The sequence below is a fragment of the Gambusia affinis genome, linkage group LG08 (assembly GCF_019740435.1).
Source record: "Gambusia affinis linkage group LG08, SWU_Gaff_1.0, whole genome shotgun sequence".
Taxonomy (NCBI): domain Eukaryota; kingdom Metazoa; phylum Chordata; class Actinopteri; order Cyprinodontiformes; family Poeciliidae; genus Gambusia; species Gambusia affinis.
The window spans coordinates 290,569-575,075 of NC_057875.1; the positions used below are offsets into that span (position 1 = coordinate 290,569).

The window sequence follows — 284,507 nt, forward strand, 5'->3', positions numbered from 1 at the left end:
TTTAACTAGGACACTGCAAAGATCACTTTGTGTTCAGTTTGTGATCATTGGGTCAATATTGATCAAAGATGGTATTTAATGGCCAATGGGTCAATGAAATATTAAAATGTGAAATAATGAAAGATTTTGGAGAAATATAGAAGGTTGATATCTACCTTTCATTCATTCATTCATTCATTCGTTCGTTCATTCATTCATTCGTTCGTTCGTTCGTTCGTTCGTTCGTTCGTTCGTTCGTTCGTTCGTTCATTCATTCATTCACACTATGCTCAGTACTAGAACCAGTAGAACCAGTAGCCCTGCTGACTGGTGCCTCTGTTGCAGGATGTTCTCCTGGGTGGTGAAGGTCGTTCCTCAGCCTGCTGAAGCTCCAGCTGCTGCTGTAAGACAACACTCAGTTCAAAAATTTTAAACCAGGCCTGGTTGTTTTTCCGGACTGGTTCTACTGGGGTCCAGTACAACCAGTCCGTTGGTTCTACTGGGGTCCAGTACAACCAGTCCGTTGGTTCTACTGGGGTCCAGTACAACCAGTCCGTTGGTTCTACTGGGGTCCAGTAGAATCCGTCTGTTCCAGGACGGGTTCTACTGCAGAAACAGTTCCAGGTTCTGGAATGATTTGGATGTTTTTCAGGATTCCTGATGGTCTCTTTTTAAACTTTTCTCATTTTCTGTCCTCATGTCTGCGTCATTTGATAGCGATGCTACGCTACGCTGGTGTTCGTACAGAAAGTAGATAACCTCAGGCAGAATTCCTGTCCAGCAAATTTCACTGCAAATAATTTCTGAAACAGAAATAAAGCAACACAAACTAATAATGGTTTCAAGATGTTATGCTATAATCACTCATTTTCATGTCATAAATATTTTATGAAATAAAACATGAAATATTTCTGACAGGAGCGACCGTCACGCTGGGAGTTGGCTGTTTGCCGACCCAAGTGCAGCGAGCTTCAAACTTTTGTTTTGTGATTTCTTTAATGAAAAAAAGTAACAAACTTACAAAGCATAAAAAAAAGGAACATGAACCTTGAATCTGGGAGACAATAGGAAGCTAACAGGAAGAATGACGGGAAGATCCGTCAGGAAATGAGTGGGAATGAGAGGCTTAAATACTGAGGAGGATGAATGTGAACAAAAGACCCGAGCTGATGAGTTAACAGGTTAGAGGTGTGAGGGGAGGGGCAGGAGGCAGACCTTGCAGTGACCTTGCAATGACCTTGCAATAACCCTGGCTGCCCTGCGGTCTGGTCTGATCCACTTATTTGTGAAGGCAGGTGGCGCTGTTGCTAAAGTCAGTCACAGTTCTGTCCACCAGGCTCGTTTGGTTCGGTTACAGGAAACCACACAAGAATTTTCTGACTTCAAGAAAAATGACTTTATTATACTAAAGAAATAAAACCTGAAAAGGGAATACCTGAAATGAAAAACCAAATTAGATTAATACAAAATCCATAAATAACCAAAAATAAGCAAAAGCCAAAACAACCCAAACATAAAACAACCAAGACATTCAAACCAAACTGAATGTAAAAAGAAAATCCTCCTGTGTGCAGCAGGAAAAACAGCTGCAGGAGAGAAGGGCAGAGACCTCTGGGAGTTGTAGCATTAGTTAGTTAGTTAGTTAGTTAGTTAGTTAGTTAGTTAGTTAGTTAGTTAGTTAGTTAGTTAGTTAGTTAGTTAGTTAGTTAGTTAGTTAGTTAGTTAGTTAGTTAGTTAGTTAGTTAGTTAGTCTGGACTGAGGATGAATGAAGTTACACCAGTGTGTGTGTGTGTGTGTGTGTCTCTCTCGCTCTCTCTGCTCCTGGAGGAGTCGGTGAAGAAGAATGAAGGTGAGACGCTCCACCTGCTGATGTAAGCTATTCCCTCATTGGTAGAGAGAGCTGCATGTTTATCATTACTTGATGCTTTGCAGCCAAGAAGGCTTCAGCAACGAGCCCTGAGGAAGCCTCAGAGGACGGGTAAAGTATTCCTGTATGGCGTGAACTTCATGCACCTCAGAGGTTCGACCTCTGACCTGTGAGGAACTTCCTCTGTAGCCAGAGCAACGGGGGAGTGATGGGCTGGCTGTCCAACGGCTTCGTCAGTGCGCTGCCGCAGCCGCCGGGGTCGCCTCTGCTCCAGGGGTCCAACGCAGACTGCAGGGTCAGTACCAGAACCAGAACCTCTCCTGGTGTCTTCACTGGTAAAACAGCCAGGAGTCCGGTCACCTGGACATGGAGAGGTTCTGACCCGATCAGAGGGTCCAAACTGATTTACATTTCTAAAAGCTGGAATCAGTTCTTTCTGTTTAAACTCCTTAGATGTGATTCATTTCAGAAGATATTTTAGCTGTATCTCATCATTTGCTTTCTGTTTTCTTCTGCTGTCCAGCCAGGAGAGGATGGAGATCGGTATAAACTACTGATAATTTAAAGTTCAATAAACTCCTGATGGTTTAACAGGTTAAATTCATGGCTGTGTCTCCGTCAGGACCGGCGTGATGGGCTGGGTGGCTCAGGGTCTGACCAAGGTTCTGCCTCAGCCGGATGAGAAGTACCGAGAAGCGGCTGAGACCCAGAACGCCACCGAGGAGCACACCGAGGTGAGGCTCCGCCCCCAGTCAGGAGGACATGCTGGGTCTGGAGAACCAGGTCAGACCCAGACCTGGTTCGGTACCACCAAACATTTACATCAAGATCAGTTTGACTCCTCAAAGGCATACAGATGTGTTTGAGTTTCCTTTATTAGCTTTGTTATTTCATGTCTTTTATTTCAATATCTTAATATTCTGGTGTCAGGAAAAGAAAACTAGTTCTTGACTCATTTTCTCATCCTAAATGTTTTTCTTTTCAACATACAGAAATGATAAATTAGGTTCAAAACAATAAAAATGTTTTTATTGAATTTGAATAAGGTGGCAGCCCTCTCCTTGTGCTGCCACCTTATGGTGGTGGAGGGTTTGAGGCCCCAATGATCCTGGGAGCTCTGCTGTCTGGGGCTTCATGCCCCTGGTAGGGTCACTAAGGCAGACAGGTCCAGGTGAGGGGCCAGACAAAGTGCAGCCTGAAGACCCTGATGATGAACAATAACATTGGACTTGGTGTTCCCTCACCCGGACGCGGGTCACCGGGATCCCACTCTGGAGCCAGGCCTGGAGTGGGAGGGGGCAATGATGGTGAGCACCTGGTGGCCGGGCTTTTACCCATGGAGCCCGAAGAGGAAACATGGGCCCACCACCCGTGAGAGGGGCCAAAGGGGTCGGGTGCATTGTGTAATGGGTGGCGGCCGAGGGAGGGGTCTCCTTGAGAGGGGCTGGACATACTTCCACTCTGGAGTTGCCCAGGATGAGAGGCGTCGGGCAGGAGTGGGCATACTTGTTGCTCCCCATCTCGGCGCCTGTACGTTGGGGTTTACCCCGGTGAACGAGAGGGTAGCCTCCCTCCGCCTACTGGTGGGGGGACGGGTCCTGACTGTCGTTTGTGCTTACAGGCCGATCAGCAGCTCAGACTGCCTACCCTTTTTGGAGTCCCTAGAGGGGGTACTGGAGAGTGCTCCACCTGGGGACTCCCTTGTTCTGCTGGGGGACTTCAACGCTCACGTGGGCAATGACAGTGAGGCCTGGAGGGGCGTGGTTGGGAGGAACGGCCCCCCGATCTGAACTCGAGTGGTGTTCTGTTGTTGGACTTCTGTGCTCGTCATGGATTGTCCATAACGAACACCATGTTCAAGCATAAGGGTGTCCATATGTGCACTTGGCACCAGGACACCCTAGGCTGCAGATCGATGATCGACTTTGTCATCGTTTCATCGGATCTGTAGCCGTATGTCTTGGACACTCGGGTGAAGAGAGGTGCGGTTCTGTCCACTGACCACTACCTGGTGGTGAGTTGGCTCCGCTGGTGGGGGAGGATGCCGGTCAGACCTGGCAGCCCAAACGTGTTGTGAGGGTCTGCTGGGAACGTCTGGCGGAATCCCCTGTGAGACGGAGCTTTAACTCCCATCTCCAGCAGAACTTTGAACACGTCCCGGGGGAGTTGGGGGACATGGAGTCTGAGTGGACCGTGTTCCTGCCTCCATTGTCGAGGCGGCCTATCGGAGCTGTGGCCGCAAGGTTGTCGGTGCCTGTTGTGGCGGCAACCCTCAAACCCGTTGGTGGAAACCTTCGGTGAGGGAAGCTGTCAGGCTGAAGAAGGAGTCCTATCGGGCCTTTTTGGCCTGTGGGACTCCGGAAGCAGCTGATGGGTACCGGCGGGCGAAGCGGCATGCGGCTCAGGTGGTTGCTGAGGCAAAAACTCAGGTGTGGGAGGAGTTTGGAGAGGCCATGGAGAAAGACTTCCGTACGACTTCGAGGTGATTCTGGTCCACCATCCGGCGTCTCAGGAGGGGGAATCAGTTCAGCACCAACACTGTCTACAGTGGGGATGGTGTGCTGCTGACCTCAACTCAGGATGTTGTGGGCCGGTGGGCAGAATACTTCGAAGACCTCCTCAATCCCACCAACATGCCTTCTATTGTGGAAGCTGAGCCTGGGGACTCTGGGTTGGGCTCTCCAATCTCTGGGGTCGAGGTCGCCGAGGTGGTCAAAAAGCTCCTCGGTGGCAGGGCCCCGGGGGTGGATGAGATCCGCCTGGAGTTCCTCAAGGCTCTGGATGTTGTAGGGTTGTGTTGGCTAACGCGACTCTGCAATATCGCATGGACATCGGGGGCACTTCCCCTGGATTGGCAGACCGGGGTGGTGGTCCCCCTGTTCAAAAAGGGGGACCGGAGGGTGTGCTCCAATTATAGGGGGGTCACACTCTTAAGCCTCCCTGGCAAGGTCTATTCGGGGGTTCTGGAGAGGAGGGTCCGTCGGATTGTTGAACCTCGGATTCAGGAAGAGCAGTGTGGTTCTGGTTCTGGTTCTGGAACACTGGACCAGCTCTACACCCTCAGCAGGTCCTGGAGGGTTCTGGGAGTTCGCCCAACCAGTCTACATGTGTTTTGTGGACTTGGAGAAGGCGTTCGACGGTGTCCCTCAGGGAGCCCTGTGGGGGATTCTCCAGGAGTATGGGGTACCGGGCTCCTTGATACGGGCTGTCAGGTCCCTGTAGGACCGGTGTCAGAGTCTGGTCCACATTGCCGGCAGTAAGTCGGGCTCAGGTCCATCTCTCGCTGGAGCGGTTCGCAGCCGAATGTGAAGCGGCAGGGATGGCGATCAGTGCCTCCAAACCCGAGGCCATGGTCTTGAGCTGGAAAAGGGTAGAGTGCCTTCTCCGGGTCAGGGGGGGGTGTCCTGCCCCAAGTGGAGGAGTTCAAGTATCTCGGGATCTTGTTCACGAATGGGGGAAGAAGGGAGCGGGAGATCGACAGGCGGATTGGCGCAGCGTCTGCCATCAAGCGGGCGCTGTACCGGTCCTTCGTGGTGAAGAGAGAGCTGAGCCAAAAATAGAAGCTCTCGATTTACCGGTCAATCTACGTTCCCACCCTCATCTATGGTCACGATGACCGAAAGAACAAGATCGCGGATACAAGCGGCCGAAATGGGTTTTCTCCGTTGGGTGGCTGGGCTCTCCCTTAGAGAGAGAAGCTCAGTCATCCAGGAGGGACTCAGAATAGAGCTGCTGCTCCTTCACATCGAGAGGGGCCAGTTGAGGAGCATCTGGTCAGGATGCCTCCTGGACGCCTCCCTGGTGAGGAGTTCATGTCCCACCAGGAGGAGGGGAAACCCAGGACACGCTGGAGGGACGATGTCTCTCTGCTGGCCTGGGAACGCCTTGGGATTCCTGGGAACGCCTTGGGATTCCTGGAGGAGCTGGAAGAAGAGACTGGAGAGGGAAGACTGGACCTCCATACTGAAGCTGCTGACCCCACGACCCGATCTGGATAAGAGGAAGAAAATGGATGGATGGACAATAAAAATAAACATTTAATCATTAATAAATATGAGTACAATTAAATGTACATAATAAGATTAATGTTATCTATTCCAAATTGAACAATTATTTAGGCTAATTAAGAGAAAAAAGTTATGGAAACATATAAGAGAAGAAAAAAAAATGGCGGTTCATTTTTCAAAGCCAAATTTTCACCAAGCTAAAACTAAATATTTAGCTCCAATAAATACTTAGTTTTTGGTTAAATATTTAAATAACAGTCTAAATATTTAGTTAGCAAGCTAACTATTTAGCTCCTAACTAAATGCTTAGTTAGCTACATAGCTAAACATTTAGATAAGTAAATTATGAAAATAAAAGTTGGTTTTTGATAACTCCTGCTGCTGAATGTCTCTGTTTCCTTTAAAACGGTTCTTCCTCTACTTTAAACTGAACTGTTGTTCAAGAAAAGAGGAAAAGAAACGACGATAGAGAGAAGACATGAAGCGATTCGAAAGGAGTTTATAAAAATCGGAAGACACTGCTTTTATTTTGATAGTCCTCTTCCTGTTATCAGCATGTGAATTTGCATATTAACTAAATATTTAGCTCAGAGCTAACTACAACAATATATCTGGCTTGCTAGCTTCATATTATAAATGAGTTTAAAGTAATTTTTTAGCTTGCTGAAATAAATCAAAACAATTTATTAACGTTATGTTCTAATGCTTGTTGTTGTTCCAGGTGTTCGAGGCAGCGACAATGCCAGGTAGGCTTTCTAAACTCCGCCTCTTCCTGTTCAATCAAGCAGAAATGATGCCGTTCTTCCAGATGATAGGATGTTTTATAATCCAGATTATGACCCGCTTCCTCACATCCCCGTGGTGGAGGTGGTGTCGGAGGAGGAAGTGTCGGAGGTGGAGAGTTTGGCTCCTCAGTTCCATCCGAAGTGAGTACAGGTCACTACAGTCAGAGCCGGCCCAAGGCATTAGGAAACCCAGCTACTGTTGCCCTCAGGCCAATGGCCCCCCCCCCCCCAAGTCTTCCTTCACATTTGTGGTTGTGTTTATCAAGAATATTTATACTTTTATGACATTTCAACATCAAATTTAAAAGAAATAAAAGTTTTTAACATTTTACATAGTTTTGATCAGTTTCCTGTGATAATTAAACAGGTTTCTGGCTCCTGACTGCCAAGTTTTTTATTTATTTCTATTTATATCTTAACTGATGTAAAGTGAGACATGCTGGAGCTCAGAATGAGATCTGCTCAGTTAGTCCGGGTAAGGTCAGGCCGGCCTGATGCAGCCGAGCCGGTGGGTCCAGAGCTGACCCCATCAGAAGCGGTGGGTCTCCTGACCCCTGACCTCTGACTGCAGCAGCAGGTAATAGATCTTCTTCTATCCTGCAGGGTGGTGAACTGGATAAAGCAGATAGTCCCTCAGCCAGTGATTCTGCCCCCTGGTGGCATACCTGTGGAAGCGCCACCAAAAGTCTCTCGCTCCTCTCTAGACAAAGGTAGAGCAGCTCCAGACGCTGCGCTGCGGATGGTTTCCGTCCTTTAATGCGACGCTCTCTGTTTCCGCCTGCAGTGCTGTCGCCTCCGCCGGAGTCTCTCAGTGGGATTTCACTGGACACCGACAGCAGAGCCGGGTGGGTTTATTTACCGCAGCAATGACTCAGCTTCCTGTGAAGTCCTGGTGACCCCACCCAAAAATACCACACAAGGCCTCGCTGACCTGCACTGACCTTGTAGCGCGCCGGGAAGCTGGGCAGGAACAACATGGCTTCCAGGCTGCAGAGTCTGATCTGTTCGCTCTGAAGCAACAAATAAACCAAACGCTGAAGAGAAAACCCGACCCAGATCCCAAAGACTTCTAGGAAATATTCTGAGGTCCTGATGGTGCCCCCCCACGCCACGCCCCCCCATTGTTAATGCACCAGACTTTATTTTGCTTGTTACTCCAAACAGAGAAAGTCATTATATTATGTCTTAAACTTTTCAATCTTATGCATTTCTCCTTTTGTGGTTTTGACCTGTTTCATGTTTTTATATGATTCTCTATTTCCTCTGAATGTCTTTTCCTGTAGAAGATTTATTATCTCAGATTATTAGTATAGCATAACCTGGCTATGCTAATAATCTGGCCAGTAGCCTCATTTTAGAGAGCGGCTGCAGAAAACAGAGCATCAGTGAATGGAAGCAGCTGGAAGTCTCACTTCTTATTTCTGAACAACATATGACTGAGAGTAAACATGGTGTGTCTTTGTAAAGTCAGAAGGGAAACATGAAGTGAGAACTCAGTGACTCCAGGAGCGTCGACTGGAGGAGCTAATCTAATCCCGTCTGCTTCCAGAGTGGTCGACTGGTTTGTGTCCGGCCTGGGTCTGAAGATGCCGCAGCTCGTCCTGCAGCCCAAAGACGAAGTTGAGGTTCATCATCATCATCATCATTTCCTTCCTCAGTCAGAGACTCACTCTGTGTTTCTTTCCTAACGCTGCACCAGGGAGCGACTGAAGTGCTGCAGAAAGGTGAGTCCAGGTCCACCGTAGTTCAGAAACCAGACAGTCAGTAGTTTGGGAAACTGTAGACGGACCGACGTCAGGCCAAGTGACTCGGTTTTCCCTGCAGGGTTTGTAAAGGTCCACTTTCTGTCCGGGTCCTCCTGTTCTTCTTCTTGAGTTTCAAAGGTGGTGTTTTGGTCGGACGGCCGGAGCCTAACTCAGTCCCTCTTCTCCTTCTGTTTCAGGGGGGACGGCGCTGCGAGCCCCTTGAACAGCAGGAGGAGACGGCTGGGACACTCCGACCAGCACATAGAACCAGCTCACATGCTGGCAGGGCGTTGCGCTCACTGGGATCTCTCAGGGATCTTACTGGGATCTCTCAGGGATCTTACTGGGATCTCACTGGGATCTCACTGGGATTTCTCAGGGATCTCACTGGAATCTCTTAGGGATCTCACTGGGATCTCTCAGGGATCTTACTGGGATCTCTCAGGGATCTTACTGGAATCTCACTGGGATCTCACTGTGAGATCTCTGGGATCTCACTGGGATCTCTCTGAGATCTCTCAGGGAGCTGCTCATCCCAGACTATTGAGGCAGCTGTTAGACTCTCCTTTCTGTCCTCTAGTTGAAGATGGAACTGGAATACGTTTAGCACCAGATTTATTTTTGCTCGCTGTTGTTTGTATTTTAAATTTGCACATTTTCTGTCCAACAGAAAAATGTAGTAATTTACTGTTTATCTGAAATTATTGTAGATTTCTTGAACACATATATTAATTATGTGTCAACTTTGACATATCTTGAACGGCAGCTACGATGTGTGATGCAGCAGAATGCATTTCTCTGTATTTGTACTTGATTTAATGTAGATAAATGCATTAAAGTTTGAACCTTAAGGCGTATTCCTGGAGAATCATTTGCATTCAGAGATGTAAGAGGTTAATGTCTTATGAAGTGTGATAGGCTGCACAGCGGCCCAGTTGGTAGCTCTGTTGCTTTGCAGCAACAGGGTCCTGGGTTCGATTCCCGGAGTCTGCATGTTCTCCCTGTGCATGGTGGGTTCTGTCTGGTTCTCTGGCTTCCTCCCACAGTCCAGAAACACGACTAGGAAACATTCAGAAACATTAATTCCTGTGGGAATAATTCATCCAGATTCAGATGGTTAGAATTACAATATAGGATTTTTATGACAAGATTCATGAGGAATATTTAAAATACCAACATCTCAGAACATTACTTACAAGCTTCTCCACACATTTATATACAGTTGCACTAAATACACATGAATGCAGAGGAAGACTGGCAGTGGTCCATTATTTCAGTGCTATGACCTTTGACCTGTGCACTGAACTGGTCCTGGTTTTAAAGATCAGAAACGATGCAGCAGAACGAGAAAATCCAGTTCATAAATTCACTGGCTGGTTATAAATGACTTTTATTAACAAAATGAGTAAAAAGATTATCAGGAACTAACAGCCAAATAGTTCAGCCTCAGTTATTGTTTATGAGGTTTATGGTTTAAGTACAAAGATGAATTCAGCATCGATGTTCTTGAACAGTAAAATTATGCATGCATAGTTAGACAACTTTTCTCCAATATGCAAGAATTTATCAACAAAATAATTACAACGTATTATAGAAAATTCAGTTTTTGTGCTTCTATTTGTGTCACTACTGCTTCGTTCCAAATGCAAACAGAAAAACAAACTCACTAAGCTAGTGACATTCAGCTAAACTCCTGAGTAAAAATGAAAGAATAATGAAAACTAACAAACTACCAACAGCAAAACTGGAAAAGACAAAGAAATGACAATAAAACAAACTACAGGATATTGCTGACTGATGTCAAAGTTCAGTGTGAAGGTTGAGAAACCAGGTTCTGATCCCTGTGGGTCGCCTTGCTCCAGAGGTCAAAGGGCGAGAGGCGGGGTCACCTGGACAGGTCAGCAGGACAACACAAAGACAGACAGGACACACATGATTGACATGCTGACATGTTCAACCAGTTTCAAAAGTTTTATTTAATTAATTAATTTAGTGAATTAAAAACCAATAACCTTTTGATTGTGTTTCTGCAGCCTGGAGGAGATTAAAGCATCAACACTGTAACACTTTTCTAACCAGACACAGAGCCTAACGTTGACCTCTGACTCCTCCTCCTGCTGCAGCTTCCTCCAAACTGAATCCCGACATGTTTCTGGAAGACGTGGAGTCAGACAACGAGGGCCAGAACCGCCCCAAAGCTGCAGGATCCCAAGGTCCAGTGGGTGACCCGGCCCAGCAGGAGAGAGGGAGTTCCGGCTCTGCGCAGGCCTCGAAGACCCCCCAGACCCCCCAGGCCTCAGCTTCAGACAGCGGGACAAAAACATCTCAGGAAGATGCAGAGACCCAGACGGGCCGCTGGACGCCGTTCATCGAAAGCATCAAGAAGGAGGCTGAAGATGTGGCGCTGGCCTCCATGGAAGAACGGTGAGCCGGCGCTGGTTCAGGACGATTCCTCTGCAGCACACAGCATCCCTGTAATCCAGTGCATCTGCTGCAGCCTGCTGCAGGAGCGCATGGAGATGGCCCGCCTGGCCGAAGAGGTGGCCCGGCAGACGGCAGAGATGGCGGTGAGGCAGATGGCCAGCGAGGGAACTTCCATCAAACTCTCCTTGGAGAGCCAGGAGCTGCTGGAGGAACCGGAGGCCGAGTGAGAACATCTTCAGGATTTCATCTGGGACCAACATTATGAGGAACCTGACTGACTGCTTTAACCTGACTGACTGTTTATACCTGACTGTTTTCTGCTGGCAGACTGCCTGCAGTACCAGAAGAAGACATGAAGCTGGAGCCTGGAGCCGATGCCGATGCAGAGTGAGTATCAGGCTGTTTATTGAACCTCTCCATTGTCTCTGCTCTCTGCAGCTGCTTTGCAGGCTCTGGGCTCCCAGCTGGGAGGCGATGACCAAGCTGCGGTTTTAAATTCTACCCAGTCACTTTGTAATGCACCGGCTCAACGCTATGAAGCTTACCTGCACTGTAAACTAAGAAGAGCTTAGCCAAATGAGGCGGCTGTTGATGCTAATGCAATATTTGGGGATCGTGGCCAACACAGCCTGAACGGCGAAAACTAAAACTCTTTCTGTTCACTGATTGGCCTGCTATCGGAGAGAAACCAAGTGAATGGAAGAAAGCACAGACTTATTTGAGTGGAGATGCACAGAGAAGCGGCGGCCAGGATAGGATCTTCGAGATCAGAGTTTATCTTCTTCGGAACTTATATTTCATCAAGCTAGTTCGTCCTGTCTCATTATTCTGGTAAAAAGTCGGTAGAAAATTGGAAAGATTTAGTCAAACCTAAAGTCAGACAATAACACTTTTTCTACAGTCTATATAAATATCTAATGTCAACTTTAAAGGCCTTTTTCAGAATATTTAGTTGTTCTGAATCGGCTATTAGCTGATCAAATTTTGTTCATTTACACATGATTTCAAAATTAAACCATTTTCCTTAAGGTTTACCCAAATACTTGGACAAATTACTATTATTATTATTATTATTATCAATAATAATAATAATAATAATAATGTTAATAATAATGTTAATAATAATAAAAAAAATAATAACAATAATAATAATAATAATAGGGCTGCACAGTGGTGCAGTTGGTAGAGCTGTTGCCTTGCAGCAAGAAGGTCCTGGGTTCGATTCCCGGCCCGGGGTCTTTCTGCATGGAGTTTGCATGTTCTCCCTGTGCATGCTGGGTTCTCTCCGGGTTCTCCGGCTTCCTCCCACAGTCCAAAAACATGACTGTCAGGTTAATTGGTCTAAATTCTCCCTAGGTGTGAGTGTGTGTGTGAATGGTTGTTTGTCTCTGTGTTGCCCTGCGACAGACTGGTGACCTGTCCAGGGTGACCCTGTGACCCCGTGACCCTGCCTCTCACCAGGAACGCAGCTGGAGACAGACTCTGAAGCAGATTTCTCAGGAGGCCTCGCAGCAGATTTTGAAATCTCGCGAGGTTTGTCTCAGCAGCGTCACATCACCTCACCATAGCAACCACAGCTTCCCCTAGCAACCGTGGCCCCTCACCCGCCCTCCCCACGGTTGCTCCGGTAACGGCCGCTCCTGCAGCTGCTGTCTGGTGAACAGCAGTGAACCGAGCAGGTTTTTACCCGCTCCTCGGTCCAGTTGGTGGTTCTGATGCTGGGGGACATTTTGAGGCGCGAATACTAACAGCTCCATCGGAGGAAGTGAGTACTGAGAACCGATGATTTCTCTCCAGGCTCTGAAACTGAAACTAATCAGAGATGAAATGAGCGGTTCTTCCAGCCGGAACAAACCTAAACGGTTCCGACTGATGCATCTCAGGTTTTCATTATCGACAAAATACAATAGAGAATAAAATATGAGTACAAACTGACTGATGAGAATAAGAACTGAAATAAGAAAGAAAAACATTGAGGTCAACGTGTCAGATATTTTATTAAATTAAAGTCTTTATAGCTTTTATCCTTAAAATGTTTTGGGTTTCCTAATGAGCGATGGAATATAAAATAGAATCAAAAAGTTTAAAATAATCAAAAATAAGATTATAATATTTTAGTTTAATTTTAATGCCACAATGTTGCTTAATAAGTATTTCCTTTAAGTCCCAAGACAGCAAAAAAAGATGTGAAATAGTTTCTGTATCTGTTTTACAAAAAATCTGTCCAATTTATTCCTACATGTTTTTAGAAACGGGTTTGTTGGAAACATTCAAGGAATTATTTTGAAGATAACTTCCTGGATATTGTAAATACTTGAGTCCACATCAAAGACCAGGTAACGTTCATAAGGTTATGAATTCAATAAAACTTACAAGTTAGAGTCAATAAGTCAATAATAAAGTGAATATTATTTGAAGTGGTGCCGGTGAGTTTGGACTCAGAAACTGTTCTGGATTCTTGGTTCAGACGTTGGAACATTAAAAGTTTGTAATTTGTAACTTTTATTAAAAATGTCTTTTTTGTTACGAGACAGATCATCTGAACTGATCGATCTCTCTGAGCTGCTGCCTGGACAAATGAACCATTCAGATTCAGGAGGCGGAGCTTAGTGCTGTTAATCAACCTCATGTACTCGCTGCTCAAAGTGTTAATGGCAGAAAAAAGCTTACTGTTGTGACTGGTGGTCATGCTAACTAGCCTTAGCATTCATGACAGGACATGCTAACTGCAGCATAGCTGAGCGCTTTGGGAAGGAAGGAGGTATGTGGGAAAACAGGGTGATTGACAGCGCTTAGACCCGCCTTCTGGCTCTGATTGGTTGTTTCTAGGCCTCTGACTCAACATGGAGACAGTTTCAACAAATATGCAAAAAAATATTTCTTAAAAAAGTTACATGCTGCAGCTTTAAAGGAGTTGGACGTTTGCTGTTTTAAGAGAAAAGCTTCTAGTTTTCAAATTGTTTTGGATTCAATTAAATTTTTATATTGTCAGCTATAAAAACAGGATTTGGATTCGTTTTGTTCAAAATATCCAAATTTCTTAAATTAAATCAAAGCAAAGTTGACTTTTCAGTAAAAACCTCTGGATAAACAAGGTTCTTCTTATTATGAAATAATTGGTTATAAAAACATGAATACTTTATTTTGATTTTAATATTTTCAGTTACAACATTTTGTGTAATAATTTTAACCTGATTAAAAATAAAAAGTCTGCATCAACCAGATTTATGCATCATTCTTTAACTGCAGTTGGGGACTAAAAAAAAATCAGTCCATGGACCACAAGGGGCCCCCGGGCCACACGTTGGACCCCCCTGTGCTCCAGTATGTCCAGCTGTTCACTGAAACCTCAGTCTGCGATTCTGTTCTGCAGAAAGGACGGGTCCGGGCTCCAGGACGAGCAGAAAGCCGAGGAACCGGATTTCCAGGAAGCAGGTAGAGACGCAGCTGAGGAGCAGAAGGAGGAACCAGAACCAGAACCAGAACCAGAGAAGCAGGAAGTGTGTGCAGCAGCTGTGACGGAGCAGCCGCAGAAAGCAAACGACACTCCGACTTCTAACACAGAAAAGGTAACGTGTTTTTCTCTCCATGGTTTAGTTCATCTAACTGGGATTGTTCTGGTTTGATTCCAAACAATGTCTAATCTAGAACCGCTCTGATGTTTTATTTATTTCAACTTCCTGCAGGATGAAGATGCTTCTGGAGACGGTTGTGGAGGTACACTGCATTTTGGTACATAGAAGATTAAGAGTAGAACCAGAACCCAATGCTCTGCTCTGATTGGCTCTTCCTGTCTCTCTCTGTGCTCTGATTGGCTCTTCCTGTCTCTCTCTGTGCTCTGATTGGCTCTTCCTGTCTCTCTCTGTGCTCTGATTGGCTCTTCCTGTCTCTCTCTGTGCTCTGATTGGCTCTTCCTGTCTCTCTCTGTGCTCTGATTGGCTCTTCCTGTCTCTCTGCAGCGCCAGTCAGCTGTGATGCGTTTAAGAACTGTCTGATGCGTTTCCCGCCAACCTCTGAGTGCTTTGGCAACATCAACGCGTTCTTCAAGGAGAACGGCATCTCCCCCCCCCAGTTGCCCTCCATGCCCCGCCCCCCCACCCGGCTCTCTGACCTCACCAGCTACCTCCCCCCGTTGCCCTCTCTGCCCCCGGAGCTGCGCCACGAGTTCTCCCAGATCCGGCTGACCCGAGTCCCGCGGAGCGTCGCCCAGAGCCTCACCCAGCTGCTGCCCGGCGGGGCCGCGGGTGGCCCGGAGGCCCCGGGGGGCCCCGGCCTCTCCGGCCTGGCCCACAGCCTGTCCTCCGTCCCGGAGAAGCTGGCCCAGCTGCCCAGCAGAACCCAGCAGAGCTTCCTGAACATCCGGAACCGCCTCAACAGCCTCATGCCACAAGATGCCTAAGAACCGGAACCAGAACAGGAAGCAGCCGGACTTAGAACTTACCCACTTCCTGCGACACCCCCCGGCGCCCCCTCCTCATCCTCAGTCGCCCTCCCCTTGCTCCTCCCCCCCCACCCTGCCCAACGTGCCGTCCTACCCCCGCCTGCCGCCCATCGCCAGCCCGCCGCGCCCGCTCTCCGGCCTCGCTAACCCCGCCTTCTTCATCGAGGATGACTCAGACGATCCTGCAGGTGAAGCCGCCTCAGGGGTCCAGGTGTGACTGCAGCATGTTAGGGTCGGAGGTCGGCCCAGCTTCTGCTGAAACAAACTGAGGAGCAAATCAATTGAAAACCTTCAAAATGTCAGAAAGTACAACGGGAAGTCCAAACCGGCAAATTTAAAAATCCTTCAAATGAACCAGAATATCATTAATGCCCAAAACATAAACAGGCCTGCTGCCTTATTAAAAAGAAAAACTATTTTATCTCCTCATTTGTTCTCTATTTTATTGGCCAAGTTTTTATCATCCTTTACTTCCATTCAAGGGCCAAAAAAATCATTTCGAGGGCCACGAATGGCCCTCAGGCCACAGTTTGGACACCCTGACGTAGAAAAACGAAGCAGAAACATTTTTAGAAAAAAGTTACAGATATTATTGTTTTTATTTGTTCTGTAGAGACACAGCAGAAGTTTGGCCTTCATGATAATCTAAAGCAGCTTCAGGTCAGTTCAGGATTAATGGGATTATTAACGGGATTAAAACGGGATTAAAACGGGTTCTGCAGTCACTGCATCACATTTCAACTGAAAACCTCTAATCAGCTTCGTTTTGATGCCGCCTGGATTAGAGGAGCATCGGAATATACTTTCAGTCTGAAGCGTTTGTTTGTTTGGGTTTGTTAAAAACCCGACCAGAACCGGGTCTGGGTCAGGTGCCGAGTCTGTATGGAACCAGAACCATGCTGGTCGGCTCGGCCTGGATGACCCAGCAGAACCGGGTCGCTAAGCTGCAGCTGCACAAATCCTTCATGTGTTCATCAGGAAGACATGAAGGAGGAGCACCTGAGTGACATCACTCGTTGCAAAGTTCATTCATTCATTCATTCATTCATTCATTCATTCATTCATTCATTCAGACTAAAAAGGGAAACTTTATATCAGCAGACAGAAATAAATTTGTTATTTTCCAACAATATTTCAGTTTCACCTGAACGTCTCTGTGGTCCAACAGAGCCGAGCCTCAGCCTCCGGCCCGCGGTGAGCGTGGAGGATGTCGACCAGGAGGGAGGAGCAGGAGGAGGAGAAGAAGGAGAAGGAGGTGCAGGAGGAGGAGGCGATGAGAGCAGCAGCCCGGCCCTGGACCCAAAGCTCAGCACCCTGACGGTCCCCGTGGCCCCGGCAGGAGGCCGCCAGAGGTGAGGCGCCTGCAGACGGTTTGACTCGTTCAGTTCTAGATTTGAAAGAAAGCTGCTCTTCCTCTTCTGGAGTTTAACAGAGGACTTTGGATCAGTTTTTCTGCTCAGTTTCATCTGTTTTCTATGCAGCTGTGCTGATTAAACGATCTGAAGCTGAATCTGGATCTTCACTGAAACGTTGTGTTCTTTCTCTCCTCGCATGCTTGCGCTCGGAGTAGAGGAGATAAAGAGTAAGGAAGCTGCCTGGGAGCTCACTCTGTCCAGCAGTTAGATTTCCATCAACGTTGCATAAATTCACAGAATCAGTGAATGCAAGTGAAACGTTTTGACCCAAAAGGAGATGAGTTCATCCAGAAAACCACCTCTAAAGGATTCTCTGATAAAAATAAAATGTGATTTTGGACAGAAACGTTTCACGCTGTTGCCTCCTGCACTGCCCCCTGCTGTCCGTCTTCTGGCTCTGCGGTTTTGTTCTGCAGGAACGATCCAAACGTTTTGATTTCATCTGCTCTAATCTGGACAAAACGATGCGCACAAGTAGCGCTGGGCCGAGTTGATGCAGAACTGATGCTTGTTGCTGTGGCGACTTCTCTGTACGGCTTTCTGCTTCTTCCTCCTGTAAGCTCATCTTCATCATCATCAATAAAACCTGCATGGCACCCTGTGGATCCTCTCTGTGTCTGATGCATGATCAGCTTGGTGCATGGCTCTGAGTGTTAACTCCATGTTCTCTGCCCTCACTCTGACCTCTGATCCACTCTGACCTCTGACCCTTGTTCGTCCACAGCGGTGGGAGGAAGCGCCGGACCGTCTGGACCAAGACGTAAGCCCAACAGCCACTTCCTGTGCTGTTTGTATTTGAATTAAGTTGTGAATTAATTTAGTTTCTCACTGAAGGTTTTTAGAAAATAAATCCTTTAAACTCAATTAATTCACAGAGGGAAGAAAGTCCTACTAAGATAGCATTGAATTGTTGCCAGTGGTCAGTGGTGGAGCATGCAGCGACCTTTGGCCTTTCGCTAGGCAGGGTTTGCTCTGAGACGATGACAGAAGGAGGCAGATTTACTGTAATGTGTTGATGGTCCAGATTAACACTGAGGCTAATGCAAACGAAACAAGCAGCTTTTTCAATTTAAAAACACTTTTTGTTGCTAAATTATTGAATAAATGTCAATCTGAGCTCAGCAGCTGATAATCTTCATGTTCTTCATCAGATTGGACCAAAGTTTATCTTTCCAGAGTTTCTCTGATCGTTCATGGATCTTCTTTACAAATCTGGACTGTGGATGCTAACATCAGCATTAGCTGCTACATGTTTAGCATTGAGATGCTATTTTGGGCTAGCTTAGCTTCTCCTTTGAGCACAACCTGAACAGAACAGCTGTCTTTTCCAGCACCAGATTCTTCTGACGCAGAAATGAAGCCAGTGGGTCGATAGCAGCGGCTGCTGTTAGCTGTTAGCAGATGTAGCTGTGCGTCAGATTTATTGGGGTACTAGAAAGAGAGTCAGGACTTCTGCATGTAAAAAAGATGCAATTAATTGTGTTGAAATCTTTAGCGTGTTCATCTATGTAATGAATTAATCTAATGTGATGTGTTAGTCCGGCTCTGATCCAGATGTTCTGGTTCTGCCGAAATGTGACCCATGTTCTGTTTTGATGGAAGCATCACTCTGGAGCTGTCAGCAGCTTATTTAGGAGGAATTTTCCTTCCTTAATATCAATGTAATTATGTTGCCAATAGCAACAGGCTAATCTAAGGCTGTTCCACTTACCTGAGCCGTGAGATGAGGATCAGGACTCACCTGTTTTATCCTGAACGTCACCAGCAGAAACCTGCAGGCCCAGAGCGAAGATGATGATGAAGAAGTCAGCATACCGGTCCGAGCCTGGCCCAGTGAGTCCAGTCTGTGCAGCGCCGATGGCATGTAAGAACATCCAACCGCCGGTTCATCCATCATGCAGCAGAGGTTTGGCTATGAATAACTAGAAATAATTGCTGAGAGCAGTTATCAATAAAACTAGTCATTCTAAATGACTGGGCTCCACCTGATAATCAGTATCTTGCAGTTGAGTCTGAGTTATCGTTTCTCACCCTGACGAGGTTTAGGGTTTATAAAAATGAAGGCCTCAGCCCAGCACTTTGGTGTCATTTGAACATCTGGATCAGGGGCATCAAACTCATTTTCATTTTGGGCCACATTAAAAATCTGAATGTTTTTAAAGGGACGTTTGTGCCAGAATCTATTGATAGAACCCGTTAGACTGAAAAACATGTGGGATCTGTTGATTTTGCAGATTCGTGAAAAACTGGAGGGATTTATTGATGTAACTTGGAGTCTAGAGGGCCACATAAAAAGCTACAGCGGGCCAGATTTGGCCCCTGGGCCTTGAGTTTGACACGTGATCTAGATGCTACATTTGTTTGAAATAAACACATTTTATTAACCAGAAGAATTCAGTTAAATACTTTATTCAACACACTTGTTAAGCCAGTGAGAAAAAGAAGAAAGGACGATTGAACTAATAAACTACTACGTAATAAACATAACACCTAAGTTCTTTATTCTGAGGCGTTTTATCTCTGAAATAAGCTAACCTATCGGACAAGGTTAGCTTGTCCACCAGCTAGTCTGTATAGCGAACAGTTAGCTGCTGGGCTAACAGCTTGCAGTGAGTTTCTGGCTGGAAATGAGGACGAATTTAGTTCTGCAGAATTCAGAATAAAACCGGGATCAGGAATTCAGGAATTATTCCTAAATAGTCACAGCAACAAGGAGCTTGGTGTTCCTCTGCTGGAAACAACCGGAGCTAACGCCGCGCAAGGCTGGGGAGAGTCACAGGCCAGCTACACGTCCATCCATTCATCCCTTCATCCATCTATCTCTCCATCCCCTGCTGGTTTTCCTCTTGTTCTCCAGGCTGAGGGAGCGCCCAGCGTCCGCGGCCAGTCAGACCAGTCAGACCAGTGCTGTGGTTAGTGAGCGACTCCAGGAACTGGTCAGGATGTTCAAAGAGAGAACGGAGAAAGCCAAAGAGAAGCTGATTGACCCGGACAGCTCCGACGAAGAGAGCGTCATCACCGGTGAGTCTTCCTCCACACACACACACACACACACACACACACACACACACACACACACACACACACACACACACACACACACACACACACACACACACACACACACACACACACACACGCACACACACACACACACACACACACACACGCACCCACACACACACACACACACACACACACACACACACACACACACACACACACACACACACACACACACACACACACACACACACACACACACACACACACACACACACACACACACACACATACGCACACACACGTTCAGACACCTGGAAAGTCTGCAGGTTCTTCTGCTGCAGGTTTCAGGCCCAGCTGACCTCAGCAGTAGATTCAGAACAGGCTGTTTGTTGGAGATCAGCTTTTCTCAGCCGGTGGATCAGATCGGATCGGATCGGATCGGATCGGATCGGTCGGGTCACGTCGGTAGGTCCAGATCTCTGATCCTGAGCTTTTGACCACTGGCTTTCCTGTGGTCAAAAGCCAGGAAGTCCAAATCCAGTGGGGTAGATGTGGACGGGGGCAGACAGATACAGATGTTCCCTGGGGGAGGGGGGTAGTGCAGCAGGAAGCTCCACCCTTTTATGGTCCTTCTGGTCAGCCGGCTCCAGACGACTTTAACGGGGGAGGGGAGGGGAGGGACATCAGTTTAAATTGGGGGGCGGGCAAAATAAATCTACTTATCAATAATAAGCCCAGCGCAGTAAAACCACTCTTATAAATAAAATTTTTTCCAAAACAGTTACTCAATTGAATGCAACAAGTACTACCCACTTTTGAACATAAACAACATGAGTAGCCTACAGGCTACTAGTTAACCAGCTTAGGGTGCTATACTGATATTAGCTAGTCATCTTTTAGCTAATATTAGCTGCATTCAACAGCTTTACTCAACTCAGTCAGTTATTTTGGGGGTTCTTTGCGTTTTGCTGGTTTGCTGCCATGATTCTAACACACCTGAGCAGCTCTGCACAGCAGCAGCAGGTCTTCGATGCTGCCCAGGTGTAAACTCAGCGCTAGCGTCTTAGCGCTCATGTTGCATTTAAAGGCATTATGACGTGTTAACAACGATTAAAAAGTTTTAACTGCTGCAAAAAGTAACAGAAGGCACAGATATGGAAGTGCAGAAGCCGCTACTGTATCAAATCGATACAAGAATAACATAAAGCCACTCTGAGGTCACGGCTGACTGTGGGCAGGCAATGCCCGCTAACGCCCCCCGATGCTCGCCATGCCGCCGGGCAATCTGATGACGATCAGGCGCAGAGGTCACAGGTCAGCAGCAGCATCTCATATCAGACTGCAGGGAAGTTCTGGTCCATACCGAACCAGTACCAGAACCTCCACTGACGGCCATATTCCTACCAGTAGAACCCAGTTCCGGTCGGGTTGGTTCTGGTCGGGTCCAGTCGGTTCCGTTTCTCTGCCTGATGGTGTTTCTCTGTTGTTTCTCCCTCAGCTCCCCCTCAGCTGCCAGCCGCCCCCCAGAGTGAGGAAGAGGAGGAGGAAGGCAGGTCAGGAGGTCAGTGTGTCGGCGGGGCAGGAAGTGGGTCGGAGGCGCCTGGAGGAAAGGAGACTCGGTGGATCCGGGCCTGCTGGCCGATCCGATTCCCCGCCAGCATCGACCCTTTCACCAGTAGGAATCCCGCAGTACCTGCTGCCACCACCTACTTCTCCTCTTCTTCATGATGCGCCTCTGTAATCTGTCCCCAGACATCCTGTATGTTCTGTGGATGTTCCTGGTTTCTGCAGCCTGGAACTGGAACGTGTGGCTGATCCCGGTCCGCTGGGCGTTCCCCTACCAGACGCCCCAAAACGCCCCCTACTGGCTGCTGGCCGACTACGCCTGCGACCTCATCTACATCCTGGACATCGCCGTGTTTCAGCCGCGCCTGCAGTTCATCCGTGGAGGAGACATCGTGGTGAGGCAACCTCAGAATAATCTGGGAATAATTTGAGAATAATCTGAGATTATGTGATTACTGTGCAGTTCCATAACAAGCAATGTCTCATTTCTCTGGTTCCTCGTTTTGTTTTATTGTGACAGTGTGACAAGAAGGAAATGAGAAAGAATTACATGAAAACCAAACGCTTCAAGGTAAACGGATCAGGACCAGAAGGGAAATGTTCCGGGGATTTTTCCATGAATGTTTCCTGACTGCTGATTTGTTTTGCAGTTCGACGTGGCCAGCCTCGTTCCTTTGGAGCTGCTGTACTTTAAGACAGGCATCAACCCTCTGCTGCGGTTACCTCGCCTGCTGAAGGTCGGCTGCTGAGATCCTCCTCTTCTCTAAACATTAGAAACGAAGCTGAGAGGTTTCTGTTTTCTGTCGGCTCCTCTGCAGATCAACTCGTTCTTTGAGTTTAATGAGCGACTGGAGGCCATCCTGACCAAAGCCTACATCTACAGGTCAGCCTCTGGGAAACGCTCTCAGACAGAACAAAGTACCAGCTCGTTAGATGCATCCTGCTGTTGTGAAGCAAAACTGGCGTCAATATTTGGTTCATCTACTCAATAATAATGATTTATTATTGATAAAGTTAGGGTCTCTTCAGGTGAATCGGGGCAACACCCATAAATATCTCTGTCTCTCATCAAGACAGCAGAAAACTCCTCACAAACACAGTCACGATGTCTGGCACAATGCATGCTGGGAGATGCAGTTTGATGAGATCGTTAGTAAAATGGAAGGCGGTTCTGTGTTTCAGGGTGATCCGAACCACCACGTATCTTCTCTACTGTCTTCACTGCAACGCCTGCCTCTACCATTGGGTGTCCTCCTACATCGGACTGGGGGCCACGCAGTGGGTCTACAACGGGGTCGGCAACAGGTCGGGGAAGGTCACACTTTGGAAATTAAATGTTGAGCTAGCTCAGAGGTCAACATGTAGTTTGGACTAGAGCTAAACAGTTAGCTTGCTAACTAAATCTTTTGAGCTAAATATTTAAATAAGTTGGTAATTATTTAGGTGGTAAACTAAATAATTAGCTCTGTAAATATTTATTGATATAGCAAACTATTTAGCTCCAAATTAGTTAGCTCTTAGCAAGCTAAATACTTAGTTGACATACTAAATATTTAACTGGCTTGCTAACTAAGTATTTTTGATTTGGACTAAATATTTAGTAGGTAAATGTTTAGCTTACTAATTAAATATTTAGCATGAAGCAAAATATTTAAACTAGATGGTAAACTAAATTTGTAGCTACATAATATTTAGTCAGCAAGCTAATGATTTAGCTCCAAATTAGTTAGCTCTGAGCTAGCTAAATACTTAGCTTAGTAACAGAATATTTAGCTAGGTCCTCGCTAAAAATTGGAGCTAAATATCTAGCTAGTAAATATTTTGCTTGCTAAATAAATATTTACTTTGAAACTGTGACATTTATAAATGAATGAATGACATGATGAAAACATGACATTGAAAATTTACTCCCATATTTTGTGTAACTTCACAAACGGCAGCCAGTAAATATTTACTCATCCTCACCAGAGGTCCCAGCGTCTCCCGTTCTGACCGCTCTTCTTCTTCTTCTTCTTCTTCCTTTCTTCTTCTTCTTGCCTCAGTTATATTCGCTGTTACTACTTTGCAGTGAAAACTCTGATCACCATCGGCGGTCTGCCGGATCCCACCTCCCTGTTTGAGATCGTCTTCCAGCTCATCAACTACTTCGTTGGAGTCTTCGTCTTCTCCATCATGATTGGTCAGGTAGGTGTGGTTGCTTAGCTGCACTCCAGGTGTCAAACCAGCAACTGCTGCCTTGCTTGTATGTCAGATGCGCGACGTTGTCGGTGCGGCCACCGCGGCTCAGACCTACTACCGCACCTGCATGGACAACACCATCAAATACATGACATCCTACCGCATTCCCAAAGACGTCCAGAACCGCGTCAAGACCTGGTACAACTACACCTGGCAGTCACAAGGCATGCTGGGTAAGGAGAGCGCCACCTGTGGGTGATTGGTGACCTGAGCTGCTGTTAATGCTTCACATCTGGATGTTTGCCTCCAGATGAGCAGGAGCTTCTGACCCAGCTGCCAGATAAAATGCGTCTGGACATCGCTGTAGACGTCAACTACTCCATCGTGAGCAAAGTCCCTCTGTTCCAGGTGAGGAAGCACTAAAGTTACCTGCCGGGTGTTAATCTGGGTCTGCTCATGCTGGTGTCATGGCTGCTGGTGTGAAGAACCAAAGTGTCTTTCTGCATCCCAGGGCTGTGACAGGCAGATGATCTTTGACATGCTGAAAAGTTTGCGCTCAGTCGTCTACCTGCCTGGAGATTACGTCTGCAAAAAGGTAAACCTCCCCTCTGAAAGCTAGCATGAGCAGCTAGCGTCATGCCTGACCGTGTGCTTGCTTCCGTCCCCTCCAGGGCGAAGTGGGTCGGGAGATGTACATCATCAAAGCAGGGGAGGTGCAGGTGGTAGGGGGTCCCAACGAGAGGACGGTGTTCGCTACGCTGAGAGCAGGATCTGTGTTTGGAGAGATAAGGTAGAGAAAACAGCAAGGTTTTATGAAACTGTAAAATCAGAGATGTAGTCAGAGTGACTCAGATGAATGTTTCTGCCTGGAGTCGAACTGAAGCTGAAGACGTTCTGCCTGACCTGGTTTTGCTTGGGGAGTTGGAGCTCCTTCTCTCTGAGGAGTTGTTTTATTATTTTAGTTTATATCTTTAATTCCTCTGAGTCTTCATTTTCACCTGAATTTCCTAATAAGGACAAGTGGAAAAGTGAAAAACCTTCAATAATAAGAAGTAGGAAACAACCTGTAGAGAGTCGGATTAACTTGCCAGATTGTGGCACAGTTCAGATTGTTTTTAGTTCATTCGGGTTTGTGTCGTGTTGCTCTGAACGCAGCCTGACAGGTAGCAAAGCCTGACAGGTAGCAAAGCCTGACAGGTAGCAAAGCCTGACAGGTAGCAAAGCCTGACAGGCTGGATGTTCCACCAAATCTCCATCACTTCCTCCTGTTTGGACCGGATTCCTGTGTTTCTAATGGACCGTCGTCATGATCAAGCTGTCTGGTTCTCAGTTTGCTAGCAGTGGGCGGAGTCAACCGGCGCACGGCCAACGTGATCGCTCATGGGTTTGCCAACCTATTCATCCTGGACAAGAAAGACCTGAACGAGATCCTGGTCCACTATCCCGAGTCCAAGAAGCTGCTGCGCAAGAAGGCCAGGTTAGCATCCAGATTATCTTCTGACGCCTGCTGCATTCCTCCTTCATCTCTTTGTGTAACACCTTTTCACCACAGGAAGATGCTTAATAAGGGCAAAAAGCCTGAACCCAAAGCGGAAGCTAAGGAACCGGCTCCAGTACCGGTGGCTTCTCACAGGCCCGAGACGCCCAGACTGCTGCGAGCGGCTCTGGAGATGACGGAGAGGTCGTCTGGACTGAAAGGAGCTCTGGCTCGGGTCAAAGAGAGGAGCAGCAAGTCCAGCATCTCACTGCAGGTAAACTCCTCACAGTTAGCTGAAGGTCCATGTTTAACTGTTTCATTGGGATTTATAAAACAAGGAGCACAAAGTAGAGCAGAGCTGGGAAGTTTTACAGCCAGAGTTATGATGTATGGTTTATATTAGAGCAGATTCATGGATTAGAATGGCCTAGTCAAAGCCCAGACTTGAGTTCAGCAGAGAACATGTGAGGAAAGTTGTTTCATGAAGGTTTCAGCCTGCAGACGTTCAGAGCTGTAAACAAGCATGAAGCATGCTAGTGATGGACTTCCTGTAACGGTCCTGTCCTGCGTCTCCTCCAGCGGTCCCTCTCCGCCTCGCTGCGTCCTCCGGACCCCGTCCTCAGCCCCGGACCGGACCTGGACACGTTCCTCTCTGCTAGCTCCACAACGCTTCGCTCAGCTTCTCGGAGCTGCAACCCTGCAGATTTTCCTCTTGCGCGCGGCGCTGGCGGTTGGGATGAGAGTGAGGATGATTGGGATGAAGGAGGAAGAGGGAAGTGATTGGAGGAGACGGAGAGGTGACAGAACCCTCCTGGTTCTCCAGAAATGAAAGTTTGGTCTTTGTTTTGTTGTTGTTTAGTACAAGTTTACTCAAATAATAACTGGCCTTATAATAAGTGGGATCACTGCTGCAGCTTTAGCTCAACCTGAGACACTTTAAACTAGAACAATATTAATATCAATGATGTCAACATTGCATTTTATTCTGTAAAAATATCTGTGAATGTAAAATAACTATCATCAGTCTTTCTGATTATTGTCTCAATATTTTATCTACGTTTTACTTTGAATGCTTTATGCTCATTTTGTATAAATGTTTTACTCTGAATTTTAGATGAAACATATTTACTTAATTATACAATAAGCTGCATGTCCTGAGATATTAAAGCATTCTGATATTGCTGCTGTCAATATGTTTATGTAAGAACTGTTTATTATATATAATAAACAAACTGCATGTAAAGTATTGCACTGACAACCGTTTTTTTTTTTTTCATTTCTGTTGTTATGAGTTTTAGAATGAAATAAAATAAAGTTCTCTGTGAAAAGTTCCTCACCTAAAGTAACCCGGTACAGAAATCTACGTTTAATTACACTCAAAATATGCGAAAATAGTTGAGCACGCGTTTCTATATATCAGTGAAGAAGGTACACTTAGGGGCTGCACAGTGGTGCAGTTGGTAGAGCTGTTGCCTTGCAGCAAGAAGGTCCTGGGTTCGATTCCCGGCCCGGGGTCTTTCTGCATGGAGTTTGCATGTTCTCCCTGTGCATGGTGGGTTCTCTCCGGGTTCTCCGGCTTCCTCCCACAGTCCAAAAATATGACTGTCAGGTTAATTGGTCTCTAAATTCTCCCTAGGTGTGTGTGTGTGTGTGTGTGTGAATGGTTGTTTGTCTTGTATGTCTTTGTGTTGCCCTGCGACAGACTGGCGACCTGTCCAGGGTGACCCCGGGACGCAGCTGGAGAGGAACCAGCAACCCTCCTGACCCCATTAGGGAAGAGGGGTGTAAAGAAAATGGATGGATGGATGGATGTACACTTAGATTTTATGATAAAACGGCCTGCTATAACCTTGCCATATCGTGACGTCGGAGCGTCAGCTGTTGCCTAACAACGCAACCGCCAATCACAGAAGAGATTCCCTTAGCGTGGCGCGAAGCCCCGCCTCTTTGTGGTCAGCTGACCAAAGTGAGGCAAAGCAGCTTCTTGTGGAGAGTCGCTGCAGCTCCGCGGCGTTAAAGGTGAAAATCAGCTTTTATTATGATGTCAGGCAGTAAAGCTGGACTTCATTAACGTCTCTTGAGCGGAAATCTACAGGGTTTATTAAAAAATGAGAGGAGCCGCCATGTTTCCTTCTCTCTGAGGGAACTAGCTTCAGAGCTAAAGTTAGAGAAGAGCGGAGATGATCTGAGTTTGCTAACATCGAGACGATGGAAGACAGCGACGAAGGAGATGTTACACCTGAGCTTCCGCTGGAGGTGAGTCCATGTTCCCCTTCTTTCAGCAGCAGGTAACAGGTGACCAGTTTCCACCTGCAGGGTTCAGCGTCAGTTCTGAAATTATTTATTTATTCCAAATTAAAAAAAAATTAACGTTTTAATCACTCATATCATCAAAGAGTCGTTGTGGATGGTGATGCTGTGTAGCAGTCAGTCTTCCAGCCAATCTGGATAAGCCTCTGACTGAAGGCGGCTGCTGCTGGACAGTCTCATGCTAACATGCTAACAACTCTGCGTCCAGGCAGCAGAGACGACATTCCAGTGATGTGATGAAATCATTAGCTATTAGCACCTCTGCTAATCCAGCTCCTTTGCTTTATTTGCTGCCTGGTACAGTCAAAGACTTGTTGGACATGTAGCCTCCTTTTCTCCTCTGAGATTTGGGGTCAAAGTTCACATTCTATTTGAGCTTTAGAAACGCTAATCAGCTGCTCCCAGTTGTAAAACCATACTTTGTTGCTACAGTTACACATTATAACAACTGTCCTAAAGTAAAACTCCTTCCAGCTGCTCAGCGTCCAGAACCAAAGGGAATAAAGAAAGGCCTGCCCACAGCATGACGCTGCCGCCACCGTGTTTCACCAAAGATTGATGTGTTCAGGCAACATGATGTTCTCAATGTTTGTTTACATTTTTGGGACCAGAGCAGCTTCTTCTGCACGTGGCAGGAGATTCCTTCTCATTAGTTTTATGGATTAGCACTGGAGCTCATTTAGCTTCCTGGTCTGAAGGCGATATCAATAAATCCCTCTTCCTGTCGCTGCAGGTTCTAGTTTACGTCCTGAGTTTTCTCCACTTCGCAGACAGGAAGGAAGCGTCGCTGGTGTGCCGCAGCTGGTACGCTGCCAGTCAGGACCTGCGCTTCCAGGTGACCCCGCCCCCTGCAGGTGAAGTGGGAAGCTGCGTCATGCTCTAACCGCCGCTGTCTGTGTGCAGAAGGACGTGACCTTCAGCTTCCCGGCCTCGGCGGCGGCGCTGGCGCTGGTGGGCGGCCTGACCCGGCGGCGGCGCTGCAGTCTGAGGATCAGCCAGCTGGACGGCTTCGGCGTCTCCAGGTCGCTGCTGCTGCAGGTAAGACCTGCTGGTCTCACTGCCAGACGACCTCTGACCCCAAGCTGGCATGATCTACCTGCTGTTAAGATGTAAAACCTGCAGCTTGGACTGGTGAGGTCAAAGTTCAATGCACTGATGATGACATCATCATCATGGCGATCGGAAAGGAAACCATGACGGGCGTTCTATTCCCTCAGTTAGAATAAAATTTGTGGAAACTGAAAATGGTTTGTTTCTGACAGAAATGTGATCATGGAAATAGCTGGACTTTGACTAGGCCATTCTATCTTGTGAATCAGCTTTGATCTAAACGACAAGGGGGAAAATCATTGAGTTGAAACAAAAGTGAGAAAACAAAAACACCAAAGGCTTTTATTCAAAGTTTAAAATAAATCTGCTTTCACCGTTTTTGGGCTCAATTGAACAAATTTATAAAACTGAATTTTCTCCATTCATCCAGGTTCAATAAATTAGATAAAAGCTGATTTGGCTGCAGCAAAGTCGACTTTATTGTTATGGAAACACAAAGACTTTGTGTCGTATTTAACATCCTCAATTCAAAATAGAAAGTCTCCACCTGCATCGCAGAGCTGGACGCCAACTAACAGCAATCTAGTCTGGACTGGAAGGGCCACAACCGCTGGGCCCCTGGCCGCATACTGGGCCCCAGCTGGGCCCCCTGGCCTGCACCATCCCATAATAGCCGAGTCAGCATGCTCAGCTCTGCTGCCTTCCCTTGACCTCTGACCTGTTTTTCCTGGCTCTGTGGAACAGTCCAATCCTCCTGTGAGTGAAGGTGTCGTTCTTCCTCGCTCCTCTTCTTCAGGTGGGCGAGTGTCTCGGCCCGCGGCTGGAGGGCCTGGCGCTGCCCGGCAGCAGCATCACGGAGGCCTCGCTGCTGGCGCTGCTGCCGCGCCTCACCGCTCTGCGCCGCCTCGACCTGAGCGGCCTGGACAGCCTCTTCATGTCCGGAGCCTTCCTGTCCAGAGAGGAGCACCGGCGGCAGGTACGGCGGCCATGTTGGACGGGGTACGGCGGCCATGTTGGAGGCCGGCTGGCCACGCCTCCTGTTGGGCTGGAAAACCAAAACGTTGCAGCTGCTGAGCTCTTTGCAATTTAAAAAGATACAAAATGTGAATAAACTTGATAAGATGGAGATGTTTTCCCTAAAGATGATTTTAAAGTCGACATGAGAAATGAAGTTTCCTTCGTCCGAAAACACGTTTATGCAAATAGAAAAACATTTTAAAGGAAAATGAAATACATGAGTTAAAAAAATAAAATATTCTAGTTTGGTTTGTTAAACCATTAATTACTTTTCACCACATTTATTTTCCTCTGAGCAGCAGGTTTTAATGATTCATCCTAAAATCAAAGCAGGATTCCAAATGATTGAATGTGATCGATCTGATCAGTCATTAGTGATTGATTGATAAGCCGATCGTTTCTCCACAACATGATGACTAAATATTACACTTCATCTTTCATAAGATGTTGAATTTAAAAGAAGCACATCTTTAAATTTTAACATTATTTTATGTTGACTGTATTAAATGCAGACTCAGAAAATTGTTAATCTCACATTTTTGAATTTAGACGTAACAGGAACATATTAAAATATTTTATTTACGTTTATATGTTATTTATGTTAAACATGTTAAAATGTTTTATACTCTCAGTTTCAGCATCAGTCTGGTTTTCTCCATGATTCATATTTAAATATTTCTCTATGCTTTGATGAAATAAAAGTTTTTTTCTGGTTTGAAGACTTGAGGCTGTCGGCTCTGTGGCGCCCCTGCTGGCTGGAGCCCTGAACTGCAGCTCTTCGTCATTTTTCAGATTAAAAACATCAGAAAATGCACAGCAGATGTTTCTGCAGTCAGAATAAATAGAAATGAAGCAGCTGGAACATTTCAAACTCGTCTGAACAGTTTTCAGACTCTTGATGTTCGGGTTTCCTGTCCCGGTTCTGCTGCAGGTCCGCTCGGCTCTGAGCGGCCTGGAGGAGCTGGACCTGTCCGACCTGCGCTACCTGTCCGACCTCACCTTCACCCGGCTGACCGGCTGCACGCCGCGCCTGCGCCGCCTGGCGCTGGCCGGCTGCCACATCGCCTTCGAGTTCGACCCGTACGGCGGCCGGCCGACCGGCGCCGGCGAGGATTCGTCCGCCCTGCTGTCGCTGCGCAACCTGCGGCGCCTGCTGGTGGAGCAGCACGCCACGCTGCGGGAGCTGGACCTCAGCAGGACCGCCGTCACACCCGAGTCTCTGCGCATCATCGCTCAGGTGAGCCGGGGGTCAGGCTGCAGGTCAGAGGTCAGGCCCGTTTCCAACAGGGTTCCGGTCGGAGACTAAACTAATCCTGTTAAACTGAAGCGATCGATCCAGATGGACTGATTACCGAATTAATTGTCAACTCATGTAGGAATCAATCAATCAATCACTGAAGAACAGAAACTCAGAAAAAGCTGAAATGAGAGCAGAAATGATAGAAACCTAAAAAATGAAGATTCTCACATTGATCACTGTCAGGTTCAAACACTTATTAAAGATCAAATTAATCAAACCAGAGATTCTTTATACTCATGAGGAGAAACTGTTTTCAGTTACAATCTCTGCTGCTCTGTTTTTATCACAGACGAAGCTGCAACTCAAAGGGCAGGAAAACAAATCCTCACATAGTTGCAGCGTTGATGACGATCACTATCTAGACAAATGTTATCTACACAGATTCTTCTCTTCCAGACACGGTAAAACAGAACAAGTTGTACGTTTTCACAGCGACGGTTTTAGAGCTAACAGATCAGGAAGGCCGAAGTTTCTGCTGAGCGATAAACCCTGTTGGACCTGAACGTCTCGGTTCTTCAGAGAAATTCAACACACAGAAACGTTCAGTTTACTAAGATTAAATCGAGTAAAAACATTATAAAGGTGCAACTATAAGGCTACATGAAAGAACAAATATTCAATAATACCAATAATACAATTGACCTTCAGCATCCAGATATCAGTTGATCAATAATTGTTTCATAATCAATCGTTCACTGATCAAATTCTGTTCTTGACTTTTGGATTTTTCTGAATTACAAAAACAAGAGGAATTATTAATTTGGACGTTTTTCTGTTTCTAATGCATAAAATAAGTTTTGTGTCTTCAGAGGCTGACTGGACCAGAACCAGTAGACTGACTGGTTCTGGTCCAGTCAGTCTACTGGACCAGAACCAGTAGACTGACTGGTCACACTGCGTTGCAGGTGGACGGTCTGGTTCTGGAGGAGCTGCGGCTGCAGGGCTGCAGGGAACTGTCGGACCGCTCCGTGGAGGTTCTGCTGCAGCAGCAGCGCCGGCTGCGGCGCCTGGACCTCAGCGGCTGCACGGAGCTCAGCAGCCGCTCGGTGCTGGCGGCGGCGCGCGGCCTGCAGGCGCTGACGCAGCTGTCCCTGTCCCGGGACTGGAGGATCACCGAGAGAGGTCAGGCAAGGTCGTCACCCAGGAGCGCCTGGTTCGGTTCTGGTCCGGCCTTTAAGGGTTCTGATTGGTTCTGAACAGGTCTGGCCGAGCTGCTGTCTCTGCCCTCCCTCCGGTCTCTGGATCTGTCTGAGTGTCTCCAGATCAGCGGGGCGGAGCTTATCAGTGGCCTGACTCCGCCCAGCGCCGCCCGGGCCCGGCTCACGGTTCTCAACCTGAGGAGCTGCACCTACCTCAGGGTCAGTGGGTCAAAGGTTCTGTTTCCTTCTGCGGGAACCCACCAATCAGCCGCTCTCTCTGCAGGATGCGGCGGTGCTGTCGCTCTCGCAGCTCCTGGCGGACTCCCTGCTGGAGCTGGACCTGACGTCCTGCGTCAACGTGACGGACCTGTCGGTGTGCGCCATCGCCACCTACCTGCAGCGGCTGCAGGTGCTGCGGCTGGGCTGGTGCAAGGAGGTCAGCGACCGGGGTTTGCTGGGCGTGCCGCAGGAGAGCCGAAGTGAGCCGCACGACGGGACGGTGAGACTCCGCCTGCAGCCGCGCAGCAGCAGCGTGCTGCACCTCTGATCGCTGCCGCTGTGTGTTTCTCAGGGAGACGGCGGCCCCAGCTTCACCCGGACGTTCGGAAACATGGGCTTCTTCCAGCCGCCCCGCATGCCGTTTGAAGAGCGCCCCACGCTGGCGACACTGAACCAGCTGCAGCAGCTGCAGCAGCGGGCCGGAGCGTCGCTGCTGCAGCTGCAGAGGCTACAGGAGCTGGACTTGTCGGCCTGCGCCAGGCTCACCGACTGCAGCATCACACAGGTGAGGGGAGAGAAGGTCACATGGTCACATGACCACGTCTGGAGGGTAAACTGATCCAGAATCTCAGAAACAAACCGTCTGCAGTCGACATTCAATCTGATTTCAAATCCCAGTGAAATGAAAAACCGGTTTCTCCAGAGTCCTAGCCAAAACGCTGCGAAACGTTCAGTTTCATTTTAATAACTATAAATGTTAGGTAATAAAATATAAACATAACTTGCAGCTTCCTGCATGTTTAGTAGGAGAATTGAAAGGTGGCAAAACTCTCACAGATATAAGTAAAAGAAACAACAGAGACTCAGTTCTGCTGCCAGGCGCGTTGGGAGGTTTATGACACACTTACAGCTTCATCGGTACAAAAACCAAAACTCTCCCAACTCACGTCGGGGTCACCAATTAATGGAGGAATTTAAAGATGGCTACCTTCAGGAACATATGAATCAGAAGTGACACACAGGACTCTGATTCTTCTTTTGCTCATGGAGAGAAAGAGAGAGATTTTAAATCACATCTGCAGAACCAGAACATCACATTTACATCGTTACAGAAGTCCAAAATCTTTAGAGTGTATTGGGAAGCGTCGACCAATGGCGTTGCTCCCCTTCATTTGTGTAGCAATTCTGGTTTCACACTGGATGTGTATTTGGAAGTTACAGAAATTAGGAGTCGACCTCCTGGGATCAAATCTGCTCCATCACAAGAACTGTTGGTCAACTTGTTTGTTCCTTATCTGTCCAAACGGAGGTTCTTTGGGCTCCGGCGCGGTTCCTTCGCAGGTATAACCTTTCTGCTTAGTTGTTTGTCACCTTCTTCACCAGGACGACACAGAATAAATCACTCTTCACAATGTGACCTTTGACTGCATGCACGTAGCCCCACAGCTGGGAAATAAACCCTCAGTTAGTGTGGTGACTGGGTGGTCAGCCACCAACACCAGCTGGAGCAGCTCCCACTTAGAGGCTCCTGTTTTCAGCCCAACCAGGAGAAAACTTTACAAATTATATTCGTGGATGTTTGATGTTCTTACAGTATTTAGTTAATTGTTGAACTAGAAAAATATGACCCTATGTGGAAAAAACCCAATGTAGTGAAGAGCTGCTTGACTCGCTGTTTGTTCCTCAGAGTTTTGGTGGGGAAGCCGGGAGAGCACCTGCAGTTACTCTTCACACCACTAGGTGGCTCTATATGCATTACAAATCTCATTATAAGAGCTGCACAGTGGTGCAGTCGGTAGAGCTGTTGCCTTGCAGCAAGAAGGTCCTGGGTTCGATTCCCGGCCCGGGGTCTTTCTGCATGGAGTTTGCATGTTCTCCCTGTGCATGGTGGGTTCTCTCCGGGTTCTCCGGCTTCCTCCCACAGTCCAAAAACATGACTGTCAGGTTAATTGGTTTCTCTAAATTCTCCCTAGGTGTGTGTGTGTGAATGGTTGTGTGTCTCTGTGTTGCCCTGCGACAGACTGGTGACCTGTCCAGGGTGACCCCGTGACCCCGCCTCTCGCCCGGAACGTAGCTGGAGAGGAACCAGCAACCCTCCTGACCCCATCAGGGTGAACAGGAAATGGATGGATGGATCTCATTATAAATAAATATTATTATTATTTTGGGTAAAATTCACACTTTTCTCTCTGTTACAGGCGAGCAGGAGGAAAGTCAGAAGTTTCATCTTTCCTCTCTTTATTCCACATTTCTCCAAATCTGAATTCCTTCCTGACTTCTAGCTCAGATTGATCCAGTCCATTTCGTTTAGGTTAAACATCTGACCCAACATCATTTTAAACTATTAACTTAATTATATTCCTCTACAGTTCCACTATGAATGCAGCCCAGGATTCAAGGAAGTCAGTGTTTCTGCAGTTTTCCAGTTTTCTGAAAGTTTGTTCCAGATTCTAATAGTATAAAAGCTCCATGTTGGTTCTGAGGCAGACCAGAACCAGAACCAGAACCACAACCACAACCACAACCAGACTCTGTGGTTTTCCCCTTAGAATATTCCGGTTTTCTACAAACACTTACAAAGTTCGATCTGTGAACTATGACCTTCAGCCGGTACTTCCTGTTTCCTGTCCCAGGTGGTCCGCTTCCCGGAGCTGCAGCGTCTGTCGCTGTGCATGCTGCCGGAGCTCAGCGACGCCGGCCTGGCGGCGGTCGGCCGCAGCTGCCGCAGCCTCACCAGCCTGGCGCTCAGCCACTGCCCCGGCATCGGCGACGGCGGCGTGGCGCAGGCCGCGCCCTTCCTGCAGCGCCTGCAGCACCTGCAGCTCGCTTGCTGCAGCAACATCACCGACAGGTAGGGGACGGTCACATGACCCTCGACCTCCTGCAGGCTCTGCCTCTGGCAGGCCGGATCCAGCTATCTGAAAATGACATCATCATTCTGAACGATGATTTCAGAGAAGAACTCAAGAAATCACCAGATTCTCTGAAGTGTTGCACATCTGTAATGACATGAAAGCATCTGGAATGTAATTATGAGAAATTAATTCTACTTTTAGATTGTGAATTAGGAGTTTTATGGTCAGGACAAACAGCTGCCTGCAGAATTTTGGTTTCCTGAACAAAATGCTTCAGAAATCTGGAAACAAGTTCTTGTTTCTTCTCTTCTGACAAACAAACTGTTTGAAGAGGTCAAACCTGTCGACTCGTCAGAACACAAATGTACTTTTTTACTAGTCATAATTTATGTGAAATATGTTTCGGTAATTAATTGCAGATGTGATGCATTAAAGCCTCCAGATGTAAATCTGATGTCATTCATTCCTGTTCAGATGTGAACCAGTTTCAGAATGGAAATGTGGTGACGCTGATTTTATGCTAATCTGCCTGCCGTACGGCCTGTCGCCTGCAGGACGCTGCACCTGCTCATGCGGCACTGCAGACGCCTGAAGACGCTCGACGTGTCCAGATGTAAAAACATCTCCATGGCGACGGTGGACCTCCTCCAATCACAGCTGCCGTTTCTGGAAAACGTCCATCACAAGCTGATTGGTGCGGCAGACCTGTTGCTGATTGACTGAGCTTTCAGACGCACTGATGAGTTTTTATTGCTTATTTAAGACCAGGGAGGAAATGATGTGACGATTTATTTTAAATGAATGTAGAAACTCAGAGCAGCAGGATCTGCTTTGAATATTAACTTAAAGTTTAGGAATTATATTCCGTTAATGAGTCCGATTATCAGATCGGTGTTTCTGTCGACCTTTGACCCAGCTGGCAGCCGGTGCTAGCTGTGACAGCTCAGCATCCCGCAGCACTTCCTCCACTTCCTGTTCCCACTCGGTACTTCCTGTCAGCTCAGAAAAAACCCGGGAATTCAGTTGATGATGAATCACTGGATAAATGGAGGAAACATTCTGGTTCTGATCCGTCTGCAGGGATCATCAATGGTTTCAGTTTCATTGATAAACGTTTGGTGAAAAGAAGAAAATCCAGTAAAACTAAAGCTTCAGATTTTATTTTTACTGGAATCAAAAATTCCTTTGATGCTTTTTCTACTTTGCTGTTTGTTTCTTCAGCTTCACTGATGTTCAGACTGAAAGATGGAAAATAAAGTCGGTTTCTAATTCAAAATGTTTATTGGTGTAAATTCATCAAAAGTATTAAAGTGAAATCGGTTGAAATGAACCGACTGACGGTTTCACAACATCATACAGGAAAAATCTGTTCAAACTGATGCAAAAAAACCTCCACAGTTTCTGAACCGCACAGAAATAAAACAATAGTGTCATTCGCTGCAGCACCAGAACCGTTTTCTAAAAGTCCAGAGCGTTCGGGCCGAACTGGAGCAACAGAACGATTCTCTGAATGTAAAGAAACTTTAAATGCATCGTCACACAAGCAGCCGCACTGCTGAAGCAGGAAGAGCCAGGAAAACCGGGAAGAGCCAGGAAAACCGGGAAGAGCAGAAAGTACCAGTTACTATCAGGAAGTACTAGTTAGTACCAGGAAGTACTAGTTAGTACCAGGAAGTACTAGTTAGTACCAGGAAGTACTAGTTAGTACCAGGAAGTACTAGTTAGTACCAGGAAGTACCAGTTAGTACCAGGAAGTACCAGTTAGTACCAGGAAGTACTAGTTAGTACCAGGAAGTACTAGTTAGTACCAGGAAGTACCAGTTAGTACCAGGAAGTACCAGTTAGTACCAGGAAGTACCAGTTAGTACCAGGAAGTACCAGTTAGTACCAGGAAGTACTAGTTAGTACCAGGAAGTACCAGTTAGTACCAGGAAGTACTAGTTAGTACCAGGAAGTACCAGTTAGTACCAGGAAGTACTAGTTAGTACCAGGAAGTACCAGTTAGTACCAGGAAGTACTAGTTAGTACCAGGAAGTACCAGTTAGTACCAGGAAGTACTAGTTAGTACCAGGAAGTACCAGAGTCTCCTGGCAGCTGGAAACGGGTCAGCTGCTGCTTTCTGAATTAAAACTGGTTCTGCAGGAAAATCTGGATCGGTTTAACGGATCCGGAAAGAGCTAAAATCAGTCAGATAAGAAGAAGAGCAGAGACGGACGGGCCAGAACCCATCCAGAACCAGAACCCATCCAGAACCAGAACCCGTCCAGAACCAGAACCCGTCCAGAGATGGCCTACTGCTCCGTCTGGCTGAAGTCGTAGCAGAAGTTGTAGTTGCTGGGCGGTTTGGGCACGGCGGGGGCGCTGTCCGGGATGGGGACGTTCTCCAGGTCCAGGAGGCGGAGTTTAATCTCCATGGACAGCAGGATCTCCAGCTCGCTGCGCATCGACTCGCTGCTCATGTCCCGGCCCAGCAGGACGCTCAGTCCGTCCGTCCACAGGCAGAACTGACAGGACGGACACGTCAGGACCAGCAGGGGGCGCAGGCGGCGCAACGAGGATCGGTCATACTCACGTCCGTCCTGGAGGGGGCGATGAAGTTCAGGCTGCACTCCTCCACATCGTAGGTGATGCTGAAGGCCAAATCCAGGACTTCCTGCAGCAGAAGAAGACGAGGCCTTTAACTCACCGTCTGACAGCAGGGAAACCAGAGAAGAAGAAGCAGACTGACCTTGGTCTGCTTGCCCTTGTTCTCCTTCATGTGAGGACAGTCCTTCCCGATCAGCAAACCTTTGATATCTGCCACTGGGACTGGAGGGAGAGTCAGAGGAAACAGCCAATGAAACGGCTCGCAGGGCGTCACATGACACGCTGCACTCAGCACAAACTAATCAGTTCAATCCAGGAAACAGCAGAAAAGCCTCCAAAGTCGTGACATCATCATCTGGGCTGTCCCTCATTGGTTAAACACGGCGTGTTGTAGCCTATTCAGAATGAAATAAATTTATTATTTGCTAAATAATTAATGTTATTGATCTGAGGTTATGCTAATGGTAGAGCTGTTATTATTTTCTGAGTGGCTCCTGCTGGTTGACCTGATTGTTTGGTGAAGGAGTGAAACAGTTTTTCTACCATAAAATTAACATTTATATTTCCATTTTTGTATGAAGTCAGCTTGGGGAAAACCGTCTGCTTTTTACTGCGAGTGTGTCGAACATCTGAAAATCGACGGACAGTTTTGTTTTTTGGACCTTATGATGATGCAAGAGTCGCCACAGAGGCAGAGACCATCACTGACGATTCCTCAGATACGAGTCATTTGGTGAGAACTTTGGTTGTGTTCGAACTTCATGCCGGTGTATGTAAACTTCTGGCTCAGTCTGTATTTTACGTGTAGCTCTGCCAGCAGCTGGTGATCATCTTCCAGCCGCATCCTGACCTGCTGCCGCTCACAGCAGCAGCTGGACTCACTCTTGTCCTGCAGCGTCTCGATGGCCGGGTTCTCCGCGTCTTCCTCCACGTCGCCGTAGTGCAGCATCTTGTGATTGGGCGACAGGCGGCAGTACCACAGTTTGTCTGAGCGCAGCAGAGGAAACGCTCATTAGTACTAAACTAGCGAAGGCCGAGAGGCGCCGCAGCAGGCTCCACCCACCCTGCCGCCGCCGGCTGCTGATCTTCCTGAACATGGTTCCCTGACAGAGCCGGTTGAGTCTCTGCTGGCGGATCAACTCCAGCAGCTCCGGCTTCAGGCGCTCCTTCAGCTCTCTGCAGCACACAATACAGCACAAAACAGCTTTAACAGTGTAACGCTATGGTCTGACGCTGCTGTAATGCTGCAGTGTGATGCTGCAGTGTGATGCTGCAGTGTGATGCTGCGGACACTGACAGGACGGGCGGCGCCAGCGTCTCCTCCTGGTGCAGCCGCTCCGTCTGCCGCAGCTTCAGGATCTCGCTGTAGTTCAGCGCGTTGACTTTGTTCTTGAACAGCTCCAGCGATGTGGGCTTGCTGGCCAGCGTCCGGGTGATCTGCTCCTTCACCACCTGCATCACCTGGACAGACACAAGGGGCACACGACGTTCTGGAGCGGTCCAGTTAAAGTACAGACCTGTGCATAGAAAATTATTTCTGAAATTATTATCATCATCATCATCATCATAATAATTTTACCGTTTTATAATCTTTAGAGAAAAATCCATCTGTTTTCAGAAACAAATATCTTGGTTGATTTTAAATAAATGTCCCAGGGGTATGAATAGTTCTGGCCTTGAAAACCTCTTTTCTTTAAAAAGTCCAGTCAGTGATGGACAGACTGGACCAGACCCAGACCGGACCGGTTCCGGACCGGACCGGACCCAGACCGGTTCCGGACCGGACCCAGACCGGACCGGTTCCAGACTGAGCCAATGAACCAGAAGGATGTTGCAGCTTTGCATGGCTGCAATAAACAGGAAGTAACAAACAGGAAGTAGAGTTTGGTGCCTCTGGTAAGGATCCGACCAGCAGTCAGAACTTCAGTAAATGTTTCCCTTTGAAATCACGATGTCATAATAATTTTGAATTTTATTGTTTGAATCAAACTGTTCTAATACAAATCTTCAAACTAATAAAATGTTGGTGGAAACCAGTTAGCTGCAGACGTTTTCTGAACATTCAGCTAAAACAGAACATCCAGACTAAAAAAATCCTTTTTGGACTTTTTAAAACCCCAGAAAAGGGTCCAGGTCAGGTTCTGGTTCTGGTTCTGACATTTCAAATCTGTAACCATCGGCTGAACAGAATCAGTGATTTCCAGTCTGGTCATCAGAACCCGACCCAGTACCAGAGCCGTTCAGCCTGGAGCGGCCCAGTCTGATCTGATCCGGGGCGGAGTACCGGACCGGACCTAAGCGGACGGGATCCACTGAGCAGGTCAGCCCAGTCATTTCATTTTGTAAATGCTGATTTCAAACGTTTTTTTAAATGTAAATGTTTTTAGTTCAGTTCATGAAATGTTTTTTTCTTTTGGTTTTCACTACAATCTCTTGGTTAAAACACATTTTTCTGTTTTCAGAAAAAGTTTATTACTGATGTGCAGAAGAACTTTGTAGAGGTTCAGAACCTGGACGAACTGCTGACGGGTGGACGGAGGTTTTAGATGAGAATAAACTCTGAAGATCATAATTTTCTCCTTTATTTTCTTCTCCAGATCTGAAAATAGATAAACATGATGCTCTTGCAGATTTACAGGCTCTGTGACCTCCTGGTTTATTGTGTTGCTGCTGATTCCCAGATTCCTCCTGCCCCTCTGCATGTTTCCATTTTCTGGCCTAAAGCCGCTTTATCCTCTTTGTTCCACCTGCAGCTGCTGTAGTTCTGAGTCAAACCAACCTGTTCCCCTCCTGGCCTGTGGGGGCGCTGCACCAACAACCACTGAAGGAAACCACACAAAAACCTCTGAAGACACTGAGAGCAACTTCCTTCTTCACCAGATGGAAACAAGATGGAGGCGTCAGATTTTAGTGTTGGAGGATTTCTCTTTAGGAGACATTTCTGCTGCTAGCACTAGGCTAGCACATTAGCTTTGGTTGTATTTACCCAGAATGCCCTGCGCTGTAGTCCACTTCCTGCTTTAGGAACGGTCTCTGGTCCGCTTGGCGTTCACATTCAAACTGAACCCAGACTGAGGTGTGGAGGACCAGAGTTAGCTTAGCATTCACACCTCACCACACAAACTGAACTTTCTAGGCAGACAGACTGGAGTTGGATATCAGGTGTGCAGCCTCTGGTCCAGCTGCGTGTCTGACCTTGTCGAAGTCTTCCTGCGTGGCGCGCATCTCCTTCCAGGTCTTGTTGAGCAGCTGGATGCAGACGCAGAACAGTTCCTCCAGCAGCCGGTCCTGGCTGAAGAAGATGGGATGGAAGCTGGAGCCCGTCTCCGAGGCTGCGGACACAACGGGCCGGAGGTTAGGACGGACAGAGCTGCAGTGGGTCTCAGCGGGTCTCAGCGGGTCGTAGCGGATCTCAGCGGGTCTCAGTGGGTCGTAGCGGGTCTCAGTGGGTCGTAGCGGGTCGTAGCGGATCTCAGCGGGTCGTAGCGGATCTCAGCGGGTCTCAGCAGGTCGTAGCGGGTCGCAGCGGGTCGTAGCGGGTCTCAGTGGGTCGCAGCGGGTCGTAGCGGATCTCAGTGGGTCGTAGCGGATCTCAGCGGGTCGTAGCGGATCTCAGCGGGTCTCAGAGTCGTAAATGGCGGATCTCCAGTGGTCTCAGCGGGGTGCAGTCTCAGTGCATGGTGCGTGTGCAGTCTCAGTAGCCGGATCTCAGCGGGTCGTGGCGGATCTCAGTGGGAGCGGGTCTCAGCAGGTCTGGCAGGTGCAGGTGGCAGGGTCTCAGTGGGTGCATAGCAGTGGGTCGCAGCGGGTCTCAGCGGGTCGTAGCGGGTCTCAGCGGGTCTCAGTGGGTCGTAGCGGGTCTCAGTGGGTCTCAGTGGGTCGCGGTCTCAGTGGTGTGGCATGTGCGGTCTCAGTGGGTCTCAGCGGGTCGTAGCGGGTCTCAGCGGGTCGTAGCGGGTCTCAGTGGGTCGTAGCGGGTCTCAGCGGGTCTCAGCGGGTCTCAGCGGGTCGCAGCGGGTCTCAGCGGGTCGTAGCGGGTCGTAGCGGATCTCAGCGGGTCGTAGAGGGTCTCAGCGGGTCTCAGCAGGTGTCAGAAAGTGGTCATGGCATCGTGGAGGTCTCAGTGGGTCGCAGCGGGTCGTAGCGGGTCTCAGTGGGTCTCAGCGGGTCTCAGCGGGTCGTAGCGGGTCTCAGTGGGTCTCAGCGGGTCGTAGCGGGTCTCAGCGGGTCTCAGTGGGTCGTAGCGGGTCTCAGCGGGTCTCAGTGGGTCGTAGCGGGTCTCAGTGGGTCTCAGCGGGCCTCAGCGGGTCTCAGCGGGTCTCAGTGGGTCGCAGCGGGTCTCAGTGGGTCTCAGCGGGTCTCAGTGGGTCTCAGCGGGTCTCAGTGGGTCGCAGCGGGTCTCAGTGGGTCTCAGCGGGTCTCAGTGGGTCTCAGCGGGTCTCAGTGGGTCTCAGCGGGTCTCAGTGGGTCTCAGCGGGTCGTAGCGGGTCTCAGTGGGTCTCAGCGGGTCTCAGTGGGTCTCAGCGGGTCTCAGTGGGTCTCAGCGGGTCTCAGCGGGTCTCAGTGGGTCTCAGCGGGTCTCAGTGGGTCTCAGCGGGTCTCAGTGGGTGGTAGCGGGTCTCAGTGGGTCTCAGCGGGTCTCAGTGGGTCTCAGCGGGTCTCAGTGGGTCTCAGGGGGTCGTAGCGGGTCTCAGTGGGTCTCAGCGGGTCTCAGTGGGACTCAGCGGGTCTCAGTGGGTCTCAGCGGGTCTCAGTGGGTCTCAGGGGGTCTCAGTGGGTCTCAGGGGGTCGCAGCGGGTCTCAGTGGGTCTCAGCGGGTCGTAGCGGGTCTCAGTGGGTCTCAGTGGGTCTCAGTGGGTCTCAGGGGGTCTCAGCGGGTCTCAGTGGGTCTCAGCGGGTCTCAGCGGGTCTCAGCGGGTCTCAGCGGGTCTCAGTGGGTCTCAGCGGGTCTCAGTGGGTCTCAGTGGGTCTCAGCGGGTCTCAGTGGGTCTCAGGGGGTCGTAGCGGGTCTCAGTGGGTCTCAGCGGGTCTCAGTGGGTCTCAGCGGGTCTCAGTGGGTCGCAGCGGGTCTCAGTGGGTCTCAGTGGGTTTTAGCGGGCCTCAGTGGGTCTCAGCGGATCTCAGTGGGTCTCAGCGGGTCTCAGTGGGTCGCAGTGGGTCTCAGCGGGTCTCAGTGGGTCTCAGTGGGTCTCAGTGGGTCTCAGCGGGTCTCAGCGGGTCTCAGTGGGTCTCAGCGGGTCTCAGTGGGTCTCAGTGGGTCTCAGCGGGTCTCAGTGGGTCTCAGCGGGTCTCAGTGGGCCGCAGCGGGTCTCAGTGGGTCGCAGCGGGTCTCAGTGGGTCTCAGCGGGTCTCAGTGGGTCTCAGTGGGTCTCAGTGGGTCTCAGCGGGTCTCAGTGGGTCTCAGCGGGTCTCAGTGGGTCTCAGTGGGTCTCAGTGGGTCTCAGTGGGTCTCAGTGGGTCTCAGTGGGTCTCAGCGGGTCTCAGTGGGTCTCAGCGGATCTCAGTGGGCCGCAGCGGGTCGTAGTATGCTGGTTGGAACGCTGCAGCTTACGGGCGTCTCCGATGCGCAGGATCTCACAGAGGATGAGTGTCAGCTGGATGCTGCTGCGGGCAAAGGGACACTCGTGCTTGTCCTCCCTGCTGCTGTTCTCCAGGACAAACTGCAACACATCAGGAATAACCAGCAAATGAAAAGCTATGACATCATCATCTTCATCATCCTCATCCTCAGAAGGCCAGGCGCTCACCCTGCTGTAGGCGTCCGGATAGCGAGTCGCAAAGTAAAACATGGTGTCCAGAGCCAGCAGACCGGGAGGCGTCCGCACCAGGTCCTGACCCGGGTTGCTGTTGTTCTGGAACAAACAGGAAGTAATGAGATAACAGCACCGGGTCAGAACCGGTTCAGAACAGAAGCGGGACCTTACAGAGAAACCAAGCTTCTTGAACTCCTTGGCGCAGAGTGAGCGGCGGCGCTCGTGGCTCAGGCTGTTCTCGCTGTCGGTCTCGAACGCCGCCTGCCGCAGGCCGTGCAGCGCGTCCCTCTGGTCCTGTAGACACAAACCACAGAAACAGGAAGCAGAAATGGTTCTGAAAAGTTCTGCATGGAGACTTTAAAACAAAGTTTCAGTTCTGAACAAGAAAAGGGTCAAAAATTCACCTTTTGTGACAATTTTGGGTCTTTTTGTCAAAACAAAAATGAAGACGTTCAGCATGAATTTATGGACAGACAGACTGTCCCACCTGGCTGTAGCAGTCCAGCGGCGTCCTCATGCGCGCCTCCAGGTGGTTCAGTGTGACCGACTGCAGCACGTAGAGGTAGTGGGCCATCTCATCCTGGACCGGACTGGAGCTCAGGATGATGTCCTGGACACAAACACAGACGGGACGTTGGGGGATGTTGGGGGACGTTGGGGGTCCCCTCCCTCAGTGTCCCGTCCCCATGTGAGGGACGCTGGAGGACGGCGGAGTGTCTCACCTTATAGATGTACTGACGGACGTTCTTCTTGTTCAGGAAGGCGAACATTTCCTGGAACAGAAGGAGAGACGTGTGACTGCGGCGCAGAGACGCCTCCTGCCAGCAGGGGGCAGCAGCCTCTGAACAGAGAGAACAAGAGCAACACATCGACACCAGTACCGGTACCGGTACCAGTACCTGTCTATCTGCGTCCTCAGCCGCCTGCAGTAAGGCCATGAGCAGAGCCATGGCTTTGGTCTGGATCTGCTGGTTCGCCCTGAAACACCAGAGAGAGAGAGAGTCAGGGGCACGACTTCCTGCCGGGTCAGAACCGGCCCGGTTCCACTTACACCTGCAGGTGGGCAACCAGCCGCTCCATGGTGACCTCCTGCTTGACCTGCAGGAACAGCTGGCGGCTGCTCAGAACCATGTTCTCCAGGATGTCCAGGGACACCTGCTGCATCGACACGTCTGTGGACGAGGAGTTGACGAAACCAGCAATCTGACGGGAGGAAAGACAATCAGGAGGAGGAGAAGGAGAAGGAGAAGGAGAAGGAGGAGGAGGAAGAAGAACCTTCTTGATGAAGACGGCGGAGAGATTCTCCCAGGAAACGATGCCATGATCCATCAGCTCCATGAAGCCGGTCAGCGTGTGAGTCATGATCTGGTTGCTCCTGCAACAAACACAGCTACCGATGACATCACTTCCTGTGACATCAGGACTTCCTGAGTCTCTAAGGTCACTGTGGATGGCCTTTGATCTGCTGAGCTGATTTCATTAGAGTTTTCATCAGGAAAAGTCCCAACTTTGACTAGGACATCCACAAAATTATGCTGTTGTTGGATCCCATCCTGCTGCAGAACCTTGGGTCATGATGGCTAACAAGCTAGCTATAGCTAAAGACAGGCTAGCTGTGGAAGCTAACCAGCCAGCTATAGCTAAAGACAGGCTAGCTGTGGCAGCTAACAGGCCAGCTATAGCTAAAGACAGGCTAGCTGTGGCAGCTAACAGGCCAGCTGTAGCGGCTAACAGGCTAACTATAGCAGCTAACAGGTGCTGTTCAGTCCAGTGAGGTATAATTGATGGTCAGAACCAGATGGAACGGGTTCAGAACCGTCCATCAGGTCCAGTTCTGCCTCATCAGTCAGCTTGTGGTCAGTCTGAGGTGGGTTTTGATTTCCTCTGGGTCAGCGGTGGTTCTGGTCTTGAACAACGACCTCTGGGCTGGTTCTGGTTCTTCTGGACCACCTGTTGGTGTTCTGTTGGAGCGGTTCTGGACCAGAGGGTCATCGGGGTGAGATTACGTCCATACTCACTCTCTGGAGTCCTCCACGATCTGGACCAGCAGGTTGTGTCCGTCCAGGTTGATGAACTCCTGAGCGAAGGTCACGTCCCGCGAGACGCTGGCCAGCTCCTTCAGCGAGTCGCAGCGCACGCCGCCGTCCGCGCTCTGGATGCCCTTGTGAAGGTCGTCGGCACAGCGACCCTGAGGTCAAACGCAGGACACCGGGATACAGGTCAGCGAGTGCCAGGTTCTGGTTCTATGTCTATGCAGCTACGGTTCTGATCCGATCCGTTCACAGGAGGTTCTGAATTCCGGCCCTCCTAATCCGTCACTCTTCTTGGAGAATCTGGGTCGGACTCTGGACCGGATTCTGACATCGGATTAAACTGATTAGAAAATCCGACCAAAACCGTTAGCAGAGATAAGAGAGGAGAACAGAACCACCAGACCCAACCGGGATCATCAGAACCACCGGAACAGGACCAGTGGTGACTGAACCTATCTGGTTCTTCAGATCACTGATCACCTTTCCAGATTATTGGTCAGATTCTCCAGAATTAGTTGAGAAAGTCGGGTCAGGTGGCCCACGTGGCGGCCGACTCACCGGGGCTTTGGTCAGACGCAGGATGCAGCCGTTCTTGATGTCCAGGCGATTCTGGAAGCACGGAAAACCTACATGAGCCTAGAGCTGCTGCAGCCGGGTCCACATCACTTCATTAAAAATAACTTTTAGAATGAAACAAAAGCCAAAGTCTCAGCAGAAAGAAGTCAGGAAGTTTCTTCGCTGCAGATGTTCCAGCGGCTCCAGAACCGAAACGTCTGGTCGGATCCACAGATTCGGTCCAGAACCAGGAACATCTGCCAGCAGAAACCTGCTTCTTCCTCCAGCTGCAGCATCATCATCATCATCTCACGCTGTTGGAGTCAGCTGGTCTGATGATGATGATGATGAGGAGGAGGAGGAGGAGGAGGAGGAGGAGACGACCTTCGTCGGTCAGACGAAGCGGCCATGTTGGCGCTGCGGTGAGACTGACCGACTCTGTGATGTACATCTGGACTCCATCGGCGTACTGCAGGGCGTAGTTATCGGGACCCGGAAGGTTCCAGCTGAGGACGAACACACCGTCAGCGCCTTCAGCTCCAGACACCAGAAACCATTGAAACGAAAACTGTTCTACGTCTCAAGCAGCATCAAAACTTTCTCATTTAATGGGAAATTTTCCTCTTATTAAGTTTTGCTGTAAGGTGTTAGAGCGAGAAAAGACAGAATAAAACTAGATGAATCATTACGTTATAATGACAAATTTCCCACAGAAAACCTGCTGAGCTCGGCGGTCAGGGCGCCGAGGCGTCCGCCATGTTTTTTATTAAACAGGTTAAGTAGACAGGAAATGTAAAAATATTACTGGGTCATTATATGCTGCAGGAAAACATCACCAGTGCAACAATATTTAAAGCCACAACTAGTCTGTGAGTTTAATCTGTTCACAAATACAAATGAATAAACTGTAATTCTAACTGATTGTTTTCAGGTTGGCCAGTTAATCTCCTCCCTCCTCCCAGATTAAATCAACCCAGAAGCTGTTAGAGCTGCTGATGTTTTAGCAGCAAGAGGGGCCCCTAAGTCAGATTCTGCCCCAGGCCTCATGCAGCCTTGGACCGGCCCTGCAGGATGAGTTCAATCTGCTGCTCTGATGCAGAGATGAGCAACAAACTGAGATTTAATTCAATGATGTGGCTTCAGCAGCTCTAACATTTCTGTCTGTTGAGTTTTAATAAGAGTCACAGAAACTGTTTTGGTTGTTGGAGTTTTAAAGGACGAGTTTCTCTGATCTCTGCGCTGATTAACTCTGTCTGACATTTGGTGTGGTTTGGTGCTTCGTGTAAACAGAAAAATAAAAATAAAAATATTAATAAAATAATATAAAGTAAAGCTCCTCACTGGCTGAACCTGCATGAAGCGGTTAGCGATGGTTCATTAGCCGCTAACGCTCCGACCAACCGGGGACACAGACAGGAACTTTACCGGGAGGACAGCGCCACACGCTGGGCAGCGAGTTGAGATGGAAAAGCTGCGCAAATTTCTTTGTCATCATATATTAATCATTCTCACCAACCCTGCATATTAAAGCATTTTTTGCTTTTGCTTTATAAACAAAGAAGTTTTCTTGTTTTAACAAGATATAAAACTCGTTAGAACGAGGAAACTTTCTCGTTACTGCTTTTGTTATTATTTTCTGGTTTTGGCAGTTAAATGCTTCCATAGCATATCTGCAAATGGAATTTATTATTACTTACGAAGCAGTTTATTTGTTTATGTGTAATAACAATAACAAAACTTGATCAAGCATCTGGCCGGTTCCATCTGCTACATCATTAACCAATGAGCTGAAGAGCAACGGTTCCAACACTGACCCCTGTGGTACCCCAAAACTGTAAACCATCATCACTGACATCCAGGAAGTTTTCTAGATTTATATCTAGATCTGCAAATTCTCTAAGTCAGAGTTTAGCCAATCTGAACCGTCCGTCTGTGTCTCACATTGTTTCGACGTTTTCCAGGTAAAAACTAGATGCAGGTTTCAGTTGGGTGACATCTGCTTTGGAATATCTGTATTTTTATTATTATTCAAAGAGGTTAGAACCGGACCAGAACAGAACTTACCCATCACAGACCTCCTTGATAACCGCAGATAGAGGCTTTTTCTGCAAGCACAACAGAACCAGTCAGAACCTTCAGCATGTAAAACTTCACCACCACAGGAGGAGAACCTCACACGGCCCGACCCGTTCTACTCAGAACCGGCTGCTGCTCATTCCGGCCTATCCAGATTACTCTGGATTAGAGCAGAATAAGACCTCATCTGGACCGGCGGTTCTCCACCTGTCCTGCAGGTTCTTGACGTGTCGTCTGGTCCAACACAGCAGAACCAAACGGCTCAATATCCTCAGGAAGACTGATGACATCATGACCTGACTGATGACATCATGAGGCCTAGAGGCCTGGAAACAAGTCCTGGTCCAGCAGCCAATCAGGAGACGGCAGACTCTGACCTGCTGGTCAAAGCTCTGCAGCAGAAAGTATTCACACCCTGTGAACTTGACTGGGCTCGGTGAGAGGCCAACATGGCGGACGGAGGCTACCTGGTCCAGCTGGATGAGCTGCGGGTACGCCCCGGGCATCTGGATGGCGATCCTCACGATGTCCTTCTGCTGTGGCATGATGACCGCTACGCTCTGCACGCCTCGCAACCTGGAGGAGAAACGGAGACGGTACGACACGATGAGACGAGACAACACAGGCCAACACACACACACAGCCTGCAGGAGGAGTTCTGGCTGGCTGTGTGTGTGTGTGGACCCGACCCGGTCCATCATCCCTGGGTCTGCTCAGACTGAGCCAACTGGACCGCTCTGTGTGTATGAGCTTGTTGTTGTTGTGAGGACCATTTCTGGCTTGGACTTCTAACTAGGGGTGCACGGATTTATCGGTGCCAATTTCCTTAATTTTGGGAGATCGGTAATCGGCTGATTTCTACATTTGAAACCGATCTGATCCACTGATCCTGTTTCTAGCTTGACAAAGGGATAAGAATCAACCACTGTCCTCTTTTTCTCTCTGGTGAGAAAGGTTTGACTGACAGACCGGCGTTCCAAGTTATGTCTGCACGTTTGCAATTAACAACAGTGACCACACCGTTGCCAACTCAACAACTTTCTTGCTATGTTGAGCAACATTTCAGACAAGAAAAATTGGTATCAGCCAGAAAACTGCAATCGGCGAAGCCGTATTGATATTAGATTGATGCACTTCTGGACTTTATATTGACTTCCATTCATTTTAGTAACTGGATGCCTAAGCCAGACAATTTTCCCTAACAAGAACCAGAACCAGTCCAGTCCTGAGCGGAACCAGAATTTAACTTACCCAGACCTCTAATTCAAACCAGTAGAACTAGAAAAGTAGTGAGGAGCAGGAAGTGTCCTCACTTTCCATTCATGTCCTCATTTGTTGGTAAATACTGTAAAAGTGGTCCTCTAGAATAGCAATTACAAGAAAACACACACACACACACACACACACACACACACTTCACTCTGGGAGGTCGGGCAGAACCAGAACCTTCTGACTGTGAACCACACAGGAACTAACTGGACCTGCTGTGCACTGATCCAACCCACAGAATCAGCCCCTGATTCTGCTGGTTCTATTGGGACTGAGTCAGCAGTCAGAACCGACCCGGTAGCTCCTCAGCAGAAGCGGCTATCACTTTCAGAATGAACCCATCAGAACCAGTTCCTGTTTTTCTCTATTTCTGGTTCTGTGAGTAAAACTGAGAAAGCCTGAACACGGCCTCTCTCACACAGAGGGAGCCGTTGTCCCCCATCACCCAAAAGGTTCTGGTTCTGACCCGGCTGTAGGAAGGAGCTCTGGCTGGGTGTCTGTGGACCCGACCCGGTTCATCATCGCTGGGTCTGCTCAGACTGAACCAACCGGACCGCTCTGTGTGTGAGCTTGCTGTTGTGAGGACCATTCTACAGTGGGGGACCCAGATGGCCCGGTTCTGATATGTGAACAGAACCTCTGAAAAATCCAGTCCTCTGAAGAGGAGACAATTCATCCTCTAGAATCTGATCAGCCTAGAGTCCAAAACCAAGACCAGGACCAGAACCAGAACCAGGACCAGGACCAGGACCAGGACCAGTAGCAGAACCAGAACCAGGACCAGGACCAGTAGCAGAACCAGGACCAGTACCAGGACCAGGACCAGGACCAGTAGCAGAACCAGAACCAGGACCAGTAGCAGAACCAGGACCAGAACCAGGACCAGTAGCAGAACCAGGACCAGTAGCAGAACCAGGACCAGAACCAGGACCAGTAGCAGAACCAGAACCAGTAGCAGAACCAGAACCAGAACCAGGACCAGGACCAGAACAAGGACCAGGACCAGTAGCAGAACCAGGACCAGTAGCAGAACCAGGACCAGAACCAGGACCAGTAGCAGAACCAGAACCAGTAGCAGAACCAGGACCAGAACCAGGACCAGGACCAGGACCAGGACCAGTAGCAGAACCAGAACCAGGACCAGGACCAGAACCAGGACCAGGACCAGAACCAGGACCAGGACCAGAACAAGGACCAGGACCAGTAGCAGACCCGATGGCGCTGCAGCGTGGTTCTGGGCGTGCCGCCGCCGGTCCAGACTTGTCCTCCATGTTGCTGAAACCTGCAGCTAAAGCTCCGCCTCCTGCTGGAGTCAGAGTCCAAACAGAAGCTCAACTTCCTCTAAGCAGATCATTAACCAGATGGTTCTGAACTCGGCCCACCGACTGCAGAAAGGATCTTGGGTCTTTCTGGTGCCAGGTGGAACTATTAGGACTCATATTAATTAATATTAGGACTCTGATCAGTTTCTCTCCGTTTCTGGTTCAGGTAAATTATGTTTTGGGTCAAATCAGAGTGAACTCTAGAACATTTGATATGTATGATATATTTATTATTCATTTATGTAATAATTTGTTGGGTTTTATGTTCATATCTTGATTGAAGAAGAAAACTTTAACTTTATTTATTAAAGAAGGTCATGGTCTTCTTTGGGGGCGTGCCCCCCCCCCAGATGTGGCCACGCCCCCGGATGTTCCTAGACATTAATCACGTTTCAGTCGGAACGTGATCAGACGTCGGGTTCCCTGGGTTCTCCTCTATGACACCTGATCCAGGTTCTGGTTCTGATGGGTTTCAAGGTGTTCCTTTCCACTGTCGCCACATGCTTGCTGAGGAGACACGAACCAGACCAATGAACTGGGATGAACTGGACTGACTGGAACTAAACTGGATCTCAGTTTAAACAGGGAGGTTCTACTTCATTAAACCCAGGAGGAGCGGGAGGGTTGGAGCTGCTGACATTCCTAACCTGACACACACACACACACACACACAATCTCTCTCTCACACACACACACACACATATACACACACGCACACACACACACACACACACACACACACACACGCACAGTCTAACCAGAGCATTTCACTCAGACAGGAGTTGGAAGAACCAAACTCAGCTGAAAGTTACCAGATTGTGACCTTTCACCTCTCTGCCCCTCTGCCCTCCTCCGTGTTTCTGTCCAGAACTTTATTGTCCACCCAGCAACGAGCAGAACCGGGTTCTGGCGACTCGGTTCGGCTCCTGTTACCTGCTTTGAAAACTTCTGCTGTCCTACGGGAACCGCCGCGGTCACTCGGAGAACATCGGAGCCGCTCCTTGGCTTCTCCTCCGGGCGGAACCAGACGGGTCCGGAAAGCTGGACTTGCCTACCGAATCAACACGGAACCGACGGGAACCCCCGTCTTCTGGGATTACTAACGGGTCAAAAAGTTCCGGGTTGGCAGCAGTCGAGCACTTCACTTTGGCTCGGTCTGGGTGTTAACTGCAGGATTACGGTGCCGTTTCCGGTGTAGGGTTTTCACAATAAAAGTGGACAAACTCAGGATCTAAATCTGGATAAAAACAGGGATGATTGGTCCGATTATTTTATTGCAATGGAAACAGTCATTGAACAAGGCCTGCACGGCTTGATTATCTCGGATTATAACAATAAAGTGTTTTAATTATTTCTTCACTCTTTAATGTTTAAGTTCAATAATAAAATGAGAAATAAAAATCAGAGAAGCTAAATATCGCACCCTGAGTAATACTACTTCATCAGATTTTACTCCAGTGAAAGTGAAAACAAAAAGTACTTGGCAAAAAGGCGACTGATCAGATTTATTACTGATATTATATTAGTCTTAAAACTATTTTTAAGACTAAGACGGTATTTTGATTAAATAAATTACATTTATGCAGTACAAGTTCTACCGACCTCTGCATAAAATGCATTTAAATCACTACAAGTTTATTAGAATATTGATATGGTAAAAATGCAACAGACATGCGGTTCACTTAAATAGATTGCGCTGACCTTATTAAAATGTATAAAGTAGTTTTTGAGGAGAGGAAAAAGAAGCAAGTAATAAAACATTATTCTAGTCATTTATGCTGATATTCTAACGCACATTGAGAAAGCAGCTGTACTTTGTAAGAAACTTTGACAACAGAGCTTATAGGGAGCTTGACCACTGCTGGTATTTATTTCTGGTTTTTTTATTTATATGAATTCTTTTTAGATGAATTGTTAAAATACCAAAAACTTTACACTTTAGTCCATCTGATGATTTAAATCTTGATGTTTTGATCAGTCTGTATGATACTTTTGGAATACGATTCTTACTCTAGTAGTTTTTGTGTTCTCTAGCCAGCAGTGGCCAGAACCCGGGTCCGTTACAACCCAGAACCCGGCCAGAACAGAGGAACGTCTCCAGAAGGTCGGGAAAACGGGTCTTCACTGGAGAATTACCGGAGCCATCAGAAAGTTGATCCGAATCATTTGAGAAGAACCAGAGGCCAGATTTAAAAGAGTTTATGGACGAGACAGAAACATACAGAGAAGAAAGGTCAGAGTTAAAACGTGATATTTATCATTATTCTGCTCAACATTACCCTGGAGACTTAAAAAAAAAAAAAAATCGGTTTTAAAATCCCTTACAGAACCTTAAAACCGACTCATTTTCATCTGATCACATTTTTCTTCTGTTTGACTTGCAGCTAACATTAGACTGGTTAAAATGGGAAGACTGGGAGGACTGGATTGAGACCAAGCTGCATGATTCCTGGGAACAGTTTGTCACTTTCTACGTTCCAACTGCAGAAATGATGAAGCATCGTTCGTTTATATTTGTATCATTTGTATCATGTTCGCCGCTATCACAAAATATATATTCTCTATGTACAAGGAGGACCGGGCCGGATCGGGCCCAGAATCCGGTTCTTCTGGTTCCCAGGAGACGCTCTGAGATTCTTCAGTACAAAAGGTCCACACACACACACACCAGTCTTTGTACACAATAATGCAAAAAATATAGTTTTGACTCTTTTTCCTTGGAAAAGCTCAAAGTTTCCAGCTGTTTTCTGTACATGGAGCTGAAGGAGGCTGCAGCAGCGCCGCAGCAGCGCCACAGTGGGCTGAAGGCGAGCCAGACGGGGTCAGAGGTTAAGGATGGGGACGTCGAAGAGGTCACAGAGGCCCTCGGTCTCATCCAGGTTGTAGATGTAGTCGTGGTCGCTGGGCGGAGGCGACAGGCGGAGGAGAGGCGAGAACACTGAGGGGGAACGGCAGAACGGTTAAAGGAGCCAGAGGTCAGAGGTCAGAACCATCTAAAATCAGAACACAGCGTCTCACAGTGAAGCAAAAATGTTTTTGCATCCAGAATCCTGAAACGTTCTTTAGAAGGAAATGAAACCTGGAAAACGTTCAGGAGACGAAAAGCCAATCAGAGTTCTGCTGCGCGGGCCGGGTTGCCATGGTAACGCATCTTCTCAGAACCGTCTGAAGGCATCCGCACATCCGGGTTCTGGTTCCACTGCTGCAGGTTTCCGGCAGCTGGATCCTTCCTGGTTGTTCAGGTTCGGCAGGTCTGGACCGGTCCGTTCAGGGGAGCAGCGTCCGGAACACGCAGCCGGACCGGACCCGACCCAAAGGGCCCCACCTGTGTTCCCAGTGGGATGTTTCCCAGTATTCCCAGTGCCTCCATGCGCCAGCAGCCGCTCCTGATCTTCTCCCGGCTGAATGTGTTTCTAATTGGACCTGAACAGAGGTCAAAGTTCATCTTCATGCAGAATATTCTAAATTTTTCTGTTTGGATCAAATTTTGTCTCCTGACGTTTGAAATTCTTCCAGCTTTTATTTTATTTTGAAAAACGTTTCTCGTTGGGTTCAGGCTGCAAACGATTAAACCACCAAACTGACACAGCCGTTACCATGGCAACCTGCTACCAAAACGTCTGTTGTAATAATCATTTTCCTGTTGACGACAGAAAACGCGACCTGATTTCTAGTTTCCGTTTCACAGCTGAAAGCGTTTAGAACAAAGAGCTTCATGGAGCGTCGGGACGTCAGGATACCTTCTGACGACATCAGGTCCTCCAGCAGGTCGCCAGGCATCATCTCTGCAGGCAGAAAACATTTATTAAACATTTAGAGATAGCTCTCTATATCAGGCATTCAGGTTATCTGGCAGCGTAGCTGAACTCACCTTTAGTCGGGTCAAACATTTCAGAAAGCTCTTTGGGAAAATCCAAAACTGGAGAAACATCAGAGCTCATCATCAGCCGCACATTTCAGCACATTAATCAGCGTTCATAATGAATAATTATCCAGAGAGACTCACGCTCAGAAGGATCCGACTTGACGGGCTGGAACCCGACCGAGGAGGCCGAACCGTCCAGGGAGGCGGAGGACTGCAGCTGCTGCGGAACCGCTGCAGCACGGTCTGCTGCAGCGCTGAGCTGAGCGCTCGCATCTGAGGCCAAACACACAGAGGGAGAAATATGGGAAATATAAAATCTACAACATGTCTCTCAGTGGTGTTAGTTGGACTTTAAGCCAGCGGTGTCCAAAGTGTGGTCCAGGGGCCATGTCTGGCCCCAACTTCAATTCAAGGAGACAAATGAGGCACGGCTGCATGAAGTGGCTGATGACGGCCGAAGTTTTATTAGAAGCTCAACATTTCAAAAGACAAATAAGAGACAAAAAACAAAACCTTCATCTTTTAATAGCCTCCCTGTATGCATTTTTAATATCATAATAACTGACAATAAAACAGTTTCAATTCACTCAAACCTGCATTTCATTATTTTATTAAAGCTGAAAATCCTGTTTCTGACGAGACTTTCTCTAAATGAGGAAAACATGCAAACACTCCAGTTCAACGTTTGGTTACCTGCAACTCCGGCGCCCGGCGTTGCTGCGGCGCCCGGCGTTGCTGCGGCGCCCGGCGTTGCTGCGGCGCCCGGCGTTGCTGCGGCGCCCGGCGTTGCTGCGGCGCCCGGCGTTGCTGCGGCGTGTTTTATGGCTGGATGCGGCTTGCAGAGCTGCAGGCGAGAGGAAATGTCATGTTATGCTGCTGCAGACGGATCAGATGTAACAGAAACATTTCCATCATTTTGTCTCTGAACCAGAAGCAGCTCGTAGTCCAACATGGCGCCACGTTTCCTCCAGCAGGATTCACCAGCAGATCCTCCACCAGACATTTACTTTGCTGGTTTATTGGATAAACCGTCACAATTATCAATATATTATTGAAATAACCATTTACAAGAGCAAAGCTGAACAGGAAGCTAACAGCTAACAACAGCGGCCCTTAGTGGAGCATCGACTGCAGCTTCTGACCCGGTTCTGACCCAGAGAGGTGGGGTTGGGATGTGATGCGTTCACAGACTCTTTCATCTGCATGTCGGATAAAATGCGACATTTGGCCTGCAGCCTGAGAATGAGCCGAACCGATTGGGTTTATTGCTGCACAGGGTGCTGGGTCGGTCTGGGAGAGAGCTGTGGTTCTGGACCCAGAGAAGGGAAGGCTGACCCGGATTGGTCCACCGAGGGACCATAAAGACTTTTTCTACTTTATTTCCTGTCCAGTGTGAGGTGAGGACCTTTGGAGCCTGGGGGGTCGTCTGGGTTGCCGTCGGCGCCGGCAGGCTGTGCAGGATGTCATCAGGAGGCGGGACGGGCAGAACCACCGGAGCAGCGCTGGACGGGTCCTTATTGACCAGGAGAACCTCGATGGGTCCAGAGGTACTCTTCAGACGGATCTGGTACTTCCTCTGTCCATTAAGGACCTGCACCCACACACACACAGTCGTGTTTTCATCACTTGTGGGGACTTGACTTCCATTAATTTCTACAGCCTAATCCTTACCATAATCCTAACCCCATCCATCACATACCTAACCCTTACCTTAACCTTTACCCTAACCCTAACCATCGCAGAATTAAACCACTAACCCAAAAACAACAATTCCCCTCATGGGGACCAGAAAAATGTCCCCACAAGAAGCAATGGTCCCCATAACCCCACAATGTAGACAGAGATAGGTCCCCATAAGGATATAAAAACCTGGTACACACACACAGTTACCCTGGCTCATGGAGCGACCCAGACTCTGACCCAACAGGGTCACAATCATAGCTACTTACGAGTTCTGGTACAGGAACCTCCAGCTGCGTGCCAATGGGGGCCCGGATGGCCAGCAGAGTGTCCCCTGCAGGGTCAAAGGTCATGAGAGACAGCCAGCAGGGACAATGAATCTAAATGTTCTTCAGACAGTTTTACCTTTAAACGCTCCACAGAGGTCTTCGTGCTTTACGTAGGCCATCGTATGACAGCGTTAAGGTCGGTCCGAGCAACAAGCATATAATACACTGACAGCTTTTATTCTGAAAGGCTTCCTGCTCAGGATGTTCATATTTATTATTATTAATTCTAATCTGAGGAAGAAGAGTGGAATGAAGTCGTCATCAGAATATCTGGAGGCTGATGAACACGCTTTGTAGCAGAATCCAACTGCAGTACCACCGATCAACACAGAGGCCAGCACTGAGACAGTTTTGGGATACAGAACTAAAATTTAAACTAAAATGTAAAAACTCAGTCAGAAAGAAAGATAAAACTCTCAATGTCGTTTTCAGACAGTTTATCAGCAAAGCCAGCTGATTGGGGGTTTAGTTCAACTTAGTAGAAGCTCAGATGAAGAAAATGATCAATAATAATCAAACTGACAACAAGGCTGTGAATGCTTATATAAAGGTGATCATTGGATTTCTATTCTGAATAAATTTGCAAGAATCTCAAACTTTTCCCCACATTGTTATAATGGAGTATTTAATATGTAGTTTAATTAATTCAGTCTGAAAATGAAATGCTGTGAAAACATTCTGGATGGACTGAAGGGCCGTCCTGAGGTTGCTGGTTGAATTCCCCAGCAGAGTTTTGTTTTCAGCCTGGCTGAACATCACAGGACACTCTGCTGAAAATAATCCACTAAAGGAAGCGTCTCCACGGAGACGGAGCGATGCCAACAGCCGAAACCATTCAGGAAGTTTAACCGCGTTCTGACCCGGCAGCTCAGGAACAGAACCTGAACCCGAGGCCCGTTCCGGTGGTTCCAGTCGGGTTCAGAAGGATATGGGCTGTTGCCGGAGTCATCGGTGACGTTCTTGATGCTCTGCTGGACCCAGACCTTCTGCTGGTCCAGCTCGTTCTCCCGCAGCGCCAGATCGTCCAGCTCGGCTTTCAGCTCCATCAGCTTGTCTGCGATCTCCCTGGTGTTGCAGCCTGGTCCCACGCCCCTTAAACGCACCATCAGAGCGTGGTCATGCAGAGACAGACGAAGACGTCAACGTCAAACTTTGCCATCTAATCCATTACTGTTATTATTAAGAACGTTATGTATTTCTGCTTCAACATCGTTTTCTTTTTTGTCAGCGTTAGTCCTGATCTAAGTTTTTGTTGTTTATTACAGAACGAGTAGAAGAATAAACAATAATAACTACATGAAATGATTGATGTTTTCATGGCACTGCTTTAATTCATTTGAATCTTGATTCAACTTTTCCCTTGAAAAGCCATAAAAACACAAACCAAGTTCCCTGCTGGCAGTCATGGACTGGTATCTGAAACATTTTATTCTTTTAAATGTAATATCATTGTTCAGTTCCAGGGGGCGCTGCAGATTCATCCAGCAGAATTGAGGGGAACTTACTTCCACTGGATGCTGTTCTTGGACTTCTTCTCGATCAGACCGATTCCCTCCAGGACGTTAGTGATGTCATAGATGCGTCGTTTCTGCCGTACGGCCAGAGTGTCTGCAGCCTGCGGAGAAAATGGGATGTAAAGGCAGCATCATGCTGGGGCTCCCACTTCCTTCCTTCACAGATAGAGACGGCGAGCCTGTGCAGTTGCAGAGCGGCACGTTTCTGTTCTGAATCGACCAGAACCAGACCGACCCAATCGTTTCCTGAACCGGGACTCTGAGACCAAACCAGCTTTATTTCAAATGTTACGATTCCAGAGTCATGTTTCTCCTCCTCCATCTTTCAGAAGCCAGAAGTCAAAGTTCTTTTCTGCTAATTCACAATTTCATCATAAAGCATTCTGCTAAGGAGAAATTTCTGCTTAAAGTGAGAGAACACTGCTGTGTACTGCCAGTCAGCTGGCTACATCTCTCCTTCACTTATATTCGGGGGACAGTCAGGGGACCAGGCCATCTGCTCAGCATGAAGCTGCAGAAAGTCTCATTTCATAAAACAATAAGTATTTAAAAACAATAATGTTTAGTTGGTGATTAATCTACTTGTTTGTCTACATCAGAGTGTAAAAATCAAACCAACAATAAATAAATATCATTTTATTCTAAATGAAATGTTTCCAATCCAAGGAGCCATTTATTAGTCACCCTCAGTCAAATTAGCATATTTCATTGTTATCATCTATAGGAAATATATTATTATAAATATATTATTTTAAAAGAAAGGGGGGGTGGGAGTTCAAAAGGAGGACAGAAATATCTTCTCGTATGAGTTGATATTTTGGAAGAAATATTTAGTAAAAAATTAAATAAAAGGCACAACCTGATAATAAACATTAACCTAAAATATTCTTAATACTTTTAGTGCCATTCTGATGTGTAAATTTAATGAAATTATTCCATTAAAAACTGATAACGCCTGGATGTGTTTTTATATTAAAAATAAAGTTTCTTTCTGCTGGAAAATCCTGGTGTCACAGTGCAAAGGTCAGTGAGAACGTGAATGTTCACAAAACAGCTAAAAATATGCAGATAGTAGTAATAATTGTAATAGTAATAATAACAATACAAATAATAATAATAATAATAAGAGGCTGACCAGTAAGGACACATTTACAGCATAAGAAAAATAAGTACGTAATAATTGAAAAATAGCAACTGATTCAAAGAAACGATTTAGAAAGTAAAAGTTTGCAAGACGTACATGAATATATAAACAGCAAATTTTTTGACAAATAAAAACAGCAGCAGACTTACAGAGACTGCTGGAAAAAGTTATGGTCATAAATTCATCTATATTTAAAAACGGTTCATTCAAAATGCTTTGGTCAAAGTTATTAAAGAGTCACAGTCACAGAACAGCGTAACTGTAATAATCAGTTCATTTTGCCGTTTTATCCCAGTGAACAGGTCTGTATGAAAATTTTAATTAATTTTTTAAGTGAGACTTAATCATGTATAAACAAATAACAAAAACTGTATTTTTCATAGCTTCACATCAGCCTGCAGACAGCATATGAACAGGAAGAAGGTCTCTGACCAACAGCTAAATGTTACATAAAGATTAAAAAGTGAATGTTTTGTTCTTAAACCCCAGCCTGACAGGAGCAGCCACCCGCTTTATCCCGGAGTCTGATCAGCATCACTAATTATGCTTTTGAGTAATTAGTGAAGAATAACGACTGAAGACGTGTCCTCCAGAGACAAAGCCTTCATCCCTGAAGAAGAGGAAGATTGCTGCTGCAGCTTTGGCTGAGGAGACAAAAGCTGACCCACTTTCCACACTTTGAATCTGCAGGGGGTAGAGCCTGACAAGTTACCCGGTGTTTTCAAACATCACTCCGAGCTAACACCGGGATTCCGGCCCGGAAAGCTCCGACAGTCCCGCGGAACCTCACCGGTTTGGCTCAAACGAGAAACAAAAAAACCGTAGCTAAAGTTGAACACTATGAGCTAAAGTGTATAACTCGTTGAAAGTAGCCTGCAGCTAGCTGAAGCTAATGCTAAGGTTGTGACATGTGCTAACTGACAAAGACCCACCGCCTTCAGGTCCAGGACCCCGTCCTTCGCCTCCTGTAGCAGGGTCACAAACTTGGTGGTGAGCAGGCCCAGGCTCTTCTCGTGCCGGCTCGGTGTCTGCGGCTGAAGCGAGTCCCCGGGAGTCCCCGGGTCGCCGCGGCTACAGGCCGACTCCAGCTCCATCATCGCTGGGTACTAGCTCCGCCGTTCTTCCCCGACAAAATTCAGCCAGCGAGCCCAAGAGCGGCACGCCGGACGACAAACAGAACCCCGGACGATGTAGCGGTGTTTGTTGGGTCGGTATGGCCCGGATCTCCGCGGATTACTCCGTAAAATCGAGCCGAACGAGCTGCGGACTGTAATTCAATGAGCAGTCGGTAGAGAGCCGTTGGCCACGCGAGGAATGACGGGACGGTTCAACCCGCTGGGGGCCGACTGCCAATACTTCCACCGAGCTAAAAGCGTGGAGCTAAACAACGGAAAATTATAAATAAATATAAAAAGATTCTCTAAAAAATATGTTTTTATGACATAAAATACCGATGAAACTGAACAGTTTTGAATATTGGGTTTTTATGAGTCAAAATAATGCATTCTTCGTCCTGATAGAGTTTTAGAGTTTACCGCGAACCCTTAATCACTAAAACTTGAAGAAACTCCAGTTGGAACGCACAACGTATGAAAAAGCACGCATGCGCAAATATGCAAAAATATGTCAGACTGGCAGTGCTATTTATAGAATATAAAACGAGAATTTTTATGGTAACAAAAACATGTTCTTCCTTCCAGACACTAATTGTACATATTTTATATGACAGCTGCACAAAGTTTTGCATACTTGTGAAGCGCAGGAAAACGATTCATTGTTACAGTTTTTTTCTTTTTTTCACAAATTCAATTCCGTTTACACAATACTTTATTAATCCCACTTACAATTATTCCGATTTTCCCTGACAGTTGAAGGAAGTTACTTGATTGAGTTATAAATTATGCAATGTGCCTGGAAAAAGATAATACTGTCCCGTGAAGAAAATTGAGTGTTTTTATTATTTTATCTGAAATGTACTCTCTTTTAATTTAAAATTACTTTTAGAAGTACATTTATGTTTCTAAATAAGCACTTAAGTAAAAACATAATAGGGTAAATATTACTGGCAGGTTTTCAAAACCAGGGGCATATTATGTCAAAACCTGTATGAATTAAGGAATTAATAACAAAGAAAATCTGATGCATTCAGAAAAGTTTGAATACTATGGAGTTGATGAGATAATAAAACATGTTATACTGTCAAAATCACTAGGAAGAAAGACAACAGCTGATCCAATAGTTAAATAAAATTAAAGTAAAACTAGATTTGGTTGATTTGTTAAATATAACTCAAAAAGCAATAGTTGTCAGATAATATTTTATGTCAAATTAACAGTTTTATAACAGAATATAATCCTTCAGTGAATTCCCGGTTCACACTCCGTACCAGTAGGTGGCGCTATTGCACCAATTCGCTGTAAAATCGCAATAAACAACAAAGTGGAAGAAGCAGAAGACCCACAATGGTGAACCGGTCAGCTGATCTGCTCCAACAGCAGAATTGACGTCTCTGTTCATTTATTCTCAGGTAAACTTCAGGAATGTTGTGATTTTGTATGTGAACCTGAACCTCAGGAGCTTCACGGAGGCTCCGGCGGGCGCCGCCATGTCGCTTCAGCGCTTTCTGAACCCTGAACCTCCTCTCCGTTTCCAGCTCCGGTCACTATGAAGAGAAGCAGAAGCAAAGCGAGCGGAACCACTGATAGGGAGTTCGTGTTCGAGTTCAAGGCCGGGAGGAACACCTGCGTGCTCAGAGTTCCGCTGCAGCTTCTGGTCCAGCTGAACACCAGGGATCTGCACGGGAGGCTCATGCTGCTGCATAAAATCCCCTGCTACATAGAAGATGGTGAGGCCGCAGCGCTGAGCTTTGAAAACGGTTCATATTGCAGTTTCAGTCGGCCCACTGCTGGAGCCGATAGCCGCGGAGGAAGCGGCCTGTTTTCAGGCTGCATCCGGGTGCGTTAACTTCCTCCCTCCCTCTGCTGTCTGGTTGAGGACAGAAGTCCTAGGAGTGGCCAGACACTACAGGAGAAATATAAATATCTAGACCCACACAATAAATTAGAATGTTTACAGTATTATTGAATCACTAAGTGAAACACATTATTAGAGCTGCAGCGATAAATTAGGCGATAAATCAGTCCGATGATCGGTAATCAGTCCGATGATCGGTGATCAGCCGATCTCATCCAGAGATCTTCTCTTGATAAGCAGACATCAGCCTCTGTCCTCTGTTGCTGTGGGAGGTTTGACTGTCAGCCCCGCCCACCAGGTCACCGTCGTCACCATACTGTCTCCATTTCAACCACTTTCTGGGTTTGGCCAGAAAGTGGCTGATGTCGTGGCTGATGCCGGCAAATGTCGGCCGTCGCGGGTTCGATTCCCGGACATTTGCCGCATGTCTTCCCCCTCTCCTTCCCCCTTTCCTGTCAGCCTGCTTTCATATAAGGGACACTAGAGCCCACAAAAGACCCCGTGGTGGGATAAAAAAAACAAACTTTGGGTTTATTCAGCAACATTTCAGACAAAATAATTCAGTATTGATCAGAATCGGCAGGTTGGACATTTTAAAGATCGGAGACCGGCCAGAAAACTGCAGTCAGTTTCAAAGCCTCTTTTTCTGCTGACTGTGATGATTTTTCCAGTTGCAGGTAATGAAAACATGACCTTTTACGTGAAATGCTTCATCAGTGTGACTGAGCTCTGTGTGTCTGTGCAGAGCTGAAAGCTGCCCTCTCCGCCTTCGTGGAGGAGCAGAGTGGCCTGGACTTCGACCGGGAGGCAGAGCTGGCCCTGCAGCGCCTCGCCTGTGGCGCCGTGGACATCAACCAGCTGACCAGCACGTGGGCCGCATCCTACGCTCAGGTACCAACACCTGCAGCCGCTGCTGCCGCATGAACGGCTCTGACTGCTGCAGCTCTGGGGCCTCATGTTTAAAACACTACGCAGTTTCACACTAGAACTTGGCGTACGGACAAAGTTAGAAAAATGCGACGCACAAAAATATTGTGATGTGTGAAGCCATGAGAACCTTTACTTTACACATCAGAATGAGCAGGAAGCAGAGCAGCTGCTGCTCCACCTGTTGTCTCCATAAATACATCATCTTAATGTAAATTAGTATAAATACCTGGAAGTCTGCCGCCATGTGAAACAGTAACCATATTTGTACCAGTGTAAGTATTTTTAATAATGATGATAATAATTATATATATTATCTATCTTATTTATGCTTTCAGGGAACATAAGGTAACCTCACAAAAATAAAAATAATACATTTTAAATAAAGACAAAATCCAAATAATAATAATAAAAAGAAAATAAAGAGATCTAAGTGTAAATACCTGTTGGAACATCGGAGCGTTGAGCCGATTTAAAGACTCAGAGAGTCTCTGAGTGGGAAAATGGACGTTTATTATAAATAATGGAATCATGAGCAGAAGTTACATTTACAGAGTCCAGAGGAGTTCACAGAGCGGGCGGCCGCAGCTGGACCGGTACCGGTACCAATACCGATACCTGCTTTAAGTTCTGCTCAGAGATCCAGGATGATCAGTCTGGATGAATCTAAACGCTGATCAATCTGATCTCTGATCAATCTGATCTCTGATCAATGGCTCCATGTTCTCCTCAGGTAGCGACTCACCTGGATGCAGCTACTGATGGACCTGTGATTGTCTCCACACCTGATCAATAATCAAAGCTGTCTGGAGTTAATCTGATGATCCAACATGTTTTATATTTTTAGTGAGAATAAAATGACCCACAGATGTATTTACATCTTTATGAGACAAAAACTGAGGAAACGTAGTTTTTGCATTCTAGTGAGGTTTTTGCATCCTTTCATTTTTGCTTTCTTTATTTTGTGTGTGTGTTAGCTCTTAGTCTGAGGATAAATGCAGTTCAGTTTCATTGTTTACTTTAAACAATAAGATATAAAATTCGTAAAAACCCAAAATGTCGGGTTTGTGTGAGTTTTGATGCTTTGTAGTTTATTGTTGTCCACAGAAAATGTTTGCGTATATTTCTGAAAACTTTGATGCAAAGTTAATTTTTATACATGCTGACTTGTGTGTAAAATATGGAGCTGCACATTTTTTGTGCGCATGGCGCTTTATGCACGAGGCCCTGGACTTTGATTGTTCTCTGCGATTATTGCGGCGCTCTGCACACAAACGTCACAACGGACCAACAATCAGAGCTGCTCAGACTTTCTCTGAGTTCCTCTCCTGTTTTCAGGTCCAGTTCAAACTGAACCTGCAGTCACACAGCTGGGTTCTGACCCGGCATCGGGCCACATTCAAAAATCACTCTGAAACAGCTGATAAAATAAGTATTCAATCAATCGTTTATGTGGAAAATGCCAGATTTCTTCAAAGATTAATAATGATTATTATTATTCTGATCTAGGAAAACTTTATGTTCATGAAAAGAAAAATAGCTGATGGGTGTATTACCTCAAAATAGTTACTTAAATGTCTTTGAATCCTAATCCTAATCCGTACGCCAAGTCACTGTTTTCGGAGTGATGTGGTTGTGATTCCCCAACCCTCCAGCAGGGGTCACTGTTTGTGTTCCTCAGACCAGCCTGGAGCACGCTCGGCCTGAAGAGCCCAGCTGGGATGAAGACTTCGCCGACGTTTACCACGAGCTGATCCACTCGCCCGCCTCCGACACGCTGCTCAACCTGGAGCACAGCTACTTCGTCAGCGTGTCGGAGCTGATCAGCGAGCGAGACGTGGAGCTGAGCAAGCTGCAGGAGAGGTAGTCCATTAGTCACATTAAAAAATCACATCTGGCGATTTTTCATTCAATCATTTTAATTGTTTTTATGCAATATTAGAAATGCATTAAAAGATGCAAATAACCAAATAATTCAGTTCTTTTTAAAAATAAAAAATCAATAGTCAATAGCAGCATTCCTTCAGTGAATGTTGGATCATTTGCAGCAAAGCAAACATCAACAGTTTCCTCTCTAAACACTTCTTTGGACTCATGTTGAATCTGAATTCAGCTTCACTTCTGTAAAATTCTCCAATCAATCAGCATCCAGTAATTAATCAGTTAATGCATAATGATCATCAGATTTAGTGTAAATTAATTCAGCTGTTTCTCCTTAGTTTCATTATTTCCATGTTATTTTTTTTACTCATGAGATGATAAATCCTCCATTTTGATGATAAAAATGAAATCTTGAAGGTTTTCCTTCCAACTGGCAGCAACTAGTTTCCTCCTGAGGCGATGCTGCCAGTCTGACTGCTGCGTCTGTCCTCCGTCTGTCCTCCGTCTGTCCTCCGTCTCCAGGCAGGCAGCAGAGATGGACAAAGTGATGCATGAGCTGGGAAACACGCTGACCGACCACGATGTCAACGCCGTGGCTTCACAACACTTTGATGCTCAGCAGGTAAACAGCAGCAGAGACACGTCTTCCTGCGGAGACGTCCGCTCTGAGGACACGTCGTCCTGCCCTCTCTCTCTCTGCAGGTGCTGGAGAACAGGTGGGCGAGCGAGCTGAAGCAGGTGACGACCATCCAGAAGCAGGAGTACCAGGACTGGGTCATTAAGCTGCACCAGGATCTGCAGAAATCCAACAACAGCAGCAAAATCAAGTGAGTCTGTCGACACCAGCGTTTTGTTCCACTTCGCCGTCGGGCGTCTCTCTGGTGAAATAAGCCGAGGCCCGCAGCGGGGCAGGACAAAATGTGAGAAAACGTTTCTCCTCCATCTTGGTCCTGATCCTGCTGTAGATCCCAGCTAGTTCTGAGCAGATGGGCGAGCGACGGTGAAGCTGGATTTGCTCTGATTCGTGTTTTGCAGCGAGGAGATCAAGGTGCAGCCGGGCCGGCTGGCGGAGGCTGCAGACGGCGGCTGCAGGCCGTTTGAGGAGCAGCCGCTGCTGGAGGAGAGCTTCACCATCCACCTAGGTGCCTCTGCTCCTCCTGCAGCCTGACGGCGCCCCCTGCAGGTGGAAAGCATGGCGACACCTCAAGCTGTTCTCTGTTCACGCAGGAGCGCAGCTCAAGACGATGCACAACCTGCGGCTGGTCCGCGCCGACGTGTTGGACTTCTGCAAGCACCGGCGCCACAGCAGCAGCGGCGCCAAGCTGCGGCGCCTGCAGACGGCGCTGTCGCTCTACTCGTCCTCGCTCTGCGGCCTGGTGCTGCTGGTGGACAACCGGGTCAACTCCTACAGTGGCATCAAGAGAGGTCAGCCATCTTAGCCGCGTTACTGTGCAACACTGGGCAAAAGTCTTAAATCAGCCTCTGCTCTCATCATTTCACCTCCTGGCATGAGTTCTCCCACAAACTGAACACCTTGTACTTATTAGAACCTGCTGGATCATTTTACAGGAAGGTTTTTATTTATTAGTGAAGCCAGAAATCATTCAGCAATTTAAAAAGTGAAGGGATGAAGCGCGATTGATTCAGCTGACAGTATTCACTTGAAATGAAATATTTAGAGACTTTGTTACATGATTCATTCTCATTTCTTTAACTGAACCATTTAAATTATGACCTGGTCAGGGATGGAGAGAAGCTAAATGTGGTTTAATAGATTTCTTCTTTTTGTAAAGATTTATGCTGTTCCTGCTAAACAAAGGCACAGCAGGCGGCTCCCCACCTGCAGCTCTGGGTTTGGTTTCTGAAGGAAGCTGAAACCGCCGTCACAAAGATCCTGATCTATAAAACAAACCGGATGGGACGACCTGCGGTTCCTCAAGTGACCTCTGACCTCTGGCCCAGACGTGCTCTGGTTCTGGAGATGGTGGAGAATCGACCATCTGACTGATCATGATTCCTCTCAGACATTCAGGCTGTTTCACACCTGGCAGAAGGCTCGACCCACAGCTGCAGCATCTGTTGCTGCAGCTGTGATGCATCCAGAAGCGGCAGGGCGGTGGAGACTGACTGCAGCTGCTGATTAAATTTTTGTTTCTCTGCCTTGTTTTGATAATAAACTAAAGTTGATGAATGAAAGCAGCTGATGAGAATCACAGCTGCTCTTCCTGCTGCGGCATGCGACGCTGCAGCAGCTCACAGTTGGGTTCGTGCTTTTTCTCTGCTGACCTCCAGACTTTGCCACGGTGGCGAAGGAATGCACCGACTTCCACTTCCTGAGCCTGGAGCAGCAGCTGGACGAGGTGCAGCAGGCGGTGCTGTATGCGCGGGCGCAGCGCTGCAGCAAGCAGAAGCAGCCAGCAGGTTAGTCCCTCTGATCATAGCGGCTCTCTGACCACCAACTCTGCTTAGTTTAAACTGTGTTCTGACTGAGCTGCTTTATTTTTCCATTTTTATTTAAAGAATTGGATGTTTGGATCATTTCTTATTAAACTGTCATAATTTCATCACTTTCTGGTTTTCTGCCGTACCAGAAACACATGAATGCTGAGGTTCTGGCTCTGGACATGAAAAGAAACAACAAGTCTGATTTGTCCTATTAAAATTTTCAACGCGTTAAAATCTGTCATTAATGGAAATGAACGACTTGAAGTCCTGGCTCTAGTCTCTTCAATAATAAGGATTTTGTAAATAATAAACCAAAAATCCTTATTGTTTCATTTTAATGGTGTTTAGCAGCTTCTCTTCCAGGTGGTTTCTCCTCTCAATCGGCGGCGCTCAGCGTTTGTCGTTTATTTCTCTGCTGTGCTGCACGGCGGCATTTCCTCCGCCTCAGCGGTGAAAGCAAAGAGGAAGAACAGAAACAGTTTTTCTCCTCTGGATCCTTCCAGAGACGCTCGTTACTCCAAGTTCTGCATGGATGATTTATTGCTCAGATTTGTTTCTGTTTTTCTACAGAAAATCAGAAGAATGGAGGAGAAGATAAGAGCAAAACAGCTGAAAGAAATCCCTCCAATATTCTCCCAGGTATTGATGTTGGACACGTGGAGATGCTCCCAGTTTGAGTCGGTTCTTCTGAATCGCTCCGTGTTTTCCTTCAGGCGAGTTCTACATCTCCAGACACTCCAACCTGTCGGAGGTCCACGTCGTCTTCCACCTGTGTGTGGACGACAACCTGCGGTCGGGAAGCATCACGGCCCGCGACCCGGCCATCATGGGCCTGAGGAACATCCTGAAGGTCTGCTGCACGCACGACGTCACCACCGTCACCGTGCCGCTGCTGCTGGTTCACGACATGTCCGAGGTAGCGACCGCCCCGGTCCAGGTCCGGGTCCACACACACAGGAAGCAGCAACCTGACCCGGCCTCTGATTGGCTGAGTCAGCTCTGCTCCCGTTCTGACCAGCATCATGGCCTTAATGTGAACAGCAGTGCATCAGAGGCATCCATCAATTGTGCAGTTTTCATTTTTCTCCACATATTTATTGGTTTTTCACATGGAACTTTAACTAGGCCACACTAATGGTATTGCTAATCAGGGTTTCCCCCAGAGAACGTGCTAAGCCGGATGGTAGCAGCGCTAGTCCATTAGCGCATGGTGGATGGCAGGTTGGGTAAAATACTGACTGCAGTGAAACTCTCCGTCATTTGGCTCAAGGTCTGAAGCTAATTATTGTATCGAAACATCATTTGTTGCCTCCCAGTTAGTAACAGTAAGGATGAAATGTTTAATCCGAAGGTTAGGTTATTCTGGGATGCATTCAATGTGACCTCTGACCTCTGTTATTTTGCACTAGTCCAGTTCTGCTCACTTTAAAAGCAGTTGCCACATTATTTCCTTTAATGTTGATTCATTAGAGTAACTCTATAGAGCTATAAACTCACAATCTGCTTACTGTGGATTTGAAACTGTTTTATTCACATTTATTTTCTCTGTTTTATCAACTATTTGTGTTTTATTCACATTTTATCTTTTATTGCAGTTTTTAGAAACATCTATATGAATAAACCTGAACGTAATATCAGGCACAAAGAAACTAATTTACTGTAACTACATGTGAGGAAAATTCAAGTGGATGCTGATTAAACCTCCGGTTCATGATGTCACCTGCTAAAGGTGAAGCCGAGTGACGATTCAGATAATAAAGATTTGACTTTGTTGCTCAGTTATCGGCTCATATTTGCAGATTCCAGAGATTGTTTCAGACAAAGCCACTCATGAGTCACAACAGCAGCGACGTCTTTAACCCGTAACAGATTCATTTACTGTCCGATCCAATCAATTCTGATAAAGAGAAATGATTTTATTCCTTTTCTCAGGCCTCTGTTTTTGTTCAGATGAGTTTCTACTGCCTGCAAATCAAATCAACTAGAAGAATAGAAACGGCCTTTATGGTCTCATAAAGGGACATTCAGGTTTCAGCAGCATCAGGTGAACAAAAGGTCTAAAAAATAAATGATGCAGTCATACAATAACAATAACGGCAATAATCAAACTGTACAAGATTCTAACATAGAAAACATATTAGAATAGAAATATTATACTAATGATCTAAAGCAGCAGGGCTCAAGCGACCGGCCTGCTTCCTGCTGCCACGTCTGGCTACCGGGCCTGACCAGAACCGACCCGGTCCGACGGAACGTTTCAGGACGGAGCAGCTCAGCAGGATGACCTGTAAAAAATTACAGCATTTGCATTGAAGCTTTACAAAAGACATTTCCAGCATAAAAGAGCAGAAATGTTCATAAAAACGAGTAGAAAACTGGAAGATGTAAAAATACCAAGACAGATGAGAACAGTTATTGATTGGTTATTGATTAATGACTGTATGTGTAATATTAGCTCAACCAAAAGTGTTAATACTGCGGTTGTTTTCCTCTGGTCTGATAAACGAGTTTCATCAGAACCAGGTTCCAATTTACAGACTTTCTGTAGCCCAGAATCACCACCAGAGTTAAAGATGAGAAAACCTCTCATGTCCTCTGACATGTTGACGGAAATGTTTCCAGATTTTCCAGTCGTCGGTAAGCGGCGCGTCGTCAGACGGGTTTCAGAGGGATTTGCTCTGATGACGTGTTTAGTCAGGACTCATCCTGCAGGCGGCTGCTCCGACACGCTGCTGCATGTCAGAGAGGAAGCAGCTGAAAACGGCGACTCTGCAAGCTAGAAAACATGATTCAAACCAACATATTTAGTTTCTCTAAAGACATTTGAAGTTTTCTGAAAGTGAGGAGGGTTAGGGTTGGTAACTACTAGTAACTAATAGTAACTAATAGTTGGTAAACCACTGATTCTATCTGAAGACGTCGCCTGATTAAATCACACTTTAAATAATCTTAAACCTCCTTTTGGACGCGTTCCTTCTGCCGTCTTTAAGCCAGATTAAATCTTTCTGTTTTAAATCTGAGTCTCTGCAGCTTCTAGACTCTAAAGTCTCTGCAGTTTTTCCGTCTGCCGGCTCCTTGTTCTTTCCTCCTGCCTGGTTTGTGCGACCCGGTTCTGGAGTCCGTTCAGAGGAACCGGACCGCAGCGCAGACAGAACCGCCAGCTGATTATTTTTAGATGTTTTTGTCTTTGGATGTGAGGAAAGCAGAGAAACTATTTCTAGAGACGAAGGTCCGGCTGCTGTACAGAGGGCAGAACCGTACGGGTCAGCTGCTTCCTCATCATCATCATCATCATCATCATCACCTGTTTGAAGCTCTCAGGATCCACTTTGTCTTGAGCTCACAGAAAAGTTCATTTATTCAGGATTCAGTCCAAAACTGGAAATTTCTCTGAAGTTTTTCTGTAACTGTGAACCGAAATCAGAACCTGTTTAGTCATACTCTCTTCTTCTTCTTCCTCTGCTCTTCCTCTTCCTCTCTTCTTCCTCTGCTTTTCCTCTCTTCTTCCTCTTCCTCTCCTCTCCTCTGCTCTTCCTCTTTCTCTCTTCTTCCTCTGCTCTTCCTCTCTTCTTCCTCTCCTCTTCCTCTCTTCTTCCTCTGCTCTTCCTCTCCTCTGCTCTTCCTCTTCCTCTCTTCTTCCTCTCCTCCCTGCAGGAAATGACCATCCCCTGGTGCCTGAAGAGAGCAGAGTTGGTCTTCAAATGTGTCAAAGGTAACTGTGACCTTTGACCCCTGCCTGTACCAGGGCTGCCCCCTGCAGTCTGGTGGAGGAATGACAGGATTATGCCTGCAGTGTTGCTTTCATTCAGTCATGTTTTAGAAATCCTTTAATCACAGCTGTTAAACATCTGGCTGGATTTAGCCCCGCCCTCAAGATGAAGCTCCTCCCCACTTCGCTCCTTCAAACTAGCCAGCAGCAATTAGCAAACAGCTGCTGAGCTCATTATAGGAGCTGCTGCTCAGAGCGAGGCTGGTAAAAATATTAAAGGGTTAAAGAGGAGCCATGTTGGGACGACTTCCTGGAGGCGGAGCTTCTGAACCCTTTCATGCATGAATTATGATCCTTTGTGTCAGGATCTTTTTCAAATTTTTCATTTTTATTTTATTAATGCATAAAAAAATGTAGGAAAAATGTTTCTGTAAAAAAATGTTTTTTTTATTGATGTTTTATGTGATGAATTGTAATTTTCTCCAAATACAATCAGTAGTATTGTTCTTTAGGGTTATCTGATGCCACAATAGTTTTTTACAGTCTACAGTAGAAGGAGGGATCTGGTCTGTCGGCCATATTGGATTTAACAAAAATAATTTCTTGCTTTTGCAGCTGATGGCCAGTAGTAGCTGATGGCATATTTTCTGATGCATTAGTGTCCACTTCAGTGGTCTGTGGGCTTTTATAACATGAAGCAGAAGAAAATGGCCTTTAGGAAGCTGAGCACTGTAGTGACCGCTATGCATGAGAGTTAAAGAGACAGAGACCCAATTTCAAGATGTTAAATTCTGAAGTCAAATTTCTGAAACATTTAAATGAGATAAAAAAGCAAAATAAATCAATTTATTGTTAGGTTGTTCGTGCATCTTCACCAGGTGTCTCAGTAAATTTGAAGATATGAATACATTTTCCACTGAGTTGCAGCGTAACCCTGCAGGCTGCAGTGCATGCTGGGTAATGTTCCAGATGTTGAGTGATCTTCTGTTCTCGTTTCTGCTTCCAGGGTTTATGATGGAAATGGCTTCGTGGGACGGAGGGATCTCCCGCACCGTTCAGTTCCTGGTGCCGAAGGTGAGGCCGGGCGGCTGTTTGCTGTCACCATGGCAACCTGACTGAGCGCTGCGTTTACCGTCACTCAGCCAGGAGCTTCTGGGTATTTTTAGGTGACCTTTGACCTTTGTGATCGTGTTTAACCAGCTGACCTGCGATTTATTTGCAAAGGTTGCAGCTGTTGATAGATGAGCTTTAATGTTCTTTCATTCATCTGCATTCTAGATTGAAATGATTTATTTTCATCACTTTGATGCACCAACCCAGAAAAACAACATGGAGTTCTCGTTTTATTTCTAACTTCATCCAACATTTTAATCACAACGTCTTTAATAAGTTAGAATTTAAGTGGAAATGTGGCACAAATTGGTTTATTTGTCTAAACATCAAATCAGGATGACGTAACTCTTAATCTCACAAGATATTTTAGAGTAATTCAGTTTATTTACAGTCGACATTCACACCGCTTCACGTTCTCCACGTCTGGCTTCGTTCTGCACTTTTTCTTCTTCCTCTCTGCTGCGTCGTTCCGACGATGTGGGACCCAGTTCACTTTGGCAAACTGAGGAAAGACGTGCATAAGTTTTCCCACCCATCGCTATGAAGCTGTTGTGTTTCCTCTGATCCCAGTGAGACGTTTCTCCAGACCAAACAAAGTCCAGCTGATTGGACTTGACCTGTCGCTGAGGTCAGAGGTCAAACATGAAGCCAGTGACCTGAATGCCAGGCGTTGTGGATCAACGAGGTGTGAATACTTGGATTAGTCGGCTGTGGCGTGTTTGTGCTGCACCGCCTGTCAGACAGTAAAGTTGATCTGATTAGTAGATCTAATAGATCTAATAGATATATCCCATTGGATCTAATCTGATCAGATTAGCTCCCCTGTTAGCCAGCTGGAGCAGCTAGCCTGCAATTAGCTCACACTTAGCCACACGGCAGTAAAGAGTTTTATGAATGAGTAAATATTTAAACCAGGTGTGAATAATAATAATAATAATAATAGTAATAATTACTGCTGATGTCAGAGTGTTATCTCTGTGACTGAAAACCAAAAATATGATTTGACCTGCTGTCTTTCCTCCAGAGATGCTGGTTCTTTTCATCACCAGGCTGCCCAAGTTGCTGCCTGTTCAAAATGCACTGAAGCGTCAAACCGCATGATAATCATGCTGCAGACTAAATGTATTTGGAAGCATTTTCTTCTGAATTTATTTTGAACCTCAACATTTGGAGTAGTTTTATTTACTCTGGAAAACAATGATATATTTCTACGTTATTGAATTATTCCTGGGGGCTCAGATGTGCAGGACAGTCGCTCCGTCAGAATGCAGATGATGCATCTTAGGTCATTTCCAGACTAGAAGCTGCTGGACTGCAGCGTGACGAAGAGGAGCGACGAAGTCCAGAGGAAGACCCTAGAGAGACGGAGAGTCTCATCCCCAACGCGCCTCATCAGCCGGCCACACACAGATATATATGGAAAGCCAACAGTGCCACAAAACACCACTTTGACCCAATGTATGAATAAATCTTGTCATTTTTGGTGTTTTGACTGAATTTTCTCTATTTTAGGACTTTTTGAGTCAAACTGCCTGTGACAGACTGGCGACCTGTCCAGGTGACCCCGCCTCTCGCCCGAAACGTAGCTGGAGAGGCAGCGGCCCAACCCGGCCCCAGACAACCCGGCCCCGAACCTTGACCCCAGACAACCCGGCCCCGACCCAACCCGGCCCCAGACCTTGACCCCAGACAACCCGGCCCCAGACCCAACCCAACCCCGAACCCAACCCCAGACCAACCCAACCCGGCCCCAGACCTTGACCCCAGACCCAACCCGCCCCAGAACCAACCCGGCCCCCGAACCCAACCCGGCCCCCGAACCCAACCCGGCCCCCGAACCCAACCCGGCCCCCGAACCCAACCCGGCCCCCGAACCCAACCCGGCCCCCGAACCCAACCCGGCCCCCGAACCCAACCCGGCCCCCGAACCCAACCCGGCCCCAACCTTGACCCCAGACCCAACCGCCCCAGAACCCCCCCGCCCAACCCAACTTGACCCCAGAACCCAACCCGGCCCCAGAACCCAACCCGGCCCCAGAACCAACCCGGCCCCAGACAACCCGCCCCAGAACCCAACCCAGACCCAACCCGACCCCAGACCCAACCCGGCCCCAGAACCCAACCTGACCCCAGAACCTTGACCCCAGACCAGACAACCCGGCCCCACTGGGGACAGGATGGAGTCAAACTGTGATTTTTGGGAATTTTTTAAATTCAAAAGTCACAAAAGTGGCACTTTTGGCTTTCCATAAACAGGTCATGTAAGTGTGATGCACCTGGCTCACAGACACAGACAATGCAACGCGCACACACACACACACACCTGCGTTCTAAATGATGCAGCAGAAAAACCAAGCCGACCTTTAGGAGCGACCTTTAGGAGCGACCTTTCCGGCTCCATGCTGCTTTCTGACATCAGCAGTCTGGGAGTTTATGTTGTTATTCTCTGTATTTTCAGAGCAACATTTGAATACATTTTCCTATAAATCTGGATTTTCTGTCAGCAGGCGACACTCAGACAGTCTGAATTATTTCACAGCAGAAGATGCTGAACTGCTCTCTGATTGGCCGCCTGCCAGAGAGGCTTCATCTGATTTAGGAGGAAGAGGAAGAGGAAGCTGAGTGTTTGACCCGTTCCAGATTACAGATCAGAGATTATTGGGATGACGGAAAGAAGAGAGTGATGAGAGGCAGGATTAACAGGAAATTAGCTGCACTTCACTATTGTGAACAAACTGACTGAAAGGTCACAGGGTTAAGGTCCTAAAGGTCGCCTCTGACCGGCCGCCATCTTTCTTTGTGTTGCAGAGCATTTCAGAGGAGATGTTCTACCAGCTGAGCAACATGCTGCCTCAGATCTTCCGTGTCTCTTCCACTCTGACGCTCACCTCAAAGCACTGATGAGGAAAACCATCCCCGATGAGCCCGGGTCACGACCCGATGAGCCCGGGTCATCAGGATGGTTTTCACAGCTGGACTGCAGCTTCTGAGCGAAGATCCTGATCAGACTCTCATCCAGATTTCTGGAGATGAATCAGAAAACCTTGAAGCTTTGAAACGGAAATGAATGAAAATGTTTTTCTGCCTGACGGATCGCTGACATTCCACTCATACATCATCAGAACCAGAACATCCTTGTTCCTGACCCGGTTTGGTTCTGCTTCAGTCGTTCAGTGAATAAATTCTTCTGGGGAATATTTGGTTCCTCCACAGTTCCTCCTGCTGGTTCCACAGAAACCTGCAGAACCAGCACCGGGTCTGAACCAGAGATGTTCTGGTTCTGATCCGCTTTCATCTCTTCCAGCTTCTACAAAGACAGCTTTTTTGGATGAACTGAAAAATTTGATTTGATCTTCCTGGATTCATCTCACTCTGGCTGCTGATCTAAAAGGAACGCAGCCGGTCCCAACGGCGACCAGCAGGAAGTGGGACGCTCCCCAGCAGGAAGTGGGACGCTCCCCAGCCAGACTTCTGCGCTATTTCAGCAGATAATTATTTCATATCTTCACCTTCCTAAAATCACGAGTCGACTCGTTTTTAGCCAAAATTATATTAGCAAAAAATGATTTGGTCCGTTATTTTAGGGATATTCCTTCCCTCCAGCAGTAGGTGGCGCTGTTGGAACAAACTGGAGACCACACGCGCACACACACACACACACACACACACGACTCCACTTTCATAATCTGAACAAGCATCAATCCACCTGGGATAATTTTCCTGCTTCTGCCCTCAGTGAGTCCATAAAGATATTTACTGTATTTCTAATTAATGTTTTATTTTATCAATAAAGTCGGAGAGCTCAGCTGTGCGTTCTTCATGGATGATGGAGGTTTCTGGTTCTGATCGGACCCGTTCAGCCTCTCCGCTGGTGTAATGAAGATTATTTATCAATATTCTGCTGAAGTTATGATCCACATGAGGGCGCTAAATCCCAGCTGAGTTCAGGCCGTAAACAAGATGGCTGACAGAGCGATGGTGTTGTTCTGCAGGTTTGTTTCCAGGCTCTAATGTTTGGTTCGGTGCCAGACGATCCATTAGTGGCTCACAGCGCCGAAACGTGGAGCCGCCAGGAACTGCAGAGTTTCTCAATATTCAAACATTTTCTTACCGGCTGAAAAAGATCCACATCCTGTGAGACCAGGACAAAATCAATGTGAAGCAACCATTTCCTGTTTAATAAAACCCTTTCACCGCGGAGACGGGAGCGAAACATTAAACCTCCAGGCTCTAATGAAGTCTCTGGTTCTGCTCCTGTTAAACTCAGTTGTTTCTTCCCACTGTCACCACATGCTTTCTCAGGAGGAGCGGTTCCACAGCTACTGGAAGGTCCTGGTTTTGTGTTGCTGCCCGGATCTTTAAGAGAAAGAACTTTCAATAAGAATCATTTCTGAGGTTTACTCTCTGGACGTAACCGAACATTAGCTTTGATTTAATCTTCCAATTCATCGCCACCTTTTATTATTTCAGTGTGGAAAAAAATCTTTATGATAACAGATCAGGCTGAGACTCTGGCAAATGGCAAAGAGCAAAGCTTTATTTCGTCTGCAGACGGAGAACAAACATAGCGAGTTCTGCACTGAGTTCTGATTTGGAGCTGCAAACCCTCACAATATATAGAACTCGTGTTACACAATGCAGTCATTCCAGTTCCAGTTGAACAATATTCAAGCCACGTAACAACACTGGAGCGTCAATTAACTCCTTGGATGATAAACATCTTCTTGTTCAAATATGTGAGTTTCCAAAAATCAGGTTTACTAATGAAACAATTCTGCAAAACAAGAACATTGTCAAAGCAGAATATCCAGAAGGTACAACAATTTCTTAAAACTCTGAGCTGGTGATTTTCCATAGAGACTCAAGGCTTATTCCATCTCACTATATCTATCTAAACTATCTGTTCTTTCCTGTTAACAAATACTAACCCTTGTTGTGGTATGTATGGTGAGACATTGTCACCACCAGCCTGCTGCAGGGAGAGTCAACAGAAAACTTATCAACTGGTTCTGCAGAGACTCTCTAGCCTTCATACTCTAACAGGTTGAACAAAACTAATGTGGTTAAATAAGTAAAAGAATTAAATAAATTTATTAAGAGACATAATAAACAATTTTTACTTAACAGTACATTATTTTTTCCATTTTTCTGTATTTTGTTTGTGTTTAGTTTACTCTCACTTCTTTAAATCACACATTAACTTATTTTCCTCCTATTTCTTCTTTGCATTCATTTACAGACAAATTTTCTCATGTTCTCTTTTCTTTCTTCTGACTCTTTTTAAGAGCTAAAATGAAAAAGTTGGGAGGCGATCCAGAGTCAGCTTTTGTGACCACAAGTGGGAAGGAAAACCTGCAGAGTCGGCCAGCGTTGACCGCTGGGAGAGCAGCTGACCCTGAATCTCCTCCCGGTTTTTATTTCAGCTCTTAAAAAGATTCAGAGGGAAAAGAACAAAGAAATCTGTAAATGCAAAGAGGGAATATTTGGAGGAAAATAAGTCAAAGTATGATTTTAAAAAAGTGACAGTAATTACTAATTATTAAAGGTAAAATATGAGAAAAGAGAAAAAATAAAAAGGAAACTACTAGAGTGTGAGAACTCAGTAGCGCCTCCTCTGGCTGCAGCTCTGAACATCTTCTCTGCCAGATGGATGGAAAACATCTGGGAACATCAGCTTTCAAGTCTTTCCAAAGATTCTCAGTTGGATTCAGATATGGCCTTTGACTAGGCCATTCTAATGCCTGGAGCAGCTCTGATCTAAACGGCTGGTTGTTGAATGTGAACTTTGACCCCTGTCTCAGTTCCTCTGCTGGTTTTCCTCGAGGATCGTCCTGATTAGCTCCATCCGTCTCCCCACCACCTCTGACCTGCTTCCCACAGCATGATGCTGCCACCTCTGTCTCAGTGGTATGTTTGGGTGATACGCAGTGCTAGTTTTCTGCTTTGGTAACAACACTGAGTTTTATTTAGAGTTATGAGAGTAGAAGGAGACACCATATTTTAATTTCACTTTTCAACTTTGGATGTAAAATTAATTAGTTTTAAAGTCAAGATTAGAATGAAGTCTTAATTTTGAGCTTAAAATCTTTACTTGCAAAGGCAAATTTAACAGACAGAAAACCATAATTTTAACTTTCAAAGTTAGAATTATAAATTAAAATCTTTTCATAACATATTGGGCTCCTTTTTTAATTATTTGATTTCTAAAAATAGCAACATCTGTCTGGTTCTGGATTATGTTACAGCACGAGTAAACCAGGTCCTGGTGGTATTTACTTGTTTGCATGCAGTTCTGTAATTTTCTATCAACTTTTTGTTACCACTTCCGGTTGGGGGCCACATTTTTTATGCTTACAAAAGAAAAGCTTGTTAACGGCAGCTGTAAGATCATTTAACATTTACTGCAGTGCCTCTTGTTTCAAGTGAAAATTAGGGTTTCTTACACATATGGAAAATCACGGACGCATCTGCTTAACAGTTTGTTTATTAATCAGTGAAAAGAAAACAGCGTTGTTCAATTTTTGTGACCTTATTTTGAAAAGCCCCGCCGGATGTCGTTTCAGCAGCAACAGCAACTTGATGGCTGTTGTCACAGCTGGGTAGTTGGCTCGCTGGAAGTTGAGCAACAGCCGTCTGGAGAAAGCGAGTCGCGGCGTGGATTTCTAGCAGCCCCGCAGAATCCACGGAGAAGGTTCGGCTCAGGAAAGTCCATCACCACGGTTCCGAATCCCCTCTGTGAAGGTACCGGTCTCATTTAAACCCCGGGCTGCTCGTTGTTCGGTACTTTCTAACTTAACCGTTAGTGTTGAAACTTGCTCATTGAGTCTTTTTCCAACCATCCGCCGCCTTCAAACCGCAGGCTACGGATTCATCATTTAACCCAGATATGGTCGCTCAGCGCCGTCCTTCTTCTCCTTTAAACCCGGTTCGGCTCAGACCCGCAGTAGACGTGTGGGATAGCGGTGGAGCCTGCGGCTAAAAGGTGAGCGGTTAGGGGTTAGCCCGCTTCCAGCCGCCGCGGCGTGGTGCTTTCTGGAAGTTTGTCCGCTCGGCGGCGCCGAATACCGGGCTCCGGGCTCCGGGCTCGCTGACGCCTCTGAGTGCCATGATGGCAGAAAGTGATCCGAACCGGACCCGGGGAAGGGTTCCTGTCTGTGTGGCGGGTCGCCGTAGCCCGCTGTTTGACACATGGAGGTCTGGGGGTCGTGGTGAGGAGACCCCCGTGGAAAGTTACAAACTCCTCTACTGAAAGTACTGCTGTTTCGATGAACAGACCCACCATCCTGCTGGTACTGAACCGGACCGGCAGAACATTTGATTGTTAGATTATTTCACCAAAAAAGCAAGTGTGAAACTTTTAATTGATACTGAGAGCAGGTCTGAAGGAGACCGCGTGAGCCATCTCTAAAGACCGTGAACTCTTCAGCAAACGATCTTTGATTGGTAATTAGAATGAATATCAGTTAATAAACTCACAATAATACCTTTATTGAGCAAAGGAGACATTTGGTATGTTAAATAGATATTAAGCTCAAACGTCCAGAGGAAGTTGATGAATGAAAGTCACTGATTAATTTTACTGACAAGCTATTTCCCGAGTTGTTGTGGTGAGAGGTAGCGAGGCAGCAGGCGGGAGACCCAGGACGTGAAGAATAAATGTATTTTAAAGTTATTTCATTAAGAAAGTCAGCCAGAAAGTTTGTTTTCAATTCTTTTTCAGGTAAAACATTATAAATGATTTGTTATTAATATTAAGATGTGCTTGTACATCATACCAGCAGCTTTTTAGGATGTAAATGATGAAAACATGAGCCGACACATTATAAGATCGAATTTCAAGAATTAATTGATCTTCAGGTGAGTTTTTGTCAGACTTACACTTTAACAATAATCCCTGGATATCAGCCTTATTAACTAGAACAGCAAAATATAGCATATTCTCAGTACTTTTATTTTATGTTGCCACATTTCTATCTGTAACAAATTTAGCAGAGTTTCAGGTCTCTGCTGAAAACTGAGGAGAAATTGATCCCCAACACCCCCATGCCTTCAGCAGCCAATCAGAAGCAACGCCTGCTTCATGAGGAGAGAATCCTGCATATTCCCCGATTATTACTCTATTATTGCCCCATTATTATTCTATTATTGCCCCTTTATTATTACTCTACTGGTGCCGGTATCCATGACGACCTCTAATGGAGACGAGTCCCATCAGAAACGTGGAGCTAGCTAGCAGTAGCGGGTCCTGGTGTTTCTCCGAATGGTTTAAATAAATCTGTTTATTGGAGGTTTGCTGCTCTGTGTGCAGAACCATCAGATGTGATTCTGGAAAGAGAAACAAACGTGGCTCATCTTTGGGTTCTGGGTTAAAGTGATGCAGTCGCAGCGCTGCAGCAACCTGACAGCGAAACACAAAAACAGCAACATGTCGCTAGATGATGGCGACGTCTGGGTCAGAAAATGAAAAGAGAAGCACAAGCCGTTACTGTTTGCAGGGATTTTAATGTAACAAATATTTAGTGATGAGTTGAACTCTTAACATTTTAAAAGTTAGATTTTCTTTCATAAAATGTGAAAAATGATATTCCAGCTTTGCACACAATGTTTAAAACAATTCAGGGGAAATCCTTTTGAACCCCCAGTAAACCAGCTCGGCGTTCTGCTGATCCACAGCGCCGTTAATAGGAAATGTGAACGTTTGGCTCCTGATTCATGTCGTAATTAAACATTTCTGGCTTAATTAATATGGATAAGATGGAAAAAGTGGAATTTGGGAAACAATGAAACAGATTTTATGAGGTTCTGAATGTTCCAGTGAAAACTGAATCTTTGGGCCATTTGATTAAAACCAGGAAAGACGGATTCCTCCAGATTACATGTTTCTGTTATTCTGCTGATGATGGATATTCATTTAGTTCTCCCCAGACGTGAGGGGCCGTGGCCCCCGGGGCCCAGCCTTAGTGCCCTGTCGTTTAAGGACGGGTTTGGACTCCATGTTGGACACAAAGAATAAAATCCTCATTAGTATCTATTAAACTCAGCTGCTGGTTTGTCTCCTTAACTTGAGAGATTTTACTTCCAAGTTTTGGACTTTATTGCCTCCATTAAATAAAGAAGATCATGTTGTTACACATTGACATTTATTTAGAGAAATGTCTAATTTTCCTTAATTTCTACCATAAACTATTTCTTGAGTCCCATAAAATGAAGTAAAAACAAATATGGAGACTTGGATGACACACTACTCAGATGAAGTGTTTTATAGTTCCTTCAGAGGCAGAGCGGACCGCGCTTCAATCCCGATGAAGGAAGGGAGAACATCAGGAACGCCGATGGATGCTGTTGGTCCTGGATCCGAACTTGGGTCTGGACCTGATGGACAAACAGAATCTCCATGTTTAACTAGAAAAAAATCACAAGAATCCAGATTTACTGCAACTCAGAATCGGCAAAAAAAATAAAACACATTCACTGTCTGTCGGCCTCCATTTTGTAACAGTGCAAGATGTCCTGATGTTGCTATGGAGACGGTACCAGAACATTATCAGAAAGGAGCAAATCAAACGGAAACCATAGAAATGAAAGCGATTAATTCAGATCAGTCTTGGTTGAAGGAAATATTTTAAACTCATTGATGGAGCTGGACACCAGTACAACCTGCCTGCCAACAGGGGGCGCTGTCTGCAGACAGGGGGCGCTGCCTGCAGACAGGGGGCGCTGCCTGCAGACAGGGGGCGCTGCCTGCAGACAGGGGGCGCTGCCTGCAGACAGGGGGCGCTGCCTGCAGACAGGGGGCGCTGTCTGCAGGACGTTAGCATGTTCCTGGGGGTCCTGGTGGTCAGGGAGGTCGGTTTACTGCAGCACCTCCTGGTGGCTCCTCCTCCCTGGTTCCTGACCTTCAGCCTCCACTGGCTCTCTGCATGCAGCTTCTTATGGACACGCTGGGCCTGATGGGGGCGTAACCATGGCTACCAGAGAGCTGGAGCGGTTGGCCGGTCCACAGCGCTGCGCTCATGGTAACAATAGGCAACAGAAAGCTGCAGATATGCAAAACATTGCAGCCTATCAGGACGCCGTTGGACACACAGCTGTCCTAATGCTTTTGTCACATGGGCCAAAACTGTAAGGTCAAAGGTCACGGAGCCCAAAAAAATGCAATGTCATAAAAATAGTTGAACAGAGGGTCAGAACCAAAACTGCAGGTTTCTGTATTAAACTACATCTACACATTTTTATGAAAGAAATGGAAAAAGCATCAGGCAGTTTGAAAAACCAAGATGGAGGAAACCACATGTTGGGAGGAGGGCAGGGGGTAACGGTGTGGGGTAAGAGGCAGGAGACACTCCAAGGTCTGCTGGCCTTGAAGCAACCTGCTCTTCAGTGAATGATGAAGATACAGAGAGTCCAGTGAAGGTCAAAGTTCAGCCACATGACTGAGTCCATCGGGGTTCAGCAGAGTTCAAGCTGGAACCTTTGTATTCGCATATTTCTGCTACGCCAGTGTTTCTCAGGCTGAGGACCACTGGGGGCCACTGGGAACCACCGGGGGCCACTGGGAACCACCGGGGGCCACTGGGAACTACCGGGGGCCACTGGGAACTACCGGGGAACACTGGGAACCACCGGGGGCCACTGGGAACCACCGGGGGCCACGGTTTGAGAAACCCGGTGGTCGGCCCATAAATCATGGAGCGGCTCCTCGGTTCATTTCTGCTCCTGAACTGATTGTGGATAAGACTGCTAAAAGGACTTGTTCTATCCAAAGCTATACTAGCATAAAACAGCATCTAAATGCTAAACACGTAGCAGCTGATGCTAATGTTGGCGTCCACAGTCCAGATTTCTAAGGAAGCTTGATGAATGGATAGAAAAATACTTAACAGATTGCAACCTAACAAAATTATAAACAGTTTTGTTGCTGAGTTTAGACTGATGTTTATTCAATAATTTAGCAGCATAAAGGTTTTTGAATTATAAATGTTGCTGATTCTGTCAATTGAAATGTGATTAATTAGTTACAGACCCTGAGATGAATATTTGAGGTCCCTGTTTGATATTTCTGGATTATAAATAAAATCCATACTAGTTATTAAAGGAGGCTGTTGGAGCTGCTGTGACCCGGTACTGTGCTGACATGTGGGATGTTCTCAGAACCAGAACAGATGGTTAACTGTCAAGATATAATGGTTTCTTATCAGTCAATATTGATAATTATTGACCACTGTGTTTTCCTTACTGTAATCTGCATGGATAAAGTTGTTTAAACAAACTGGAAGCGTACCGGTACGAGCCGCTCCGGGCTACAAGCTGCATGGTTCAAACGTGGGGGAAAAGTAGCAGCTTATAGTTCAAAAAATACGATAGTTGTTTTTCTTCTATCTGAAGTTTTGTTGAACTAAAGCCGTGACCTTTTCTGTTTTATCCAGTTTTCTCTCCACACCGTCATTTTTTATTTTTACAGTTTTGTGGCGCGGTGACAAAACATTAAACTCCTGCTGCGCAAATTACTGAATGTGTTGTTGTTAGGCAACCAGAGAATGAGTGGGTTGCTAGGCAACCAGAGAGAGTGAGTTAGTTGATGCTGCCCAGCTAGTTTAGCTCGCTGAGAGACGTTCAGTGGCTAAAGCTTTTCTTCTGCCTACATCTCCCACAATGCTGTGCAGTGAAGATATCGAATATTCTATCAGGCGAAATAAAACAAGCAATCTGACTGACAGGTTCTGGTCCAGCCGTCCAGAACCAGAGATCTCATCCTGATATCTGAGCCTCTCTGATTTCTTTCTTCTGCTCCTCAGATCCACGATGCAGAGAAGAAGATGAGTCCTCCAGAAGGTCTGGGACAACTTCCTGTCTTTGCTGCTGTCCCTCCCACTCCCCCAGATCTCACCCCTCTTAGTGCCTCCCTTCGCCCGGTCCCCAGTAGGGGGCGGTAAGGCGATGTCTGGATGGCGGTCCCAGGGGCGCCTCCTGCTGCTGAACTCGCTGACCTGCGGCCTGGAGATCTGCGTGGCGGCTGGGATCACCTACGTCCCCCCGCTGCTGCTGGAGGCCGGGGTGGAGGAGCGCTACATGACCATGGTGCTGGGTGAGACTCTCAGATTGACCTCTGACCTCTCCGTTACACAGCTGCAATAAAAACACCAACAAGATTTATCAGCATGAATAAATCTGCTTAAACATTTTGACTAAACTGACAACACCTTTATGTAAAAATGAGGAATCTAAAACCAAAGTCTCTGAATTTATTAATAATAAGTTGTTGATGAGCAGAAATGATATCATTTAGCACCATTAGGAGCATTTCTACTTTAGAGATCAACATCATAATAACAAACTGTTTACAAACAGAAGTTTTATGTTCCCATTTAATGTCTGAGTTTTCCTGATGAACCAGTCTGTTTGTTGGGCTCTGATTGGTCAAAAAGGACAGAGATTAAATTTTAAATATTTCTTTTTAATCCTTATTTGTTTGTCTAGAGAAGAGACAGAAAACCTGATTCTGCTGTTTTTATTCAGCAGCTGTTGCTTCAGCAACATGAAGGTGATAATAAAGTAAATCTGAGCGTCTCGGTCTTGATGCTGAATCTGTTAGCTGCTGATCGCTGTCATGGTAACGCAGTCTGAGGTCTATGCCCATATTAGGGCGGTGGGCGGGGCTTCACTCAGGACTTGTCTGCTGTGTTCCGAGTAGCAGGAAGATGCAGAAGGTCCATCAGAGCCGCTCCGATCGATCCGCTCCGATCGATCCGCTCCGATCGATCCGCTCCGATCGATCCGCTCCGATCGATCCGCTCCGATCGATCCGCTCCGATTGCCGATCAGCCAATACTTGGATGTGAAAGCGATTAAATTAAGCAGCCGCTGTGTTCAGATGCTCTCTTTTTGTACGAGGAAACTTGAAACTCGGGACATTTATTGGTGGTTGAAGTTGTTCTGTTTTGTCCACTGAACAAGTTGTTTATTTTGGTGAGAGGCTCCAGGACCACAGTGAGGTCTAACAGACTCTTCATCGCCTATTTTTGTTGTTTACTTTCTCACTCTGGGACACAAACTTCAATTGAAACCATCAGCATCACAGAGTTTATGTAGGTGGTGTCCAAAGTGTGGCTCAAGGGCCATTTGTGGGCTTTGGAATAATTTTGTGTGGCCCCTGACAGCTGTTCGGTTTTTACAGGATGAGACTTTTTACACAAACAGCAGAAAAATAAATGTTTATTTATTGACATGATCAAAGCTGCTGAATTTGATTTAATAGTTTCAACATAAATTAAAAGATTTTAAATGGTTTAACATTTAAATGTAAGATCTTATGGAGCTGGCAAGTTTACTTTATAAAAGTTGAAAGAACAATGTTTACAATTAGATTGTTGTTACCATAGCAACAATCTGATGCTGTGAGTTTAGTCTGTGAGTTTAATCTGTTCACAAATACAAATGAATAAACTGTAATTCTAACTGATTGTTTTCAGGTTGGCCAGTTAATCTCCTCCCTCCTCCCAGATTAAATCAACCCAGAAGCTGTTAGAGCTGCTGATGTTTTAGCAGCAAGAGGGGCCCCTAAGTCAGATTCTGCCCCAGGCCTCATGCAGCCTTGGACCGGCCCTGCAGGATCAGTTCAATCTGCTGCTCTGATGCAGAGATGAGCAACAAACTGAGATTTAATTCAATGATGTGGCTTCAGCAGCTCTAACATTTCTGTCTGTTGAGTTTTAATAAGAGTCACAGAAACTGTTTTGGTTGTTGGAGTTTTAAAGGACGAGTTTCTCTGATCTCTGCGCTGATTAACTCTGTCTGACATTTGGTGTGGTTTGGTGCTTCGTGTAACGCTGGGCAGCGAGTTGAGATGTTCACATAGAGCTGCTCAACCAGAGCTAACGCGGCGCGGTTAAATTAAACTCTGACCTTGATCAAAAACTCTGGAAAGAAACATGATTCCTCACTGAGGGTTGATGTAAATATCCATACAGGTCAGCCTGAGTCCAGTTAGAGTGAAAGGCGCCAGCGCTGTGATTGGTCAACTATAAACTTATCTTTTAGGAATAAATCCACTCTGCCAGTGAAACACTCAGAGCAACAGAGATGCTTGCAATACGGATTTTAAAAAAAAGAAAAACAAATTGTGTTATGTATACATATATATTTTTTTGAATTATTGTTATTATTATTTTACTAAAAACATGAATAAGGGGGTAAAGCATGGCAGCCTTATATTGCACTGGGGGAAACCCTGAAACGGTCATCATCCTGTTGCTGTCCAGTAATGTGAACATGGAGAACCAGCTCAGTCTGTCCATCACTGCCCTCACATCTCCAACCTCAACCCAAATCTCCAGGGTTCTTTCTAGAACATTTCTGAGATTAATCTAAAAATTTCTGTAGTTTTCGGAATAAATTCATTTGATTTTTTATTTAAAATTACAGTCCTAATACTGAGCAGTAGGAGACTGGATAACCTGTGATTTACTGTTCTTTTCTTTCCTGTCCCCCTAGTGGAGGATGGAGGGATAGCAGGCGATCCCAAAACAGGCTTACTGGCTGATTGCGGATTTCAACTCTTGTATGGTGGTTTCTAACCAACCAGATTCAGGAACACATGGAGAGGAAGCAGCTGGTGTCCTTCTGTAGCAGCAGCTGGCCTGAATCAGAACATCTCAGTGAGCTGGTTCCTGCATGCTGGTGTTCTGAAGAGCTCATGTTGAGCAGATGGAGTCTGAGAAAAGGCAGGGACATTATGGAATATGTCAACCATTATGTTTTTGAATGATACGGGTCATTTTGATGTTCTCTGGTCCTGAATAATGAAGGTTTACTGTGAAATTCAGCTGTCTGCTCCATCAGGACGCCTTTCCTTACATCTGCCCTGTCAAAGGCTCACCAGCTGTTGCTCAGCGCCCCCAAGTGCTCAGATAATAATCAGCTACATAATTCAGAAAGTAGGTCAAGCCATCAGTTTCACTTTGAGTTTCCTCACTTGTAATACTGTTCGGTTATGAGATCTGCTGTCTCTTTGTGTGGACAGGTTGTCAAAATGCATCACCTTCATTCTTCCCTGCAGGTCGGGCTGCAGCAGCTACTTATGAACATTTTGATTGAACACTCTTATTAACCAACACTGGACCATTTTGGGAAAAGTTCTGCTCAGAAACATGATGATTTTAGCAGGGGGCTGTGATGCTTGTGGTTTTCCCGGTGTGTCTGCAGGTATCGGCCCGGTTCTGGGGCTGCTCTTCATCCCTCTGATCGGTTCGGCCAGTGACCAGTGCAGCAGCAGCTACGGCCGCCGCCGGCCCTTCATCTGGCTGCTGTCACTGGGCGTCCTGCTGGCGCTCTTCATCATCCCCAACGCCGACCTGCTGGCGGCCCGTCTGCCCCGGGCGGAGCGGACCCTGCAGGTGGGCGGGACCCCGTCGGCCCTGGAGCCTGCTGGGAAACTCCTCTAACTGCTGCTGCCTTTGTCCAGGTGGGCTTCCTCATCCTGGGCGTGGGCCTGCTGGACTTCTGCGGCCAGGTGTGCTTCACGCCGCTGGAGGCGCTGCTGTCGGACCTGTACCGGGACGAGGAAGACTGCGGCCGGGCCTTCGCCATGTTCTCCTTCATGGTCAGCGTGGGCGGCTGCGTGGGCTACCTGCTGCCCGCCGTGGACTGGAGCCGCAGCCCGCTGGCCGTCTACCTGGGCGGCCAGGCCGAGTGCCTCTTCTCCCTCCTCATCCTCATCTTCGTCACCAGCGTCATCGTCACCATGAAGGTGTCTGAGGAGCCGGCCCGGTCCGGCCCGCGGCCGGAGCCCGGCGGCGGCGCCAGGGAGGCGGGGCGCTGCGGACTCCCTCGCTCCTGCTTCTCCCTGCTCAGGTGCAAGCTGTGGCTGCTGGGGGCGGGGCCTCTGCTCTGCCTGCTGCGCACCTGCCGCACCACCATACCCGCCATCTTCTGGAGCTACTGCCGCGTGCCGCGCGTCATCAGGCAGCTGTGCGCGGCGCAGCTCTGCAGCTGGATGGCCGTCATGTCCTTCATGCTGTTCTACACAGACTTTGTGGGGGAGGGGCTTTACGGCGGCGTCCCCAGCGCGGCGCCGGGGAGCGTGGCACGGCAGCGGTACGATGAAGGTCAGACTCTCTCTCCTCATTCTCTGATTGGTTAATGGCTCAGCAGCTGTTAGGTAGCATAGCATCCCTCAGTTAGCATCAGCTGATCAGGTCCAGCTCTGTCTCCTGATGTCCGTTCAGCAGACAGAACGATCCTTCCCTCCTCTGTGTTCCTTACTTTTTAAATAATCCCAAAGCAATAAGGTTTATATGGATAATAGTGCTGGGGCTATTAAAATGTTGTGACGGCCATGTTGGAAGGACTTCCTGGAGGCGGAGTTTCAGGAAAAGCAGGAGCTTCTTAAAGAGACACAGGCCCACTTTGAAGCCGTTGGGTTACAAAGTCAAAATTATTTAAATTATGTTTGATATGTACAACATTTTAATAACAACTGAAGGCAACATATTTACTGGATCTATAAAATCATTCTGTGTGCTTGGAAAATATGGAATACTGCCCCTTTAATAAGAATTTAACTGATGTGCAAAAATATTCATTTTTATTTGTGTTTTAACTTTTTTTAAGCCTCCACACCAGGGGGCCCCAAAGTGGCCCCCCAGGACCACTTTGGGGCCCCCAACGATAGCTAGAGACCTGTTGACACTTTTAACACAAAAACCTGGCAGGCCGCCTGGTTTTCGACCCAGGTTCGGTTCTGACCCGGTCCGCTCCGTTGCAGGCATCCGCATGGGCAGCCTGGGCCTCTTCCTGCAGTGCGCCACGTCCACCATGTTTTCTCTGGCGATGAGCCGCCTGCTGCGGCGCTTCGGCCCGCGCCGCGTCTACCTGGGCAGCATGGTGAGCTTCACGCTATCCGCCCTGGGCATCTGCCTGTCCAGCAGCATCGTCATGGTGACGGCCATGACCGCGCTCACCGGCTTCGCCTACGCCACGCTGCAGACCGTCCCGTACACGCTGACCTGCCACTACCACAAGGAGAAGGAGGTACGTTGGCGCCCCCAGTGCTCAGGTTAAGGCAGGGGCCCCAAAGTGGGTCCCTGAGGGCCGAGTGCATCCTGCAGGTTTTATTCTCTCCTGGTACCAACAACCTTTCAGCAGGTCAAAGTTCCTCTTAGGCTTCTAAAGATCCATCATTGGATCCAGGTGAGTTAAACCAGGGAGAGAATAAAACATGCAGGAGGCCCTCAGGGGCCACTTTGGGGACCCCTGGGTTAAGGTGTTGGCGCCCCCCCAGTGCTGACCAGATGGCGGCGCTAACCGTTCTGTCGCTGCCTCTCGTTGCAGGTCTACTTGTCTCCAGGGAAACCCAGAACCTCGCACAGCAACAGCGTGGCGGCGGGGCGGGACGCCGTCTGTCTGACCCCTGCAGAGGAGGAGGGGGGGGTCCAGAACCACAAACCGCCTCTCAACAGGCAGGACGGGTTTGAACACTTTCCCCTCCAGCAGGGTGAGGCGGGCGGCGAGCGGCGCGGCGTGGGGCTGGACTTCGCCATCTTGGACAGCACCTTCCTCCTGTCGCAGGTCATCCCCACGCTCTTCATGGGCGCCGTCGTCCAGCTGGCCGGATCCGTCACCGCCTACATCGCTAGCTCCGCCCTCTTCGGCGCCGTAGCCATCTACCTGTCGACCCGCATCGTCTTCGACCAGAAGGACCTCCGGAGCTGAGGCGGTCAGGTCCTTCTTTACCCACAATGCCTTAGGGTGTGAGGGCGTCCTCAGGTAGAACTTGAACGATCTGAATAATCTCCAGGTTCCATCTGGACCATTTAGGACCGTTCTGGTTTGGTTCTGATCCATTCGGTTCTTCAGGTCTCCTCTGAGTCCAAATGGGAGAAAATCCCAACATTTATCCATAAGCATGAAGGAACATCTACCAGCCTGAATATTCCCACCAAAGTGGGCGGAGCCAGAAGAGGCTGGGGGCGTGGCCAGGTCTGAGAGGGGGAAGACCAAATCAGCACTAATGCTAACGCTAACGTAACCATTTAGCCATCTGGAGACGTTTCTCCTCCAGAAGTTCTGCTGATGTCCAGACCCTGAAGGAGCAAAGCAGCCCAGGCCATCATACTGCCACCACCGTGTCTGACTGTAGTTCAGGATGCAGACATGAAGTCAGTGTTTCTGGCCTTTCAGAAACAATTTTTCTGCTTTTCTACTTCCTGCTGCCAGACGGTTCTGGACTCTGGGGGTAGCAGAGATTTCTGGGCTTGTTTGACCGTTAGTTTAATCTGCAGCGTTTAATGTGGAGTGAATATTTCCTCCAGCTCCGGCTCAGGTGAGCCTCTCCCTGTTTGCTGCTGGTGGATCTGCTGTGGAACCAGTTCAAACTGGTCCAGAGTACTGGTAGCATGCACACACTGACCTCTGCCCTGCTTAGTTTCCTGCGTTGCCATGGTGACAGTTTGCATCTCACTGCATATCCAGACGATAATGCAGGACGCCAGATGGCCTTGTTGCAGAGAAGTGCATGGATACCGTCTCCATAGCAACCATCCCTGAAAAGACCAAAAATGGAGGCTGAACCTAGAGCCGGGTGTGTGTGTGTGTGTGTGTGTGTGTGTGTGTGTGGGTGCGTGTGTGCGTGCGTGTGTGTGTGGGTGGTAAGAAGCCCCCCCCCCATTAGCGCCACCTTGAGGTGAAACTCAGGACTCTGTTGCCGTGGCAGCAGTCAGGAGGAAGGTGGCTGAAGAAGTGCCTGCTCTTTATTAAACATGTAAATATGGATTTATTTATTCTGCTGAAAGCTTTTCTGTGGAACACAAATTATTTATATGGAAAGCAACTTTAAAGCTAATTTATTTCATAAATATGAAGTCAGTTTTATTACCTGTCATGTTTTGGGCCTTCTTTACCTCTGAATGTTCAACCGGGTCGATGGAAACCAAATCTGATACTTTTGATATGAATTAATTTTGCTCCTCTTTATACTCTGTACCAGCTGAAGGAGTGGAGAAATATGCAATTACCAAACAGATTTTATAAAGAATAATAAGAACTTTTATTATCCACTCACGTCTTCTGCCTTTACATCTGAAGATCATTAAAAGTCAATAATACAAACCTTGGTTTATTTCAGTGATTCACTTCCCAGATTTCAGTCCCTTTGAAAACATCAGATTAATAAAAATGGTTTTAATCCAGACATGTTTTCCTGACATCACATTACTCAGAGTCCCCTAACCAAATACTTTCTGTATGATTGTTTTTGTTTTTTTAAAAACCAAAATCTGGAGGCAGTCCATAATTATGACAATTACAATTTCCACCTGTAACTGGGGCAGCCGCGCAGATATTTTCAGATACATAGTGGAGGCAATCAATCAATCAATCAATCAATAAATCAATCAATAAATCACTTCTAAATATGACCTCTGACATGGACAGCGTGCAGCTTTACTGACAGGAAATCAGGAAAAACTTTGGTTTAAGTGGCGCGTTGAGCAAAAATCCATCCAGAACAAACTGAAGAAAAGATTGTTGATCCTGGATCATCTGAACAGACGGCACGGAGCGCGGAGCGCGGAGCCGGAGCACGGAGCGCGGAGCCGGAGCACGGAGCGCGGAGGAGAATCATCAGTGGAATAGTGACTCTAGTCAGAGGTCAGTCAGTTTCATTTCACATCAGTCCGTGTTTTTAAACCGAAAACAAATGAAACACAACAGAACATCTCAATATTATCTAAAAACTGACGGGTAAAAATAAAATGAAGAATTTTTTTCACAGTCAAAATGATGATCAAATCCAAAAATATGGTCACAATTTAGACACTTTAATATGACAAACGTCTCCGCCTGCAGACCCATAAAACCAGGTTTTCCTGCCGTCCATGTTGGATCCTCTTTGCCCAAGAGAGCAGGTTTAAGTTAACGGTGCTGAGAGCTGCATTGGGTTAACACGGTGAATTTAAACTGTCTGATCCGGCCTTCAACACTCCAGGTCGCCTCAGGTTGTTGCAATCCAGTTTGGCTCCCATTCATACCTTAGTGAAGCTGTGAGCTGCTGCCACATCAGTAATTACTTATTTCACTCATACGACTCTTACAGCTACCGTTGATGCTATTTTCTCTACATTTAGTTTACAGTTCCTCTCTATATCTCCAGATCCGTGACTTTGTTCATAACATCAGTCCTTGTTTTCCCAATAGACTTTATTTTACAAACTCAATGTAGATTTTTCATCTCAAAAAGTTAGAATAGCATCTCATCACTTAATACAGTAAAGCTCAATGAGATCAGAGCAGAATGGTCAGAAGAACTTGGAATACACATTTCTGATGAGACTTGGAATCCACTGTCCGGTCCAGTCCAGTCCGGCCCGGCCAGGCGGCCGCAGTGGCTCCTTGTGGTTCTGGCCGTTGACAGTGATGGTCAACCTGTGTAGTTTGTTGTTTTTTTCTTTCCCCTCCAGGTGGTCTTTTGTGGCTCTAGTGTCCTTTATATGACAGCAGGCTGACGAGAGGGGGGACGACATGCGGCAAATATGGGTCGGGTCCGGGAATCGAACCTGCGGCGGCCGTGTCGAGGACTCGTCCAAATGTGGGTTGTGCTATCCCCTAAAACTAAAAAATGATGGTCGAAAACAAACTTTTTTAGTGTTTCTGGTCCAGTTGCTAAATTAATATTTCAATAATCAATTAATCATTTCATTCCTAATTAAATTATGGAAATAATGGAACATTTTGGACCTAATTAAACCGTAAATGGCGCCATCTGCTGGAGATGAGGAGGAAGTGTTGCAGGTGCCGGGCCTGCCCCCGCCCCCGCCTGTTGTCTGATACATGGAGAAGCTGATCCCCCCCGCCCCCCCTTGCTGCGTGAGCGGCACGCAGGGAACGGAATGCGGGCCGATCAGGTTCTCCTCCTGCTTTTCCTCCTGAGCTGAGAAATATCTGGATGAACACTGGATCTGATTGGGCCGCTCTGGTCCCGGCTCTCTTGGCGGACTATAACCCCCCCCCCGTCCCTACCCAAACACCACCTGAGCTCTCCGGCGCACCTGATGCGTCGATTCATGCAGAAAACCTTCATTTAACTTTTTCAGGGAAAAGTTGCGGAGCTGCGCGGCCGAGGATCATCAGAGCGCCGTCACTGCTCTCCGGTGACAGCCGGCCTGTTTTTACACCTCCGTTCTAAATAAGGAAGCGGCCGGACAGACACATGACCGCCCTCCGGCCCAATTTGGGAGCCGCAGCGCCCCACCACGACCCAGGCCGCTGACCGCCGCCAATTTGGCGCAGACTGCCGCCATGTCAGAACGGGATGTGGGAGCCCGTCCCGGGTAGAACCAGAACCAGGGCTGCTCGGTGACTCTGCAGGCGGCCCGGAGGATCAGCGGAACCAGACCCGAGCCGCAGACCGTCGGAGCGAGCGAGAGAGAGGAAGAGAGAAAGAGAGAGAGAGCGGGGCGCAGAGGAGCTGCGAACCATGGTAATCACCACCAGCAGCAGCAGCAGCAGCAGCAGCATCTCCATCAGCTCCTGCGCGCCCACCGCCGTCTCCTCTCCTCCCGACCCCCGGGGCTCCGGAGCTCCGCTCCGCCGCTCGCCAGCCAGCCGCCGCCATGCAGGAGCAGCGACACGGGGCGCGCTATTTTTAGGCTCATTAATTTGGAGCACGTGGCCCCGAGGCGAACCGGATGTCAGCTGTGCAAAGGTTCCTCGGCAGAATGTCCTGCTGGACGCCGACCGCAGCGCTGCTCCTGGGCGTCCTGCTGGGAGCCGCGGCGGGGGCGCCAGCGCCGGACGCGACTCCACTGGACCGGCGCTGGGAGACGCTGTTCTCCCGCTCCGTGCTGTGGGTCTCCGGGGAGAAACCGGGGCTCAGCTGGGAGACTGACTACCTGCTGGGCATCCAGCGGGTCCGGAGGCTCTACTGCAACGTGGGGATCGGGTTCCACCTGCAGGTCCTCCCGGACGGCGGCATCAGCGGGGCGCACAGCGAGGACCCGTACAGTGAGTTCCTCCCCCGGGCTGAAGCGGGGAGGCAGGAGGCTGGAGCGGAGCAGGCTGCCCCCCCCCCCGTCGGTGGCCCCCCCTCGGTGGACCCTCGGTGGCCCCTTTAACATGCATGACTGACTTCTGCTCTTCACTGGGAGAAATAGCTACATTTCTTCCTAATATGATGCTATTAAAAACAAGCATCATCAGCCCATCTTCATCCTCCTCCTCCTCCTCCTCCTCAGCCATGTCATGAATGTATGGACGCTTTTAGACCCAACTTATTTTTACGCAGCCATGGCGCGCGGCCCCCATGCATCCTAGTGCATGCGCTGATGCATCTGCTGCAGTTCCTGCCTGGATGCCGCGCAGTGTGCGGAACAAAGGCCCCTCACCCTGCGCGGCACCCTGCGGGGTTCCCAGCGGGACGGCGTGTCCTCTGTGTCCGCTCTAAAACGCTCTCTGCCCCGCTGCAGGTCTGATCCAAATATCCACGGTGGAGCGCGGCGTGGTGAGCCTGTTCGGGCTGCGCAGCGAGCGCTTCGTGGCCATGAACAGCCGCGGCAGGCTGTACGGGACGGTAGGTGAACCCGCCGCTCCGCCAGCTCAGAAAGGTCTATTTAAAGGCCGCTGATGAGGCTAGCAGGTGCAGCGTGGGAATCCCCCTGAGGCCCGTTAAAGCCACGGCGCTAATTTCACATGGAACTGGCCGTTCTGGGCCCGGGTGGGAGGGAAGGGGGGGTAATACCTGCGGAAGTCTTCACACTGGATCGTATTTTACTGATCACATCAGAAACATCCTGTAATCTAAATAGTGTGGAGGGCGTTTGTCTTCAGCCCTCCTCACTCGGATGGAGCAGTTCCGGTTCTAGAGATCAGGGAGGAGGTTCTGGTTCTGGGTCAGTTTAGAGCAGGGTTCGGTTCTGCAGCAACATCCACGCACAAAACGTGAGTTCTCTGTCAGCGCAGTTTAAAGACGGAAAGAAAAGAGGAAAACCGGAAACAGTCAAACGGAAAATGGACAAGTGACGTCACCGATGAGACGGTTCAGTCAGGGGATGTGTGGATATACTTGATATTTAAATATTTTTATGATGCAGCAGCCACAGTGAAGTAATGTTATTAATCTAATGATGATTATTAATGTAATGATGATGCCAATCAGAGGTTTCCATGGAAACGGACATTTATGATCATTTTAAAATTAGATTTAGCATCAGAAGCAGAGAAAGAAATTGGAATATCTTTAGACATTATCAGTGTAATAAATACATAAAGTACAATATGTAACATTTATTTATTTTATTATTGGATATTTAATGCTTTCATTTACTCCTGATTTTCAAGGTTTGGATATCTGAGCTTGATCAGAATATCGATTTTGATGTGTTGTTATTGTTGGAAATGTTCTGTTGAAATTAATCTACAAATAATCTGTAATTAATCTGTAGTTCTTTAATCTGAACCAAACTGGAATAATTTCTGAAAAGTACAGAGTTATGAGGTTTTACAGAAACATTACTGTAGATTTAACATGTGATAATAAAATAACAGGAACGGACCGAATGGAACCAGAGCAGAACTCAAACACAGCATGGTGGTGGCAGCATCATGCTGTGTGAGGGAGAATGAGGCTAAATCAGAACAAACCTGGAAGAAAACCTGCAGAAGAGATGAGACTGAGGTCAAAGTTCAACTTCCAGCAGGACGACCAGAGCAGACAGATCAAAGCTGATTCATGGGTTAGAGTGGCCTAGTCAAAGTCCAGATCTGAATCCACCGGAGAACATGCAAAAAGTTGTGAAGATGGACAAACCCAGAGGAGGCTGAATATAAATACACACCACACTTTTCAGACGGGTTTGGTATGAAAAACCATAAATCAGGGTGTGAAAACTTTTGCAGGAAGATTTTTCTTCAAACTGAATCCAAGGAAACATTAAAGGTTTGAGTTTGTTATCAATAATAACAATAATAATATTATTAGTGCAGACAGCAGCAGCTGGTGGATGTGTCCAGAGGACGGACAGGAATGTCCCGGGGTGTGTGTGTGTGTGTGTGTGTGTGTGTGTGTGAGAATGTGGCTGATTATCTGACTCTGAGTGATGAAGTGTCAGCCTGAGCGTCTGATAAGTGATTGGACTAGGCCACATGCTCGCTCAGCGCTGCAGAGGATTTCTGCTCTTTCTGCTCAGTGACACATGAAAACACGTTTATTTATTTATTGTTAAAAGTGATGAGAGCTGGTTGGACGTGAGACTGAATGATGTTTAGTGGAGACGATAAAGAAAAGTGACGGAGTTACTGCAAAGTCAAGAAAACAGTCTAAAGCCTCTTTCAGTGTCTCTGCTCCAGTTAACATTGATCAATTACTAAATTAGTTGACAACTATTGTCAACTAATTGCACAGTGGTCCAGTTGGTAGCTCTGTTGCCTTGCAGCAAGAAGGTCCTGGGTTCGATTCCCGGAGTCTGCATGTTCTCCCTGTGCATGGTGGTTCTGTCCGGTTCTCCGGCTTCCTCACACAGTCCAGAAACACGACTGGTTAATTCTCCCTAGGTGTGTGTGTGTGTGTGTGTCTGTGTTGCTCTGAGACAGACTGGTGACCTGGACAGGTGACCGGGACAGGTCACCCCGGAGAGGCAGCAGCTCCTCATGACCTCCTGACCTCCTGACCCCAGTAGGGTCAAGGTGTTAGAAAATGAATGGATATTTCAATAATAATAACATTTAAGTGAATTTGGACCTAATTAAACGTATTTGAACTTTCCTCTTGGTGGGATGAAGACGACGACGTTTCACTGTTATTACAAACATTAATCAAAATGAATCAATTATTCATTTAGTGATTTATTAATCGTTAACTTCGAGCATAAAAACTGAAAGAACAACACAGAGAAATAATAAAGCCAAAAGTCTCCTAATATGAAATGTTTCAGATAAAACCTGATCTAGTTCACTTTCAGGAAAAATCTCCTAATAATCAACTTTGTTTGCAAATGGGCTGTTAAACACAAAACTTATGGGAAATGTCATTTTTCAATTTTTTTTCAATGTTTTGTTCCACAAGAGCTTCAATAAATATCAGCAACTATGAGTAATTATCAGTAGATATCAATAAATACCAATATCTAACACCCTTGACCCTGGTGGGGTCAGGAGGAGCTGCTGCCTCTCTAGAGAACCTTCTGGACCAGAGGCGGGTCGCCTGGACAGTCTATCACAGTAAATACCAATTATTATCAGTAAATACCAATTATTATCAGTAAATACCAGTAAATGAGGAATGATGTTTCTGTCTGCTGGGTTTTCTTAGATAAACACTTTTCAAACTAATTTGAATAATTAATTGAGCGTGCTGCACTGGCTGATGGAGGATCAATGATAATATCTATAATTGAGTTGAAATCGTTTTTCTCAGGGTGACCTCTGACCTCTGCCTTCCTGTCCCGACAGACTGTCTTCCATGATGAGTGTAAGTTCAGGGAGAGTCTTCTGGCCAACAACTACAACGCCTACGAGTCTGCGGCGCACCGCGGCTGCTTCATAGCGCTGAGCAAACATGGCCGCATCAAGAGAGGCAACAGGGCCACCACCGCCATGACAGTCACCCACTTCTTACCCCGGATGTGAGGCGGGACACAGGAAGCGGCAATAAACTGATTTGCACATGTGGATTATTATTATCCCAGTGAGAAACACCTGGACAGGCCTGAAAACCTGGACCGGACTGCAGCAGGAGGAGCGGGTTGATGTTTACTTCCTCCTGATGTATTTATTATTAATGTTGTTATTATGTGGCAGCAACAAATCATTAATCCCAGATTATTAATCCTGGATTATTAATCCCAGGGTTTTCAGCTCAATCTGCTGTTTTGGTTTTAATATTCACATTTTTTTCATGCAGCATAATTTACTTGAATTCAGAGCAGAAGGAGCCCAGCAGGGGGCGCTGCCCCTCTGTGTTGCCCCCTCCTGGCGCCTGTCCACCTTGCAGTGACCTTTGACCCCCAGCTCTCCACCGGTTTCTCCTGATCCATCAGGAAATCTCCAGAGTTCTGGTTCCGACCCGGTCGCCGTCTGTACCAACCGCTCAGTTTTTGACAATCTGAAGCATTTTGAGGGAGAAAACTAAATCTGAAGAGGGTTGAAAACTTTTCCACAGCATTCTGGCTGATTTACAGGAAGTGATGTCACAAAGAGGTTTGGTAGCAGAGAGGAGTTCAGACCCGATTCTGGTTCTGTTGGAGAGCCGCCGAGGTCGGTTTGTTGCAGCAGTCGGTCCAGTAAACTGGATACGGTTCTTCCAGCCAGTTGATGATGAGGACAGAGACTCCAGGTCGTCATGGAGACGATCCTGGATGACCTTTGATGACCTTTAGGCCTGCGCAGACACATCACCTGTAGCTTTTGAAACTTTATCTCCAAATGAAGGTGCAGCATATTTCTACTTATTGTTCTTATTTTCACTGACTGCAGGTTTCTGTGCAGGAGGTGAGGTGGTCGTTCTTCCTCCTAACTTTCTCTACACAACTTTGGCGGCTCAGAGGAATCTGTCAGCAGCATTTTGGTTTGTTTCAGAGTGAAAGTCTGGAGAAAGTTGATGAGAAACAGAAAAAATATTTAACCTCCAGATGCAAAGAGAGATCTGAGTGAGCCGGGTAAGTCTGCTTCAACTGTCAGCTGGGGTCAACTAGAGGTCAGCTGGGGTCAACTAGAGGTCAGCTGGGGGTCAGCTAGAGGTCAGCTAGAGGTCAGCTGGGGGTCAGCTAGAGGTCAGAGCTGTGTAGCTGTCCAGCTGCAGCCTGTTTGTTTCGGTTTCCTGCGCTCAGCTCCTGGTTCTTCTTCCTGTTTTTAATACTTCACCTTCTGCCTTAAGTTCCAATTGTTGAAATGATTGTAAATTAGTTTGAAAACAGATTTCTCCAGTCGTTTGTTTCTGAAATACAAGTGAGAAAAATACTATAACAAATAGTTTTCCTTTTATTTTTGTACGTCTGTGCTGTGCACAGCAGTCACATGTATTCCTGAGATGAAAATAAAAATTGTTTTGTAAAATCTTTTCTACTGAATTTCTTCCAGGTTTTGTTTTGGTTCAGTAATTTTTGGATCTGAGGAGAAACTGAAGGTGAGTGTGGAGCGCCCTCTGCTGGTCAGAGGATGGAAGCGCACTGTTCAGCTTACAGTAAAAATGTAAACTAGTTCTGAAGTTTTCATGATTTTTTGTGATACTCTGATATTAAATGTTATGGAGTTTCAGTTTCTCTGCTCTCTGATTGGATGTCAGACTCGTCGTGACCTTTACCAGGTGAACTTTGAAATGAACAGGTGTTATTCCGAGCATGCATCTCTCGAAACTTTCGCATATTGATGAGAAAACGGACTAAAATATGACTGAAGAGGAAACTTTTAAAGATATTCGTAACATTATCATGTTTCCTAATCATGTAAGGCCTAAAACGGTGGGTTTTATGTTGCAGATTAATTGAAATAAATCCGGTTTTGATACCTTTAATGAGACATGAATCCAATGTTTTACAGTTTCTGATGTACATCCAATTTTTCTTTTAACACCACAACAGCTTAACGCATGAGAAAACAGAGGGGTAGAACATTTAATAACTGTCCAGTCTGTTAATTTTAATTTGAGCCTGCCTCTGTCTATTGTGCTGTTGATTATGTAGAAAATGACATATAACACATGACCATCCAACAGCTCCACACTGCAGGGAATGCATGTTCTGCTAAGGGACATCTGGGCCTGATGACCTTCCTCACCTGGGGTCACTGGACCGTTTGACCTTCTGCATTCATTATGTCACAACAAAGGGTAAGGCAGCATCAAGTGGTAGCATCAGCACTGTGAAGACAGATTGATGGATGTGTTACTGAAGAGTTAGACCTGAGTAAAGTGAATAACTTTATGAATAATTTTTGCATGGTTCAGCTTATTTAAATATTCTTAATGGGAAAAACAGAATAGATTTGGAATATAATATTTTGACATTGATGCATGATGAGCATTTTACAAAGAACACAACCAGTCGTAATTTTTAAATATATTATTTTGTAATATCAGTGCATATTTATATAAAACAAACAGAAAATCATTAAATAATGATTAATACCGAATAACTACATTATTAAACTACACATATTTATATGCACATGTGTATCTACATAACAACTCTAACTAGAGGGCTGCACAGTGGTGCAGTTGGTAGAGCTGTTGCTTTGCAGCAAGAAGGTCCTGGGTTCGATTCCCGGCCCGGGGTCTTTCTCCATGGAGTTTGCATGTTCTCCCTGTGCATGGTGGGTTCTCTCCGGGTTCTCCGGCTTCCTCCCACAGTCCAAAAATATGACTGTCAGGTTAATTGGTCTCTCTAAATTCTCCCTAGGTGTGAGTGTGTGTGTGAATGGTTGTTTGTCTTGTATGTCTCTGTGCTGCCCTGCGACAGACTGGCGACCTGTCCAGGGTGACCCCGTGACCCCGCCTCTCGCCCGGAACGTAACTGGAGAGGAACCAGCAACCCTCCTGACTAGGGTGACCAGATTTGGGTTTCTGAAAAGGAGGACACAAGGGTAGAATCGGCGGACAAACATGCGCCAACGGGGGGAGGTAACACTATGTATGTGTTTTGAGGCAGTTGACCAAAATCCCGGACGGTTTTTAAATTCCCCCAGGACATTTTTTTAGGTCTGAAAAGTAGGACATGTCCGGGAAAAAGAGGACGTCTGGTCACCCTACTCCTGACCCCATTAGGGTGAACAGGAGATGGATGGTCTATATACATTTTATTCATGTTTTCCAGCTTAAGAGATTCATCAGCAGTGACTCCGTCTCTCCTTAAAAACATTCTTTATGAAACCTTCAAAACGGGAGCTGCCTTTTGACAGAGTGAAAGAATTTCACATAAATAACAGATTATGCCACATTGTGTCGCATAATCTAAATCAATATCAGGGACTAATTTAAACTTTTTAAAGCTTTCCTAAACCTCAGTTAGGAAGGGTTAGCTATAGTGCTAACAGCGGGTTACTCCGTTAGCACTATAGCTAATATTAGCTGCCATTTTGCCGGCGGACATAAATACAGTTTAGTAATATTCTATACCCAAAATATAAACGGTAATATGTCCGTCTTACTTGTGAAACGTTATCCCCCGAGATCTCACGTCAACAGTCCGTCAATCCGAATAAAAATATCCGGTGGTGCGGAGGTTCTGCTGCTGTTTTAGTTTAGCCAAGTAGGAAGGACGACCGCTCCAAGATGGCCGCCGTGATTCCTGCGCCAGAGCAACCACTTTATATGGACCTTACCAAGCTCCGCCCACAACCGACCCACGTGACCGCAAGTCTCACAAGCAAAACCTCATAGCGCATTATTTCTATGTAAACATGACTCCATTAGTGCATCATTTCTACCGGATTTTCACAATATATCATCTACTACAATGGACAGAGGAAATAACAAGTTCATGTCATCATCTGGGAGGAGGTTACTGGTTTCTCAGTCACAAGCTGGTTGCAAACCTGAGGCCAGCAGGTGTCAGTCGGTCAGTTATGGTAGATCTGAAATTTGGTTTGATGACCTCAATATGAGAAGCTACAGACTGATAAGAGGAACCATAGAGCTCTGTTAAGGTAAAGAAGCCATTTGTTTGTTAAAATTTTATGAAATCTATTTGTTCTATTTGATGTTTGTTATGAATGAGGTATACTCACAAACGAACAGGGTAATTAGTCCAACGTTTAGAAACTACAGCGGCTGTAATGAGCCACAGCAAAGGTAAACAAAGTTAAAATAACCCGAACAGGTGATCAACTCAAAACCACTCGTACCTTTTTACTCTCTCTCTTTATAGTTTAAGCACACTTGTTACCGTATCAATCGCCTGCGCCCCGCAAGACGAGCAAAGATTACGTTAAAAACAAAACATTCAGTCCGTTACGACATCAAGTTTCCAGGCTTGATATTTATTTCTGGATTATTAATCAGCGCTTCCCTGAACACAGCGATGGTTGATTGACCAGCTGTACTTGGTGCTAGAGTGGCTAACACGAGTAACAGTTTAGTCCAAAGCCTTTTCTGCTAGGGTGACCAAACGTCCGTATTTCCCGGGATAATGTCCGTATTTCACGCCCTGTCCCGGGCGTCTCGGGATATTTTTAGAAAGTGAGGAAATGTCCTGTTTTTTGCAGGACCTTAGTTTAGCCAAGTAGGAAGGACGACCGCTCCAAGATGGCCGCCGTGATTCCTGCGCCAGAGCAACCACTTTATATACTCTCTTTATAGGGACCTCACCAAGCTCCGCCCACAACCGACCCACGTGAGCGCAGGTCTCACAAGCAAAGCCTCATAGCGCATTGTTTCTATGTAAACATGACTCCATTAGTGCATAATTTTTACCGGATTTTCACAATATATCAGCTACTACAATGGACAGAGGAAATAACAAGTTCATGTCATCATCTGGGAGGAGGTTACTGGTTTCTCAGTCACAAGCTGGTTGCAAACCTGAGGCCAGCAGGTGTCAGTCAGTTATGGGAGATCTGAACTTTGACCTCAATATGAGAAGCTACAGACTGATAGGAGGAACCAAAGAGCTCTGTTAAGGTAAAGAAGTTGTTAAAATTTGATGAAATCTATTTGTTTTATGTGATGTTTGTTGTGAATGACGTAAACTCACAAAGGAACGAGGTAATTGGTCCAACGTTTAGAAACTAGAGCGGCTGTAATGAACCACAGCAAATGTAAACAAAGGTAAAATAACCCGAACAGGTGATCAACTCAAAACCACTCCTACCTTTTTACTCTCTCTCTTTGTAGTTTAAGCACACCTGTTACCGTGGCAACCGCCTGCGCCCCACAAGACGAGCAAAGATTACGTTAAAAACAAAACATCCAGTCCGTTACGATATCAAGTTTCCAGGATTGATATTTATTTCTGGATTATTAATCAGCGCTTCCCTGAACACAGCGATGGTTGATTGACCAGCTGTACTTGGTGCTAAAGTGGCTAACACAAAAGCCTTTTCTGCTAAAATCAAATCTTTAGTGTGTGTCAGATACACGTTGCATATTGATCTGTTTAGCTAACGTAAGACTGTGTAGCAGACAGGCTTCAAGGTGTAGAAGTTGTATCAGAACTGCTATCATGCTGTACTTAGCTAACGAAAAGCTCGTGTTTGTGAGACGGCCACCCACGTGACCACGTAGAAAGAGCATCAGCCAATGAAAAGCGGCCCCTCTGGTAAGGTCCATTATGTCTATGTTCTGGGAGCAGTATCGAGACGCCCCGATACCGCTTAACCCTAACCCTTCGCCCCATCGATATCATATTCGGAACAATGGAGATATTCTGTACAAACATAAATCTTTGTTCTTGGAAAATTGGTTTGAACGTGGAATCATTTTAGTTCAGCAGCTTTTCAGTCCTGATGGCGTCTTAATGTCTTATTGTGAACTTGTAGAAAAGTTTGGTCTCCCCATCCCTCCTAAAGAATATGCTCTTGTTTTTGATGCCGTGCCGTCTGGTGTCATAATGCTTTTTAAATCTTCTAGAACTTCCGTTCTGACTCCACCGGGTCTGGACCTGCTGACACTGATGTTGGTCAAATCTGTTTTTCTACTATAAAACGAAAGAACAACCGTGATATACGTGCCTTATTCCAGAAGGACATTGTCTCTGCTCCAAATGTTTTCTCTTATTGGAATAACTTTGCCTCCAACCTGGACTGGGAAAAAATCTGGTGTCTTCCATCTAAATATTAGATTATTAATAAGATCAAAGAAGTATCTTTTAAGATGATCCATCGTTTTTATCCCTGTAAATTTTTCCTGCAACGATACAAAAAAGACATTGACACAAACTGTTCATTCTGTCGACTCCATGAAGAAAATCTCTGTCATTTATTCTGGTCGTGTAATTTATCATATATTTTCTGGCAAGATATTTGTACATTTATTTCCCAAACAATTCTTGTTGGCTTTTCTCTTAACTATATAAATGTGTTGTTTGGATTCTTCTCTTATCCCACTAATAAAACTAAACATTTTTATTTTATCAATCTAATTTTATTCATCGCCAAATATCATATACATAAGTCAAAATTTTCAAATCAGAAACCTCGCTTTGCAGCCTTTAGAGAGGAATTCAAACAATATATTAGATCTCTCGAATATTCAAAAAATAGAAAAGCCATTAAGACAATGGATTTGTGCTCTTACTTTAATATCTTTCTGAGTTAATTTTTCATTTATTTATTTGCTTTTCGATTTGTTTGTGCTTGATATGTAACACCCTGGCATTACTGTCTTGTCTGTTTTATTACTCATTTGTGTTGTTAATTTTGCTTGTTTGTAAACCCCTTTATTATCAATAAAAAAATAAAAATAAAAAAAAAGTATCGAGACGCCCCGGAACCGGAACCGCCTGGCTGACCCTACCCTGCCTGATGGAATGTGACCAGTACCGTTTCTGAAGTTACACGTCAATAATCTGGGTTCATTATCTTATCATGACTTTAAAAATATCAGTTTCAAAGTAAATACATTATTAGGAAGCTAAATATTTAGTCTGATAATTAAATATTCAGATCTGAGCTAACTGTTTAGCTTGCTAATCAAATATTACCCTTAAACTAAATATTTAGTTAGAAAACTAAATATTTATCCTGGTGGTCCACCTTGTCTCCTTGTCCAGATGATGGATTGGATTTTATTTAGAGGTGTCAGACTAATTGATTGAATAGATGCACATTTCTTATTTTTAATTAGGAAGTAAAAGTTGAAAATTATATTTTTGTGTTCCGGTTCGTCCTCCCAGAATGAAATAAACTAAACTAAAGAGGAACAGTGTTGAAAGCTGTGAATATTTCTGCCAGGCTTTTTATTTTATCCTTATGGGAAACATAATATAGTGGGGATTAAACTTTGCTCAGGATAATTGTACAACACAAAGCTGTGGAGTTTCGCTGTGAGAGTCAAAGTGTTTTCTAGCTGCGATGAGGTCAGCAGGTCACTGAAAGATGGCGGCGTGAGAAAATAAGTTACAGCTCGTTCTGCGTTGTGCAACGGCGTGGGAGCAGCGGAAGTGTGTGCAGTTAATTAATAAGCAGAGGATGAATCATTGATGCTGTGACTCAGCATGGGGCGATGGTTCTGGATGTTCCTCTTGGTCGACCCAACCGCCACAACAAACATGTTCTGGTTCTGACCCGGTTCCTTCCAGAGAAACATCATTAGAGCAGAATCTCTTTACGTTTCAACTCATTTCATGTTTTTCTGCATTAATCTCATTTTAATGCAGAGAAGTCCTAAAAAACAAATCAGTGCAGTAAAATGTTTGTATTTGCAATAAATGCAGAGAGGCTGGCGGTGCAGCAGCAGGCAGCCGCCTGCAGCTTCAGCAGGGACAGCAGCTGCAGCAGGACAGGGAGGCTCTGAGGTATTTTGGTAAATCAGTTAGCCGGTTTATTGACCCTCTGTTTAAATAAGCCTGTTGGACTTTCTCCTCGTGCAGAAGCTGCCCGCTCACCACCCCGAACATTGGAGCTTTTGGAGAGGAACCATGCAGCTGACTCCCCTCGCACTCTTCCTGATTGTGTTGCATGTTTGTGGCAGAGCGGAGAGCAGAGCGGAGAGCAGAGTGAGGCTGCGGCGGCCGCAGGCCGGCGGCACAGAGGCCACGGCTCCCGCCCGTCCGGGACGCCTCCGCCTGGATCTGAGACCAAACGCTCCTCACCTGGGTGAGTCTGCTTCTGACTCCACGACCGTCTTCACCGCTGCCAGGATCACAAACGGCTCCAGTCGGATCTTTAGGATTCACAACATTTTATTCCCCAAAATGTTCAGTTTTCCTGCAATATGTTTGGAAAAACAAACTGATTTTTCACAATTTCAGACAAACCGTAATCTTTCTGAAGGGATTTCAGATCCTGTCAATTATTTTCATGACTCCTAAACAAACAATATTCCTGTTAATTAAAAGTTATTTTTCTGAATTATTTGCTGTTATTGATTCTTTTTCAGTCATTCTGCCGGTAGCTGCAGCACCCGACAGCTGGGTGCTGATCTTTGACTTGAGACGGAGACGCTTCCTGTGTGTTGCCATAAACAGACAACTCTACAAGTCTGTGAGTATCTTGCAGATCCACCTTAACCAATCCACCTTAACAGAGCAGATCTCAGTAACTGTGTCTGTTTGTCTCCATGACAGAGACAGAAGGACAGAGGACACTGTCTCTTCCGACATATTTGGTTCATGCGGGCTGAGCGCCATGACCTGTTTTCCTCTGTGAGCAGGAGCTGGTTGGTCAAACTGGGGGTTGGCGGGCCAAGAGCGGTCCGTGGGGGGGCTCTGGACGGCTGGTCAGTGAAGAGGCAGAGGAGGAGCGAGGAGGTGAACCCGTCCGATCCTCTGAGGATAGAGTCCCATCCGTCTCCTCCTGTGAAGGATGTGGAGCCAAACCAGGCGGGCGCCGTTTCCAAGGAAACCATCACTTCCTGTGACGACCCGCTGCGGGTGCTGAGGCCCAACGGACACGGCAGTCCCGTCAAGACAAACATCGCAGAGCGAGCAGAGCAGGAGTGACGTCCTGCAGCTGCTGGTTCTCAGGAAGCAACAGGAAGAAAGTCTGACGCTGCAGAGCAACGGGCAACACGCAGAGACCAAGTGGGACCAGCTTCCTGTCCGTGGCGCCGGCCTGCTGCGCTCCAATCAGACGCTATCTGAAGTCTCATCTGATCACTGAGGCTCCAGCGCCTCTGTTTGAACAGCAGATGAGGGATCCTGCTGACCTTTAACCTCTTTTGTCTGTTAAATTTTAATCCTTGAGCCAGATGAGGCAACACTTTCTTCACATATGTTCAAAAACTCTAAATATTCTCACTGAAATGCTAAAAAGAGACAAGAATGATAGAACAGGAAAGAGAAATGATCCGGTGCTGGACACCAACAGTCTCAGCAATGAAGATATTTATTTATTGAGATGTGTAAAATAACTTCTTTTATTGTAAGCTGTTTTTTATTTATATATTTCTGATAGAAAATAAAATGTAGAAAAAATGCATGAAACCAGAAAAGTTCTTCAGCTTCTTTAATCAGACTAGGAAGACGAGTGGATCGCTGTGGGAGTTTCACCTTTTCTACGTCTCCTCTCCTCCGTACGCCGTCCACCACTACAAATATTTCAGCTGCATTGCTCCTGAAAAGTTGCAGATAGTAGAGTTTGCAAAATATAATCACCCCTTGAATGTAATAAACTAATTTAGGCTTTTTTGACAACATTTTTGTTTTTTTTTTTACAAAAAATCCTTTAAAGTGAACAAATGTTTCTTTCCAGTCCTTTGTTTGAACCCTCCAGTTGTGGCCTATTTAAAGCTGACTTCCTGGTTCTTGTAGCTCCTCAGATTCCTCTTTGACCTCTGACCCCAGGTTCATCTGAGAGTGGCTTTTTTGGTGCCGTCTCTTTAAATGCAAATGAGGTGGTTCCGCCCCGCCCCCTGCTGTTCGGCCATTTTTGTAGTTTGATAGCAGAGCTACGATTAGCAGAACCGTTTCTGACCAGCAGTGGACTCGTCCGTCCAGCCTGACATGTTGGAGCCAGAAAACGACTCAACGTGAACAAACACGTCTGGAAAACCTCAGCATGGTTAGCGGGTTAGCTAACGCTAGCGCCAAGAACGTTCTGAATTCATCTGGATCAAGAAACAGAAACAGAAAAAAACTGTTCCAGCTGTTTATCTAATAACGTTTCAAAACTCGGAGGAAGGTTCTGTTCTCTAGCTCAGTGGTCCCCAACCTTTTTAGTACAGCGGACCGGGCCAAGCCTTCGTAAATTCCTGCGGACCGGGGGGGGGGGGGGTGGGTGGGGGGGGGGGGGGGGGGGGGGGGGGGGGGGGGGTGGGGGGGGGGGTGGGTAGTGGGGGTTCGTGCGTGCGTTGTGAAGATCGAGCGGGGGCGAAGTGCAGCGTTGTGAGCTAGCGCATGACTCAAACCTCGGCATCCGATCTGATTTTCAAAATAAAAGCTCCTCCATACTCAATACATAGCGGACATATTTAATTATTTCGCGGCCGGTACCAATTGGTCACGGACGGTGTCTGACCCGTGGTTAGGACCACTAGCATAACAGCTAAGCTAACATTAGCAGAAGGCTAAAACTGAGGATTTGAGTTTTGTGTGTTTATTTTGGTTTCTGTGTCAGGTGAGTCTCTACCCCTTGATTGATCCCAGCTGTGTCTCTTCCCCTGATTACCCTCTGAGTATTTAAATCCACCAAGTCTCTTGTATCCTTGTCGGGTCCTGGTCTCGTCTGTTGTCCATTCTGCCGTCTGACGTCATTATTTCTAGCTGAGTTACCAGAGTTACCATCATTTTCTCAACTACCTGGGTTTCTTGTGTCTACCTCACCGTCCCACAACCACAAAACATGACAAACAGTTGCCATCAACACAACTAACTCATGTCTATGACAGTTTGTTGTCATTTTAGTGTTATTAGCAGCGTAGCGTTTGGCTGTGGTGGTTTCCACAAACAGGAAGAACCGAGTCTTGATGCTAGCGGAGGTCGCTGCAGCTTTTGTCCTTGAGGAGCTTCATGATAACAAAGAGGAGTTTGATGTGGAAACATTTCCCATGAAATCAAATGTAAGCAGACTGACAAGCTGTGATGAGCTCTGTGTGTTAATACACCCAACAAACCTCAGTCTGCCTTCAGCTTCAGCCTTCAACCTCACTGTGAGAAATGAAAATGGCGGATCCCTGAACCTGATTAGCCAAAGGTCTATGACCTTGTTTAGTTCTACAGCAAATACTATGATGTAATAGTTCAGAAAACATAACAGGAGATGGAGAAACATGAACAAACAAATATTTTGTGCTGCACGGAGAGAAACTTTTCTGCTCTGCTAGAGACTCCCAGCCTGAGCTGATCACTGTGAGGTCACCGGCACCAATCAGCTGGACCTCTGATGAATGAGGTCAGCCACTAACAGGGGAATATTTATGAAATCACTGATTTCATTTTAAATATTTTTATTTGTTATTTTCTGAAACTCGGTTTTCACTTCAACACTAAAAGGTTAAATTTACATTGTTTCACCAAGAAAGCAGAAAAGCCAAATTCTGCTGATCATGATTGATCTGTAAAAGCAGCAAAGGAGGTGAATAAGTTTTATAATGAAAACTGGGAAAACCAAACCTGTGATGTTATTTGGTAAAAATAGATTCAAGCAAACATCTACTCTCCACAGATCTGGAGCACAACAGTTCACAAACTCTAAACCAGCTCTGACAACTTCAATTACAGCAGATGACCGCTTTTGATACTTCTTTGTATGGAATGATTAATATTTTACAGAATTTATTGTCTTTATTGAATTTTTTTTAACATTTTCCACCTCATCTATAAATGAGGTTGATTTGATGATGATGATGATGATGATGATGAGCATGATCATGATGATGATGATGATGATGATGGTGATGATGATGATGATGATGGTGATGATGATGATGGTGGAGATGATGATGATGGTGATGATGATGATGATGATGATGATGATGATGATGATGATGGTGATGATGATGATGATGTTGATGATGATGATGATGATGATGATGGTGGTGATGATGATGATGATGATGGTGATGATGATGATGATGGTGATGATGATGATGATGATGGTGATGATGATGATGATGGTGGTGATGATGATGATGATGATGATGATGATGATGATGATGATGATGATGATGGTGATGATGATGATGATGATGATGATGATGATGATGATGATGATGATGATGATGATGATGATGATGATGGTGATGATGATGATGATGGTGATGATGATGGTGATGATGATGATGATGATGATGGTGATGATGATGATGATGATGATGGTGATGATGATGATGATGATGGTGATGATGATGATGATGATGATGATGATGATGATGTTGATGATGATGATGATGATGATGATGATGATGATGATGATGATGATGATGATGATGATGATGATGATGATGGTGATGATGATGATGATGATGATGATGATGGTGATGATGATGATGATGATGATGATGATGATGATGATGATGATGATGATGGTGATGATGATGATGATGATGATGATGGTGATGATGATGGTGATGATGATGATGATGATGATGATGATGATGATGATGATGGTGATGATGATGATGATGATGGTGATGATGATGATGATGATGATGATGATGATGATGATGATGATGGTGATGATGATGATGATGATGGTGATGATGATGATGATGATGATGATGATGATGATGATGATGATGATGATGATGATGATGATGATGATGATGATGATGATGATGAAGGTGATGATGATGATGGTGATGATGATGATGATGATGATGATGATGATGATGGTGGTGATGATGATGATGGTGATGATGGTGGTGATGATGTTGATGATGATGATGATGATGATGATGATGGTGATGATGATGGTGATGATGATGGTGATGATGATGATGATGATGATGGTGATGATGATGATGGTGATGATGGTGGTGATGATGATGATGATGATGATGATGATGATGGTGATGATGATGATGGTGATGATGATGATGATGATGATGATGATGATGATCACCATCAGTTGTCATTTAGGTTTATTTAGTCTTTCTTTAGTAATTCCACGTATCTCTTTGTTCAGATCTTCTAGTTTCTATAGCTCTATGTCCCCTAGATCTTATTATTGACAGATGAGTTTTCTTTCTGTCTCGGTTTATTTATGTTTTTATCTTCCTGTCTTTTTGTCTTCTAGTTTATCTTGTTTTCTTTTAGAAGTATTTTCAGCTCTCTGCTGTTTCCTCTCTGTTTTTCCCAGTATGTCTCCTCAGCCAGTTCCTGTGCCAACTCCTCCATCCCATCAGGCCCGTTGCTCCATTTACTGCCTCCCAGTATTAAAGCTCTTCTCTCCCAGTCCCAACTGGCCAGTCCGTCTCGTCACCCTGATCGTTCCAACCCATGTTTTCTGTTGTTCCCTCATGTTTCCAGTTTGTTTTTGGATTTCTTGTTGGTTGATTTTCTCCACTTATTCCTCCGTCTACAGCTGCGTTTGGGTCCACCGCCCACCATGACAGTTTGATTCTGAAATATGATATCAAACATTATAAAAACAGACTTTATTTATTTTAGTAACCATTTCTGCTTATTTAAGAAGCTCAACTTGATTTAATGAAACTTTTCATTAATTCTTATAATATTTTAATTACTATAATCATTATTACACGTGAGAGTGATTCCAATATCATTTATAGTGTTTTGTTTTTATCATTTTTGTTTAGAAAATAAACTTATTTACAAATGAATAGATAAAAATAGATGGAGAAATAGTTTTGAAGCAACAAACATATGAACCAAAAGTATTTTATGTGGCAGGTTAACTGGATTTATGAAGCATGCTAATAAAAATACATAAATAAATAAAATAAATTGTAAACAGCTGCAGAGTTTAATCCAGTAAATGCATAAATAAATACAGCAGACATTCATGAACAGTTACAGTTTCTTTAGATTATAAAATACTGAACCAACAGAAATCTCTCTTATTCATATTTTCAACGTGGACTTTGAGAACATATCATAAAAAAGAAAAATTCTCATGATTCAGTCAATTTATTTTACCCCATTGACTACAAATGATCAAATATTAATATTTGTGTTTTACGTCTTTTTCTTGAGCCTGTTTATAATAAAACTAAACATCATCATCTTCTGTAGACAATGACGGTTTCATTCACTAAAATAAATTCATTAATAAATCATGAGCAGGTTATTCATCCTGCTTTGCCCCCCCCACTCTGTGAATGAACACACAGCGCATGCCTGACACCACAAAGCGCGCCCCCTGCCGGACCACCGTCAGGTTGAACCTGCAGATCCCCGCGTTGGGGCTCAGCGAGAACATGCGCTTCCTGTCGCAGCCTGCAGGGGCGCTGCACCGCAGCTCCTCCACGAAGTAACGCACCGCCACGCACATGTAGGCGCCGTGGGAGACAACCAGCGCGTGGGCGTGGAGGCCCCCTATGCCGTCATCAGGCCCCCCCTCAGCAGAGGAGACATCAGCGCCCCCTGCAGGCCAGTGCTCTGCCCCGATCTGCTGCAGCATTTTCTCCATGAACTGCTGGACCCGCAGCTTCACCTGGAGGAGCCAAAATCCTGTCATCAGAGGAAAATGAGGCTTTTTTCACTCATATTTTCACCCTGTTATTCATTCATTTATAAAAGTCGGTTTCAAATTAAATATTTAAGCTAAATATTTAGTTTGAAGCTATATTTACTTAGCAAGCTAGTGTTGCACACTCGAACAAAAGTGATGTCGAAACATGCGGTGGTTGTAAACTTCCTTTAAACAACATTCATAAATCAGACGTGCGTCACACTATGGCTGCTATGTTCTACTGAGTTTACGTTCTTCTACAAGGAAACTTAGGACCTAAAGCTGCCCTAAGCGCCTGTTCAAAACTCATTTCACTCTCAGCCAGAATAGTTTCCAACATATATATGAACATATTGCTTTTTATCCATCCATCCATTTTCTGATTCCCTCGTCCCTAATGGGGTCAGGAGGGTTGCTGGTTCCTCTCCAGCTGCGTTCTGGGCGAGAGGTGGGGTCACGGGGTCACCCTGGACAGGTCGCCAGTCTGTCGCAGGACAACACAGAGACACACAACCATTCACACACTCACACACACCTAGGGAGAATTTAGAGAAACCAATTAATCTGACAGTCATGTTTTTGGACTGTGGGAGGAAGCCGGAGAACCCAGAGAGAACCCACCATGCACAGGGAGAACATGCAAACTCCATGCAGAAAGACCCCCGGCCGGGAATCGAACCCAGGACCTTCTTGCTGCAAGGCAACAGCTCTACCAACTGTGCCACTGTGCAGATCCATCGCTTTTTAATAACAAAACAAAATATTCATAGGAATGAGAATAGAATCATATTTTAATGGAAGGGGATGGAGGGTACCTTGATCTAAAATGCCCAGATTTACCTTCAAACTAAATACTTAGTGAAAAAGCTAATAGTCTGAAGCTAAATATTTAACTTGCCAACTAAATATTTATGGAGATAATTATTTTGCTAGCACATTAAATATTTAATTTGAAGAAAAGATAAATAAGCAAACTACATATTTAGTTTGGAGATGAAAATTTAGTTTGAAACTGTGACATTCATATAGGAAGGAATAACAGGGTGAAAATATGACATTGAAAGAATCACCAAATTTTTCTCTTAAATCACCAAAATTATTGATTGTGAAAAAGGCTGCCTAACAAACTGCCATACTGAGCCATTTAGGGGCGGAGCTTAGACACATTTAGGGGCGGAGCTTAGGGCAAAGGTAAGCAGCATACAGACGAAGAAGGGGAGAGAAAGCAAGAAAGGAGCTCCAGAGTTTTACCGTTCGCATTTTGTATACTTTCATCTTGGTGTTTGCAGTTTGTTATCGCCTTCTTTTGATGTGTGGGTTAGGGAAAATGAAAATGAGTTGCAAATGACACACACACACACACACACGCACACACACACACACACACACACACACACACACACACACACACACGCACACGCACACACACACACACACACACACACACACACACACACACACACACACACCGTCTTAACCAGAAACGCAGGAGCTAACAGCGACTGTTAAATGGAGTCCGTGATATCACAACCGCTTCGCCCCCCCCCCCCCCCCTCCCCACCCCTGCTGTGAATGTGTGCTTGGATAAAGAACTTCTGGCTGTCTGCTGCCACCTAGTGGCCAGTCGGTGAATGACTAACAGATTCCTGACCTGATCTGGAGTCTCGCCCTCCGGAGGGGTGAAATCTGGGAACGGTTCCCCCGCCGCCCTGGCCATCTCTCTGAGGTCCTCAACCCGTCCGCCTTCTGCGACCCCAAAACTCTGGGAAATAATGAGGCATTCACACCAAAAAGCTTTAGCATTCTTCAATTAAATCTTTTATCTGGAGAACCTATTTCCATAAGAAATCACCTACTTTCTCTTTTAGCAAAGGGTCACACACCATCTGGAGCTGCAGACAGCTGCTGTTCTGCTGCATGATCTCCTCAGCAGTCTGCAGGCCAAACCAAAGCAGACAATAATAATAATAATCCTGATGATGAGAATGTTGGAGCTCCTGAAACATCAACATGTCTGCTGTGATTCCCTCATGGCTAGGGTTAGGGTTAGGGTTAACCTGCTCTGCTGCTGATTTGGTGACTCCATTTTATTTATCAGAGTAAAGGGGCTCAACAGAAGTTTTATGCTATATATTTCAAGTGAGAATCTCTTTAATCCCTCTTGAGTTTTATGACCGAAAGTTTGGGGATACAAATACTTCTGGAACAAACGGTACACTAAAACCTTCACACTGTAAACAAGCATCCGGCCACCAGGAGGCAGCAGTGCTCAAACTAATCAACAGGCTGCCTGTTGAACCCAGCAGAAGAAGAAGCCTACCAAAGGTTGTGACAGTGAAAACAAAATGGCAGCAGAGGGAAGGAAAGTGAGTCTGATGAAGAATTAAAGCAAGACAGAGATTTTCTCTTTAAATACAATAATTAAGTAGAATAAAGATGAAAGATTACCAGAAGGAAGTTGCAAAATTACAAATTAGGGTGGCGTGTTAGCAGTGACGTGTTGAATATGTCCATCTAAAATCAACCGTATTCAACATTGTCTTGGCCAGATTATCGCAACCTGTTGAATGTGACAGGTAGCCAATCAGAGCTCGGAAATGCAAGAATGGAGGGAATCCCAAACTGTTGTCATGGCAACTGAAAATCCGGTGGGCATCGGAGGAGATATGTGGAAATGTTTATTACTATATGTAAAGGTCATTTTTATATGTGGTTATGTTTATTCAGTTAAAAATGTTAACTATGAAAAAACAGAATAATTCCTTCCAAATCATAGAGCAGCAAATAGAGCTGCTGCTCCCGCCGACTTTATCAAACGGTTTTTCTTTTTGCTTCGTCTTTTATGGTTTAAAATGAACCACAAACTTCATTTTAGTGCCTTCTCCAGGTCAGGGGGGGTGTCCTGCCCCAAGTGGAGGAGTTCAAGTATCTCGGGATCTTGTTCACGAATGGGGGAAGAAGGGAGCGGGAGATCGACAGGCGGATTGGTGCAGCGTCTGCCGTCAAGCGGGCGCCGTACCGGTCCGTCGTGGTGAAGAGAGAGCTGAGCCAAAAAGCGAAACTCTTGATTTACCGGTCGATCTACGTTCCCACCCTCATCTATGGTCATGAGCTTTGGGTCATGACCGAAAGAACGAGATCGCGGATACAAGCGGCTGAAATGATTTTTCTCCGTAGGATATCTGGGCTCTCCCTTAGAGAGAGAAGCTCAGTCATCCGATAGGGACTCAGAATAGAGCCGCTGCTCCTTCACATCGAGAGGGGCCAGTTGAGGAGCATCTGGTCAGGATGCCTCCTGGACGCCTCCCTGGTGAGGAGTTCATGTCCCACCAGGAGGAGGGGAAACCCAGGACACTCTGGAGGGACGATGTCTCTCTGCTGGCCTGGGAACGCCTTGGGATTCCTGGGAACGCCTCGGGATTCCTGGAGGAGCTGGAAGAAGAGACTGGAGAGGGAAGACTGGACCTCCATACTGAAGCTGCTGACGCCACGACCCGATCTGGATAAGAGCAAGAAAATGGATGGATGGATGAACCTCTAACTATCACTACTGCTTGATTATTCTAGATTCATGTTTGGTCTGCTGGGGGTTTTACTGGATTTTCTTCAGGAACCAGGATGTTCTGAGTGGAACCGGTTCTTGTGTGGTGTGTTGCTCCTGCCGTGTGTCTGGACTCAGGAACCGACCAGAACCTGTTGGACTTTTATGGCTCTGTGGTCACAGAGGTTTGGAGAATCGACCCACAATCCTTAAATCCTGTGAACCAGACCTAAAACTCTCAGCTCTACTCCTCTCATCTCGTCTCTCCGCTGCCCTAACGCTCTGACTCTGGTCGCTATGGTAACATCTACACATCCCTTCAAAATAAGATACAGATGCTCCACAAAAACAAACATTTGACCTCAGGATAAGGACTAATGGAGAACTGAACTTGTTTCTCTGCAACCAGACGGTCCATCTGGGAGAGATGAGAGACACCAGAAGTGTTGCTGATGCTCAGGGTTCTTGGTCTCTAGTGGAGAAACAGTTTGAAGCTTCATGGCCTCATTAACATCCGGTCACCATATCATGCAGAGCTTGGACTGTGGGAATCACCTACTGGGATAAATCCATCCTCCTGTCTCTTCTCTGGGCCTTTTCCCTTCATAAAGAAACTTTACAAAGAATCTGATCTGGTTCTGACCCATTTTGTTGCTTGTTGCTCAATGTTGGCGCCAAAATGGAACCCAGAGAGTCCGGTTACAGGATTTTCAAAATAAAAGATCCTCCAGACTCAAATGATACATAAAACATTAAATTATTTCTTGTGCGGCCCGATATCAATTGGTCCACGGACCGGTACCGGTCCGCAGCCCAGGGGTTGGGAACCACTGGTTTAGATGATCCAAACCAGGCAGAAATGTTGCTGGTTAGTTTGTTCTCTGCTGTCTCTCTGTAGAAAGATTCAGAGGAAGCAGGTCAAAGATGTTCTCATAACGTAGTTCTTATAAAAATTGAAATTTATTCTGTTAATAATAAAAATCTCTTGTTTGTTCCAGATTGTGGTAAAGTGACTGACAGCAGAAAAGACCAAAGATACAATGAAGTCTGCGTAACCATCTGGTTTATCATGAATGAAAAACTTAAAGTTTTATTTTTAATAAATAAATAAATTTTATTTTATTTTTGATAATCAGGTAATAACCAGGTGTCTGTGGTTTGTACAGATAAATAAATATTATCAGATTCAAAACAGTATTTCAACTCTGGGTGGTGAAAACATGCATGATTGTCATGGAGGGAACAATGAAGAACCAGAGCATAAAGTTGTGCTGCAGATCAGGTCTCACCTGCCGAGCGCGCCGCATGTCGCTGCTGAACACGTTGCTGAAGAGAACGTCTCTGAGGTAAGAGCCTGCAGCCGCAGCCTGCAGCCGACCCGCTTCTGACAGGGAGGAGTCCACGGCCTGGCCTAGGAAATGGATCAGAACCAGAGGAATCAGAACCAGAGGAATCAGAACCAGAGGAAATCATAAAGATGCTGCAGATCTTCCTCCTACCTTGTAACAGTCCTGCCTTGTTGTAGTCCGTCTCTCCACTGCACAGAACAGAAGGTTGATGGGAGATATCATCCATCCATCATCCATCCATCATCCATCCATCATCCATCCATCATCCATCCATCATCCATCCATCATCCATCCATCATCCATCCATCATCCCCTCCCCTCTGACTGAGTTATAAATAACAGTAAAGTCTTGTTGATTCTGCCACCTTGTGGTGAAAGTGCGCTACAGCACTGTTCACTGGGCTGACCATTAAACCAGTATTATGAACTGGGAAGCAGTAAAAACTGCTTCTGACTGAGTACCACTGAGTTCTGACCTAGAGCGTTACCATGACTACAGGACACCTGCTGCGTTGCTTCATGCGACAGGAGACATGCAACCAGCTGCTCCTGTCCACCAACACACACACACACACACACACACACACGCACACACACACACACACAGCGGGGCACCTACTGCCGAACCAGGGTGAGTCCAACCCGCAGCGCCTTCATCCTGCAGTCGCTCCGCCGCTGGGGTGGGCCGTCCTACCAGAGGTCAGTCTGTCCACGTTCAGCCTCTGCGTGAACTCTGACCCTTTCAAACCAAAGCAGAGACCGGCTGTGACGTGGGAGGAACATGACGCACTCCTTCCAAAATAAAACTCTGAAAAGTGAGGCAGACATGTATAGATTTATTCTGGTTCTGGTGCATTTCAATTAAAACAATTAAAATATTAAACATGTTTTAAAACCTGTTCATTCCTCTAAACTAGTGGTCGCCAACCTTTTTATTACCGGACGATAATAAAAAGGTTATATACAGATGGTGTAGCTGTTGGTGCATCTGCACCACCAAGCAGATGTGATGTTGGTGTTTGTGGGCCTTTTTTGTCCCAATTTTCCCTCTACAACAATCTTCCAAAGTCCTGTAGTGTGTACCGTGTTAACGCTGGCATCTTAGCGGTGCTGTGTTAGCGCTGGCGTTGTTGGGTCAATTTTAGTTCCCAACCTGCAAGGAATCAACCAAAAACACAAATTGCTTTTCTACAGAAAAGGGAAGCTTAGCCAGATGCGGAGAACCGCCATCAAACACTGTCTGTGGTCAACTCCGTCTGCTCTCAGTCCCCAACTGCCTTTTATTATGATTACAAAGAAGGAGGTTGGCTTTTTCACACAATGGATCAAAAGACCTTTACTACAGGATGATCTGGAACCTTCTGTTGACATGCCCTTACAAGGACACGAGGCTGACCATTACCAATCAGTTTCACAGAAAGCTAATAAAACAATCAGCCAATGACCACAGCAGCTAAAAACACAAGAATGTGTAAATGTTTCTAGCCTTCAAACATCCTAAAAACAGTTAATGATGTACCACAAAAGAAAAACGTCAAACAAACAACACACAAAATAATAATATGAAAACATTACCTTAAACTCATAAGTAAATGAACCTAGATTATTTTTTCTAACAGGCGTGTTAACGCTGGTGTGTTAGCGCTGGTGTGTTAGCGCTGGTGTGTTAGCACTGGTGTGTTAGCGTTGGTGTGTTAGCGGTGCTGTGTTAGCGGTGCTGTGTTAGCGTTGGTGTGTTAGCATGGTGTGTTAGCGGTGCTGTGTTAGCAGTGCTGTGTTAGCGGTGCTGTGTTAGCGTTGGTGTGTTAGCACTGGTGTGTTAGTGGTGCTGTGTTAGCAGTGCTGTGTTAACGCTGGTGTGTTAGCACTGGTGTGTTAGCGGTGCTGTGTTAGCAGTGCTGTGTTAGCGCTGGTGTGTTAGCACTGGTGTGTTAGCGGTGCTGTGTTAGCGGTGGTGTGTTAACGCTGGTGTGTTAGCGGTGCTGTGTTAGCGCTGGCGTGTTAACGCTGGTGTAAACCAACAACTCATTTCATACAAATAAAACGTTTATGAACAACTGTCTCACGTTTTCACTGTCTTATCTCCGTTCAGCTTCTGTTGTCTAATGCAAAACTCACAGCTGAGTTCCACTTTACTGCATTTAGAGAAGTAATTAGTTTTTGTCTGTAGATCACAGAAAGAACAAAAGAAAAGTAACAAATTTACGGCAAACATCAGAAACTCCATCTGGGTACAGAGTAAAAAATGACTTTCATCTGAGAGAAAATAGTCAATCTAGGGGGAAACATTTGCAAAAATTATGAGGAAATGCATAAATGAATGATTTTAATGATTAGTTATGGTTGTAGTAACCGAAGCAATGAAATAAAAACTGTTGGTTTTACAGGAATGAATATTCATCACCTGGTGTGTCGTCCATGTTGACTGAAGTTCAAAGCTGAAGAGTTAAAAGAGCTCCAGAAGGATTTTCAAAGAAGGAAGTGATGCCATGATTAATAAATGTTGTGCAGGTTGAAGTTATGAGAATTTCAATTTGATCAGAGAAATGCACCAACACTGAAAAAAATACCCTCCTCAAAACTATTATGCAGAAAAGTTATTTTATAGGTTAATTTTGTCTTATTTCAGGACATATTTGCTCTAGAAACTAGAAAAAAAAAACTTGGCAGGATTTTATGGTTTTGCAGTGAATGCAACAAAAAATTTAATTTACCTGTTATGCAGGTTAAAAAATGTTTTTTATCTGCGTAACTATAAACAAAACAAAATCCTAATAAAGTAAAGAAGTTTGATTTCTGTAGAAAACTGAACTAAATCATTTCATGATGAACCTGCAGGTTCACCTTGTTTAAAAGAAAATTGGACAACATTTTAAAACACGTTTTAAAATTCAATTTTTATATTATTTTGTCTCCATCTTTAGTGTTTATTCTCAGGACCAAAGACAGAAATAAAAACTGCAGCTTTTCCCACCAAAGTCTGTTTTAATTCAAACTTCCTGGATGTTTGAGGTTCTGTTTCCTCCAATGAGCAAAAACAAACATGTTTGGTTGAACCATGAATAGCTTCCATTTTAAAATGTTTTCAACCACCAACTGGAAAAGAAAATTATTCTGCAAGAACTCACTTGGAGGGCCGCAGACGGCCCCCAGACCGCATGTTGGACCACCCTGCATGAAAGTCAATCTGTTATGGCGAACAGTCCAGAAGATTAATGCAGAATTAGCATTTAAATGATAATTTTAATATGAAATTACCCAGAATTTATTCTGCTGTTACTGGAAAATTCATCTTTTAGAAAAATGTTCATGCTGTTGCATCGCTTTATCTTCAAAGACAAATGATTCTTTCATCAACATGAATCCTTTTGGGATTAACTGTAAGTCGCAACGCTTGAGAGGACACCAACTGATCAGAACTGATCAAATCCAACAGAACCACTTCAATTACTTTTTATTATTCAGATCATCTTTGAGGTTAAAATAATTTTCTTGACCTGAAAAGTGTCTTTAGTGAGAGTGAACGTTTGGTGTAGAAACAGAAAACCTGTGGATGTTTAGCTGCCAATGTGGAGGGGGGGGGCAGCCGTGGAGTCACACCCTTCAGAGCAGAAGTTTATTGAGGGGGCGTGCTGTGGTGGTACTGGGGGTTAGCACCCCCCATGTTTGGAGGCCTCAGTCCTCAACGGATGTCACGGGTTCGACTCCCGGTCCCGATGACCTTCGCCGCATGTCCTCCCCCCCCTCCTTCCTGTCTGCTTACTGTCGCAAAAATACGAGCCACTAACGCCACAAAAACTCTTTGGGGAAAGAAAAAAAAAAAGAAGTTTATTGAGGTGCATGATGAGCACCAGGAAACGACCAATCAGAACGTCTCACATACAGAATCCATTTTTATTCATGACATTCATGGTGATCATGGACATGGAAAGCAGAAACTTTGGCCATCCTGGGGATTTTCCCCTCTGTAGCACAGAACAAGTCAGCTGTAGCACCAACACAGACAAGCATGAACATGCATGGCGGTTCAGGAAGTTCCTCCTCTCTTCCTGTTGTGGTCAGAGTCCAGCTGAAGCCTCGCTTGGTTCCTGTCGTTGCTCATGGAAACAGAAGGAATGGTTCCTCCTGCCTCTGCAGAGGTATATGTGACTGATCTGTGTGTGATTGAGTCCAGTAATCCTGAGGCATGGCACGCCCTGAAGAAGAACGTGACGGAAACAGGAAACAGAAAACAGGAAATGAAACGTCCCGTCCATCCATCTGTACGAGGAACATTTCCAGTCAAATTCTCGCCTCACCTTCTAAAACCTTCTACTCTGTTTCTGGATGTATCTCTTAAGCAGTAAAATAATTATATTATAATACAAATGTTTATAAAATAGCAGCACACAAGTGACACATCACAACTAGGTAATGTTATTTTGTATAAATGAAAAATTCATAGCTCATAGCAGCGCAAAAAACAATAAAATATCCACACTTTTTGCTGTTGACGTCTTCACACCGCGGACCGCTCTTCACTTTGGAATACAGTATCTGTAAATCTGAAAACCAAAACCCCCACAGTGGGTCTGATGGCCCCCTAGAGAAACACACACACACACACACACACACACATACACACACACACACACTCTGAACTGCGGCATCGACATAAAACACACGCTGCACAAAATCTACAGGAAAAAATAATCATGTTCAGGAGAGAGCTTCCATCAGGCCAAAGGATGACGAGGCAGAAACAAGTTGGGGTGGGACATGGAAAATGAAAACCAGGGTCAGCCACCTGAAACCGGAACCAGAACTGGAGCCGTTTCTGGGGAAGTGGCGTGAGAAAGTTTGGGTTCTTTTGAACAGAGCCTGTTGTGGCTACAAACATCACAAACAAACACGGGCCCCATCAGAGCAGAGACTCCAGATCCGAACCAATCCGATCGGGCTCTGCATGACTATCTGTTTGGATCATCTGGGAAGGAGTTTTATCAGGAATGTCTGAGCAGGACTGGAGGACACACTGCAGCAGGTTCTGGTTCTGGTTGGGATCCAGAGAAATGAGGAATGAAAGCCCCTCACTCCTGACCCGGAGGCCGTTTGATTTGAGTTTCACCTCAAAGTGCTTAGCTATTAAAATCAAGCTGGATGGGACCCCAGCGGGCCCCTGGCCCTCGGGTTCAGCTACTCATAGAGGAAAACATCAGATGATTCTGCCTGATCCGCTCCAACCTCTGCAGCTCCTCCTGCACTCTGTGCAGCTACTGAGGGCCGTGCCCCGGCCCCTCCCCGGCCCGGCAGTAAGAACCTCTGAGTCGGAGGTGAAACGCTGATGAGACAAAGTGTCTCTCTGCTAACGCTCCTGTCCCCCGTTAGCTCAGGTCAGCTGCAGCACGAGACTGAACTGCCTTTACACACACACGCCCACGCACGCACACACACACACACACACACACACACACACACACACACACACACACAATCTGACCCCTGACACATAAACAGCGTTTCCCCTTGTGGGGACCAGGCTTCAGTCCCCACAAAGAGCAGTGGGTCGCCACAACGTGGTAAATGTCAGGGGAATGGTCCCCACAAGGTATTAGAAACAAACGCACACACACACACCACTCTCTCTCTCTCTCTCTCTCTCTCTCTCCAGCCAGCTGCATCCTCAAACTGATGCAAACAAGCAGCCTGAACCAAAGGAGCTCATGAAGTTCCAAAATATTTCTGATGGTATCAATAATTATAAATATTACTAATAACTGTTATTGTTCCAGCGGTTGCCTGGCAACGGGACCGTCTGGTCTACACAGTTCTGTCTGTCCATAGAGATGGACGATCTGGCAGCAGAGGACTCATCCTCTTCTTCCACCGCCTGCAGACGGTTAAAAAAAAAAAATCATCTTTGCAAATAAAAATAGAAAATGGATGATCTCTGCAGTTCTCCTGTCTGCAGCTCGAAAGGCAGAACGATTCCCTTCTGCATCCAAGGCACTGCAGCTTCATCAGGCTTGTTGCTTTTGCACTAGAGCATCAGAGAAAATCTATTTCATGTGCAGGAGTTTTTGTGTGTTTTTTTTTGTTTTGTTTTTGTTTTTGCTTGAAGAAAAGATCAACTACAAAACTAGCCAGCACTGTCCTTGTATTTCTTTAAAGGCCTTTTGTTTTTAACGATTTTTTTGCTCATTTGTTCTTTTTTTCTGCTTTTATGAAGACTGAAAGTTTTTAAAAAAAAGATTCTTGTAAATCCTGTGCAACGGCGCCCTCTGGTGCTTCACAAGTTCACGTCACGGACATCTGTGGGCGTGGAGGCCTGGTCCAGCTCCTCCAGGCCCTTCCCGCTGGGGCCCCGCTGCGTCTGCTGCTGCTGCTGCTGCCGGCCCTCACGCAGGCTGCTCTCCAGGACGCGCTCGATCTGCTCCTGGCACTCCTTCAGAACGTCCTGCAGGGAAATGCAAAGATTTCAGTTCCACAGTTCTCACATACTGGGTTGTTCTGTGTGTAAATACAGAAATCTATTATGAAAGAACCTCAGAGGAACATCAGGGGAACATCAGAGGAACATTAGAGGAACATTAGAAGAACCCCTCTCTGCTGTCCAGCTGCTCCAGCTGTGCAGCCCGAGCTGAGGGTTCCTCCAGCCCACCATGGTTGTCTGCTGGAATCTCTCCCCCACTTTCCCTCCCTCCATCATTCCCAAACATTCAAACTTCAGCAGTAGCCCTGACAACAGCAACTGAACACACATCCAGTATTAGAGCAACATTAATTGCATCCACCTCCTGTAGGAAACACAAAGGCAGTACGTTTTTAATGATAGCCGATCTCTCCGCCTGCAGGGGATCCATCTGTGACCCAGACTCCTCTGGTTCCACCATCAAAGGCCGCCGAGGCAATCAGATAACCCACCTGGGAGCTGAAACCCTCAGCAGCAAGAGACCTCATGTCCTCCTGTGAGGTCTCTAGAGGAGGACCAAAACACGCTGCGCTCTTCCTCCATGCCGAGTCACAGGCCCGTGGAGTCCACATTAACCTGACTCCAGTCTAGGCAGACTGGTGGGGAGACGTATGCCTAGAAACTTTGGTTTGTCTGGTGAGGTGTGATTGACCTCTGACTTGTCGTCCTCCCAACCTCAGTCTGGGTTTGGTTGAAGTGAATGCCAGGCGGACCAGAGTCCACTCCCAAAGTAGGAAGTGGACTACAACACAGGGCATTTTGGGTAAATACAACCAAAACCAACATGCTAGCCCCCTGGTCTTTATCCAAAGACTAAAGAGAAATCCTCCAACCGCTGAAATCTGACGCCTCAATTTCAGATTCCATTTGGTGAAGAAGATAACTGCACTCCTCAGAGGATCTTGGTGCAGCGCCCCCACAGGCCAGGAGGGGAACAGGTTGCTCAGAGGGTTTGGTTGGTTTGACTCAGAGCAGAGAGAAAGAGAACCACGGCAGCTGGAGGTGAAACAGATGATGAAGTTCTGGTTCCAATAGAACCAGGTGTATGGGACTATGAATACGTCCACAGAAAGGTCAAAGTGTTGTAAGGAGAGGAACGATGACTGGCGTCATTAAGGAGCTCCAACCTTCTGCAGCATGGCTCAAACACTGCCCTCTGGTGGCGAAAGATGACTAAACATGGCAGTATGTTCAGTATGCATGCGAACACATGATGAGCCTTAAAAGTGGTAGCCGGGTCAGGACAGAGAGGGATGGGTGAAGGAGGAGCTCTTCAGGTACCAGGAAGCCAAAGCTAATCTGAACCTGATGGAGCCCAGATGTAGCCTGCAGTGCTACTGGACCCAGCTCTTCCTCACATCTGAAACACTGGTGGGGAGATGAACATCCCTGGGGCACCAAAGGTTGCAGGGTCAAAGGGCAACCGGCATGACACCTTGAAAGGTGGAGATGTGGGCTGGAACCTGGAATCACAGCCAGATTTCAAAAGAAGGATTGGTAACAATCTGCAGAAGAGGACAGCGTTGTTGTGTGTTTGATGATCACTGCAAGAAATGGGATGTTAGGTCCATTTTGAATCACCTCTAAAAGCCCCATCATGCTCTGCATCCGATGCTCCTGGGAGGTCAGAGTGTTCTGGAGGTGGACTCAATGCAAACGTACATCGAGCACATCTGCATAAACTTGCATGACTGAGTGTTTGGAGTCTGCAACACTGAGCTGATCTTATTGAGAATCGATGCGCAGCAGATAGGTTGCTGCTCCCTGTGCCGGGAGTGATGGCTTCTCAAGTGGAGAAGAAATGACTAGGCACTCATCAAACTTCCTAGTACTCAGTAGGATGGTGGAAGTTGTAGGAATTTGTCAGAAGAAATGTAGGCAATCGGTACGCTTTACTGTGAAATGACCAACAGAAGACTCAATTTGCTGGATTAGGTTTGTTGGTCAGAGAATGGACTCCTGCAGGACGGATCACCTTGGAACGCAAGGAGGAAACCCGAAAAGCATCGTCAGTTCAACATTTGAAGAAGTTTGCAGCTAATATGAGAAGAGTGCGCTCACCCATAGATTTCAACAAACATGATCTCCATTGGTCATAAAATCTCAAGCCCTGTGCGAATATGAAGAGCAGGGCAGAACATGCAGAGAAGCTGCCTGTGTCTTACCACAGGAATGCGTGCCTTCGCTCTTAAAAGACATTCTCCCTCCGTCTCTGCAGCTCTAAAAAGCAACATTTGGGATCCCAAGCCAAGCCTTCTGGGCTTCACTGGAGAACCTTTAATGACTTCAGTGTGTGACTACTGGAAACATGTTTCAGAGCAGCTCAAGGTACAGAACAAAGCAACGCCTGGAACCGGACACCACGTGAGCCGGCTCTTCCCCTGCAGCCCCGGTCCTGGAGGGCCCCAGCCCAAACTCGCATCCTTCTGCATGGCTGTGGCGTAGCGACGGAGCGACACGTGCACATCATCACTGGGCGGCCTTTGTGACACTGGCAGCAGGGGGAAGTCGTGCAGACAGACAAAACCAAAAGGAAAAAATGTGTGAAGCCAAGGAATGTGATTTAACTGCTGCCTGCACCACAAGAGACAGAGTTAGGAACAGCTGAAGCAAACACCCAGAGGCAGACTCCCAGCCCCGGCCCAAAACAGCATGTCTGAGGACTGACACCGGGAAAGCAGAGACGCCTCATGACTGAGAGTTTCCACAAGTTCCAACAGAAAGTGTGACCTTTTGCTTTCTTTGGCCTGGGTAGCCATGATCTTTCAAAATAAAGCGTGCTTGTTTCAGCACTGCTGATGAGAGCCACAGTGGGACAGAAACAGGAACGGAGGGCAAAATGAGAAAACCTGCTTCCGGTGTCTCAGCATGTGACGCCGAATGAACAAAAACACATGAATGGGTGAAAACAGGCATCAAACAATAAAATCCAAGAAGCGATGGTTCACTTCTCTAAACCGACATCCTGGTTTAACTGATGTGCACAACCAGAAGCTCCAGGGCAGAACTCAGCCAACACCACGGCGAACAGAACCCACAGACTAAACCCAGACCTGAAACACGGACAGACTTTACAAATATTAGGAAGAGTCTATGAAGCACTTTCACAGGCCCCTCCACTCTCAGGCCCCTCCACTCCCAGGGGCCTCCACTCCCAGGCCCCTCCACTCCAAGGGGCCTCCACTCTCAGGGGCCTCCACTCCCAGGGGCCTCCACTCCCAGGGGCCTCCACTCCCAGGCCCCTCCACTCCCAGGCCCCTCCACTCCCAGGGGCCTCCACTCACAGGCCCCTCCACTCCAAGGGGCCTCCACTCTCAGGGGCCTCCACTCCCAGGGGCCTCCACTCCCAGGGGCCTCCACTCCCAGGGGCCTCCACTCTCAGGCCCCTCCACTCTCAGGGGCCTCCACTCTCAGGGGCCTCCACTCTCAGGCCCCTCCACTCTCAGGCCCCTCCACTCCCAGGGGCCTCCACTCCCAGGGGCCTCCACTCCCAGGGACCCTCCACTCCCAGGGGCCTCCACTCCCAGGGGCCTCCACTCCCAGGGGCCTCCACTCCCAGGCCCCTCCACTCTCAGGGCCCTCCACTCCCAGGGGCCTCCACTCCCAGGGGCCTCCACTCTCAGGGGCCCTCCAAACCCAGGCCCCTCCACACCCAGGGCCCACCACTCCCAGGGGCCTCCACTCCCAGGGGCCTCCACTCCCAGGCCCCTCCACTCCCAGGCCCCTCCACTCCCAGGGGCCTCCACTCCCAGGGGCCCTCCACTCCCAGGGGCCTCCACTCCCAGGGGCCTCCACTCTCAGGGCCCTCCACTCCCAGGCCCCTCCACTCCCAGGGGCCTCCACTCCCAGGGGCCCTCCACTCCCAGGGGCCTCCACTCCCAGGCCCCTCCACTCCCAGGCCCCTCCACTCCCAGGGGCCTCCACTCCCAGGGGCCTCCACTCCCAGGGGCCTCCACTCCCAGGGGCCTCCACTCCCAGGCCCCTCCACTCCCAGGGGCCTCCACTCCCAGGGGCCTCCACTCCCAGGGGCCTCCACTCCCAGGCCCCTCCACTCCCAGGCCCCTCCACTCCCAGGGCCCTCCACTCCCAGGGCCCTCCACTCCCAGGGGCCCTCCACTCCCAGGGGCCCTCCACTCCCAGGGGCCTCCACTCCCAGGGGCCTCCACTCTCAGGGCCCTCCACTCCCAGGCCCCTCCACTCCCAGGGCCCTCCACTCCCAGGGGCCTCCACTCCCAGGGGCCTCCACTCCCAGGCCCCTCCACTCCCAGGGCCCTCCACTCCCAGGGGCCTCCACTCCCAGGGGCCTCCACTCCCAGGCCCCTCCACTCCCAGGCCCCTCCACTCCCAGGCCCCTCCACTCCCAGGGCCCTCCACTCCCAGGGGCCTCCACTCCCAGGCCCCTCCACTCCCAGGGCCCTCCACTCCCAGGGCCCTCCACTCCCAGGGCCCTCCACTCCCAGGGGCCTCCACTCCCAGGCCCCTCCACTCCCAGGGCCCTCCACTCCCAGGGGCCTCCACTCCCAGGCCCCTCCACTCCCAGGCCCCACCACTCCCAGGGGCCTCCACTCCCAGGGGCCCTCCACTCCCAGGGGCCTCCACTCCCAGGGGCCTCCACTCTCAGGCCCCTCCACTCCCAGGCCCCTCCACTCCCAGGCCCCTCCACTCCCAGGCCCCTCCACTCCCAGGCCCCTCCACTCCCAGGGGCCCACAACTCCCCGGGCCCTCCACTCCCAGGGGCCTCCACTCCCAGGGGCCCTCCACTCCCAGGCCCCACCACTCCCAGGGCCTCCACTCCCAGGCCCCACCACTCCCAGGGCCCTCCACTCCCAGGGGCCTCCACTCCCAGGGGCCTCCACTCCCAGGCCCCTCCACTCCCAGGGCCCTCCACTCCCAGGGGCCTCCACTCCCAGGCCCCTCCACTCCCAGGCCCCACCACTCCCAGGGGCCTCCACTCCCAGGCCCCTCCACTCCCAGGGCCCTCCACTCCCAGGGGCCTCCACTCCCAGGGGCCTCCACTCCCAGGCCCCTCCACTCCCAGGGCCCTCCACTCCCAGGGGCCTCCACTCCCAGGGGCCTCCACTCCCAGGGGCCTCCACTCCCAGGGGCCTCCACTCTCAGGCCCCTCCACTCTCAGGCCCCTCCACTCCCAGGGGCCTCCACTCCCAGGGGCCTCCACTCCCAGGCCCCTCCACTCCCAGGGGCCCTCCACTCCCAGGGGCCTCCACTCCCAGGGGCCCTCCACTCCCAGGGGCCCTCCACTCCCAGGGGCCCTCCACTCCCAGGCGCCTCCACACCCAGGGCCCCTCCACGCCCAGGGCCTCCACTCCCAGGGCCTCCACTCCCAGGGGCCTCCACTCCCAGGGGCCTCCACTCCCAGGGGCCTCCACTCCCAGGCCCCTCCACTCCCAGGGCCCTCCACTCCCAGGGGCCTCCACTCCCAGGGGCCTCCACTCCCAGGGGCCTCCACTCCCAGGCCCCTCCACTCCCAGGGCCCTCCACTCCCAGGGGCCTCCACTCCCAGGCCCCTCCACTCCCAGGCCCCTCCACTCCCAGGGCCCTCCACTCCCAGGGGCCTCCACTCCCAGGGGCCTCCACTCCCAGGCCCCTCCACTCCCAGGGCCCTCCACTCCCAGGGGCCTCCACTCCCAGGGGCCTCCACTCCCAGGCCCCTCCACTCCCAGGCCCCTCCACTCTCAGGGGCCCTCCACTCCCAGGGGCCTCCACTCCCAGGGGCCTCCACTCCCAGGCCCCTCCACTCTCAGGGGCCCTCCACTCCCAGGGGCCTCCACTCCCAGGCCCCTCCACTCCCAGGGCCCTCCACTCCCAGGGGCCTCCACTCCCAGGGGCCTCCATTGCTTGTATTTTCCCGTCATGAAGGAAAGAGAACTTTTCCTGAGGTCACCATCAGTCGTGATGTGTTGGTGGACACCCAAACCCTCCATGCGTTGTTCCAGTGACCCAGCTCTGTGACTCGGCCGTATCCCTTTTCCCCTGGCGGATTGCAGCTGTTGGATATCAGGGAGGGCGTTCCTGGCTGCAGCAGCTGCCGGTGCTGACACGAGTCGCTTCGCTTTGACATTTAGCCCGGCTGACACGCTGCTCTTGTGCTGCGGCGCTCTGCAGCGTGAACGCTGCGGCCCAGGCGACCTCTGAACCGTTCTGTCCCTTTGCTCCACATGTGGAGGAAGCTGCTAGCTGCAGAGCTGGATCACTGCAGCTCCTCCTGCGTCGCATTAGAGAGGATTCCCTCTGTTCAGCCTCCTGTGTTTCCTGCGAGCTGCGGCTTGTCTGAGTCCAGGAATGTTCAGAGCCGATCGCAGAGCGCCGAACACACGGCGGCTCTGTGCTGATGTTTGTTTTTCCACTCTGCTCTGTGAGGCTTCAACAGCTCCACGCAAAGGGAGTCCTGCTTTCCAGCCGCAATGCATCATGGGCCGGAGGCAGGCGGGCTGCTTCACCTGCTCTTCCTTCTGCTTCCTCTCCAGTGTTTGCTGTGACCTCATCACAGCATCCACTCAGCTGCAGCGCCACGTCACTCAGATCCTGATGGCTCATTTCATCACTGATGCAGTCTGAGTCAGTGAACGCATCACATCCCAACTGACCCCTTCTGGTCCGACTCCACATCCAAACAGAACCGGGTCAGAAGCTGCAGCGCCATTAACGGCTGCTGCTGTTAGCTGTTAGCTTCCTGCTTCCTGTCCTGCTGTCGCTCTTAGCAACTTTACAATCCATCCAGAGACGGCGGCCATCTTTACTGCGATGGCTGTCTTTGCTGCCGTAAACAGAGCGCTGCTACGTTCTTCTGCTAGTGGCTTTGGGGTCAGAAAGCGTTCACACAGAAGTCTGACTGTGGTGGGGTTTATTTAGTGGCATGAGTGAACACAAAGACAGGAAAGGAAATCAGAACTGAGCATCAACCCCTAGAGGCAGCCTGACCTGGAGCTGCTTCAGCAGCAGATTCTCCAACGAGACTCAGAGGAGAGAACTTGTTCAAGAAAATCTCAAAATCTGCACCACAAAGGAAAAGTCACAGAAACTAAGATGGTTCTGCTTCTGGTGTCAGGATTTTTGGTCCTTATGGAAAACTGGGTGTCCAAACGCAAGTGTGAAAAATCCTGATGACAGATTAATGCAGTTTATTCAGCGGCAATAATGTGATTTATTATTGGTATTTCTAACATCACAAAGTTCCCAGCTGAGATGCAGGAAAACAAATTCATCCAGATGAGAGCGAATCAGAGCGTCAGACTCACCACCTCTGTGTTGGTGATTTTGGCCAGCAGGTCCGTCAGGCTGTTGCCCCACTGGGATTGGTCGGCTGAGTCCAGCTGCAGGCCGCAGATGGCCGCCCCCACGCTTCCTGTGGCGATCATGGAGGGGGGATACATGGCGAATCGGAAATCTGCAACAAAATTCACTTCAGTTACATTTCAGGGTGACACTTGGCTGCAAACATCCCTGAAGTCTGATTTGTTTCTTTAGCAGCTTTGATTTCCAGTTGGAACAATAGGGGGCGACAAAGAGACATAAACAATATCGCTGCAAATTGTTATTAATCACAACTAATCTTTAAACATTTATCTACACAATAAGCAATATTTTAAAACAATCCATTTGGCTACTAAATGATGAAACAGACATGAAAATATTCATAGTTTTATCCTTCAGGTTTCCAGCCATCAGATTGGAGCAAATACTTTTTCCATCTATTCATCGTCAGAGGTTCACAAAGCTGCTGCTGCTGTTACTAATGCTACATTAGCATTAGCTGCTGTGGATGCTGCATTAGCACTAGCTGCTAATGTGGATGCTGCATTAGCCTTTGCTGTTACTGCGGATGCTACATTGCGTTAGTTGCTACTGTGGTTGCTACAATAGCATTAGCTGCTACAGTGGACCCTACATTAGCATAAGCTGCTACTGTGGACGCTACATTAGCCTTTGCTGTTACTGCGGATGCTACATTAGTGTTAGCTGTTACTGTGGATGCTACATTGCGTTAGCTGCTACAGTGGATGTTGCATTAGTGTTAGCTGTTAATGTGGATGCTACATTGCGTTAGCTGCTACAGTGGATGCTACACTAGCATTAGCTGCTACTGTGGATGTTGCATTAGTATTAGCTGTTAATGTGGATGCTACATTGCGTTAGCTGCTACAGTGGATGCTACACTAGCATTAGCTGTTAATGTGGATGCTACATTGCGTTAGCTGCTACTGTGGTTGCTACAATAGCATTAGCTGCTACTGTGGATCCTACATTAGCATTAGCTGCTACTGTGGACGCTACATTAGCCTTTGCTGTTACTGCGGATGCTACATTAGTGTTAGCTGTTACTGTGGATGCTACATTAGCGTTAGCTGCTACTGTGGATGCTACTTTAGCATTTGCTATTACTGCGGAAGCTACATTAGCGATGGCTGCTGCTATGGATGCTACATTAGCATTAGCTCTTACTGTGGATGCTACAATAGCATTAGCTGTTACTCTGGATGCTACATTAGTGTTAGCTGCTGCTATGGATGCCACATTAGCAGCTCAGAACGTTTTTATCTAAATAAATATGTTAACATTCTGGCCCTAAAATAATCTAAACTGAATTGAATATAATGTTTTATGTTGTGAGTTCAGGTGTTGTTTCAACAGAAACAATGAGACTTCAAGCTTCCATCTCCACAGTAAATAACTTTATTGTCATTGTCATTGGTTTAAGCCACAGGTGTCAAACTCCAGTCCTGGAGGCCCGATATCCTGCAGCTCTTAGATGTGCCTCTGCTGCTTCACCTGAAGAGAATAATTAGGCTCTGGAGAACTGATCTACACAAGAAGGAGTGTCGATTTGTACCTATGGCACATCTACAACCCGCAGGACAGCGACTGGAGGACTGGAGTTCGACGCCCCTGGTTTAGAGGTTCGGACTGTCTCTGGGTTAGCCGCTACCAGCTAACCCAAATACAGGGTTCACCTGGTACTTCTGTTATTTTCAGTTCTTGCCACCCTGACACAACATGAGCTGGAAAGTCAGCAGTCAGCTCATAAAGCTGGCCTGCGCTGTGGCGGTTAGCAGTGCAGCTCCATAACGACCTCAGGTCTGGATAATGAGGTTCACTCAGCTTGTAAAAGACCTGAAAAGCAGCCACCCTCACCGGCTCCCCTTTACCCAGCCGGCCCCTTTTCTTCCATCTCCTCAGTAAATCGTGCGCTCGCTGAAAAAAGCCCCACAGCGCTTGGAATAGCGGGAATAAAGAGGCTCAGTGCCTGTGCCAGCGCGCGCTGCTGTAGGTCCTTTTTCCACGTGTGGTCACAGGCGCGCGCCTCAAAGGCCAATAACCTTGTTAGCTCCCCTCTCTGTCATTCATGATGCAAATGAGACAGCTTGTGAACGGCCAGAAGCCCGCGAAAGACAGAGAGACACTTCTCCTCTCTCCCCTCCTACCTTCCTCTGTGGAGGACACATGGCCGCTCGGAGAGGCACGGAGGGCCGCAGAGCTGAGCGCTTTGTGGCTGCAGCCGGCAGCGGCTGTTAGCATATTAATGCAGAGTGTGACTCCATTGTCTAGAGTCATCACCTGACCTCACCCAGTGGCCCTCCAGCCCTCTGACCCGAAAGACACGACTCAGTGAGACGCTGGACAAAGATGGGGGGGATGAGGGGAGATATGTGGAATGTGTTGGGGAGCAGATTCTATGTTAAATCAGCCTGCCATACACCCTGCCCAGACCTCTGTGAGGCATTGCAGGAAGAACAGAGTGGCCCTGCAGGAACCCCGCCCCGTCCTCTGTTCCTGGGCTGTAAGGGGGTGTGGGGGAGCGGGGCAGCCCCTCATTAGCATACGGTCACATTCAACAGAGCGGCGGCTCTTTGATAGCTGCAGACTGCCTCATCCACCAGCCGCTCTCTCATCTGGTGGGCCCAGTGTACAAATAAATGCACTTATTATACACCACACACACACACACACACACACACACCCAGCATTACATCACCCCTCCAAGAGGAGGGAGCGCTCAAAGGCATGCATGGATTTACTGTAAGGCTGCAGTCAGGAAACACACAGAGCACAGATGCAGCTCTGTGCGGCGGGTGATTTTTCACCCAGACAGGCCGGGTGTGTGGAGCGCCACAGCAGACCGGGGGGGAGGGGGCAGTTATTACCTCTTTGTCCCCTCTTGCTGAGCATAAACTGTGTCTGGCTCAAAAGGGCCTCCTCTTTCTGCCCCAGGAACCCCATCCAGTCTAATCCCTGCCCCTGGGTTCTTGCCCCTCCCCCTGGTATGATGCTGCCACTACCTATTCTGGTGAGATTTTATAATGGCAGATAGATATTAGTTTATGGATTATTCTGACAATTAATTAATTCATCAGATTAAACCTGCAGAACCGGGTCAGCACCTTCAGGGCTTTTGGTTCCTTTCTATCATCTGGAACCAGCTGACCCGTTCACCTGTGACCTCTGACCTCAGGAGATTTCCTCCAATCAGCTGCAGCTCTCTGGACTTTTGTCTTCTCCAGATTGTTCTCTATAAACCTGAAAGGTTGTGGGTTAAACTCCCAGCACATGATGCATATGATGCACATTAGCATGCTGCATGCTAACCTGCTGATTGGACGCAGCACACAGGCAAACCATCCTCAGTTCTCCTCCTACCTGTGGCGCAGAGCGCGATGAAGGTCTGGACGTGTTTCCGGATCAGAACCAGCTTGTCGTCGGCCAGCGGCAGCCTCCGCACGATGTGCTCGATGAAATCGTTCGGTGTCACCGCCGCCAAGTTCCACTTCAACTTCCCTAAAACCACCAGCTCCCATTCCTGTAGAGAGAGGAACGACGTTCAGAACCCAGAGCTGGACGGGCCTGTGTGTGTGTGAGAGAGAGAGAGAGAGAGGGAAAGAGAGAGAGAGACAGAGAGAGAGAGAGACAGAGAGAGAGAGAGAGAGAGAGAAGAGAGAGAGAGAGAGAGAGAGAGACAGAGAGAGAGAGAGAGAGAGAGAGAGAGAGAGAGCTGCTTTCATTGTTCCTTTCACTTCCTGAAGGAGGTGACTCATGAAGAGTTGGTGAGTAATCTGAGGGATTAAATCTTGGTTTGTCTCTGCAGCGCCGCAGCCTTGTGACTGTAGCTGCTTTCAAACCGCATGGACTGAGTCATGCAACCATTCAATGCGACTGCAGCCGCCTCAGCTGAGGAATCCTTAAGGGAAGCAGCAAAGTAATTCCTCCAGAGAACCTGAACATTCAGAAATCCTTCCTCTGCATGTCAGATGGAAAGATGCAGCATCTGCAGCATCTGCAGCATCTGCAGCAGCCTTGCACCACAGACTGGATGCTGACAGAGTGGCAGCAGCCGGCAGGCAGCCACTTCCTTCTGCTTCTGCCTTCCTCTGGTCACACCTTCTGTGCAACATTCTGGTTCCTTTACAAGAAATGGTTACTAAAAACAAGCGGCGCAGCGGCGGTGCAGCAATCACATGGCCTGAGCAGCTGATCTCTGCTTCCTGTGTGAACATGGCAGCCAAACTGCTGCCTTATACAGAAACAGAAGCAGTTCAAGGACTCGGCGCTCCTGCTGCTGGAAACCAGAGAACCAGAAAGTTTCTGCTTTTCTCTGCCCAATTCAACACAAACCAGTGACAGAAGCAAAATCAGCTGGCAGGAAGTAACCATGGAGACGGGTTCAGTGGGCAGAACCAGAACCTGCTGCAGCTGCAGAGCCACCAGATGAACAACTCATTAAAGACAGAAATATGAAAACAGAAGCTGATGAGGACTACAACTGTGTGTGTGTGTGTGTGTGTGTGTGTGTGTGTGTGTGTGTGTGTGTGTGTCCCTCTGTCCCATTTTGGCTGACCCCGTTGATCTGTGTAAATATCTGCCGCCAGGTGGCGGTAGAGACCGAGTCACTTCCTGCTCCGTACAGTAGCAGCTGGAGGCTCTACAGTAGAACAATTCACTGCAGAACTTCAGCGTTTTATGCGCATCAGATGGAGAAACGGCGCAGATTATTAGCACATTATTAAAATGACATTAAGCTCTGCTGAAGCTACATTAATGCAGAGAACCTGCAGACTTTTCCGTCTTAATTATGACGCAAGCAGAGGAAGATTAGAGGTGATGTGCAGCAACTGCAGCTCACCAGCAGCTCCTGCGGCCTGATGGAGTTATCTGTGTAGATGCAGAGCTTCTCTGCCGTTAATGGCCGCGTCTCCTTCAGCTTGGAGGCCAGGAACATGCAGACTGCGCCCAGCAGCTGCAGGTTGCATTTCTTGATCGGCACCATCGCTAAAAATCTGTCCAGGTAGTTCATGGCCAGAGGAAAAACTTCTTCCTCGCACTTCTGCTCCTCGCAGACCTGAAGAAGAGAGCATGCAGCGTGATGAGCTTCTAGTTCTCACCAATATTCAACGTTTATATCAAAACCAAATCAGAGATTCATCACATGAAGACAGAATATAATTTCAGTGACACACGCAGCTGGGGCCCGGCCAAGAATCTGACCCAACCCAAACCGGTTGCGACATCACGGATTAATTCCAAATCAATTTCCTTACAAAGCAGCAGAAAGTGTCGGATCCATACAGTCAACGGAACCACATTCCAGCAATTCATTCAGCAACAAATGAATTCAAGTCGCAAAGAGCTGAGCCAAAAAAAAAAAAAACTCCCCGACAGCGCAGCACACGGAAACGGGCTTTTTCCTCAGTCGTCATATTTTCATAAAATATTTAAAATTACAAATAAATTATCCGGACTCCGTTTCTTCACGCGATAATCTTCTGGGGGTTCTTCCACGCCAGAGCCGACCATTCCGATCCGGATCTGGATCCGATAAATGTGATTAAATTGTTAAAATCAGAAGCGAGTCGCGACTGGCAGCTCCGAAGTGCGCCACCCCGGAGCCGATTTTATGATTTCAAAAATTAATTAAAAATCTCCAGCAGGTCGCATCGTGACAATATTCACATGAAAATAAAGCTCCAAGGCTCGGCTTTGTTTCCATGCAGATGTTGGTCATAAATATGGAAACGTTTTCCACGAATCCAACTTGTTTCCTGACAAAGCGCCGCAGAGCCGCCAGGGCCCTCGCCCCTTCCGACATTTTACACAGAAAACCCGAAACTCTGTGCCGCTTTTCGGGCTCCAGACTGGACCCGGCGGACACCTGAGCGTCTCCGCTGCCAGAACCGAACCGGGCCAGCCGCTGTTATCCCGCCGTGGTTCTGGAAGCGAGCTTTAAAAGCAGCAGGCGCTCCCCTGAAAAGCAACATGGCGATGATAGCAGCAGCAGTGCTACGTGTGCATGGAAACATTCATGTCATCTGAAATAAAAGCAACATCTCAGGAATCTCCCAGAGTCCCGGGAAAACCGGGGGGATCCGGGCTCTCCGGACCAGGACCCGATTCGGCAGGCGGCGGTCCGGATGGTCGGACTGGGAATTGGACCGACATGTTGGGTCAACAAGAGGAACCGAATGTCGGAACAACGAGCAGCTTCAGAAACCTCAACACGGCCCAGAAGGTTCGAGGCGACAGCGAGCAGAAACTTTAGAGAAGAGCACGGAAATAAGAACCGAACCGAACCGAGCCAGAGCTGGGTCGGTACCTCCAACATCCAAGTAGCGACCATCCTCCTCATGAAGGGCTGAATGTCTTTCTGGACGCATTTGAAATAAGAATACTGCGGCAGGAATCTCTCCTCGATGGTCAGCAGTCTCTGCAGAACTCTGTCATCGCGCAGGAGGTTCGGGTCCGGACGGGCTCGTATGCTGGTGTCCATTTCGAGGCAGAGCAGCTCCATGGTGTTAGGGGCGGAAGAAGGGTGGGGGGGTCTTCCAGCCGAACTTCTTCAAATAAAGTGTAGAATGTGCGTCGTCCCGCCGCGACGCTCCGATCCGCACAAACTTTTTCCTCTCTCTCCTCTGCGCCTCATCCGCCGAGCGCACAACTCTGCGTGCGCCACTGACGCAATGATTCCGCCTGCCTGCGTGAAGCAGATGCAACGACGTCCTGTTGTCCCTCTTTCTGCCCGTCCTGCTGCGCAAAAACAATCTGAACGTCTATCTCCAGAAGTCAGGCTGATCATTTAGAAAAGTTAACACAACATAAAGATTCATGTGCAAAGTCACATTTTAAGGCTTAAATGATTGAATTTAACCAAATAGTTTGTTGTGATAGCAGAACCGAACTTTGCTTCGTGAGAACCGAATCAGGCTGGAAGGTTTTTGTTCTTCAGCAGAACTTTCTGCTTCATGCGTGTTAAACTGAGGCATGAAAGAGCGCGATGAGGACACACAGATACACACACAACCACACACCCACACAACCACACACACACTCACACACACACACGGACACATGGTCTTACGTGCTGCTTTTTTATAGAAGCCACCAACAACTTGTGGTTTATCTGATAACTTTCTAGGAAATTTAAGCAGCGTTGAATTTTTTTTCGTTCTTTTTGCTGCATTATCTCCTCCTGCAGATAGATAACACAGAAAGGTTCGGTTCTGTTCCTTCTGAGGCTCACTGAACCGGTTCCTGCTCCAAACCGAACTATTATTTCTCACTTTGAGAGACAAGCAGCTGGAAGCTGCTGATTGAAACCAATAAGTGTCAGATTGACTGAGCGGCTCTGCTTTCACAGGCTGATCGGTTCTGACCCAACGCGGCGAGAGGGACGGAGCAGAACCGCTCAACTCCATCCATCCAGGCTGCGCGGGACGCGGGAGCAACCAGGGGAAATGTCTCTTTAAACTTTGTGTCCAAGCCGAGTCAAGTTTTCTTCTTCTCCTCCCAGTGGAGCTGCTAGCTTAGCCAATAGCTCTGCGCCGTTGTTACTGGGCAGACTTCATCTTTACCTCTCTCTCTCTCTCTCTCTCTCTCTCTCTCTGATTGGTTTAATGGGGAATCACGTTAAACTGAGACAGAACCGAACCTTTCATCCTATACAGCACACATGAAACTCTCCTGAACTGACCTGTTTAATTTCCATCTTTTCAAAATTAAACGATCAGAAAATCTTTTTTTTAATTATTTTTAAAAATTCTGAAAGACAAAAATCTTCAAAGACTTTAACAGAAAAAAGTAGAAATGAAAAGTTTTAGTTTAGAAGCAGACGGGACACCAGAAAGCTCTCCAGGTTCGGCAGGAGGTCGGTTCCGGTTCCCTTCATTTTTACCAGTAAAGAAACAAATAAAACCGCTAAATAAATGTGAAAGATTATTTTACATAGAAAGCCATATAAATACAAATTTATGGACAAATCAAATTCCCTTCGGGCTGCTCTCTCAAATGGTTCAGGTTCCACATTAAACCGTTTCTTCTTGAGTTGGACCCGAGGTTCGGTTCTTCTCCTTTCGGCCCGGTTCCGACAGTTTCTGTCAGCAGCGCTCTGCTCCCCGGAAGTGTTCAAGCATCACATCCGAAAAAAAGTCGGAACACATCCTGCCTCTGAGGAGCCAGAGCGAGCCGCGGACCGGGACCGGGACCAGGACCGATCAGCAGAACCCCCGAAGTCGGAATCATCAAAAACTGGGCCAATATTAATATTCGGAACCTTAATAGTTTAATATTCATCCCGACACGTTTCAGACATTTATTAGGAATTTTTCTAAAATCAAAAAATTAAATGAAAAGCAGGAAAATCCAAATACAGTAACACCATCATCATCATCATCATCATCATCATCATCATCATCATCATCATCATCATCATCATCATCATCATCATCACCACCATCATCACCATCATCATCACCATCACCATCATCGGCCGGAGGGGAATTTGTTGCAGAGATGAAAGCAGCTGATATGAAGGAAACATTTTGTTTTAATAAATAATTTGTTAGTAAAATTACAAAAGTCCCTGAAAAAATTCATTTCTAAAATCTTGATTTTTAAAAACAGTTTAAATATCTGCAGTTTAATAAACAAACGCGGAAATTACTCATGAATTTATAGTAAATGAAAAATATTAGAATATAAATGTGTGAATTTGGAGGAGGAAGTGATTTTAATTTTTTACAAGAATAAACTCCAAATTAAATTCAGTTCTTGAAGAAACTAAAATGTGGATGAATTTGTTTCAGCAGATTTCAGAAAATCGGAAAGCAACAAAAGAAAAACAAAAAATTAATTTACTGATATTATCTGCTTCTTTATCCTAATAATAAAACAATCAGATAATTACAGGAATTTGGAGCAAGACATTAAAATAATAAAATGTATAAATTAATTTGCTGTGCTTATCTAATCATCTGATTTAAATATTTATTTATCTGGACTCTGAAGATTTTTACCAAATCATTTTTTTGTTTTTGATAAAGTAATAATTGGTCAAATAACATTTTTACATTCGGTTTAATGTTTTGCAAAAAAAAAAAAAGAAAGACCTCGTTTCCTTATAGACCTTATATTAATTTTAAAGAAAATTATTTTTTTAACATCTCAGCAAAATGTCATTTACATCCTGGGAGATGCAAAATTAATTTCAAAAAGCAGCAGATTGAAAAGAACAGTTTTATAGATCAAAACTGATATTTACACTTTTTATTATTAGAAATATTTTAAAGCATTAAAACAGTAAAATGACATAAAAAGAAAACTATTTTAATCTAAATAATCCATCTGAGATAATCTCTGAATGATGGATTACAGCAGATTAAAGAAAAAAACAGAAAATTCTAATAAAACTGAAAAAATATTTTTTCCCCACAGAAACAACGTTTATCCCCCAAACCAGAAGATTTGCTTAAGCTGCCGTCTTTCCTCCAATTTGCTGTTTTTCTTTCTGGTTGAATAGTTGCAGATGTGTGTGTGTGTGTGTGTGTGTGTGTGAAACAATAGTAAAACACTGCGGCTATTCATCCATGATGACAAAACACCAGACTTGATGCAAAGTGTTGAGCTTCGGCTCGGTGAAAAACAAAGAGAAACGATGGAAAATCTCAAGGTGCTGAAAACCCTCCTCTGTTTTTCCTCCTCCTGTCGCCGCATGCATTCCTCCCTGCAGAGCGCTGTGGCTTTGGTTTCCATAGCAACACATCCAAGATCTCCAGACAGACATTGTCCTCCCAAATTCCTGTTGCCGTCACGTCAGCGGCCGGAGGAGGTCGGATCTGCTGAATCATCTAATCTGCATTAATGGAGAAAATAATCTCCAATCTGCTCCAGAGTCAGAATATCCAATAACCTGTTTCTGTAAAACACAGGAAATACTTTTGTAATAAATGATTGGTCTTTCTGCAACCTGATGCTGAATCAATGGAAGCAGAAACGTCGGGTTTCCTGCGTTCAGAAGGATTTAGCGAATCGTCTGAAAGGATTGGGATCAGATCTGAGGCTCCAGCAGCAAAAGCAAAGGAAGCGGATTAGCAGAGCTGCTAACAGCTGATGATGTCATCATGTCTCTGCTGCCTGGATGCTGAGCTGTTAGCGTGTTAGCATGAGACTGTCCTACAGCAAGTCTTCAGTCAGAGGCATGTTCAGGAGTTTTAAGACTGACTGCTACTGGAGCTCCTCCTGGCCCACAGCATCACACCCTTTAATGCCTCTCCTTTACTTTTACCTCCATTTTATTCTTTATTTCACTCAATAATAAATATAAATAGTTCATGAACTCATGAATGAAAAGAAGTTATATTTTAAACATCATTCAAAGACAAATTGCTTCATAGCTACGATTGTAAACTTTCTGCAGAGAGCAGACAGAGATTCAGATTGTTTTATCTGAAGATGGTTCCATAAACCTTTAACTGAACTCCATCTTTCACTCACCGGCGTTCAGACTGCAGGTTCGTGGATCACATCAGAATCCGGTGGAGGCGGATCTGAGTGTTAATGTGAATCTGCCTCCTGCTCCACAGCGAAGCCGCTGCAGGATTTTCCCATGTCAGTCATCCAGCAGCTGCATCAGTGTTGCAGCCGCCGGCTCCCCCAGAACAAAGGCCTTGTTAATCCCACTCAGACCTTGAAACGCTCAGAATGCAAGGACTCAGTGCAGGGAAAAAACTCTCCAGAATTGTGTCTGTTGGTGCGTCGGGAGGATCAACATCCTGAGGACTTCCACCTGGGATCACAACCAGTTCAGACCAAAACACGCCCAGCCTGAGGTCAGAGAGATCCGCCGCTTATCAGCAGAACACGCCGCCACCAACCACCGCAGGCCGCTGGGAAAACTCCTCAACGCAGCGGCGCAGAGGACTGGGACTGATCAGACTGAGACTCTGACCAGGAAGCAGGACATGATGTCACCAGAACATCAGCTGATCTGCTGACATCACAGGTCCAGATTCTGGACTGATCAGTTATTAAGGGGAAACAAACGAACTGAACCAACCAGTCAACAGTTCCCCTCCCCAGCGGTTCTGGTTCCTGGTACCGGGTCTTTAACATCAGGGTTCTGACCCACATTGGACAGTTTTCCACCATGAACTACTTTGATGAATTTATGATTCCTCTGCCATAATGAGCAGAGCTGCAGCTCTAGATATGCATCATAAAGATGTTAAACATCTAGCTACCAGCTAGCAGCTGCTAACAAGTGTTAGCAATGGGTTCTAAAGCTGCGTTCACACTGCAGACTGAAATGACCCAATTCTGTCTTTTTGTCAAATGGGATTTTTTTCACACTGCCAAATACATGCGACCTGTATGTGTTCTGCATGCGCAGTAGAGGGCGCAATAATGTCAGCGTTCTGCCAACCGCCATAAAAAGAAGAAGCGCTCAGTGTTTGTGAAAGTAAACCTGGATGCTAACGGTGGAGCACAGCTAACATAGTTGAAGTTGTTGTCCGACTGGAGCAGCTTATTAACAATTTAATCTAGATTACAGTCCATTGTGGTTGTTTTTCTTCCCTCTTGTGTATCAGGATGCAGATCAGTGAGATTTGTTGAGTATCAGTGACGTTCATTTTGGATGAACGCGACCTGGATGTTGGGTCTCATTTGAATTGGATACGTATCAAATATGGGTCGCATCGAAAAGAATCCGAGCTGTGCTGTTCACACCGTCATGAAAAGATCAGGTACTGGTCGCATTACGTCAAAAAAATCGGAATTGGGTCACTTCAGCCTGCAGTGTGAACGCAGACAAACAGGTGCTAGCAGTGCTAACGATGCTAACAATGCTACATCTTCAGAGCATTTCATCAATCAATAATCCGGTCAATCAATATTCTGATACATTTGAACACTAGTCTGATTTTGTTGGGATTATGATGCTTTAGTTTCATAGGCCCAGTTGCTGAGCCAGTGTGTTTGAGTGTGTGTGTGTGTGTGTGTTTGTGTGCGTGTGTGCGTGTGTGTGCGTGTGTGTTTGAGTGTGTGTGGGTGGGTGTGTGTTTGTGTGCGTGTGTGTGTGTTTGAGTGTGTGTGTGTGCGTGCGCGTGTGTGTGTGTGCGTGTGTGTGTAGGTGTGTGTGTGTGTTTGAGTGTGTGTGTGTGCGTGCGCGTGTGTGTGTGCGTGTGTGTGTGTGTGTGTGTGTGTGTGTGTGTGTGTGTGTGTGTGTGTGTGTGTGTGTGTGTGTGTGTGTGTGTGTGTGTGTGTGTGTGTGTGTGTGTGTGTGTGTGTGTGTGTGTGTGTGTGTGTGTGTGTGTGTGTGAGTGTGTGTGTGCGTGTGTGTGTGTGTGTGTGTGTGTGTGTGTGTGTTGTGTGTGTGTGTGTGTGTCGCTCCCTATCTCACTCCCGACTGGCACAAAGGTAAAGTGAAGCTTAACAGCCTGGGAAAAAGTAGAACAGTGTGAAATCACCTTGATCCAAAGATTCCTGCTGCATTCCAGCCGATGAACCAAAACAGAGAAGCACAGAGAGCAGGAACAGCTGAGACATTACAGGGGGGGCAAGAGGGAGGAGGTGTGGGGGGGCAGGAAGGAGGCCAACTGCTGCTTATCTAACAGTTGAACTGCTGGAGGTATGAACATCTGAACAAAGAGTGTAAACATGGGAAAGAGAATAAATTCCTCCTTCAGTGGGTTTGGAAATATTTCAGTTGTCTTAAGAGGCAAAGAAAGATCAAAAATAAAATTATTTCACAGTTATGGAAACGTCACCGGATTAAAAACCATCAAATATCCGACAGAAGAAGATAAAAAAGTGATTTTACGGTGGATTCAGTTTGGTGAGAAGACTCATTGACCTCTGACCTCTGACCTGCTGCACACAGCGCTAAAGGGGTCATAATAACATTTCCATCTAGATATTAAACATTTTCCCCTAATTGTTTCTGATCAGGTGCTTCAGCATCATTTATTGATGGATCTACAAACCAGAAATAATTTCATGTTTGGAGTAAAAAATGAATTTTGATGGAATCAAACTGTCCAAACCGCTGAAAAACGTTTTTCCCTTCAGAGTTAAATATTTCTAATATGATGCAATCATTTCATATTGCTCTTTAGTTTCACTCCTTACTGAGCAGCAGATCATAAACCTTTAATAAACTCAGAATCTATTGGAAATATGATCGATCACTGCAGTCAGCAGAAAACAAAACAATAAATACTTTCACTTACATCAATCTTTATTTTGCTGTGCTCAGATGTATTAATTATCTAACAATTTATTTGAAAAATAACTTTCACATTATTTGAGAAATGTTAAGACAGAAATGACTGTCAGCTAATTATTATTTTAATAAGCAGAAAAATAAAGGAATATTAATAGAAATATTAAAGCAACATGTAAAATGAATCCAGTGGATGAATCAGGGTAGAAAATGTTCATGAGCTCTAACTTCTCAGATTCTGGTTCAAATTCTGAATTTTTAGTCATTTTTAAAATATGAAGTTATTAGTTTTGAATTAATTAAACTGTAAGGGAACAAAAAGTCAAAAATGTGGAACTTTTTAGCCGACAGTTCATTCCTTAATATTTGCTTTGGAAGTGAATTATAAAAATCCGTCTCATAACACAACAAAAAAACAAAGTAGTTTGATTTTGTGAACAATTTCATATCAGCTCTTATCTCATAATTAAATGAGATGCTCGTATGATGAACATCTTCAACATGAGATGAAGATCATCCCGTAACTCCCACGGTGAAAACATCTTGAAGACGTTCTTCACCATATGAAGACGCTGCAACGTTGAACATCTTCAGCACAAGAATCTGATGTTCAACTCCTTATGCTGAAGATCCCATGAAGGACAGAACGTCCAAACGCAGCATCTGTTAGTGAAACATCTACTCATGGCTTCAACAGGGAACCAACTAGCGGTACTCAGATTCCTTCATATCCTCTATACCCAATTACTTTTTATCATGTCTGACGTTGTTTTCTGATGCTAGCACAGCTAGCGGTTCAGGGACAAACTGTACAAAACGGCGTCACTCACTGCACTGAATGATTGTGCGGAGGCGTTGACTGACGTGTGGCATGTATGGGACAACGCTGTGACCAAAGTCCGACATTCATGAAGGATCCGATTCTCCTGAACGGCTCTTTACTAAGAACCACAGGACCGCAGCCTCACCGACAGCCCTTCTTTGTTCTTGTAATGCTCCGGTTCTCTGCAGGAACTATTATTTTATTGAATTCTACACATTGATATGCATTTAATCAGCAGAGCATGCTCACTGCTCGGACCGCTTTGGTCTCCTGTCCTGTGGCAGACGTTACAGCTCTGAGCTGCTGGGCTTCATGCAGCAGGAGAGAGAGACAGAAGGTCAGTCGCCTTGAGCTTGGTTCCTTCTGGCTTGTTGCTCCTCGGTCAGTGTTGGTAGTGGAGCGTTGTTTACCGTTAGCGCGTTACATTAACTGCTGTTTAATGGTGCAAACAGTGGTGGTTTCTGACATGGGCGCTATGGGCAACCGCCCAGGGCGTTATCATTTCAGGGATGGCAGGAGAACTCCAGATTGTTGCACAAAGCAGAATCAAGAGTTTGAATTGATAATGATTAAATATTTTTCAGGTCCAAGTGCTTAATATCTGGCTGTTTTGAATCTTTCAGATCAATTTTGATCATATTTCACATTTACTGAGTCATGTAGCGCGGGGCGCCGGTGTTGGTCTCGACTCGGTCTCGGGTTAGGTGCTCTTGACTACGGCACTAATGGTCGCTCACACAGAACCTGGTTCTGGTTCTGGTTTCCTTTCCACTGACGCTACATGACAGAAACCTTCTACTGAATTAATCTGGATTCATTCCAGATTAATGCATCATCTGAACAGACTGAACTTTTCCAGAGGAAATATAAAAAGATGTGAAACAGACAAAATGTTTCAGCTGCACTTTTCAGTGTTTTACATGAAACAGAAGTTTTTCTTCTGATAACTTTCATTCAGAGAGATCGGCACAAATCCCCTGAAAGCGTCTCTGTGCAGCTGCAGGCGATGTTCTGACTCAAACCACCACTTCTGAGTTAGGAGAGTTCAGAAACATGAAGGATGAGCTGTAGATAAAGAAGTGTAGAAGCAGCATCTTCCAGAGGTCATTGAAATTCCCTGACATGAACTCTATTTTGCAGCAGCTTCCTGACCGGGTTCTGCTGCCAGGCCGATTGGCGCCGAGGCGCGGTACAACCAGCTGGAGGAGGAAGCTTCCGCTTCCGTCTCAAACGATCACTTCCTGTTTGTTGGCTGCACCTGTTTGTTGTGTGGCAGACGGTGAAATGTTTTTACTTATCAGCCAATCTGCTCTCTGTGTTCAGACCCAATTAGAGAAACGCGGCGCCTGCAGCGGGTCACGGTGCTGCTTCTGCGGCGCCGGATACCAGCAGCACTGCGCCGCATTTAGAGCAGGGCAGCTGCTCCTCTGGTTCTACGAGTCGTCAGCAGGCAGAACCCGGGCCCGGCTCAGCAGGCCTGCATCCTGAGAGCAATCTGCCGCCCACAAGCAGAACCAGCCAACACAAATAGAAGAAGAACTTCTGAGCGGGTCCAGTTTGTCCTGAACCCAGCCAGGTTCAGTCTGTTGTGACTGCCAGGGTCCGATTGGATCAGGACCATCTGGAGGATAAAAACTCTAATTTATGTTGATCTTCCTTCACTTTTCTCAATAAAACCTGATTTTCTATCACAGCTTTCTGAAAATTTTATGATTCCATGAATTCTTGTTCACCAACAAAAATGATTTCAGCCTAGAAGTTTCTGTCGGCCATGAAGGCACGGCCTGCTGCAGCACCACCTACTGCAGCACGGCCTGCTGCAGCACGGCCTGCTGCTGCAGCACCACCTACTGCAGCACGGCCTGCTGCTGCAGTACCTGCTGCTGCAGCACCTGCTGCTGCAGCACCTGCTGAACTGCCTGCTGCAGCACCTGCACAATGCACTGTGCAGACAGGAAGCTGGCAGTCACAATAAAAGCTCCATGGCAACCAAAGTCTTGCTGCAGAACAGAACCTGGGTGAGACGGCGACGTCGTCCTGAGAGGAAAACGTTGTTTCAGCTCGACAGCTTTTTTTCTTCCACTCACTTTCCGTTGCTTCTCTGCCAATCAGAGAAATTCAACCCGACTGGCTGTGTGATGGTTCTGATCAGGACTGGACCCGATTCCTCCTCATTTCCTCCTGCTCCAACCAGCCAAAGTTCTGGTTCTGTCTGACTGGGCCAGAACTCTGTCCAAACGCTCAGACGTCCAATCAAAATCTGCCTTCCGATCTACACGCTTCACTTCTGCATCATCTGCGATTGGGCCGATCCGTCTGTCAAGATTTTTGTTTTAGTTCTTGTCGTTTTTTCATCAGCCACCCAGAACCTTCTACAGTTTGTGTTCCTTCTTTAATTTATAGAAAGTTCCACAGAGAATCAGGTTTTCTGCTTCACTTCAGAGTTTTAGAACCAGATTCAGTTCAAGCTGAAAGTAAAGAGCAAGTCGGATTGTTTTAATGGAAACAGTTTATAAAACCCAAATCCTCAAAGATGAAAAATTAAAATCGAGACGTGACGAGGCAAATCGAAGTTAATATGAATAGAAAGTTTTGTTTAAAAGTTAAAGACCAGGTCCGGTTTGATTATGAATAATTTGGGCATTTAGAGGAAAATACGGGAGCATGGCTGAGGAGGGAACTGAATGAGGTCCAGAACCGGTTCTGGACCTCATTCAGCCTCAGCAGCTGCATCAGCTCTGGTTTTCTGATCACATGAAGGTGAGTCAAATAATAAACATCAATAAATTCTCAGGAACCTGGAGCCACGACGTGTTTCTGTGTTTATGAGGAAAAACATTTTATGATCGGAACCGGCTTGAACGGAGCCGGACCTCGGGCCGGTCCGCTCCCTGCCGTCTGGTTACTCGGGTTGACGCTCCAGTTTGGGGGGAGTCGTTCTGTGTGATGTGGTTTTTCTTCTCGTCCCATTACCTCTGGACCGTCAGGGCGGCTCATACAGAATCACATTCCAGTTACTGACAGAGTGACCCCGGCCTCCTAATCTAATGCACGTGTTTCCTACAACACAGAGGGACGCCTTGTTGGGCTGGCAGGACGGGAAACGACCAGCGTCGACACGCCGTGTCATGCTGAAGCTATAAAAAGGGATTCTGTCGTTTCCCTCCGTCCAACCTGAGAAGTGGCTTCTATTTTAGGAGGAGAGCTGGATGTAAACACAACGGCTGCTGGATCAGAGCAGGAACCAAACTCCAGAGGTACGCAAGAATGCAACACTAGCAGTGTGTGTGTGTGTGTGTGTGTGTGTGTGTGTGTGGGTGTGATTGGGTGTGTGTGTGCAGTCTTCCTGCAGCCCCATCGCTCTAGAGACTGGAGAGAAAACACCAAAGACACCCCGAGTCATAAATCTGCCCCCGGCTCTCTGAGTGGGGAAGCTAATGTTTTCCTGAAGGACGTTTCCATCTCTCCTTCTTCTTCTCGTTTTTCTTCTTCTGTCGCTCTGATTCCCACTCAGTGGTTCTGTCACAGTCTGTCTGTCTTGTGTCATTATTATGGACCAATTTGTGTCAATGCGAACATCTCATTCTTCAAGGAGGGAGGGTAACACCTCCCCTTGCACATTTTCACCATGGTGGCATCTGCTCTACTATGGGGTCAGAGGTCAGAGTTCTAGACCTCCTGAGTGATCATTGATGATCCTCCTTTCCATTTCCAGAAAAAGAAACAACAGAAATGGTGAAAACCTATTTAGTAAAAAATGTCTGCCGGTATTTAAATTATGACCAAATGTCACAATATGAACATGGTGGAAGATGATCAATTTAGGAAACGTTGCTGATTAATGTCAGCCATGCTGAAATGAACAACGTCTCATTTTTCTCATCACCAACCAGGCCAAAGAAACCTTTCTCACGAGAATCCAGATTCCCCTTCACTGCCATACAGGATCGATTTAAAAACTTTTATAAATCCACTGGCTGTCGGCCTCCATTCTGTAACAACGGCTGACATGTCAGCATGTGCAGAAAGCGCCAAAGCAAAAAGGACACTGCAGAAATGACAGAGAATCAATTGGCTCGTCTTCGCTGAAGAGAAACGTCTGGTGAACTGATCTGGTGGGCGGGGTCATTGATCTGGTGGGCGGGGTCATTGATCTGGTGGGCGGGGTCATTGATCTGGTGGGCGGGGCCATTGATCTGGTGGGCGGGGCCATCGATCTGGTGAGCGGGGCCACTGAGCTAGGGGGCGGGGCCATTTGTCTGGTGGGCGGGGCCATTGGTCTGGTGGGCGGTGTCATTGATATAGTGGGCGGGGCCACTGATCTGGTGGGCGGTGCCATTGATATAGTGGGCGGGGCCCATGATCTGGTGGGCGGGGTCATTGGTCTACAGCATTCTTCCATCCGATCCAGGAGGCAAGCTGTGATCGGCCAGAAGTTTCAAGTTAATTGAGAAACTTCAACTGATGGTGAATTTGGTAAAGATGGGTTTTAACAGCGCCAGAAACTGGCCGGTTTCCTGGTCCAAACGGGCCTTGGAGCTAAAACAGCAGCCAGACAGCAGAAACTGCTCCTCACTGGGGATTTTTAATACTTAAAATATGACAGAAAATGAAAAGTTGGAGCCATTCTAAACTTCTTCATTTGAGTAGAGAAATGGCTCAGAGACACTGCAGAATGATACAGCAGGTGGAGCGGGTTAGCCTGCAGCGCTAAGCTACACGGCTACATTAAAACATCACTCAGTCAGAAACACGTTAAAAACTCTCAGTTCAGTTTATTACTGTAAAAGATTTCAAGAATGATAAAAGTTGGAAAATGAGCATGTTCTCCCCTCTGGTCGAAGGTTTCTCATATTTCCCATCAGCCCACAAACGTTTCTTAACATGGCTGCCATTTTGAGCTTTTAAACCAATTATTGCCATAAAATGTTCCCAATTTGCATTATTTGGATAAACTTTCAGTCACATCAGATGGTTGTGACTTTAGTCATTTTATTCATAAAACTTTAAAGTTCTTCTTTATGTAGCAACATCAGATGCTAAGGACTTAGCTGTTAGCGAGTCTCACACCATTTGTCAACAGGAAAGACATGAAGATGTCAGACACAGACAGAGACATCTAATGATAGCATTAGCTTGTGCTAATCATTTTAGCAATAGCTTCCACAATTTTTTCCGTGTTTAGCACTAGCAGAGCTAGTATTTTATATTTTTAATGGTTTAGTCTTGAAGCAATTTTTTTAATGTATTTAGCAATTTACTGTATTGTTAGCAGAGCTGAGATTCTTAGTGAATTAGCATTTATTGAAGCTAACTTTCTGGCTAGCTGTTCCCCCCATCGGCAATAACTGCTGCTGATTTTAGAGCAGACATTCATTCTCATTACCACAATGGCTGCCATGTTGAAAAATGTTGATCAGTAAAAGGAAACACAAGATCAAGAAAATATATATAGTTTCTATTGTTCAAAATATGTGGGCTTTTTAGGACAAAAATTAACTGTCCTCGACAACCAGGGCGGCCATCTTGAAAAATAAACAAATTTCAGTAAATATGATTTCTATGGGTCCAAATATGTGTGACTCGATACCAAAAGTGTTGATCTGTGATAAATATTGGCATATTTAGTACAAATTAAATTTGGTGGCCATCTTTAATTTTACAGTGGCTAACAGTCTGCTTTTCCTAAACAAAGCTAGCCATCTGTGATTTTCTCTGCATCATTCTCTGAGTGCAGAAATAAAACCAAGCAGGTTGGTGATCAGTTGGAACTTGCCCCGGAGGATTTAACTGCCCCCAGCCACCCTGCAGCCCAGCATGTGGGTGGTTGGTTTGTTTCTTCTGACTAAAGGCGCATTCCTGGCGAGGTGCTAAGGGAAGGCGCCGCTTCACGTCTTCCGTCCGTGTTCCTCTCAGCCGACCCGGCGAGGAGCAGGAAGGACGAACGATGTGCGGAGAATATCTATGAAGAGCCGTGCAGCACCTGGCTGCTGCTCCTGCACTGCAGGCCGGGACAAAGCAGGGATTGAAGCTCATGTCAAGGTCAAAGGTCAGGCCCCGACACGTTCCTACTTCAAAGCCGAGAGCGTCGGCACGACCAGCATCCAGTCAGTCCAAGCCGCAGGAAAGACAGCTGGTCTGATCTTTTAAATCTGAGTGGGAGGAACCGATCCGGTACCGATCCGGAACCAATCCAGTACCGATCTGGAACCGATCCGGTACCGATCCATAACCGATCCATAACCGATCCGGAACCAATGCAGTACCGATCCATAACCGATCCGGTACCGATCTGGAACCGATCCATAACCGATCCATAACCGATCCATAACCGATCCGGAACCAATCCAGTACCGATCTGGAACCGATCCGGTACCGATCCATAACCGATCCATAACCGATCCGGAACCGATCCAGTACCGATCCATAACCGATCCGGTACCGATCCGGAACCGATCCATAACCGATCCGGTACAGATCCAGTACCGATCCATAACCGATCCGGTACCGATCCATAACCGATCCATAACCGATCCGGAACCGATCCATAACCGATCCGGTACCGATCCATAACCGATCCGGTACCGATCCAGTACCGATCCATAACCGATCCGGAACCAATCCATAACCGATCCGGTACCGATCTGGAACCGATCCATAACCGATCCGGAACCAATCCAGTACCGATCTGGAACCGATCCGGTACCGATCCATAACCGATCCGGTACCGATCCATAACCGATCCGGTACCGATCCGGAACCAATCCATAACCGATCCATAACCGATCCGGTACCGATCCATAACCGATCCGGTACCGATCCGGTACCGATCCATAACCGATCCGGAACCAATGCAGTACCGATCCATAACCGATCCGGAACCAATGCAGTACCGATCCATAACCGATCCGGTACCGATCCATAACCGATCCGGTACCGATCCAGTACCGATCCATAACCGATCCGGAACCAATCCATAACCGATCCATAACCGATCCGGTACAGATCCAGTACCAATCCATAACCGATCCAGTACCGATTCGGAACCAATGCAGTACCGATCCATAACCGATCCGGTACCGATCCATAACCGATCCAGTACCGATCCGGAACCAATCCATAACCGATCCGGAACCGATCCATAACCGATCCGGTACCGATCCGGAACCGATCCAGTACCGATCCGGAACCAATGCAGTACCGATCCATAACCGATCCAGTACCTATCCGGTACTGATCCGGAACCGATCCGGAACCGATCCGGCCTCAAGCTTCGCGTTGGGCTCCATAAAACTGCCAACATGGAGACTAATATGAACAATGCAATAAAGGTGAAAACAGCCACGAAAGAAGGAGTCGGTAAAGTTGTGCGATAATCTGCGTAATAATTCTTAATCTTTAGTGTCACTAATCTGTGCAGCTGCAGGAGAAGCTCTGTGCTGTCGGAGCAAAAACAGGGCCGTAACGCAGAACCTGGAGGCCGGGGCGGGGAGGGGCCTTTAAAATCCTTTGTAGAGTTTTCCAGACAATACAAACACAAAAACAAACACAAATTACGAAAGTTTTTTTGTACTGTTGTAACCATTAAACAATCTCCTCTTCAGTTCAGCCTCATCAGTGGAGACACATTGTTGATGTTACCGTTATAAAATAACTTGGAATTAAGTTTTGGCAAAGATCGATGTAACTTTCACAGCGTTGTCAGCTGCTGCTGGAAGTAACTACAATAGTCACTTTTAATATAACTCAGTTACTTTCCAAATCAAGTAGTCAGTAATCTAAGTTACTTTTTCTTTTCTTTTTTTTCCCCCAAGTTTATTTATGCTTTAACAGGTGCAGTTTAAACACAAAGCAATAGTTATAGAGTTAACAGCGTACCTTTAAATACAAACATACTTGTGTTAGAACAAGCCCAATTATACCAACATAGACACACCTACACAAAATACATAAAATGGATCAAGCCAGAGGAAACATACTGCGTTAGCGGACAGAAACAGAAACATAAGATAAACAAATAAAATACAAAGGACCACAGTACTAAATATATGTAAATCTCTTTCCCTCAACCCATACAAACATACACTCAAAAAAAGAGAAAGAAAGAATAAAAAATAACAATAATTAAAAAATAAAAAATTAAAATAAAAATAAAAATAAAAAGGTCAGGTACCAGGGGACACTTCCGTTGATGTATCAGTCAAACTTAACTCAAGAAAGAAGATGAAAGAAAAAGAGATATTGATAAGAATAATAAATATCAGCTATAGACGTACCACCTTATCAGTCTGGAATATTAGGAAAATTAATCTTTCTTAACAAGGGGCTCCACAAAACCAAAAATCTTGTAGAAGAGCCTCTTAAGGTAAAACGGATTTTCTCAAGTTTAATGAAATACAGTGCATCTCGAAGCCAGTGGGTAAATGATGGAGGTTGAGGCCACTTCCATTTTATTATAATCACTCTCCGTGCCAAAAAAGTCAAGAAAGCCAAGGAGGATTTCTGAAAGGAGGACAGGTTGACTGTGGAGGTGCAACTCCAAACAAAGCAGTCAAGGGGTCAAGCTCCAATTTCTTGTCAAAAATGTCCGACAAAATAGCAAAAACTCTGGACCAGTAGTTAGAAAGCTGAGGGCGAAGCCAGATAGTGTGGATCAAATTGGCTGGAGAATGTTGGCATCTATCGCAGGCAGGAGAAACGCTGGAGTAAAACTTGACCAGACGTGCCTTAGTATAATAAGTGCGATACACAAGTTTGCATTGAATTAGATTATGTCTGGCACAAATAGAGGACTTATGCACCAATGGGTTAGGGTTAGTGTCCAAAGATCCTCTGAAATGGTCCAAGGTCTTCCTCCCAAAGTGATCTATGGGAATTAAGGGTTTGTGGGTGTAAAAGCGTGATTTGATTGTCAATAAAAGATATGGCTCCTTTCAGTTTGACAGTAGGTTTTAGAAAAATGTCTAAAGGTGACTCTTTGGGAAGGTTGGGAAAATTTGAATAAGTAGAGCGGACGAAGCTGCACGCTTGCAAGTATCTAAAAAAATGATGCCGCGGAATATCAAACTTTTCAGAGATTTGCTGGAATGAGGCGAAAGTATTATCAATATACATATCGTGAAAAGTTGAAATTCCTGTTCTCCGCCATGACAGGAAGGTACCATCTGTGAGAGACGGCTGAAAGGTATGATTTGAAGCTATAGGGGCATAGACAGAAAGAGACTGCAAGCCAAAATGCCGTCTAAATTGCATCCACAGCTTTAAGGATGCATCAACTATTTTATTAGAAGAAGTATAAGGTTTAGTTGAGGACTGTAATGGTGAATATAGTAAGGCTGCCAAGGACACAGGTTTTACAGAGTTGGCCTCCATAACAAGCCAAGCTGGAGAAGAAGGGCTATCTGACTGGAACCAGTATCTAAAAAGTCTCATATTTGAAGCCCAATAATAATATCTAAAATTAGGCAAGGCCATCCCCCCAAGCCTTTTAGGTCTTTGTAAGAATTGAGTGTGTATACGAGGGGCCTTCCCATTCCACAGAAATTTGGTGATTATACTATCGAGTTTGCTAAAAAAGGACCGTGAAAGAAAAATAGGGATGCACTGAAATAGGTAGGAAGAACGTGGAAGGATCGCGTTAATTCGAGCAACCAATGAGAGGCCAAGCATCGACCAACGATCAAAGTCCTCCTTAACATGCAATAATAAAGGGGAAACGTTAGCTTTAAAAAGATCCTCAAATTTAGATGTAATCTGGATTCCTAAATAGGTAAAGCTCTGGTCTATGACCTTAAATGCTAATGTGTGCAGTGGGTAACTCTTGGCTAAAGCATTAACTGGGAATAATTCACTTTTGCTGAGGTTTAATTTATAGCCTGACAGCTGCCCAAATTTACCAAGTGTGGCAAGTACAGCAGGAATAGAAATATTTAAATTAGAGATGTACAAAAGAAGATCATCAGCATATAAGGAGACCTTCGTTTCCATATCATTCCTCTTAATACCTATAATACTTTTATTACATCTAAGTGCAATTGTGAGGGGTTCAATTGTCCAAAGCAAATAATAAGGGACTCAGTGGGCAGCCTCAGCGACTGAGGCGAAAATAGTCAGATTGAGTATTATTTGTCCTGATCGATGCGTATGGGTCAGAATAAACTAACTTAATCCACGACAGAAAATTTTCCCCAAAGCCAAATTTCTTAATTGAGTAGAATAAATATGTCCACTCCACTCTGTCAAAGGCCTTTTCAGCATCCAAAGATATCACAAGTTCTTGAGTACAGACAGAGGGCGGGCTGTATATTACATTAAAAAGTCGTCTTATTTTGGAAAAGGAGTTCCTATTCTGTACAAAGCCAGTCTGATTTATCCCAACCACAGTGGGAAGCACTGGTTCTAGTCTTAGAGCTATTGTTTTTGCTAGCAATTTAAAATCAACATTAAGTAAACTTATCGGGCGATAGGAAGAACAGAGTAGAGGGTCTTTGCCTTTTTTAGCCAGCAGAGTAATAACTGCCTGATTAAGGGTCTGAGGTAGACACCCAGAGGTTAGAGATTCATTGTATACCTCTAAAAGTAGAGGACAAAGCTTGTCCCAAAATACTCTATAAAACTCATCTAAGTTACTTTTTCAAGGAGTAATCAGTAATCCGATTAAAGTTACTTTTTCAAAGTAACTGCCATCACTGATCCTGAGCTTTTAGGCTAATGGAGGCGGAGCTTCTTAAAGAGACAGAATCCACTGCAAAGGCAAATTTCTTTTCAGATAGTTTCTGACCTTTACAGTAATTTCACAACAACTGAAGGCGACAGAGTTGCTGGATTGATTAGTCAATCCAGTGAATTGATTGATGAAATAATCCTCATTAATGACTGATTGTTAACTGGAGCATAGACTCATAAAAGGCCATTTTCTGAAAAACAGCAATGAAGATAAAACTGAACCATGAATGGAAACATTTTGTACATTTAACATAAAAAACATGATTACCTGTAACTCAGAATTTATCGCTTCACCAGGTTTACAGTCTGGAAAAATCTTCTATTAATCAGCTTTTACATTCAGTTATTCACCAGTTAATCCATAAATAATCCCAGATTAACTCTGTGCTGATGTTTGATACAACGTTCGCTAAAGAAATGCTGTTACTGACTTATACACATTAAAATGTTGATTTACTTACTTAAAATGAATGATTTGTTTATTTCCATCTTTAATGAAAATAAAATATGTATGCTTGTATTTCTAATATCGTGTCAATAAACTGCAGTGTTTAGATGCTGCTGCGCAGCCGCAGGACGCAGAAACTCTGTGGCTCCAACCGTCAACTAAATACCTGAGCTGGGTTTTGGATTACACCGAAATATTAATTACAGATATGATCTGATCCCAGCTAAGCTAATTGTTGGAGTGTGTGTCAGCGTGCATGAGTCACTGGGCTTCATAGGAACAAGCAGGCCGCCGCGTCATGGCAGTGTACCGACAGGTCGGGTTTCCCACACCCAGTCGGAAAACAAATACTCCATCAAAACAGGCTGCGTGTACAGGTACAACCGAAAGGGCTGCATTCCAAGGGAAACCCGCAGCGAGCGAGTACATGTTTGCTGCTGCGCTCCGACACAAGGGAGAGATTAGAGGCGCGTTTGAGAGGACCGCACCGCACCGCACCGCCGCACTGCACCGCACCACCGCACCGCGAAACATGGAGGTTCTCTGAACACAAAGGGTTAAAGTTTTCAGACAGGTTTTCCTGAAAACCTCTGGAAATCAGTCTCAATCCCCCCTGCAGCAGGCTGAGCTCAAACCACGGCCCAGACGATTAATCGAGTAATGAAATGGATCGTCATCAACTCATTGTTAGCTTTAAAAGGCCATCAGCTGAAACAGCAATGAAGCCAAAAGGACAAAATTATTCAAGATAAAATAAAACAAACTTTAAATCTCTCTGGCAGCTTTAGATCCAGCTGGTTCACATCATGGAGAAATTTCACTTTACTTTCTATTATTAATCAGTTCATCTGATAATTAATGCCATCATCCTTTGCTACAGGTGACCAAGTTAAAGGAATGCTGCTGTTGCATTTTTGGCAATGAAACAGTGATTTATTTGCTTATTTGCATTTTCTTATGTGTTTTTAATATTGTATAAAATAAGCATCATAAAAAATGTGGAGAATGTTCACTTTTTCTTTATCCAATGAATCAGTTAATCGTCAGACTGATAATGTTTACCTGCAGCCACGAGGGCCAGAGAAACTGAGCTGATGGAAACCTGACAGGAAGGAATCGTCCACCAGCGCAGCTGCAGGACGACTCTTCATCACTCAGAAAAAAACAGCTAAACGTGGAAACAAACACAACAAAAAAGATGCTGGTAGTCAAACTCTGACTACAGGAGTCTGGTTATTATTGGCACAGCAGAAAAACAGAAAAGAGGTCATTGATGAAAAGCAGCCAAGATGGGAGGAAACCACAGTTGTGTCAGGAAGGGGGAGCAGGAAGTTGAGCCAAGGTTTATTCTCAGCTGTTGTTCCAAGCCGCACATTCAGCAGTCCGGCTGAGAGAGAACCCTGATAGGCGGCCACGCACATGACATGACCTGGACCGAAGGGTGTGGGGAAGAAAGCAGAGCCGGTCTCTGTCTGTGTGGCATTTAGAGGAACTGCCTCCACATTTTGCTGCTGGATCTGACCTGAAGCTGTTAAAGTGTTCAGGAAAACATGAGCAGCTCAGAGAAGGTGGAGAAGCTGGTGGGAGTGGGAGTGGGACTCTGCTCCAGTCTCCAGCAAACTAAGGAGCATTGTCTGGAGTGGCTGACGCTTACAGCAAAGCTTTTCCAGATTCTGGCCATCTGTCACTTCTATGAACGCTGCATTAGGAAACTGGCTCCTTGACTGGTTGGGCTGGAGAATAATAAGCCACTGAAAACCATCGGTACAGACGGCCTTCCTTCACCGCTCTCATTTGGAGCCAATTGGGATGCAGCACCAGGCCTCCAACAATCAGGGATTAATCAATGAGCTGTTTGGGTCAGGACTGCGGCTGCAGCAGGGAGGCCTGGGAAACCAGGAGCTAGCTCTGCATAGGCACTGGATCTCCACTGGATCTTTGCTGGATCTTTACTGGATCTCCAGTGGATCTTCACTGGTTCTTTACTGGATCTTCACTGGATCTCCACTGATTCTTTACTGGATCTTCACTGGATCTCCAGTGGATCTTCACTGGATCCTTACTGGATCTTCACTGGATCTCCAGTGGATCTTCACTGGTTCTTTACTGGATCTTCACTGGATCTCCACTGGATCTCCACTGGATCTTTGCTGGATCTTTACTGGATCTCCAGTGGATCTTTACTGGATCTTTACTGGATCTTTGCTGGATCTTTACTGGATCTCCAGTGGATCTTTACTGGATCTTCACTCGATCTTTGCTGGATCTTTAATGGATCTCCAGTGGATCTTTACTGGATCTTCACTGATTCTTTACTGGATCTTCACTGGATCTCCAGTGGATCTTCACTGGTTCTTTACTGGATCTTCACTGGATCTCCACTGGATCTTTGCTGGATCTTTACTGGATCTCCAGTGGATCTTTACTGGATCTCCACTGGTTCTTTACTGGATCTTCACTGGATCTCCAGTGGATCTTCACTGGATCTCCAGTGGATCTTTGCTGGATCTCCAGTGGATCTTCACTGGTTCTTTACTGGATCTTCACTGGATCTTCACTGATTCTTTACTGGATCTTCACTGGATCTCCAGTGGATCTTCACTGATTCTTTACTGGAACTTCACTGGATCTCCACTGATTCTTTACTGGATCTTCACTGGATCTCCACTGGATCTTTACTGGATCTCTATTGGATCTTTACTGGATCTTCACTGATTCTTTACTGGATCTCCATTGGATCTCCACTGGATCTTTACCGGGTATCAAATAGTCACTCTGATCATGATACTTTCTCTCTGTTGGTAATGAGGAAGTGCAAAAACACAAACAGCAGGATAGGTTCTGCTGATGGGTCAGCAGAACCTCCAGGCCAGAAGTTCATTTAAGACTCTGAACGCCAACCAGGCAGGATGATACCGGCTGATAATTACAATCATTTCATTTTGCTTTCAATCTAGTAAAACATGAAGCAGATCATCTGTTAGACTCTGGTGGAGAGGAGGAGGCAGCTGGACGGGAGCAATCGATCGTAACGCCGAGACAAAACAGCCGATAAGAGACGCATTCCTGAGTCGGATGAGGGAACGGCGTTCGGTCAACGGAGCCCCAACAACCGATACAGGAACACCTGAGAGAGACGAAAAACAACTGGAGGCATTTCATCCAGAAAAGATCCTGGAGACAAAACGTCTCCGGTTTCACCGTAAGAAAAGAAAAGCGGTGATTTAACTGAACCAATCAGATGTTTGGATATTTAATGAGATTTTCAGCTGGATTTTATCCAACATTTGACAGGAAACATTTTCTTGGATCTTCTGATCATAAAATTTGATTTTCTGTTGCTTCTCCAGAAACCTGAACGTCTCAGTAAAACCTCCAGTTATGCTGTCCGGTTCTGCTCTGGTTCTGCTGGGATCCGGTTCTGAAACTTTACATTTAACATCTACATCTGAACACTGCTGCCACGAAGCAAACCGGTCCTGGGTTCGAATCCCAGAGCGGGTTTTAATGGGTTCCACTTCATTATCGTTATGATGATGTTTATTTAACGGCAACAAAGTTAAAGTGCAGTGAAAACATTTCCATGTCTCTGAAGCAGAGACAAAGAAAAGCAACAGCGAAGCAACAATGACAAATTAATGCAAAAATATTTGATTTCTGTAAGTAAAAATGGTTTAAACTCAGAGAATTAAGTGGTCATAATAATCTGCCTCATGCACACAGACACACCATGACAGGCAGAACCAGCTGAAACTGGGAGGACTGGTAACCATGGCAACAGGAATGAGCAATGAAAGGAGCTGAAATAGTTCAGATCAGAACCGAAAAACAGGAAAAATCCTGAAACAGAAACAAAAGTGAACAGAAGGCTAGACTGGACCGGTCCGACCCGAACAGAACAGAACTGAACGGACCCAACCGGACCCAGCTCCGGTCCCGATCTCTATATCACACGTTGTTCATCTTTCAGGAGCTTCACTGATTCCTGATTCGCTCCTCAGTCTTCAGCAGACACAACAATGACAGCGTTTGCCTCTTATTATGGCAGAGCTTCTCAATGGACCTTACAAGCTCCGCCCACAACCGACCCACCTGACCGCAAGTCTCACAAACAAAGCCTGGCGGCGCCTTGTTTCTATGGAAACATGACTCCATCGGTGCTTCATTTCTAGCGGATTTTCACAATATATCAGAGGAACTAACAAGTTCATGTCATCAACTGGGAGGAGGTTACTGGTTTCTCAGTCACAAGCTGGTTGCAAACCTGAGGCCAGCAGGTGTCAGTTAGTTATGGTAGATCTGAACTTTGACCTCAATATGAGAAGCTACAGACTGATAGGAGGAACCAAAGAGCTCTGGAAAGGTAAAGGAACATCTTCTGAAGCTGGGATATAATTCATTTAATCTCACATAATTATCGCAGTAGAAGCCGTTTGTTTGTTAAAATTTTATGAAATCTATTTGTTCTATTTGATGTTTGTTGTAAATTATGTAAACTCACAAATGAACGAGGTAATTAGTCCAACGTTTAGAAACTAGAGCGGCTGTAATGAGCCACAGCAAAGGTAAACAAAGGTAAAATAACCCGAACAGGTGATCAACTCAAAACCACTCCTACCTTTTTACTCTCTCTCTTTGTAGTTTAAGCACACCTGTTACCATGGCAACCGCCTGCGCCCCACAAGACGAGCAAAGATTACGTTAAAAACAAAACATTCAGTCCGTTACGATATCAAGTTTATTTCTGGATTATTAATCGTTGCTTCCCTGAACACAGCGATGGTTGATTGACCAGCTGTACTTGGTGCTAGAGAGGCTAACAGGAGGAACAGTTTAGTCCAAAACCTTTTCTGCTAAAATAAAATCTTCAGTGTGAGTCAGATACACGTTGCATATTGATCAGTTTAGCTAACGTAAGACTGTGTAGCAGACAGGCTACAAGGTGTAGAAGTTGTATCAGTACTGCTTTATGCTGTACTTAGCTAACAGGAAGCTGTTTGTGAGACGGCCAATCACGTGACCACGTAGAACGGGCATCAGCCAATGAAAAGCGGCCCTGTGATAAGGTCCATTCCAGTCCTCTGTCCCGCTCTGCATGTTGTAGATGAGCCTCTATTCCAGAACAGCTGATTCAAATGATTGCATGACTGTCAAGTGCTGCAGAAAGCTGATAATCACCACAGACTCAATCCAGAAGGGAAACACCAAAAACATGCAGGGCAGGAGGCCTGAGGACCAGAACTGAGAAACACTGGATTATGGGAACTGTCCTCCTCAAGTTAGCACTGGTTAGCACAATGCAATCTGAAGCCAGGCAACTTTAAATGAATCAGCAACTCGTTGCTGCTGTCTGTGTTGCTGGTTGCCTAGCACCACAGACTCATTGCCGCTCTGAGTCTGTCCCACAGAGACGAAGTAGCAGAACGGCCTGTCCTCTCAGAGGTTGCTGACCTTTGACCCCGGCCAGCGTTGATGAGCTGTCGCGCATTCCTGGCATCAGATGATCGTCTGTGGCTGAGAGGGGATGAATGTTGCAGATTCTGGCTTATTAATGGTTGCATTAATTTACAGGAATCTGAGCTGCTGGTCTGCACAGCAGCAACCAGCCAGCCGGAAAGGAAGAGAAGAACGAAGAATCTCAGAGGGAACGTCTTTCAGATCGTCACATCGTTGCTCTGAATCTCTTCGTCGTCATGAAGCAGGAAGCAGAAGTCAGACAATAAACGCCAAACAGTTTATGAAGTTTTCTGTCAACGGTAAACAAACAACATGGTGGATGTGACACCTGGAGACAAGAAGTAGCAACGCCTTTTAACGCTCCACCTTTAAAATCTCAACTTTTACATTATGACTTCTTGTTTATTTATTCAAAGAAAAAGCAAAACAAAAAAACGAATATTTCATATTAATATCAGGCAAACAATCAAAGAGCCAGATCTGTCCATTCAGGCAAACAAATAAACACATAAACAATAAAGTCAATCAATTAAAAAATGATGTAACTGTTTGACTATATTATTTTCTTTAATTAGAAACAGATTAGTTATTGACTTCTGCACAACACTTTGGTGCTAAAGCTGCTTTTTAATATTGACAAAGAAATGACTGCATAAATAAAATATTTGTTTATACACACACATACACACACGTGGTGTGTTTTTAACAAATGTGTTATTTTCAAATCTCTATGCTCTTGACACACACACACTTGATTAATCAATTACTAAGTGAAATAATGACGATTATTTCAATAATTATTCAAAATGATTGGTTTGATTAATCATTCCAGCCATAATCTGCAGGATAATTCCTGTTTTTTTCGAGCTAAAATCTATCTACAGTGATGACTTGAAGCATTGTGGGAAACGGCGCTCGGCCAATGAGACGATCCAACATGGCTGCCTGTGTCTCATCTACAGGAGGATGATGATGATGTTGATCGGGTGTACATGGTCAATAGATACACCTGCTGACCAGCAGCTCTCTGATTGGTCAAAACCGAGCAGGAAAAACAGAAGTGGTGAAAACTTGCTTCCTGAATAAAGTTTCAGTTAGAAAAAATATTAATCCTCCATCTATTTTCATTTTTGTTTCATTTACTAAGACAAACAAACAGAAAACAGGAGCTGTTACAGATTAGAGAGAGCAGAGGAGCATAGATTGATTTTATATCAGACTATTAATAACTGAATCATCTCGGTTTCATAATGTGAATGAGAGTGAAACGCTGCAGGAGAAAAATCACCTGCAGCGTTTACAGGAATCTGAGCTGCTGGGGTTTCGATGGCAGAGAAAGACACAATAGTGGTATCACATCACTGTGATACTGAAATCAGGTCAATACTGCTGACCTTTACCTGACTGATCAGAGCCCAACCTGCTGAGGACGGAGCTGAGCCGCACAGCAGCCTCTACCCGACCAGAACCGGCGCTTCTGAAACCAGAGTCAGCACCAGAACTGCACCTCCATCCTGACACCAACCAAACTTTCAGTTCTGAAATCAGAGCAGGCATTTCCACTGATGCCTCTGAACACACACTGGGCAGAAACTGAGGAGTCACAAGAGACGCTTTCAATCCAAACAGAACCGACGACAGCAGAACCGCGTCTGAATCTCAAATACAACCAAAAACCTCAGAAACTGAAGCCTTCATCTCCTCAGAGAGCTGAAACATTACAAATATACGGAACAACCAGAGAGCTGAAACATTACAAATATACGGAACAACCAGAGAGCTGAAACATTACAAATATACGGAACAACCAGAGAGCTGAAACATTACAAATATACGGAACAACCAGAGAGCTGAAACATTACAAATATACGGAACAACCAGAGAGCTGAAACATTACAAATATACGGAACAACCAGAGAGCTGAAACATTACAAATATACGGAACAACCAGAGAGCTGAAACATTACACATATACGGAACAACCAGAGAGCTGAAACATTACAAATATACGGAACAACCAGAGAGCTGAAACATTACAAATATACGGAACAACCAGAGAGCTGAAACATTACAAATATACGGAACAACCAGAGAGGTGAAACATTACACATATACGGAACAACCAGAGAGCTGAAACATTACACATATACGGAACAACCAGAGAGCTGAAACATTACAAATATACGGAACAACCACAGAGCTGAAACATTACAAATATACGGAACAACCAGAGAGCTGAAACATTACAAATATACGGAACAACCAGAGAGCTGAAACATTACAAATATACGGAACAACCAGAGAGCTGAAACATTACACATATACGGAACAACCAGAGAGCTGAAACATTACAAATATACGGAACAACCACAGAGCTGAAACATTACAAATATACGGAACAACCAGAGAGCTGAAACATTACAAATATACGGAACAACCAGAGAGCTGAAACATTACAAATATACGGAACAACCAGAGAGCTGAAACATTACAAATATACGGAACAACCAGAGAGCTGAAACATTACAAATATACGGAACAACCAGAGAGCTGAAACATTACAAATATACGGAACAACCAGAGAGCTGAAACATTACACATATACGGAACAACCAGAGAGCTGAAACATTACACATATACGGAACAACCAGAGAGCTGAAACATTACAAATATACGGAACAACCAGAGAGCTGAAACATTACAAATATACAGAACAACCAGAGAGCTGAAACATTATAAACAGAGGTGTGCCAATTGGATGAGAATCAGCTCATCGGATTAGCATCTCTCTAATGAAACAAGTCATACCTGAAAACAACTTCTGGCATCGTTTCTCTGCCAGCCTCGTTGTTCCTGGAAGACAAAGGAAAATGCTCAGGATGTGTAAATCAATATAAATCAGAGTTCTTCTAGCATCCTGCTGGAGAACCACTTTAAACACCTCTGAGCTGAAAGTTGACAAACATCCACGAGAAAACAGTTCTCCAAGAGATTTCTCTAATTTTTTGGCTCAAATAAAAAACATCTTAATCTGATTATGTAGAAAATGTTACGATTAGCTAAAAAAAGGACTCTCTCCCCTCCCCCCAATAGCCTGGTAGATACAGTTCTATAGAAACCAGAACTCCTTCATCTGCTCCACCTGCAGCTGCTGTGGTTCTGAGTCAAACCAACCTGTTCCCCTCCTGGCCTGTGGGGGCGCTGCACCAACAACCACTGAAGGAAACCACACAAAAACCTCTGAAGACACTGAGAGCAACTTCCTTCTTCACCAGATGGAAACAAGATGGAGGCGTCAGATTTTAGTGTTGGAGGATTTCTCTTTAGTCTTTGGCTGAAGACCAGGAGACATTTCTGCTGCTAGCGCTAGGCTAGCATGTTAGCTTTGGTTGGATTTACCCAGAATGCCCTGCGCTGTAGTCCACTTCCTGCTTTAGGAACGGTCTCTGGTCCGCTTGGCGTTCAAACCGAACCAGAGTTCACTTCAACTGAACACTGACCGAGGTTTGGAGGACCAGAGGTCAGAGGTCAATTAGCGTTCACACCCCAACAACCGAACTGGAGTTTATAGGAAAACGAATTGGAGTAAAAGCAGATTGAACAGGGCTGGTGGTATTGCATCCTTAATTAATCTTTTAATTTTAGCAACAAAATCTCACCGATAACTAAAAAAAAATTTTCTGTCAAATTAATCAGTTGGAGAAAAAAATTAAATTAAGAAGTTTTAATTTATGAACAAATACCTCAATTTTTTTTTCCCCTCCAGGGGGTCTTTTTGTGGCTCTAGTGTCCCTTATATGACAGTAGGCTGACAGGAAAGGGGGAAGGAGAGGGGAAGACATGCGCCAAATGTGTCCGGGAATCGAACCCACGACGGCCACGTCGAGGACCCAAGGCCTCCAAGAGTGGGCCGCGCTAGCACGCCCCAAGTACCTCAATTTTATTGTTTCAATATAATCCAAACTTGGAAAATGATAAAACATGTTCCACATTGCATAGGAAAGAGATCATGTTGAAACCTAAATATTCTTTTCCATATTTTAGGTTTGTCAGTTCGGCTCAGTGAGTTTTCAGGTTTAAATTAAAACTTTTTCACAATAAAAAACCTGCAGAGCAAAACTGAACATGTTAAAATCTCAAAAAATGTTTGAGGTAAACATAAATTATATGTCGTTTCCTCCTCAGAGTTTTTCCGTCCCATCAGCTGCGAATGGCGCTCCGGTTCCGATCCGGTTCAGTTCCACCCCAGTTCTGCTCCAGTTCTGATCTGTTGAATCGGAATTGCAGCAAAGCCCATCGTTGCGAAAACATGGACTGGATTGTGTGGGAACATGGAATGATTTTTTTCTTGGATTGTGTGAAATGGGTCCAAGTGAGGAAGACTTCAGACCCAACATGGCCGCCGTTATCCCAGCCGTCACCGGCTCACTGCTCAAGGCCAGGAGAAAAACTCCAGCTGGACGTGTGCTTTGGTCTGGAACTGGACCCAAACCAGCCTGGAGGAATCCCATCATGCAGTTGGTCTGTGGCAGCACCTCACTTCCTGTTTCCTTTGGGTGCAGCTCCTGCAGCGATGGGAATCTCCCCGTGTGAACAACACAGCCCTCATCAGCTCCTCCAGGTAGAAACAGCTGCAGCTCTACCTGCTCCAGCTGGCTGTTAACAAAGGCAGCGGCGCGGGTCGGGCCCCGGCCCGTTTGGTCCCTAATCTCCTCATTCTGACGGCCGCTGTGATCCGAGTCAGAACAAAGAGAGAGCAAACAGCTTCCCCTCTCTTTGGAGCGTCTGCAGTTTGTTGGGAGCTGCTCTGGTCTTTTCAGGCCGATGACTGGCAGCCTCCGCCGGATCCTTTGTGACGGTTTGCTGCTGAAGAATGGCTCCTCATCCTCTCTGCTTGCACAGATGTTCCCAAGTTTCACTCAATGCAGATGATTAAAGCGGGATAAAGACCTTGGAGAATCGTCACAAAGAAGCTGAGACAAAACCAAACCACAGACTCTTTTAGGATGATCTGGGTTTTTGATAACTTTCATAAAACAAATTATTTATGTGTAAAATTATGCTGGGTTCACACAGCAGGTCTGGAGACTCAATTCCAACTTTTTGCTGAAATCAGATTTATTTTCTTGTGTTCGCAGTCAGATTGCAGTATGAACAGCAGCAACAATGGCCACCGGAGTCTCAACAAAGAACGGCTCTGCTAACTGAGACTGGAGTCCTTTGGTTCAGAGCAAAGAGCCGTTAAAAGAATTGGATTGTTCCTGAATGCCGGACGATGACGTCTAACCTTCCAGCTCAGACTCTAACCCCGTCCACACATGAGGACGGCGCTTCATTCCTGGTTCAGAGACGTTTATGAAAGTTTACTAAAACTTTCCCACTGGAAGAGAACCAGACATGAAACTTCTAGAGAAAATAATGTCATTAGGCCTCACAATAAAGAAAAAAATCAATTCATCCCATCCATCCATCTTCTTCCTCTTATCCTGGTCGGGTCGTGGGGTCAGCAGCTTCAGTATGGAGGTCCAGTCTTCCCTCTCCAGTCTCTTCTTCCAGCTCCTCCAGGAATCCCAAGGCGTTCCCAGGAATCCCAAGGCGTTCCCAGGAATCCCAAGGCGTTCCCAGGCCAGCAGAGAGACATCGTCCCTCCAGCGTGTCCTGGGTTTCCCCTCCTCCTGGTGGGACATGAACTCCTCACCAGGGAGGCGTCCAGGAGGCATCCTGACCAGATGCTCCTCAACTGGCCCCTCTCGATGTGAAGGAGCAGCAGCTCTACTCTGAGTCCCTCCTGGATGACTGAGCTTCTCTCTCTAAGGGAGAGCCCAGATATCCTACAGAGAAAACCCATTTCGGCCGCTTGTATCCGTGATCTCATTCTTTCGGTCATGACCCAAAGCTCATGACCATAGATGAGGGTGGGAACGTAGATCGACCGGTAAATCGAGAGCTTCGCTTTTTGGCTCAGTTCTCTCTTCACCATGACGGACGGCAGACGCTGATAAATTAAAACAAATTTAATCATTTTAAATTGCATTATTTATTGTTTTTCTCTTTCTACCAAAAACTGGATGATAAAAGTCTTTGATCTCAACTAAACATTTTTAAAGGCTTCATAATTCATTTTATTTCTTGGTTCTGCTCATTAGAAGTTAAAGTTTATTATATTCACAATTTATTTCATTACCATTAAATTACTTGAAACCGTTCTCAAAATAACAATATTATCGTTTATCACTATCATTTATCGTCCCGATACAACCAGAACCAGGACCAGAACCAGGATCTGTGATGTCATCAAAATGCTCCTCTACAGTTGTAGAGAAGCTGAGCAGACGACTCGACCAGAAATCCTCCGGACATGAAGCTCATTTTCCATCGTCTCTCTGCAGATATGCATCACGTACGGATCCCTCGCAGTCAGATTTTCAGCCGTTCCCCACAGCGACGACATGAAATCGTCCTTCACAGCCAGATATGAGCAGCAGCGGTGAACAGCTGCACGGGTGAATCTGCAGGCAGAGCCGGGGCCACAAAGGGCCACAAAGGGCCGCTTGTGGCCCCGGCTGCCAGAAACATAAAACACAAGAGATAAGACCAGACACTGTTCACACGACGGCCGGAGCTCCCCAAACAGGAACTGCACACACACAGGGAGACACACACACACACACACACAGGGAGACACACACACACACACACACACACACACACACAGGGAGACACACACACACACACACACACACACACACACACACACACACACACACAGGGAGACACACACACACACACACACACACAGGGAGACACACACACACACACACACGCAGACACACACACAGGGAGACACACACACACACAGACACACGCACACACACACACACACACACACACACAGGGAGACACACACACACGCAGACACACGCACACACACACACACACACACACAACAACGCTGCATGAACAAATCACAACAAATCATCTTCCATGTCAACATAGAAAAGCTCTGCCCCCCAGTTTAACCAGTTGGCTACTTGGTTATCAAGGTTTGGTTCTACAAAGTTCTAAAGTTCCAGCTGCATTTCCAGACCTCTGAAGATCCGGTGAGAAACAGAGTTTTGATCCAGAACCTCCAAGACGAGACCAGAACTGAACTCTCCGGATCTCACTGAACGCATCGTGTCTGGAGGAAGAAGGTTCTGAATCACCATGGCGACAGTGAAGCTTGGCAGTGGGAGCATCATGCTGTGGGCTTACAGCATACGGTTCTGAAAAACTTCAGCAAAGGAAGGAAAGATTTCAGTTCCAAAGAGTCAAATGTGAAGTTAGATTTCTATAAAGTCATATTAGATATTTATAATAGCTGAAGGTAACAGAGTCGAGAACCAAAACAGACCCAAGAAATAAAACCAGAACCAAGAACCAGAACAGAACCAAAACCAGAACCAAGAACCAAAACAAACCCAAGAACCAAAAGAGACCCAAGAACCAAAAAGAAGCCACAGAAACCTGCTAAGAAAAGAGACGGTGACATCTATCATAAGTAGTTCTATATTTCTGCAGGCCAGGTTAAATTTGATCTGTTTATCAATCAAATGCAAAATGAAAATGTGTTTTTCAACCAGATAGTGGAAGCTGAAGTCAGATTAGTGTTTCCATCAGGGTTTTTCCTGCTTCACTGATCAAACTCATTTCTGCTGAGTCATGGTTGGTTCAGCCTCAGCGCTGGACGCCCCTTCCCCGCTTGTTGCCACCAGCGCTGACTGCTCTCCTTCCCGACTCCTGATGAGAGTGTGAGCAAACCTGATGACCTTCCATGTTTTAAATATTTGTGTGTTGCATCAACAGGGCGTGCGTCTCCGTCAGGCCAGATGGGAGACGAAACGCCGCCGCATCACCAGCAGTTTGTTTCATCCTGTTCATTCATCAGCTGTCCAGCGGCGACCAGCGGGGCAGCTGGGGCTCATTCAGAGCCTGCGCTCACACTCACACACACACACACCCACACACACACAGATGCTGCATGCAAATAACAAGAGGCCCATGTTCAGTGAGTGAGGACGGTCTGGGGGTTCCTCCTGCATGAGGCCACACGCAGCAGAAACGGCCGGCGTTTTGGCTCCCTGTGGGAACCGCTCGGCTCTGAGCCGCTGTGGGACTCAGCTCAGCGAATCCACAGGCATGACGTACAAACACGGCGGCTTGGGCCTGAAAGCTGCAAATCCAGAATCAGAAATCGTCTCACGGAACATCTCAGGTGAATTTGAAACCACAGAATCATTTTCTGCAGAGACGTTGGGATGAGTGGTTAGGTGGATGCTAACGAGTCACAAAGGCTTTCATTATTAACACCCGAATGCCAAAATGATTCACATTCTGTTTCACAATATTATCACTGGTAAGATCAATCACTCGATCAATCGATCAGTTTTTGGCACATCACATTTCAGCAACATGGCAGTTCAAAGTGCTTTACATCATAAAAACATCGTAAACACATCTTATGGCCAGCAGCGGTGAGAACCCGTAACAGACATTACATTTTGTCAAACGCCATCGTTATGATGATCAATACACTTCAAATATGATTTCAAATCCATCAATAGTGACAGGCTGAAAGTCAACAACAACGTCAACAACATCACAGTCAACAACAACACCAACAACAACAACACCAATGACAACAACAACGTCAACATCAACGTCAACATCACAGTCAACAACAACGTCAACAACATCACAGTCAACAACATCACAGTCAACAACATCACAGTCAACAACAACACCAACAACAACATCAACAACACCAACGTCAACAACAACGTCAACACCGCCAACAACATCACAGTCAACAACAACATCAACGTCAACACCGTCAACATCACAGTCAACAACGTCAACACCGTCAACATCACAGTCAACAACAACAACAACATCAACGTCAACAACAACAACGTCAACAACAACATCACAGTCAACAACAACACCAACGTCAACAACAACGTCAACACCGTCAACATCACAGTCAACAACACCACCGTCAACAACAATAACAACATCAATGTCAACAACGTCAACAACAACATCACAGTCAACAACAACACCAACGTCAACATCAACCCTTTTTTTTGTTTCTTCTCCCCTCCAGGGGGTCTTTTGTGGCTCTAGTGTCCCTTATATGACAGCAGGCTGACAGGAAAGGGGAAGACATGCGGCAAATGTCGCTGGGTCCGGGAATTGAACCCAGGACTGCCACGTCGAGGACTCAAGACCTCCAAATGTGGGTTGTGCTATCCCCTACGCCACCGCAGCATACCCAACATCAACCCTACCAGCAACATCAACAGCAACATTGATGTCAATATCAACAGGTGGTACTCCTGTTATTATCTAATATTTTTCCTTTTACTTTGTTAAAACTATTAATACATTCACTTTCAATAAATTCCTAAACAAACAGAAAACCAGAGCATCCTCTTCATCAACCTGTCGGAACAACAGAGTGTCTCCGGTCAGAGGGTTGATCAGATCCACTGCAACGCTGACCTCTACAGGAGAGCAGCAACTTTCCGTTTAGGATCTTAGGATTAATAAAGGTTTAGGGTTAATAGTGAATATTAACGCGGCGCTGTGCGGGCTGGAGCTCACCGTGTCTTCCTGCTCCCATAATGCATCATGTCAAACTGAAGCTTCAGATGTTCCTACATGTAAACAGTCTGCTGCTAAATATGGATAAACTCAAACAGATCCTGAGTGATGCAGTTGAAGTTGTGAAGCCAATCGGAGCTGCAGCAACCAGAATTGCCTCAGACTTAAACTTTAAAGCAGCAGCAGATTGACGCTGCAGGCCAGCAGGGTTTAACAACTTCTGGATTTTTCCTGTGATCTTTGGTAGGAAAGCTGCAACGTTTCACATCCCTCCCACTCCTCCCAGCATTCCAGTGCTATTTTCCAGTTCAGATCCAGCAATCTGCTTTTTTCTCACTTTGAAAAAGGTCGTGTGAAGAACGGCCTCCCTCTCATCTGAGTGAACTTTAACTGTTGTGTGAAATCAGAGCACATGAGCAGAGGCAGGATTCCCATGTGATTGGTTGATCATTTCCTCGTTAGGAATGATGGCGGTGTGTGTCGCTGCCGCTCACGGCTGATTTCACGTCCTGGACAGGAAAACAGACGACATCACTGATTAACAGGAGCCTGAGCTTTAGCCTCCCACAGGCGCCACCGCCGCTTCCCAACGAATGTTCAAATGAAAACAGGTTGACGCCCTGTGCAACCTGGAATATTTCCTTCTCACTGCTCTCAGTTTGAGGCAAACGGCCGCAGCACTGAGTCATAATCAAAGGGCGAGACAGCAGAGATGCAGCAATCAAGCAGCGCCGCTAACGGCCTGCAACGTGTCAAACTGCATCTCACACACTCTCCATGTAGAAACCCAGGCCTGCTGCTACGAACAGGATGTGAAACCAAAACAGGTTGAAGTGAGGTGTGGTGAAGCTGCAGAGCTCAACCAGCTGACGAGCCTCTTCCTGACTCAGCAGGCAGTGAGCTGCTTTTCTGCAGCGTCATGACGACGACGGCGGCTCTGACCGCCGTTACCGCCATCAGGACCTGCAGCCCCTCATCTTCGCCACCAGGACGTCACAACAAACTGGAACTTGCACCGACTTTTCAGAGTTTGGTTCTAATTTTTATCTTCAGGTTTATAAAAGCTTCTGCTGGTTCTGCTGCTGCAGCGACTAGCGCCCTCTGGAGGCGCCGTGTGGAACACACCGCAGCAGCAACTGGTAACCAGCAGCAACTGGCAACCAGCAGCAACATGTAATCAGCAGGAACCTGCAACCAGCAACCTGCAACAACCAGAAGAAATCTGCAACCAGCAACTAGCAGCAACCTGCAACCTCCAGGTTCATTTCTGAGTGAATCAGCAGCAAACTGCGCTTGGACGTTACGTCCTTACACATTACACACTTACCAGGTGGAAGAAAAAGTAGTTCCTATCAACCCTGTCTCATTTAGGATAGATCTCAATAGTTTAGCTACTTTATAACGTGCTCTTGTAAAGCTACATTATAAGGTATTAAAAGTATTGATAGTAATGAGGAACTTGCAACAACAACTTGGATTTGAAAACAGATTTTAAAGCATTAAGTTCTGGTATCAGAAGAATCGATATTTCAGTATCAATCCACACATCTCTAACGGCAACACCAGAGATCGTTTAACTGCACTGATTAACGTTGATTCAGTTGCATCAGCCTAGTTGAGCAATTATCGACTGTACTTTTTATAAGATTGACTTTTTAAAATTCTCTAATCTCGGTTGGACATGGATGAAGATGGAAGACCTTTTTCCTGTATAGATCCTGCGACTGCGGTACGGAGAGGTAAGCTTCATTTGCAGTTGTCTGTCTTTGTCAGATAAGCTTTTGGAAACTGTAATCAGAAGCTAATTTAGTTAAAGCTTAATTTACAGATTAATTTACAGTTTGAGTTTTTATCTAGGTCTGTTTGCCACCAGATAACGGTATTTAATATTGACCATCACAAAAAGGAGACTCATTTCTATGGAGCTTTCAAAAAATAACGAGGCGTCTGTTGCATTTAAAGGTGATTGTAGGTTTCATTGTGAATTGTGTTTGAAGCCATGACTGTAGAGTCTCCTTTATAGAAACTGTAGTAAAACCATCAACACACTTTTAAACAATTAAGTAATTTTTAAGCAATTAAAATGACTTTGTCTTGGCATCTTGAATTCCTATATTATTGTATTTGAGCAAATGAACTAAAATAAGACTTGTTTTATTTTTCAGATAATCCAGGACTTTGCCATGGTGAAGCCTTTGCCAGACACTATGAGCGCAGAGAGCTCGGCCAATGGGACGCGAGCTCGCAGAGAGCTCGGCCAATGGGACGCGAGCTCGCAGAGAGCTCGGCCAATGGGTCCTAAAATCACATCACTCTATTATTTTATTTATTTCAGTCACAAACACCAATGAATAAGGGCAGAAGCAGAACGTTTAAAACATTTTCAAGCTTTTTCCATATTTAATGTGAAACATCTCTGCAGAGCGCACACATCCTGGACACAAACTGTTAAGAGTTTCTTCCTGCAGGGCGGCGCTGTAGAGACAGGTGATGAACACCAGATCAGAAAAGCAAAATCATCTCAGCCTCTCTTGTTTTCATCATTTAGAAACTCTACGGACTCAATATCAGAAACGGACAATTTCATTTAGAGAAACTAAAACGGCTCATCTAAATGTCCAACTGAACTCCTGCCCTCCCCCCTCCCACACCTGTTGCATTGCTAAGCCCCTGTTGACCCCAGCGTGACCTCAGAAAGGGCCGCGCCGCTGGAAGGCAACATTTTAGGGGAAACCAGCGAGAACCGCTGGTGTCGGTACCAGGTACCATCTGGGTCTGGTTACCTAGAAAACAGAAAGGTTTGGGGGGACAGAAGGATAATGGCTGCTGGAATGTGTTCTTGTGGAAAACGAGCTGCAGCTTTCTGAGCCCTGCTCTGATTGGCTGATCCATTTAGATTCATGTTTCTAAAGCTACCTGCAGGAAGGAGCTTTAGAAACACGACCAGCTAACGAAGGCTGATCGGTCAATGGACCGATCAGCCTTCGTTAGAGGAAATGCCTCTGATCAGAACTGGACACAAAGTCCTGAGGTGGTTTTTGTGATCAACAAACAGAAACTTTCATTTCAGGATCCCTTCAGCCTATTTTATTAGCCAAAACTAAAAGAGCTGAAAAGATGTTTAGTATGAAGCTACCTCCATAAAACTCCAAACGTTCAGGTTTAAATCCTAGCAGAAAAAGCAGCATCTGCAGGGTCTGATGCAAAGATTGTGATTGTTGAGACTCTTTGACATGTTGAGTGCAGAAAGGCGGAGAGGGGTGAGAGAGAGAGACAGAGAGAGAGACAGAGAGAGAGATAGATTTTGAGGGTGGCAGTGCCAGTTTGGGAAGGAACTGGTGCTCTTGGCTCAGAAAGCAGAATCGCAGCGAGAGCGCCAGAAGAGGATTCCTCTTTTGTTCCCTCTCTGTCACCTAATCAGTTTTATCTGGCAAGTCTTAAATAAAGTCATATAGTGGTAATAATGTTTCAACAGAACGCCATGTGTCGGTGGAACGGCTGCAGACCAAAGACATGCTGCTCCATTCTTTTTGACTTTTCATTAACAAGCCGCATTTGTTTACTGCCTCCATCAAAGATGAGTGGAAGCACCAGAAAAGGGGGCGGAGCCAGAGAGAATAAAGAAGCAGCCAAAGACAAAACGCTAACAAAGTTTCAGACCTTCAGAGGCGCAAAAGATGAAACAGAAGAAGAGCGCAAAGCAGTGGATCTGAGGGGAACGCTGGCCTCAGCAAGTTCCTCATTACTGATTAGCCAGCTTGGTGCTGCAGGAGGTTTGTCCGTCCTTGGCTTGGAAAAACAACATAAAAGGCAGCCGTCTGTTTTGTGCGGGACTTGAAAGCGTGGCAGCTATCGGGAGACATAAGGCTTATCAATAGAGCCGGGCTATATGAAGCAACAAGGACACTCACTGCTTTTCCAGAAGGAGATAACCAACAAGCGGTTCAGTCCCACAAAGAGAAACACAGTCAAGGTTCAGTGAAGCTGAAGACCACAGCTTGGGCAGCAGCAATGCCAGGCAGACAGTCTGTGTGTCCTGCCCAGAACCCAAACGGGTCGGACATCCTGGCACACCGGCAGCATGCTGTCCTCTGTGTCCATGATGCTCCTTAAAGCCAAACCCCCATCAGTCACACAAGGCCAGAGACGCAGGTCAACAAGGCCAACGGCTCTTTGCAATCATTGAAAACATCTTGACTGTGTTTGTGTGACAGTTTTCCACTGGGTCAGGTCCACTAGTCCAGCCTGTCCAGTTCAGGCCTGAATCAGTGGAAAATGTGCTTTGTCATGGAAGGAAAGACAAAGATAACCTGTGAAACATCCTGCATCATCAGCGTAGTGATTGGATGAGAGCGGCGCGGGCCGGGCCGTACAGAGACGCACCGGCCCAGTTCCCGGGGCTTCCCAGCATGTTTGTGCTGATTGATTTTTGTGGACTAAGGTCATTCTAAACAGCTGCTGCTAGACCCACAACTCAGGCGGAGTTCAAAGACTGCTCGGGTCGCCCAGCGCCGTCCCTCTTTGTACTTCACCGACAGACGGCGTCATCAGGAACTCTGTCTCGTCAATAATGTGGGTGTCGGGGCAGCGAGTCCGTCAGTCGGCCAGTTTCTGTCTCTCAAATCAAACAATCCTTCATGAACCTTTTCATGACAACACGTCATGTGAAATGTTTTTACTCCTGTATCCCACATCAGATACGTCATAAAAAGACAACAAAAAAGTAATTTCATTCAGCTTAGTAATCCAGGTGTGAATCAGTAGCCGTGTTTCCATTAAGGTTTGTTTTATGTGTATTTCAAACTATAAAAGGAGAATGGAAACAACAATATTCAAAAAACTGTTTTTGTTTTTGCTAAAGTTTGAGATGGCTTTTCTGAAAAAGAGTTAATGGGCTAACAGGGAGCTGGAAACAACTTCTAGTACTCCGGCCCACTTGTGGACCTGTGCCTTACCAGAGGCACCAGACTCTGGAGCCGGGGCTCGGACACTTTATCGGGGAATCTGCAGGCCGTCTGCCTTTCTGGCAGATTAGACACCTGACTGTGAAACAGACATGCACAGTCCATCGAGGACGCACCTGAATCAATCAATCAATACTAATAAAATCCCGTCCCGGTATCATCTGGCCTGGACTCTGGGCTGCAGGAATCTATCAACAGGTCCAAGACTTATGGAGGCTTTTCAGCACATCGTCCCTCGTTGAGAGAATCCTGCCGACTTCTGATGGCTTCAACTTGAGAAACTTTCCCTGATTTCAAAACTTTGAAGTGGTGCTTGTAATCCCAGATCAATATGAACCCTGAGACATTTGGGTTCAAAGTCCCAGCTGGTGAACAGCTGAAGTGTGAGGTACGTATAACCATGTGCTTGATGTGTGACATCACCATGTGGATTCTCTCAGCTTGGTCAACATTAATGAAACTCACTGAAAATGAAATGCGACTCAATATGTCATTACTTTCACTTTAAAACACGGCAGATAAAAATAGATTATGAGGGATTTTTTGATTGACAGTGAAAATGTTCATCCACTGGTGGGTTTGTTTTATCAGAGGCACAAAACTCAGAAACATTCTACTTCCTGTTTGTTCCAGCGATGCGTATTGCCAACATCTGATGAAGTGACACTTTCTATAACCTGGTTGAATTGTGGAAACACGCCTAATTAGATTTTGTTTTTGTGACATTTTCACATTTGTCCGACAGTTGGATGGAAACATACATAGCTAGCAGAAACACAGCTAGCGTTACCTGGCCTGTTGTCGCCGGTCAATAACTTCTCTGACTCATGTTGTGTTTGCTGCCTGCAGGCGTTCAGAAGGCGCTCCAACGCCCAGCAGCGCCGCTCTGCTGCGTCCAGTGGGGCGATACTTTTGTTCTGTCCCAGTTCTGACGATGCGTCCTGCTTCAGATCCTCCTCCTCTACCTGTCAGCTAACCGTGCCCACCAGGGGACAAAGTCCCTCTGTAGGAAAACAGAGGCCACCACGTGTAGGCAGAGCAGGCTAAGTGCAGAGAGGGAGTCCAGCAGAAAAACTAGCATCTCTAACACACCCAGAAAAATAAAGCAAAATAAGAGCTTCCCACTCCGCACTCAATCGACTTTTGTGTGAGCCTGAGGAAGCAGAAGAGAGCACTCAGCTGAAGTCAGATGGAGCAACAGCAGACATGAAGTTGAAAGGTCAAACGCGTCCAAGGTGTGTGACGCTTCAAGCATCGGCATTGCTGATGACCAATGCCTTCGCAAAAGGACTGGTTCCTGACCCGGAGTAGTAAGACATGAAGGCTGCGCCATACTACGCCCTTTCACGCCACGCTAAGCCACGCTAAGCCACACCATAGTGATGGATCATCTGAAGCCCCGCTTCGAGGTTTGTGTCGTCTTGCTGAAAACCACGTGACTGGCAACAAACGAGGCTTCGCATTGCATGGGTCACGTGACTGCTTCATTTTGCGTGTCGGTTTTCAAAATAAAAGCGTGATGAGCCGCTGATTGATCGCATCAGAGGAGTATTTGTCTTCAGCAGTGGCCGAAATAAAAGGAACCTTTTATAGTTCATGTGTTTTAATGATTTTGATGATGACACTCATCAAAATGAAATATTTGTTACCAGTTTCCTCAAAGGTTGATTATGGCATATTTTGTGACTTTATATTTATGTATTTTTATTATGTAAAACATTTTGACACTGGATTGTTGCTGAAATGTGCTACACAAATAAACTTGATTGAAAAGGAGCCAGCAAGAAGAAAAAAACTGACATCAGGGAAAACTTGAGATGATTCATTCACAAGATTCTTAAATAACAATAATTAAAACCTTCACTTCCAAAATTTTCATACTACGCCACACTACGGCATACTACGCCATGCTACAGCATGCCACGCTACGCCACACTACAGCATGCCACACTACGCCACACCACGCCATACTACGCCATAGTATACTACGCCACGCTGCGCCATACTACCACACGCTACGCCATACTACCACACGCTACGCCATACTACGCCGCGCCATACTATGCCACACCATACTACGCCACGCTGCGCTATACCACGCCACGCCATGCTATACCATGCCACACTACTTCATGGTACGCCATGCTACACCACAACATGCCATGCTACGCCACGCCATGCTGCGTTCTTGGCGTGGCTGGAGGCACTTTCAGGTTATGGCGGTGACGAGTCGACTTCAACCCCCCTGTGCTGGTCGGGATTTAAATTATTGCTGAAACTGTTTTGTGTATCAGGTTGTATCGTGGCTGTTGATCAGAAGGAAAAGGGAAAAACAGCCTCTGCAAGTTGAGTAGCTGGGATGTTTATACCATAAATAAATATTTAAGAAATTCTGACCAGTCAGACAACAGTTTAATACAGCAAGGGTCAACAAAATGGTTTTCATCACCTGCTGTGACATTGAGAACCAATTTAAGGCTACATTCACAGATTTTTATGATCAATTCTGATTTTATCTGAAATCTGATTTTCATTTATATTACTAAGAAATTATGTCTAAACCAGATGACTCCAAATCCAATCTGGGGCAGATGTGAGCGTTCACACTGACCTGAGATTTGACCTCTTCTCCTAACCCAAAACAATCACATTTGCTCCAGATTTCCCTGCAGCGGCCAAACGGACAGCTTCAGTACTTCCTGGAAAGGACAGAATCTGTTCAAGATCCAATCAGAAGTCTCCGTCTGAGCCCAGCGAATCAGAGGCCAGGGTTTGTTACGACGTCCAGCTGAAGAGAAGGCAACGGAGATTTTTATGTTATCTAGAAGAAACGGTGAGAGTTCATGACACTTAAGACTTCATCTTTTATAACTTGTTTGTCCAAGAAACATTATCCTTTGAGCAAGTTTTCTATCTGGTTATAAGACGCGGCTCCTGAATTTCTTTCTAAGCTCTGCAGGTAAACTCAGCGGCAACATCCTCACATTTACGCTGAACATCAAAGCAAGGGAACATGAAGCCAAGTCCAGCATCTGAGAGGCGTCTGCTCCTTCCGCCTTCGCTCTGCCGTCCTCTATGACTGTGTGTGTGTCTGTGTGTGTTCACTACACAGATCTCCTCTGTATTGTATTCTGACACTGGCTGGGGTAAGAAGGCAGATTTGGGGTGGTGGGGGGCAGTGCAGAGCTGCAGGGAAGTCCCCAGATCCCAGCTGGCCTGGACCGGCTGCGACCTTCAGGAGGACGGCCAAGGTCGCGGGGGGTTAATCCCAAAACGGACCAGACAAACACACAGCGTGCTTATGTCCCCAATGAATGCCTAACATTTCACAACAGTCAAAATAAGTAAAGACTTTTCTGGACAGCTGAGTTTTAAAGTTATCACATATTTATTACCTCCGTTTAAAAATAAAGAAGTCTAACTCCTCCCTGCAGGAGGAGACAGAATCAGAGCCAGGAGGAGGGGCTTAGCGATGTCAGTCAGGCTTACAAATGCGCTACTCACACCTTCTGCTGTTCAGAGTGTACCAACTGGACTGGTCAGCACCGCTATAGCTAATGTGTTAGCCGCTTTAGCTAGGCGGTTAGCCACTATGGACCCTTTGCATATTGTTTACATCTGGAAATGTTGCATCTGCGCACAAAGTTGGAGGGTTACAATGCAGTTCTTTTCCTTTCCATCCATAGCGGCGCTGCTGCGGTGGAACCGTTAACTAAATGAAACCTGGAGAATCAGGATTATTCATTTGGTGCAGTGCGCCACAGCAAGGGAAAAGTACTGCAGAAAAACTGTGGAAAAAGAACTCAAAGCCACGTTTTTCTCGCTCTCAGTGTCGGCTACGCTACACGCAGTCTTGTTGCCATAGTAACAGACTGACAACAACGCCACTACGTGTATTAGTATTCAACTCCAGCACTGGGGCAATTAGTACAGCACACAGTTTTTCTAACTTCAACATTAGTTCTTAGTTGGTAACTAAGGTAACTGCTTGGAAGTGGTAACTAGTTAGAGCTGATAACTAGTTGGATGTAGGTAACTAGTTGGATTTAGTTAGATGGATTCAGACCTGTGGAGGCAGAGGAATAGTGAATCTTCATTATCAGACTGAGGGCAGCCCGACTCTTTAATTCAGCTAAATATTATTGTTAAGGTGCCTAAGCAGGCCTTCTGACACACAGATACAAATTAAAAACAATAAATAAATAAAAATCTCACAAAGGGGCAGCCGGGGCATCAAGGGCAAAAGGGGCAGGGCCCCCTGCACCCCCCTCTGCAGGTGCCTGATGTGGTCACTGTTATGAATATTGCAACATTCTCTGAACAGCTTCAGTTCAGTTTTTGTGGTTTCTTGAACTTTTAGAAACTGAAGCGGCTGCAAAAGAAAACGACCGAGAAGAAGAAAATCTCTAATCCAGTCAGATTCTCCTTCACTCGCCTCCTTGGCGCCACACGCAGACCCGTTGTCATGGAAACTGACCGACAACACGGAGCAGAGATTACACTCTAGCACATCAGAAGCAACAGAGACCAGAACCAAATGAATCCTGACCCAGAGCAGGACCAGAACCCTCCAGGAAGCCGACCCACCAGAACCACGACGTCTCCAGGATGTCCAGAAGAACCAGAGCCACATCTGGCAGGTCGCGCTGCCTCAGCTGAGGTCAGAGGTCATCGTTAAAGACCAGAACCTCTGCTGACATGGAAGAACACAAAGATCCGCCTCAGAAACGGATCCTGAAGAAGTTCAGTCTCATCGAAGGAAATAAACTAGGTTTAGGAGTGGTCTAGTCAAAGTCTGGACTTGGATTGTACTGCGATGTGAAACATGTTAAATTCCCCCAGGTGAAGTCTTTCCCCAAGCACTCCGGCTCCGTTTATCTGGAACCGTTTCGGTCCAAAAGCCAGCGGCTTCGTTATGCAGATAACTGCAGCTCTGGCCCGACGGCCCAGATAAGCCTCGGTTCCGAACCGTTACCGGGTCGGGCCGGTTCTGGCAGATGCCATGAAGGACCTGTGACTGGGTTCACTGCTCAGAGTAACAGGCTCTCCGCTTCCCTGGAGGGCAGACAGCAATTTATCCAACACTAGATATAGATCATTGATAATATTATAGATCATTGATAATATTATAGATCCTTGATAATATTATAGATCATTGATAATATTATAGATCATGCCTGGCTCCCACTCTGGGGCGGCGGTGGGAGTGACAGGAAGTGACACGGGACCAATCCATTTGTGTCTCGTGTTTTATGATGGTTTATTTAAAGCTGCTGCAGCTAAATGCGGTTTGCTCCGTCGGGTCGGGTCGGGTCGCAGCTTTGCGGCTCCTGGTTCTGCTTCCTGTCGGCGTGCGGCGGGGTTTTCCATGAGCTTCCTGTGGACGCGGGGCGGTTCTGGTCCCGTCCAGAGGGAGCAGTTTGGATTCATCTCATGACGTCATTATTACTGCTGCATCATCATATCTCAGGAACATCAACACGAACGCTGGTCTGGTCCAACAGTCAGAACCAGAAAGGCAGGTCCAGTATTGGCCGACAGGACAAGGTCACATGTTTGACCCCTGGAGGACGGCTGAAGCTAATTAGCTCCTTAGCATTTCGCTGAGAATCCAAGAGGTTTATGAATATTATTCTCTATCCGTCTCATAAAGCTTCTTTCACCATGGCTGGTGGATCCTTCTGTCTGTGGAGAACCGAGCCCAACAGAACCGAGCCCAGCGGAACCAAACCCAGCGGAACCGAGCCCAACAGAACCGAGCCCAGCCCAACGGAACCGAACCCAACAGAACCGAGCCCAACAGAACCGAGCCCAGCGGAACCAAACCCAACGGAACCGAGCCCAACAGAACCGAGCCCAGCGGAACCGAGCCCAACAGAACCGAGCCCAGCGGAACCGAGCCCAACAGAACCGAGCCCAGCGGAACCCAACGGAACCGAGCCCAACAGAACCGAGCCCAGCGGAACCGAGCCCAACAGAACCGAGCCCAACAGAACCGAGCCCAGCGGAACCGAGCCCAACGGAACCGAGCCCAACAGAACCGAGCCCAGCGGAACCGAGCCCAGCGAGTGGGTAACAGTGGGACCTGCAGAGGCCAAAGCTCCACCGGGTCGGTAAACTCCTCCTGAAGAGAAGAAAGCTAATCTGGATCTGTTCACCAGACAATCCCAGTTCATCTACAGTCACTGGTCTCACCTCAGAGCCGTTCTCCCAGCTGACCTCAGGTCCGCTGATGGGGGTCAGGCGACCCAGAAACCACATCCAGGGCTTTGGGCTTTGGTGCTGCTTCTTTCAGTCGCATCTCTCTTCTTTTCTCAGAGTTGATTTCTGACGGCGCCAAACCTTAAAATCCAGAAAGAAACACAGATCAGATTACAGAGGCAGAATCAGAGAATCAGGGACTTTATCTCTAGATAGCAGGCGATGGTAGTTCAACGTTGAATTATAGTCAGAATGGTTGATTTTTGGTTGAAGTTGACCACTGGCGGTGGATCAACCATCAAGCCATCATCCATCTGTAGCCTTGAAGAGATTCACTCAGTCAATGTTATTTTGTGGTCAAAATCTAACGAATGAGACGTCGACGTCTGATCCAGTGTTTTCCAACACGGGGCCTCCAGGCACATTGCAGGCTTTAGGCATTTCCCTAATTCAGCACACAGGATTTTATTAACAGGGCTTTGCTGAAAACATGCCGGTCAGTCTGACTTAAGGACCAGAGTTGGGAAAAACTGCTAATCCATTCTGCAGTATGCTGTTTGTAGCGCCCCCTCCTCTGGGTCACAACGTTTTATTAATGAGCAGGAGGTAGTCATGTTTTAATTTAACCACTATATTGAGAACAGTGGGTTGTGATTCTTTTCTGTACAATTTTCACAAATATTCTCCTCTGATGAAGAACCAAACTATCTACAACAACCCATGAAGCAGCTGGCTCATTGCGCTTTTATTTTGAAAACCAACACGCAAAATGAAGCCTGTTCCAGGTGATGCGAGGCGTCGTTTAGTGTCAGTCACGTAGTTTTCAGAGAGACAACACAAACCTACAGCCTGGCTCCACATGGCCCTCTATCTTTGGTCTGGGAGAGCAGGTGGTGCTGCTTCTGCTGCAGGTGGTGCTGCTGCTGGTGGTGGTGCAGCTGCTGCAGATGGTGCTGCAGGTGGTGCTGCAGGTGGTGCTGCTTTAAATCATTTCAAATCTCTGGTTTTTCAGATTTTATTGTGATGTGCGTAGATGTGTCTCTGTTCCAGAACAGATGATTCCGATGATTCCACAACCTTCTGCAGAGGCTGTTGATCACCACAGATTGAATCCAGGTGTGTGAAGGGTTTCACACACCTGGAATCCCTTCAGGTGTGTGAATTCCCTTCAGGTTCAGAATTCACTGATCTGAACCTGCGAATTCAGTCTTTTGATTCTTGGTAACTGGTTAAACTGGACCATTACTACTGGTGCAGGATCATTATCGGCATACAGACATTTTTGAATGAATGTAATGAATTTATTTGGAAATGTTGGAGGTTAATGGAAGATTTAACAAGTTATTTGATGGGAGTTTATCCTGTAAATATTGTAAATTATTTTCCAACTACAATATGAATCATCTTTTGCTCTATTTTTCTGTCTCTGTTGTGTTAAATCAACCCTGATCCTTCCTGACTTTTATCTTCAGGTTTTCTGATAAACAGAACTTTATTTTAAATATTGATTCCCTCATTTTAACGAGTGCAGCATCATAAATGCTACACGATGCTGCAGCTTCATGGGTAAATGTAATTATATATGTTGAGAAACATTAAGTTAAATATTAATGAATATTCATTAGCGTGTCCTTATTAATTAAATTGTTATCAAAAAGTAAGTAATCAAAAAGTAATCAAAAGTAATTAGTTACATTACTTTTTAAAAGTAATCGAAAAAGTTACACTACAATTACATTTTTTTTTTTTTTTTGAACAAAGACTTTATTTTATCAGATCAATATTCAAAATCAATGAATAATACAATAAGTCAGAAACAACAATTTCCAATACCACCATACAAACATACAATTACATTTTAAACAAGGTAACTGTAACGGATTACATTTTTAAAGTAACTTACCCAACACTGCCAATGGCACCGCTAAGTTAACGGTTAGCTCCACCTCACCACCCATGCTATCAAGTTAACGGTTAGCTCCACCTCACCGCCCATGCTAGCAAGTTAACGGTTAGCTCCACCTCACCGCCCATGCTAGCAAGTTAACAGTTAGCTCTAACTCACCACCCATGCTATCAAGTTAACGGTTAGCTCCACTTCACCGCCCATGCTAGCAAGTTAACGGTTAGCACCACCTCACCGCCTGTTGTGTTGTCTTTAATTGTGTGTTAGTTCGTTAAATAGTACAGCCACCACGAGCATCCGGTAAAGAATGAGGAGAGTTTTCCAGTCTTGGGTTTTAATTGAGATGAGAGAGGTTCTACAAGAAATACAGAATACAACAAAATGAAAGCTGTTATTTCTGCTTGCTATAAATGGTTATTTCCAATTTGTCCACTAGATGGCAGCATGAGACTACAAATAAACCATAAAGCACATTATCACAATCTTAACTCTACTTTCCATACATATTTAAACTGCACAGGTATACAAATGCTGCTCGAATACTGATAACACTTACTTTCATTCATTTACTCGCTCTCAGTCTCTCGAACAACAGCTCAGAACGATCTCCATCTTCTTCAACTTTCTGCTAACACTGAACGTGTGCTCTGATTATTAACTTGAGATTACTCCGAACCAATCACAGCAAACATTATTCAGAACCAATCATAGCGAACATTAGTCAGGCGGCTTCCTGAACTCTTAAAGTGATACACACAGTTATATTAATTAGTCCATTTTCAACACCGCCCATGCTAGCAAGTTAACAGATGCAGGATGGATGAAATACGACATTAAAAATATAACTATCAGGTCAAACAGGTGTTATAAAAACGATAAACATTTTTATAACCTCAAAATTAAAAAGGGCTCAAACCCATAAACTACAGCAGAATCTGAGTCTGACAGCAGAACTTCATCGCTAATGGACTAAAGATGATAACTTTATGATTATTTGACATGTCTTGCTTCATAGCGTGTTTCCCTCTCAGCTCATACGTTCATCTCAAGCGTTCATCAGGGATGATTTCGCTGAGCATGCTCAGTGGCGGCACGATGATTTGGCCTGGCAACAGATCTCTGATCAGTCAGAACCAGGCGCTGAGGAAACTGACCCCAAAGCATTTCTGGTGTTTTCTGGAGCCAATCAGAATCCTGGAGACGTTCCACAGAAAGCGGTCCTGCTCCGCGAAGCAGAGGTCAGTGGGGCGACACCCTGCAGCGGCTCAGGGTCAAAGTCAGTGTCACCAGGCTTTACGGCCCCAGAACTGACCAAAACCTGCGAACATTTGTATTTCAAATAGAGTCTCTGGAGGCTTCAGAAGTAGAAAAGATTCTCAGAGGAAACAAATTCCTGAAAGGATAAGTGGAGCCGGGTTCCCATTTTTAAAACCATTTCACATTTTCCCAGTTTTACATCACAAAGGTGAAGGATTAGGTTAGGGTCCACTGGGGGGAGGAGCCAAAAGTTTCTGCTATGGAAAATAAAACATTTCACTGACATGAGATCAAAAATGCTTGATTTGCATCCAAGCTAAATACCAGTCAGTTGTTTTGATTGGTGACAATATGAATCCTGTAGATGCAGCAGGCGGAGGGACGGCCCGGTCCGTTACAGGCTGCTGGACGCAGCGCTGGGACAGTTCCAGACATTTGATCACCAGACTTCTGAAGCAGCAGCGACGGAAAACACAAACCTAATGAGGCGCCTCTCATCGCCACCCAGCTGGCCACGCTCAGCATCGTCTCAAACTTCATTTCTCAGGTTCCTGCTGAGACTAAAGTGCCGAGCAGCTAATCCAATCAGCTGGAGAGTGTCGACTGCTGCTGCGTCTGACGCTAAGATCAGATCTGAAAAGATTCAACTAACAGGAAATATTAGAAACAACTGTAACCTGGTTTGAGAAATGCAAAATAAAGTTCATTATTATACCTAAAATATTTCCCCTCCTGAAATTATTTTGTTTCCTTTTCTGTCTCTGAACATCAACCTTTGTATTCTGGGTTTTCAGCTCCTAAAGTGATGATAGTTTAAAATTGATGGATTCTGTCTGCGGACAAGCTCATGAATTCAAGAGAAAAACTTTAAAACTAGAATTTATAGTAAAGCTGCAGTAAAGTAAGAAGTTTAAACCTGCATCAATGGGAGAATCTGTGATTTCCTACTTCCTTTACTCTGAATTAAAAACAGGAGTAATGCTAAAATGGCAGTCAGGTTGAAACAGCGCTTATGATTAAATTGAAGTTATATATCCTTTATGCTAGCATCACTTTGGCTGTTGGATGTGGTTGAACCATCTGGGCCACGATAATCTGGATTATTTCCTTGGATCACTCATACCAACGTCTGGAGCGGAAGCCGCTGTGCTCCACAGGCAGCGCCTCGGCTGAACGGTCTGGATCCAGACCAGACCTGTCCACTGCATGCTCTGGTTTATGTGAGCTAGCTTTAGCAGTTAGCAAGGACAGATGCTAAAGCTAGCACCTTTACTGCTGACTCTGAGAGGCAAGACGCAGCTCGTCTCTGTGACGTTGGAAAGGAAACCATGTTTGCTGCTTGTAAGAAGCAATAGAACCAACCAAAAATGTTACAGCATGCAAAAATTAATTTATGTAACAAAACTTTGACTATACCCCAGCCTAATTGCACAACTTTGATCTACAAAGACGTTTGTAGTTTTCACAGCAGCATCGTGACCTTTGGAGGGGATTGACCTGTAAAGGGTTACCCGATGGGGGGATAAGGACCACCAACAACTGTCAAACCAAAACATCTAGATGGCATCTCCCTCTCTCTCTCTCACACACACACCAGAGGTGGAACTCACCAACCTGCTCCCTAATCTTTGCTAACTGCCCGTTTGGCTTCATCTGGCTTTTGTTGTTAAAGTTTGGACGGGAGAATGGCCGGGGGTCAAAGGGTAAGGCTTCTTTCCCAGCAGCGGGTCTGAGCGGGGAGCGGCGTCGGACGGGGGCCGCTGCTTCCCCAACCCCAACCAGCCGCTGGTGTTCATGGAAGCCTTTTCTTAAACATAAAGTCTGATGGACGGCTGAGCAGCTCCACTCCTCAACCACCAGAGGAAGAGGAGGCCGCCCTTCATCACCGCCGCTCTGACCCCACACATGCATCAGCATCCAGCTCACAGCTACACCCTGACCTCTAGGGCAGGAAAGGTTGTGACCCCTGACCTCTGGGGTCACCAGTAAGCAGATTTAAAGTAGCAGACCCCAGACATTGTGCGGTGAAGTATTAAGCATCGTGGAGGAGTATGGTGATGATGACATGCTGAAGGCGGAGCTTCTTAAAGAGACAGAGACCCAATTCCAAGGGATCAGAAGCTGTGTTTCCATTTCAAATGAGTAAACGTTGTCAGTTTCCTGCTGAGGCAAAAAACCCACACATTTCAAAATTTTGGTGTTTCCATCAAATAAGAAACACAAACAAAATCACATGTCAATTAGTTTGTTCAGACGACAAGTCATTAAAATTCATAGCGAGACATATTCAAATTTCAGCCAATGGCGCATGCGCTAGTCATCAGAGGAGACGGCGGCGTCTCATCGAGGCGTTGGAGCGTTCTTATAGTAGAACGACGAGTCAGCAACTTCAAACGGCGATGATGAGCCAGCTGGGCTCAAACTGGGCTAAACTGGATTCAAACTGGACTCAAATTGGACTCAAATTGGATTCAAACTGGACTCAAACTGGGCTAAACTGGATTCAAACTGGACTCAAATTGGATTCAAATTGGATTCCAAGTGGATTCAAATTGGATTCAAAGTGGATTCAAACTGGACTAAAACTGGATTCAAACTGGACTCAAACTGGATTTAAACTGGACTCAAACTGGGCTAAACTGGATTCAAACTGGACTCAAATTGGATTCAAACTGGACTCAAACTGGATTGAAACTGGTTTGAAACTGGACTCAAACTGGACTCAAACTGGATTCAAACTGCACTCAAACAGGATTCAAATTGGATTCAAACTGGACTCGAACTGGATTCAAACTGCATTCAAACTGGACTCAAACTGGACTCAAATTGGATTCAAACTGGACTCAAACTGGACTCAAACTGGGCTAAACTGGATTTAAACTGGACTCAAACTGGACTCAAACAGGACTCAAACTGGATTCAAACTGGACTCAAATTGGATTCAAACTGGGCTAAACTGGATTCAAATTGGATTCAAACTGGACTCAAATTGGATTCAAAGTGGATTCAAACTGGACTCAAAAACTGGGCTAAACTGGATTCAAACTGGATTCAAACTGGACTCAAACTGGATTCAAATTGGACTCAAACTGGACTCAAACTGGACTCAAACTGGATTCAAACTGCATTCAAACTGGACTCAAATTGGATTCAAAGTGGACTCAAAGTGGACTCAAACTGGGCTAAACTGGACTCAAACGGGATTCAAACTGGACTTAAAGTGGATTCAAACTGTATTCAAACTGGGCTAAACTGGATTCAAACTGGACACAAATTGGATTCAAACTGGACTCAAACTGGATTGAAACTGGACTCAAATTGGGCTAAACTGGATTCAAACTGGACTCAAATTGGATTCAAACTGGATTCAAATTGGGCTCAAACTGGATTCAAACTGGACCCAAATTGGATTCAAACTGGATTGAAACTGGACTCAAACTGGATTCAAACTGGACTTAAATTGGATTCAAACTGGATTCAAACTGGACTTAAATTGGATTCAAACTGGACTTAAATTGGATTCAAACTGGACTCAAATTGCATTCAAAGTGGATTCAAACTGGATTCAAACTGGACTCAAACTGGGCTAAACTGGATTCAAACTGGACACATATTGGATTCAAACTGGACTCAAACTGGACTGAAACTAGACTGAAACTGGACTCAAACTGGATTCAAACTGGACTCAAACTGGATTCAAAGTGGACTCAAAGGACTCAAACTGGGCTAAACTGGACTCAAACTGGATTCAAACTGGACTCAAACTGGATTCAAACTGGATTCAAAGTGGACTCAAAGTGGATTCAAATTGGGCTAAAACTGGATTCAAATTGGGCTAAAACTGGATTCAAATTGGGCTTCCATTGCAGTCCTGTGAAAACTACCACAATCCACATCATCCTAGAAGGAAAACGGTCAGCAAAAGCAGGAGGTTTCTGGTTTTAATTCAATCACGTTTATTTTTATAGCTCATCTCAGCAACAGCATTTCAAAGTGCTTTACATCATAAGCAAATTTATTCCAATTTATGTTATTTTCTGGTTGACACAGCTGGATGATGCGTAGTGAGTTTTTCATAGTTACTTAATTGAGCTATGACATTGCACATGTGCAGGGAAAATCCATAATTTGGTTGTTTTTAACAAAACAGAGAAATGAGACCCAAACTGGTCCCAGTTAAGGTCAGCAGCAGCAGGAGTGGATTCCAGCCGAGTTGTCACCTGGAGCGGGAATGGCAGAAAAACTGGGAATCAGGGCTGATCATGAGGCTGAACCAGCCGGCTTCAAAACTAAAACCCAACAACCAACAGCTGAGGCCACATGTTTACATACGCTCCAGAACTTCACACACACACTCAACAAAAACACACTTTTTATTCTCAGTGTCTGAAGTTAAATCAGAGCAAATTTCTGCTGTTTCAGGTCAGAATCACCAACATCATTTCTGTTTGATAAAAGACATAGACTTAGACAGACTTTATTGTCATTTTGTATGCACAGGGTGTATACATAACGAAATTTCGTTGCATACGGCTCAGGACAATGTTTTGAGGTTTCAATGAGGTTACTCAGAATAAATAAGACACACAATAAAATATAAATATTAAATATTAAATATAAAGTGCAGGAGTGACAGTTAAATAGAAGTTATTTAGCTATGTACATGAAGTGGAGACCAGTTATTTCGAGTGCAGTCCAGTTAAGAGTTCAGCAGTCTGATGGCAAGTGGGAAAAAGCTGTTTCTGAACCTGGTGGACCTGAAGCTGTTCCAGAACCTGAAGCTGTTCCAGAACCTGGTGGACCTGCACCGGATGCTGCAGAACCTCTTTCCAGAGGGCAGCAGGGAGAACAGTCCATGGTGGGGGTGTGAAGGGTCACTGACAATGTTTCGGCCTCGGGACACGCAGCGCTGGGATGAAATGTCCTGAATGGAGGGAAGGGGAGCCCCGATGATCCTCTCTGCTGTCCGCTCCACTCTCCTCACGTTCTTCCAGTGGGAGGCGCTGCAGCCTCCACACCACACAGAGAGGCAGCTGGTCAGAATGCTCTCTATGGTGCTTCTGTAGAACGTCTTGAGGATGGGTGGGGGCAGGTGTGCTCTCCTCATCCTCGGCAGGAAATACAAGCATTTCTATGCCCTCTTGACCAGAGTCGTGGTGTTCACAGTCCAGGTGAGGTCGTTTGTGATGTGCACCCCCAGGAATTTGGTGCTGCTGACCACCTCCACAGCCGAGCTGTTGATGAGCAGTGGAGCGTGGCTGGGCCGGTTCTTCCTGAAGTCGACAATCATCTCCTTCGTCTTGTCAACGTTCAGGATCAGGCTGTTGTCTCTGCACCAGTCCACCAGCTGCTCCACCTCCTCTCTGTAGTCCAGATCGTTGTCGTCTCTGATGAGGCCCACCACCGTTGTGTCGTCCGCGAACTTCACGATGTGATTGGTGGCAAACCTGGGGGCGCAGTCGTGCGTCATCAGAGTGAACAGCAGAGGGCTCAGGACGCAGCCCTGAGGGGAGCCTGTGCTGAGGGTGATGACATCGGAGGTGTGTTGTCCGATCCGGACTGACTGAGGTCTGTCAATGAGGAAGTCTAGTAGCCAGTTTCACAGGGGGGGCTGAAGCCGAGGTGTCCCAGTTTTCCTGCCAGATGCTGTGAGATGATTGTGTTGAACGCTGAGCTGAAGTCCAGGAACAACATCCACACATGAGTGTTCTTCTCCTCCAGGTGAGCCAGGCTCAGGTGTAGGACGGAGGAGACGGCGTCCTCAGTGGAGCGGTTTCGGCGGTTGGCAAACTGGAACGGGTCGAATGTGGAGGGGAGTCTGGAGACGATATGTTCCTTTACCAGCCTTTCAAAGCACTTCATCATGATGGGAGTCAGTGCCACAGGCTGGTAATCGTTGAAAGAGGTGACTTGAGGTTTCTTTGGCACCGGAATGATGGAGGCAGTTTTGAGACAGGCTGGCAAAAGCCAGAAAACCTAATGAGAACATAGCTTGTTTTTTAGATAACTTTTCTTCTGAGTCAGAGTCATTATCAGTCATCAGTCAGTCATTATCCACAGTCAAACATGAGCTGAAAGGCCACTCAGCCAGGAGGAAGCCATTAATCCAACACAAACAGAAAAGCCTTTCAAATGTCCACAGGAACAAAGATCTTCATTTCTACAGACATGAGGTCTGATGAGACTAAAGTGGAACGGTTTGGACGTAACCACCATCGTTACATCCAGAGGAAAAACAGGAACCACATCTATACTGTGAAGTACGGCAGTGGCAGCATCATGTTAGCTGCAGGAGGAACCAGTGCCCTTCACAGAACAGATGCCCTCCTGATGTTTCCATCTGGGTCCAGAGTCCAGGAGGAAAACCTGAGCCGGTTCTGTCAGGAGAAACGGGTCATAATTACAGCAGCGCCGCCAGTTTCTCACTCCAGCTGTGCAGTTTAAAGGACAATTCCACAAAATACTTCTGATTCTAAAGAAAATAAAGCAAATAGAAACTGACATGAAACAGAAAAGGTTTTGTTTGGTTTAATGTCAGTTTGTGGAAAAGGGTGAATGTAAATATCTGGTTCCAGCTGCAGATCGGTTCTGGACTCCAGAGCAGAGCCTGATCTAGAAATAAAGATGGAGGCGTCCGCAGCACACCGTTAGCGTGATGTTCCCGGTGAAAGATGAACTGTGTGAATGAAAGTAGAATGATGAGAATCCTCCGACTCTCACAGACTTCTGATCTTTCTAAGCTAACCCAGTTTTCCTCTGCACACAACACAACCAGTTTGTGTGTCATCTGACCAACCTGATGTACAAAGTAGGACAGCGAGCGCCTGCTGCTTCAACCAGCAGCCAGTCTGACTGGAGGGGAACATTACTAGACACATAATCACTTTCTCATTTTACTGAAAGACTAAACACATGATACGGACTTAAAGCAACTTCACAAAAAAAAGTAAATCAACTTTAGTAAATGATATAGCTATAAGGAAAATTTTGCCAAAAGTAATTTACAAATCAAATATTTTGAATAATTAAACAGTGAAAATCTACTACATTGTGCCAAATGAAAAACTAATATCACAATGCATAAAGATCAGGGAAATAGGGTTCAGATTTAAAACACGACAGATGAAACGTGTTGAAAAATGCATATTTAAATATTATTTACTGTGTCAGCATATGATCAGTCTGCTCATTAAGTTGGAATAAATGTTGAAATTAATCAGCAAAAAGTCTCTTTTCTGTTCTTCCCTTCCAGAAAACTACTCAGCTCACAGAAACACTGAACAGCCTGCAGACGACTGAATGACGGCTCGATCTAAACTCCAAAAACTGTCAAGTCATCTTAAAAGAAGTCAAACCAAACTTTTATTCAAATGTATTTATGTTTTATCTGCATTGCAAATGACTATTAGGTTTGTTTCCAGGTTAAGTTATGACTAATAATGCAAATATAAAACTAGAAGTACCATCAGACCAGAGCTTGAGAGACTGAAGGACTGAGAGCCAAACCAAGCAGTCGGCTGGTGAAGATTTCTCTTCCCAACACAATAATTCAACAACTGAGTGTCTTTATAACCAAATCAGAAGGTTATAAAACACACCAATCAACTGCTTTACTGTTGATCCAGAACATCCGGGTCAGACTGCCGAGCCTTTAGTCTTTAAACTCAGTCTGAGTTCAGCACTGCTACACTAAAAACCTGTTTTCACTGGTGACACACTGACTGGGCTCAAAGTATCAAGGAACCTCCTGATACCCTAACCCTCCTAGTTCAATACACAGCATTCTAATTATGAGACGAATGAGTCTAATTATCGTCTACTACTTTTGGTCACTCTCCAAAAGGGGAAAGACAGGTGAAACAGACATTTGTTGATTTTCATAAGTCAGGACATGGCTGTGAGCAAATGGACTTCCCCTAAATGTTCCCTTTTCTGCAGTCAGAGAAATGATTAAAATCTGAAACCAAGACAAACGTGACAGAACGGGACTAAAGTTCATATTGCTGCTCCACACAGGGAACAAGATGGTAAAAACATCTCCAACGCTCTTTTAGAAAATATTTTTCACCGTCAGATTAAACCACTACAATAAAAGATAAGACTATTGTAAGTTATACAGTTCCATTTAATTTTATTTCACCTGTTGCAATGAAGCTAAAAGTCAAACTAAGGTTATCTGAATTCATCTTCTGAAAAAAAGATAATGAACAAAAATGGAAACCAGATATTTGTGAAACATTTAAAAAGCTCACCAAACAAAGAGAGTCTGCAGGACCACTTCATCAGCAGCCCGCTATTAGCTGTCCTGTCTGCTTTTTGTAGTTTTATTAGCCACCAGGTTGCCGTTAAACACTCATTTAGCCTATTAATTGTTAGGCTAATGCTAGTCTAAAACGGGACTTTCCAGGTTGCCCCAGCTCTTTTGGTACCGTTACTCAAATAGCTGGGACTCACTGGACCTCAACCACTAACAACTGAAGCTCAAACCGGAAGCATTTCTTCAAGACGAGCAGCGGGGGGAGCGAAAGGAAGAGGCGCCATGTTGGATCAGTCGGTTGAGCTCCCAGTATCAGCCACCACAGGAACCTTTACTGGTTCCACAGGAACCTTTACTGGTTCCACAGTCGGAGGTGATCAGTGGAAACGGAACATGATCAAGGTAAGACGTGGAATCAACATTATTATTACATATCACATTTTAGCAGCTCGTTAGCTGCTCTGTAACGGTTAGTGTTGTCCGGGTCTCTGCAGCACGACTTTACTTCCTCTGCTCCATCTGAAGTGCTGACACTTTCACACGTTAAAATAATGCGACTGAAACTTTTTTCTTCAAACACACACTTTCAAATGTATAGGATCCAGAAGGTCAAAGGTCACACCAACACAGGTTCATTTCCTTATGTAACCTGTCTATTTGCTGCTAGAGGCAACTCTGATTTAATAAAATGAATCAAGCAATTAGGAAACCCTCCCAGAGTCCTCAGAGCTGCGTAGCCATCAGCTTATTCATACAGCATGTTGGTTAATATCGATGTGGGACATGTGAAACACTTTTTAAAAATTTTAAAAGTTAAAATTCTACTGATCCCATCTGTTACAGACTTCATTTCCTGTTTTTACACCAGACCAAAACATGATATATGACTTTGTTTTTACATGTTTTTCTTTTTACTGACTGGTTTCTTTCGTTTTTTCTGATTCTTGGTTTCCTCGCTGCGTCTCGACGACAAGCCCAGCGACTCTCCGCCTCATCAGCACAGAGCCGGGCCGTATGAAGCTGCCACCCTCCAGGTGGAACACAGCAGCTTTGATATCCCTGCTGGTAAACACAGGTTATCTCAAGCACACATTGAACTGAGGTACGCATAGCAGAGACCTTCTGAAACAGGAGTAAAGGGATAAATGGACTTGGAGAGATGGCTGTGAACATTTTCCTTTTGAAGTGAAACATTCCTGTGTGCTTGTGGCTGTGCTCCCTCCGCCGGGCTTCCTCTCAGTTCCATGTGGTATTTGTCCCCAGCTATGATCCACAGTGGGAGAGCAAGCTGCAAACTTTCCCAAGGATACCATGCAGCCACATGCCAGTGCTGCCCTCTGACAGCGCTCACCACCAGCGGGGGCGCTGTCTCTAAGCACCGGGCTGAACTCAAGCACCTGAAGGCATCACTCCAGGTGGGACTGACGTTGCCCTTCTCCTCATGCTGGTCTCCGTTGGAGGCTGAAAAGTTTTAGTGACGCAGCGATTACACAATCAATTGAAATCAGCCAGTTTCTCCTGATTGGCTCTGACCAGCCATCATTAAAAGCATCACAACTCAAACCATCGTTTCTGCTCTTCAAACGCAGAAAAACAGGAACATGTTCTGTTGCACTTTGTTTTGAAATAAGTAAAAGCCAGACAGAGGCTGGTGACTTTCTTCCACCATAATGTCTTAATGGATGGCATCATATCTGTAATGGGGATGAGGACCGGTGTCCAAATGAGAGAGAGCAGAGCTGCTGAACGCTACAAAACCAAAACCCTGCCTGTCTTCTCATTGGCCAGTTTCAAAACAATGATTTGAATTTCTTTCCTGGTTGGGTTGTTCATGTATGATCACATCTTTAAACCACTGTTTAATTTAAGTAAATCATATGTGTGTTTTCTCACTACAAGCTCTGGAAGAAATAAATGGCCGTTGATCCAAACAGACCAGTTTTCCCTTATTTGGATCGGAACAACTAAAGGAATCATTTGTTCCTCTTTAAATGCATCTAAACTGAAAAATCCTACGTTTGTGTCTCAGCAGCGTAATTTGACATGTCAGGGATGCATGTTTTCATCCAGACATGGGAAAATGTTCAACCTGGTTTTAAAACTACAACCTTTATCAAGGAACTTAAATATTTGCTTTTATAATATGGTCAGTATTTCTTTACATTAGTTGAACTAAAAAGAAATGCCAACGAGTTTGTTTGTAACACAGATTAGAAAGAAAATTGCGTGTGCGTGTGTGTGTGTGTGTGTGCGTGTGTGTGTGTGTGTGTGTGCGTGTGTGTGTGTGTGTGTGTGTGTATTCTGCTACCATCCTGCAAACTATTTTTCATACAATTCTGTTCTTTCATGAAAACATTTGGAAAAAGAGGAAAATATGTTCTGATATTATTGTGTAACTTTTTCCCCTTTCCCTTCCTTCTGGATCCGTTCCCCGGCTAAACTCCTCAGTCGCTAATCATGCTCTAAAACACTGGGAGTGTTTCAGGACTGTGTGTTAAGGTCCTTCCAGGAACAGTGAGCCGTCTGCAGCTCTCCTGCATCTTGAAGCCCAATAAACAATCTGGACGTCTCTACACTTCCACATATGGCATCACAACTGGAGCTGCTCTGTGTGTGTGTGTGTGTGTGTGTGTGTGTGTCCTCTGCATCGTAGGCCTCCAGTTGTGTGGGTAACCTGATGCTTTGGCCAGTTGCTGCAGATGGTGAGAGCAGAGCAGGGCGGCTCAGCAGAGGAAGTGTTGCTGTCACCAGCTGGCTCAGGCGGCGCAGTCGGTAAGACGAGCGCAGCAACAGGAACGCGTGGGCGACATGTGGGCTGCAGAGGCCCCTGAAGTTTGCCAGGGCAACTGTTAGGACGATGCGCTGAGGCTGCTCGCATGATGCTTCTAGGTACTGTGCTTGTATTCACAGCTGCATGGGCGTGTGAGACGGAGGTTGGATGGTGGTTCATGCAGTCAGAGCTTCATCTGGTTTGACCTGCAGCTCTAGTTTCAATCTAGTCTGAATATTCCCAATGTCCATAATCTAACCCTGCAGACACCTGAACTTATCACCCAACTAATCCATAAAAACACGTAACTTCTGATTTTGCTCATGCCTCTACTGTCTGACTGACTCCGATGTGAAGCAGTCTGGATGTTTAGGTGCTTTAGCTGAGTGAATGTTTGGTCCCTGAGGGATTCAGACCTGAAGTCAGTTAGGAGGATGCAGCCAGAGACCGGGCCTACCAGTAAAACTAAAACAAGAACACATTTCCTGTAACATACGTTCATTCTCCTCCCATTTCTAGTATTCATGGGTACATATGCTTCTGTCTGTGCGATAAATATCTGCATGGCCTCATGGTGTTACTGGGTTCACACGTTTCTGTAACATGCAGTGAAACCAGGACAACACCTCGCTGCACCTGATCAGGGGTTCAGTTCAGAGTTCAAGGATCGTTTAGGGATTTTGCTCCACGCTGCAGAAGATATGACACACTTCATTTTCCAGTAGCTTTTTTTCCAAACAAGTGCTTCTGTTTCCACATAAATCTTTCCATATTTACATCAACGTTTATAAAAAGTTCGAGGCCAACATTCCCGTCCTCTCATCATGTCATCCCACCCTTTCCTAAAAGCAGTCATTGTTAGATCAAACCATCATTATATCCCAGAAACAAAGGAGATTGTCCTTTACAACAAAAAATCTGACATCATCTCTTTTTTTCCAAAGTCTTTTTGGGTTTAAATTTAGCCGCAGCGCTGACACCCTCCAAGTTTAAGATAACGGAGGCCTTGTTGGAGACGGCCGGTTGTGTGGCAGAGGATCCCTGAACAATCAGAGCTCCTGCAGAAAGGATGAAGGCTGGGACTTGATGCCAGTCGCCTCCAGTCGTCCGGCGCAAGAGGACTGATCAACCAAAATAGTCGCAGCCTCTTCCTGCCTCTGTCCTGGCCTTGCAATATGTCTTTCTCCTTATCAAAAGGGAACGTCGGTACATTCCTACGTCTGCAAAGTGAGCTGGAGGTTAGCTTACAAGTTTAGCTCACCGAGGATACGTTCTGCAGAGAGACGATACACACCAACACACACCAGGCCTGTAGCATGCTAGGAAAACATGCAACTTATGAAGCTGCCAAATACTGCCATGAATATTTCTCATACCTCATAATTCTAGGTTTCAACACAGAGAGACACACAGAGCAAATCAACCACCAACCATCAGCTCATGATTTTCTAATATTCATTAGAGGAACGCTGAAACACTGAGTAATCAGATTACTCCTTCTTCTGCTTTCACCGTTACGTTGACGATCTGCTGCTGTGTCTTTGATTGTCTCTGCCATTAGGGTCTGGTTATCAATCATTTCCTGTTTCTTAGCGCTGATGAGGCAGATTTAACGGTTATCAGGCCTCAGAAACTTCACTAGCTGCCCCACAATTTTACCTTGAGAATCAACGACTGCGTCATAACAAGCAGCGAGTTGGATGAGTGCTCTCCTCTGAGTCTGACAAGGAATGATTTTCATCATTCAAAAGTCACACACATTCTCTCTCTGGTTTACTGAAGAAAGGTTTGAGGTCTGGAGAACGTTCGAAATGTCGCAGCTCGTATTTCGTCCAAAACTGGGAAGTGTTTAGTCCAGCAGCGCCATCCCTTCACTGGTTGCCTGGTCCAGTCCCAGTAGATTGAAGGTCTTACTGCTCACCTTCCAGACTCTGAAATGGTCTGGTGTCTTCATATCAGTCTGATCTTCTACACCTGTACATTTCATCTCCATGTTCTCTGATCTCAATCTCTTTTAGAAATCCCTAAAGCCAGAAGAAGAACGTTTGGGAACAATCTCCCTCCAGGCATCAGGCAGCCACGTTCTGTGGAGGTTTCTGAAGTAAACCTAAAGACTCACTTGTTTACTTTGACTTATGCGTCTTAAATTTGTACCTATAGTTGTTTCAGCACTTTGAGTGGACGTCCTTTATGACTAAAGTTATAGTTATTAATAGAAAATGTGAGTCAAAGTGAAACCCGTTCCCCCCAGAGAGTCCGTCTCCAACGTTGTTGGGTCATCTGGATTCAGGAACTTGCTTTCTGATTGGCTACTCGTCACATTCAGCACCCTGAACTCAGCCCTTTGGTGTCACTTTGGACTCACCAGGAAGAGCGCCACCTGCAGACTGAAGGTCCTCTGCTCAGACAGCAGCTGTTCTCCGACTCCTCTGAGTCCAGTCGACTCTCACCGAATCAGACGACCAACGTTCGCGTCCAAACAGACGCTGTGCCATCAGGTTAGTTTCCAACAGAACACTGATGATCATTCAGGTTTTAAATAGTCAGACTTCAACGAGCCTCCATCGGCCCACAGCAAAAACAGATCCTGTTCTCAACAGAACTCTGCAAAGTCCACATTTGATCAGTTCCAGCTTCATCAGTGACTTTGCTTAAAGGTTTGGAGACAAACTGCTGCTAAAATGAAAAAATCCTGCCTGATCAGAAGACCAGGAAACCCGATGAGAACTGGAGAGTTCATCACTGATTGGTTTTAATTTTTCATTAAAGTCAAGCTGACAATGTAAAATCAAAAGTAAAACTAGTTTTGCAAGAAACTATTTTGCAAACATGGTGTAAGAGGAGCTTTAGACCACATGAAGGGTAAATGACATTTCCCAGCAGATTTCTCAGAAAAGCAACCCGCCTCTCTAAAGATGAACCTTCTCTCCTTCAAGGTTTCAGCCTGAGCGCGGTGAAGAAAGACGGCTTGCGAAAGGTTCTGGTTCTGATGGCGGTGGGACGTCTGTGTGAGGCCTCAGTCCTGGCAGATATCTGATGTGGCGAGCAGACGCATGGTGCTCTGCACCGCCTGACTTTCAGTCTGAGCTGCATGACACCGATCAGGGGACGCATCGTCCGCATGGCGGTCTGCTCTGGACCCAGTTACCTGACATGATGCTGCCAACACCTCTGTTTAAACCTGGCTCTGTCCCAGGCTGCCCACTGTCGCCACATGCTTGCTCAGCAGCAGTGAATGTCTGACACCAACTGACTGTAAACTGGATGATTTTCCTCAAGACCGTCATTGCAGTTATTATAGAAATAAAGTGAATAGAGCTGCTACCTTAGATTTACTGTAACTGGATGGAGGTTCAGCTTCCAGCAGAACGGAGGATTTCCGTCCAACTAATGATTAATCAGATAAATCAGAATAAATTCACGATAAAAATAGTTTTAATGTAACGTGAAAACGTTCGTCCTTCTGCCTCCAGTGGTTTGGTTTGCTGAAACTTCCTCACTGTCTTAATCAAAGACATATTAATAAACTGATCTGTATTTTTAGCTTCTCTCTGCCACATCCCGACAGCCAGAGCTGCGATGGGTAGAACAGCAGGTGCTTTCTGAGTACTGTGAACAAGCGTTGCTAAATGCGAGTTACAGAGGCGAGAAACGCCACCACTGAAGAAAAACAGCAATCCACAAAACCAAGATGACTCACAGGCTCTGAGCAGCAGCAGTGATCAGCGCTAGGTGTGCTTGTCTTTCCTATTCAGCACATATCAGAATCCCGCTCCATACAATCACCAACAATTGGTCGCATTTCCTGCAGGATTTTCCCAGGCAGCGGCGCTGTCCCCGGCTGCCTCCCTTGCCTGCAGTGCTGAGGTATCATATCTGGCCTCATTGTGCGCATTGGGGGGATTTCCAGCCGCTGAAACGCTGAGCTGCTTACCGACCTCTGGGCGCAGTGTGGGAACAGAGGATCCATGGAGGACTGAATGAAGAAACGACAAACATTGACGCGCGTGGAGACAAATGAGCCGCGGGTGCAGGTCTGAGAACGGCGGCAGGGCGTCGTCAACAGCTACACACAGGTCTGAAATGACACCAGGCAGGACTGAAGGCGGCTCCGGAAACCGGTCTAGACTGTCGGGTTCACCTGGAGGGGGTCCAGAGGGGCTGAACTCTGACCTTGTCAACACTCATTCCTAAATGCGCTTGGGAAGCTGAAGAGCCCAGATGCTATGCTAGCTGAAGCGCTATCGGCTGCTGTTTGCAAAGCAGCCAATCCAGAAACGCCATTTGTCTTCCTTACCACTGATTGGCTGAATCCTCAGATCCTAGCTTCTGTGCTAATGCTACGACGTTTCAGCTGTGGCTATTAATACATGTTAAAGTACATTTGGTGTTTGAACTCTTAAGTGTTTCAGAGGAGATCTCAAAAGGTCGCAGGTCATCTGGAGTTTAGATTGGGGCTAAGAATATAATCTGACCTGCTCCAAACCTGGTCCATCAAAACTTATTAACCGTAATTAAGAGTTAACTAATCCCAACATATTATTTATAAGCTTCCAATCTGTGACTCCGCCCTCTGCGGATTAGTAGTGGAACTTCTCCAGTCATTAGTTTACAATGCAACTAGCCCACTAGTGAAAGCTTAGCCCCGCCTCCAGACCCATTTTAAAAAATGTCACCGGTGGGCGGAGCCATGAGACATTGAGGGTGTGGCCAAGAGTTGGGATGAGTAGTGATGGATTAATGAGGCGTCATGAAGCGCTTCACCAAACTGTATTGATAGGGTGTCACTGAATACTGACCCCTGCTGGACATCAAAAATCACTACAAGTAAATTTAAAATATCTTTATCTTATTTATTCAATAAAGAATTTGAACATGTATCATAATGTGAAAATCTCACCCGCTCACACGGTACAGACGAGGCTGGGGCCAAGTAAGTTATAATGAAGAGCTTTGGATAGATTGTCTTTTGGTTGTCCCAGTGTCTCAGAGGATCCTGGAAACTGGCAGGATTTCCCTCTGTACCTCCTGGGTGGCATCAGCTCTAACTGCCCTCTGTAAAAGCCAACAGATTGAGCTGGGGTTCCAAAATCCAACAAATACCAGAGATGCTTTTGGTGGATGCATCCCGTGGACAGATACTCTAGTCTCAGTACAAAACAGTTCCTGTATTGGTTATGTGACTTTCTTGTAGCGATACGCGCAGCAACACGAGGTTTTGCTGGACCCATCGCTGAGGAGCAGAGAGACCCTTCACTCTGTGTTCATATTGCTGATGAATGATGAGCTGAGAGACGCCATGGACCGAAGCTCAGGAGGGACATCGTGAGACATGGTGGCGTCTCCGGCAGGGCCGCTCGACACGCCCCAACAAGGCGGCCGCATCGCCTGACAGCCATCACGCAACATCAGACTGACTATTTATAAAGGATCGGAAGAACAAATTTATCTCTGATTTTTGACTGTTGTTCTGTAAAAGCGCTTTCATGTGATGTTGTTGATGACTAAAATTCAGAAAAAATGAGGCATTGTGAAAATTTCCAGATCTATTTGACTAATTCAGGAACCAGCTTCATATTTCTGTCTTGTGTCTAAAATAGAAAAACGATTTCTCACGACCTGTATGACAATATGTGTGAGCTGCATTAAATCAGCAGCTCTGATCTGAGATGTTGAGCTCTTGTTTGAAGTGTAAACTTACGGTTCTGTTGCTAGGCCACAGCGTGAGTCGGATCAAACACACCAACCAGAACTAGTGTGTAGCTCAAATCAAAACCAAATGGGGCTTTTCCATTAGAAGGCAGCGCCTGAGCAAGAAATACCACATAAGACGAACGAAAGGCGCGCATGAAGAAAAAGGATTCAAAGAAACAAGGTGTGCCTGGTTTGGGTAAGGTAACAGCCTCTTTCTGCTCAGAGGAAAAAATAAACTTCTAACAAACACTTTTACATAAAATTCAGACAAACAACTCAGAGATGTTTGTTGATGGAGGGAGGCTGCAGGGGGCGCTGCAGGCTGAAGGATCTCAGCAGCTTTTAGTCGCTGGACGTTCAGAAAAACAGGGAGATGCTTTTTTTAAACTGCAAAGCAAATATTCATAAACAAAAACACATGAATGTAACATTTTGAAGATCTTGGGTGTGTCGGTTTTTAAAGCATTGACATATATGAGCGATGATGTCATGGTGACATCTTAAAAATTAGGAAAAAAATATATTTTATACCAGCGTTATTTTTTACTTCAATCTGATGTTTTGTATTTTAAAATGAAAACTGGTTTTGTTTTTTCGTTTCTGGTTTAGAAAATAACCAAAACATGAAAGAACTACGAGGGCAAATTAATTTAAGCTTTATTTATGCAGTAGTTCTTATTAACAGAAATAAACCAGTTGTAAAAGAAAAGCTTCAGGTTTAGATCAAGAGTTAATCAACTCTCCATCAGCATCTGCTTCTCTGGATGGAAACCAGAGGAACGAAAAACCATCCTTTAATTTAGTAAATTTTCATTTTTTAAAAAAAAAACTAACTTTAAATTATATTGAAGTACATCAATAATCACATTAAAGAAAGGAAAATACAATCACAGAATTTAAAAAAAGAAAACAGAGTGCATTGTGTTGCAATTTAATAATTCAGTAAAATTTAAAAATGAGCCGCTTTTTATTTTGTCAACATTTTACACAAAACTTTTATATTTGAAATGAAATCTTTATTTAGTTTAAACAAGTAAAATGCCAGAGAAATAAGAAAACAAAAGAATATATACATCATAATAATTAAACATTATAACAAAAAGCTTCCAGATCCAGATCATAAAGGAATAGGAAGAAGACAAAGCTTATTAAATTTTACTCTGGTTGTTTTTGTTCAATTTTCTTCTTTTGATAATTAAAATAAAGTTAAATCACTGGCCTTTGGCTCACATTTAAAAAAATACTAATTTTAATCACTCTAACAGCAGGGACCAACATATACTGTGACTGCAGGTGGCGCTGTTTCCTCTGCACACTCTGTTTCAGGTCAGAGGGATGTTAAACATTTACCTAAAACGTAACGATGCATCAGACCATCGCAGTCTGAAAACTGTTTACTAATTTACAATATTTACACAATAACCTGTTTACATTTCTGTTCATTTAATGCATATAAAAATAAAACATTATCTTTTTCTAATCAAAAACCAATTAAAGACAAATTTCTATGATTCTCTTTTCATCTCTAAATAAAAATTCATATTCTGAATGTAGCAAGTGTGTAAAACTGTTTATATTCCACCTCAAATCCATCCTAATCATCTATGCATATTTGTTTTTCTTAGTTTTTGAATTTCATTTTATTTTGGCGGAGAAGCTATATGTTCTCGTTTCCTGTTTCCACGTCATATCCTGTGTGTTCGCGCCGAGCTGCACTGGGGAGAGGTGAGCGTACAAAGCTGCCTCTGTTTGTGTATTAAAATATTCAAAAATCCTAAAAAGTATGTTTGTCAAACTCACAAGTTGTTATATGTTGTTCCCCAACTGTTTTATGTTTATCGCAGCGCTGCACTGGGTATTTAATTCCCACGTTAATGACATTTATTGACTTTACCGTGCCAATGTGGTTATTTTTGTTCTTTTGATTGGCTAAGGTGTGTGTGGAAAAGCCAGAGCCCAAGAACTATGCTGAGAATATTCTTGTTTTAAACAGAATAAACCTGCCCTGCTGCAACACACCCCGGGGTCCTTCTCTGCTGGTTCCTTTTGCCCTTTACACTCAACGCGGACTACATACAACAGATGAGAGCGGCTACATGAAGATAGTTGCAGTTACACGCTGTGACCTGTGGAGGCGCTGTTTAAATCTGAATACCCTGACCGTTCTCTCCGAGTGAACAGAACCGCTTTTCTATGAACGGGTTAAACGCGGAGCTGACAGTGTTCTCCAGGTTCTGACCCGGTTGCGCTGTGGTCCAAACTGAAACTGCTGAACATCACTCACTGTTCTGGCTGGGTGAAGCTAGCTTTGTAGCATCAAGCATACGTCATCTACCCATGATGCATTGCACCGTAAACAACACTGCAACATCTGTGGGACAGATTTGATACAGATTTATAAAATCTGAACCAGGTTCAGATTTTATAAACTAAAGGGTTTTCACTGGTTTGACATCTGAAATAAACGTTTCTCAGGTAACGTCTGCCGATTCCACCAGATCACATCGAGTTCCCCTTCCTGCTTTCTGATTGGTCGATCGGCTGGCCGATGCCCTCTGACAGATTCCTCTGTCGGCCGGGGCAAACAGGCAACAGAACCCAGGACAGAAACCCGGGGAGGGGCAAAACCAGGCTCAGAACCACAGAACAACAATCACCAGAATTCTGACCCATTATCGCAGAACCAACGCTCAGGGCCGACCTGGAGCCTCATGTTGCCTCCTGGCTGTTCCCTTTAAACATGGAGTTTAGCAGAAATTAAAACATTAAAAATATCAGAGGATCAGACAGGAACACCTGGTGGAGTTTAAACATGGAGACGAGTGGAGAGGGCAGGTAGAGAGGAGCACAGTGTGTGTGTGTGTGTGTGTGTGTGCGTGTGTGTGTGTGTGTGTGTGTGTGGTCGCCCTGTCCCAGTTGCCATGGTGCTAATGTGTCGGCGTCAGGGGCCCGGCGGGGTCTTCAGAGACGATTCGGGTTCTCCGGCCATCTGGCCGATAGAGGCGCCGGTCCGCGGTTACCGTGTGACGGTCTGCGCGCAGCGGCCGACGGCGTCTGACTTCAAGGTCACGACCCTGGACTCGTTTCCTCGCAGGCTGCCGCCGTGACAGCAGGGGGCCGTTTATCTGATACCCCGGGTAAGTGCTGCTGGGTCCGGCTGCACTTTGATGCTCTGGTTTCTGTTATAACCCCAGTGTCAGTCCATCTGGACCGGCCACACACACACACACACACACACACCAGTTTTCTTCCACAACTAACCAGCATTAAAACAGGAAGCAGAAGGTAAATAATAAGTTGAAGCCATAACCTGCTGCTAAGTTAGCATAACTTCCCCTCTCTGGGGGACAGTCACTGTCAACACTGACACCCCCAAATAAAACAAAGCCGATTGTCCTTGTAGGTCACACACCCAGAGAGTCAAATTATAGTTTTAAAACAGCAAATATGGAGGATACAGCTCACACAGGTCGGACCCCAGGTGCTGCAGCTTTAGCGTGCTGCAGCTTTAGCGTGCTGCAGCTTTAGCGTGCTGCAGCTTTAGCGTGCTGCAGCTTTAGCGTGCTGCAGCTTTAGCGTGCTGCTCTGTAGCCGTCCCATGAACAGAGACGTGTTCAACTTAAAACACAGGAAGCAGTTTCCACATCACTTCCTGTTCTTCAGGGATTTCTGATGTACGGCAACACACTTCCTGTCTCTTCTGAAGTAATCCCTACGTCTAGGCTCTGCCTGTCCTCCACCTGTCTCCGCTGTGGAGAAGTCTGGGTAAACGAGGCTGATGGAAGCAGAGCTTCTCTCCAGATGTAAACGTTTCCAGAACCTGATCAATATTTGGATCCATGAGTCTGAAATTCACGATGATGTGATGAAAAACAGAAACGGTTCAATCCACTCAGCCTGAGACAAATGACCTCAGATGAACTCAGATGACCCATGTGACGCTTCCTGCAATGTGCGGCGGCTGCATCCCAGAGTCAAAAGATCACTGGATCTGCAGCTGCAGGCCAGAGGTTCTGCTTGGTTCTGACCGGTCCGACTGTAGAGATTAGCAGCCGTCTGAAACCTGAGACTGAAGTTAGCAGATCTCTGTAGCTAGAAAAAAAATCTAGACAGGAAATAGAAAAAAACACCTAGAACCACCAATAGCATCCCATTCCTGGAAATCCTCTGAAAATTAATACCCAGAACAGGAAGTGCTGCGCCTGCGCCGCCGCCTGCATCAGGGCCTTTCCATCCTGCTGCTTGCTGATCCACAGCGGCTGCTTTGCTGCGTCTCTGCATGCTAGTGGACGTCACAACCAACAGCTAGCAGGGTGCTAACAGTCAGAACTCGGTCCAACCTGAAGAAACCTGAAATGAGGCTAACGTGGGTTAGCTGGAGCTAAATGCGACGTTCTGTTAAAACACAAAGCAGCCTGATGTTCCACTTCATATTAACACACCGATCAGATCCGACTCCTCTCTTCTGCTTGCTAAAGCTTGCGGTGTGGGGGGGCTCTGGTTGGACGGTTACGCCTCAGATGGTTACACACCTGCAGGCTGTTGGGATCCATCACAACCCAGAACAGAAACAATGACACCAAAATGCAGCCATGCAAGTTTCTCTGTTTAACAGAAAGATGTTTCTGGATGTGGAGAAAGAAAGTTCACTGCAGAGAACCAGTTGAATGAAATGGATTCATGCTTCGTCACTTGGTAAATTTCTAAACAACCCAGAATATGTATAAAGAAAAATGTGATTTAATATGTCTAAACATTAAAGCATAAGAAGGATCAGGATTCTGGGTTTATGAGCATAGAGGCGTCCAGAGAGGGACGGATGTTCAACATAAAGAGTTTCATAATGTTTCAGTTTTATAAAGGAAACTGAAATATGTACATCTGTATTTATGAATCAACCTCTACAGAATGAACAAATATGTTATTGAAAACTGGAATATTTTCTTCAGCATTAAATCTATTTAAAGTTTTGTAAGGCTTTTATTATTGTCTGGGTTGAAGTTTATTGTTTTAATAAATACAATAATAACATTCCTGCTCAGATTAAATATTAAACATGCTGCCGTATTGCTGCTAAAAGACTGAATATTAAGCTCTAAACATGAAACCAGAAATCTTCCTGTCTGGGTATTTAACTATGCCAAACCTGTGACCATAGCAACGTGTTAAAGTCAGACTTCAGCACATGATTACATTTAAATACTGAGGCAATGACTTCTAAGTTGTTTTTATTTAGATGTTGAAGGAAATCTGGAGCTATAATTGGCCAAGTTATGAGCAGCATTGCTTAAAATATCTTTTTTTCTAATCTGTCAAATGATCTGACATATTGAAGGATGATAATATGCAGCTTCCTGGCACACAGTTCCATTTTACAGCACAATCATGTACTGATCTTACAGCTGTTAGAAAAATGCTGCATGTCTTAAATTTGATTGCATCTAACTGAACCTGACGCTTTGAAATTGGCCTCTGTCTCTTTAAGAAGTTCCTGCCTTCATAAATTTACTTTAGAAATTGATTTACTCTCAAACCGATTCACCCAATTTAGCACCAACTCAGATAAACATAATGAAGCTCCAACAGTTAAACTTTAAGATTGTAGCAATGAAATTCATTAATCTAACTTAATAAATGTTTACAGTTTTAATACTGCAATTATGTAATGTGTTTAATAACATTTTTACTCTCTCAACAATTTATTTATCAACCCAAACATGTTAAAGTTCAGAGCATTTTTCACAGTGTAAAGGCTCTTATTGTGAAAGTTTTCTGCTCCTCTTTGCTGCAACAAGATGGCGTCGCTCACAGATCGATGATTAAGGCGCTGAATCTGCGGCCCGTTTACGTCCCGCACGCTTCCGGTTCCCCTGCAGGACGTCTCGGTACCAAACTGTCCCTGTATTGGTTCTGTGACTTTCTTGTAGCGATGCGCGCAGCAACACGAGGTTTTGCTGGACCACAGTTCAACCAGGACTTTTCGACCAATCAGTCGTCCGAGTAAATCCAAGATGGATCAGAACCGATCACAGCCAGCAGATAAACGGGAAGAAAACTTCATAAAATAAATGCTGGGATTTTGTTCCTAGTAGTTATTAGAATAATAATGTGGAAGAAAATGTAGTTCAGCACAGCAAGGATCATCACTGACCATTTTATGTCATTTTTTTATGTATTTATTTTCCTTTTAAATGTGCTCAGCATTACAAAGCTTGTTTCAACATCTACTGACTGATTACTTCATTAAGACTTAAGTGCAATATATATATATATATTTCATTATATTTTGTTTGTCAGTTTAAGTAAAGCCAATAATGTCTTCCAATAACATTTTTATCTGGTATTATTGTTAATTTTCCAGTTAACTTTTAACCATTTTTATTCTCTAAAACCCGATGGACCCTTAGAGAGTTTCCCCTGGGAAATCCTGAATTTCATCTTTAAACTGTAATAAAAACTTCATAATTACAAATCCCACCAACATGAACAATAGCACAAATAATAATTTCTTTTCTCAATCATGGATTCATTCAGCTGAAAGAAAAGAAATAAAACCAAAGAGTTTGAGCGTCGAACTGCCATGTACAGATTCTACAGACGATCTACTCATTTTAATTTTAACGTTTTTATTTCTGCTGGACTCTGCAGAAAGAAACCAGAATGTAGTTTTAGTGCCGATATGAAGTTGATACTGATACATCATGTATCTATAGTAATTATTTCTATTGTTAATTTCCAGAAACATTTTTGTACTTGTTGACCTGTGATAGCCCATATGAGGTTTATTTAACTATTTTATCTGACCACATTAAACGGAACAGTTTAAATGTGAAGCGCTGTTGAAATGATTCCCGCCAGTCTGTTTTCAGGGTTCTGGTCCAGTCAGAACTTAAGACTCCCAGAATTTATTCAACTTCATTTTTAAATGTATTTTATGTATAAAATTGTTTTGGTTATAAAGTTAGGAATAATCGGGGTTCTGGTCATGAGTGGATTCGGCCATAAATCCGTTTCTTTACAGCGGCTTCAGCTTCGGCAGTAAAATGAATGCAGCAGCTCCACCTGAAGGCCAACTGCAGGTACTACAGCAGAACGACCCCGTCTGCTCCAAAAGTTCGTCCATCTCTTTAATATACATCTAGAATCCATCAAGCTAAATTCTTTCAATCTCTGAAAAGAACCGAAGAGCAAAATGAGAGGAAACCTGCAGCATGGGGTCATTAGGAAACTTGTATTTGCAGGAATTTAAAGGTCTGCATCTCATTGACCAGAGGGGTCCCTCCAGCTACAAGCCCCCTTTGTTGTTGCAGATCAGGATTTTCCCCTCACCAACTCCCAGCAAGTGGGTTTAATGCTTGAAAAGCAGGAAAACATGTGTACTCATGCACAGAGTTTACAGTCCTCTGACCACTAAAGTGGCAGCACTGCACGCATTCTGACAGCAAACTGCTCGCTGTGGGGTTTTCAGCCACTTTCCCATGAAGGTTGCAAAAGTGACCTGGACTGATGTGGTGGATAAATGGCCAGAACAAACATCAGCTACTGGGACAAGGGACTGCAGAGAGCAATTAGTCTGGCTCTGGAGAGATCTGAACTTTCATAACTTCAGATAAAACTTCATGATTGGCTGTTTCCTGAAGGCCATTTAACGGGAAAAAGCAGGAATTCAGCAAGCTGAGCTGGAGCTGCAATGATTCTGACCATCCACCTGGAGGATTACTGAGGGCAGGAAGTCAGCAAACAAAGTCATGTTGCCATGGAAACAACAGATTAAAGGTCACTGCGGCGCAGTGATGGAAAGCTTTTGGTAATAGATTTAATCAATTGGACGTTACATCCAGATGAATAAATAATAAATGCACAATCTTTATTACAAAATGAGCAACAATTTCAAATGATCTGAAATTGCTCCTTCTTGTGGCCAGGTGAGTTTTCTACCTGAGTTTTGATCAGTGTGACTTCTGCTCAGCCAGAGACCAACAAACATCCAGATTCATCCCAGCTCCTGGTCCGGCTGTGTTTATTAATCATTCATATGTGGTTTAGTTCCAGAAAAGTTGGAATCAAGCTTTCTGAAAACAATTATTGTTATGGAGATAAAGAACAGTAAACTGATGAACTGTAGGGAAATTAATAAATGTTTCAACCAAACAAATTTACTGCTCTATGTGTTTCTATGTTTCTGAAAATATTCCCTGTAAATCCTCGTCGCCTTCAGGAGTAGCAGATGATTAAACTCATCCTGGATCCGCCAGTCATTCTGATTACAACATTTTATGCTTTTAATTTGGCCTGATACAAACTGACAGGCTGCAGGATGTCAACACATCACAGCTACAAGGAACAAAAACTCATGCCAACATTTCTGTTAGTTTTTATTTTTTTTATCATCAAGTTGTTAAGTTGTTGCCATGGTTTCCATCCATCCGAATGGTTATATGTTTATAACTCTGCTGCGTCCATCAGGGTGTGAGGAAAGGAAGAACGCGCCGGCGTCCACAGCGTTCTGCTGCCTCCCCACCGGTTCTTACTTTGGCAACAATGCCACCATCTTGCTTTACTAGTTTTATGGCTGGAAAAATAAATTATGCAATTAATCAAAATTAACACAATTAATAAAACATAATGTTTTCCATACAAAGTGGCAAAGCTGTATTTGTGTTTATGTGTTTCTGGAACGGCTGCAAAATAATGCAGAAAATGTTGCTAACACAAGGCTTTGTGAAAACCAGTGACATCATTTCCTGTTTGAGGGTCAGATGAAGACTGAATGATTTTATCCAGAGCAGCAGGGAGCGAAGCGTGGAGACTGGAGAGGAGAGATGGAGCGCATGAAGCTCCCAACGTTTCTCCTCTCAAACACTGAAAGCACCGCGCCGCGCCGACCCGACCCGACCCGCACCGACCCGCACCGCGCCGACCCGACCCGCACCGCGCCGACCCGCACCGACCCGACCCGACCCGACCCGCACCGACCCGCACCGCGCCGACCCGCACCGCGCCGACCCGCGCGGCCGCGCCTCTCCTCCAACATGTCAGAACTATAAAGCTTCGCTTAAAGGAATGTGGACCAGGGCAGCGAGGGAGTCTGGAGCAGCCGGCCCCTGTTAAGGGGCCCCACCAGCACGCCGCGTCAGAGCACACACTCTTCTGGATCCGCAGACAGGGAACTGCGGTCCGGTCCGGTCCAGGAGAAGAAGAAGAAGAGGAGGGCACAGCGTTCTTCCTCACCCAGCATGAGTTGCAACACGGATTCATGTCAGGAAATCATTGAGAAGGAACTGAGCAACGAGCAGGAAACTGAAACGAGGCTGAGTGTGTGTCGTGTTTAAAAGGACACACACACACACACACACACACACACACACACACACACACACACACACACACACACACACACACAGCCCTGCCTGCTCAAGCAGACATGGAAAATTACAGGAAGGGAACACTTGTGGCTTCAATCTTTCGTTTGGTGTTGAAGAAGTGAGAATGAAAATAAAAGAGGAGCTTTGGCTCCCATCAATAAGATGATTAAAGGTTAAAGGTCATAATAAAACAGCCAGCATAGCAATAAAAAAGTAACCAGAGAGATTAACAAAAGGACAGTAAGTGGATGTTGCTTGTGCGTCAGTTTAACAGCCGTACCAGAAACACAAATAGAAAGGTTCCGTCTCAGAGCTTTTGTGTGTAAAAAAAGAAACAGATGAAGTGATTAATTACATTTAAAAAGTTTCCACATTAAATAATGAAAATTAACATGTTAAAGGTCCTAGCCCAATACGTTACATTTTACACTATTACAGTAATCAGCAGATTTCTAATCTCTGACTGTGGAATCGAAGCTTTGTGGTCCTTCAGTTGTAGGGTAGGTTAGGCTAACCCACTCGTCCTCCTGATGGGTGGGATGTTAGCGTTAGGCTGAAGCGACTCCTCGAATGATTCCAGCACCTCGATTATTAAAATTCCTTGAGGAAAATGTACCTGCCTCGAAGCTTCGTTCATTTATATGTCATTATTTAGCGCACCGTTCCGGTCGGGTTATTATTTGCGTTGCGCGGAGCTCTGACTTCCCTCTGAGTTGTTGACAAAAGCTAACTGTTAGCAGCATAACGTCCAATGTTCAAGTTCGAGCGCTGCAGGTGTATTTATACAGGTGAGCGGACAGACTGAGCATTAGATGATTAAAGTAAGTGTAGCTTTACGGACGAACAGGAACATTTATTTCATATCATCCTGGTCTCAACAAATGTGTGGCGGAGAACGTTGATGGTTGATGTTTCTGAGTGTGACGAACGAAGGAGTCAAATCCCGTCACTAACATGAACATAGAGCTATAAATGTCTGGGCAAGGTCAGAGTTCATCTATTATATTGACTGAGGATGAAGACAGAAACCAAAAGCTGGAGTATAGATATTGTGAGTCTCAATCTTTATTATTAAAATGATTATAATTTCAGATTTTTGTATAACTTTTCTTCAGGTTAATTTAGAAAGTGAGTTATTATTGTTACGAGTTAATTTTCTAAACTCCAGAAAAGTTATTTTTAGGGAAACTCAAATGTGAAAAATTGGTCTGATGTTGACATGCGATAGTAAAATTGCTGTTATGTTAGATTTACCAATGTTTTATTTGATCTTTTTTTATCTGATTATTGAATTATTCATCGAAAGAATAATCGATAGATTACCAAATTGCTAAAATATTTGTTTACAATAGCCCTAGTTCGCATAGCATTAGCATAGCACTAGCATTAGTGAGGCAAGCGAGATCTGTTCTTCCATTTCTTATTACACCTGGCGGTTACACACAGAGTCTTACACAATCTGCAGAGAAAGAGGAAGTGCTGCTCTGTGGGAATGACAGACTGACAGACGACGGGACAGGAGGCCGTTTGGAAATCATGGCTGCTTCAGGCGCTGACTGGTCATGACTGAGACCTTTTCTCCTGCTGATCTTCAGGTGAATCAGAGAGAACATTTCTGACCCTGCACTTCTGAGTCACTGATTGTTTCTAATGAGTTGTGCTTCAAGACGTGTGCAGAGTCAGAAACCGGATAGTGGAAGCAGATTAGTAGAAACATCAAGGTCACTGAGATCAGTTCTGCATAAAACACAAACTACTGACCAATCACAGCCCGCCTCCCTCTGGACTGCAGGGAACGCCGTAGTGCATTGACTCCGCCCATTAATTTACTGAATCCATCCTCTAGATTTTGGCTCCACCCACTATCAGTGTTCCTGACATTCAGGCTCCGTTTTGTGACCTTTGAACCTGGTGAAGTTGATGTTCAGCGCCGTTTTCCTGGGAGTTCAGTAAAAACCACAATGAGTCCAAAGGTTTTCCTCTTTGTACTGGCTGTTTTCCAGAACCGTCTCCATGGTAACATGTGAAGTGATTTTTTTTGTCTCTCTTCTGGATAAAATCCAAAGCTGACCTCTGACCTCGCAGACAGTTCCACAAGCCCGAGGCGGTGACCTTGGTCCAAAACCTGGACAGACAGACGTTCCAGCTGATGATGGCACCTGCAAACATCTGAGCCCTTCTCAACCGGTTTTCCATAGACTGGAAGGACTGACGTGTGAGCAGAACTGAGGCGTTTTGGGTCCAACAGAACCAGAAGCAGCTCAGGTTGGGACATGACTCACAAGCTGCGAAGTCTGGTTATGGTTGGACTGAATGTCTGAGGCAGAGCGGCGACTCACCGCGGTGCAGAATGGAAGGAAAGATGAGGAGAGAAGCAATGGAAGAAATGAACAATGGAGAAGAAACGGACATACGATCAGGAAATGATTATTATTATTATTTATTCCTAATCTGAGGAAGTTTGTCCTTGATCATATTTAATGACTTGTGATTATTAAAAATGGTTTACCTTTTTAAATGTGCAAAGTACATTTAGATTTAATTGTGACTCAGGTGGTTCTGGGTTCGAATCCCAGCCTCTCTGGGGGCTCCAGCTTCCTCCCTGTCAGGTTTTTAGTCTCCCTGAATTTCTTTACCTTTTCTGCTTTTTGTCTCTCATTTTGATCTGATGTTAACAACTTTTGTTTCTGTATGAAAGGTGCTCCACTAAGACTGATTGATTGATTGATTGACTCTGAAATGTTATGAGTCGGTGCATGGCTGCTTCGTGACCACTAGAGGTCAGGCTTCTACCATCTATGAAGAGACTCCTGAATGAAAGCCAACTGTTTCTTCTCCAAGGTGAACATAATTTATAGATTCAGAGTTTATATCATTATTCTGCAGATGGAAAGATAAATTTAAAAGAAATGTTTACGGTACCAAAGGTTGGTTTAATAACTGACATGAACTCGTGCTGTGGTGGCGTAGGGGACAGCGGGACCCACGTTTAGAGGCCTGGACGCGTTCGTCCCAGGTTCGGTTCCCGGACCCAGCAGACATTTGCCGCATGTCTTCCCCTCTCCTCCCCCCTTTTCCTGTCAGCCTGCTGTCATATAAGGGACACTAGAGCCACAAAAGACTCTAGTGTCTTTTGTGGCTCAAAGAAATAACTGGCAGCTGTTACAATGACTTACTATGAATTTATTAACTATTTAAAAATGAGACTCTTTTAGTCAAACACTTGACTGCTGCAGCAGTTCTCATTTGTCTCTCTCACACACAAAGACACAGACAGGCCGGAAGAAAGTGTGTGTGTGTGTGTGTGTGTGTGTGTGTGTGTGTAAACCACCAGCTCTGTGGGGGAGGTAGAGATGAGCTGCTAAATCAGTAAACAGTGGCGCCGCACAGACAGCGTGTTCCCAGCTGAGACGATCAGGGAGTTTCAGCATCACTCTGCAGAGTCAGCAGCCATGAAACCAGAAGAAAACAAGACACACCTTCATCACAGCTGGAGCGTCTTCCTCTCTCTCCTGATTACTTTAAACAAGAAGAGCGCGTCACGCCTCGCAGGCCAGACAAATGAACGCCCTGCGCCTCGTACACTAATGTGAAAAATATGCAGCAAAGCTGCGCTACACTGGCTGCTTTACACATTCATTATGAAACCACGTTTTTTCTCTGTCATTGATATTCAGGAAGAGCACCGTGCTTCCAATTACACCAACATTTTTCCACCCTTAAAGGGACGATATTATGTTCAATTTCAGCTGGTTTGCACTTTTATTCCAGGTCTCTGAAGGAGTTCAGAGAAACAACCAGAAAAATCCTGACTCAGTTTAAAACCAGGAGGAGCAGGGCCGTGCTTGGTGGCGCAGCGGGTCAGCACGCCCCACGTCTGGAGGCCTCGGTCCTCAACGCGGCGGACACGGCTTCAACTCCCGGTCCTCACGACCCTTCCTGTCTGCCTAGCGCCGCAAAAACTCTTTGCAGAAAAAAATGGAAAAAAACCCCAGGAGGAGCAGAAGGTAGGGTTTACACGGTCCTTACTCATGCTAACACACACACACACACACACACACACACACACACACACACACACACACACACACACACACACACCAGTTGTTCCTGGAGGACAAAGCTCTGTCAATCAGCCATAATATTATGACCACCTGCAGGTGGAGGTGGAGTAAAAATACTCAGATTTTGGCCTGAAGGATGACTTATAAGATCAGGAAGGAGCTCCAGTAAAAAACAATAAAGACTTGAGAAACGTTTGGTGTTTGGCTGGAAAAGGTTTTAGATTTTTGATTGAAAAAAAATCTTAAAAATTGATGTAGAAATGAGCTTTTTAATAAGATTTTCATATGAATTCTTTCAACCGTGGAGATTATTAAACTGCTGCAGCTTCCTGATCACAGAAGCAGTTGCTGTCCAACATCTGCCACATCATGATTACTGTTATTGTTATTGCTGCTGCGGCGGGCGCCGCTGCTGCTGCGGGCGCCACTGATGCTGCGGGCGCCGCCGATGCTGCGGGCGCCACTGATGCTGCGGGCGCCGCTGCTGCTGCGGGCGCCGCCGATGCTGCGGGCGCCGCCGATGCTGCGGGCGCCGCCGATGCTGCGGGCGCCGCTGATGCTGCGGGCTCAGCCTCTCTGGACTCTGATGAGGAACCTTCCTCCTGACGTCTCTTCTCCACCTGCAGCTCGTCTTCCTCTCTGCTCGACACGCTGCACATTTAAAGTCATCAAACCACTAAAACCGCGTCAGGCAGGCGCCTTGTTTTGTTCAGCTGCTGTTCCAGGAAGCGATGACGTAGATGAGCTTCGCGTTAGCTGGTTGTCTAGCAGAGCAGATCATTATGAACAGCAACACGTCACCAAGCAGCACTCTCCATCTGATTGCCAGCACAAGAAACATTTGGCAGGAAATGAAAGTGTGCAGCATGAAATGCAAAACAACAAGAATCAGTCGGATGAAGCGGTTTTCCAGCTGCAGTGCACGAGCAGCACAGCCAACCACAGGCCTGCCATCTGCAGCTCAGCTGTTCTTCGAGACAACATCCGGCCTGCCGGGCCGCAGCCTTCACACAGCTCAGCTGATGACGCAACTCAAAGCGGTCTAGTTCAAGTCAGCTCCTTTCTTAGTAAAAATGAAGCAGAACCCAGAATAATCCAGTCGCCACAGAGCAGAAAGGTGCATCTTTCACTGTTAGAGGCTAAATGCTAAAGCAGCCACAGCCATCTACTTCACTTCCTGTCAGTCCGACAGAGCCAGCGGTCTCCACCTGGACAGGACGCCGTCCATCACAAGAAGACAGAAAACAGAGCAGGCATGAAATCACCTGTAGGTTTACACAAAAACCTTTCCATAAAAAACCAACTACACTGACATCACAGCACAACCAAACCTCAAACAGTACTGAACACAATGTAGTGCGCATCCAGGCCAGCAGGGGGCAGAGAAACATTTTGCCTGTACAGAGGTGCACAAATGATGTGGTGCCTATAACCTCTGCTTGTTTGGTCTTCAGCCAAAGACTAAAGAGAAATCCTCCAACATTAAAATCTGACGCCTCCATCTTGTTTCCATCTGGTGAAGAAGGAAGTTTTGCTCAGTTTCTTCTGTAGAAGTTTTTGTGTCGGTTCCTTCAGTGGTTCTTGGTGCAGCGCCCCCTGAAGGTTGAGTCCGCCCGATCAGGTGGCAAATCAATTCCAGTTAAATAAATACAGCGAATGTTGCAACGTGTTAAAAAAACATCACAAACTGTAATAAATATCTATTACAGAAAATTTGTTGTCAATTTTTTAATCATCATTTTTAGGTTTTAAAAGAGAGATAAAAACATTGCAGTTTTTTTCTAGAACTTGTGGGTTTATTTATCATTTTTAGAAGATTATGTAAAAAAGCTTCAACCTGATTATAAAACAAATTGATCAATCAAACTATTACTGGTACTTTAGGTGTCGTTCTGCTGCAGCATGCATCAGATGAAATTTACAGGTTGATGTTAATAACTGGATGAGGAAGACCTCTAATGCCGACATCAGCTCCATTCCTTACTGGGTCGCAGACAGACAGACAGACAGAGGAAGAAGAACCGCAGTGAGGATGAAGATGAACCCAGAGCAGATCAACATGAATGCATCACATTTCCACACAGTTTACAGTGAAACCAGATGAATGCAGCGCAGGTGTTCAAACTTCACCAGAACTCACAGCAGCCTCTGCCAAACCTCCCGACTTCTCAGCCGTTGTTAGAGGAAGCCAGCGCTCCTCCTCTTCCTCAGCCCTGCCTCCTTCAGGGTGACACACACACACACACACACACACTCCCCAGCGAGGCTGAGGCCACATCCGTTCAGAGAACATTTATTTCTGCAGCTCACAGCACAACATCCAGGCTGCAGTTCCCTGCAACGCCGTAGGGGGCAGCAGCGGACGCCTCGCTGAGTTAACAGTGAAGCAGATTTAAAGTCCATCATTTTACTGACAAATCTGAAATTTAAGAGCCAAACTGTCACATCAAGCTGACTGGTGATTATTCCAGCAGTTGCTACACAAACCCGGAGCTGTTAAACCATAATTGGACCCTTTTCTTCCGCTAATATGTACCTGCTGCGGGTCCAAATGGAGCCATTTGAGCTCAGGTTCTGTTCGGCGCTTTGACGCAGTAAAAGCAGGTTAATAACAATCTGTCAGTGATTTCCTCTGACCCATCAGCAATCAGCCAGGAGCCGAACCAGAACCAGAGTTGGTTCTGGAGGAATCCTACATGTGCAACAATCAGAACCTCTGGCCCGTTCTCTCAAGCAGCCTTAGCTGAAGCTTCTGTCTTGGTGGGTTTCAGATGAGTAGTTCGGTTCGGTTCGGCCTCTTACAATCTAGAGCGGAAAGTTTCCTGCCTCACTGTGGCGTCATCACTCCCAACATGGACACGGTGTCCCCGAACTCCCCCCGGTTCGGCTCCGGTTCGGTCCGGGAACATGTCAGCTGATTCCCACCCGCAGCCTCCGCTACTCGGTCACCTGAGCACGAGCTCGCAGCAGCAGGCGCGTGCTGCCAAACGGCACCGACAGAAACCCGAACTCGGATCATTCTCACCTGGTTCTGGCGGTTCGGTTCGGGTTCAGCTCAGCGCAGCACCGCGGCGTTCCTCCTTGGTTCGGAACCAGAAAAAAAGTGGGTTTTAAAAAGCAGCGTGGAAGAGTTGTTTACAAAGTCGAACCGTGAGCTGTGATTGGTCTGGGAGGAGCGAAGACTCCGCCCCGCAGCCCGAACCTGGGTCAACGGGCCCGGTCCAGAGCCGGGATCCGCAGCCAGACAGGGAGGCTGGACCTCATCGGAACCCCATCGGAACCCCGGACTCAAACTGTTCATTTGGGTTTTATTTTTAAAGTGAAGGCACAAAAACAGTTTTTTCAGTTAATTTATTTTCTGCTTCACTGAAGAAAAACAAAGTGAAGCTTCACTGACTGCAGCTTTTACACACTTACATTCACTTTGGTAGAATTCAAACTTCTTTTTGCTAGAAAGAACCAACAGATCCTCCAATCCTTGAGCAGAATAACTGACTCCTGTTTACATTTACTATAAAAATGTTTTGTACTCCACTCAATATCAAACGGCACCAGAAGTCTTTAAAATAAGAGTGTACTTCTGCAATGCTTTAAATTTACTTAAAGGGATCCACGATTAGCTGTAACAATAGATATTTGAGAAATATTTATTTTAGATGTAAAAACAATACAGTGGGTTTTTTAAAAAAATAATTTTAATAAAATATTGTCACATGGATGTCCAGGTTGTTTAATTGTACTTAAAAGTATGAATATGTATATGTGTGTGTGTGTGTGTGTGTGTGTGTGTGTGTGTATGTAGCCTACATGGGTGCACATTAATGTGTGTATTGATGCAGTCCCTCTATCATTAACATCCACACTCCAGCCCGCTAGGTGGCAGTAAATGCACCTGAAGCTGGTTTGCCATCCACCAATAAAGCACAAAAGAAGAAGAATGTTCCTCCAGTCGGACTGTTTGAGCCGGGAAGTACATCGCTCTGTGTCCAGTCCGGTCTTCAGCCTGGACCGGCAGCAGTAGCTTTAGCTCCGTTAGCATTTTAAATGGCTTCCACTGCTGCCTATCAATGTTTCTCTCAGCATTTTTTGCTCACTAGCCGCAGCAGCAGCGGGTTATAGAAACGTTGTGGATAAAAACTGTCTGCAGGCATTTGGTTTTGGCTCGTTAACGATCACCGATCAGCGCTTTCATCAGTTTTGCTGGTTGACAAAGTCTTCTGGCGAGAAATGTTGAGGGCACACTTGTAGGTCCTTTGGAAGTTGTGTTCAGCCATCTCCCACTCAGCTCTTCTTTTTTTCAAGTAATTGCAGCCAACAGCGACACAGTGTGGCATTATCTGAAATTACACCAAGCATGCGCAATATGATTAACAGCCTCTGAGGTAAAGTTAGCCTTCCTACGTTTACTCTGTAGAGAACAGACCAAAAGCCGTCATCAACCCAGCAGGTAAAAAATGGTGACCGCCTTGGTTGAAAATATACATTTTGGAAGTAATTATGAGTTTTGATGTGTCACAAGCAGGAAAAGAACAACCTTTTTGGGCCAACATGTTGATCCTTTGAAGAAAGAAAAAAGTAAAAAGAAATGATAAATACTTCTGTAAACTTAAAATGACCTGAAGGTGTACTTTTCCTAAATTAAAATGTTCCAGTCCAGTCTGAAAAGTACGAGGTCCTACATGTGCTATACTGATGCTCAAGCATACTTAACGACATGAATTTTATCTTTGCTACTTTTTGCAGCATTTAGACATTCTGTGTTTGCTAGTTTTATGTTTTCTGGTCTCTGTTCAGTTCGGCACGTTGCTCAGACTTTCTGTTTTAAAAATGCGTATGAATAAACTTGTCTTGACTTGGTGTTGATGTTGAGGAGAAAAACAAAAGGTTTCCAGTCTGAGGCGACGCTGGAGAAGACCTGGAAACACTTTGTGATCCTCGCAGAAGAAGCTCACAGCTGGGTAGAAGTTCATTAGAAAGCAGATTTTCTGGGCAAATTAATGCACAAGGCATGTAATGCCGTTATACGTAAACCATATGAAATCTGCCTAAAACGTCAAGTCAATGCAAGGTTTTTTCTTTTAGAGCAACCACATGTTTTCCTGCATGTAAAAGTGGAAGCTGAAACGGCCTGGAACTGCTGCTGGACGAACAGCAACGCGGAAAGTTTAAAGAGCCAAAAACAAGTTGAAGCTCCAGATTCTCCTGTCAGCACAGAGAAAACAAGAACAGCTGCTTTCTGTTTGACACCATGCTGCTCAGGAAATCCCAAATTTCCTGCTCTGCTCATGAGATTCAGCCAGATTTGTTATTGTTTGTGTTGATTTACTGAGAAATGTGGCTTTTTTCTCACTCTACAGAGGTATTAATGCAGTGATTGTGCAATATTTAATCATTCTCTCTCATTGTTCATAACAGCCAAGTAGTTTCTGCAGAGCACTGCCAGTCCAGCTTTTACTGTGCAGTCAAACCCAGGCTGCATCTACTGCATTTAGAGGGAATTTATGGGAGTTATTTCAGTAACACGAGCACTGAATCAGAAAATATCAATCATGTCTTCCTCCTGGAAATGAGCTCTGATCTCTTTATGCATCATGAAAAACATCTTCTACGTCTCTGATCCTCCAGGAGAAACATCTGATGCTGCAGCTGATCAATGCAGAGGAAATCAAGAGTTTGTGTTCTCCAGGCCAGCGGAGAGTTTCTACAAACTTGTATTGCAGCTTGTTTGGTGAGAAACTGTCCAATAAGTTAGAATCAAACATGACATCATGTGTGAAAAAGCTGAAAGTAAAAAGAAGACATCCATCCATTTTCTTCCTCTTATCCTGGTCGGGTCGTGGGGTCAGCAGTTTCAGAAGGGAGGCCCAGTCTTCCCTCTCCAGTCTCTTCTTCCAGCTCCTCCAGGAATCCCAAGGCGTTCCCAGGAATCCCAAGGCGTTCCCAGGAATCCCAAGGCGTTCCCAGGAATCCCAAGGCGTTCCCAGGCCAGCAGAGAGACATCGTCCCTCCAGCGTGTCCTGAATTTCCCCTCCTGGTGGGACATGAACTCCTCACCAGGGAGGCGTCCAGGAGGCATCCTGACCAGATGCTCCTCAACTGGCCCCTCTCGATGTGAAGGAGCAGCAGCTCTACTCTGAGTCCCTCCTGGATGACTGAGCTTCTCTCTCTAAGGGAGAGCCCAGCCACCCTACGGAGAAAAATCATTTCAGCCGCTTGTATCCACGATCTCGTTCTTTCGGTCATGACCCAAAGCTCATGACCATAGATGAGGGTGGGAACGTAGATCGACCGCTTCGCACTCGGCTGCGAACCGCTCCAGCGAGAGCTGCAGATCACGTCCTGATGAAGCCAAAAGAACCACATCATCTGCAAAAAGCAGAAATTTGATCCTAAGGCCACCAAAACGGATCCCCTCAACACCTTGGCTGGTCCAGAGATTCTGTCCATAAAAGTAATGAACAGAATCGGTGACAAAGGGCAGCCCTGGCAGAGTCCAACTCTCACCGGAAACGAGCCCGACTTACTGCCGGCAATGTGGACCAGACTCTGACACCGGTCCTACAGGGACCTGACAGCCCGTATCAAGGAGCCCGGTACCCCATACTCCCAGAGAACCCCCCACAGGGCTCCCCGAGGGACACGGTCGAACACCTTCTCCAAGTCCACAAAACACATGTAGACTGATTGGGCGAACTCCCAGAACCCTCCAGGACCTGCTGAGGGTGTAGAGCTGGTCCAGTGTTCCAGAACCAGAACCAGAACCACACTGCTCTTCCTGAATCCGAGGTTCGACAATCCGACGGACCCTCCTCTCCAGAACCCCCGAATAGACCTTGCCAGGGAGGCTTAAGAGTGTGACCGCCCTTTAATTGGAGCACACCCTCCGGTCCCCCTTTTTGAACAGGGGGACCACCACCCCGGTCTGCCAATCCAGGGGAACTGCCCCCGATGTCCATGCGATATTGCAGAGTCGCGTTAACCAACACAACCCTACAACATCCAGAGCCTTGAGGAGCTTTTTGACCACCTCGGTGACCTCGACCCCAGAGATTGGAGAGCCCAACCCAGAGTCCCCAGGCTCAGCTTCCACAATAAAAGGCATGTTGGTGGGATTGAGGAGGTCTTCCAAGAATGGGCTCTTTGCACCTGCCGCGCTGACGTCACAACGGCATGTGCAAATTCTACTCTTTTTTTCGCTTTGTTACCATGACAGCTAGAAAGGAAAAGTCATATTTCAGACACAAATAAAACAATACTAAGCCCTTTGTTGTCTTTCTAATATAATGGGCTTTTAAGTTTTTATGGATTTCCAAACGGTCCTGAATTAAGAAGACGGTGGCTTGTAAATATTCTTCGCTACCAGTTAAAGATAACGCTGCACAGCAAAGTTTACAGCCTTCACTCCGGATCAGCTTCTTCAGCCTAAAGAAGGTAAAGGAGCCTCCTGTGTTATTTCCATGAACAACTTCTGTATTCAGCCTGAAAGAGCGAGTTTATGGGAACGAGAGAGCAGACCAGATCCAGACAGCCGAGCAACTGATCCGCCTGAACACACCGCTGTAAACACCGTCCTGCTTCACAAGAAACATGCAAAACTAATAAAACGAAATAACACGGAGACCTTAAGGAACTCGGAAGCACAACAACTCTGAACCTGAGCAGTCAGCTGAAGTCAGACTGACTCCACAGCTGCTCTGCTGTTAAGCTACCGGCTTGTTGCGCTTCCTGCTTCAGAGGCAAAAGGCCTGGACCGTAAAATCCCGCGTTACTTGGTCTCTGACACTAACGGCAATAAAGTCACGTAATATAATTGAACATAAGGAAAAAAACATTGTCTGTTGGAATGGATGAACAATGTTTAGATACTTAAATAGCACATTTTTACAAGAAAAACGTCAGAGACTATTGCCTACTAGCATAAGCTAAAGCTAATGTTAGCCACAAAGATTAAAGAAAGTAAAACTCACCTTCGTATAACGAGGCGTGCATCTTAAAACTTTTCTCCAGCTTATTGTTGGGGCTTCAGATCGATGTTCATCATTAATTGTTACCTTGGACAAACCCTGAAAACATCCGGAGTAAAGTGACATTTTCGATTGATGGGAAACGATTGAGCCGCTTTTCCCCAAATGCGGAAGCTGAGGTGCAAAGAGCCCATTCTGCCCACCGGCCCACAACGTCCCGAGTCGAGGTCAGTGAGGAGTCACGGAACACGGTCCACTCAGACTCCATGTCCCCCACCTCCCCCGGGACGTGTTCAAAGTTCTGCTGGAGATGGGAGTTAAAGCTCCGTCTCACAGGGGATTCCGCCAGACGTTCCCAGCAGACCCTCACAACACGTTTGGGCTGCCAGGTCTGACCGGCATCCTCCCCCACCAGCGGAGCCAACTCACCACCAGGTAGTGGTCAGTGGACAGAACCGCACCTCTCTTCACCCGAGTGTCCAAGACTTACGGCTACAGATCCGATGAAACGATGACAAAGTCGATCATCGAACTGCGGCCTAGGGTGTCCTGGTGCCAAGTGCACATATGGACACCGTTATGCTTGAACATGGTGTTCGTTATGGACAATCCATGACGAGCACAGAAGTCCAACAGAACCCCACTCGAGTTCAGATGGGGGGGCCGTTCCTCCCAACCACGCCCCTCCAGGCCTCACTGTCAGAAAACAAACATTTCCAATTCCACAGTGAAACCTTTAAGGTTACATTTATGCTGTTTTTAACAATGTTCACATTTTGTTCTTTGGTTTTATTTCCCAAACTTTCTTCAGTTAGTTTACAAAATCTTAATTCTATGTTCTATATTTCTGGTCGTTTTTAATTTATGTGTTTCAGTGAATTCTGTGATTGTTTTAATTATTGTTTTGCATTCAGTGCAGCGTTGCGCCTTTTTGCCAGGTTCTCACTGAAAATCACATTCTGTCATTTTATCTCAAGGATTTCCTGCTGAAATAATTCAGTAATAATATTTCTGTCGTTATGTTTGGTTAGATTCGCCTGTTCACGTCTTGGTATTTCAGCCTTTATGGTCTGAAAACTGGGGCTCCACAGAACGCTTTCCTCACTTTTATTTCTTGCATTAGATTTTTCTGCATCTCTCATGCTTCAGTGAACGTCACACATATTTCTGTAATTAATGAACATGAATTCAACAGGACGGAGGACGAGATGGACTCATCGGCTGAGTGAGTCCATTAACTGACTGACTCTATCAAATGAAATTACGGCTGAATCCTGGAGGTAGGGCAGCGCTAAAAGGGAAAATATTTCCTCAAACCCATATGTAAATTTCTAAATGATATTCAGTATTGACATGATAACAGACGCAGAGCTGCATAGTGCCATGACTCTGTCAGGAAGTCCCAGGTGATGAAAGCAGCCGGTGCTCCTGGTACCAGAGTTCAGTGAAGTCCTGCTGGGTTTCTGCTGTTTGTGGAGAGAAGAAAGCTCCGATAACCTGGCAGGAAAAGACGCAGCTACCCTGAAGCCAGAGGAAAACACACTGCTGCCTCAGGACATTACATCAGAATGATGTTTTCTGTTATCAGGAGAGTTTCTTTCAGTCCAGACGGACGAACCCTTTTCATGTCGCTGAATTCAGAAGAAATAATGGCAGCTGATAATGGACATGCTAACCAAACTGACAGGCTAATTTATTTAAATCTTCTTTCCAGCCAGAGAACAATAAAAGCTTCAGTCAGTTTCATCATGTACCGACTCCAGGGGGTTTGGCCCAACCTGTGATTGCTGCATTTCACGGCCGTTCAGCACCAGGGGGCGACGCTCGGAGAGGACAGGTGGAGGGCCGTACGCCGCCTGCTTCACTCTCAGACACTGCAGTCAGGCTCCAGAGCGCTAATCACTGAGCGTCTCCCTGAGAATCCCGCAGCAGGATTCTGCTGCTCCTCACGTTTGGACCAAAACCTTCCTGGTGGCTCTGTTGCTGCAGGATGAGGGGAAATGTGTGGATCTGCAGCAGACCTGGCTGTAGCGCGCTAACAGAGTCTGACATGTCCAGAGCTGCCACTCTGTTCTGATCTTCATCACAGCAGAAATGCTTTAATCTTTGACTTGTGATATTAATGTGAATTATTAATGCTTCCTCCTGTAGGTTGGTGCTCCCGCTTCCCTTCAGTCACCTGCAGCACATCACTCATTACCATGGAAACGAATAACAGCATCAACTGGACCAGTTCTAGCAAAACCTCTTCCAACTTCCTACAGCTGTGCTGCAGCTAATGCCATTGTAGGAGCCATTTAGCCTTTTTTGTGTTTATCGCCACCAGGGGGCGTATTTCATTTTGAGTTCTGTGTCTAATGGGGGATGGGTTATTTAAGGACAAGCATGATTATGTTCAGGTGTTGTTGATAGGAAGGGGCAACAGTTTTCTACTGTGTTTTCAGGTTAAGGTTCTATGTCAGAATGTAAGTGAATTTGCAATGGAAATAGCAGCGATGGACAACATGCAAACAATAAACGACTATATTATAAAACAAAACAAAGACTGGCATCCGGAATTCTTAATAGAGCACACGTAAGACCAACGCTTCAACAATCAACAACCGGTAGCCTAAAATACAGGATTTTAGACGCTACATTTAGGTAGAAAACTGCCTCGTTTGGAGGAACCACCGATCCTTCTGCATTTGGTTGCACGAAGCCGCAAAGTAAAGGTCGCACCGAAGCAGGCTATTGGAGCCGCCGGACAATCGGAGAGGAGCGACCGGGACACCGGGCGTCGGAACCGGACAGGAGCGACCGAGACACCGGGCGTCGGAGCCGCAGAGGAGCGATCGCGACACCGGGCGTCGGAACCGGAGCCGCACAGGAGCGAACGGGACATCGGCGTCGGAACCGGAGCCGCACAGGAGCGAACGGGACATCGGCGTCGGAACCGGAACCGCACAGGAGCGATCGGGTCACCGGACGTCTGAACTGGAGCCGCACAGGAGCGATCGGGTCACCGGACGTCTGAACTGGAGCCGCACAGGAGCAAACGACGCTGCACGCTTGGAACAGAGCTGCATGGATCGAGCTATTGGAGCCACAAGGATTCGTAACAGGACATCGGGACGCAGATCATCAATGCCGGCCAACGCATCATTGGGGTATGTGGGTCAGCGCTGATATCTATGAATGGCCATCATTTGTGCACACAAAGGTCCAAGCTTAAATCCAATGCATTGGTAGCAGACTGAAGACTGCTTAAAAGAAAAGGAGAGTTCTCCATAAATAAACAATCTACAATTTACGACCAAATTAACTGAAAACTGTCGGCCATTATGGCAGAAGAGGAAAATGTTGGTCTGGATCAGGAGGGTCAACATAACATTATGGGTGAAGAGGAAAGTTCTCAGAGGGAAGCTGAAAAAAGACAAGTGAAATTAACAGGCAAAGCTTTGTTGATGAAAATCAGTAACTTAGAAAGTGAGAGAAAAACAAAGTTAAATAAGCTCACAAAATTAAGACAAACTATTACAGTGTTGAAAAATGACAAAGGGTGTGTGAATGACATTAAGGGAGAATTTAAAAGGTATTTAGGTTTGTATAATGAAATACAAAAGGTACACCAGGGTTTGTTGAGATTATTGCCGGTAGATGAAACACAAAAGCATGATACATGGTTTCAAGCTAAAATGTTGAATGTTCATGATTTTGTTACTTCTACTCATAAATGGTTGGCTGAGGCTCAGGGTTGCTCAGTCGGTGTGCCTGACGATATTAGAGAAAATGAAAGTAAAATGATAATGAAGCTGAAACAAAAGCTGCCAGTGGTAGCATGATCATGATGGAGGAGGAGCTACAAATTGAACCTCATGACAGCATTTCAAATGTTTCTTTAAGGTCTTTTAGAAAGACTGGGAGTCAAAGGGGTTCTTCTACAACAACCAGCAAATCTTCAACACTTTCTGAACAAATAAAAGCAGAAGCAGAAAGGGCTGCACTCCTGGCATGTGCAGCTGCTTTAAAGGAGAAGCATGCGCTGGAGGAGCAGGAATACCTGTTAAAGAAAAGAAAGGAAGAACTTGAGATGGACACCAAAATAGCTGCTGCTAACGCCAAGCTAATGGTTCTAGAGGGCAGCACTAAAGGCAGCATTACATCTAAGCGTTCTGATGGAATGGATTCATATGTTAGAAAAGGTGCTAGACCCAAGATCAAACCTACTTTACTCCTTTCACAAACTTCACAGTTGGTTACCAAACCTGCAAAAAAGCTTCAAGAAGATGCAGGACTGCTATTGGATAAAGAGGTTGAGTCAGATCTATACACGGCTTATGTACAGCATATTCCACCCCAGGTTGATGACACTGTTTTCAATTCTTTGGTGTCACAAACGGCTCGCCCTGCTGTTCAAACTTCTAAAGCTTCTATTATTTTATCCGATCCCAATGTTACCACTCAAAACAGTTTGCTTCCATCAAATCAAAATCCATCTGCTGGAGACCTCTACAATGTATTGAAACAGCAGAATGACATAACAACTCTTCTGGTTCAAATGCAAACAAGCCAGTTACTGCCACACAGAGAAATTCCCATTTATGATGGAGATCCTTTACAGTTCAACTCATTTATGAAAGCCTTTGAACATTGTGTGGAAGCAAAGACCAGTTGTAAAGGAGACTGTTTGTACTACCTTGAACAGTACACCAGGGGGCAACCAAGAGACCTGGTACGTAGTTGCCTTCACATGACTGCAGAAAGAGGATACACTGTGGCCAAGCAACTCTTAAAAGAACATTTTGGCAATGAATTTAATATTACTGCAGCCTACATGGAAAAGGCCACTGGTTGGCCCAACATTAAAGGTGAAGATGCTATAGCATTAAAGGCATTTGGACTGTTCCTTCGTGAATGCTGCAATGCAATGGAGGAACTGCAGTATTTGGATGAGTTAAGCATGCCAGCTAACATGAAAATCTTGGTTCAAAAGTTTCCTTTTAAACTAAGAGAAAAATGGAGAACAAAAGCAAATGAGATTTTTGAGAGAACTAGTCAAAGAGCAGGTTTCAGAGATATTGTTGCTTTTATTGAACACCAGATTAAGATCATCTCTGATCCGATTTTTGGAGATATACAAGACTTACAACCTGCTAAGGGAATCATAAGACCTAGCAAACCTCAAATAAAGTCACAGTTTAAAAGAAACAGTTTTGTCACCCATGTTTCTGTTAAGGATGACTGTAACATGCCGTCTCAAAAATGAAGTAACTGTTGCAAATCAAATTATTCATCCTGTCTGTATTGTAAACAGGATGGTCATGTATTGGAACAATGTCGACAATTAGGAAAGAAGTCACACAGGGAAAAACTAGACTTTATAAAAAACAAAGGTTTATGTTTTGGTTGCTTGGATACAGGACATTTCAGCAAGAATTGTGATAAGCGCATCGCTTGCAAACACTGTAACCAAAAGCATCCCAGCATTTTGCACATTGGACAGAAGGAAAATCCCCATCAGAAAGAGTTGGATCAGGCAGCAAAGGGCTGTAAAACCTCCTCTACTTGTGGTCATCCTGGGGCTGGCCACCATACAGGATTCTTCCCATCCTGCCTGTGAAAGTGAAAAGTTCAAAGGGAACTAAGATCATTAAAACGTATGCCTTTCTGGATCCAGGGAGCACTGATACATTCTGCTCTGAAAGACTTCTTAATGAACTTAACATTCAAGGTCGAAAGGCTCAGATTCATCTCCGGACAATGGGTCATAGTAAAACAATGACAACCTCTATCATTAAAGGGCTGGAGATTGCAGAAATAAATGGAAGCCATTTCTATCAGCTTCCCATTGTGTTTACAAAGGAAATGCCAGTCTCCACCGACAATATCATCAGTGAGGAGGAGCTGTCAAAATGGTCATACTTAAAGGACATTAATTTTCCTCGCATACAGGCTGGTGTAGACTTATTAGTGGGCACAAATGCATCTAAACTAATGGAACCTTGGGAGGTGGTTAATAGTAGAGGTGAAGGGCCCTATGCAATCAGAAGCCTCCTAGGATGGGTTATAAATGCTTCAGCAGAAGGTTACAAGGATCTTGAAAATGGGTACCCTTCAGTTCATGTCAACAGAACTACAGTTGATAAAATTGAAGAGCTTCTGACGAGCCAATACAACTATGACTTCATTGAGAAGTCCTTTACAGAACAAGAGGAAATGTCAAGAGAGGAACAAAAATTCCTAGACATAATGGATCGCTCTGCACAGCTAGAGAATGGACATTACAAACTGAAACTGCCTTTCAAAAGGGAAGAACTTGTAATGCCAAACAACATTTCTGTTGCTCTGCAGCGCATACTTGGGTTGAAAAGGAAATTCAAAAAGAACAGAAGTTTTCATAAAGAATACACAAACTTTATGACTAATGCCATTAATTGTGGACATGCAGAAAGGGTTCCACAACATCAGCTGACAGCAGTGAAAGGCAAGGTGTGGTATATACCACATCATGGTGTATACCATCCACAAAAGCATAAGCTGTGGTATTTGATTGTGGAGCAGAGTATAAAGGGGTCTCACTTAACAGTCAGCTTTTACAGGGCCCTAACCTAACTAGCTCATTGGTGGGGGTTCTAGTAAGGTTTCGGCAGGAACATGTGGCATTAATGGCAGACATAAAATCCATGTTCCACCAGGTTAAGGTGTCTGAGGACCATGTGGACTTTCTACGCTTCATGTGGTGGCCTCAAGGTAATCTAGAACAAGACCTTGAGGAATACCGTATGACTGTCCACTTATTTGGTGCAGTCTCCTCACCGAGCTGTGCTTGCTATGCTCTCAGAAAGACTGCTGAGGATAATCAGTCCAGCTTCTCAGAAGATGTTGTACTAACAGTCAACAAAAACTTTTACATGGATGACCTCTTAAAAAGTCTGCCATCAGAGGAAAGTGCAGTTACCATGGCCAAAGATCTTATGGCTATTTGCAGCAGAGGAGGATTTACGCTAACCCAATGGCTTAGCAACAGCCGAGAAGTGCTCCAATGTATCCCAGAAGAACTCATGTCCCAAACTCTTTGTGAGTTGAATCTGAACAGTGATGAGCTACCGGTAAACAGAGCACTAGGTTTACAATGGTGCACAGAGACAGACAGTTTTAAGTTCAAACTGAAAGTCAAAGACAAGCCTTCCACTAAAAGAAGGTGGGAACAAATCCAATACATTTCAGACCTCCTTTGGAAACGTTGGATTCGAGAATATCTACCGTTATTACAAGAACGACAAAAATGGATAAAGAAAAAAAAGGTGCTTCATCCCTGGAGATGTGGTAGTAGTTATGGACTCCACAACACCTCGAGGGTCTTGGATATTAGGGAAAGTTATTAAAACTTTTCCAGATAAAAAGGGTTTGGTGCGAGTGGTTCATCTTCAAACAAAAACAAACATTATTGAAAGACCTGTGACAAAAATGTGTCTGTTATGTGAAGCTACGAACTGTTAAACTGGTAGAATAGTGAATGTGTAAACTTGGGTTGCCTGTTATGTATAATTGGGCAAATATTTATTTGTGGCTCCTTTAATTTAAGTTTGATAATTGCTACGTCTACTGCCACACGCAATTAGGGGCTGGCGTGTAGGAGCCATTTAGCCTTTTTTGTGTTTATCGCCACCAGGGGGCGTATTTCATTTTGAGTTCTGTGTCTAATGGGGGATGGGTTATTTAAGGACAAGCATGATTATGTTCAGGTGTTGTTGATAGGAAGGGGCAACAGTTTTCTACTGTGTTTTCAGGTTAAGGTTCTATGTCAGAATGTAAGTGAATTTGCAATGGAAATAGCAGCGATGGACAACATGCAAACAATAAACGACTATATTATAAAACAAAACAAAGACTGGCATCCGGAATTCTTAATAGAGCACACGTAAGACCAACGCTTCAACAATCAACAACCGGTAGCCTAAAATACAGGATTTTAGACGCTACAGCCATCATATGTTGATCTTTGGTTCTGTTTGTGTAAAAGCTGTTTGGTTTGGCTGCTGTGTCTTTAGGCACCACAAGAGGGCGACAGCGCCCTTCCTCCAGCTCTGATCCAGGCTCCTGATTGATTAATATGATTGATTTTTATTGATCTGATTGATCTGTACTTTCTGCTGAGAATCCTGCAGCAGTCCAGAATAAAACCACATCTTAACGTCTTAAAGCTGCAGGAGGAAAATTCTGCTTTTGCTGTGGATATTATTTTCTCCAATCACCTCCTGGTTTCTGATCACTTGATATTGACAGATATTGTTGAAACCTTCTGCTGAGACTAAACAAATGATTCCAGCTATTTGAACATTTCTCTAGTTTCATAATCTTTATTCAGTTTTGTTCAAAATATTCATGCACATCTTCATAAAGATATATAAAGAGAAGAAAATGTTGACTGTATTCTTACAGATGGAACTGTGCTGTTCAGTCTGAAAATGTTGGTGGAAAATACAAACAAGGAACCTCAGCTGAGAAAGATCCCTGATTCACTCAACCAGATGATTAAAAATAACAAGAATAAAATGTCTTTTCAGATTTTAGGGGATTGAAACGTCTACAACATGTGTCCATACGGGATTTTAGTGCAACACTGAATGTTATGTTTAACACAAACTGTTTTCTGTGTCTGGGTCTCACAGGGTTAATGAATCCCTCTGAACTTCAGTCTGCACTTTATTTCACCAGAAGCTTTCAGGACCAACCGCCAGCTGCCTTTTCACCGACGGCCTGGTTTCATCTGCGCCCCGTAAACACGTCTAAATCTTCCAAATATTGTTTCTGTTTCTGGGTTTGTCCTGATCCGACAGTTTTCCACGTTTTATCTGATTGAGTTTTCCATGTTTTGCTTACAGGAGATTTCCTGCAGCTCGGCTGCTCCAGGTCTTGCAGCTGGAGGTTTTGGTATCTGCCTCTGCATGTCATATTTTCCTTCAGCTCTATTTCATGTTTCTGGCAGATAACTGCGTTTCTGTGGATGAGCTGCAGATCCTCACAAACGTCTTCTTTGCTTTTCTTTCCAAGATGCACCAACAAGTCGTTATTTTTAATTTTTCTAAAAATATACAAATATACTTCCTAAACTGTAGGAAGTTCATTAATTCAAAGTGTTTATTAATAAATAAAGAATTCCCCGTCTGCCTTTTGGCTCTAGCTATTCAGGGTGGAAGTGATGCTGCTGGTTTCTGTCAGTTAGTTTAATTATGAAGCTTCGTCCCTGTGGCTCTCTGGGGTTAGTCTGCAGCTCTTGCATCAAAGAGCTCAGCTCCACCGGGGAATTCAGTTTTCCTTTGTCTTAATGTTTCATTGGTCAGTTACACCAGGCTGCATCCATGGTGGAAGGCACATGTTAGGAAATATTTGGATGTGACACAATATGAAAAGAATAATTAAAATTTTCCATTAACTTCCATTTTGGTGTGTGAAATCATGGAACAGCGCCTCCTGGTGGCAGCATGATGGCGCAGCTGTTTGGTCATTTATTTTTAGTTCTAGATGCTGAGCAGCTGGGAGGATTTTAGCTGTTACCTCTTTACTCGTTGGAACAGCTGTTAGGATGCGTAACCATGGAAACGGCGCATGTTTTTGGAACTGGGAGCCGATTAGCATTTCAAAATTACAATTGAACTTTGACCCCAAATCCCAGAGACTTTTCTGTCCATCATGACGGACAAGGATCGCATCCCCGACTCCAGCGTCTCTGTAACCAGCTGAGGGATTCAAACAGGCGGTAGATTAGCAGAGCTAGCTAACAACTGATGTCGAGCTGTTAGCATGTTAGCATGATGTCATGCAGCTGTCAGAGGCCTCTTCAGATTTGTTGTTAAACTGTTTCTCTTAGCCTGAGTGACAGTTAGCACAGCGAGAAGCAGACAGTCAAAATGCACTGCAACATTTAAACAATATAAAAAAGCACATCATCATCCACAACAACCGTTTGAAGGTAGCTGGGTTACAGCAGCATTTCATTTTGCTTCGGGATAAATAAAGTGTTTTCTGATTTGAACTGAAGCGATTCAGCGATTCTGTTTCAGGCTTCAAGGTTAGAAATGTTTTGTTTCTCCAAGCAGGTCCAGCTGGTCACAAAGGAAAAGTGCAGCCGCCCGTTGGTCCACAGCGCTGAGAGGAAATCTGCTTGATTCTGTTTTCCTGTTGGGTTTATTTATTTCTGCCTCTTCTGGTGTGGATCTCTAATGACCGTTTTAATCTAAATTTCCCATAAAAAGCAGTTCAGCTTTAACCCAGTGAGAACAGAAGACTGCACCAGGTGAATGTTGGGTAAATGTGAGTTTATGGGACATTTCAGTGGGAACTTGTTTAATCTTGTCTTAGTGAGAAGAAATAAAACCTGCTGCATTGAAGCGTTTTGCATTAACCTCAGTAATCAGATTACTGACGTCAATGGCTGAAACCTCTGGATCTTAGTTTGGATGTTTCTGCAGCTTTAATAAGAAAATCGTCGGATTGTTTGATTTTGAAACAATTTCTGTTTTTTTCTGCTGACTAAGCATTTACCGTGATCTCGGTTGCTGTTTTAATCTTGAAGCTGTAGTCCGTGCTGTGGGGACGTTTCTGCTCTGAACTGATCAGATTATTCTGTTTTCCGGCCGGTTTGGATCGGTGCCATGTCTGCCTGCGGGTCAGGATGACCAGAACCTTTCAGAACCTTCGGCTCCGGCCGGTTGGTGCCTTCCTGTGTGAGTCCATGCTGAACATCAGTGGAGTAATTATCTTATTATCCTCATTCGAGTCATTACGTGTGAAACAAATGCTGCAGCTCAGATTGAAGGTAATTAGGAGCAATTCCTGACACAAGAGACAGAATGATTCCTCTCAGCTGTACGCTACTGTGCAAAAGTTCTAGACCAGTCCTTATTCTGGCGTCAAAACTCCAGTCAGTTCTCCAGCTCTCTGGAAGTCTTCCTTTAGATGCTGCTGGATTTGACTCTTTTCTCTGACCTTCACTGCTTGTTGTGCCGTCTCTTTAAATGCAAATGAGCCTCTTTGTCCGCCGCCATTTGCGCTAACATTGTCACTGAATGCATTCGGACCACTTGCTCCACTAAAACATGTAAGAATGTTGAAAACTCTCAGTACGCCTCTGTCTTCAAGCAGCTAACAGCTAGCATACAACGCTAACATTAGCAGGAGCTACGATGCTACTGCTAGCAAAACAACAAACAGGAGTAATTTCTTGTTTAAAATAAAGTGTGTCATTTTGGTATTAAAGTGAATCTATATTTGTCATCTTTACTGTAGAAATTTCTTAGTTAGCAGTAGAAACTGATGTAGAGAAGTTGGAAACGCTGCAGTTTGTTTCCTTTCATAGCTGCTTAGTTTGTCTCGTCGTTTTGATGGCAGATCAAGAAAGAGAAATAAATCCTGAGATCGGCTGAAAACCGCAGACTTTATCCAAAAAAAACGTTTTCATGTTTCTTTAATCGGAAACAAAGACAGGCCAGTTTTATTTGTTCTGGTTGAATTAAATTCATTCATGGAGCAGAAATAACTACATCCCGTTTCAACAGCCGACCTTTTCTAGATTTTTAGACATTTAGCTAAAATATAAAGATCACACAGAATTGTGTTTTGTTGCTTTTATTCAATAAGATAATATTCATTCAGCAGACAGAACTCTGCTGAGCATGGAGATGCAGTCGGATGAACATCCACCGCTCTTCAAACCTACAAAACCAGGGATTTCAGGAGAAATTGGTTTTTAGATGAGCCACAGGTACAAAACGCTGGAATGAAACGGATTAATGAGCTGCACTTTGTGTAGATCAGTTCTCCAGAACCTTAACGAGCTCATTTTTCTGTTCAGCAGCTGCAGCAGAGGAACATCTAAGAGCTGCAGGGCAGCGGCTCCAGGACTGGAGTTTGACATCTAGATATCTAGATCTCTACATGATCTAGCTCTACATCATGTAGCTCTACATCATCTAGCTCTAGCTTCTATGACGCACAGATCTGGAACAAACTTCCAGAAAACTGAAAAGGAGCAGAAACCCTGATGTCCTTTAGATCAGAGCTATCTGAGCATCATGAGTGGAACCTGATTGACTGTTTTTGGTTTTCCTTTCCTTTATTGTGACAGTCTGATGTGCGCTTCCTGTTTCCGCCGTGCTGTTTCTGAATCGACTGAGTAACTGAGGTGAATGTTGATGTGAAGTCGGAGACGCTGCAGCCTGGAGATCTTCTGTCCATCTGCAGCGTTTCCTCTCAGATCCACTCGGTGACTCTTCCTCTCTTATTTACTGCCACTGTGTGGATTCTCAGCAGGGCTCCTTGTTGAGGCTGTTCTGGTGGCTGCAGGGTACAATTGGCAGTTCTGATTACTCCATGCTTTGTTAGTCGTCATGATTGTAACCATTATCACCTTCCTCATCAGTGGAACTGTGGAACGGATAGTAATTGTAATTGCCTCTTAGTGGCTGAGTGTGAGCCTCCTCTGGTCCTCCATGGCTGTCTGTTGTCTCAGATAATACGTAATTAGCTGGATAATCTCTGGTCTTCAGAGCTTGTTGTGGAAACGGGAACTTTTCTGCTGCTCAAATAAAACCCAGAGGAGCCGAAACTCGGAGCCTGAGCCGCCATGTTCAGGTTAAAGCAGAACCAGGAGAGGAGCTGGACCAGCAGTCAGCAAACACATTTTAAAGTTTGTATCATTCCTTTTTATTCTCATTTTTTTATTAAAAGTCTGTAAAATAAAATGTTAGACCTCCCAGAAGGATCGTAACGTTTTAGTCGTGTAGAAACTCAGCTGCATCCTGGATGAATATGGACAGACAGACAGACGGTAATCTGACTTCTCTGAGCTCAGATGTTTAGATTCAACTTCCAAGTATTTTCTATAAATTACATACAAGAATTCTCACATTTTCTCTTTACTGTGGAAATGTGCTGCAGTCTGAAGGAAGAGGCTGCAGCTGCTGCTACCAGAGAATCAAACTGCATGACAGCACATTTAGGAATAATTGGCTTGTAGAAATCAAAAGCCTGCGTCTGTCTGCGTATCCGTCTGTCTGCGTATCCGTCTGCGTCTGTCTGCGTCCGTCTGCGTCTGTCTGCGTCTCTGCCTGCGTTGTTCCCTGGGAGGCTGGAAAACCATCTCAGTATGAAAACATGATCAGAGGCAGGATCAGGCTTTTACCTCAGCAACATTCACTGAGCTGCTCAGGTTTTGGACTCTTTGGTCCGTTTAGACGGTGATTCAAGTTGTTTCTTTAAAATGTCACCAAACACTAATGTGAAGGCTGAGGAAGAGGAGAAGCGTAAACTGATTAGATCTCACTTTAAAGAGGAACAGAACCTCACTGTCGTCCCTCATTAGGACAATGTCTCTGAGAACCGCCAGAATCCCTGCAGAACCGGGCCTCTGTGATTCTGAACCACGACCCAAAACTATTATCTTTATTCTGCTGCGATCTGAAAGCTGCAAGCTGAAGCAGCTTCTGTTGTTCCGACACAAAGCGAGTCCAAAACTCAGGCAGGATGAGAAGAAATGGAGCAGAGAGACGGAAACCCGGATCTGCAGAAAACACATTAAAATACAAATTAAATTATTTTCATTTAGTTTCTGTATTTAAATTAAGTTCTGAGTTTTAGCACTACAGAAAAAATGAATCTGCAAGACTGGAGACTGGAGGAGGCGCGTCTGCACTGATGTCAGGACTTCCTGTAGTTTCAGGTGCTGAGGGAGGTCAGCCGGAGGTCAGCCGAAGGTCAGCCAGAGGTCAGCCAAAGGTCAGCCGGAGGTCAGCCAAAGGTCAGCCGGAGGTCAACCAAAGGTCAGCCGGAGGTCAGCCAAAGGTCAGCCGGAGGTCAGCCAAAGGTCAGCCGGAGGTCAGCCGAAGGTCAGCCAAAGGTCAGCCGGAGGTCAGCCGAAGGTCAGCCGGAGGTCAGCCAGAGGTCAGCCGGAGGTCAACCAAAGGTCAGCCAAAGGTCAGCCGGAGGTCTGAAAAGTCGCCAAAGCAACAAAGTGGAAAAGTTAGCAGCACCTGCTGCGTCCTGCTAACACCTGGCCACGCCCCCAGTGTCTCCTGGCTCCGCCCACTTAATGCTCAGCATTAGTTGAGGGCGGGGCTAAGCTTTCACAGCTTTCGGCTCTGATGGCGCCCTGGACGAAGAGCCGACAGCTGCTCGACTTCAGCGGCATCCTCAGGTTGCCATGACAACAAATTGCACATCCATGAATCTTAAGCAGAAAATGTCATTAAATAACTTCTATAAACTGTAATTACGTCAGAAAATGTGAAGTTAATTTCCTGCATAAATCAGAATAAAAATGATAAAAAAGATGAATAAAAATGTAACTTTAGTCACAACCTGGCTGATCTGTTCCAGGAGACAGAAAAAGACATTCAGAGAATGTTCTGATTACCTTTATTATCATGGTTAGCTGGCTGAGAACTAATAGTTTGAAAGTAAAAGTGGCTGAAATAAACTTCCTGAGGCTCGTCTGCAGCTCAGCTTCAGTCCTGCGACCGCAGCGCAGCGTTAGCAGTTAGTTTGAATGAGCCGGTGGTTGGAGGTCAGCGCTGCTGTCAGGTTAATGCCTTTTACTGCCGCTGCAGGAGGGAGGGGCTCACTCTCACCTGACCACCAATTAACTTCACTTCCCTCATTATAATTCAAATTACCGTCATTTACCATAAATTCAACAAATAAGCTCTCCTCGGCACAGAGTAAAGTCATTTATCAGAGAACTTTTATCTTCTCCGGTTGGCTGTGATTTCATCCAATAATCAGATGTTTCAATAATTCAGCTTCTGGACGGATGAGAGCAGAGAGGAGTTGTTCTTCTTTATGTCGGAGCAACATTAGAAAACTCTGGACCTGGTGAAAGTCTCAGAGCGGCTCTTCAGATGACGGCCATGTTGGCAGGATCCGACCGACGGCGTGTCGATCTCACGCAGAGTCACCTTCCCATCGTGGAGAGGAAACCGTCTGCAGCCTTCCTCTCCGCTCTCCTTCCCTCCTCTGATGATCACAAACATCTGTCTGGACCTGACGACACGTTTCTGATGCTGGAACCTAAAACTGCAGCTCCACGTTCTGAAGATCATTAAATATAAAGATCCTGCTTTATTACTGAAGCTCTTCCTCTAATCTGTCAGTAAAACACTGCAGAGAGGAAGGAAATAATGATTTCAATCCAAACATTTCAGAGTTTATGAGTTCATTTGGCCACAGATTCCATGAGCCATAAATGTCATCAGGAAATGAAAAATAAAAGTTAAAAACTCTGAAGCAGCGTTGAAGTTTATCCAGAAACGTTTCCACTGAATCCTCACGTCTCACCAGGACGCTTTTTAAAATAATTTTTCATTTAATGGTCATTAATAGTGATCCAAATGAACACAAATAAACTGACAAGAATATTTAAGAGTGGATTTTTCTGGAAATATGAACTTTAGATTAGAATCTAACTTATTAGATGATTACTGTCAGAACAATTCTGGTATTTTTCATAAAACATAACAGCTTGTCGCCCATCGTGTAGAAACGCTGCAGTTCATGAAGTTATTGAATGAAATGACTAGAGGAGCAAAACGAAGCAGCAGCCGACCTGTGACCTGACCAGATGAACTCGGCTCCTTCCAGCTTCTGGAAATGATGGATGTGTGTTTTTATTGGGTGTATGTAAACTTGTGGTTTCTGTGTGAAAGTGGGCGGAGCTTTCATACAAAGCCCGCCCGTCTCTGATGAGGCTGCAGGGAGTCCGGCAGCGGAGCCTCCGGCAGCGGAGCGTCCGGCAGCGGAGCGTCCGGCAGCGGAGCGTCCGGCAGCGGAGCGTCCGGCAGCGGAGCGTCCGGCAGCGGAGCGTCCGGCAGCGGAGCGTCCGGCAGCGGAGCGTCCGGCAGCGGAGCGTCCGGCAGCGGAGCGTCCGGCAGCGGAGCGCGGCGCTGCCGGTCTCTGCTCACTTTGCTACAAGCGCTTCTGCAGCTCCAGATGAAATAAGTGGCTCTGTCCTGGCGCACCGTTTCAGGTTGTCCTGAATCGAACTGTCGCTACACGTTCACCGGATTTATTTCGCTGACGTTTGTCTTGGAAATCCGTGCCCACGAATATTTCTCGGTGATGGACGTTGATGAATTAAAGCCAGAGAAGTTTTATTTACCACCAACGGGAGGCAGAAGGTCTGATGAGCAGCCCGAGCTGTGAACCATGGTGGCGGCAGCATCATGCTGGGGGTTACTTTCTGAAGCTATAGCTTTTCCTGATGTAGGTACTGAATTATATATCACCCAGTTTTTTTGTCCTGTTTTGTCCATAAATGAAATGAAGGTTTTTGGCTCCTCCCTTCAGGCTGAACGTGACGTTTCTGTGTTCATGGCGCCGGCTGGCCGACCAGCTCCGATTCTGTCCGATTCTGTAGCATGAGAAGGTCATACAGCAACAGTCTTCAGTCAGAGGCCTAATCAGATTAGTTGGAAGACTGACTGCTACTGGAGCTCCTTCCTGCAGATGACATTTAATTTCCCTTTGGGATAAATAAAGTGTTTTTGCATTGGGAGAAGTTGTTCTTTAGGATTACTGACTTATTTGTGTCATCATGTTGATCATGCTGGCATCTATAGAGGCTTTTAATAGAACGCTGCCTTAAAGTCAAACTCCAGAGGTTTTACACAAACGAAGAGCGATTTCATCTTAAATTAGAAGAAGAAGGAAGTGATTCATGTGAAATGTGTCCTAGTTATGTCAGGAAACTGGCATGACAGGGTGATCCAATCAAACAGCTTAACAACAGAACCGGTTCTGAGCGTGTTCTTCTCTGATTTTTATCAAATGGAGTGGAGTTGTGCTTGTGACATTTGGACTGTGGCTGTCTGTCAGCCGCAGTCTGCCTGACGCTGAAGGCTGTCGGACGGCCAGAAACGCAGCTCACAGCGGCTAATGAGTAGAAAGAGATGGAAACGGAGAGAAACATCTGGCTGAACTGGGTTGCTGTTGGTAACGGGTGGCGGTAACGAGTCCGTTCCTCTGTGGCTGCAGCAGAGCCCTCCTGCCCTCCTGCCCTCCTGCCCTCCTGCTGCCGTTTGTCTGGCCGGATCAGAAACTAGTGCAAGAGGAACAGAGCGAAGGCTGAAGTAGAGCAGAAATGGAGGTGATTTTCTGGCTTTTGTTCCTCCTGAGAGCCAGTTACAGTCTCAGTGTGTGTCCTCCCTGCTGCTGGGTATTGAAGCTGAATGGCCTGCAGAGAGGCCGGCTGTCTGGCCAGCGCCGGCGCCGCCATCATGCAGATGTTTCACTTACTGGAGCGGTGAGGTCCGGCCGCTCCAGGTCTGCTCACCTGGAATTGCAGGACAGTAATTACTGGAGCAGGAATGTTGCCCAGAGACAGGATGCTGCCACTCTGCTGGATGAGCTGATGTGAGCAAAAAGATTCAAAATTAGTTTTTAGTTGAAGTAGAAGCATCTCTGTAAAACTCCATGACAGCAGTTTAATTACTGCTGCAGGAAAAGTTGTTTCATTCCTGGATGATGTGGATTAAACTGACTGATCCAGTCTGTCCTCCCTGTGCATGTGTGGATCCTCTCTGGATACTCCAGCTTCCTCCACGAGGTCTGAAACGTGTGTGTGTCTTCAACATTTTTCCAGATTTCTTCCTCCTGCTGCATGAATCACTCTGAAGTTGTTTCCTCTCTCAGCTCATGTTTGTGTTTTGTGTTGATGTCTGATTAAAACTTATCGCCCTCCTGGTCTGTTTTATGGTTTCCAAACTTAATGTCTTGACTTTGAACATGGAAATGAACTGTGGTGGGCACAGCTGTGCAAATATGCTAATAGCAGAGCTAATGTTTAGATTAGCACTGTCGTGATTTTGCTGACTGAGAACGTTTAGCACATTTAGCTTCTACTAATTTAATTTTTCTGGATAATTTCTGCAGCGTTAATTTATTTGGTTGTTTTGTAACTGATTGTTAGAATAAAGTTTGTCGTGTGTGTTGAAGTTTTGGTTTCATAATTTTTCCAGTAGCCGTTTATATTCATGCTCTTATTTTGAAGTGGAAGCTGTTTCCTCTCCTGATGGATGCAGCAAGCAACAAAAAACGCAACAACTGATTCCAGGAGTGAAAGGTTTCTTCCAAAGAATGATCCGGTTTGATTTGTCTCATTGGCTCATGGTGGATATGAACATGGCTAAAGATAGCGCTTTAGCTAATTATTACTTTAGCATAGCGCTCTAGCATTAGCAGAACTAATGTTTATGTTTGGTGGTTTAATTAGCATTGCTAATCACTGACATTTAATAAAAAGCTGAGCACCACTGAAAGCCAAAGGTTTAAAGTGATATTTAGCGTTAATAACCAGCCAGTCATTAAGATGGCAGCACTGTAAAACCACAGAGAAGACTCACAAAGTGCAAAAGTCATCTTCAGAGTTTCGGTGTGCTTTTTAGATCCCAGAAATGTTCTTTCTCTCATAAATGTCCCTTTGTCTTTGTGAAGCTGAACATGCAAATTGAACAAGCAGCAGGATGCTGGTTCCTGGCAGCACTTCCAGCACTAAATAGCTCATTAGCCGTTGGCCATAATCCTGTTTTACCCTCCATGCTTTGCCAGACAACCAGAATGGCGTCTCTAAATAAAGAAGGGAGAGCAGATCGCTGGGAGCCTTTAGTCGCCCTCCCTGTTTCTGTTCCTCAGTCATCGTTTGACCTGCTGGTTCTGACCCATCCTTTGCTCCAGCAAGATTTAAAACTCATTCACAAACGGACTTTTCACGTCATACGTTCCCAGTTTCCCCTGAGACAGACTGGTGACACCTGCCGACCAGCTCCAGAGCGCCACCTGCAGCTCTCTGCACCAGACGGACAAGAATGGAAATGAATAAAACTTTAAAAACTAACACTTTCTGTCTGTATGAGGCAGAAGTATCATGATTTTATCTTTGAAACTGACCCATTTTACCAAACAGCAGCTTTAAGCTGCAAACCAGCACATGAGAGCTGCTGCAGGCCCCGGTTAAATTTCTTCAAGAATTTTCTAGGTATTATAATTTATCAGTTGAAGAGTCAAAGGCCCGCCTGGCTCAGCGCTGCTCGTCTGATCGGGTCGTTTCCTGCTGGGACGTCGGTTCAGGAGCAGAAGAGCTCAAAGCTCCAGGATGTGAAGAGCAAAGCGTCACCCAGCCGGGGGTCGCTTCTAAACTCGTTTTTCTCTCTCATTTCATTTCCTGGCTCCACTCACTGGTTTCATTTTTCCTGCTCTGAATCACTTGACATCTTTCTTTCAGACACTTTTGAAAAGTTTCCTGCAGCTCGGCCTCGCTGCGTCCCGTTCTCACTCCTCTTGTCATGAAAGGAGTGCAGTGAGATCTGCTGGAGATAAATGATGGTAAAAGTCCATTAGTGAGTTCTGCCTCTCAGTAATTGCCTGTCATTAGCACCATCTCTGCACCAAGGTTCCTGGAATCCATCTAGAAACTTATTTTTCAATGGTGAGAACAGCGGGAAAGGCCAGGAAGGAGGAAGCATCGCAAAAAGTGAGACAAGGTGGAGAAAGAGCAAAGAGGACAAAACGAAGGACGAAGAGAGGAGAGGAAGAGGAAGAGGAGAGTGTTAGGGTTAGAGAGGGACTGAAGGACGAATAACCACTGGATTAGAAACTGAAAGAAATGGGATGGAAGTTAGCATTGATTTAAAATAGTCATATTTATGTTGGTAAATTATTTCACTTAAAATAAAAATGTCTAAAGTGAAATAATCTGCCAGTGGACCTGGAACGTTTTCATTAATATTAAGGAAATAAGCTTCTATGTTACTGGTTGGTTATTTATAAATTGGTTTTGTCTTTTTCAAATGAACTGATATATTTGGACTGGAAACTAGAGAGAAGTTCTTGGTAAGACTTTGTGTTTTTACAGTGCATATGGTGCTCTCTGAGGTTTAAACGGACAAACTGTTGAGTCATCCAGTTCCCACAGTGTTCCCACATCATTCCCACAGTGTTCCCACAGCATTCCCACAGTGTTCCCACATCGTTCCGACATCGTTCCCACAGTGTTCCCACATCGTTCCCACAGTGTTCCCACATCGTTCCCACATCGTTCCCACATCGTTCCCACATCATTCCCACATCGTTCCCACATCGTTCCCACAGTGTTCCCACAGTGTTCCCACATCGTTCCCACAGTGTTCCCACATAATTCCCACATCGTTCCCATAGTGTTCCCACATCGTTCCCACAGTGTTCCCACATCATTCCCACATCGTTCCCACAGTGTTCCCACATCGTTCCCACATCGTTCCCACAGTGTTCCCACATCATTCCCACATCGTTCCCACAGTGTTCCCACATCGTTCCCACATCGTTCCCACAGTGTTCCCACATCATTCCCACATCGTTCCCACAGTGTTCCCACATCATTCCCACAGTGTTCCCACATCGTTCCCACATCGTTCCCACAGTGTTCCCACATCATTCCCACATCGTTCCCACAGCGTTCCCACAGCGTTCCATCGTGTTCCTCGGTCTGCAGTTTTGAACTTCCCGTCTGCTTCCGTTTCTCTGAAGGAACCGAGATGAGGCGGTGGGAACTCCTGGGTGGAGAACCTGATTTTATGCCTCACCTTTGGGTTCGTGGCGTTCGCTGTAACCAAAGTGAAATAATCAGCTCGTTTCTTTGCAGCCCCCAGGGGGCGCTCCGTGTCGCCGTTTTGTTGCTCAGCTGCTACTTAAATAAAAACTTGTGGATCCGATCAGATGAAGCAGAATTCCTCTTCCTGTGGGCGGAGCTAGACCTACCCACCTGTTTTATTTACACTACCTTTCTATAGACAATCTGTCAACATATTTATGAAGGTGATGGAGCACAAAGTGCTTCTGCTGCTTATCACATTAAATATTAAACATTGTTATTTGTGGTGACAGAAGTATTGAAGTGCTTCAGAGCCCTCAACTCTTATTTGATACATAAATTATTACTAATCAGACATATGACTAACGCTCTCAGAGGATTCAATGTTTCAGTGCTAATCGCCTCAGAAATGCTGAAGTTTCAAACGTTGGGCTTTAAAAGATGACAATCAATCGGCTCCCATCCAATAAAAGCATCTTCATTAGAGCAGAACGTGTTGCTGAGTCGGGTCGGACGCCGGCGCTCCTCCTCCTGCTGCACACAATTTATGAAGGCTGAGCAAAGATCTACACAATATTTCATAAAGTCGCAGCAACTTGATGCTAATTTCAGTCCATCTGTCTCTCCGTTGTCCAGGATGTCCAAACGTTTGGACACGCAGGATAAAATATTGTCTTTAAAAACTGGGCAATAACTATTAGATTAAAACAAACAATCCAATTTTTTGTAGATCCTAAACTTTAAATGTTTTCCTTGTTAAATAAAAGGACATCCAGTTTGCTTGTTATTTTCGTTTTGATTGAAGAAAAAAATGAATTTGTTCTTGGATATAAAAACAGGATGTTCGTTTGAAAACACTTCCTGTATTCAGCCATGTTTGATCCGGCCTCCAGAAGCAGATTTGGCTGACCACTACATCACCTGACCACTAGATCACCTGACCACTAGATCACCTGACCACTAGATCTCCTGACCACTAGATCACCTGATCAGAGCAGGTGGAGGAACAGGAAGTTGTCATCCTGTAAGTTCCCAACTGGAGTCGTCTATCGGCTTGTTGAGCGAACGCCATGAGGAACCGAGGCGGTTCTGAAGAAACGAGTCAAAGATCATCAGAAGGTCCAGCTGGGTGTTCCTAATAAAGTGGCCGGTGTGTGTCATCCTCTCCAGACTTCCCTCCTGGTTTAAAGTATTTGTGGACGATCCTCCGGTGACTCTGTGAATGTACGGAGGAACATTTTGGATTTAATCTGTAATTCCAGTTTTGTGTTTGTTCATAGATTCTAACACTGCAGAGGAAACATGATGTAAAGATTAAAAACAGTTTTTTATGATTCTGCCTCCTTAAAGAACCAAATTCCCTGGTTGTAGTTTTCTGGAGCCGGTTCTCTATGAAGGAAGTGATGTCATCACAGAGCTTCTGGTCGTTCTCAACAGGAGAATCTGACTGACAGGAAGTCGGCATGCGGAAACCAAACGCTACTTCCTGTCTGTGTGGCTGGTTTTCCAATCAGCCAGCTCTAACTGCTTCAGCCAGATTTATTTGATTTCCATCAACAATTGAAATGATTCTTATTTTCAGTAGTTTTCATTTTATTTGGCTTCATGGTTTGATATTATTGTTTGAGGTTTTCAGTGTAATTAGAATAGTCTTACTGCTTTCTTTAGTTTCAGTCCTTTATAGAGTTTCTAGGTTGAACCTTTAGTTACTTTAAGTTCTGTCCATGTCAAGTCTTCTTTAATGACTAGTTTATTTCTATTTCATCCTGCCAGTTATTTCTAATTTCTGCCTCCCTGCAGTGTTTCTAGAAATGTTTATTTCTTAATTTCGTCACTGTAGGTTCAGTTATTCTCCCATGTCAGAGTCTATGTATATATATATCTATATCTTTCCTTAGTAATTCTAGTAAGGTTATTTCTTTGTGTAGATCTTCTAGTTTCTCTTTGGGTCAGTTTTGGTTTCTCTCATATCTTTCTCTCCTCGTTCATCAGGTTTTCTTTACTCTTAGTGTTTTTGGTATTTTTCACTTCCCTTTTCCTCCCCAGCAGATCTCCTTAGTTTCTCTGTGCCACCTTCTCTCCACCCCTCAGCCAGTTCCTGTGCCAACTCCTCCATCCCATCAGGCCCGTTGCTCCATTTACTGCCTCCCAGTATTAAAGCTCCTCTCTCCCAGTCCCAACTGGCCAGTCCGTCTCGTCACCCTGATCGTTCCAACCCATGTTTTCTGTTGTTCCCTCGTGTTTCCAGTTTGTTTTTGGATTTCTTGTTGGTTGATTTTCTCCACTTATTCCTCCGTCTACAGCTGCGTTTGGGTCCACCGTCCACCATGACATCCAGTTGACTTTCCCCGGTAGAAAAGCCAAACGACTTTCACTGCAGCCACTAGGACAGATTTTGTTCTGAGTTATTATTATTATTCTAATCAGAGACCAACTGAAATGACATTTTGCTGTAATATTTGAGCTCCTGTTTGGTTCTGTTGTTTCTGTTTTCGTCGTTCGGTGCTGAACTCAGGACTTAAACAATAACCCGACATTTTAAACTACAAATCGGAAGAGATTTCAACAGTGGAGAAAATTTTCTCCCCTTGGATGTAGACGGGGAACCGAGTCTCTCTGGACCTCCTCCTGCTCCTTCATCACCTCCTCCTCCTCCTGGGAAGCGCCATCATCGGTGGGAGCGAGGAGCTGGTTGCTGTTTCTGCCTCCACCGTTAAAACCTGCTGGATTAACACTCAGTATGTGTTGATGCTGCAGGATGAGCCTTTAAAACGTCTGAAATGTTGGAAAACAAACGATGATGAAGACGAGACACGAAGCGAACCCGAAGCAGGAGTTATGAGGAAACACGGCTTTTATTTTGGTAGTCCACTTCCAATTATTTACAAATGAATTTGCATATTTGCTAAATGTTTAGCTTCAAACTATATATTTAGTTAGAAACATTTCTAAATGAGAAAATGAGTTTTTCCCTCGTATGACAGAATAAATATTCCGGATTGTTGCTGTGTAGCGTTTGGATGACATGATGCTGCATTAGTTTCAGGTCCAGCATCAACACGCGTCCCTCTGCGGCGCTCTGCATGCATCAGTCAGTGAGAAGTGCTGAGAGCGAAGGCAGACGAGGCCGTTCAGGAACGATGTGCGGTGAATGCTTATCTGATCATTCTGCCTCCTGAAAGGAAGAAAACAGAGAGAAGCTGCAGGTTTTTCTTCTGAACAGCTTCTGATAGAGATGGAAACAAACACAGACTCCAGGCCTGATGCAGAGCTCAGGGTTCAGTCAATATGTAGCTTAATACAGTGTGAACAGCAGCATAAGCTGCGCTGAATGAACATCTGAAGCATGTGACGCCTGGATCATAAATGGCTTTTAATTGATCCAGAGTCGCAGGCAGTGTGAAGCGATTACAAAAAGGTTTCAGCTTGGAGAGAAGAGGAGAAGACAACCAGACCTGATTTGGTAAAAATCCCCTGACAGCCGGCGCTCTGGAGGAGACAAAAGAGGTTTGAATGCAGAGCGACAGCTGAAGCAACTTGGCCTTGGGGCAGCGATTCTTCCTCAGCTTTCTGTTCAGGATGGAAACCAGCACCGGCTCTATAATCCTCATTAACACAAAAGCTGCATTTCAGCCAGGATCCCAGCTGCCCAGCTGATTTAGAAATATGAATTCTCATCATTTTATTTGTTCCTCGTCAGGCTGAAGGCCCGTCGGCTGCTGACCAAACCTTTGAAAGGAAAGCTGGTGTCAGTTAAAGCTTCTGGAACCGCAGAAGAAAAACTGACTTTAATCACATAAAACAGCAATTTAAATAAATCACTGCAACGTCCTCACTTCGATCATAATTCATCCAGTTTTAATATATCTTAGGGATCTTTGTGTTCATTCATGTAATAACATTTATGAATGTTTCAAGTGATGGGTCCTGCTCCTCGCCTGACCTCTGACCCCCACCGGGTCTGGGTAGTTCATACAGAATATATGAAACTTTTTAAAACTAAAACTGCTGAAAACGTTCAGGATGGGAAGTATGAACATTCCCATCCTGACTGAACTGAATCTGGAACCAGTTCTTGTTAAGGATGAAGGAAAATAACTTTATTATCATTAAATATTTTGAAGCAGAAGCTCCTCCCACAAGACGAACCTCCACCAATCAGAGTTCATCATCACGGCGTTCAACCAAATAAACTAATTGGTTTATTTGGTTTAATATTCATGCATTTTGTTTTGTTTTAAACACTGCAGCTCAGCCAAACGCCCCTGCAGAGCGCCACGCCCCTGCAGAGCGCCGCGCCCCTGCAGAGCGCCACGCCCCTGCAGAGCGCCACGCCCCTGCAGAGCGCCACGCCCCTGCAGAGCGCCGCGCCCCTGCAGAGCGCCACGCCCCTCCAGAGCGCCACGCCCCTCCAGAGCGCCACGCCCCTCCAGAGCGCCACGCCCCTCCAGAGCGCCACGCCCCTGCAGAGCGCCACGCCCCTCCAGAGCGCCACGCCCCTGCAGAGCGCCACGCCCCTCCAGAGCGCCGCGCCCCTGATTCAGTTTGAGGAGGATCAGCAGCAGGTAAAATTCACCTGAAATGAGCAAATAGTCCAGATGCATAAATTTACTTCACTTCCTGTTTGAAGCTGCTCTGCTGCTGGCTGAGTAGTTTCATAGGAAATGACTCAGCATAGCAAATTATGCAAAAAGTGTCATTATGAAATGAAGCATACATTGCAATAATATGACTGATTAAAATGAGAGGTGGCAGGACGGATCATGTTCCTAATGGCTCAGAAATGAAACTCTGAGCGTAGAGAAACCCTGGCAGCAGTTTGCTGCTGAGTTTCTGTCTTTCTCTGTTCCACACAAACATCAGCACACAATGAGCGCGGCGGCTCTGAGGCCTCGGCCTCCTAATTGGGTGTGAAATGTAACTTCTCTCCTGCTGCGAATGTAAATCAGCTGAAATAGAAGAGCTGGTGAAGGAATGTGTCTGTCTGGACTCTGGATGAATGAATATAGATTATGTTCTCAGTGGGAATATGAATGACCTCTAATCACACCAGAAGATGTTTGTTTCCTCTGACCCCCCGTTGACCCGACTCAAATCGACGAGGTTGCTGTTGCTCCAGTTCTCAGCGTGGCTCCTGTGCACATCATGCAAATAGTTTTCAGAGCAAACGTTGGTTTAGACTGAGGCAAAGTGAATCTGAGAGGCTTTAAAACCTTTGTTACACAAAGTCCCAGTGTCTGACTTTACCTTTGACCTGCTTTATATTTTAGATTTATATTTGTATATTATATTTTATGTTTAATATTATTTTAGATTAGAAATATATGTCGATCTGTTTTTCAGTAATTGTGCAGCAGGAGGAATATTCAGATTTTCCATCTGAGGCTAATCTGACCTGGCACTGCAAGGCGACCAGACCCACCGAACCTTCAGCTTTCTGTCAGGTCTGCTTCTCTCTGGGTCGCCTGGCTTCGGCCGCTGTACCGAGCCCGGTTCTGGTTCTGGTTCTGGTTCTGCTTGAGGTTTCTTCCTGTTAAAGGGAGTTTTTCCTCTCCTCTGGCGCCACATGCATGCTCTGTATGAGGCATTGCCGCAAAGTCAATGCCTCAATGCAAGCGATGGCCTGCTGTCGCCCCCTGCTGGTCAGGAGTGAATGCTGTAGGTTTCTTTCTAATTAAAATAATAAACTGAACTTGATGCTCCGGTTGATAACCAGGATGAACCGGAATGAATGTTTCATTGATTTAAGTTTGTATTTTGTAAAAATCCTTTGTTGTGAATTAGTATCAGTAAAATAAATATCAGTGGAAGATCCAAAGGTTGAGTTTCTCAGAGAAGACAGCAAAGGTGTTTCATGTATAGACCAGATTCTGTAATATTTACATTTTTTTCAGAAAGTGATCTTATGGTGTTTTTATCTCAGCAATACAAAGTTTTTAAATGAAACGTCATTGACTCTCTTTTCGCACATGTTAAGATGAAATTACACTTTACCTTCCACTAAATTATCTTGTTTTCTGTAATGCTCTAATATTCACAACATAATTCTCAGTTTTATTCGTATCCAGATCTTTTTCTCCGATCTTATTCATCGGACTGTTTCCCTTCTTCAGGTTTTCATTAACTCTCCTGTTGTTCTGCCTTCACTGCACTGCTGATGTTTTCACAGTCCGATTCATTTTAATAACTAATTTAGCTTTTCAGCTTCTAAACAGGACTGGCTGCTGCTTTAGTTTGTAATCTAAACTCAGTTTGGCACCAAAGCAGAAACGCTGAGTCTGCTGCCTGAAGGTGTTGTGAGGTTGGTTGGGTTTGAAATGAACAAACAGAGTAGTGAGAGTGGATCATTCCAGAAAACAGAAGTGTTTCCAGATGACATCATCTTGTTTTTTAAAAATAAGATCATTTCTCAGAGTACCATTCAGCTGTCTCTCCTCCTGCCGGTTCTGTTTGGTGTTTCTGCTCCGTCTTCTCATCATCATCAGTGGAGACTTAAAGCTGCGGTGATCCAGCAGTTTGAACTCTGAATGTTTATCAGCTCTGAATATCACTAAACTGCCATCATATTGACAGTTTATTTGTTTATTTGTTTTCACCGGATGCAAAACATACCGATTCAAATCCAAGGATTAACGTGATTTACTAATTACGTGTTTCTGTTTCCGCTGCCACCCGTCCCCTTTGAGACATGCGCAGTTTGTGTCGGAGCGGGAGAAGTCAGTCTAATCGACGGTAATACTTTATTTCCCTACAGAAATCATAAGAAAGCAAGACGACATGTACATTCAGCAGCGCTTTGCTTTCACAGACGGTGGGACTACGTCCAACTTTATCGTCACTTAGAAAAGAAGCTCTGAGAGGTGATGCTAGCAGAGCTAGCTGTTCACGGACAGATATGTTGCATTTGCAATGATAAATGCTGTCTCCACTGTGCTTGTTGTGGACGTGTTGACTGACGTGCCGCACGTGCAACGACGCTGTGACCAAAGTCTGCCATTTGGTGATGTGACGTTCACGAACGATCCGATTCTTCTGAACGGTTCTTTACAAAGAACGATAGGACTGGAGCCTCACTGAGAGCCGTTCTTTGTTTTGGCTATGCTCTGCGCTCACTGCAGTAGCTATTACTGTTCTATTTTATTAAATATATACATATTTAATCATCAAATAAATTAACTAACAGCGCGCGTGTAACATGGTTAAAATGGCTCAGGTTGAATCCTGCCAAAATGCACCACCTGCTGGTAAAACGTTGTATTGCATTCACCTTAGAAAGAGCGAGGTATTATGGGTAATCCTCAGATCCATGAGGATCACTGACAATGTAACGCATCTCTGCTATGTCATAAATATTATTTATGCATTTTATAAAATTATGTTTATGGTTTTCGTTTTTGCATATTATTGAAATATGTTGAATCTGGGTCACACTGTTCTTCTATTATGTCGTGTTTTAGAAATGTTTAGTTCGTAACATTATGGCTCCTCCCTGCTGGAGCTGGTTTGATGCCAGACTGACTTTACCTCGATGTTATGTTTTACCAAATCTCTTCATTATTGTAGCAGATGGTTAACATTAGGCTGAGTTTTATATACACTGATTACTCAAATGGGCGGAGCAAGAACACATCTGGGTAATATGAACGTTCTAGTCTTGGAACAGTACTTGGGCTGCTGTCGATAACGTTTCACAAGGACGCAAAAACACAAGTACAGACTAGAACGCACAGTAAGAAACGGACCAGGAAGTGAGAGGCGGGACCAGGAAGTGAGAGATGGACCAGGAAGTGAGAGATGGACCAGGAAGTGAGAGATGGACCAGGAAGTGAGAGGCGGGACCAGGAAGTGAGAGGCGGGACCAGGAAGTGAGAGATTGACCAGGAAGTGAGAGATGGACCAGGAAGTGAGAGATGGATCAGGAAGTGAGAGATGGATCAGGAAGTGAGAGATGGACCAGGAAGTGAGAGATGGATCAGGAAGTGAGAGATGGACCAGGAAGTGAGAGATGGACCAGGAAGTGAGAGATGGACCAGGAAGTGAGAGGCGGGACCAGGAAGTGAGAGATTGACCAGGAAGTGAGAGATGGACCAGGAAGTGAGAGATGGATCAGGAAGTGAGAGATGGATCAGGAAGTGAGAGATGGACCAGGAAGTGAGAGATGGACCAGGAAGTGAGAGGCGGGACCAGGAAGTGAGAGATGGATCAGGAAGTGAGAGGTGGACCAGGAAGTGAGAGATGGACCAGGAAGTGAGAGATGGACCAGGAAGTGAGAGATGGACCAGGAAGTGAGAGATGGACCAGGAAGTGAGAGGCGGGACCAGGAAGTGAGAGGCGGGACCAGGAAGTGAGATGGATCAGGAAGTGAGAGATGGACCAGGAAGTGAGAGATGGACCAGGAAGTGAGAGATGGACCAGGAAGTGAGAGATGGACCAGGAAGTGAGAGATGGACCAGGAAGTGAGAGATGGACCAGGAAGTGAGAGGCGGGACCAGGAAGTGAGAGATGGATTTGGAAGTGAGCTCTGTTTCTGCCCAGCAGGTTCTGAAATATAAATCTGTCTCTTTGGTACCAATCTAAGTTCAAAGTCACATAGATCTTCCTAATTCAGACCTCAGTTTAAGCTTCATCACATCTGGATGAATAAATGCTTGGAGCTGCTGACCTGTGATTGGCTCATTTCAACCAATCCTCGTGTGTGTGTGTGTGTGTGTGTGTGTGTGTGTGTGTGTGTGTGTGTGTGTGTGTGTGTGTTACGCTGGCCCTCCTCCTCCCCAGTGTCAGCTGCAGGTTCTTTCCTCCGTTTCCTGAAAGCAGCTTTGTGAACTGGAAGCTTCTGCATCTGATTATCTGCTGGTTTAATTGATCTAATTATTGAACTTTCTGCTTGTGGATTCTTTGTATTTATCCAGTCAAGCAAAGTCTTTAAGATAAGGATATGCTCCTTATCGTTCCTTTTCTCCATCATTTCTTTTCCTCCTTGGCAGTTTAGCAATGAACTATTTAGTCACAGTTTGCTATTGTCTGCTCTAATTGCTCGGTTTAGAGGATGTGAGGTGGTAAATGAACGCTCTGCAAGACTTTTCATCTCCAACTTCATCATTTTCATTTTATTTTGATATCTCTGGCTGTTCTTGGTCAGATCTATTTAATCTGAATCAGATATTAACACTCATATAAATAATAAGACTCCCTGTCCTGTTCAGAAACGTGATGAATAAATCTGGTTGTGGAGGTGACGAGGTCGTCCTGCAGGTGAGCTGCTCTTCACTCCATCTTGGTTCTGATTTCTACCCAGATTCATCTCTGGGTTCATAATCATCGCCTGCATGCAGTGATGATTGTGCTGCAGCTTTTCTGCTGCGACTCCTCCAATGATTCCAGCACCTCGATTATTAAAATTCGTAGAGGAAAATTTACCTGCCACGAAGCTTCGTTCATTTCTGATTTATTATTTAGCGCACCGTGTTCCGGCCGGAAGATTATTTGCGTTGCGCAGAGCTCTGACTTCCTCCTCTGAGTTATTGACCAAAGCAAAGTGTTGGCAGCATAACGTCCAATGTTCAAGTCCGTGGGGATTTCATTGATTGGTGACAGCGCCCGGGGGTCTCATGGTTTTTGGGGACCAATAAGCATCTTTAAAATGACTGGCTCCATGCCTGGAGAACGGCAGCCTTCCTCCTCCAGAGCTGCTGTTTCAGGGCTGCAGGTATTTACACAGGTGAGCTGATGGACTGAACACGGCGGGCGGCCGAGCAGCCGATGGTTACAGTGTAAGTGCAGCTTTACGGACGAACCGCACAATAAGTTCATATGATCCCGGTGTGAAGAAACGGCCGGCAGAGCCTGGTGGCGGTTCGTGGCTGTAGACGAGTTCCTGACTGTGAGGAACCACGGGGCTGTAAACATCCCGTATCGCTCCCCCAGGTCTTACCTTCGTCCTCTGGTCCACCGGTTCCCAGACTCGTCCTCTGGTCCATTTCCTCCCCCCATCTTACTTCGTTCGTTCTTGGCCTGCCCCCCACTGCCCCCTAACTCCAGGCCACATTTCCCGTTTCCTCAAACCCAGAGCTTGTCAGGTTATGGGGCGAGGTCAGAGGTCAGAGTTCATCTATTAAACTGACTGGAGATGAAGACAGAAACTAAAAGCTGCAGTATAGATATTTTTATAAGTGTATCTGTGAGCCTGACTCTTTATTATTAAATTGAATATAATTTCAGATCTTTATGTAACTTCGGGTTAACTTAGAAAGTGAGCTGTTAGTGTTACAGGTTAGTTTTCTAAACTACAGAAAAGTTACTGTTAGGGAAGCTCAAAATGAAAAATGGGACTGATGTTGATATCCGATAGTAACTCTGGTGTTATGCCAGAGTTACCAATATTTTATTTTATTTTTTTATCCAGTTACTGGATTAATAGTGAGAATAATTGATAAATTATTCGATTACTACAATATTAGTTTCCAGCAGCCCTAGTTCTGTGTGTTCCTAAGCGGGCCGGTCAGTATGGACTCGGACCCAGCAGAGATGGAGACGCCTTCCTCTTCCTCTTCATCTGAAGATCTTCATCAGAGCTGCTCCTCATCCTCGCTCTTCGTCTGCTTACAGGAACAAAAACAATTTTTCACTCTGAGTGTCTGGAACATAAAACACCCGATTATGTTCATAGTTCTGGATGAATTCTGCATGCAAACTGATTATTAACGCAGGAAACGCTTCTGAATGGTTTTCATATTGAAATAAATCATTCACCACGTCTCTATATTTTTGATTTAATCTCTTTTTAGAAACAAGTTGGAGCGATTTTCATTCTGTAGCTGATTTGTTCCAGAAAAACGTTAATTTGTCTCCATTTGTTTGACTAAATGTCACCAAAGGGGCCAACTCTGGCCCATCACAGCTCAGCATGTGGCCCCTCGGCTCCAGCATCGGTCCACAACAGACAACAGTTTTGATGAAATATTATGTTTCCAATCAAATCAATAATTATTTTCTGTATTCTGCTAAATTGCTAAAGACTGTTTTGTTAATCCAACTCCAGTCCGTTTGCCTAGAAAGTCCAGCCCGGTTGTTGAGGTGTGAATGCTAAGCTAACTCTGGTCCTCGGTTGAAGTGAACTCTGGTTCAGTTTGAACGCCAAGCGGACCAGAGACCGTTCCTAAAGCAGGAAGTGAACTACAGCACAGGACATTCTGGGTAAATACAACCAAAGCTAACATGCTAGCCTAGCGCTAGCAGCAGAAATGTCTCCTGGTCTTCAGCCAAAGACTAAAGAGAAATCCTCCAACACTAAAATCTGACGCCTCCATCTTGTTTCCATCTGGTGAAGAAGGAAGTTGCTCTCAGTGTCTTCAGAGGTTTTTGTGTGGTTTCCTTCAGTGGTTGTTGGTGCAGCGCCCCCACAGGCCAGGAGGGGAACAGGTTGGTTTGACTCAGAACCACAGCAGCTGCAGGTGGAGCAGATGATGGAGTTCTGGTTCCAGTAGAACCGGGTCTATGGGACTAAGACGGCCCAACTCTCAGCAGATCATCAGGTTCTGAAACTCTGACCAACCCGTCTGGTACCAACAACTGTTCTGGGTTCAAAGTCACTGAAATCGTCTTCATTCTGTTTCTCAGTTGGAAGTGCAGTGATTTATGTCCAACATGTCTGGATGGCTGAGCTGCTGCCATGTTGAGGTTTTGCTAGAGGCATTAATACAACAGCTTGACTTGAGCAGAACTGGGACTTTATGACAGAAATAAACAAATAACCCAAAATATGAGGAAACATGAAACAAAGGACTCGACTTGGTTCCTGAAGCTGCTGTTTTGCTTCCAGTTACTAAACGGATCTAGAAATTTGTCTTGTGATTCTTTTGAGAAAGTCTTTGTTTAAAGTCAGAATATGGATGAATGTCTAATCAAACAAACTTTGAATTATCTCCCTCATTTGCAGAGATTTTCAGTTATAAAGCCAATCTATAGCAGACCATAACAATAGTTTACTGCCTGGAGGCGCCGCTCCGTCTCTGCTGGCAGCGGACCATCTGCTGCTGCTCAGGATCCATGAACACCAGAACAGAAACCCGGTCCAACATCATCCGCTCCGTCTTTATCCACCAGCCGTCTTATTTGTCGTATTTCGTTCTGCAGGAAGCGTTTTGAGGAGAGGTGATGTTTTCAGCAGCTAGTATTAAGATTTTTTAGATCTGGTTCCTTTCAGAAGTTTGGAAATCATCTACAGACATGTTCTGATTTCTATAACCATCAGTTAATATCATCTTGATACTAAATTGGTTGCTATGGAAATGTTACCTGTAGATCAAAGCTTCCTTTCATGTGATTGATTATTCGTCAGACTCTGAATGCAGCATCACTTTAATGAAACAGATTTCAAAAACTAATCAGAGCAAAAAAATAGAAGCTGATTTCCATCATGTCATAGAAATCAAACACATTTTTCCATCTGAAGATATTTTTAAGACGAGTTGTTGGAAAATAAAATGTGTGTTTATTTTGCTCTGCTGATTGGCTCCAGAACCGGTCAGTGTTTCACAGTGACAATAATCTGAGGATGATTTGCTGCAGAACTGAGAGCCAGAATCCCAGAGCTGGTTCTGAAGAACGACTGTCGGAGGGAACCGCCTCATCGCAGAACAGCATCAGAACCCAGACGCTTCCTCTGGGACTTTTATCCACAACACGGACCCGTCTGCTGACTCCTGGTTGCTAGGCAACCTAACAGTGGGGCTCAGCCTCCCTGCGTGAAAGTCTGACACGTTCTGCTCCGTTCATGTTTTAGCTCGCTACAGTAGCTTCATGCTAATGAAATTAGCATTAGAGGACACCATAGAAACCTGCAGCTAGGAGTATAAATACGTGACAATACATTTTAATTCCTCTCATGACCCGTTTAACACTCCTCATCAATCAAAGCTGATTCATGGGCTGGAATAGTCTAGTCAAAGTCCGGAGCTTCTTTATTACACTTGAATAATATTTAATGTGCAGAAATGTTTTTCTTTTTCCTCAGTAAGCTCTTCAGAGAAGCAGGAATAGTTTTGATGTTGTTAAAATGTTGGACCAGTTTCCAGCTGAAGGTCGGGTTTGGTTCAGCGCTCCTGCTGGGACCAAAACCAAAACTTCTGATTATTTAGATCAGGGGGTCCAAGGTCGGTCCTGGAGGTCCGGCATCCTGCATGTTTTAGTCTCTCCCTGGTTTAACATGATGGATCGTTAGAGGCAGAACATGGACCTGCTGAGAAGCTCGTTTCTACCACCAAGGAGAGACTAGAACATGCAGGATGCCGGGCCTCCAGGACCCGCTTTGGGCTCCGCTGACTCAGATTCTCAGGTAAAAATGCAAACAGTTTCTAGAATAGCTGGAATACTGAAGTGTTAATAAATAAATAAAATAGATGAAATTAGGTTTGTCGCTTTGTTTGGCGTTTAGCAGAAGTCGCCGTGCATTCAGTACCTCTCCTTGTTGATTTTCACTCCGTCAGAGCGTTACCTGGCACTCGGACAGCAGCTTCATTTCCTCCTTTCTCTGACACTTTGCTTGTTTTACTTTTGCTGTATGTTTGACTTAATGGATGTGGATCATCTGGATCGATGAGCCTGCAACATTTACACTGAAGGAAACTGTTAAACCGAACAGGCTTCTGCTGGCCCGGTTCTGTATGTCCTCATTAAATCAATACTTTGAATCTGCAGTAAAATAAAACGTTTTCATCATTTTTACATTAATATCTCATTTCTCAGCAGCGACCTTCTGGAGGCTGCAGCCTCTTTTCCTCAGACAGTTTCTGTAACTCAGCCAAAGTGCCAAACACCCAGTTATGAAAGTTAATGTCTCTGTGGCACCAAGCATCACCTGGAATATCCACAGATTGATCGTCTGTTTCCAATCAGATATCAGATCATTCAGCTGCAGTCTTCACTAAACTCCTGTCCTTCGTCAGATGTTCAGTGACGCTAATGCTTTAATATGACTTGTTGATAATTTCCCATTCATCTTGTAAAGATTAGTTTCTAACTTGTGCTTTGTTTGGCTCTGAGATCAGACCAGATGAAACCGAACCTGCAGCAGCTGAGGTTGTATTTTTGTACAGCCTTCCTCTAACCTCTCTCTGCGTTGACTTTGTTCATGTTTTAGTCCGTTGTCAGGGAGTGTTAGTTTAGACCCTAAAAGTGGAGTAATACCACCAGTAATGATGGGGGCAGTGTGGTGCAGGTTAGCTCTCATGTGAACAGCAGAAGACGACAGAAATGTTGGAACTTCTCCATCCAAATGTTTTTAAATTTACTTTTCAAGATAATTTACATGATAAAGATTTCCTCCACTGGCCTCACTCCTTACTGCCCTCTGCTGGTTATATACTGACGTGGAAAAATTACAATAAGGTCACACCTGCTAGTTGTATTGCTAAATGTTTATTCTGTTTATTCTACCTTCCTGGTTACATGCTCAAGGTTGGACTTTGTTTTTCCCAGCTGCATGGGAACCGGTCTGTTTCCCAGGCTTTGGATCCTTTATCCCTTTGTATAAAACTCGTGTGTTGTCTCTCTGTTCAGACCTGCTTCATTATTGATTGTCCTATGAGCTCTCTGTGTTGTGCTCAATTCATGAATAAACTTGATTTCACCTGAACAGTGCTTGGAAATAGTTTTTTTCCACAACATGCTGATTTTGTTTAAGTGTTTCAAGGGATCAGAAATGAGTTTTAATCTCTTTCAGGTTATCTATAAAGGATAAAAACACCTGCAATGTTCTGGAAACCCAGATTACTTTGGTCAACAGATTATTTATTATAAAAGTCACATTTTATCAGGACGAATCAGGTCAGAACCCTGACCCGGTTCTGAACTGGGGAGTGTGTTTGTTAGCATGCTGTGATTTCACCTGATTTCATTTTAAATGTAGATATGAAGTTGGATCAAAAGAGAAGAAAAGTAGCAGGTGGAAACCGAACACGAGTGGTTTCTGCTGCATTACTTGCTTTATTGCTCTGATATTCTAGATGGAAAAAAATCATGAACTGCTTTGCTGATAAATCTCTGGAAACACTCAGAGAATCAGGAATTCCCTCCGACTCTGTGGAGGAGTGATGAGGACAAGCGTTCGCTGTCCAGGCGGCGGAGGAAGCCATGTTGTTTTCCTCCCTGTAGCAGTGTGCGAGAGACGGAGGAGAGATTGGCTTTTTGTGGCTCAAATCAGATAAATGGCACTAATTGCTTGGCAGTGTCCCCTGTGTGTTTGTGTTGTTGTTCCAGATGATTAGCCCAATGCATCCAAATAATTGAGAACATGTATACATGGCTCCATGGCAGCACAGTTCAAGGCTTCAGCACCGCAGAGAGTTTGTGTTGAGTGGGATTTATCGGGACGGTGCAGGAAAAGCAGAAGCAGCTTCTGCTCTGTAGTGTTCAGATTCGGTTAGCAAGCCAGGAATTGGTGATCAAATGCTCTGCCAGTGTGAACTGCTCCAAGCATCAGGCATGCTGAGGTGAGGCTCGCTGGTTCAGCTGAGACAGAGTAACATTTGACTCTGGTTTACTGTAGTTGTATGTGATTGATATTCAGCCAGAGCTGCAACACTGTGAGAGGACTTTAGGTAAAAACATGGAAGCAGGTCAGTGACTGCTCAGAACCAGGAGTCTACAGAGGAAGTGCATGGAGGACTTTTTCTGCTATTCAGTCTGAGAGCAGAACTTCATGTCTTCCTTCTCAAAACTTCAAAAAGATTGCACTCAAAACTTCTCCTTCCACTGAGATTGAGTCTCTGTTCTGTCAGTCAGTCAGTAGCTGCTAGCGGCCAGCAGCTGTTAGCGATCAGTAGCTGCTAGCGGCCAGCAGCTGTTAGCGATCAGTAGCTGCTAGCGATCAGCAGCTGTTAGCGATCAGCAGCTGTTAGCGACCAGCAGCTGTTAGCGATCTGCAGCTGTTAGCGACCAGGAGCTGTTAGCGATCTGCAGCTGTTAGCGACCAGGAGCTGTTAGCGATCAGCAGCTGTTAGCGTTCCACAGCTATTAGCGATCAGCAGCTGTTAGCATTCCACAGCTGCTAGCGATCAGCAGCTGTTAGCGATCAGCAGCTGTTAGCGTTCAGCAGCTGTTAGCGATCAGCAGCTGTTAGCGTTCCACAGCTGTTAGCGACCAGCAGCTGTTAGCGATCAGCAGCTGTTAGCGATCAGCAGCTGTTAGCGATCAGCAGCTGTTAGCGTTCCACAGCTGTTAGCGATCAGCAGCTGTTAGCAATCAGCAGCTGTTAGCGATCAGCAGCTGTTAGCATTCCGCAGCTGTTAGCGATCAGCAGCTGTTAGCGATCAGCAGCTGTTAGCGTTCCACAGCTGTTAGCGACCAGCAGCTGTTAGCGACCAGCAGCTGTTAGCGACCAGCAGCTGTTAGCGATCTGCAGCTGTTAGCGACCAGTAGCTGTTAGCGACCAGCAGCTGTTAGCGATCTGCAGCTGCTAACGATCAGCAGCTGTTAGCGCTCTGCAGCTGTTAGCGACCAGTAGCTGTTGGCGACCAGCAGCTGTTAGTGATCTGCAGCTGTTAGCGACCAGCAGCTGTTAGCGATCTGCAGCTGCTAACGATCAGCAGCTGTTAGCGATTAGTATCTCTGCTGGCGGATGTTTAATATACTACGGAGCAGAAAGCTGACGTCGTTGTTTCTCCCTACATCCACTGGGGTGTGCCATAAGGAAACAAATCACCCAGTACAACACTTTCATTCTATTGGCTGAGAGGTTGCTAGGCGACATTATGGCAGGAAAAATCCTCCATAGAAGTGATGTCATATTCTATATCTGAAGCTGTGAGTCTTCCTCAGCCAGCCAATCACAAGGCAGATATGAAACAGATTAATTTGAACTCCTGGTTGATTGGTCAGAACATAACTGATAACTGATTGGTTGATTGATCACATCTGATCTCCATGAGATCCTGCAGATTCTCCAAGTCCACCAGCATGACAGATCAATCCAGTCAGTTCCAGTTCATCCAGAGGTTTCCATCAGCAGCTGTTAGAGGTCATGACCATGCAGCTGTGGTGCCACCTGCTGAAAATCAACCAGTGAGCTTGACCCAGCTCTGATTCCTGGGAGATGACTGCTGATGATCCTGACTGCGGTCAGAAAACTGTTGGGAAGTTGTTGTTGTTGTTGTTGTTGTTGTGACTGTTGAACTGGTGAGCTCCCAGTAAACAGAAGAACTGAACCACTGGAGGTGAAACTGAGGTTTTTACTCTCCAACGATGTTTTTATTTCTCAGACCCTGAAAACTCAGCGGATGATTTTTGATAAATAACGTAAACATGAAACTGAGTTTGGTGGTTCTTCCTTCAGTCAACGTCGTCTTCTCGGTGTGTTTGGCACCAGGCCGTCTGCTGATAAGTTTCCTAGTTTTGTTGCCTTTAAATGAATATGGCAGAGAAATTGTCTCTGAAAAGCAATTCCTCAGGCGTCACAACAATTTCTGCCCTCATATTTCACATCTGTTGTAAAAGTAAGGCGGAGTGGAACGCGTCTGCTTTTTCTGGAGATACCGACACCCACCTGGCTTCTGTGTTGGTCTGACCTTTCCCTTCCCTGCTCAGGATGGATATATGCAGAAATCTGCCACTGCATTAAATCCATTCCTCTGGAAGCTTGTAGGGAGGAAACAGACGGATGGATGGAGAAGCTCCAAACGTTTCCATTATCTCAGAGTTCAGTGGCTTCTCGTCCGTCTGTTTCGCTCTCCATGATGTGTCTGTGTGTTGCAGGTTAGGACTACTTTGCATGAAGATTAAGTGTGCTGTGTGAGAGCTCTGGGCCTTAAGGAAGACTGATGGCTTGCTTGTATAGAAACCTGACCTTTGGGCCAGAGTGAGGAATAGTTTGGTTCCAGCTGAGCGGACGGTGGAATCCACCGCTGAACCCAAGCTTCAGTCGTCACTCAGACACGTTTTGACTCCGTGTCAACTTGATCTTTCACCGGTTCCTTGTTTCCCCGGAGCTAACAGACGTTGGGTAGCAGCATCTTTTATTCTGCTGGGACTAATCAGAGCTGGGCAGGACTGGAATGAGCCAAAATCTACTTTAATAATCATGGAGATGTCAAATAATTTATCAGAGGTCACAGACAGTTACACTACAGCTGGAGTTTACAGACGTTCTTTAGTCAGGGTCACCTGGAAGCTGTCAGGATAAAGAACCAGTCAGAGCTCAGGTTGATTACATCACTTCATGGTGAATCAGGGGTCCCCACAGTGGCCCCTGAGGGCCTCCTGCATGTTTTATTCTCTCCCTGGTTTAATTCACCTGGATCCAATGATGGATCTTTAGAAGCCTAAGAGGAACTTTGACCTGCTGAAAGGTTGTTGGTATCAGGAGAGAATAAAACCTGCAGGATGCACTCGGCCCTCAGGGACCCACTTTGGGGGCCCCTGATCAAGAGGCAAAGTAGCCTCAAAGTAAGAGTTCATCCCACCAACCACTACTCCGCTTTAGCCCAACTCCAGTCCGGTTGTTGAAGAAGTCCAGTCTGGTTGGTGAAATATGAATGCTAATCGACCTCTGACCTCGGTCTGGGTTCGCTTTGAACGCCAAGCAGACCGGAGACCGATCCAAAGCAGGAAGTGGACTACAGCGCAGGGCATTCTGGGTAAATACAACTAAAGCTAACTTCCTGTTTGAAAGCCAATCAGAGCCCAGGAACAACTGAACACATCTTCACTGATATTTAATGAGACAATAATCAATTAAAATTGGATTAAAACACAAATTGATAAAAACAAGACAGAAAAAACAAAACAACTTTTCCACCAGTTGGTGTCGAGATTTATTAGATTTATTAGATTTATTAAGCAGAGAAAGTTGGGAGAAAGGATGAAAGTTGGTTCATATCTGCTTCTCAGAAACCAGTTTATTAAACTGGGATAAAAACAGTGAAGGCTGAGAACTGGACAAACATGTCAAGTCTGTAGACTTAAAATAATTTATTCTTTTTACTTTAAATGAATGGGATCCAATCAGGAACAGTTTCAGGTGTTCAGCTTATTGTCTTCACCTGCAGAGGATCAAACCTCCACGATGTTCTGATGGACCCACGAACCGGAAGCTGACGGTCTCTCTCTCTCTCATCCTCTCTCTCCCTCGCTCATCCTCTCTCTCTCTCATCCTCTCTCTCTCTCGTCCCCTCTCTCTCTCATCCTCTCTCTCCCTCGCTCATCCTCTCTCTCCCTCGCTCATCCTCTCTCTCTCTCTCTCTCTCTCTCTCTCTCTCTCATCCTTCCTCTCCGCCTCTCGGGCTGCAGCTCCAGTTTCTCTCTGGAAGTTGCAGGCTGCTCTCTCTCTCCTCTCCGCTCCCTGACTGCTGGACTGAGGAATTATGAGCAGAGCTCTTCCCGCCTCTGACACTCTGTCTTGAATCAATCTGTGTTTCCCAACCGAACCGAACCGAGGCGAGCATGGAGACCGGACTCTGCATCCTCCTGACTTTCCTCCTCCAGCAGGTAGGACCAGTGTGTGTGTGTGTGTGTGTGTGTGTGTGTGTGTGTGTGTGTATAATTAGCTGCTGCGGTTTGTTAAGTTTAGCGACTCTTCCAGCAACAATCATCTGCGGTCCATCGGAACCGAGTGAGAGTTGCGACCGGCTGTCAGCTCTGAAGCCGAGTTTGGGCTGAAGAGTGTCGGCTCGGTGATCCGCGGCGCTCCGCTCACTTTCAGGAAAACCTCTCGCATTTAGTGGACAGACTGGACCGGACCGGACAGCTGGGGACAGACCGGACCGGACCGGACAGCTGGGGACAGACTGGACCGGACCGGACAGCGGACCAGGGCACCGGGGGAAGCAGCGCAGGCTGTCCCCTCTGTCTGTGTGCAGATCACGGCTCCGGCTCTTGTCTCCAGCCGCATCTACATTCCGCTCAGCCTCCAACTTGAGCGGCTCTTTAGTGCGTGTGTGTGTGTGTGTGTGTGTGTGTGTGTGTGTGTGTGTGTGAAGAGAGCGGAGGCTGCTCTCCGCTGTTTTTGGGCTCTGGAGGTATTTAATAAACGCGGCTGCTGGAGCAGGGTTGGTCGGACTCTAACTCAGCTGCCGGTTCGGTTCGGTTAGGTCCGGTACGACCGGTCCGGTCCGACCAGCCGCTCCGCCATCAGGTGTTTGGAGGCTGTGGAGGGAGAAGCTGCAGACGGTGAAGGTTGTTCACCGATCTCTGAGCAGGGCCGATTCCCAGGGGGGCAGCAGGGGGACCTGAGCCCTCCTTTCACATTCAGATAAAAATCTGTCTCCTCCTCTGTGTTTCATATGAACTAAGGATCATGTCCACTCTCTGACCTCCAGACAGATTTAAAGTGCAGCCATAGCAAAGGATCTGGATTAGCAGAGCTGCTAACAGCTGATGATGTCATCGTGTTACTGTGGAACCTCAGCTGTCTGGATGTTGGGCTGTTAGCATGTTAGCATCAGACAGTCTTCAGTCGGAGGGTTCTTCAGATTGGTTGCAGGACTGACTGCTACTGGAGCCCACAGCATCACCATCCAGATGATCTGAACTATGACAACATTTAACGATCCTTTGGGATAAAAGAGTTTTTGAGCTTCTGATCGGAGTTGATGCTTCAGTGCGTTGTAAGCAGCTCCCCCTCTCAGCATGACCTCTGACCTCATCATTTTTACAGACATTTTCCCATAATTCCTCTGGTGTCAGATTAGCAGGATGGTATTGTTGCACGTTTCTTTATTGGCAGCAGGCGGTGAAAGTTGAAGCAGCAGCTAATTTTGAAGCGAGTCTGTTTTTGAAATGTGGGAGATTCTCTGAAGTGTTTCGGCTAGGAGCTCATTTGGTAAACTCTCTCTCTCCTCTCGCTCGCCCGTGTATCCGCAGCGCTGAGAGACGGCGGGGCTCGTTTGGTGCTTGTTGTCTGACCTGTGGAGGTTCGGCGCTGGCGTCCTGCTGCGCGTTACTCGCTGTAATTGGCAGAGCGTTTTCTGGGTTTAGCTGTTCAGTCCTGGATTCTCAGCAATCGCGATTCAGGCTAATAGCGCCTCTGAAGAAATTATTTAACTCCTGTTTTATTGATTACAACTCGCCCTCTTCTGCTCACACACACACACACACACAGTGTGCAGTGTCCATTAAGCAGATTCATTCATTATTGGAACGAAGAGAAAGAAACCAGTTAACTGTGAGAAACCAGGTTAGTTTGAAACAGAAATGAATCAAACTGTTTGTGAAACTGATTTTCTGCATTCCTGTCTCAAATCTCCATCTCTCAGTTCTCGGTTCTGTACGTTTAATTCTGCGAATATGGCTGATAAAATATGTGAATCATGTTTCAAACAAAACTGCAGCTTACCAGGTTATTTTCAGTTTTATGGTACACGTTTCTATGCAGCATGCAAACAGATTTATCCTACTTGACTCATGGTGCACACTTAAATTGCAAATGTGTCATCTCTCCTTGTAGAATCACAGGAGCATCCTATCTTTGCCGTATTTGTGTGGGCTCAAAGCATTTCTCTAGCTGATGGGAAACACAGAGACTTCTGGAGTCTCGGTTTCTCTTCCTCTCCAGATCAGGTTTTATCTTGGAACCGGTTGCAGTTTGTGTCTCTGCTGAGAGGCTGTAATCAGGCCTGGAAGGTGATTTCCAGGCCTTCTGGAAACGATCAAAGGATAAACAGATTCCTCTTCCCTTGGTTACTTCCTGTCTGCAGACAGATGGAGGAGGAGGGAGATGGTTTTGGTCGCTGCAGCCTCAGGAGAGCCAGAGGAACGTTTCACTGCTGCTTGCAGAAAGTCACTGAAGTAAAGAAGAAACAAACAGCTGATGTGGAAAAAGGTGACACGAATCAATAAGTGAATGAAGAAGCATTCAAAGAAAAGTTGTAAGATTACAGAATCAACATGTTGGCTCTGACCAGCTAGCTTAAGTTTTCACAGCAAACTGACGGATTCGTCTAAAAAAGAACCAGTTCTTCAGTGATTTCTGGAGTTATGAACATTTCTGCCAACCGAAATGAAAACATGAATCATTTTTAACCGGATCGGAGCTGGTTTCCCCCGTCGGACCGGACCGTTCCTCCAGGTATAAAAACCCGACCCAGGCCCGACACTCGGCTCCGGTTCTGGTGTGAAAGCAGACCGGGTCTGATCTGAACCATCCACAGGAAAAATACATCTATTTGAACCTCACCAGCCACTGTAGCAGTGCATCGTGGGTAACATGAGCCTTGGCTGCTGCTAATGCTGCTGGAGGTTCTGATTGGACCGAAACGGTTTCCTGACACACAGACACCAGGCCGGTGCGTCCCAGCCTCTCTGCTGCAGCTGGTAGCACCGCTGCCTCCACCGCTTCACGCCAGAACTCACCGGGGCCCGGTTCCCTCCAGGATCCGATCCGATCCGGGCCCCGGTTCCCTCCAGGATCCGATCCGATCCGGGCCCCGGTTCCCTCCAGGATCCGATCCGGGCCCCGGTTCCCTCCAGGATCCGATCCGGGCCCCGGTTCCCTCCAGGATCCGATCCGATCCGGGCCCCGGTTCCCTCCAGGATCCGATCCAATCCGGGCCCCGGTTCCCTCCAGGATCCGATCCGATCCGGGCCCGGTTCCCTCCAGGTAGAGCAGTGATTCAGAATAAGCTCCGCCTACAACGGAGCAGCAGGTGTGAAGGATTCCTCTCCTCCTCTTCCTCGTCCTTCGGCGTCCTGCCATGAGCTTCTTCCCAGAAATACTTTGATGTGACATCATTAAATCCAGTCTGTACTTCCTGCTTTTCCCTGCTGACTCCAGTTGGAGGAAGTCAGACTCATTCTGGCCGTCGGTCAGGAGATTTGCTGCTGTGGATGTTCATGTGGCGGCGGCGGCGGCAGGTCACGGCCTGTTGGGGTAGAAGTGGGACGTTAAAGTCACAGTGTTGCTACGTTGTCATGTAGGTTCAGGAATCTTTCACACTGTGATTAGATTTTTAGAGTCACGATTTGATTCAAAATCAGTTTGATGAAAATTGATTCTCTGTAATTTCTGCTTCAATCGATCAGAGAACTCCTGATCTGCTTTGGAAAGCAGAATAACAAAGGGAGACATTAAGCAGTGGTTTTCACATTTATGAAGGTTTAAATATTAATCCATGCTTAGTGAATCCCTCCCTGCGTCCTCCATTTTGTTTTAACGGAGCGTCCCAGAGAGAGCGCCACCTTTCTGCTGACGGCCTCCTCTGTGGACGACGTTTTCATTTCCATCCAGATTTCAGCCTTCTGACAATCTTTGGAGATATTTGGTGAAGAATCGTAGCGTAGCATGACATGGCGTAGCGTAAAGAGGCGGGGCCTGGCTCACTGGCTCCGCCCACCAGCGGTGTTCCTGAAGTGCATGCGTACGATCCAGTACCGTCACCATGGTACCGACTGGACTTCCTGCGATGTTACAATTTAAATGGAGGCCAAATGGCAGCAGATTTGTTTTGTTTTTTTAAATGAATCGTAATAAATGAGAATGGAGATTTTTTTGCACAGCAGTAAAACACACAGATTCAACTTTTAACTCCTGTTAGTCATAGAGCGGCCTCCTTTCACCTGCCTCATAAAACACACACACACACACACACACACACTCCAGTGTAAGCAAATGTTATTTCCTGTGTTCGGCTCTGAAACGGTTCTTTGACCTCCATCTTGTAGAAAAGAGGATCTGACTCCGTTTGTCAGGGCGATCTGTTACCGAGGGTAACAGCAACAGGTTGGGGACGGGTCAAACGATCACACACACTCAGACTCAAAGCTCCTTTCATGTCTTGAGTCTCTAATGAGACATTATCAGATTTCTGTGTGACTCATTCAGAGCTCCCAGTGTGAGGATGATGAGGAAACACGCAGACCTTCGTCTCCTGTCCTTCCAGTCAGTTACAGCAGATCTGGGATCAGCTCCTGGTTTCACAGAAAGTTTGTCCTTTCAGAGCTGCCATCAGTCTGCGATGCTCTCACAGCGGAGAGACTGTGAGCAGCTCTGAAGTCTAATGAGGACAGTAATGAGGAACGCCGGCCATCAGTGACGGATCGTCTCTCCTTCCTCATCCTCACGTCTCACTGAAGGCTCTAATGACGCCGTCCATCGGAGAAACGCTGCAGCTGGAAGGTTCCTGACTCAGTCCATCACTTCCTGCTGATCACACACACACAGACACACACACACACACACACACACACACACCTCAGTATGTGGTGTTAGAGTGCTCTTCAGTGGGTTTTCTCTTTTAGAGTTATTGACATGAAACTCTAAAAGCTTCCAGTAAATAAACCAGTGTGTGTGTGTGTGTGTGTGTGTGTAGGTGTGTGTGCGTAGGTGTGTGTGTGTGTGTTCACCTGACCAGAAAACACACACCTTCAGAAGTTTTCACTCTGTCTTAACTGGTAATGGGGAACTGGAACAGTTTTTTATTTCCCTGTGTGACCGCTGCAGTGTAGCGGTCTGGAAGGTCAGACGCTATCTAAACTTGGCTGAAAGAGGTCGTGACCTTTGAGGGAAACGCTTCTCTTCAATCTTTTCCCCTGAATGCTGCCGCGGCCTCCAGGGGAGGAGAGCGAAGATGAGGTGTGAAGCTACTGAGAGCTGTAATTAAAGTAAATATGTCCCCTTCGCGCTCCATTAGAATCCGCCTGCGTTTAGTGGAAGAGCTCTAATTATGCAAAACACCAGCAGACGTTTCTGTGTTTTAATCACGAAATCTGCCAAGATCTGGAGACGCTCTCTGTCCTCTGACTGGATTAACGGCTGAGTTAGGAGCCAAAAACAACCTGATCAGGAGAAACTCTGAGCAGCGAGACGCCGACCGACACACACACACACACACACACATACACACACAGACACACACACACACAGACACACACACACACAGACACGCACACGCACACACACACATACACACACACATACACACATACACACACACACACACACACACAGACACGCACATACACACACAGACACACACACACACACACACACACACACACACACACACACACACACACACACTGTCTCTTCATAGAAAACAATAACAAACTTTGTTCCAGAAATAATTGAGATAAATATTGTGGTTTACCTTCTCAAAGACTAAAAGACTTTAATTTTGTAAAAACACTGGAGCATGTTGTTCCGACTCCGTCGAGCTGAAGGGCAAAAAACAACCAGAATGAAGATAATTAATATTTATTGTTGCATAAATAAAAGGGTTTCCTGTGAACTTTATCCACTCGTCAATCCAATAATGTTCAACCTGAATTTAAACACCACTTCAGGCGGACAGACCCGCATTAACCACTGCAGACACAACGTTCCTCATTCACTGCAGAAAGATCCCATGCAAACCAAAGTCGGATCACACCGACAGGATCGGGTCTCAGACCGTTCACATGAAATGTGAGTATTCAGGAAGTGACCCAAAGACAGACGGAGGACAAAACTAACATGATAAATGGAAGGTTGTCAGCCTGAGCTCCCGGTCTGACCGGAGACAAACGGTCCAAACTGGACGAACAAGAAGAAAACCAAACTGTAGAACAACAGCAGGAAGCAGTTTTAAAATACAAAAATTACTAAATGCTTATTAAATTACTTTAATTAAGTCTCACCTGGTCTGGCACACAGGAAATTAACACCTGGCCTCCAGTTTCAGGCTCAGGCTGTGGAGGCAGCGCCACCTGGTGGAGCCGCCGGTTACATTAATATAATATAAAAACGAAAACACAACAACCACAAACAATAAACACGAAAAAAAAGAAAACAAGACACAATGAAACGCAAGGGAAAATAAAATGTGGCGGCCATCTTTACCGTTGCTGCTGGGTGGCGGCCATCTTTACCGTTGCTGCTGGGTGGCGGCCATCTTTACCGTTGCTGCTGGGTGGCGGCCATCTTTACCGTTCTTCTTCTGCGGGTCGTTTTGGGGCCAGAGTCCGCTGACTCAGACGTTTGACTGCGGTGGAGTTGAATTAGTATCAGGACCCAACATGCAGTGACCTGCTGGATTGGAGCCTCCAGGCCTGCAGTGAACGTGGCGTCTGTACATTCAGGTACTTTTCACTCCCTCTCTCTTTTTCTCCTCCCTCTCCCCTCCCTGCAGTCGCTGCGCTCTGCAGCCCGACTTCCTGTTTGCAGCCTGGTTCAGATGACTCCTCTCTATCCCAGGAAGTGTGACGCTGGTGCAGCGGGCCGTTTGTCCTCCATGATGCTCTGAGCTGCGTTAGTCTTTTAGTGAACGTTGCTCAGTTGTTCAGTGAGGCTAAGAGACGATTCTCCACTGATGAATAAGAGCTGCTTCCTGCTGGTCGTTGGTTTGGTCTGCAGGGTCAGAGGTGATGACGGTGATTTCTGTCTGCTCCTCTTCATCTGTCTTTCATGAAGCTGTTGGAGGGAAACTTTCATCCTGCTGCCAGTGGAAACTTTCCTGCCAAGTCAGAAGTCAGAGTTGAGCTCCGATCCGGATCCAGTCCATGTTTCTGTTTCCGGCCGTTATGAAGGTAACGCTTCCTCCGCTTTGCCCTCCGATTAATTGAACTTCTCAGACTAAATGGAGCAGCGAGGAAGAAAATGAACAATGTTAACGGTTATCTGGTGAGCTCAATAAATACCGAGCGGCCCAGTTAGGAACGTAGATGGGAATCTAATAGAGCTGCCGTGTTTTCACAGATTATGTTGGAGTTTTAATATTGCTGTAGAAATGTGTGCATCTCGACTGCCAGCCTGTATCTGCTGTGATAAACGACCTGCGTCTGTTCATCATCTCTGTGGGTTAACTGCTCAACTCCTGGCTCACTTCTCCATTCTGGAACTAATATATAATATATAATGAACAAATGGCTCATTAACCTGTTCACACCTGATGAGGTTTCCCTGGTTTCCCTGGTTTCGCTGGCCGCTGTGATGTCAGAGCTCTGGGTCTAAACATAGCAGTCACGTTTCCATCCAACCATCAGAGAATCTGAGGAAACGTCACAATAAAACAAACTAAAAAATAAAAGTGAATCATGTTTGGACTGAACCAAGCAGGACATGCTGAGATTTTCAGTTTCATTCTGATCAGGCTGAACTTTCAGTCTGTGGGTCAGTGAGTTCATGAACCGAGACTTTTGGGCCAACCAGAAGAATTTCTGCTCATAATGAAATAATCTCACTTTTAACGTTTCCATGAAGCGGAGAGAAGTCCTGTAGATGTAGGAAGTGTTACCTCCATGTTTTCACTGTCTGGACTCTTTATTTTTTAGCAGCAGCTACAGATCCATTTGTCTAGTTTGGGTTTTATGATGTTTAATTTATGCTAGTTTATGTTCCTGTGGTGTTTCATGGTGGTTTTATGTGAAAGCTTGTATATTGGAGCTGACCTTAGACATGATGACGCTCTGAGTCTCTTCCTAACGGGTCGTCCTCTTTTTCTCTCTTCCAGTTTCTTCCTGTTGTTTTGTTGCTCATCTTCGTCTGTAAGACTGAAAAGAAAAATGGATCCAAAACCGCTTTTTGTTTAAAATGAGGCAAAGTATTTTTGAAGTTTCAAGAATCAAGTTCACTTGTTAATTTCTGCTGTGCTGAACCTCATTCCTCTTTTCTCTTCTTCTCTTTGCTTCTATCGTTGTTTTTTCTCTCGATATGAAAACCTTCCTAGATCTAAGGCTCCTCTGGTGGGAGAAATGCAGCTTCCAACAGGAAACGTTGCGCCTGTAGTACCGCCCCTGCTGCCTAGAGGGCGACAGAATGCCAGTGATGTTGGGGATAATTTCCACTCAGCTGATGTTTCAGGGCTGCAGATGTTTCCTGATGTTTATGTATTATGACTTGTTAGTGTGAAGTTTGAATAAATTCCATGTTTTATGTATTATTGCATGTTTGACATTAAAGTGGAGCCACATGTCAGCTTTCTGTGTCGCTTTGCTCAGGTGGAGCTCAGCTGCTGTAGTCTTCACCAGAGCTTTAAGGTTGGTGCTGCGTCACATTCTGCTGCAGAGATTTCCAGAGAAGTGAGCGGCTGGATTTCACTGGGATTGCATGTCTGCACCGTCACTTCCTGTTCCTGCCGCCACGCTTCACTGGAGACAATTTTCCACTGCGGTGGCCCCTAAACCCCAGATTGGTTCTTACTTGGAGGACTGGGGGTCTGGGGAGGTCAGGGGTCAGCACTACAATATCACTGAGGCCCAAACGCCCAGGTTGACCTGCTCAGAGAGCAGCTTTCTGCTCACTGAGGGACTCGCTCTGCTGGTCTCACTGGAGGCCAACTGGTTTCACTGGAGGCCAACTGGTCTCACTGGAGGCCAACTGGTCTCACTGGAGGCCAACTGGTTTCACTGGAGGCCAACTGGAGGCCAACTGGTCTCACTGGAGGCCAACTGGTCTCACTGGAGGCCAACTGGTCTCACTGGAGGCCAACTGGTCTCACTGGAGGCCAACTGGTTTCACTGGAGGCCAACTGGTCTCACTGGAGGCCAACTGGTTTCACTGGAGGCCAACTGGTCTCACTGGAGGCCAACTGGAGGCCAACTGGTCTCACTGGAGGCCAACTGGTCTCACTGGAGGCCAACTGGTTTCACTGGAGGCCAACTGGAGGCCAACTGGTCTCACTGGAGGCCAACTGGTCTCACTGGAGGCCAACTGGTCTCACTGGAGGCCAACTGGTCTCACTGGAGGCCAACTGGAGGCCAACTGGTTTCACTGGAGGCCAACTGGTCTCACTGGAGGCCAACTGGTCTCACTGGAGGCCAACTGGTTTCACTGGAGGCCAACTGGAGGCCAACTGGTCTCACTGGAGGCCAACTGGTCTCACTGGAGGCCAACTGGTCTCACTGGAGGCCAACTGGAGGCCAACTGGTTTCACTGGAGGCCAACTGGTCTCACTGGAGGCCAACTGGTCTCACTGGAGGCCAACTGGAGGCCAACTGGTCTCACTGGAGGCCAACTGGAGGCCAACTGGTCTCACTCGAGGCCAACTGGTCTCACTGGAGGCCAACTGGTCTCACTGGAGGCCAACTGGTGTAGTTGCCAGTCGTTCTGTATTGAAGGTTTTCCCCTGCTGGTCTCTGGACCTTCCTCAGGGCAGAGCAACAGAAACTCGTTGTTTCTGTCGCAGTCCGGGTTCTGGACTGCGACTCGGTTCTGAGTCGTGTTTCTGTCGACTCGGCGTTCTGCAGTGGATCAGCGCTTCGATTCTTCTGGCTTTGCTTTCGCTGTGGGTGGAAACATGACTTCACCAAGAAGTGATAATAAGTGAGTGGGAGGGAAAACATTAGCAAGCTCTTGCCAAATATCACAACCTGCAGCGCAGAAATATTCTTTTCTTTGTCATAATGAACGCCAGTTATTTTTACTGAAACAGTTGAAGCTGCTTTTTCTAAGGATGTCGGCCCACTGAGCAATATGATTTTGTTTTCTAGTCATTAATTTATATTTTAATTTATTTCTAATTTATAAAAGAGCGCCTGCTCCGCCCACATGTTGAATTCTAAATAAAATAATTACACAAATTGCAGCTATTATGGTTTTAGGAGCTCCTTATTAGTTACTATTTTATTATTTCTTTATTTATCTGCTTGACGTTTGAAGAAACTCTAAACCTGCAGGAAATAATGAAGATTCAATAAGAACATATAATTGTGTAAAAGGCTCAGAGTGAAAGACTTGAGACCAATCGGAGGTTGATGAGCAGCAAAACTTTACTTGGTATAAATAAATCCAGCCTTGATGTCCTGCAGGGAAACGTGTTGAAGTGGAAACAGAAGCAGCTTCATGTTGACGTCTGGCTCTGATTCCAGAATAATACAAATAAACGCAGAATAATACCACCACCACCGTGCCTGATGCTGGTTTGTTCACAACCCTTCCACATGGGGGCGCTAGCTGAGTCCAAACACATTTCTGTTATGACAGCTGAAATAATGAGATCCATGTCCAGAAGGAGATTTGTTTCTGACTCTGATGAGGTTTCATGACGCCGTTATCTGTCTGAGGCTGGACTCTGTAGTTTCATATCAGAAGCAACATTTCACAGTTTGGTTCTGTGGCTCATGAAAGGTTTTTAATTAAAAGGCTTGGGCTTTTCTCGTCTGGGCTTCAGGTGCCGTGTGTTTGCTCATCTGCACCACTCGTCTCTTTAATTGCCCCAGGCAGCCATGAGGCTGAACATCCGACCGCTCTGCCTTCCTCTGATTATTTTGTGTTTTAGCTTTCAATGGTTCGGATTTTATTCAGTGGGAACAAATCTTATTGTTGATTTCATGGCTTCTTTAATACAAGCAGATGGAAAATTAAAGAAATGAATCATGGATCTAAACATGTAAATAGTGTTTTAATTTTCTTCTTAATTTGCGGTGGAATGACTGATGTTAAGCGTTTAAAGTCAGGCTAATTATCCAAAAGGATTTAGTTTCAGCTGTGAGGTCTGATCATGTGATTTAGTTTCAGTCTTGATGCACTTTAAACATGCCCGGCTTTAATTCCTGAAATCATTCATAACTGTGATTGTTGGAATTAACCGGGAAAAGAAATCCTGACAGGAGTTTAATTTGAAAAACTTCTTCTTCTTCCTGGTTCTCAGCAGGAAGTTAAATCATGTTTTATCCTTTGTGACGCTTCCTCTTTTTGAATCAATCAGAGTTCAGTTACAGTGAAACAGTAAAAGATTTTACAAACATTCACATCTTTGAACAGATTTATCAGTCAGATTGTTTCAGTGGCTGGAAGTAAATCAGCTGCAGCTTTTTCCTTCTGTGTCTAAATATAACATCTGATATTTAATATTAGAGACACAAATATGAACAACCGCTTCAGAATAAAACTTAGTGATCAATTAACTTCATGCTAAACCACTCAGTGCTCTGTCTGCACTGATGAAGAACTGCTAGCTGAACCAAGTGCTGCCATGTAGACCAGAACCAGAAGGCCTGGCTGGTTCTGGTTCTGGTTGAAGCAGCAGCACATTTTTAATGGATTTCTAAACCTTTAAAGTTCCTGATCTCCAGTGTGGAACCGTCTCAGCTCTACAGACGCTAACGCCCAGCTAGCGCCCACCCTCTTCCTTATGTTCAGCCAATCAGCACCCAGGGAAGCAAATGCTGCTCCTGGATTGGCTGACAGGTTCAAGCAGCTTCGTGTCGAAGCGCTTCAGCTTCTCGGCTTCATTTGGTTTTAGAAACGCTCTGTGAAAAAATCAACTGATGGGGAAAAATTCTGCAAATAATTGAGATTCTACAGAAAAATTCACAAAAACTCAACAGAGTAGTTTACTTTGTAGTTTATTCAGTAGTTTGCTGTGGTGATGCTGAGGAAAAACGACGCTGTGTGGAAAGTATTTCTGCAGTCGGTGGCTCTGCTGCCCTGCAGCAAAAAGGTTGTGGGTTTGAATCCTGACCTTAGCATAGAGTTAGCATGTTAGCTTGTTCTCTGTGGGTACAAAGAGGAGGCGGAGCGATGGGAGACATTAGGTCTGACTTGAGAGTTGGGGTAATGATGTTGGAGTGTAAGAAAGTTGAAGGGAAGTTAGTGGCGTCGTGTGACGGCGCCCCCTGGCTGCATTCATGTGCGGACTGTGGGTGGACAGGGCTGCTGAGTTGTTGCTCTCAAATGTCTCCTGGCAGAGTCGTCCCTCACATGCAGATTTACCTAAGCTTCCTCTGGTAGTGGGAGGACGGGAGCGAGCCCCCTTTCCACTTCCCATGAATATTTATCTGCAGCGGGAGTTCACGGTGACAAATGGTCGTCTGAAGCAACGAGCTGCGCTCCGTCGCCGCCTCCTTCCCTTTGCCACACCAGGCTCGGCTTTTAATAAATTCACCTGGCTTGGAGTGTGAGAGGAAAAGCAGAGATGAGAAAACAACTCTTTCAATGCATCTGCTGGGAGGCTGGGGTTGGAAGAAAGGGTCAGCATTGAATAAACACTCAGAGCGAGTTTACACTAAACGAATTCGTTTCAACACCATTATGGAAATTAAAATGTAAATCTAATTCTGAAGATCTATCATGCACAGTGTGTTGATAGATTTATGAAAGTTTGATTAAGAAGCTGAAGGATAATCTGCTGGCAGCTGTTGAGAATCCACAGAAACGGAGAAAAGAGTTTTTCTAAATTCTTCATTGGTTCCTCATAACGCATTGATGGAGCTCACCTGGATGTAAGCCCCGCCCACTGGGCAGGAAAAACCTGCATATAAACACCAGGGTGCAACATCACAGTAAACCATGAAAAGTTATCAATCACTGAAACAGAATCGTCAGAACGACTCTTCGTCTGTTTTCTTTCTCACTTTCATCTCGATGTGAAACTTCAGATTTTAGCCTCATCCTTCAAATGTTTGTAGTCCAGGAACTTTGCTGTTTCTCTGTGGTCCTTCTGCCACCTGCAGAAACACGGCGCTCTGTCACAAACAACCAATCAGAGCCAGGAGGAGGTCTTAGTGCTGTCAGCTGCGCGTGTGTACGCGCTGCTCACCTCTAGCAACGGCAGAGAAACGACCAAACGCTAGAGGAAAGCTTTCAGCTTCTGAAGTGGTGAGGTCAGTTTGTTCAGGTTGTTCAGGCTAAGTCGACGGTTTTCCCAGAATCCCTTGCTGCAGCAGGTTCACCTGGACGGATCCGACCCGTTTGGCCTCATTCTGCTCTGAACAGAAACTTCCTGAAACAGTTTCAGGTTTGTGGAGCTTCATTAGTGAGACTCCAGTTCGGTGCTCAGCGACCAGAACCCGCCGTCCCAAAATAAAAAGCCACTTGTTTACAGGAAGCAACTCGTCCTCGCATGGGGCCCGTCTCTGAAATCTCAGCCTCCTGCACGATTTTCTTGGCTGTGTTTCAAAGTTCAAACATTTTGCTCCATTGTTATGTAATCGGCGCTGCGGCTGCAGGCTGCCGGCTCTCTGGAGCGTTTTATTGTTTTATTTGGGACGTCTGGAGGTTCTGTCTGCGTCGGGCCGGCGCTGCAGCACGACTCAGCGCTGCAGCACGGCTCAGCGCTGCAGCACAACTCCAGTGTTCAAGAGATTCAAAGCTGCTTCCACGTCGTTATTCCCTCATTTCCACTGGCTCTGCGTTTCATGGACTCGTATCTTTGCCTTCATCTGCCGCCGACAGGAGAACGGCGGGCGCTTCACGCCGTGGAAACCACCATTCTCACTTCGTCCACCCTAAGCTCTATATAATATATAATATATAACCCTATATAATCTTCAACAAAACCCAGCAGAACCAGCAGAACCAGCCCGGTAGCTGAGCTGTGAGTCCATCTTCATTGAAAGCTATTCAGGAAACCAAGACTTGGACGGAGGATGCAGACTCTGCTGTTGCCGTGGTTACCAAAGGACCATTAAAACCAGTAACACTGTTCCCTCCCACAGCATCATCCAGGCTGATTTACAACTAAAACCAACTGATTAGTTTGTTTAGTTCATGGAGTTCCAGCGACTCCTGGTTCGTTCCTTCAGCAGAAAAATAATTTTAACAGCTTTTATGAAGTGATTCATCTGATTGTTGATGAAAGTCACTTCCTGATGTCCTGAGATGAACTTTGGTTTGGAACCTGGAAACGTTTCTGCTGGTTTTATGGGATTCAGAGCTGATGTCTGAGAGAGAAAAGGTCCGAGGTCCAGATCCCGCCTCCATGTTGTTCTGTCTGATAACGGCCGCCGCCGGTGCTGCTGGGAAAACAGATTCCGTTTCATAATGGGAGACAACAACCTGCTGCGTTTTGGTTTAAAGCCTCTGATGCAGAGGAAACCCAACACTTTCTTCTTCTGTGGTTTCTTAAACCGTCAGTTCACCTGATTGGACAGACGATTAAAACATGATGGAAATCTGAGAACCGCAGAACGTTCCTCATGAGCATCAGACAGAAAAACCCTTCAGCATGTTTCCATCAAAACACGACAGAAAAGGTTTTTTTCCAGATAGTTCTGTGAAAACACGTCTTTGTTTCAGTTATCTGGGTTTGTCCTTCAGGAACAAAACAGCACAGAGTTTTCAGCAACTGGCTAAAAATGACATTCAATATGTTTTTGACATATTTGGTCCAAACTCAAAAGCATTTTATGACTTTAAATGATCAGCCTTTCTTTACTAAAACAGTTAAAGTCAGTTGAAATTTCAACAAGACAAATAATAAAATCCTGCATTCACTGAGCTGCAGAAACCAAAGATCTCATGAAATCAGTTAATTAATTTTAAATGTCATTTGTTTTGTTTTCTAAATTTTTGATATCCGTGTTTTAAAAAGCAAACATTCTCAGTTAAACGTCTAATAATGTTAATGTTTAGATTTCAGTAGGTTGGCTGAAGAATAACTGAATTATTTTTTCTTTACTGATATCTAGAAATACATCTGCAATAAAACATATTTTATAAAATTAAAGAAATAATGATTTTTGACAAATTAACAGGTGCCACCAGAATTTCCCTTTTTGTTCAGGATGTTGTGCTTTCTGACATTTTGTTTTCTAGAGTATTTTATACTCCATAAAGGTTTTAATTTTTACATTTTCCACTTCAGTTATTTCTGAACTAATGACTAAAGCAGCTACAAAAGTCTTTAGTAAACTCACATCTCACTCTTCAGAGGATCTGTGCAGACGACTTGCGCTCTGATGCTAGGCTAACGTTAGCTCACGTCCTCTGTTTTGATACGACCCCTTGATGGTTCCGTTCTGCTTATAAGCTAAGCTACTCTTAGCACACTGTGAATATTAATGAGTCAGTTCACCTGATTGGACAGACGATCCAATCAGAGGTCAGATCGTTGCTCCAATCTGATCTCCTTTTTCCAGTAAAAAATAATTTGATGCGTCAACATTTCCAATGCAGTAATCAGATTACTTTAGCTTTATTTTGTAAAAATCTCATTTAATACCAGCAGCAACCAAAACATTTGTGTTTTTAGCCACTTTTTACAGTTTGTGTCACTAAAGATGAAAATATGAAGGTTGTTTTTTTACCTGTTCTTCTCTAGAGGCGAACGCCCCCTAGTGGAGCGTGGAGGCACTACCAATCAATCACAGAACACGCTCGAATAAAACTAATACTTTCTCAACAAGTTTCTTTCTGTATTTATGTTGGAAACTATCAAACTATCTGGCCTTTAAAATCCTTCATCAACAGTGAAACAGTTTCATCTGAATCCAAACCGTCCTGACGCCTCATGAGGAGCCGAGAGGAAGTGATGCTGATGCTCCAGGTGTGTGTGTGTGTGTGTGTGTGTGTGTGTGTGTTTGTGTGTGCGTGTGTGTGTGTGTGTGTGTGTGTGTGAACTTCACTTCCAACATGTGGAGATCACACAGACATAAAGATGGCCGCCCTCAGACAGGCGACGGGACGCTGCGTCCAGGAGCTGCATGTTAATGGATCAGAACCAGTTTCAGTCACATCGTTTGTCTTCGTCTCTCTGGAGTTTATTTTTCTGCCTTCGACTCTGAAAGGTCGTATGAAGCTGAGAGCTCCGGAGAAATGAGATGATTAAACACGCTGACATGAAGGAGAGACGGGCTAAGTGAATGTTAAGTAATGCTTGACTCTGAAGCTTCTGCTGGATTCAACCGGAGGAGTGAGAGAGGCAGGAAGAGATGGAAAGTGTCAGAACGTCACAGGAGAGAAGCCGAGATTAAAAAAGCAAAGAAGAGCAAAATGAAAGTAAAAACATGAAAAAGAATATTTAAGATACATAACTCATTACTGTATTCACGTCACGCCGCCTTTTACCGGCTCACAGTAACCAAATCCAGAAATAAATGAAGATGAAGATGATGAAGCGCCGTGATGAAGAAACGATTTCAGTAACAGAAAACATTCAGGCTGTGCTTCTCTGGTCTGATTCTCATTTCACGGCGTTCTGACAGGAAGTGATGTGGTTCTGATGAAGCCGTCCACCTGGGCCGGCTCTGGACTCTCCCAACCACGTCTGCAGGTTCTGTTCACTGGACCCGCCTCCAGCTGGGAGCCCAACCGGGACCGGACCGGGTTCATGTTGGGTCTCGTTTCAGCCACAAGCTTCAACATATTTGATATGAAGCCAAACGTAGTTCATAATTCTAAAATGATAAAGGTGAACGTTTATTCCTTCGTGTTGCTGCTGAAACTTTAACTGAGTCGGTTCTGAGTCCAAAAGACGGGTCTCTCCTCTGAACCTCGTCCTCCACAGGATCTGAAGTATTCAGAGGAGACCTGATCCTTGTTTTCGGATCTCTTCAGTAACTTTCTGTTCACTTCTGTTTCTGCTTTAAACCATAAATTAGAACGATGGGAGAAGAACCGCAGCTCTTCAGTTCCTCTTCCTCCAGTTTTTAGTGATTCCTTGTCATGGAAATTCAGGCAAAGTTAATAAATCTCTGCATTTTTTGTGCTAATCAATAAATTAATTTATATTTATATATATATATATATATATATATATATATATATATATATATATATATATATATATATATATATAAACATGCAGCACACAGGTTGGTGTGTTGCTAACTCCCGCCTGTAGGTGGCAGTATTTCTTGTGTGACGTTACTGACTGACCAGGTTCAGAAGTGTTACTGGAGCTTTTCCCAGTGGTTTCCACCAGTAACCATCATGGCTTCTACTGGTTCCAGTTAGCAGTGGCTCACCTGGTTGGACTGGGATATTTACAAAAGCTGGACTGAATAAGAAACCGACCCAAAATATTTCTAAAAAAGCTCCAGAAAAATTGTGATTTTAACTGCAAAACCCCAGCAGATTTATGATTTATGATTTATGATCGTGTTGTGGGAAACAGAAACACAAAGCAGTTCTAGTTTGTCTCCAGATTTATTCCAACACGACCAGTTTCTGTGTGAATGTTCAGAACAAACTAATGGCTCCTCTGGAAGAATTTATGCAGAATGCCATTATTATTATTATTATTATTATTATTATTATTATTATTATTATTATTATTATTATTATTATTATTATTGTTATTATTATTATTATTATTGTTATTATTATTGTTTCTTACAAACAGAAATGGAAAAAGAAATGGAGTGAAAGTCTGTGGGACTGCAGGATTAGAGGAACTCGAAGGAATAAGGAGAAACTGAAGCGCTGCTCTCAGTTCAGCACAAAGTGTCTCTCAGAGGAAGCTGAAGGTTTCGGTCTCAGATCACAGGAAAAGTCCCGTTGGTGTTTTTGCTCTCTGTTGGTTCTGAGGAAACCTGGGCGGTCCGAGCGGACGGCGTCTGGCTAGACGGATTAACGCTCAGGTGGAAGTGGCTGCAGGTGTGACTGATGGAGTTAAGAGGTGAGAAATGTTGAGCAGTGACTGACGGGGAAACGTGATTGATAAGGAAAAGACTCGCCATGCAGAACAGAAACTGCAGAGGAGGAAGCAGAGAGCCGTCGCTGACGGTCAGACGGGACCAACCTGATTGTTCCTCTCCAGTTTAATCAAAGCTTAACGCAGTTCTTGGTTCCAACAGCCATTTATTGTGGACACGTCTTACAAATCCCCCAAAATGCCATCAGAACTAAAAACAAAGGTAACACAAACCCAAATCAGTTCACAATAAATGGAGAAATTACATAAATAAAAGATACAAATAAACAAACTCATTAGCCGCATCGAGTCCAGAGGAACAAAGATTCATTTCTAACAATCAGCTTCTTCAGCTTGAATCCCCATTTAAGGGGCACCAGCGCCCACAAGTCTGCCAGCCAATGTTTCCCTGGGCAACACATGGTCCGTCACAAAACTCTGGAGACCAAACGGGAGTTCAGAGTAAACAAAGATGGCCGACGAGAAAGAAGCAACGGAAACAGTTTGAGGATATTTGACAGAAAAACAAATCAAACCCTAAACTCTTTTGATCTCTTGTGTTTTAGATTTACCTCCATGTTTCCATCACCTCGCTCTCTGATTGGATAATGTTCAACAGGCTGCGTTCTGATTGGACCTCAGGAAACTCCAAACGACCAGGATGATCCAGCATCAGGGGTGGTCAGTCCTGGTCCTGGAGGTCCGGTGTCCTGCAGCTCTTGGAGTGTCTCTGGTCCAACAACCTGAACCCAACAGCTGGTTCTCCGGAGAACCGGTCCGGTTCTCAGAGTCCTGCTAATGACCTCCTTATTTGACTCAGGTGTGTTGAAGTAGAGATGCATCTAAAGTTTGCAGGAGACCGACCCTCTGGACCTCCAGGACCAGGAGAGCCACCCCTGATCCAACATGTTGATTTTAGTTTGGATCGTCCAAAGTTCTTCTGATTGGCCCAGAGTTCTCTGAACCGTCCTCAGATTATCTTAACATCCTTTAGTTTGTCTGAAAATGGGGACAGAAGTCGTCATAAAAATCTTTCTGAGTGATGCTAAATATTTCCTGTTTCGTTTCTGTGGCAGATCAGTTTGTTGGCCTAATGATCAACATGTCATCCACTGGGTTTGTTCAGGCTTTGAGTGAAACAGACAGTGACTGACAGATGAATGCTCTGCTTGTTTGTGGGGAAAAACACAGCATGTTATCATTTCTCTGCATGTTTGTGTTTCCCTCAGACTTTGTGTTTGTGCTGCAGCAGGAAGCAGATTAAAACTTCTGCTGGGAAATTCTCCAGATAGTTTCTCTGTCCGTCCACTGACTTTATTGTCCCTGTGGTGATATAAACCCACCGCGCATCAACCAACATGCTTGCATACTTCAGCGCTCCTGTGAACGCATGCATGCGCTGCCGCCCACGCCGCGCTGCCGCCTACGCCGCGACGCGCTGCCTTTTGGGATTCTGCTGGTGAACAAAGGTTGATCCTTCGTCCTCACTGTGATCCGGGCCGCTGAGCTTCGCTCCTCACGCTTCTAACCTCGCGGCTCTCAACTCAATTTCACACTAACCAGCTGCTGAAACGTCCTAATTCAATTTTCCCTGTTTAAGGAAGTGGAGGCTCTCTGAGGAAAGTTTAGAGGAACGGTTCTGTCAGCTTCGGTCAGCGGCGCACAGCTGCACCTCTTCCTGGACAGAGAGGCTCCTCTGAGGACTGCAGGTTGGATGCTGCTGGTTGGATGCTGCTGGTTGGATGCTGCAGGTTGGATGCTGCAGGTTGGATGCTGCGGGTTGGATGGAGACATTTATTACTAACAGCAGAAATGATGAAACAGTTTGGTGCTTTTATTGTGAAGGGTCGGCGGTGAGTCCCTGCTGTTTCAGGGTTTCTGAAGTTGATCAGGTGAGGAGAGGAAAAGCTACGGTCACGTTGCCATGGAGCATTCCAACCAAAACCTGACAAACCTACAGATTAATTTCATATTTGCAAGGAAACCTGGATGTTCTCTGAAGTGGAAAAGTTTTTTTTAAATATTTTTTCCATGATCTTCCACTTTTGGTTCCAAATGACTTCATAACTTCTGATGGTTCAACATCTCAGTTCTTCCTGCTAAAAAGTGACAGTAGTTTAATAAGTTCCTCTTTTCTCCTGATGATCCTTCATCGCGCTGCTGGAAACGTTTCTCCTGATCGTCTGAAACCTCTGGAGCGTTCTGTCATGGCCATCGTTTTCGTAGCTTTAACTAGGACATTTTGGTTATGGGAAGAAAAGTCATTGACTTTGTTGAAACTGTTGATGAAAACACAACATATTATTATTATTATTATTATTATTATTATTATTATTATTATTATTATTATTATTAATAAAATTTCAAAATAAAGGAATAAATTACAGCATGACTCACATTGTAAAATTCCAGTAGATTAAATATCCTAACTGTAACCACTGACCGTCACTCCGGGCGTCGTGGAGACGGACAGACGGACTTTCAGTCATTCTCTGGGTGAATGAAATATAAACGGAACGTTTTTCAGGAACTTCTTCCTGACAGTTGAGCTGAAACAGGAGGAGAGATTAAAGCTGCTGCAGGATCAATCATGAAGGCTGAAATGTTTTGAAATAATGTTTCTGTTTATGGAGGAATAAGTGTTGCAGTTTTAATCATGCAGAAGTGAACCAGTTACTCCCAGTTAGTTAACATCAACCAATCAGTTGGTGTTTCATAACCAATAATCAATGATTGACACGCGATGAAATCTGTAGACACCAGAAATATTAAACAACTAAAACACAACAAGGTGGAAAACATTTAGTTTTTATAAAATCCTAACAGATGTTCAAACAAGGCACATTAAAATGAAATAATTTATGAAAGGTCATGAATTACAACAAAGCAAAATGTTTAATATATTAAATATGATGTAAAGCCAACCTGAAAAGATACAAATTCATTCTAATTATGTTAGAAGCCAAACTAAACATCTTCAGTTTGTAAAAGTGTAAATAATCCGTTTTAATCTCTTCATTAAATATTATTTACTTTATAACCACGTCTGTTTTTAAAGGCCTGGAGCTCAACAACAGAGAGCAGAGAGGGAATAAAGTGGGAATCAG

General features: G+C 45.8%; 12 protein-coding genes, 4 long non-coding RNA genes and 1 pseudogene across 36 annotated transcripts in view; 11 read left to right on the forward strand and 6 right to left on the reverse strand.

Moving 5' to 3' along the window:
• Positions 1-238: 238 nt before the first annotated feature.
• Positions 239-25,692, forward strand: LOC122835543 (annotated as a pseudogene).
• On the forward strand, positions 15,059-18,533 carry LOC122835094 (proline-rich receptor-like protein kinase PERK4). Its single transcript, XM_044123840.1, has 5 exons — positions 15,059-15,437; positions 16,418-16,601; positions 16,820-17,219; positions 17,389-17,424; positions 18,433-18,533. The coding sequence occupies exons 1-3, from the start codon at positions 15,200-15,202 to the stop codon at positions 16,833-16,835; spliced, it is 438 nt and encodes a 145-aa protein (XP_043979775.1). The 5' UTR covers positions 15,059-15,199; the 3' UTR covers positions 16,836-17,219; positions 17,389-17,424; positions 18,433-18,533.
• Positions 25,693-26,839: 1,147 nt separating the features above from the next.
• On the forward strand, positions 26,840-35,999 carry lrrc29 (leucine rich repeat containing 29). Of its 3 annotated transcripts, none has more exons than XM_044123846.1 (12): positions 26,840-27,147; positions 27,935-28,036; positions 28,105-28,239; positions 29,048-29,227; positions 30,200-30,505; positions 31,474-31,690; positions 31,769-31,926; positions 31,991-32,206; positions 32,279-32,382; positions 32,419-32,491; positions 34,560-34,777; positions 35,336-35,999. In XM_044123846.1, exons 1-12 carry the CDS (start codon positions 27,100-27,102, stop codon positions 35,502-35,504), a joined length of 1,926 nt encoding a protein of 641 aa, XP_043979781.1. In that variant the 5' UTR covers positions 26,840-27,099; the 3' UTR covers positions 35,505-35,999. The 3 variants fall into 3 exon arrangements, with proteins under 3 accessions (XP_043979781.1, XP_043979782.1, XP_043979780.1); XM_044123847.1 differs by having other exon boundaries at positions 26,841-27,147; positions 32,279-32,380; positions 32,423-32,491; XM_044123845.1 differs by having other exon boundaries at positions 26,841-27,147; positions 32,279-32,491.
• Positions 36,000-36,043: 44 nt separating this feature from the next.
• On the reverse strand, positions 36,044-51,561 carry elmo3 (engulfment and cell motility 3). Its single transcript, XM_044123844.1, has 21 exons — positions 51,309-51,561; positions 48,252-48,360; positions 47,773-47,813; positions 46,142-46,214; positions 45,712-45,762; positions 45,139-45,308; positions 44,396-44,495; positions 44,172-44,323; positions 44,020-44,098; positions 43,843-43,893; positions 43,608-43,730; positions 43,292-43,414; positions 43,115-43,219; positions 42,919-43,027; positions 40,563-40,699; positions 38,665-38,828; positions 38,431-38,543; positions 38,250-38,354; positions 37,510-37,589; positions 37,354-37,434; positions 36,044-37,285 (listed from the first exon to the last, which is right to left on the reverse strand). Exons 2-21 carry the CDS (start codon positions 48,327-48,329, stop codon positions 37,073-37,075), a joined length of 2,148 nt encoding a protein of 715 aa, XP_043979779.1. The 5' UTR covers positions 48,330-48,360; positions 51,309-51,561; the 3' UTR covers positions 36,044-37,072.
• A 998-nt stretch (positions 51,562-52,559) lies between these two features.
• e2f4 (E2F transcription factor 4) lies at positions 52,560-60,273 on the reverse strand. 2 transcript variants are annotated; one of them, XM_044123849.1, is made up of 12 exons: positions 59,840-60,273; positions 57,755-57,864; positions 57,180-57,341; positions 56,326-56,369; positions 56,190-56,254; positions 55,646-55,831; positions 55,056-55,084; positions 54,934-54,983; positions 54,382-54,513; positions 54,247-54,294; positions 54,116-54,160; positions 52,560-53,313 (listed from the first exon to the last, which is right to left on the reverse strand). In XM_044123849.1, the coding sequence occupies exons 1-12, from the start codon at positions 60,002-60,004 to the stop codon at positions 53,198-53,200; spliced, it is 1,152 nt and encodes a 383-aa protein (XP_043979784.1). In that variant the 5' UTR covers positions 60,005-60,273; the 3' UTR covers positions 52,560-53,197. The 2 variants fall into 2 exon arrangements, with proteins under 2 accessions (XP_043979784.1, XP_043979783.1); XM_044123848.1 differs by having other exon boundaries at positions 54,934-55,084.
• A 1,037-nt stretch (positions 60,274-61,310) lies between these two features.
• On the forward strand, positions 61,311-75,760 carry lg08h12orf4 (linkage group 08 C12orf4 homolog). The gene is made up of 14 exons (XM_044123851.1): positions 61,311-61,434; positions 61,561-61,752; positions 62,626-62,771; positions 64,489-64,670; positions 65,211-65,310; positions 65,391-65,515; positions 65,724-65,830; positions 65,916-66,113; positions 66,981-67,109; positions 67,704-67,772; positions 67,847-68,049; positions 70,788-70,845; positions 71,849-71,916; positions 74,764-75,760. Exons 2-14 carry the CDS (start codon positions 61,572-61,574, stop codon positions 74,854-74,856), a joined length of 1,659 nt encoding a protein of 552 aa, XP_043979786.1. The 5' UTR covers positions 61,311-61,434; positions 61,561-61,571; the 3' UTR covers positions 74,857-75,760.
• Positions 75,761-78,495: 2,735 nt separating this feature from the next.
• slc45a3 (solute carrier family 45 member 3) lies at positions 78,496-91,060 on the forward strand. Of its 2 annotated transcripts, XM_044123852.1 has the most exons (7): positions 83,954-84,040; positions 86,446-86,675; positions 86,778-86,888; positions 87,157-87,347; positions 87,416-88,058; positions 88,718-88,983; positions 89,284-91,060. In XM_044123852.1, exons 2-7 carry the CDS (start codon positions 86,549-86,551, stop codon positions 89,662-89,664), a joined length of 1,719 nt encoding a protein of 572 aa, XP_043979787.1. In that variant the 5' UTR covers positions 83,954-84,040; positions 86,446-86,548; the 3' UTR covers positions 89,665-91,060. The 2 variants fall into 2 exon arrangements, with proteins under 2 accessions (XP_043979788.1, XP_043979787.1); XM_044123853.1 differs by lacking the exons at positions 86,446-86,675; positions 86,778-86,888 and adding an exon at positions 78,496-78,696 and having other exon boundaries at positions 83,751-84,040.
• Positions 91,061-92,808: 1,748 nt separating this feature from the next.
• On the forward strand, positions 92,809-98,994 carry LOC122835104 (fibroblast growth factor 6-like). Its single transcript, XM_044123855.1, has 3 exons — positions 92,809-93,951; positions 94,413-94,516; positions 97,393-98,994. Exons 1-3 carry the CDS (start codon positions 93,636-93,638, stop codon positions 97,567-97,569), a joined length of 597 nt encoding a protein of 198 aa, XP_043979790.1. The 5' UTR covers positions 92,809-93,635; the 3' UTR covers positions 97,570-98,994.
• On the reverse strand, positions 98,442-101,218 carry LOC122835105. Its single transcript, XR_006371258.1, has 3 exons — positions 101,083-101,218; positions 99,715-99,796; positions 98,442-98,526 (listed from the first exon to the last, which is right to left on the reverse strand). It is a non-coding gene; the product is annotated as an uncharacterized LOC122835105 (long non-coding RNA).
• A 4,137-nt stretch (positions 101,219-105,355) lies between these two features.
• Positions 105,356-107,171, forward strand: LOC122835106. Its single transcript, XM_044123856.1, has 4 exons — positions 105,356-105,386; positions 105,462-105,687; positions 105,971-106,074; positions 106,158-107,171. Exons 2-4 carry the CDS (start codon positions 105,510-105,512, stop codon positions 106,530-106,532), a joined length of 657 nt encoding a protein of 218 aa, XP_043979791.1. The 5' UTR covers positions 105,356-105,386; positions 105,462-105,509; the 3' UTR covers positions 106,533-107,171.
• Positions 107,172-110,595: 3,424 nt separating this feature from the next.
• Positions 110,596-117,810, reverse strand: tigara (TP53 induced glycolysis regulatory phosphatase a). 2 transcript variants are annotated; one of them, XM_044123858.1, is made up of 7 exons: positions 117,674-117,810; positions 117,205-117,242; positions 116,995-117,116; positions 114,021-114,098; positions 113,816-113,926; positions 111,973-112,146; positions 110,596-111,092 (listed from the first exon to the last, which is right to left on the reverse strand). In XM_044123858.1, the coding sequence occupies exons 1-7, from the start codon at positions 117,709-117,711 to the stop codon at positions 110,988-110,990; spliced, it is 666 nt and encodes a 221-aa protein (XP_043979793.1). In that variant the 5' UTR covers positions 117,712-117,810; the 3' UTR covers positions 110,596-110,987. The 2 variants fall into 2 exon arrangements, with proteins under 2 accessions (XP_043979793.1, XP_043979792.1); XM_044123857.1 differs by lacking the exon at positions 110,596-111,092 and having other exon boundaries at positions 111,247-112,146.
• A 3,119-nt stretch (positions 117,811-120,929) lies between these two features.
• On the reverse strand, positions 120,930-218,726 carry ccnd2a (cyclin D2, a). 5 transcript variants are annotated; one of them, XM_044123862.1, is made up of 8 exons: positions 184,731-184,844; positions 184,172-184,529; positions 182,263-182,409; positions 164,267-164,311; positions 135,639-135,854; positions 134,159-134,318; positions 130,762-130,910; positions 120,930-123,490 (listed from the first exon to the last, which is right to left on the reverse strand). In XM_044123862.1, exons 3-8 carry the CDS (start codon positions 182,326-182,328, stop codon positions 123,323-123,325), a joined length of 804 nt encoding a protein of 267 aa, XP_043979797.1. In that variant the 5' UTR covers positions 182,329-182,409; positions 184,172-184,529; positions 184,731-184,844; the 3' UTR covers positions 120,930-123,322. The 5 variants fall into 5 exon arrangements, with proteins under 5 accessions (XP_043979797.1, XP_043979796.1, XP_043979795.1 ...); XM_044123861.1 differs by lacking the exons at positions 184,172-184,529; positions 184,731-184,844 and adding an exon at positions 218,607-218,726; XM_044123860.1 differs by lacking the exon at positions 184,172-184,529 and having other exon boundaries at positions 184,731-184,813.
• Positions 218,727-222,943: 4,217 nt separating this feature from the next.
• Positions 222,944-225,819, forward strand: LOC122835111. The gene is made up of 3 exons (XR_006371264.1): positions 222,944-223,012; positions 224,741-224,825; positions 224,909-225,819. It is a non-coding gene; the product is annotated as an uncharacterized LOC122835111 (long non-coding RNA).
• An 8,032-nt stretch (positions 225,820-233,851) lies between these two features.
• LOC122835110 (nipped-B-like protein) lies at positions 233,852-237,825 on the forward strand. 6 transcript variants are annotated; one of them, XR_006371259.1, is made up of 3 exons: positions 233,852-234,628; positions 236,076-236,215; positions 237,242-237,825. XR_006371259.1 is itself a non-coding variant. In XM_044123865.1 (2 exons), the coding sequence occupies exons 1-2, from the start codon at positions 234,203-234,205 to the stop codon at positions 237,572-237,574; spliced, it is 477 nt and encodes a 158-aa protein (XP_043979800.1). In that variant the 5' UTR covers positions 233,852-234,202; the 3' UTR covers positions 237,575-237,825. The 6 variants fall into 6 exon arrangements, 1 of the variants encoding a protein (XP_043979800.1); XR_006371261.1 differs by having other exon boundaries at positions 233,852-234,346; XR_006371262.1 differs by having other exon boundaries at positions 233,852-234,254.
• A 25,557-nt stretch (positions 237,826-263,382) lies between these two features.
• Positions 263,383-284,507, forward strand: part of cdh13 (cadherin 13, H-cadherin (heart)) — a 237,492-nt gene continuing 216,367 nt past the window's right edge. For 2 of the 5 annotated variants that reach the window (XM_044123866.1, XM_044123869.1), the window contains exon 1: positions 263,383-263,623. In XM_044123866.1, coding sequence (XP_043979801.1) covers positions 263,579-263,623 — 45 coding nt within the window. In that variant the 5' untranslated portion in view covers positions 263,383-263,578. The remainder of the gene's footprint in view (positions 263,624-284,507) is intronic. The other 3 variants (XM_044123868.1, XM_044123867.1, XM_044123870.1) reach the window with 2 other exon arrangements.
• LOC122835114 lies at positions 267,005-270,067 on the reverse strand. 3 transcript variants are annotated; one of them, XR_006371265.1, is made up of 4 exons: positions 269,978-270,067; positions 269,747-269,815; positions 269,218-269,284; positions 267,005-268,271 (listed from the first exon to the last, which is right to left on the reverse strand). It is a non-coding gene; the product is annotated as an uncharacterized LOC122835114 (long non-coding RNA). The 3 variants fall into 3 exon arrangements; XR_006371266.1 differs by having other exon boundaries at positions 267,005-268,274; XR_006371267.1 differs by lacking the exon at positions 269,218-269,284 and having other exon boundaries at positions 267,006-268,274.
• On the forward strand, positions 271,612-271,983 carry LOC122835115. The gene is made up of 2 exons (XR_006371268.1): positions 271,612-271,647; positions 271,774-271,983. It is a non-coding gene; the product is annotated as an uncharacterized LOC122835115 (long non-coding RNA).

Bases quoted from the DNA above. Each gene is read 5' to 3' on its own strand.
- LOC122835094 (XM_044123840.1), top strand. From the start codon at position 15,200: ATGCCTAAGAACCGGAACCAGAACAGGAAGCAGCCGGACTTAGAACTT. The intron at 15,438-16,417 runs GTGAAGCCGCCT...GTGGTCCAACAG, and splicing joins TGACTCAGACGATCCTGCAG to AGCCGAGCCTCAGCCTCCGG.
- lrrc29 (XM_044123845.1), top strand. From the start codon at position 27,100: ATGGAAGACAGCGACGAAGGAGATGTTACACCTGAGCTTCCGCTGGAG. The intron at 30,506-31,473 runs GTGAGCCGGGGG...ACTGCGTTGCAG, and splicing joins CTCTGCGCATCATCGCTCAG to GTGGACGGTCTGGTTCTGGA. The intron at 34,778-35,335 runs GTAGGGGACGGT...TGTCGCCTGCAG, and splicing joins TGCAGCAACATCACCGACAG to GACGCTGCACCTGCTCATGC.
- elmo3 (XM_044123844.1), bottom strand. From the start codon at position 48,329: ATGCCACAGCAGAAGGACATCGTGAGGATCGCCATCCAGATGCCCGGG. The intron at 47,814-48,251 runs GTAGCCTCCGTC...TTGTGCTTGCAG, and splicing joins AGCTCATCCAGCTGGACCAG to AAAAAGCCTCTATCTGCGGT. The intron at 46,215-47,772 runs GTAAGTTCTGTT...GTTCGTCCTCAG, and splicing joins ATCAAGGAGGTCTGTGATGG to CTGGAACCTTCCGGGTCCCG.
- e2f4 (XM_044123848.1), bottom strand. From the start codon at position 60,004: ATGATGGAGCTGGAGTCGGCCTGTAGCCGCGGCGACCCGGGGACTCCC. The intron at 57,342-57,754 runs GTAAGTTCCCCT...GGTGCGTTTAAG, and splicing joins AAGAACAGCATCCAGTGGAA to GGGCGTGGGACCAGGCTGCA. The intron at 54,295-54,381 runs GTGAGTCTCTCT...ATGTTTCTCCAG, and splicing joins CAAGTCGGATCCTTCTGAGC to TTTTGGATTTTCCCAAAGAG.
- lg08h12orf4 (XM_044123851.1), top strand. From the start codon at position 61,572: ATGAAGAGAAGCAGAAGCAAAGCGAGCGGAACCACTGATAGGGAGTTC. The intron at 61,753-62,625 runs GTGAGGCCGCAG...GTGTCTGTGCAG, and splicing joins CCCCTGCTACATAGAAGATG to AGCTGAAAGCTGCCCTCTCC. The intron at 62,772-64,488 runs GTACCAACACCT...TGTGTTCCTCAG, and splicing joins GGGCCGCATCCTACGCTCAG to ACCAGCCTGGAGCACGCTCG.
- slc45a3 (XM_044123852.1), top strand. From the start codon at position 86,549: ATGGAGAGGAAGCAGCTGGTGTCCTTCTGTAGCAGCAGCTGGCCTGAA. The intron at 86,676-86,777 runs GCAGGGACATTA...TGTGAAATTCAG, and splicing joins CAGATGGAGTCTGAGAAAAG to CTGTCTGCTCCATCAGGACG. The intron at 88,984-89,283 runs GTACGTTGGCGC...CTCTCGTTGCAG, and splicing joins ACTACCACAAGGAGAAGGAG to GTCTACTTGTCTCCAGGGAA.
- LOC122835104 (XM_044123855.1), top strand. From the start codon at position 93,636: ATGTCAGCTGTGCAAAGGTTCCTCGGCAGAATGTCCTGCTGGACGCCG. The intron at 93,952-94,412 runs GTGAGTTCCTCC...GCCCCGCTGCAG, and splicing joins GCACAGCGAGGACCCGTACA to GTCTGATCCAAATATCCACG. The intron at 94,517-97,392 runs GTAGGTGAACCC...CTGTCCCGACAG, and splicing joins GCGGCAGGCTGTACGGGACG to ACTGTCTTCCATGATGAGTG.
- LOC122835106 (XM_044123856.1), top strand. From the start codon at position 105,510: ATGCAGCTGACTCCCCTCGCACTCTTCCTGATTGTGTTGCATGTTTGT. The intron at 105,688-105,970 runs GTGAGTCTGCTT...ATTCTTTTTCAG, and splicing joins ACCAAACGCTCCTCACCTGG to TCATTCTGCCGGTAGCTGCA. The intron at 106,075-106,157 runs GTGAGTATCTTG...TCTCCATGACAG, and splicing joins ACAGACAACTCTACAAGTCT to AGACAGAAGGACAGAGGACA.
- tigara (XM_044123857.1), bottom strand. From the start codon at position 117,711: ATGAAGGCGCTGCGGGTTGGACTCACCCTGGTTCGGCA. The intron at 114,099-116,994 runs GTGAGACCTGAT...TTTGGCCTGCAG, and splicing joins ACATGCGGCGCGCTCGGCAG to ACTGCTGAGGAGATCATGCA. The intron at 112,147-113,815 runs GTCAGGAATCTG...TGGCTCCTCCAG, and splicing joins AGGGCGAGACTCCAGATCAG to GTGAAGCTGCGGGTCCAGCA.
- ccnd2a (XM_044123859.1), bottom strand. From the start codon at position 137,300: ATGGAGCTGCTCTGCCTCGAAATGGACACCAGCATACGAGCCCGTCCG. The intron at 135,855-137,105 runs GTACCGACCCAG...TCTCTTCTTCAG, and splicing joins TCGCTACTTGGATGTTGGAG to GTCTGCGAGGAGCAGAAGTG. The intron at 123,491-130,761 runs GTGAGTCTGACG...ATTTCCCTGCAG, and splicing joins AAATCACCAACACAGAGGTG to GACGTTCTGAAGGAGTGCCA.
- LOC122835110 (XM_044123865.1), top strand. From the start codon at position 234,203: ATGACCAGAACCTTTCAGAACCTTCGGCTCCGGCCGGTTGGTGCCTTC. The intron at 234,347-237,241 runs GTAATTAGGAGC...GACTTCCTGTAG, and splicing joins TGCTGCAGCTCAGATTGAAG to TTTCAGGTGCTGAGGGAGGT.